Source organism: Rhinolophus sinicus, linkage group LG04, assembly GCF_036562045.2.
Source record: "Rhinolophus sinicus isolate RSC01 linkage group LG04, ASM3656204v1, whole genome shotgun sequence".
Taxonomy (NCBI): Eukaryota; Metazoa; Chordata; class Mammalia; order Chiroptera; family Rhinolophidae; genus Rhinolophus; species Rhinolophus sinicus.
In genome coordinates, this window is record NC_133754.1 from 162255538 (window position 1) to 162481832 (window position 226295).

At 39.6% G+C, this 226295-nt stretch overlaps 1 protein-coding gene across 6 annotated transcripts; it reads left to right on the plus strand.

Annotated features, from left to right (window-relative positions):
- The first annotated feature begins 3919 nt into the window (after positions 1 to 3919).
- PLPPR1 (phospholipid phosphatase related 1) lies at positions 3920 to 219294 on the plus strand. Of its 6 annotated transcripts, XM_074330772.1 has the most exons (9): positions 3922 to 4270; positions 7914 to 8086; positions 116401 to 116508; positions 177659 to 177847; positions 189733 to 189865; positions 204444 to 204694; positions 207963 to 208139; positions 211674 to 211805; positions 218186 to 219294. In XM_074330772.1, exons 3-9 carry the CDS (start codon positions 116446 to 116448, stop codon positions 218216 to 218218), a joined length of 978 nt encoding a protein of 325 aa, XP_074186873.1. In that variant the 5' UTR covers positions 3922 to 4270; positions 7914 to 8086; positions 116401 to 116445; the 3' UTR covers positions 218219 to 219294. The 6 variants fall into 6 exon arrangements, with proteins under 6 accessions (XP_019584803.1, XP_074186873.1, XP_019584799.1 ...); XM_019729240.2 differs by lacking the exon at positions 7914 to 8086; XM_019729241.2 differs by lacking the exons at positions 3922 to 4270; positions 7914 to 8086 and adding an exon at positions 115970 to 116087.
- The last annotated feature ends 7001 nt before the right edge of the window (positions 219295 to 226295 follow it).

Genomic DNA, 226295 nt, shown 5'->3' on the forward strand with positions numbered 1-226295 from the left:
ATTCTGGCTGGATTAAGTTGGCCAGCAAGAAGCTATCCTTTGAATAGTAATGCACTTTGATCCAAAATGCATTCTCTTTCTGAACCAGAAAAATTAGAATGTGCTTGATATATATGTTTCCAAGGGGATAAAAGCTATCTGCAGAAACCTGCTTTGCCGTTCTCATCCAACTTCCGTTTTTAGATAATCACACACACACAAACCTTAAAAAATAATGTCTATTGACTTCGTCATCTATGAGGAGTACCAAGGTCATCGTACTTGGGAGTCTTTTTCTAAGTCAACATGTTACCAGCAGAAATTTATTTTGGGCTATACATTTATTCATTCACTCTTTAAACATGTACTGAATGTTTACTACTTGTTTACTTTCATGAGGTACCTGGAGCATAAATAAAAAAGAAATGAAACTTCCGCCCTCGAATGGCTCACATCCGACTGAGGTGGGGGCAAGTCAGACACAAAAAGAAGACTTGGTGAGTTAACAGTGACAATAAGAATACATGGAAAGGGTTATAGGGATAGTAATAGTTTCTGATGTTCATGGAAACATATTGATTTTTATAATAATAAATCACAAATTCGGCCCTTACAGTCACGGCTTGACATTTTTACTGAACCCCAAAATATTGATATATGTATATATATGAAATTTATACAATTCAAATGCAAATGGTATGCTTCATAATTATTAGATTATATTCTAAGCAGAACTTATGTGTATACTGCCATCACCATAGAATCGTTATATTATTTCAGTAATACATAACATGATGGAATTCCTTTTGTACACTTTTCTAAGTACTAAGGCATTGCTGTAACATCCATAACTTTGGAGACTTTTATGTTCAAACACTATGTCTATTACTCGGTTTTATTAATTCTGGGTGTTGTTTTTCTTATTGATACTCTGTCTTGAACATCAAAAATTCTGGGTTATTTTGCTAACATAGTTGGTGAGGCCATTAGACATGTTTGTTTGTTGGTGGAGAGAGGTGCCCAGTTTAGGGATTGTCCACTAGGTAGGGGGATGAATGCTATGTCCGAAATCTGAATTTTAGTAGCATTGAAAATATCTGTAGCCACTGAAAGTCTTACCATTAATTTCTCTCAAAATCATCTGCAGATGTGTGCATATTAATTGGCTTTGGGCATTCTGTTACCTAGGAGGAGTAACACATTAGATAGCTAAAATTAGAAGGAATGGGAAAAAAAAGTGAAAATACAAAGTTTGGTGAGTTAGTATAGGTGGAGTATTACCTCAGGAGACCCTGACTACTGGATGGGAGGGTCCTTACTCTCTGCGAGTCGTGAGTGGCGAAAAGTGCTTGAAGTATATTACTGAAAAACCATGCTATCTCACACTTATGTCTGGATCTGAATGTGGAGGGTGAAGGTTGAGGTTATTCACCATTCACACTGCCACACATTTTTTTAGCATGCTTTTCATTTCAAGGATTTGAATACATCATTGATCAGGATGGTTGTGTGAGGAGGCAATGGAGGAAGCCAGCAGGAAAACTGGAAGGCATTTGACTTTCGTCTGTTTCGTTTAAGCTTAGGGGGGAAAAAAATCTCAGCCTTTAGAAAACAACATTAAAAACAACAACATGATAATAATGATGAAAATGTTAATAACCAAAATAACAGCTACAAGTTATGGAGAGCTTGCTATATGTTAGGCACTGTGTTTTATGTACATCATCTCATTTAATGTCCCTCGTGCTTCCCCTACTGTCCCCCAAACAGTAGCAATCCTTCCAGAACTGCTCCCATAGCAGCACCGTAAAGGAACTCCACTTTATTTGCAACTCAGATTTATAAAGTCTCCTTCACCCTTGACCTTGTTGGAGCTTTGATATGGTGAACAGGGTGTCCCTTTTTTCCTCACCCGAGGCCAGGCTAAGACAAAGGAGAGTGTGTTTCTTGGCCAGATAGCTCTGGACACTGTCCATTGTAGGAGGAAGTGCCCCAGTACCATCTCTGCTGACAGAAATACAAAGTTGATGCATGTAGCTACCCCAGCCCCATCTCCCTATTCCAGAACTCATCCACTTCTTGGATTCAGAGCCCTAACTCACCTCCTGTCCCCCGGCAGGAAGAATGGCTTTCCTTCCTTAAGGCCCTGCCAATGCTAACACCCTGAAATCCCAGGAAACCTTATTCACTCTTCTGAGGATAATGTGGTAACAAGGCAGATGTTTTGGATGCCTTCCAAGAAGCCTGGTGCCAAAAGGAAGGTCTTTCTTAGGCATAGAAGTAGGAGCCTCAAATATTGTGAATGGTTCACTACAGAAACTTTGATGCTTTTCAGGAGAACCTGATCTCCCCTACCTGGTGGATAGAGACTCAGACTCACTGTTCTTTAAGCAAAGAGAGGCTGCAATTCTACTCCTTTCAATGAGCTACCAAGAGAAGGAACCAGCCTCTAACACTCAGGGCACTTTCACTTTTTAAGAACTTTTCCTTTCTCTTAGGCTTTTTTTTCCCTTCCGTCCTTCCTCCCTCCCTCTCTTCCTCCCCCTTGGTCTTTTCTCCTAAACTTTTGCTTTTGTTGGTGGTATTTAGATATACTATTTTCTCTACTCTGGGTGTGCTCTCAGATTTGATCTAATTGTCCTGCTGTTCTAGTGTCACTCAGCATTATTATTGGGAAGATGAATGGGACGGGGGTCAGAGTTCAGCAAGAAAGCATCTGCTCACTTGCACGGCATAGAAGTGCTGGGAGGTGATCGTTAATGAAAGCTTGGAAGAGATTTGCATAGAGTAGGCTGTTTTCTATCCCTCCAAAACTGGGTGACCAAAAGGTAGTCCTTTTCTAAAGGGAAAAAAAACTGAATAAACAGGAAGTAGTCATACCTTTCCAGGTAGTTCCCTGCTTGGGATATATTCTGTAGGAGAGAAAATGGGGGGAAAGAGGTGGTGATTGAACAGGGAGGAGGTTGAAAATGGAAGCCCTTCAACGGGTCCTAACTACTTGCCTGTTTTGCTCATAGAACAATCTCACCAAAGAAGAGTTTCCACTCCACTCGCTAAGCCTCTCACCCAGCGTCTCCCCTGGCCTCAGGTTACCAAGCCATAGCAGGCTCAGGTTCGCTTACTGGACGCTCCTCGCGTTGACTGTCCTTCCACTTTACCAAGTAGCCAGAATCCCCACTTACGAAGAATTGCTTTGGCATTTGAGTTAATGGGGACAATGGATCTATTGTTCTTATGGCCTTCTTGACTAGGGCAAATGTCCCCTCCATCTAACCCTGTCACCAAAGGAGGCTCTGGGACTCACCTTCCTTCCACTTCTGCTTTGTTCTCTGGAACAGGGTTTTTGTGTGACCCTCCCCTCGCACCTACCATCAAACCTGTTTTGGGACCCAAGCGGACAGTTGCCTTTTTCTGCCCTTCACAGAGTGGAAGTTGGGAGGGGAAGAAAGAAGCACAGATGAGGAAACTCATTTTCGTTCAGTCGAGACCTGCTGCCTGTGGTTCCTCCTGGACCTCTGGGGAGAAGCACCACAGTCCCCCGCCGTGCAGAGGCGGGAGAGCGGTGCACTGGAACCCCGGAGCTAGCACTAAAAATACACGGAAAGGAAAGCCTGGCATAACGAGTACTCCAGGCTGAAGCAGTCCCCTAGGATGGGTCGGGATCCCGGCGCCGCTGGCTTCCCGCACAGCGGGCGCCAGGGAGTCCTCGGGAAGGGCGCACCTTTGCTGTCGGGTTTCCCAGCTGTCTTCCGGGAACCCCGCGGAGCCTTTGCTGCTCGGGTGGGCGCAGTCATGCTCGCCTTCACACTCAGCTCGCGCTCCTCCCTCTGCCTGAGCTCGAGTGAGCGCTCAATGTTTCTCTCTGAGCATGCGCAGCCCGTTGCCCTCCCCGCCTCTCCCGCCGCCCCCCCCCCCGCCCCCTCCCCTCCAGCCTTTTGCTCCTTCCTTTCATTAAACAAACAGGAGATCCTGAAACCGGGACCCTGTGCAATCCGCAGCGCGAGGAGGAGGCGGAGGCAGAGCGCGGGATGGGCGCCGAGGGGGATCTGTGATCTCGCTCACCCCCGCCCCACGCACGCGCGCACACTCACACACATACTCGCGCGCGCACACACACGCACAAACACACACTCGTCCACGCCCGCGCCGCGCGCTGGCGGGCTTGCTCTCCCACGCAGGCGGAATGCAGCAGAGTCCGGGAAGCGTGTCTCCGGCTGCTGCCTGAATGCACCTCGCTCCCAGGAGCGGGACGGCCCAATAGGGCGCACGGGAGGACGCTCCCCCACCAGAGGTGAGTGGGGCGCCTGCAGCCGCGGGCCACTCCAGGACGCCCGGGAGGAAGGGGGCAGATTCCCAGCGGGACGCGGCGGCGCAGGTGGCCCAAACCCGGCTTGTTGGTTTCAAGGTGCAGAGGAAGGCTGCGCGAGGGCTGTGCAGGGAAAGAGGGAGATCCCAGGGAGGGTAGCCTCCTGAGAGGTGTCAGACTGACCCAGCAGAAAGCGACACCGTCCCTGCTTGTAAACTTTCCTCCCCTGTCATTTGGGAAACGTGGAAACAAAGGGGGCGTGGAGGCTCCCTCCGTCCGGTTCCACCCTCCTGGCTGCATTCCGGGCTGCGACCGGAGCCGGCGTGCGGGCGGGGGCGCCCTGCAGGTAGCTGGTGCCAAGTACTCCCGCCCTGGCGGGGGTTGGGATTTCTCACCCCTAGCTGTAAGCGTGGCTTTTGATTTTCCCTTAGGTTGGGCACCTGTCATCCTTTCCAACCCCAACCCGGTACCCAAAGCGCATCGTAGTCGGGCGGGGGGGAGGGGGAGGTCACCTGGAGAATTGGAGGTGCAGCCTTTGGCTTTCTCATTCAGCGCCAGTGCCAGAGGCGCCGGGGTGAGGCTCAGGTCAGTGAGGGGATGAATGATGAGTTACTGAAAGGCTTGCCATAATCACCTCCTAGAAACGCCGGGCGCCGGGATCTCTCCTCCCCCGGGAAGGTGCTGTCTTCACGTACACCAAGGCGGAAGCACGGGGAGCTGGGCTGGGGCCGCTGTGGGGTGGCTGCAGCCAGGGGAAGCTGAGGCTTTATTTTTGCCCTGGGGTTTTATGACACACATGTGGAATATGTGAAGGATTCTGGGTTATTTTTCTTTGTGGGGATATCGTTTCCCCTTTTAACCTCTTTCGTGGGAGTCTCTGCTGCCTGATATCTAGCTGATGGACTGGCACCGTTCTGAATATCTTTTTAGTCCCAGGGAAGAGGTCTCAAGAAAAGGGTTCCCTAAAATGTTAGCACCACTGGGGCGGGGTCTCAGAGTGCACCTGGGAATAACCTGAAATCCAGTGGCCTTTTGAAACAGCAGAGATTGTATCAGCGTGTGAGGAGTCCAGGGCTGGGACAAAGGCGACGAGGAGAGGAACAGATGATGGCCATTTAGGAGAGGAGTGACTAGAGGCCAATTAAGGCAAGAAGAGGTCCAGTGTGAGGCAAGGTACCCTGCAGCCTTCATGGAATTCATGTAGTTTTTCTCCTACTTCTGCTGTGGTTGGTTACTTTTATTCATCTTGGACTCTATTTTGGAGATTTCTGGAATGTCACACGTGGAGTATAAAACACTTGATTATTCCTGAGTTAACCTTTAGCATAAGCCCAAATTTGTTCTTTAAGCCTAGAAAGTGTCACACGTGGAAGTTTCTCCATCTTGATGTTTATACCTGGAAGGTGGGATGGGCAGACAGGTATATTTTTGGCTCTTCTATACCTCAGGAGCCTTGGATTTGTAAGAGAGGTGTGTGGGGAACCTGGAAGCCAAGCTGATGCTGACAGAAGACACTAGAAACTCAGTCCAGTACTTGTAACTATGGGTTGCCAGCGTATTCTCTTAACTTTGAGATGACAGGTGGAGGCCATCTCTCTGCTGCCCTGGGGACCTTTATTAATTTTTGTTTTTAATATTTTATAACTTATTTGAAGTGGGAGAAAGAATGCTATCCATGGGGATAATTGAAAAAGTTCATATATGAAAGAGACCTTGACTCATAAGTCGACATAGCCAAAAGTGAAGAAGTTTTTGAGAAAAGAAAAAAAAGGAAGCAGGGGGTGGGGTGATTGGGAAAGTGATGCATATTATTCAAACAGCTTGGCTTTTATGGTTTTTAAAAAGCATTCAATAAGATAGAAATCTGAAAATTTTTTCTTCTTTTAAATAACTAGTGAAGTAAAGATCTTTCCAGAAGTATTTTCAAGTTGAAATTGGCATAGAAGGAGTTTAAATATAATTATCATGGTAAACATTATCATCTTTTTTTTTTTTTTGCAAACTTGGCAAGAAAAGATTAAGATTATTTTTTGCTTTGTACTAGAGCCCTATTTTCTCTTTATGATCTTTTTCCTCTACTTGCATCTACAAGTTCAACTCATTCGATTATATTCAAATTGTATTTATAAGTATTTATTGACCACCTATCCCATATTTAACATTGGAAGTCATATAAAAATGTATAGTATAGTTCTGGCCCTCAAAGTGTTTATGATATAGTTGTGAATACAAGATTAAGACGTGAAATAATTAGAGAGTAGGATAACTCTGTACTTCACTTTAGGCTTTTAACATATGCTCGTATGCTATACACTCCATCTCTGCTCCTGGATTTTCTCAACATTCAGAAAACACCTCAGCACTTATTCTGTGCTGGAAGGCTGGAGAGAAAAAAAAAAAACAAAACAAAAGAAAGTAAAAAAAAAAAATAAAAAAAAAAAATAGTCCCAGATTCCTAGGAGGGGGAAACATAATATTTAGGTATTTAGGTATTTAGGTAACTATGATGCGATCTGATTGTGTTACAATTGTAGGGCAAATCAAGTGCAATAGTACAGATGTGATTTTTTTCTTCCCCTGGAGAATTTGAGCAGGTGATCTTTAAGATATTTTCAAAAAAATGAGTAGTCTCTTACCAGGTAAGGAAGGATAGAAAGGACAATCCAGGCAGAGGAAATTTGTGCAAGTGTCTGATGAGCTAAGGTAACGATAAGCCATCCCATGTGGCTAGCGCACATGGTGCTGGAGTGTGGATACAGAGATGCACAACAACTGGGTGACACTAATTAACAATTAACGTCTTAGCGTAAGTGTTTGGGTACAGATATGCCCAGGATACTATGGAAGCACAAAGGGAGGGCAGCCACCTGAAGGAGGGTAAAAAGATCAAGAAGGTTTCCTAGGGAGGTTGAGGTGAGCTGAGTCTTGAAGGACAGGGAGAAGAGGAGGGCTTTCCAGACAGGAAAAACAAACAAACAAACAAAAAAACAAAACTGTGATTGCTGGAAGCAGTTCTGTGTGGCTGCAGCAAGAGATGTGGATTTTAGCCCCATGGTGTAGCAAACCATCAGGCCAGGGGGATAAGCAGAGATTAAGCGTGAATGGAAATATCCCAAGCAAAAGACCTTCTGTTTTATCAGGAAGGCTCAGAGAGTTTAAAGGTTGGGAAAGTTTGAGACATGTTCAGATGTGCATTAGAGAAAGAAGGCAGTGACCACGGTGTGGAGGATGGATTGGACGTGGTGAGACGGTAGGCAAGGGGCTTATTGTGGAAATATAGGTGTGAAATGATGAGGATGGTGGCAGTAGGGCTGGAGAGCAGGAGCTATATCTGGGAGACAAGTGAGAAAAGAAACTGCTTCTAATCTAAGAAGGGCCTCCTTCTGTGTGCTCCCTTGCTACCTCCTACTTCCCTCGCGTGCACTTGTGTAGCTCACGTTCCTGTATTTTGAGGGAATGGTATTCACAGCTGCAGCTTCAGCATTCATCATAGGCATAGTACAGAGTAGGGACTCAATACATATTTGTTGAATGAATGATTAAATCAGTGCATGAGACATTCAGCCATGAAGTGATGATTCCCGCATAAGAATAGTGGAAGCTAAATCACGACTTCCATTTTTCCAAGGTGATCGATCTTTGGGAGGTCAGTGACAAAATGATCCAGGGAGACTACAAAGAAGTGTCCTGTGAAGCGCCAAGAAGAAAGCAGCACTGTGACATCACATTTTTTATATTTAAAGGATTATATCATTGGCCCATCTAGGAAGCAGAAGCACTTAGCACAATTCCTGATTCATGGTAGGCTGGCAGTCAGTGTGAAACCCCTTTCCTTTCCCCCTCGTCATAATTTTCTGTTTCTGTACTTTGCTCAAACTTTTAAGAAAATCTTGCGCCAGGGAGTTTGTAAGACACAGGGTCTCATTTAAAGGTCTCATAACATCTTGGCTTCTGGGATGAAGTCCGGTCATCATCCATGCAGCCCTAGGAAGTGGGCTCCTTACTGAACTAAACCCGCGTATACTGAGTTTCAATCGTGAAATCCCAATAAGAAATGTCAAAATGGATAAATACAGGAGAATTTGTTTTCAGGTTGACTACAGGGATGAAAGAGGAGTAGCAAAGATAGCACTTTGAGTTTGACCTCTTGTAGCCAGTTGTATGATAGCAGAGGAATGGGAGAGGGAGGTTAGCTCAGAAAAGTGAAAGGCTCAGTGCTGTTTTATCGCAGTTAATTTTAGGGTGATGCCGGAACATCCTGGAAAACACAGTACAGATCCCAGTGTGTAGTGATTTCATACTAAATGCCAACTATTGTTTTTATTAAGGGAGAGTAGGAGACCATAGAGTCAAAGACTGATTCTCAGCATTTAGCAAAATGTAAGGATTTAGAGGGAGCAAAAAGTACCACAGAGTACTCAAACGAGATGGGAAAGAACTGGCATGAAAGCAAAAGTCTAAGAGAATCCTAAGAGGTCAGACTTCACAGAAACAATCCGAACTGTGTCAGGCCTTGTGTGAGTACCTACGTGTGGAATGATGGATAATCCCTGTGCCACCGGCCATTCCCTTCTCCAGCTGAGGCACCTGAGACACAGATTCCAATAGCTTGTCCAAAGTTACCAAGCCACTAAATGGCAGGATCAGGTCTCAAAGCCCATTTTAATAATCCTACAAACTGTCTCCTCTCATGAGAGGTATAAATTACCAGGATGTTTTTAAGTGCAGAGATGTTGAAAAGCTTGTAAGTAGGGAACTGCAAAAGGACAATAAAAAGGAGTTCACTGGTGACCATTAAGAAAGCAATTTTAGTACAACAGTGTGCTCAGGAGCCATAAATCAGGGAGTTCAGTGGGGAATGGGAGGTGAGGAAATCCAGGCGAGATGTACCTATCAGTCATTTATGAAGTCTGGTGGGGGAAAGAGTTATGGGGCCATAGGGAGAAGGTGCAGTGAGCCTCAAATGCAGTGTTTATCAAGAGGGAACAGATGGAAAGAGCTGGTGCCTAAAGAGAACAAAAGGTGTGGGAAATGAGAGCATGAGAGAAGAGACAGGAGGAAGGATGCCTCTTTTCAAGAGCATGGGAAGACGGATTCAAGGCAGATGTGGGGCATGCTCTTGTCCCCCATAACTAAGTGACTGAGCTACTTACTGAAGCCCGGAGCATTCAGATCCTTGAGTGTCCTGGAAACCTCAGGAACCTCAGAGTGCTTATTTTAAGGGTGTCACTTGGGCACCTTTTTATGTAGCATAGTGGCCGAGAAACAGACTCTGGAGTTAGACAGGCTGTATTTCAATTTTGCTGTGTCAGTAATCAACTGTTTGACTTTGGGCATACAGTTTATTTCTCTGTGCTTCACATTACTCCTGCTCTTAAGATGGAGATAACCCAACTTAACCCATCACCTAGAATTGTGAGGATTAGATGAGTTCATATTTGTAAAGCTTGGCATAGAGTAAATACTCAATAAATAGTAGGTGTTATATGTGACAACCGTGAGGTTAAAAATATAGAGCTTTGACTTCATGCTCAGGACTCTAGAGATTGTATGCTTTGACATTGGTGTAAAAAATATTTTGGTTGGTTATAAATAACTGGCTCTAATCCTATCTTCCTAAGTGCATGCATTAAATCATCAGACGCTAATATGGCAGCAACAGACCAGCTCCCCCATCATAAGCTGAGGTGGAGGAGACACGCGCTGCATGTGTCTGTCCCAAACATTTGCCTAGTGGCCTCCTTCTCACACCTGTCTGGGGAAGACGAAAGTTCGCTTGTCTTTAGGCTGCTCTCCCCATTCTTCAGGCTCAGGGCCATCACGCACAGCTACCTAGCTAGGGTGTCAATTGTTTTCAGGGAAGTGACTACATGTATTAATTATAGCACCTCTTTGTTACTAAGGGATGTAAACTTTAAATATCTCAGATGTGAAGTTTGCAACATTCTTTGGGAATTAAAAGCCTCCTTTCTTCATGGAAAAGTTGATTGTGTGTTGGAAAATAGAATCTCAGTGGAGAGGGAATCTCCGTCATCTAGCGAGTTGGCAACAGGGCAGTGGCTGGAACCCAGGTCTGATGATAACCCAGTGCTCTTTGCATTACATGCTGCCAAATACTTATATTATTGCTCTGTAATTAAAGATTGATTTTCTGTTGTTGTTTCATGAAGCCGATTTATGTTTCAGCTATACTAAATTTATTATAGTTCCCCTATCTGAGATTTTCTTTTTACCTTCTGGTCTTGGGCTGTGCTATTCTTTCTTTCTGGAATTCCATCCTTGCGTTTCCTTGCCTAAATCCTTTCGTCCTTTGGGTCAAAGTCACTTCCTAGGGAAAATTGTCCTGACCTTTTCGCCCTAGGGCTGGCTTCTTTTTCTGTGTGTTTCTGTAGTCCTCAACTTCGTATTTTCAGCGCCTGACATAGTGCTTGTCACATAGTCTTCGCTCAGCCAACATTTTGGATTGAATGACTGAGTGAATGAATCTTTTTCTTTTAAGTCATCATTGTTGATGCCTGTATAATGCAGTTTCATGTTATAGAAAAGCGTAGAATGTTCAAGTTCAAAGTTTTACGGGAAGTTTTATAAGACTTCCAAGTGAAACAAGATGAGTACACTGAGAACTGGATGGGCTCAGTGACTCACCTGAGGTCATGTAACTAAATAGTGTGAGAACTGGGACGAGAACCCCAGTTCCTGATTTCAGATGCAGAGTCTACCCAGGGCCTGGACCGGGTGAGCTGTGGGAGGCAGTGTCACGCCACTGCAGGGTTGGTTCCTATCTTTATTTAAAATTATGATATTTTGTTCATCATGGATTTTTTGCATGAATTTTGATTTTTAAAAAATATTGTTTATCTTAATTACTGAGTTTTTGGCACCCCTTTAAATTTTGTGCCCTATGCAAGTGCCTCACTCTCCTCATTGCTCTGCTCTTTCCACAAAGTAGGAGGGAGAATACTTCCTAGCCTTCCAACACTGGTGGAAGAATGCAGTTCCACTGTGGATGACATGTGCTCTAATTGAATATAGCAAAGGAAACACCATTTAACATGGTCATATGAGCTGTTAATAAACATTTCATGACCTAGCTGATCTGCCAACTAGTAATCATTATATTCACAGTATAAAAGCAAGGCCAAAAGGAAAAAAAATAAGAGTTGAATAAAAGCTCAATCTACCTATTACCTATCTATATATTTATCTATCTCACAGCTAAAGGACAATGTAGAGATTGTCTTCATTTATAAGTTTATGTATACAATAAATAAACATGTATAAACCTGTATAAAAAAAAGTTGTTTATATATGTCTATATTTTTGAGTTTTTTGAATATCCAAGATGGAAAAAGGAGGAAATTATTCTATGCATCAACTTGGCTGGTCTTGGTTTATGGCACTACTGATCTATTTTGAAGACTTAGGTCAGAAGATGAAAAAAACAAAACAAAACAAACTTGGTCATTTTCTGCCCAAAAAATAGGAAAAGGAGGAAAAGAAGCATTAATGGAAAAGAGAAAAGGAGATAAAGGAAGGAAATTTTGAGTTTATTAAGTGCCATCCAGGGTACAACTGTCAAGTATAGATTAAGTACCATTAAATACATACTTACATACTGTAAGTATGTATTAAGTACCATCCAGGGTACAACTGTAAAGTATAGAAGGGACTTTACATATATCATTTCATTAATTTCTACAGCATGCAGGAAGAGGTATTAATATCTCCACTTGACAGCTAAGCAAACCAAGTCTCAAAAAGGTGAGTTAGCTTACCCAAGCTCTCAAAGCTAGAGCTGGATTCAGACCCAGGTCTGAGTTGAAAGCCTGTGCTCATACCACTTCATTCTTCTGATTCTCAAGCTTGGGGTGAAAGATCACCCCATTACCTTCCACCATCATCAAAACCTTAGGTACAGGGCTTCAGCGGCTTGTCTGGGTTCACAGGATGGGGAGTCAGCAGTCAGCTCCCCTCCCTGCCGTTATTTTATTCTCCTATGCTTCATTTATCTTCTCCCATTTGTCCGTAACAACAGAAGCAGAGATGCATACACATAGGAAATGAATACCTCTCTTTGTGTGAATGTCATAATTTTTACACGACATGAATACACATATTTTACATTGCCTCCATTATGTAAGAAAGGGACTGTTCTTTGGGCATTATGGCCTCAAGTGTTTTAGAAGTACTCCCAGACACAGATTGAAGAAAGGGTGATAATAATTACTGGAGCAAATCCGTCACAATGAGGAGTAATGTATTTGCATGGCTGATGGTCAAGGATTTCTGGGGTGCTCTTTTTATTGATGTTTCTGATGAATAGCATGGGGCAGTGACCCCTCCCCCACCCCAACATTTTAAATTCAATAAAATCTATAATCAAGTGAGATCAGATATAATTAACAAGAAATAAAATCTAGTTGTGAGTAATGCTGTTCAACTCAGAGCTCTTACCATCTGAGCACGCTTTATCATTATTCCCGTCTTCCAGCCTTTGCCAGCTATCACTTCCAGGCAATCCCACACACTCAAATGCTCTAATAATCAGCCTTCTCTCCTGAGGGTCACAGGAACTGGGAAAAAAAAAAAAAAAAAAAAGTAAGACCTTTTCATTCACACTTGTATTAACTGGAAAAAGCATTATCTCTTTGTGTGTGTTTTTTTCGCAGTGTAAAAGCTAGGCAGTATCTCTAGGTTGAAGAAAATCTTTTGGGTTTAGTTTTCTACTTGGGCTGACATGTAACATGTGCCACAAACGATTCCTGGCCAGGATAGTTTGGCACAATTAGAGTATTTTAGAAATCACAGAACTAATGAAACCAATGATGTATGTACTACAAAATGTAGATATAATGAACTGTGTAGTGTAGAAAGTAAAAATCAGTCATATTTCTCCTGCAACTTCTTTTCCAGAAAACTACCATCAATTGTGTGGTGTACGTTCCCCCAATGTTTTTGGTCCATTCCTCCAACCATATTTAAAGGTGGGAATATACATATTATCTTCCCGTTTACTTTTAGTTATAATTTCAAATGAAAGCAATTTCTTTAGATTAATAAGCATTTGGTAAATATTACTGTTGTATGAGAAGGGTGAATGCTACTTTCCATCCTAAAAAAGAACTCAGCTGACATACCGTAGGGTTCTTTGGCCATCTGCCTCCCTTGTGTATTTTGTAGATGCCATCAATGAGCAAATATTTCCTGAGCTCCTTCTAGAAGCCACCTATTATACCATGTGCTTTTCAGGAGGTGACTTTCTAGCAAGAGATAAAGTAACAAGGGGATTTAATTTGAACTTAATGAATGGCAATAGTTGTAATTCTCCTTGATTCACAGAATTGCTGGAAGGGATAATCTATTCCGATTGTCTTATTTTTCCAGATAAGAATTGAGGTCCATCGAGGTTAAGCGACATGTTCAGGTTACCACAACTGGTGATTGTAAAGACTGAGAGGACAGGCTGGTTTTCAGCCTATTGTTAAGTTGGTGCTGATTCCATTATATATATACCTGACTGCAAAACAGCCCTCCCATCTGGAAGAGGGAGCTAGGGAACTCACTTCCTAACGAATGCTAGTTTGAGCAATGAATCCCTAGCAAATTGAAACTCATGCTTTATGTAAATATTGTCACCCATGCGCTGCTCCACAGACTGCCTCCCTATCCTCATACCCCTCCCTGCCCATCTAATGTCTGTCCAACCTTCATCTTCTCCCCCCTGGCTTGATAAGCTCCCATTTTAGTAACACTTTGAAGTTAGGCATCATTCTGACCATAATGTTGAGATGAGATGGTGCCCACATTACCTAGGGAAGGTGTTCTGTGAACATATTAGCAGAGATTTATTTTGTAGTTTCGCTGTTTGCCATCTTGAACCTGAAGGAATGAGTTCCAAAATAAATGCATTTTACCTGCCAAGTTGAATCAAGGCATGAACGCTTCCTTATATTAACTGATGACTTTCTTCCGCGATGGGAGCATAAGTAAAACTCTCATTCTTAAATACTCTAATTATCTTTCCCTGGTATGGAGGCAGGATTATGTGGTGTCTTAACAGCTTGGACTGTGGAGTCAGATGGAGCTGGGTTTCAGTCCCAATTCACTGACATTGTGATGTCAGGCCAATCCCTGAGTCTTACTAAATCGCAGATCTCTTACCTGTGAGATGGAGATAATAAAAGTACTCCTCCCATCAACAGAGATTTTGTAAGGAATAAATAAATTCCTTGCCTTAACACAGAGTTGAAAACATAATAAGAACTAAGGAAATTGTAGCAACTATTATTCATTATTTATGATCTATACATGACATACAGCTAATATAACCCTCAGAACCACTTAGATGTCTAGCTTTAAAATATTGGGTTGTCACAATTTCTTCCATAACACTTTAACCTCCTTTTTTTTTTTTTTTAAATTAAGATTTAAACCAAGAAGCTGAAAATATGACTTATTATCCTGGTAACCCCACAAGATTGTCAGGTCTTTGTCAGAATATCACCTTCAATCACTGCTGACCCATGAACCATGGAATTCAGGAGCATAGCAAGAGGTGGGGAAATGGAGGGATTTGATCAATACAGCAAAGCTTTGATTTAAAGAATAAATCTTAGGCCTCTTTCTCTGCGTTATTGTACTTTTATGGAATGCTTGTGTTTGGTGAAAATGTATGCCTTTCTCAAACATAAAGACAAATCACTACTGGTTAAATATGTGCTTTAAGTCTCATTTTTCTTGGCTGTACTGGCAGTTTACATAGGGGTGTAAGTGTGTGTGTGTGTGTGTACACATACATACACTTGCATATTTCCTCTTGTTCCCCCAGAAAGCATGTAGGGACCAGCCCAAGGATACATTCTGTCAAGGAATTTTTCTGGCCTACTACATCCTTTAGTAGCAAATAGAACTATCTACCCATAAGAGTTTTCCTCATTTTTCTCTCCCAGATACTAGACCTCCCCCCTGCACACACACACACACACACACACACACACACACACACACACACACATATCCTAAAAATAATGGTAAGTAACTTTTAAGGTAAATTTGGCTTTCAAGTAAACCTACTTCTGAACATCTAGAACTACAGAAAGAAACTTGAGAACTTTTCTTTTTCTTCAAAAATAATTCTGAATTCTTTATTGATATGGGTTTAAAAATGGCTGTAACTTAATGATTATACTTTTAACCAAAAGGAAGTTTTATCGAATTGTAATTCCCTGGGTACTGTTTTTATAAATGAAAGTGATTTAAATATTGTTAAAATGTGAATGAAAAAGAATAACCATTCCATTATTATAGGAGATGAAACACAAACTTCACCTTAAGAATTGTCCCATATGGACTTTACTCAGGGTTGTTTCTTCTCCGACATTTTTCCAGGCTTCTGTCCCTTTTCTCTAGGGCTCCCTTTCCCCTGCACTTGCTTTGTCTCCACTCTTGCCAATTTTTGACAGCCCTGGCTCCTAATCTTTAATGCATGACTCCCAACCCTCCCCCAGACAACTTCGCAGCCCACCCCTACCCGCAGCCCCTGAAAGAGAATATGAAGATCATTTGGAAATGGTGGAATGTAGTGGAAAATATGAGATTTCAAACAAAAGATCTAAGTTGGAACTTTGATTATATCACTTACTGTGTGACCTGAGAGTTTTCTCAACCTCTCTAGATTTAAATGCTTCGTTTGTATAATGAAGACCAGGGTAACTCATAAAGAATTGTTCTAAAATAATGTATAAGAGGATAAACTCCAAAATTCTGCAAAAGTGCCCATTTATTAATACATGATTACTAATTCAGGGCCATCGTTTTATAGAAAATGAAGGGAGATAAAATACCTCTTCCAGAAACGTGAGGCTCAAGTTTTTACTGTTCATTTGATAATTGCAAACCAAAGCATGTAGCATGAATTAGATGGAAATGCATGTGCTGGCTGGAGATATAAATCACCCTCAGATCAGATGTGTTTCTCTTTGATATGACTCGGAAGTGTTCTGTGATAAACAGAGCACACGCTTGGCATTCATACAGGGAATCACTTTACCTATTTTGCCCCAAATTACCTACCTAAAGCTATTAAGTTTAACAGTTAATATGTCCCTGTTTTAATGTAAAGTGTGTCTGAGATTACCCAAAGGAAATAAGAAGGTTCTCAGCCTTGATTTTAAAACTGTAGGTGGATAGAGGGGACTCCTGCTTGCAAAAGAGGAAAATGAAGAGGTCAAAGGGAGGAGGTGTTTGAATTGATCCAGAAAACATCAGCTATGTATTTCACATGAATAGAAGGAGTAAGACCTGCCAGATGGGACTATATGGTTTGAAAGCATCAAACTCAATAACAAAGTAAGGGTTCCAATGCCTTTACCTCTGTAAAGCTGGAGAAACCAAAATCATTTTGATGAAAACCACAAGGAAAATTCAACTGGTTGAATAAGCAAGACCTGGACAGGACAATTGAGGTCTTACTGCTAGGCAGCGGTTGAAACTGGACACATTCCTTTTCTTTTATTATTAGATATATTTGAGTCTGCAGTAAATACTTGTTGAATTGGTGAATAAATGGAAGAGTATGTGAATGAGTCAGTGAACTAAGAGTCACAAATGGATTTCCCTGAGCTTCTAAGAGTTGGAGACTAGAAGCCTAACGGAGCGACGTAGTTGGCCAATGGACAGGAGAGGGTGAGCCAAAAATGTGCTGGGTTAGAGATTCCAAATGATTGCTCTTAGAAACATATTGTAGCAAGACCGGGTCAGATAAGAGGCTTGCCCCAGTGCTGTGTAGGTGGTAAGCGATTAAACCACCTGATGCTTGAAGAGTTTGAGATATCCTTGTACTGCCCCAGAGATATAATATAGAATAATGAGGTGAATGGGGGCTCTGGAGTCCAATCGATAATTTTCAGTTCTGCTTTACTAGCTTTGACATAGGCAAGATATTTAACCTTCCTGATGTTCAATTTCCTCATCTAAAAGTGGGCTAATAATACCTACTGCGTATGATTGTTGTAAGGACTGTCTGAGCTGTCTGTAAATCTCCTGGCATGTTGTTCATTCTCAATAAATGTCAGTTGCTTTCTCTTTTCCTTACTCTTGAACAAAATATTGGCAACACCTTTGAGACACAGACATGTTGAAAACTACAAAGAATCATAACCTCTCCCAACATTCAGAAATTCATATTTGTTAACCAACACTAGTTTACGCCTACAAAATCAACATATACATTCTTAAGCATGTTTGTGTTTATAAATGCACTACGTCGAGGAACTGCTAAATGTGAACTTCACCTTATCAGTTGCTCCATATGGACTTCAACCAGGATAGTTTCTCCTTTGACACTTTCCCAGGCTTCTGCTCCTTTACTATGAGCAACTGTTCCCTTTCATTTCTTTTTATCTACTCTCTTGCCCATTTTTGACAACCCTTGGAGTTCAATTAGGAAATTGAACTCCTAGTGCCTGAGTCCCACCCCTCCCCCACAACTTTGAAGTCCATTCCTGCACCCAGGGCAACAGGAGAATTACCGAGCTCCATGTTTTTCTTTTCCATCATCTGCCCTGATTTGTCGTTTCTCTTACACTTACCAGAGCCAATAAATCCCCCTTTTCCTCTCTCAACTGTTTATCAACCCTTATTTCCTTTAGTGTAGTCTGCTGTTACTGTTCTTACCAATCTTATAATTATTTTCATGTATTTGTCTTGGTTGTTGTGTTCGTTTTAATATATGGTCTTTAAAGTAGAGCTTATTGAAACCCGATCTTAAGTAGTTACATTGGTCCCTCTAGATAACTCACCTTTCCTTCTCCAGCAGAGTCATTTATAGTTTTTTGAGTCATGTTTTCCCTCTTGAGACTCTCCTTCCCGCCACTTACATACACCCAGTCCTTTGAACCATGCCTAGAGTTTTAGATTAAGGGATTTCGCTCCTTTTTTCTCTGGAGTCCTTGAAATATTCCTCATTGGCTATCATGAAGTCTTATGTTCCTATTTGGAGGCCGTTTCCCTCACTCCCCATCACTGCTGATAAGAATAAGTTACAGAGTAGCACTGCACCTAACGACTTCATCTGCTCTTTGAGAAATGCAGTCACAAGGAGAATGTTCAGTACGTATCTGCGTACTGGGTCAATACAGTCTTTTAGCCAATGTGCAGATATTTGTCTGCTCTGCCTCACCATGGTGCCCATTCTGTGGTGGGTATCAGGAACACACCACTCCTTTCCTTCATGAGCCCTGGCAGTGTCCATTAAAGTCTTACAATGGTATCACTTCAATTTGTATTCCTTTCACTCTTTTACCGCCATTTTAGACTGGATCCAGCATGAATCCACTCTCAGGTCTGAACTGTGTGATTTCCTCACCATTTGATGCTCAGTATGTGTGCTTTAAAAATGTATGTATGTTTATAATGGTCATGCTATAGGTTAATTCTGTCTCTAAATACATCTGTGACTGTAGTTTGCCTCAAACGCCCTCCTATCTTTGAGCAGCCCTTCCATTTCTTTTTCTTCTTGCCCCTTTTGGTTATTGTCATGTGTTTCTTTTTCTGAAACTGTCGATTTTGGCTAATGTTACTAAAATCTTTAGGAACTGAATATGGTTGAGGGAAGTATTTTAGCTTAGGTTAAATTTTCTGATTTTCCTCGAATTGTACTGTATTGGTAGGTGGGTACCAGCCTATCTTATAGAAGAGACTCAATTAATATTTGTTGATTGACTGAGTGAATCTCCTGCTCCTTCATTCCATTTTCCATGCTCAAGAGACATGTGGCCCAACTTCATTTTTTCTTTTGCTGTGTCTTGAGAACTGTCAGGAGAAATGTACCAGAGGAACAAGTCCATAAATAGATCATTACTCACAGGGAGAATTGCCAAATAGCCTTGTTCTGCATCCAAGAAAACATTGGGGCTCCTGAAAAGCAAAATGAAAAATGACAACCATGTTTACCATTTCATTGAGAAGACAAAAAACATAGACATAAGACAACATGATCCTTGATCTAGTCAGTGTTGGAGGTAAGATACGCCAAGCCTGTCCTGAGCTAATTGAAAACCAGAGGGATCTTAGAGCCATTAGTGTAAACTTCTTACTGAGTCTCATGTATCAGAGAAGAACACGCTTTGGGATACAAGACTATTCTAGAGAAATGGGGCTCATAGTGAAATAGTAAATAAACCAGATATACCTTTCAGGAAAAGGGGTTTTTTTGTTTGTATGTGTTTTTTAAGGCAACACATGAAGATTGATGTGATACTGTCTCACTTCAGGGAGATTATTAGAAGCATTGATTTTATGATAGGAAATATGCATATCTACTAATGCATTTGCATCGAATGTTCATACTTCAATAGCCACAAATCCCCAGAGGCCAGCAAAGATTTTGATTCAGAGCTATTGTCTAAAGAGTGGCCGTTCACTAGAACATGGATGATGAAGCCTTGAAAGATGGAAAAATACCAGCAGTGCACGTGGCACACAATGGGTTAATAAACATGCTATCAAAGAGCAGTACAAAATGATGAGAAATAGACTGTAGTAAAATAAGCAAAGAGTACAAAAAATAAACTCATAAAAGGTAAAATGCAAACAGGCAATAACTATATCAAGGGAAGTTGAATGCCACTAGTAGATAAAGAAAAGCACATAAAACTTCAAGATATTATCTTGCAGCCATCAGATTGGTAAAAAAAATTTAAATATTGTTTTTATTCAGTGGTGGTAAATGTGTTTTTTGTGTGTGTGAAAACAGACACTTTGTACACTGCTGTTGATTGTGTGAATTATTATAACAGTTTCAGAACTTAATTGGAAAATATTTTCAATACTGAAAATGCACACACCTTTTCACTCAGTAATCTGAATTTGTGGAAGATATCCTAAGGAAATGAGGTCATAAATTTTTAAGGATACACACACACACACACACAAATACACACACATACACACACGGTGCCAAAAAAATGTATACACATTTTAAGAAAGGAAAAATCTGTATTAAAATTGTAATACTCAATATATACCGATAACAAAAGATGAGTACAAGTCATGTTTGACTTCTGCAATTACAAGAGGTGCTCAAAATGGTTACCATCAGTGAATTTTAAGCAGTTTTTTCCTTTCTTAAAATGTGTATACATGTTTTTGGCACCCTCTGTATGTTCACTAATACAGAGTTTAGTAGCTAAAATAGGGGAAAACATCTAATACTTATTAATAAGGCATTAAATAAATTATGGAATATTAAATAAATTGGAATATTACACCACTTTGAAAAATGTGGCATTATGCTTATTCACCTGGCAGGATGTCCATTACCCTTTGGCAAGTGGAAAAAGAAAATTAATAATAATAGCTAAAACATATTGCTGATCATGTGCCAGGCATTATTCTAAGCTGTATATATTATTCCATTCAAATGTCACAGTATCAATTTACAGTTGAGCAAATAAAGCAGAGAGAAACTAAATGACTTTCAAGGCTAAATACCTAGTGATAAAACTAGGATTTAAACCTTTGTGGGATGGCACCAAAGCTGGCCCTCTTAATGACCATGGTATATTTTTTCTCAAGCGACAGTTAGTATAAAATCCCATTTTTGTATTAAGAAATAAAACAAAAATAACCGCATGTACTATATATACATACGTATATATTTATACACATGTATGTTAAAAGTGATGCTTCTAATAAGAGACTTGATTATTTTTTTTAAAAAACGATAGATCAGTTTTCCTTTGAGTTTATCACACTTAAACATCTAAAACAAGAGCCTCCTTAAAGAGTCCAGGAAATTCCAGGATCTGTGATTTTGTGTTCTCCAAATTGATTTGAATTCTCCTCAGTGTCTTTTTTTGGCAAAAGACTTATGTACTGAGCTGTGCACTCTGAGAAGGAGAGGGGAGTCACAGAGCAGGCTGTGTTTTAAACATGAAGTTGCGAATGTAAAAGACAGAAAAGCAATAAAAACTAAGCTTTCCAAGCAGGGTTTGGGTCTAATTTTTGATGCCCTTGTATATGTGAGGAAGATATCCAAATGAACAGCTGCTGTGTTTTATGCTTTTTTAGTTGTTCCTGGAAGAACCAAGTGTGAAGGGATAGAATCTGGGATAGGGAATATCGTAAGTATACTTTGAAGTATTGTGGAATGGGATAGAAGAAAGAGCCCAGGAGAGGGAAGATCCAAGGATGATGAGGGAGTACTCCGTGGATCTTGTCTATGTATTGGTAAAGTCAATAAAAGAACACATTTATGAGTCAAGATTGGCCTAAGTTGGTGCCAATAATGGCGGTGTTGATTGATCCTGGAACTAGGACTATTCTACTTCTAAAATCTTAAATTCTGAAACAACTTTTCAGCCTTTCATCTTACTGTCTCTGCATTGTCCTTTCATCCATCACCTCTTACCTGGCCTCAGCCTTCTCTTTGGAAGTAGAAGATTTTAGCCAAGCACTGCTGTCACTCTAGATTCACTTTGACTATCTCTTCCCATGGCTTCTTTTATGTGGTCCTTTCTCGGTTTTCCTTTTGCCTCTGTGGCTTCTTATTTTCAGTCTGCTTTTCATGCCTTTAAATGCTAAAGCTGACAAATTTTTATATTCTGTGCTTTCCACAATGCTGCTAGTACTGTTTCTATTTTTGCCACTGTTCTAATTAAGGCTGTCATTATTTTTGTCTATATTTTTTTCACTCATATCTTAATTGGCCTCTTATCTCCACTCCTTCCAATTCATTGTAACTACCACTGTCTGATCAGTATATACTATAAAATACATCTCTAGTTATATCACACCATTGCTCAACAATTTTAGTAGCTCACCATGAAATCCAAGCTCTTCATTCTGGTGCTCAATGTCCTTCAATGTTAGGCCCCAGGCTACCTTCCCTATCGTATCTCCTACCTGCTCGTGCTGCAGAAGACTCCTTGCCTTTCCACCAGCGTGCCCTGCATATTCCTGCTTCCATGTCTGAAGCCTTCTTGTGCCGTGTGCACTTCTCAAAATTTTAACTATCCTTCAGAACCTACTAAAGTCTTCCCCCACTTTCTCAGATGCTCCTACTCAGAAATAATCATTCTCTACTTAATTGTCATGTGATAGTTTGTTCTTCTGTAGTGCTCGTTTTGTTTGTGTTCTTGCTTTACAGCTATCTTGTACATGTGTTATTGTCTTCCACTTACTGTGCACCTCCTTAAAGATAGGTAGTGTTTATTTTTTAATTTAGAGAGACAGAAAGAGTATAAGTGATTCCAACACCCAGATGGTGAAAACCAGGAGTAACGTTTTGATGTGTATCCTCGCAGGATTTTTTTATGCCTACATACAGTGCTCCTCACTTTAACAAGTAACATGATATCACAGTAAACATATTCCTTTATAACCTGTTTTAATAGCTAATGGGAATTCAGAATGGAATGGATTGGCTCCAAATGGTAGTTAAGGAGTTGGACTAGGAACAGACTGAGTGCCTGCTTTAGTACTTACTAGCTAGATGAATTGGGGCATACTTAACCTTTCTTTACTTCAACACCCTAATCTGTAAAATATATTAGGTTGGTGCAAAAGTAATTGCGGTTTTTACAATTATTTTTAACCTTTTAAACCACAATTGCTTTTGCACCAACCTAATAGATGTCAATAATACCTGATTCTTATGCTTGTGGTAAGGATTAGATTACATGACGTACATAAAATATTTACCATAGTGTGTAGGACATAATCGTATAATACATTTTACTTGCTATTGTTATAAAAACTGTATCTTGAATATTTCCATGTGACAATAAATACAGTCCAGAACAGTGGTTCTCAAATGGTGGTTATTTTGTCCTAGGGGACAGTTGGCAATGTCTGAGACATTTTTGGCTAACAGAGTGCTAGTGAGTTGAGGTTATAGCTCCTGCTCAACCTCTTGCAATGCACAGGATAGCCCTCCATGACAAAGAATCATCTGACTCAAGATGTCAGTAGGAATGTTGACATCTGAAGGTTGAGAAACCACAATCTAGGGTGTTCAGTTGCCACAGCTGACGTGACTGACGTGACTGAAATGACTGGGTTTCTGGAGCTTCTCTCGACATTGTCTTTCTTCCTGTAGGACGCTGGCCTGAACTTGTTCCAGTGGATGCGGAAAGTTTCCCAGCAGTAAGAGAGGGAAAACCCCACTGTGTACTTTTTAATCCTCTGCTTATATTGTTTTCCTATGTCCCATTGGTCAAAGCAAGATCTCTCCCTTAGCCCAGATTGAAGGGGTAGAGAAATAGACTCCACTTTTTGATGGGAGGAGTTGCAAACCACTGTGGCTTTTTAAAAAATCTGCCTCATAGAGTGGACACACTTTTGACTGAGACTCATTCTGCTAAACTGCCCTTTCAGAAGACTGCACCAATTTATTCACCGAATAGTTGCCTATATTTCATTCTCTCACAAATCCTACTAAATTGGTGTTAAAAAGATATTAGCACTTAGAGCCTTTGATCAGTTAAGTGAAAGTAAAAGGGCAGGATAGAAACAGAACAAATTAGAAACTTTATTTTAATTCATTTGTGATGTTTCCACTCAGAAGAGCCCAGATTCATGTGGTAAACAGCCTGATGGCGTGTCAATTTGATGTCACACAATACCTAAACCAGAAGATGTAAAAAGATTTATTTTCTCCCACAAACCTGCTTTTCCTATACTTCCCATTTCAATTAACGGCACCACCATTACCTAAGTCAGAAACGCAGTCTCCTCTTGTATTGATTCCATGCTTCCTTATTCCCATAAGCATAGGATTAATTTATACTCTTATTACTCCTGGCTTGGATCATTACAATATCCTCTGTGTCTACTATCAGTGACCCCACCCACTCACTCTAATGCTTCCAGAGTTATGTTTCCAAAATAAAAATCAGACCATGTCAATTCCATGACAAAAATTCCATGGATTTTCATATACTTTGTGGAATCTCCATGTCCTTCAGGAATTAAGGTGAAATTCCTTAGCAGAATATTCACATCCCAGCTTGAGGAGAAATGATAATACTCTGCCCATCTTACAAGATTGTTTAGATGAATACATGAGATGCTGTGTGTATGTTGAATAAATAAAGGGGAGTATGAATCAATAAATGAATCAATGAACACAAAAGAAGTACTTCTGTGTGGCTGGAGTGAAGGATTTGGAAGTTGTCAGGAAAAGATGCAACTTGAAGGGTAGTCTGGGACTTCATTATAAATGGCCTTGTGTATCAGGCTGAGAAAACAGAATTTGATTCTATAAGAAACCAGGGGCATATGATAGTCTTTGCTACTTCAAATAATCTCTAGAAAGGGAAACATCCAACCCTATTTATAGTATATTTCAATGTCAAAAAACAATTAGCTTGAATTTTCTTTTCCATGTTGAATCACAATTTCCTGATGAAAATTAATCTTCCCAATAGCCTGAATTCTATAACCTGACTTTCACAAAGTCTTCAAATTCACCAGGTAGTTTCCAGAGCTCCTCTCTTACATTCATTTCTTTGGATACAGCCTTTGACCGGTGTCAGAAAATGGTTCCAGCAACATTTCTGAAGCCTGTTGATGACACAGTCAATTGGAAGAGAATCCACGGTGGTTTTGGTGTACTGATCAAGGTGTGATCTTTCAATTAGGCTTTCCCACTTGCCTTCAGCTGTGCTTTTGCACAAACCTAGTAGTCCTCTTTCAGACAGGATTTGTTCTTCACAAAGACTGATTGCTTATTATCCAGTGCCCTGTGATCTCTGAGGTTATTGAAAATTGATTTCTTCCAGTGCCTGTCCCTGGTGCCAGCCACTGAAATCCTTGACCATCGAAGACGGAGGGAGAGAATTGCAAACACACACACAAATAAACAAAAGGAGCCTTCTTTGTTTCAAGTCTCTGACTCCTGCTAGGCTGCAAACCTCTTCCATCTGCATTTGCTGTGTCAGCCCAAAGTGAAGCAGACAGAATGGGAATTGAGGAAGCCATTAGGAGCTGAACCAGCAGGAACCTGATAAGGAGAGTCACCGGCCCTGCTGCGAGTATGAAAGCAGGATGGTCTGTGACAGGAGTGGAGTGGAGGTGCTTTTTCCTTTGCTCCTCGGTAACAGAAAGGCCATTTCATAAACAAAAGGCTCCATGTGGACTGCTTAACCTGAGCTCGTCAGTTCAGTGTCTAGGACTGGGAGCCCCTTTTAGAGGAAACCAATGATTGGATAAAGAGGATGTCATTGAAGTGGGGTTTTTCACACTTTGAATAAGATCAAGTTCTGTTTTCCTTGAAGGATCTGCCTTCTGTATAGCATTATCTGTAACATTCGTTGGTTTGGGAGTTTTTATGCTAACAGTGAAAAAGATCTTAAATGTATTAGTCCTTCCTCTCTTATGCTGACCCCAGAAGCACCCTTTTGATACCCGTCTAATAAAGACAGTCTCTAAAACCAAATTATAGACTGAAAAGTGTGATGAGTTCTTATTTCATTCAAGATAGGGCTTACCTTGAATTCTCCAGTGGAGACAGTTGTTTGTCTTTCTGGAAGCAGTTTGCTCAAGTGTTTCAAGTAACTCAAAAATCAGTTTGTTAATTCCCTTATAGATTGGATTAGATGCTATCATTTCAAATGGCAGCTTTATGCTTACTCATTGTCTTGAATGACCTTAAATATAGTTGCTGTCTTCCTGTCCCATTATTTATGTGATCGCTAGCCCTTGCTGTTCTGCTTCAGGTCATGTAAAATCACTTACAGATATTTTCAACATGCACACAGAGGCCCTTTATGTCATAATCCAATTTGATGGGGTTTTTTTCCCCCCTGCATTATCTCATGTGGGAATTCTTGTTTAAACTTTATTGATCTGTCTGGTTTATTGTGCTGGGCTCTATGGTGCCACATCACAGGGGTAGGATAGAGAGGTATAGTGAACAGACTTATACAGTCTGAGTCACAATTAATTTCATCTCTTTTTTGGGGGGGGGATGGGGAACAGGACTTTATTGGGGAACAGTGTGTACTTCCCAGACTTTTTTTTCCAAGTCAAGTTGTTGTCCTTTCAGTCTTAGTTGTGGAGGGTGCTGCTCAGCTCCAGGTCCAGTTGCTGTTGCTAGTTGCAGGGGGTGCAGCCCACCATCCCTTGCAGGAGTTGAACCAGCAAACTTGTGGTTGAGAGGACGGGCTCCAACCAACTGAGCCATCCGGGAGCTCAGCAGCAGCTCAGCTCAAGGTGCCGTGTTCAATCTTAGTTGCAGGGGGCGCTGCCCACCATCCCTTGTGGGACTCAAAGGAATTGAACTGGCAACCTTGTGGTTGAGAGCCCATTGGCCCATGTGGGAATCGAACCAGCAGCCTTCGGAGTCAGGAGCATGGAGCTCTAACCGCCTGAGCCACCAGGCCGGCCCCTAACTTCATGTCTTTTGAGCTGTCAGTTTAAAGTCATTGTTTGCTTAGAATACATTTGCTTAGAAACAAATATTGTTTGTTGACATGATGTAAATTCCCCAAAGCTAACTATCTCCTCTATCTGTAGTTGGCAATTTCTACTTTACACCAGTTATTAACACAAAAGCCGTTGTAATAACAGCTTCCATTTATTGAAGCTTTAAGTGCCAGATTCTGTATACAGGCTTTATGTACATTATCTCGTTAAGCTTTTAATCTTCCAGGGAAGTATACACTATTATTATCCATAGTCTTCAGGTGAGAAAAGAGGCCCCAAGAAGCTGGGTAACACAACTAGTACAAGTTAAAAGTCAGGATTCAAATCCATGGTTTCCTGACTCTCAAACCTATACTCTTAATCATTTTATTATATAGGCTCCTGTTCCACCTACCACTTGCTCAAACATTTTATCTCAAACGTCTTTGAAACCTGTCTTCCTATAGTTATTACTTATTGGTGTTATTTTGAGAATTTTGGCTGGGTAAAGTGGCTTTCAGTTCTCTCTGTGGATTGTTTTTTATAGGCAATATATTCCTAATTCTTTCTGGATGTATGTGTTGGGCACTTGACCCATGGGATTATACATTTCCATGGATGTGTTATTCATGCCTCAGAACCACATATAACTTTTATAGAGACTGTTTTCCAGCGTCTCTCCTTCTTCCTGGGTATTTTACTAACACAATAACACCGTCTCGGGTTATTTCTGTCCCCTAATTTTTTTTTCTGTCAGACCTCTATCAGATCTGGACCAGGCTGCAGCTACAGCATCCTCTCAAAGATGAGGGCACCCTCAAGTTTCAGCCATTGCCAAGTCACCTGCACATTCTGATGTCATCTTATGGAGTCTGGAACACTGAGTGGAGGGCTAAGGGATCCAGTCTGATTTGGGAAATCAGGTCCTCTCATTGCCATGTGAGGCCATGATCTTATTATACCTACCCATATATATCTAAACTTCCCAACTAGAATTAAGTGCACACCAAGTCAGAATTTCAGTCCTTGGCCCTAACTACCTGAATGTAAATCATGATACAAAAAATAACACTAAATTTAAAAGTCTACTTTTAGCATTCTATGAGAGATCCTTATATTTCCCTAGTGTCCTTTTGATCTTGAAGATTTCTAAGGCTGGTAAAATTTCATTTTGACAGATGCCTTGGGGTCATTTAAGATTTCTTAATGCAGTCTCTTAGTGGTCATTTGGCTCTTGGGTATGTGACTCAGGACGAGCTGCAGAAGTCACTGACACTAATGGTGGCCCCAATTACTTTCTGGGCTCAGTTACCCCTAAGATGTGGTTGTCAGTTCAGAAGAAAAAGCTTCTGGTAAGTGTTATTGAGTCACAGGACTTTTGTACACAGTGTCTTGTACTCAGAATTTCCCAAAGAAAATGTCCATTCTAATCTCTTCTTTCTTTGCCTCCTTGGTGACTTGTGAGGGTATTTAGGAAGCAATTTGAAGTTCTCAGATCTCAAGGTACCTCTTTCTCTCCTTTGGGCCACATACACACCCTCGTCCATTTAAGGAAGAAAATAAGCAGAATTTCCTCTCAACCAGAATCAGAAGAAGAAGATTCCAGATGTATTAAAAATGCAATGGAGAACAATAATGAACCCACCTATTACAGTACAACAGCCTGAGCCACTTTACCTCTCCAAGGTTATAACCCTCTCCTCCAACTAGCCAGAGTCCCCAGGGACAAAAGGCAGGGGTAGTTCTTACTTTCTCAGCACCAATTTTTGTTTTATATTCCACACTTGTGATGGAGAGAGCTGGAGGGAAGCAAGGAGAGCTTAGTTTAGGATTGGACCTAAGGAAAGGCTCTATACCTTACTCCCCCAAGCAGCGACTGGGTAGGAGTGGTAAAGAAAAGATGGGTTTGGGGATTTAAGAGCAGGGGGACTCACCTCTCTTTTCTTAGCTGGGAAAGAGCTTGGTTTCAGAATTCCTCCATGGTGCACAGGGCTGCCAAGAAATGGTTTAGGCCTTAGTGAAAACTTTTTGGGGGTTTCCCTCAGCAAAGATGGGTTTGTGTTGACATCAGGCATAGTTGGACCTTGGACTCCCCTGTGGACTACTAGTCCTGATAATTGATCTTGGCTTTCTCCACCCCCATCAACTCCATCAGCCTGATGTGACAGGAGAGCTGGAATAGGAGAGAAAGAACCTACCAAGTGCCACATGATGCCAAGAGCTAAAAGAGACATTTGTGAGCACACCTAAGATAACTTTTGGGGACCACGATATACCTGAGTGAGACTCTGAGGGGGTTGGGGATGGGGTTGCTTGCAGGTCCTGCCTGAGTAAATGGGGCCAGAACCAGTGAAATTTGATTTATTATACCTACTATAATCCCATCTGTTGGTGAAGCCTAGAGAGACTCAACAATCTCCGACTGAAATGACCAAACCCCTGTTAACAGAGGACATGCAAGCACTTGAAACTATGTGTTCAGTCTGAATTGGCGTGGGGAATAAGTCCTTTTATTGTTCTTTGTAATGCAGGCAAAGTAACATTTTGTAGTTCATGATAATATCCAGCATTGCATAGCATTCAAATTTGCTTTAAATGTTTTTATGTCATCACATTTATTTCTCACTGCCCAATTAGGTAACCATCCCGTTTTATAGGAGAGAAAACTGATGCCCAGAGAAAAAGAGTTGCTCAACTTAATAATTATATTAATAACAGTAACTAATTAGGTCCCAGGTACTTTGCTAAAATTACTTTGTGAAATGAGTGTTGTTATTATCTCCATATTTTTGATGACTAAATTAAGGCTCAAGAAGTTAATTAACTTGCTCAGGGTCATACAAGGTCAAACAGCTGAGGCAGAGTTTATATCCATATCTCCCCGACCTCAAAGTCCATGCTTCCAACAACTTGCTATTGTGGGGGACACAGAACTAGAACTGAGATTTTGTGATTAACTGTAAAATAACCATTCTGTCTGTTTTACACACAAGGGAGTTTTTCATTGCATATAAGGTAGATGCCCTCAAATAAATTTTGTGTGTGTGAGCCTTTTATTAATATGCATTAAATGGGAACGTATAATTTTCAGATGGATTCATTTCTCATTTTGAGTGCTTTCATTAGTTTGAATATCAAAGCATTTGCTTGTTTATACACATTGAAGAATGAGCTCTCTACAAAGAGACAAAAGCAACTCTCTGAAAAGGTTTTGGCATGTTTTTATGAGTAAAAACTAGTTTGTGTGACTCATTCAGTGTTTGTGTGTGTTACACACAATAAACCAAATGAGTATAACAAGTTAAATTTATGAATTAAAGATCCGGTAATTCATCAGCCACCTGTCTGCAAAAGACTTTTGAATTCAGTGTATATAAAGTGCTTTCTATCATCACGTGGAGGGAATATGCGATATGGCTATAAAGAAATGAAACTTAAAATATATAAGACTTTAGATAATTCTTATTACAACTTTTCTTTAAAATACATTAAAAATAATATATTAAGTATAAGCCCTCCACTCTATAGCAATCTTGGAGGGACTTTATATATCTCAATGTGTGTTTTCCTCTCTAAAGTAGTCATTTTAGAGTTTACTTATTTCAATAATACTGACATTTCTTAAAACACTTTCAAAACTTCACTGGGTGAATTTCCACCAGAAGCAGTTGATAAGGTGTAGAAAAATAATTTTCATTGATTTATAACCTCCCTCCTTAACAAAAAGTGGCAATTCTCCAGCCTACGTATAATCTATCTTATTTACCATACCAAGCTCTGAACCGCTTTTGACTATTTCCTAAAACTAATCCTAGTATCTCAGGGTCACCACTGAAGAGATCCAAAGGACTACGGAGGAAGTCCCCCAAATGCTGGGAATAATTTAGTAACTTCCCAAGGTGGCTAATACCCTAGTTGGTCACACTGTGTTTCCCTGAAAATAAGACCTACCTGAAAATAAGCCCCAGTTAAGATCTTCAGCCAGACGGACGCATTTAGTACATTATGACGTTGTTCTAGAAGAAGATGACTGTATTTGAATAAATGTAGATTGTTGTACATGAAAAAATAAGACATCCCCTGAAAATACACCCTAAGGCATCTTTTGGAGCAAAAATTAGTATAAGACCCGGTCTTATTTTTGGGGAAACACTGCATGTACATTTGAATGGACAGATTCAGGACTGCCCTTAAAAAATAACATTAGTCTGTGGCCTCACATTTATAAGGCTGTGATCTCGTTTTGCCATTCTAGTATCTTGATTTTCAATGAATCCAGAAGCAAATTTCTAGTCACTGTGAGGTATTCTTTTGAGCTCTTTATCCTATTAACTTTCATTTATATCTTTTTAAAAATAACATGTTAATTAAGATATAACTTGCAAGACACTTCGTAATTTTCTCTGAGGGAGGCTTTCAGTAATTGAAGATTTTGGCTCTAGGATATACTTCTGACACCTGATTAAAAAACAGTTCAGCCAGACATCTTGATTATGGAGTGTAAGTCACATTTTAAACAGTTGATGCTTATTATTTTTGGGTTCCTCTTTTGGATTTGCGGTAATTCACACAGACTGGTATGAAGTGTCTTTTCTGCATTCTCTGAAGTTTATTTTAAAAAGGGAGGGGGGTCTGCATGTTTGCATGTGTGTTTGCAGGAGACATGATGACTTATGGAAAGCAGCAGTTTGTTTTATGGGTTTTAGAAGGAGGCATGATCCTATATAAAAATAATGAAGTAGCTGAATTTTATCACTGATGCCCTCCTCTTTAAACTTCTCAGAACCCCTTTCCTGCCTCCTAGAACCCCTAACATTCCTAGTTGTCTAATTCCCACAGTTTTTTCTCATCTAATCTTCACAACCACACTGGAGGTTATTGTCCCAGAAACATTTGTACACAGGTTAATTTTAAAGCAATAGATTTGTATTGGTGGTTATTTCCGGCACTGGTAATATGTAGTAATTGGGAACAGAATGGCTTCCCAGGAAACCACAAATCCAAACAAACTGATGACTATAAACCCCTAGTCAGAAAATGGCTAGTTAGAAAATGGAGGCTAAATTTACTCAAAATTTTGAATTATTAAAGGTGGCACCTTTCCTTAGAAATGAAAACTTCCCCCCACTGATTCCCTTTTATCTCACTCCCTTGAACTTTCTGGAACCTCTTTTCAGTTACCAATAAATATTTCTTTTGAAGCTTTCCCGTAAAATACTTCTATTTTCTTGCCTGAGAAATCTTAACACATTTCCCTAGTCCCCCATTAAAATTGCAACCCGGCCTCTCTCAGTGGGGGCTCCCAGGCCCTCTGATCTTCTGTACTCCGGATTTCCCCCTGGATTCCCACTACTGCAGACCGCTGTTTAATTATCTTCTTTGACCAATCTATCTTTATTTGAAATCCACTGTGTCTTCCGGACTCCATTCCTCCTTTAATACGATAGTAAGGTAATTATTAATAATACCTGATGGCTGGATTTATAGCTCCTCCTTCATTCATTAGGCTATTTGACCTTTCTGCACTATTGAGCATTGTTAGTCTCTCCTTATTTAAATTCTCTTTTCTTCAAATTCTCATACCTCCCCACCTTTCTGTCTTTTCAATGCCTTTTTTCTTTCTCCAGTCTTGAACAACTATTGTTACCCCATACTTTACCATTTTTCCCTCTACATTTTTTCCATGGATGATCTAATCAACACTTAATTTCTCCAAACTCTCTTGAATATGACTCTTTATTTCCACTCCTGTTGCCCTAACTATGGCACCTGTCCCAATGGAATAAACTAAAAAACATGACTCTTTGTCTTAGCTTGTCCCTAATTCCTACCCAATTTCCATTATGTCTCCAGACTCATCTTTCTGAAACAGACCCGATCTATGCATTACATTCTTCAGAAATTGTTCATGAATCCTGTTACCTCCCCCCAAAAGTACAATCTGATCCAAGCTTGTGAGGGAAAAGGGAGATGAGGAAGGGAGGCAGGGAAGAGTGAAAGACGATATGGTCCACTGTGGTCACTGCTTCCTTCACAAAAAGCCAAAACATGTTCCCAAAACATGTATTACATTATGTTAGAGATTGTTCTGTTCTCGAGGGTAAGGATGACGTCATACTTATCTAGGGTCCTCAATATATACTATCATAACTGTACATGGTGCAGGCTCAGTAATGTTTGTGGAATGGATGAACAGATGATGGGTCAGGGGCGCTGGAAACCAGTTTGAACTACATTCAGATAATAACCTTCTACAGCTTCTTTCAGACCTGAACAAAGTCTAACTGTGGGAGAATCAAGAATTGCTATATGACTGGCCTGAGTCTAGACTCTTCAGGAGAGACAAGAACTATCAAGCCATTTGTGAATCACTTTGAATATTTGTAAACAGCTGCATTTTTGTCTTTTAGGTCATGTAATTGCACAGGTCAAAGCTAAAGAGTGGGTAAAAGCTAAAAATTGTTAATGTATACAGTTTCTAGCTGTCAATCAAATTCTGCCTTTTGTAAGTATTTCTGGGCAGTCACAGTGATGACAAGATTTGGGGTGTGTGTGTGTGTTACATGATTTCTTTCATAAAATCTGAGGAATTTAAGCAGATGTTAAAACTACATTAAAACAACATTAACCACCACAATACAAAAATGAAAGTCCCTTCAAACTGACAGATGTTCTCTGAAAGAAGATAATTTGAATATAGATATAATCTTTTCAAAGAATAAATGCATAAATGGGGCTAACTGATGCCTGGATTTGTTTCAGTTTAGCACTCCTCAGACCACATATGGGCTTATATTCCTTTAATATTGGTAACTCTGAGTTTTGCAGAAGAAGAAGCCTTTTGATAGACTACATTTAAACATAACAAGTAACAAACACCCTTGTAATGCTAGATATAGGCATAGTATATTTTACATATTTTAACCTCTACTGTTTCAGACTCTGATTTACATTTTGGGGAACATGTTCAGAATATCTTATGACAAATTATAATAGTGCATTGAGAGTACTAACTCATGGAATATCTTGTAGGGAGGAAAGAGAACTAAAATCACCACCTCAACTTTGTATTTGGCTAAAGAAGCTTTCTCAGAAACAACTCGCTAATGAAAGTTATATCTAGTAGATAGTAATTATAAGATCAAGCAAAGAAATAATAGATCCTATATCACCATGTGATATAATGCTTCTTTGCCTGGATAAACTTGTACTCAAATTCTTCATCTCCTGACCCTGCCCCCCCACCCCACCCCATTATACATCCTCATGGCCAAGTAATGTGTCCTGTCTCCTGTGTTCCCACTAGGTTTGTGTTTGCAAGTATGATTTACTTTTGATTATTTATTCATCATTGTGTGCACCAGATTTTTTCAATCCTTATAATGATGCTATCTTACTTTGCTGTCGAGTCTTAGGTCATACTCAGAGTTTGGTTTTAGGAGCAGCAAGATGGGTCTTGGCTTGACACAGATCACACTGTCTTTGTGTCAGCCAACTGTTTTACACATAACTCAAGTGCTAAGAAGCCTGACGTAAACTTCCTTGAGTATAGCCAGCATCAGATGATACATGAGATTATGTTTTCCAAAACATATGAAGTGTTTATTAAGAGTTTCCCAAAATCTAAAAGCTGCTAGTAGGTAATGTATAAATCACTCTCTTGAACTAGATGATTATTCCTTTTCATTTAAAAGAAATTCTGATTCTGTGAACTTTGTTCTTCTGGACCAAGAGGAGAGTTCCCAGCTGACCAAATGTGGGACTTCCATTTCTTTACTTCATGTTGACCCTTTGTAATAATCTAATATAATACTTTTCCTCTTTTGCCTTCCAATCCAATCACTACAGAGACCAAAGTGATCTTAAATTGTAAGTCACATCATCTCATTTCCCTGCATACAATAATGGGTTCTCAATGCTCTTAGAGTAAAAATCAAACTCATTACTGTTTGATCCAGTCCCTTATTATGAATTCCAGCTGAATCTTGTTATCATCCTCCCTGTTTCAGTTAAAGTAACGCTAGCTGCTGTAACAGCTAAACCCTGAAATCTTACAGCTTAACACTAGTAGAGATTCATTTCTTACTCCGATAAGTCCAGTTGGTAGAAAGGAGGAGAGAGGAATGGCCTTTGATCCATGCAGTCATTCAGGGACTCAGGCTGATTGAGTGTGATATGGCGTCTTTATATGTGGTTTTCAAGGACATTCTAGGTATTAATGTCCAGCTGGCACTTAAGCAAAGAGAGTGGAGAGTTGGTGTGGGCCAGGTCTGGTGGTAGCACTTCCACCCACATTCTTCTGACAAAGATTCAGTCACATGAATGACTATGCTCACTTGTAAAGAGGTAGTGTTGAGAAATTAAATCCCTTATTGGAAAGCCACCTCCCCAAAATAACTCTACAACCCAGAAGGGGCATTCTTTGGTGGAACACTAGCTGTCTCTTCCATACTCCTCTCACACATTAAGCTCCAGCCACATTGACTTTACTTTGGTTTTTGCCTGTTTCTGCCTCAGGGCCTTTGCTCACATTGTTCTTCTTTTAGGAACATTTCTGCTGTTTTTAACATGACTGTTTTTTGGGTTTTTTTCTACCTTTGGTCTTGTCGTAAATGCCACCTCCTCAGAGAGACCTTTCTTAACCACCTGTCACAAGTAGGATTTTCTCAAGCACCTTGTTGGTTTCCTTTATAGCTCTTATCATGATTGGTAATCATTTGATTTGGTTATTTAGTTGTTTTTGTCTATTTCTCGAACTAGAGTGTAAATTCCTTGAAACTACGTATTTATTTGTCTTTTATACCATTGAATTCCTAATGCCTGTCATAGTGCTTCACATAATAGATGCTTGACAAATATTTTCTAAATTAAGGCAGAGGCTGTGGGTAATGAATAAAAAATTACAATATTAAACTAAAACACCCATACTTACTGTTAATACCAATTTATATATTTATGATTCTATGGCCAGGTTTGACACATCACAGTCAATGAATGAATTGTGATTATTCTGTACTGACACTTTATATTAATCCAACACATTTTTACATTAACCCAACACTTAATCATAAATTGACTATTCCCGTTAGCTATTGCTGCCTAATACATTGCCTCAACGTTTACTGAACTGAAACAGCAACTATAACCTTATCATCTCTCACAGATTTTGTGGACCAAGAATTCAGGCAGTATCTGACTAAGTAGCCTGGCTCACAGTTTCTCATGTGGTTCTGGTCAAACCATGGATGGAGCTAGAACAGCGGGGGGGTGGGGGGGGGCCAGAGCCGACACAGAGGCTGAAGGTTTCAAGAGCAAGTATTCTTGTGAGGAAAGCAGAAGCACAGTGCTGTTGGAGACCTGCTTTTGGAAGCATTGTGTCATTTCTGCTGTATGCTACTGGTTGAAGCATACAGTTTCAAACATAGAGGACATGAGTCTGGGTAGGAGGAGTGTCAAAGAATTTATGGATTTATTTTTAAACTGTCATACTGCCCAGGAAGGAAGGAATCCTTGCATTTTACAGAGTATTTGAAGGAATTGCTCTTACCAGCCTTTCTCTCTCAACCTACTTTTTACACAGGCCACCAAGGAATTCCATGGTGCTGGCTTTCTCCCTGCACAGACCTCTTTAGCCAAGATATGTATGTATTCAGGACTACCTATTGAAAAGTGCCTCCTCTGCAGAGTATTGTAGATACCATATTATGAGCACACTGACACTGAATTGAGTACTCACTTCTTTTTATACCATTGGAATTCGGCTGCGTTGATCTTTAGTGTTGCTTTGGCATGTTTGTGGAAAAGAGCTTTTCTCAGAATAATTGGTTTCGGATTTCTAGCCTTAATATTCTGCATAACACATTCTGTGTTTTCATGAAAGCTGTTAAAAAAAATGCATCTAATATTTTTCACTCGGGTCAGAATTCCAAAGGAAGGAATTACCGTAGGTTCTAGGATCTTGCTTTTTAACCATGTCACTAAAATTATTTAACGACATGTTTTACAAGGTAGGTAATTTGAATTAGAAAACTCACCTACTGCTATGTTGCTCCAAGCTCCAAAATGTACATTAAACAATGCAATCCTCTATTTTTTTTTCTACGAGACTTTATAGTTAGAAATATTATACTATTCCAAGCATAACCCTGAACACAGATTCACTGACTTTTAAAAAACAAATTTTTATTTAGGAAAAGTTTCATATTTATAGAAAAGTTGCAAGAGTATTACCTAGAGTTATTGTATAACTTGCACCCTATTTCCCATATTGTTAACATTACTATGGTACATTTGTCAGAATTGATAAACCAATACTAATAAATTATTAGTAACTGAACTCCATACTTATTTAGATTTCTTTAGTTTTTACCTAATGTCTGTTTTCCATTCCTGGATCTGACATTACATGTGTTTGTCATGTCTCCTTAGACTCTTCTAGCCTGTTTGTTACAAGCTCTTCTTGTTTCTGATGGCCTTGAGAATGTTGAGTTGAGAATAGCATTGTTCTCAAAATGGACAAAAATTGTTCTATTAGGAATTTGAACATTGTAACCAAGAGAAAAGACTGAAGGACAGAATAGTTATGTGTTTGAATCCTAGTTCTGGCACTTCCTAGCCTTTGACGAAGTTCCTTCACCTACCAGAGCTTCAGTTTCTTTCTTATTTACATGAGGCATAATAGTCCCACCCTTATAGAGCTGTTATGAGAATTAACTGAGGTAAAGCATACTGTGCTTAGCATAAGGCTTAATGCTTAGAAGTTATGCAATTATTATTCAAAGTTGTCTAAAATACAGGTCAGCTCACAAAAGACTATTTAAAGTATAATATAGATGGTCTTCTATTATAATGGCAATAATATTGTACTAATGTCAAACATTTATGAACACTATTCCATGTACATGTCATTAGTCTAAGCACTTTATATATATTAACTGAATTAATTGTACTAATAATATTACTAAATCCAACCAGTCTTTATAACATTATGTGTAGGGATCTACACATAATATTTCTGAAATTTTAGATGTGGGAGAGAAGAAAGAGGACATTCCAGTGCAACTCATGAAAGTAAAGTATATACGAAAGTCAGAATATTGATGGAAGCTGAGAGAAGTGAAGAGAGCAGACAGGTGTGGGTGTGGATTTTAAACAGGTATTGGAGCAGGATTTTCACCCATCATTGAAGGGCTTTGACGGACCTGAATTTACGGTAAACTTTTCCCTATCTTCCTTCTGAGGATTTGCTAGCCAGGCCTGGTGAGGTAGGGAGAGGCAGTGTTTGAGGACCACCCTAATGCTCAAATGTTTGGTCTGGATGAAATTCACCAATAAACTCACTTCTCAGGCTGCCCACGGCTTAGAAGAAATGGAAACTGAGCCTCACTGGCTCCACGATCCCTTCCCCAAACACCAAGAGACAAATGTGCTCATGACTTACTAATTAGGTGGAACCATTTTAATGATTTCATTGCTGTTGCAGCTTCCACCAAGAGAGTGTTTGATTCATGTAAGGCAATCAGAACCATAATCCATGGCTAGCAAATAAAAACAGACAAGAGTGTTATTCCTACTGTGTTTCCCACAAAATAAGACCGGGTCTTATATTAAGTTGTGCTCCAAAAGATGCATTAGGGCTTATGTTCAGGGAATGTCATCCTGAAAAATCTGCTGGGGCTTATTTTCCGGTTAGGTCTTATTTTCAGGAAAACACGGTACTGAGTATATTAACTTTGCTTAATACGCATAAGGGTGACAGGGGCTAGGAAAAATGGTCTCTTAGCCAAAAGACTACTTAGAATTACTGTCTGTTATTGTGGGCAAATGTTACATAAAGTAAAACAGTGGCTTCCTCCCATGATAGCTTTGGGATCTGAGGACAGAGGAGGAAATTAACGACTGGAAAGGGATCCCCTGATGGTGCTTAAGCTGATCCAGGCTTCCCTCGTGGCTGTGGTTATTTTCCATGTGGATGCTCTTCAGGAGGAGAGCAAGAAAACAAACTGGCATCTTTGTTTAAGAAAACAGCTGCAATACTGCAAAATCTCATATTTAATAGTAGCAACAGCAGCCCAAATTACTGGCCACCAGAAAAGCACTGTGCATAACCACCTTTTAAAATCCTTAAAGAGACCAACATGTTAGATATAATGATTTTCATTTTAGAGATGAAGAACTTGAGGCTGAGAGAGGTAAAGCAACTTGCCAAAGGTCAAGCAACAGAGCTGAGGTGTGAACCCACGCCTGTCATTTCTAGAGCCCGTGATCAGAACCGCTGTGCTACAGACCTGCGTCTGGAATGGCAACATCTGTGTCATGCCTGAGGAGTGTCAGTGATACCCTATCTGGAAAGGTCTTGTCATTGGAGTGACAGCATTCTGAGCTAGAAGGGATTTTAGAGACTCCACTCAGGTTCTCAAACTGCCTGTGCATTGGAATCATCTGGAGCCTTGAAAATATACTGATACCTGAACCCCAAGGTGGGAGGTATTTAAAAGTACCATAGGTGGTTCCAATATGATCCAAGGCTGAGAACCTGACCTAGAGCAATATTCCACACCTGGCTGTGCCTGTGGCCCATGGACTGTCAGCATCAGCTGGGAGTTCATTAGAAATGCAGGCGTCCACGCTCCACCTCAGGTGATTTATATGCGCACTGAGGTTTAAGAGAGCAGCAGTTCCCAGCTCACCCCTCCCAAAATGAGGAGGAGTTACAGAACGGGAGAAGGAGGCGGTGGGGCGGCAGGGTGGTGGGGAAAGAAGGGGCATTCTAGATAGATGGGCTAATATGAAAATGCCCAGAAGAGACAGCGTGGCATATTCAGGAACTAGAATAGGTCTTTCTGGGGACATAGCCCCAGAAAGCAGTTTCCAGGCTCTCAGCCTCACATAGAAAGGTGCTGGCTCAGGTAGTAAATGGCCATGAACTGTGATTGGGTGGCCATCAGCTATAGCTAGTTGGCCATCAGCTGTAACCAGTGAGCCATTGGCCACTAACATAACTGCTGTGGCTACGCTAGCAGAAAAATGGGGGCTAGCAGAAGATGGTGGCTGAGCATGCAAGCGGTGCAGTGAGGGTAGCGAACAGTGTGGCTCCTGCTTCCTGTTTCTCCAACCGAACCGCCCGCAAGAATGTAGTAGTATGATTCTCCTACCTATGGCTCTGTGGGTTTTTCTTTTTGGCCTCACCGTATCCTGCGTTCTTATGTGGGGTACGGGAGCAGAGACCCCGCCGGATGCCCCCCACGACAGTCTTTGTGGCTGAAGCAAAGATTACCAAGAGTTTATAAGATCAACCTTTTCATACAGGTTAAATATGCTTCCGCCCTAGGATTTAGTGCTGGCTACTTCCTCTAACTATATGGGTCATACTCTTTCCTTTCAAATGATACCTTCTCTATAAGGACTTATCTACCCTGATCACCTCATTTAAATTCTAATCTTTCCTCCCAATCGGCATGCCCACATTCCATTATTTGCTCTACTTTCTCTTCTATAAAACTTGTAACCCTCTAACAGGCTGACTAATGTACTTACTAGAATGTCTCCACGCTAGAATGCAAACTCAGTAAATGCCCAGATTTTGTTTGTTGTCCCCCAGTGCATTCTCCAGCACTGAAAACAATATCTGGAAGTTAGAAAAGGTGCTTCCTGTATATTTCTTGCATTACTGAGTTAATCAAGTTCTGAAGGGCTGAATAGGTCATGTTTACCTACAACTTGATTATGGATCTTCTCGGGACTTTTAAGTGGGTAAAGAACAAGTACAGATTTCGGTTTGATTTTGGAAAGCCCATCTAGTTGCACTTTAGCTAGTGGACTTTGGAAGTGGGGAGGTTAAGGGCTGGCCTACAGGCAGGAAGGCCCATCTGGGGACTATGGCAGCCTGCACTTAGGAGAAGGGGGGCTGGAGAAGATGGGAGCATTCAAGGTCTGTTTAGGAAGTAGCACCGACAGGGATTAGGTAAGGGAGAGTGAAAATCCTAGGTTTCTGGTTTAGACAACTAGAGGAATGAACAGCCATCACTGAGATAGAGGGTACTGAAAAAGAACTGGTCTTGCGAGGGAAAGAGTACAACTACTGGGAAGTATTAAACTCTGGACTGATATAACCCGGAGGAAATTTGTCACATTCACTAAACAACTATATTTTTAATCACTGGCATTATGCTCAGTGTGATATTCCTTCAAAAAAATACTATGTGCCAGGCATGGTACTGACTCAAGGGATACACTGATAACAAGGCACATGTGGGCCCATCTCCCTGCCCTGACAGAACTTACAAAGAAAAACAAAATGCTACGGGAGTTAGAAGGAGGGAAAGAGAAGAGACCAGCAGAGAGGCTACTTTGAGCTGGGAGTTTGGGAAATACAACTTTGTGGTAATGGTAGCACTTACACCAGCGATTTAAGGAAACGTAAGGTCAAAGGAATCAAAAGCCTGGAGGGGAAAAAATCTAAATCATTTGTCAGGAATAGCAAAAAATTTTGATTCTCAGAAATTGAGAGACATGGGGTGTTGGGTGTAATGAGAGGCAAACTTGTGAACACAAATGCAGAGCCCTGAAAGCCAGGTGAAGGGTTTTCAACTAAGATTCTGTAAGAAATTAGCCTGAAACTTAATAGGTGCTCAGCATGGGACTATTCAGTATATCTGACTCATTTTTAATTGGGGTGATGGTTACAAAGTGCTGTTTGGGGAAGATAAACATGATTTTAGTACAGATGATGGATTATAAAGGGCAGAAGCCTGGAAATGAGGCTATTTTAGTAGTGTATTCATCAGATAATCCCTATATTTCAGTGTAAACACCGTGAAAGTTTGCATCTGGCTTTTACAAATCTACTGCAGGTGTTCCTGGTTCGGTGACTCATATAGACAGATAGCTATCCTCCAAATTGTACCTCAAGCCCCCAGCTTCCTTGTATGTTGTGGCTTAGCCATCCTCTAGGTCTTTGGAGTCCCCTCCATTCAGCTCATGGATTGCAACAGAGAAAGGAAGATATGTACTTTTGAGAGGGTTCTATGGGCCATCCAGAGGAGCAGACAACACTTGCAGATGCATTCCATTAGCCAGAATGCAATTAGATGGCTCCAGCTCACCGTAAGGGAGGCTGGGAAATAGTCTGTGTGCCCAGAGAAAAAGGGAACCGGTTTGTTGTGTAACCTAGTCAGGTTCTGTCACAGTGTGGGTGCAGAGCCCCAGAAAGTAGTTTCCAAACTCTCGGCCTCACATAGACAGGTGTTGGCTCAGGTAGTAAATGGCCATCAACTGTGGCTAGTTGGCCGTCAGCTGTAACCAGTGAGCCGTTGGTCACTAATATAACTGCCGTGGCTACGCTAGCAGAAAATGGGGGCTAGCAAGAAGATGGTGGCTGGGCTGGCAAGTGTGGATTGCAGTTACCACAGCGGATTGCGGGTTGCAGATTGCAGAGAAATGGACAGCAGGTTGCAGAGAGTGTGGCTCCTGCTTCCTGTGTCTCCAACCCAGCCGCCAGCGAGAGTATAGTGGTGTGACTCCCCTACCTATGGCTCCGTGGGTGTTCCTTTTTGGCCTCACCATGTCCTGCGTTCTTATGTGGGGAGCGGGAGCTGAGACCCCGCAGGTCACCTCACATGACACACAGTAATGAGTGAGAGATAATAAAGATTGAGGGAATAGAGAGGAAGATATGTGCTCAATATATATTGGGAAAGTAGAACTGAAATAAATTGCAGCTGATTGGGCATGGAATGGGGCCTGTGGGCAAAGGATACATGGAATTGGGGGACTGGTCAGAGAATACATATTCCACATGTAATTGCTACAGGTAAAAAGGTGTTTACATCACAGGCCATTGAAATTATATTAGTATTTCCCAGATGATTTCTATTTGAGGAGACAAATGATCTTGTAACAACTCATGGGAAGGTTTATAAAGAAGTATATAGAAGCCCCTTCTTGCATCAATATGAAAGCTTTTAAGTCTGTTTTGTTAAAGAAAACAACTTCAGGATTCATTGGTACTATTAGTTAAAAGCTTGTACTATGCATTCACATCTGTGAGGTTTAGGAATACTTACGGGTTTAGTAAGGGATAAACAATGCAACACAATGGGAAAATCTGGTTTCTTTATATGTATGTACCTTGACAGATTATTCTGAAGATTGTGGAGAAAATATAGTGTACTTTCCAGTGTTTAGCTCCTGGAAAATAAAAGGTAGCTACTATTTGTATATAACAAAGACAATTATGGAGGGAATGGGTCTAAGTCAGGTGAACTAGGCACAAAGTAATAAATCATGGCATGTTTGTATAGCATGGTCATACTTTAAAAGTCTAATTTTGCTGGGTGATTTCTCAAAGGAACTTCCAATTCAATAGCAGCTCACCAATATAGGATTCTCAGCTGAAATTTGTTTCGCAGCAGATCTATTGCACAAATTGAGGCAGCTGTGCACAGCATGTGTTTCATTTCAATGACTATATTGCAAAGGGTGTTGTTATTCAAAGGCCCCCTAATCAGGGAAAAGGCTCCCTTCAGTTGGCAACTTCTCAGCCACAGCAAAGGAAAATTTGCATGTTTCATTAAGAATGAACCAACCTATTGGTTTGTGTGCAACCTGGATCGTTTACATTTTCGGTTAAAGAAAAAAATGCTTAGATGTTATTTCCAAAACCCATGTCTTCCCTCAGTTCATTAGCATGAATAAACTAAGTTCCCTTGGCCGGGAAATTGATTGTAGAACCGTGGGTTTCTTGGGGCTGTTTGTTGCCACATACCCAGATAACTTCATAAGATTAGCCTTGTCTTTTCCTATGGGTTTTGATGATGGCAATCTACCATATTCTCCAACTAAAACCGTTGTCACACTTGACTTTTGTTTTGCTTAATTTTTACAGTGTGTTCAGCTTGAAGAATAAAAGTAGATTGATCTGTTTCATTCCTTCTGAGTTAAGTTGTTCCTTACATGGATTTCCACTCCCTGGTTTGTGTGTGTGTCTGCACTGAAGCAGACGGTGCTAATCCATATGAATTTGTTTTATGGAGAAAGAAAATGAAACCATGAATATTAATATCCCATTATCATGTGATGATATTCTAAACACATACACCATAAAAATCTCAAAATAAGAAAGGAAAGGATCCCAGGGTCACCTGTATAATTTCTGTTCCAAAGAAATGAGCTAGGAAAGAGCATGAAAACAAAGTATGATTCCAGGCCTTACCACAGGAACAGACTGTGGCTCTGAGGCTTCATCTCTCAGTTCAGTTGTGAAATCTTTGGTGGTGTATTGATGCATTGGGAAAGATGAATATGGCATCCAGTATCTTTGTAGATCAATAAAGTGCAAGATAGTAGTTTGATGTTTCGTCATGAATGCTCACTTATATTTAGTGTAAGTGATTAGCTGTTACAGAAATCATATGATATTGGGATGTAGAGCATTTTCCTTTTTCCTGGAAGGAGTTATTAGAAATGGATCTACTATCAGAGCATGGGATTTTGGATCTTATTAACCTTTTTAACTCCCTAATTTTCCCCGAAAAGAAAAGTGAGAGTCAAGAGCTGAAGCAGCTTGCCCAGGATAACACAGCTGGTAAATGACTCTTGCCTATCACAGCCCATTTGCAGAAACAGGTACATAAATGCTCCTCTCTTTGAATGAACATCAAGGTTCTGTCTATTCTTAACGAAAATATTTTCTCTGAGGTCATGGGCAGTACAGGCCATGGTAAAAACAGGTTTCCTTTCTCTAAATATGACTTGATGCTCCTGTTCTCTTTTATTGCTGTGTTGCTAATTGTATTCAACTAGGTACCCACTAAATAGCACGATGTGGTGGGTATTCTACAGGGGTTAGCAGGACAGCAAGAGAAGGGTGAATGTTTATATACTGAGTGGGGCCAACATTGGACTATCAAGTGATTACCCAGAAAAAAGTCCACATAATAGGAACACATGTGGTTCAATGACTAGGCGGGTGGAAGATGACAGGTACGAGTTTATGAGGTGCCATTAAAACCCCCAGCAGTGATCTGAGTCTAAAGTGCAGCGTTTTCTGTATGAGGGGTATAAATGATAAATGTCTAACTATTACATTGTTTTGTACACCTGAAACTAAAATAAATAAATAAAGACGAAAAAAAGAAACCCTATTTTGTACCCGCCCCCCCCAAACACACACACACAAAGTGCAGTGTTTTACTTCCCTTCCCAACTGAAAGATATTAAGGGAGATCACTTGCTGTGAGCCACAGAATTTGAACCAAACCTTAAGCACCTCCTGAAAAGAAACTTTAATGACCAACAGTTGTAAGAAACCACTCGAATGAATGGGCAAAAGTTAAGATTTTTTTGTAAGAGCTGGAGAACAGACTGTTAGATAATTCAATGTCTAAGAGAAGTTGATTTAATATTTTTGTTGAGTTTGAAAACTGAGTCATTCAAACAGTTCTAACATTGAAAAAAACCTGAATCAGCATTTTATAGATTTGCAATTTGGTGACTTGTCAATGGTCATATGCCTGGGATCAGAGATGTAGCTTCACATCAAAATAAATGTTAATCTTGCTTTCTTTTAAAATATGTTTAATTCGCTTACAACACCATTCCCCGTTCTGTGAAATAGCTTGATTTTCTTTGTTAGAATAAGACTAATATTACTATACTTCTCCCTTGGCAGTATTGACATTCCACCAGCTTTGTACTAAATTATAGCTCCTGGTCTAATTTTCTCATTACAAATGACGTGTGGAATAAATTTACTAATTACAGATGACATAGGGAACAAAAGTTTCTTGGATAAGAGTAATGGAAAGAGACCAATTGATGTAGAGTTGTCGGATTCCTATTTGGCTAGTGACGGAAGCCCTCTTGAAAGCCCTGTCATGACTAGAAAACTCAAACCTGGAGACTGGTCTCCTTCACAGACTGATTTGTTCATCCAAAAATTATTAATCACTTCCTCCAAGTGCTACAGATAAACCAGAGAGCCAGAGGGAGTCCCTACCCACGTGGAACTTACTCTATGTAGGGGAGTACCAGTGATAAAAAAAAAAAAGAAAGAAACAGAACAATAGTATAGATGAAAGTGGTCAGGCGGAGACTTTCTTTAGCTAGGGTGTTTAGGAAGACTCTTCTGAGATGAGATCAAGGAGAGAACAAATTTAGGCAGAGGGAGCAGTAAGTGCAAAGACCCTGACCTGGAATGAGCACAAGATATTGAGGGTCAGAAAGGCCAGTGTGACAAATGGTGCAGCGAGCAGGGTGTGGTGCCGACCAAAGCTCTCCGAAGGGCGGTGGAGCAGCTTGTGCATATGAACACTGAGTCTCAGAAAGACCAGGAGGACACCTATGGAGGGGTGGGAAGACATGGACGGTTCCCTGACCAGCATAGGCCAGAGAAGGCAAACGTTGTTGTGGCCCTGTGGGCTGGGAAGTGCTTGCTGAGGCCCTCACCCCCAGGTTGGGGAGGACTTGGAGCCCTCACCCTGAGGAGAGGGCACACACTGTGAGGCTAACACACAGCCCTGGCTTAGGAATGTGGACTATGGGGAATGGGCTCCATCCCAAATTTTATGGACCACTTGACTGTTTGCTTGGGAACGTTCCACCATGTAGTGAAACTGACGGATGTTTGCTTTTGTGTCTCAACTGGCAGCCGTCGAGAATAGGTGAGAACGCTGGCTGTGCCCAGAAAGTCTGGCTGTGCCCAGAAAGACTGGTGGTACCCTGAGCAACCCTGGCTGTGCCCAGGGAGATTGGTGGTATGCTAAGAAGCCCAGAAACTTGGCTGTGCCCAGAAGGACTGGTGGTGCCCTGAGAAACCGTGGCTGTGCCCAGAGAGCCTGGCTGTGTCCAGGATATTGCATTCACCTCCAGGCTCCTTGCATAGGGCCCCTCGTGGAAGACGCTTGTCACGTAGATTGTGAGGCGAGACCCTGTAGAGGCGGAGTGTGGGGACAGAACCAGGAGTGCAGTTTCCAGGCTCTCGGCCTCACGTGGAAAGGTGCTCACTCAGGTAGTAAATGGCCATCAACTGTGATTGGATGGCCATCAGCTGTAACCAGTGAGCCATTGGCCACTAATATAACTGCTGTGGCTACGCTAGCAGCAAATGGTGGGGCTAGCAAGAAGACGGTGGCTGAGCTAGCAAGAGCAGATTGCAGTTAGCACGGTGGATTGCAGCTAGCAAGTGAGGTTGGTTGGCAGAGAAGTGGATGGCAAGTTGCGGATTGTGTGGCTCCTGCCTCCTGTGTCTCCAGCCCAGCCGCCAGTGAGACTAGAGTGGTATGACTCCCTTACCTATGGCTCCATGGGTGTTCCTTTTTGGCCTCACCATGTCCTGCGTTCTTATGTGGGGAGCGGGACCAGAGACCCCGCATGACAGTGACTAAAGCATAATGAGCAAGAAGCTGAATATTAGAAGATGAAGCTAAAGACTTGACAGGGACCTGAGTAGGTAGAGCAGTAGTCCTTTCTCAAAGGATGTGCCCTGGACCAGCAACATCAGTCAGCATTGCCAGGAATCTGTAAGGAATGCAAATTCTTAAGACCCCATCTCAGACCTCCTGAATTAGAGTCTGGTGGGGGGGGGTGGTGATGCAACTTGGCAATCTGAGTTTTAACCAGCCCTCCTGATGATGTGTGCTCAAGCTCAAGACCCACTGATCTAGAACATTGTTTGCCATGATAAGGCATTTGAATTTTATTATCCACTGGAGGGTATTAAGCATGAAATAATGTGATTTAGGTCTTGAGAAGATAACTTTTGTCCTTTGTGAGAAGAATGGACAGATTGGTACTTTCTTATGTATATATTCTGACTGAAAACTGTAGCTCAGTGGGAAAGAACAATTAGCAGATTCGTGCTGAGCTCTGTTTACTTTTATTGTGAAGAATAATTGTGTTCAATCTCATGCCTGAATTCCAGATGTCGGTACCTGAAAATGCAAATAGTAATTCCCTACTGTGAGATGTCAGATAACTGAAATTCAAACATACTTGTGGAAATGCAAACCCATTATCAATTGTGATTTTCTAGTTGAAACAAGCAATTGGCTTTAGCAATGAAATATAATTAGGGTAGTTATAAATTAATATGTTGTCTATATTACTCTGGGTTTCAGAGCCCAGATTTGGTAGGTGTCTGTGTGTGTAAAACATGCTTCCTCCCATAAAATCCCTCAGGATATTTATGGAATCCCCAAAGGATGATCCAAGAGTATTATAGAAGAAATCTCATCCACTACTTACATCTGTTATTTTCCCTTTGCTTCTTCTCTACTTCCCTCTCTTATGCCTAGTAAAGTTATATGAGGGTGTGTTATTCACATCCTCCACAAGTACCATCGGTATACTATACCACCTCCCATTACTGGAGGTATTGCCTCTTGTAATTTGTCCTCTGGTTCTGTGCCAGCATCCCAGTTAGGGCAGTGCTAAGACTGCTCTCACACACCCCGTTGGTGCCACAGTATAAGCCCAAAGAAGTGCTGCCTCTACTTCTCCAAATCTCAGGCACTGTGAGAGAAAGCCACTCTTTCCACTTCTCCTCTCTCCTTGGGACACAGACAGGATGTCTGCTACTTCTACCTCCCCGAAGACACCTACTTGCCATGCTTTGGAGTAAATTTCCTCTTGGCACTTTCTCATTAGGCAAGCTTTACATCTCATATGTATTCTTGTAGAAATCTCTCCTAAAGTCTTCTGACATACCACAGTCTGGTCTGGTGACTGTCTATGCAGAATGCAAATCACGCTTCACTCTCATCTGAGGATCCTGCTTTCTGCTTTCCTGTGTAGGATCCACTGCTCCTGAATTTCTGATTTCTTTCTGTCTTCTTCATTTTGCTGGAGCACATCCCTCACTTCCAAGAAAGGGTGCATGAGAGATAAGGATTTTGGGTTTTGTTTTTTTAGAATTTTCATGTCTGAAATTGTCTCTTTTATCACACTAAATGATAGTCGGAAAGACTTCCAGCTTAAAAAATCACTCTTTGGGCGCGGATGGGTGGCTCAGTTGGTTAGAGCACGAGCTCTGGGCAACGGGGCTGCCAATTGGATTCCCACATAGGCTAGCGAACTGCACCCTCCACAACTAGAATGAAGTCAATGAGCTGCCGCTCAGCTCCCGGGTGGCCAGATGGCTCAGTTGGTTGGAGTGCGGGCTCTCCACCACAAGGAGGCCGGGTACAACCTCAACTGGACCTGGTACTGAGCTGTGCCCTCCACAACTAAGATTGAAAAAGGACAGCAACTTGAGTGGAAAAGTCCTGGAAGTACACACTTTTCCCCAATAAAGTCCTGTTCCCTTTCCCCAATTAAAGAAAAAGAAAAATCACTTTTTTCTTAGCATTTTGAAGGTGTTGCTCCATTGTCTTCGCATTTCCAATGCTATTCTGGGAGTCTCTAACATCTTTTATTTCTCCATAGAACTCTGAAATTTCATTGTGAAATAACTTGGTGTGCATTTATTTTTACCCATTATGCCGAAGCATTATGCTGGTCAGAACTTTAAATCTGAGAGTCATGTCTTTCATGTGTAGAGCATTTTCTTGAATTATTTCACTGATGATACCTTCTTTTTCTCTGCTCTATCTGTAATACTTGTTTTTCTTTGTTTTTCTTTCTTTCTTTCTTTTTTTTTTTTTTTTTGGTGAAACTGTTTGGAACCTCTGGGCACTGGAGGAGGCTTGTTGACTTTGGTCCTCATGGTTAGGGGATTGGATGGACTCTTTTCTTGGGAGTTTCTGATATCAATAGCTTTAGATTTTTTTTATTTTTTATTACAGTCTCCAGAGACGAGTTTTCCAAGTCCCTGCCTGGCTGCCATACTCTGGGAGCTGAGTGGATGTGAAAAAGGGCTGAGGTCTGAACATTTAGTATGCAAATGTTCTATAATTCCATTGTTTTCAGTATGGGGCCCAGCTCTCAATTGTGTCTGGTGTCCCCCCATTCAGAGACCTTCTGTTCCCTTTCCCAAGAATAAGCTCTAAGCTTCGGCCAAGATGGACGAACAGTGGAAAAAGACTTTGGGGAGCCAACTGCTTCTTAAACATTCTTTTAACAAATTTCCTGTTGTTGGGCTTATCTTCTCTACCCCTTCCAGAAGTATTTGGAGCCATTGATTCCTGAGCCTGCTGGGAATTCTGCAATGTAAAGCAGATTGCTCCTTGCTTTTCCCTGCTGCTGATGTAGATTTTACTTTTTCAAGTCTGCTACGTCAGTTACCAGCCATCCATCCACTTTTCTAATTCCCAACATTTTGGTTTTATTGTCTCCTCTCCCATTTTCCTTTGTGAGTTCATGCATTTAGAAAATACATGAGATTTAATGGGGTTTGAGAGGGAGCAGAACTAAATGCATGTGTTTAATTCACTATTTTAAATCAGATGTGCTTTCAAACTTATTTTCTCCCCTCTAGTCTCTGAATTACATTAGGAGTAGCGAGTTATAAGAATTGTGGCATCTCTATTCTACACTTCTCATTAGAAAGCAGAAATAGCTGCAGTAAGTTAAGATTTAATTTTTTCCCCCTATGTTACATATTGACATGGTTCGATTTTGTTTCTGCTTAAGATAAGATGAGCAGGGATGTATTTAAATTTCCGAAAGAGGAATGGAGATTAGATAGTACCAGAAATCTCCTGACTGTGTGGGATGTTGAAATGCATTATCAGGGGAATCCACTGAAACTTGTGAGTAGCTGAATTGACAAAGAGCTGGGAGCATAAGCATGGATCTTAACTTGGCTGGCAGTGCTTTGTAAGGCACAGCAATTAGTGCAGGAGCAAGCACACTGCTTTTTGTCTGGATTAAGAAATATCTGCAATTTTAAGCAAGTGCAGTGCTCTCATTGATGCCTGTTTGGATATTGCAAAGTTGTCCCTGAGATCAAGTCACTTACATCCAATTAGTGCATGGGCATCATTTTTGAGTGGTGGGCGTAGCGGCTGCCAGATGGGCAGTGACTCAGTGACAATTGTGTGTGGGGGGGCGGGAGGGCTCTAGCAGCTGCTATGAAAAAACGCTTACTACATACAGTCTACCAATCAATAATATATCTTCCAATTTCTTGTTGGAAAGATGGTGGCGGGTCACCTCTCTACTTTCAGAGTCCTTAGGTTTACCTGCTTTGCTTTTATTTTTCTTCTATTGTCCTTCATGATAGTTATAATTTCATCTGGATATTTTTTTGGTAAATTTTTTCTTTTTTATGTTGAGGGTTAGGTAATTGGGATGAGCAGGAATGCTTTTGTTTATTTTCAAGGAGAAGGTTAAGATTTTTCAACATCGTTCACCCATGCGAACCTTAGGTGCAAGTGTTTACCACATAGTGTCAAACCAGTGCTGCAGGGAGGAAGCTGTCATTGTCATGCCATGAAATTGGGTTGGATTTACGTTTAACTGCAAAATCAAACGCAAGAAAACAAAATTGTCGTTTACTACTTTGCAGTGGAAGCTTGGCCACTCCTTGACTTTTCTGGATTTTAAATTTGGAAGGACAGCACTGCTATAATGCTTATTGGCCAGGATTTTCTGATTCCACATTTCTAGGGGCAGTGTTGCCTGGGAGAAAAGAGTGTGGATTTTGAAGTGAGACAGACTTGGGTCCAAATGTGAGTGAGTGACTTTGGTCAAGCTAGTTAATCTCTTGAAATCTCAGCTTCCTTATTTCTAAAATGAGAATGATGTTAGTTATGGACTGCTATGAAGATTAAATGAACAAGTATTAGTAAACTGAGGGGCAGCTTCTGTCATCACCATGATTATTATTGCTGTTATTAATATTCGAAGAAAGAGTGGGATTGTTAGAGTAAAAAGGGGAGAAGGGCATTTCAGACGTGGCTTGGGAGTGAGCAAAGACGAGTAAGCTCAGCCTGCTTCTCCTGCGGAATCTAGGGGAAGACCTGGATAAACTTGGTTCCACAGCACAGACTAGAAAACAAATCTTGCTCTATGAGATGTCCACTAGTTCTCCGTAGAATTTATCTTATCGCACACCAGACATCCTTGTTTTCACACCTTCTAGCTGATACATTATGAGATCTGGAGAGAGTATTAAAAAAAATGTGCTGAGCTAAGAAAATAAACAAGGTTCAAAGAGCTATGATTCAGAACTGGGTTTCTGGCATTTAAAAAAGAAGTAATGCAAAATTGACTGTGAAAAGAATAGCACTTAGTCAATGTAGCCTTTTCCTTTTTCCTGTGTATCAAATCAAATGCATTTCATAAAGGATCAGGAAACTCTTAAAATAAATGTAAGCACCTCCTTTAAGCATGTACTCCAAGGACTAACAAAAATCAATTATCTACTCAAGGTAGATGCTTAATAAAAGATCGACTCAAAATGGTATTGGATACTGCATCGTGCTATAAAGAAGTAGCCCCTTAAGATGGGTGATTGCCAACCATGAAGCATCTTCACCGGTTCCATTATCTATGTTAAAAGAGAAGGTTTAATTGAGGAATGCCATGCTGAATACGAAGGTCTATCCTTCATCTGTTTACTTATTAATGATCAGCTTCATTATCTTAAATATCAGAGAAAGAGAATATTTTTGAGCCTCATAATAACAAGAGTGAGTATACTTATGTGTAAACCTCAAGAGAATTCCACTTGGTTGATATCGCCCAATTAATCTTTCCAGCTTGTCCGTAAGGAGGATGCAGTTTTAATGTCTCCCAATCTGTAGATCTAATAACTAAGGAACAGAGAAGATAAACTGTTTGGCCTGAATAGCTGGCTTTAAAGGAGCTCGCTGCAGTCACAATAACGAAGCCTGTTCTAAGCTTTGTACACAAGGAGACTTTGACTCAGCGTCCTGTGTGGGGACGCCTGGAGGCCATTTAAACAGGGAGAATCTGTTCGAAAAGTTGAGGTGTTCCCAGATCTTGGGGGAGCAACAACAGTCTCTGTGTTGCCTTTGGGACCTACTAGGGCCTATTTTCTTTTCTAAATTCCAGGATCTGGATGGGTTGGGGAGGCTCTGCCCAGCAAGGTACACAGTACAATCCTTATCGGTGGGAGAGAAGGATGAAAGCTTTGTTGTGCATCACTAGATCACGTGGATGGGGCGTGTTAAGAGTGAAAGCATAGCAGCAATGATAATTACTATGACGATGATGACTTATTTTATTAAATGCTACTCTGTGCAGGGCCCAGAGCTGAGTATTCTATTTGTCTTATTTTCTTTAATCAACACACTACTCTGTGAGGTTGGTACTAATAGTATATCTAGTTTACGGGGGAGAAAAGAAGGTATCTGACTTTTGTTAGTAAAGAAAAAAGTAGAAATCAGGGCTTCATTTTTTTCTAATCAGAATATGGCAATTTTCTTTGCAATGCTCCCTTGGCCTTTTTTACAGTTCAATTTTTGATCCAGGATTTCTTTGGGATACTGTGGGCTGGTATTGGTCTGGGTACTGAGCATAGGAAAATGAAAATGGCCTAGTGACTGTCCTTAAGAAAGTCCGTCTAGATTGGGCTACAAACTCAGATTCTTTCAGGGACAGCCATGCAGCATGACACCAATGAGTATGACAGGGCCGAAGGCCAACTGGTGAGTGCATACCCTATCTAACGATGTTCCAATCAAACCGCATTAACAACAAAACTCCCTGCCATATAAGCAGAACCTCTCTCTGGGCTGCATTAGGTCTGGCATTACCTTGTACCTCGTGGGCTAGATATTGTCTTATTTCTTGACCAATAAGGTGTTTTCTGTGATTTTTTGTGTTAAAATTAAGACATAGTATCTTTACCTCTGTAACATGGAAACTTTGGGGGCTTAGGGACTAGTAATGGCAATCAATGGTCTATTAAGTTGAAGGCTGCCACTGTAGTGAGATTGGCGTAGGTGCACACAGAAGCAGAGATAAGAGGAGGGCTGAGTGAGAGTCCAGATGGCATTCATATCCATGGTTGCAATTTTCCCTGAGGCCCAGGGGCACCTTTCCTCCAAGTTGGTTCAACTGTTTCTTCAGTTACACAAAATGGTACTCGAGAATACCCTTCCAAGATATTTCTCTTTCTTTTAGCCAGGGCGAATGTAAGCTGGGTTTCTGCCACTTGTAACTAAAAGTGACTTGACTAATTCCCAGGGCTGCCTGGGAGGCCAGTGAGGGAGATGTGAGGGAGGTAGAGTCAGGGATGACCGGAAGGGATCCGTCCACAGAGCACAGGATCGATGGTGCCATCTATACTCTTAAGCCTAAACATAGAGATATGGGGACTCAAAACCGAACAGTGGGGGGTCAAAATTAGAATACAGAAGAAGACTATGGTAATTGGGGGGGAAATTGTTGGAGGGGATCAGTTCCTGTTTAGAACTGTAGGTAAAACCATAATTAATGAACTTTTCCTGGAAAATGAATTCTAGTATTCCTCAGTAGGTAAAGACAAGGCCTGAAAGGAGGGGAGGCTGGGCCATGTACCCCTATGTCATCCATACCATCAGTCACAGAAATCTTAGAGTCTAACCTAAGGTTTGTGCTGTTATCAGAAGTCTGAGACACAGTCTGGAACACAGGTGTGTGGATGGCCCCATACTCTTTGGGCAGAGTCATTCATGCACAATAGGCCAGTAGCCCCAAATCCACAAGCAGGTCCCCACTCCTTCTTGGACTACATGGTGTACACAAAAGTCTACAGCCACAGTGTTGAGACACTTCGATGACTAATCTAAATATTACCTCATGAGAAACAGGGCTTCCTCAAATAAATAAATAAAAAACCCAAAAAACAAAGGACGGATTTCTATCATTTATGATGACAAATATGACCTACAAAATCTAGGAAGCCAAGTTTCATTGACACTTCCTTCTTTATTGAAAATGTGCTTTACTATGCCTGTTTTGTGTTTATTCATTCTTGTAGTCTTTTCTGATCCTTGTCTTCATTTTCCTATTAAAATCTCCATACATGTAACTCAAGAGACCGAGTAATCACAGAAACCATGAGAAAAAAAAAGAGATTAAAATCTCCCATCAATTTCTGTCAAAAGAAGTGCTGCTTGTAAATCTAAGATAAATATGTTTTCCTCCAGGTTTCACTTTATTTATCCTGGCTTTGTTACTCTGCGTCTCACTTCAGTGGCCCTCTAAAATCAACCTAGACTGGGCTCAATTTACGTGTTCTTTGTTCTCAGAAAATGTGGTATAATGAACAGGAAACCACTACCAGATGAATGTGGACTGTCAATACATTTTATGTAAATAATTCTCTAAGGTCGAACATACTAGATTATCTGGGAAGTGGAGAGGGACAAAATAACCCATTGAATGTTCTTAAACATTGACTCTATTCTCAAAGTGAGAGTAACTACTTGGCACTATTTTCATCATAATTGTCTAGTTGTTGTTCCTGGGGCAAATGATTCGTCCGTTTAACTTGAAATAATTTGTCGCTCCTCTAATCTGAAATGTGACTCATCAGTAACACGCAGGTCTCTCTGAAATTCCAGCACAGGCAGAGAGAGCAGCTTTGGCTTTGTTGACAGTGAGTGAATAAACAAGTCTAGGCTTTTTCAAGTAAGACTTAGTAGAAGATTCTTGCTGATAAAGTTTGGAGTATGAACAGAAGGATCTTGCCCCTGCCTTCAATCCTACCATCCTAATCCCCATGGAAATGACTAATACAATTTAGAGCTGGCAAGGCTTCCAAGAATTTCTGGTAGAAGACTGCAGGTGCAGCCAGTTAAAGACGGTAACTGTGAGGACCAGTAAAGAGTTTATTTGCTTGAAATTACTGTCTCCTCTCTACTTGTAGGAGTCAGGCCATATGGTAGGCGCATGAAATGACTATGAAGATAGAGTAAAAAGTGAAAATAGCCCAAATGTCCACCTCTTGTTTTCATTCCTTTTTTTTTTCTATAAAACACAACATATTGTTCTAGAACCTTGAGTGACTGCTAATTTTCACAATGATGATGTAAGATCACTTTAAGTGATCAGCAATACAGTTTTCCATTGTTGAGCTCCATATGAATAAAGACATTTTGTGTTACTGTCACCCTGCAAAATGCTTTGAGGAAATTACAGCAAGGGTTACAATAGGAAATGGTTGCAATATTTTCTGTCACTTTTCTCCTAGTAATCACACGTGTTTTAACCTGCTTAGCCTTTTATTATTCCTTCTTTAGATATTTATTTATATTGAAATTATAACTTTTATGCAAAAGTTCACAGCAGGAACACAAAAGAGCTGCTTGAATTTGCTGTGCTGGATTACTGACCCTTGAAGGTTAGTATTCAGCTAATGAAACAAATATTTTGAAACCTTACAGTGATTCCAAATGGTGAACATTTAAAACCCACAGGGATCTGCCTCCTTCCTTCATCTTCAAAGCCAGCAAGGTCAGGCTGAGTCCTACTCATACTGCCATCTCTGATTTTCTCTCTTCTGCCTCCTTCATCCACTTTCAAGGACGCTTGTGATTCCATTGGGTCTACCCAGATAATCTAGGATAATCGCCATATTTAGGTCATTTGATTAACAACCTAATTCTATCTGCAACCTTAATTGTATCTGTAATCTTAATTCCCATTTGCCATATAGTCTAATGTATTCATTGGTTCCAGGGACATCTTTGGATGGCTATTATTCTGCCGACCACATCTCACTCAGCTAATCAGACACTAGGTATAATGGCTTCTACCTATTAAATATGTCTCAACCCCATCCAATTCTCTTTTCCTCTATTGTCTAGACTATAATTCAGATCTCATCAACTCTTACCTGAGTTATGCTAAAAATCTACTAACTGGCCTCCCAACCTTTGGCTTTTCCTTCCCAATCCATTCTACATGAACCCTTTCCGCAGGATGCATTCTATAATATGGACGATGGGTCCATTGATGATATATCCCTTGTTTACGATCTCAGCTTCACCTCTTGCCACTATCTCGTTGCACCCTTTATTTTAGCTACTTCTGAACTTTCATGTTTCTCCAACACAATGTATTCATTCTCTCTTACCTCTGGACTGCATACCTGCTCCTTAAAATTTGAATATGTTTTGTTTTAACTTTTACTTTGTTAAAGTCTTCTTCTTCAGGTCTCATTAAAATTTCACTTCCTTTAGGAAGCCTTCACTGATCCCCATTCTCCAGAATATGCTAGGTTTCCTTACTTCCCTATATCAGCACTTACTATTTTTGCATGATGACTTTTTATTTCTCTAAGTCTCTTGTCTCTATGTTCCATGAAGACCAGGAGTCATATCTGTCCTACTTACCAGCCCTGGTGTATTTTTTAGTGCTTAGTTGGTGCTTGACACATAGTAAATTCTCAACAGAAATTGAATTGGAGAAAGAAAGAATCCGTATAATTTAAACCCTTTATCAAATGAAGTGGTCCAGCCCTCCCTACCTCTTGAAATTCATCCTACCTGTTTCTCACTCTTGTTGTATATGTGTCATGAACACTGGCCTCTCAATTCTGCAGAAACACTGCCCATGCTACATCCCTTCTCTGGAATGAATTCAAATGCCCATACTGATCTCAGCTCAGGGCTCACTTCTTCAGGGAAATTTTCCTTGACTCCTTCCCTATTATGGACAGAATATTTGTGTCCTTCCCTGTCAAAATTCATAGGTTGAAGGCATAACTCCATTGCGATAGTATGTGGAGATGGGCCTTTGGAAAGTAATTAGGTTTAGATGAGGTTATGAGGGTGGGACCCCATGATGGGATTGGTGTCCTTATAAGAAGAGGAAGAGACCATAGCTTTTTCTCTTTTGCATTTGATCCAGGTTCTCCTGGTTTAACTTTAGAATTTCCGTTCCTCTACTCAGTTGACATATACGTCCATCACTATAGCAGCTGCTTCCATCTTCTTTGTTAAATGAAGTGAAGATTGTGATTATCGCTTTTCATTAGATGAGCTATGTGAAGCCACAGTGAAAAGGCAGCTCTCTGCAACCAGAAAGAGGGTCCTCACCAGACACTTAGTTGGTCATGGACTTCTCAGCCTCCAGAGCTGTGAGAAATAAATGTCTATTATTTAAGCCACCTAATCTAGAGTATTTTTGTTATGGCAGCCCTAGCTGACTAAGACACACCTCATCTCCTTTCCCAGTCAAGTTCTCTTGTTATATGTTTTTCAAAAACATTTATATTAGAGCCATTACTTCAGTATTTATGTATTAACTAGAGGATATGTTTAATGTTTATCTCACTGATAGCTCCTGTTCTCATGGAACTTATAGTCTATTTAGATTCATCATTATATCCCTATTCAGCCACAAATAAATATTTGATGGATGAAAAAAATGAACAAATGAGTGAATCTTTCTCGTTCTGAGTTTTTTCTTTTCCTTTCTCCTTTCTTATATTCTTCACTGTGCTAGCTAGGCAACTTGTCATAAACACATAGGCACAGAAAATAGTTCTTTGTCTACATTAGAATAGCAATGACAAGGCTCCTAAGATCATCTGGACCCATCTCCATACCAGAGTACATTCACCAACCCTGAGGCTTGGGTGGATAACTTATACTTTTAAAATCACCATTTCCTTCCTTCTTTGTCTCGCTTCCTTCCTCCCAGTTTTTTCTTTCTTCCTCCCTCTCTCCTCTCTTCTTCTTTTCTCCTACTCTGTGTTCCCCTCATCCTTTTGTTTCCCTCTGCCTTTTCCTTCCCTCCTTCCTTCCCTTCCTCTCCTCCTACTTAGTTTCCCAAAGAATATAAAGCAACTAGATGATCTCTAGGCCTCATTTTCCTCTTAAAGATCAGACCTGTCCTGATCATCATAGAGGATGGGGAAGGAAGGAGACAGGGAAGTCACTAGCTTTGAGTCATTTTGATAAGAATGACAGTCGTGCTTTCATCCAAACTATAGACAAAAATGTGGAACAGGATTGAGCTATGTACAGAAACCTGGGAATGCCACTAAAACTTCCTTTCAAGTTAATATTAATCCATTAATCAACACTCTCAGTTATTAATATGCCATCACCAAGCTCATGTGGAAAATGTGACTGATAATGTAATCACTGGGGAATCTTGAAAGCTAGAATTAATATTTTTAGAGAAATCCATTCATTTATTTATTCACTCAATTAAGGGCCCACTTGATATGTAACCCTGATATTTTTAACTGAATATTTTGCTGTGGCAGCTACAATAGAGCTTTGAAATTTCAGAATGTCAAACTTCTGTCCACTCAGAAGCCATATAATTAGTGTCCTGTCTGTTTTGATGCATCCAGCAAATACACCATAACCACTGAACAGTTTTGTATTCGATCCAGGTCCTTCTGCTTTAACTTTAGAATTTCCATTCATCGACTCAGTTGACATGTAAGTCCATCATTATGGCAGCTGCTTCCATCTTCTTTGCTAAATGAAATGGAGATTGTGACTATCTCTTTTCATTAGATCAGCTATGCTGCTTTCTCATTCCAAAAGAAGCAGTCAAGGCCCCAGAATGCATGACTGACTAGGTATCTGTGACTCACTGCCAGTGTTTCTGGATGTTTCACTAAGGGGTGGCCCTGTCTGAGTGCCAGATGTTAGAGCAGATCTTCTACCCAGCCCTTCCGGAATACTTGACTTAAAATTTGCAGTTTTTTTGAAAGTCTGATAGGACATACTTCTGTCTCTCCAACCCTTGTTCAAATGATCCCCAAATCCTGCCATTTCTAACTCTTAACTCTCTCTGGAATTTGTCCTCCCATCTTCATCTCTCTTGCTATTGCCTTATCCAGACCATCATGATCTTCCATCTTAATTGAAGCCAGAAGGCAGTTCTACAGAGTTCCCTTCTTCCTGCCTTGCCTTCCTGCAGATACTATTCATGCTGTAGCCAGAGTGATGTCTCTAAAAGGTAAATCAACTCAAGTCATTCTGCTCAAAAACCCTCAGTGGCTACAGATGACAGAAAATGTGGTTAAAAACATTTTCATTCTCAGTGAAAGGCTTATAGTTCCTGGAACAAATTTCCCCAAGTACGTGAGGGTATTTGAGTGTTGCAAACTGATATAAATCCTGCGTCAGCAATCATGGGCATGAGCCACCCTGAAGATAACAAAAAGCAATGCGGCACTCGTGACCCAGCACATTCTGCAGAGAGAGGGACAAGCCAACAGCATCAAGAGGGACCAGGTGCCATAGAAGCCCGAGTAAAGAGGAACCTTTCTAAAGAATACCGTAACCAAGATGGGAAGTGGCTAGAATAGTAGGTGTCCTTCATCTCAGGTGTGGGTTGCTTAGCAGTACCTACAGGGTATGGGAGGCAGCATCTGAAGGAGCGCGTGTACAACTGAATGATCCCACGAACACCTAATTGAGCATGTGTGGTCCTAATAAGCACAGTAACCTCCAAACGGGTTTGTGAAACACCCACGTGCACTATGAACCATCTGTGAACATGTATAAGATCTGAGTGAACACGGGTACTCTGAAAAAGGGGAGGTGACATCCAAACAAACACGACTGCGGATGAAAATGAAAGTTTAACAGATGTAAGATTTAAGAAAGTGTTTTCCACACAGGGACACGTGTATCATCTCAGCGTGCGTCTTACTGTCTGACGGGTTTGTGATATCTCCTGTGTGACTTCTGAACAAGCACACACGATCTGAATATCAGTGTGTAGTGTCTGAGCTGTTTACACTCTAAGTGACTTTTTTTTTTTTAAGCTGATGGTGTAACATTGTATTGGGCGTGTGTATCACCTACATTAGTGAGGTATGATCTGTACAGGAAGGTAGGACATCTGACTGGGGATATGTAACATCGATGTCAGCGGGCCTTAGACTTGGGCACGCACCAGAATCCCCTGAAGGATGTATTAAAACACAGGTTGCTGGGAACTCATCCCCAGAGTTTCTGAACCAGAGGATCTGGGGTCGGGTCCAAGCTTATACATTCAGGTGATACTGGCACAGCCGGTCCGAGAAGCACATTTTGAGAACCACTGTTTTAAGTATGTGTCACACCTGTGTGTAACATTTAGGGGCACTGATCACCATCTGCACGAACACATGTCAAATCCAAGTGAGTATATGTAACATTCAAGGGACATCTGGATCACCTGAACAAGCCTTATGACATTACACAAGCTCATGTAACATTTGAATGATGTGTGTGGAAGGTAAGTGAACCTCTGTTTGTGAAAACATGTGAACAAGCGTGTGTGACATCTAAGGGTATGTGAGATATCCGAATGAGTGTGAGCACCATCTTAGAAGATACAACATCTAGAAGGTGTGTTTATGTTTTACACCCAAAGGTACTCATTGTCTATAGGACTAGACAGACATTTATAGAAATATTGCCAAACATTGTGGGAAATGCAGCAATGGGGGTCTAAGGAACAAAGATACACGAGAAACTATCTACATTAGGAGCAGAAGCTACAGAGAAGGATGTGGGTAGAAGAGATAACATGAGGTCTGTTTTAAAAGCTGACTAGGAATGGCCTAAGATAACAGGAGCAGGTAGATGAGGGAGGCATTTCTGTAAGAGAGCCTGGCATAGGCAAAGGCATGAAACATAAAGTAATTTGGGGGAACCACAAGTAGTTTGGGATTCCTAAAATAAAATGTGAACTGGGAGCAGGGGCTGAGACTAGAGCATCCCCAAGAGATCAGATCATGGAGATTCATGTGGGCCATGATACTGAACATGGTGTTTTGATTTTTCCCCCCAGTCAGTGATAGAGAATCAATGAATGATTTTAAGCAGGGAAGTAATGTCACTGGTTTATATTTAGAAATATCACTCAGGAAACTGAGTGGAAGATAGATTGGAAATGGAGCAGGAAGAGGAAGTCCTAGTGTAACATCTATTTATGACAGATGATGAGGCCTTAAACTATAATAAAAGTAGTGGAAAGTAAGGGATAAGACAGGAGCTATTTTAGGAGATAAAAGTCAACAGGACTTGTGGACCTGTGTACTGGTGGGTTGTGAGGATCAACTGAGATGAATGGGATAAATGGCAGAGGAGGGGAGAATGGATTAGAAGGGATGGCGTATTTGTATTAGACACTGTAATTTAGGTGCTTCTGTGACATTCAGAAGGGGGTGTTGTATACTTGTAGGGTTTGGCACACAGGGGACTGTTCAGGCCAAAGACAGAAGTTTGGAAATTATTTTTTTAGTGAGAACTACGCTCATGGGAACAGGGCAGACTTTGGTGAGATGGATGAAGAGCAAAGAGGCCAAAGATGGGGAATCCCAGGGATGATGAACGTGTGAGGGGTGGGTATAAGAGGAGACTCAAGCAGAGGGAAATTAGGTGGAACCATCAGAACGGTAGCGGGATGCAGAAGCAGGTGACCTCGTGAAAGAGAGAGTCCCTTCTAAAATAGGGGAAAGCCATGTAATTTAAATGACTTAATGGTTGTCCTCATAGCGCGTGTGATTCAAAAGGGAGCCAGGCATTCCATCCCAGCAGTGCCACTGGGTACCTTTGTGGCCTTGCTTCATTCATGTGAGTCTCTGGGCCTCAGTTTTGAGATATAAAGAAGGAGAAGTCAATGTGGACTGTAAGAGATGAGCTTGCGGGTTTCTGTTTTGCCAGGGGTGAGGGTTTCAAGGCTGTCCTTGGGATGCTTGTTCCAAGGGCAGGCTCTGCCGTTGCTCGGTTCTGGGTTAAAATCCTAAAGGCCTTATTCACTGGTTCTCTGACCCTAGGCAAGTTCCTTAATCTCTCCAAGCCTCAATTTCCTACAAAATAAGTCTAACAGTAGTAGACTTAATGGATTTTTTTTTTTTTTTTTTTTTTTTTTTTGGTGACAATTTAAAGAGACAAGCCATGGTGAAGTGCTTAGCACAGTGCCCGGAGAATAAGTGTTGAAAGTAACAAAAAGCCCACTAATAACCATAAAACCCTATGAAAATTATGATGACATAGGAGGTTGAATTAGATCATCTCTAAAGTCCCTTCCAGCCCAGCACTCTTGGTTCTTATTTTTGTCTGATTCTGTGATGAGCTGCTCTGTAGACATTTATGGCCTAAATATTGACAAGGAAGAAGGATTTGGTTTCAGATTTCTGATATATATTACACAGTCAAGATAAATAATTCTGATTTAAAAAACAGCATAAAATTCAAATACACTAAAAAAAGAATGGCTCACCAGGAAGAGCCCCTCCTCCTCTCCCCTTGAGGTCCTGAGGAGCCCACGCTGCATGGAATTGAGAGAGCATCTTCCAGTAATGACCCATAATAAATTGTTTCTTAGATCCAGTCACTGGGACTGGTGATTATTTGTTTCTCAGAATATTGCAGTAAAATGAGAGTTATGGACCAGAGGAAAAATGTGGTGGCTGATTATTCCTCTCCCTTTTTATCACACCTGGACAGAGGGTCTTATTACTTCCTTTATGAGAGTCACACTGTAGGCATTTTTTATGTGCAGTATCTAGAAATATGTGAGACTTACAAAAGTGGGTTATTAATATAGATCCCTGACTAAATTTAGGACCCAGCAAGGTGGAAAGATAAAGAAGTGTGACTTAAAGCATGTCACACATGGAAAGTGAGAAGATGAGATTTCACCTTTGTGGTGAGAGTGACTATTTTGCAATGCAAAACCATTCTCTTCCCCATGCAAGGCAAGCTAATGAGCCCAGGCGGATTAAAGGCTGGACCTGGGAAGGGAATAAGAATGAGGTTTTACCTTCTAATCACTTATTTTATTTGTGTAAAAAACCGAGGATTGCATATCTAGGTATTATTTGCATTGCTCATGTCTGTGTAAGTCTTCACCTCAATTTCTCACACTTTGCCCCGCTCACCTGCTTAAACTACAACATCATTGAAACCACTGAAAATGCTATAACTATTATGGAAATGTATTTTGGAACACACATTTTTATATGCTAGCATTTAAGAATTTCAAGAAATTATATTTTGGCAATATATGGGATAAACTTAAAGATAGTTTGTCAGAAATAATTTAGTGTGTGTGTGTGATCATAGATCACGTTTATTGAGCACTTTGAATAGCCAGGTGCTTTGCCAAGTTTTTTATTTAATCTTTACAGTTTGGATGCCACCATTAGGATTATAAGGACACTGCTAGAGCCTGCACTTAAGACTATTTCCCCCCATTCTATAGCTGAGAGAACTGTGGTTAGTGATGCAAAGTAATTCACCCAAAGTCACATAGCTAAAATGGTGGTGGAGTCACATGTGAACACAAATTGGCCTGATCCCAAAACCCATGCTTTGAGCCACTATGCAATACTTGTATGTACAAAAATGTATAGGCAAGTAAATTATACCTTAAAAAATGTGCATTCTCTTACCCATTGCTGCTTGTGTTTTGCTTGGCTTGGAGCAGAAACTTTGTGGATTCCTTTATTATAACACTTACTGCTTTGTATCATAATTAGTTTCTATTTCTTTCATTCCTTACCAGTCTTTGTTGCCCTATGTCCCCTCTTGGTCCAGTTTCTCCGAAACTCCAGAACCAGCTCTGGACAGTGGTTTACACAGTGAGGCCTTGAGGATAACCTGAGGTACTTTAAGAGGGGAAAAAAAAGAGGGAAAAACTAACAATTGGGCATCAATCTCCCCAACATTTTTTGTTGGACACTTTACCCAATATATGGCCATCTTGTTGAATAAATGGAATTAATGGATGAATGAAAGAATAAATCTCTAGATCCTTTAGGTATTAATGAACCAGGTGGTTTAAACCCGTGCACAAGACTGTAAGGTCTTTAGGGGCAAGGATATTTTATTGCATTCTTCACCATTTTATACATAGAAGCTGATGCTCAAAAGGTATTTTTTAAAATATGTTTAAAGAATAAATCCATGAACCTAAGAAAGACAGCCCTTGTACATTGGTATACTGCAGAGCCGATTAGCTCCTGTTTTTTAAACTACTTCTTTTAAAACCAGGCTAGAAGCCCTTTAAAGAATATTTCCAAATATAAGAGTAATATTCCCTCAAAAGACAATTCTGCTATGACCTCTTCAATGCTGTTTATAGATACCATCTATAAACATTCCTACTTATCACATTTCTGGTTATTTTTATGTTGTCTGTCTCTTTCATTAGACCGTAAGCTTACAAACTCCACTTTTATCTGTACACTATTGTATTCCCAAGTTTTAGATGGAGATGCTCAATATACGCTTGTTGAAGGAGACCTATTGTATCAATGACTGGATGATGAAATCAATCAATTGATCCATCTATGGACCATGGGTCATCTTAGATTGTCCACATCTCGCAGAGGCTTATTCCGTTTTGTATTCCTGACCTATGGCATAGAATCTGGAACATAGTATGTGTTCAATAGATGTTTATTGAAGGAAATAAATACATGCATAAATGATAGTCTTGGATAAGCAGTGTGATTGGATAACTTATTGTCCAATTTGGGTCTGTGTCTGTGAAGGCAGACATTATTAGTAATTATGCCAGCATAACAGGCATAGAGCAGAACTGCCCAGGCCCCCTGGGAAATTGGGCCACCCTGTGGGTAAAGATGATACTTAAAAAAAGTAGATTTTTGAGTAGAGAAAATAATAGCCAATGTCATTGTAATACAGTTCCCCTGAGCATTTTTTCTAAAAATCCCATCTCATGCCATAAATTAACCCTAAACAATTAAGCAACTCCTATTTACTTTGGAAATCCCAAGATTCTGCCTGTCTCCTAAACGTCCTGAAGACTGGGAGGCAGGCTCAAAATATCCTCGAGAGCAATTGGGCATTTGTCTGGTGGCGAGAGAGGTACATTATTGTAATGAGTTGCATTTTTTATTTCTTGGAAGTAGGGAAAGGGAATCAACATGCCCTGGGAACACTGCCCTGAAGCACTCTCTCTATTATTGAAAGTGTTCCCAGACTGCTCTGGTCTAAAAATTCTTCTTAGGGCTGTTCTGGATCAGAATATAGCCTTCACCTCTATGCACTGCAGGCTTAGATCCACTTACTTAGCCCAGGCTAGACCTATCTGGTCCCCAGAGCCAGTGGTGTTGGGCGTGAAGTGGGACTCCCACTGCATTCCAGTTTATGGACCTCATCTCCTGTTTATGGATTACCTACATCCTTTGGTCAAACTAACTTTCAGGCAATGTGGAAGAATGGGCTTTAGTAGAAGTCAGAGTCAGAAGTCATACTCTGCCACTCAGATGGCTATGTGAACTTGAGAAATTCATGGAATCTTAGCCTCTGTTTACTCATCTATAAAGAGGTACCTATGTTGTAAAGCTCACACGGGAGCTTTAATGTAAAGGTGCTTTCTAAACTGTAGGGGACAATGTAGGAACTATAAAGACCTAAACAGATAAGCATCTCGTAGGTGTTCTTGTCCATCATTGATAATGGATAACATTAAGATGCTACCAGGTTCTAGGCTATTCTTTGTCCTTTTTAGAAAAGGGTTAATAAAATGTCAGTGACCTCCAATAACCATAAGTTAATTTCACCTGTTTTTGAACTTAATATAAATGGAATTATATTGTAGATATTCTTGGATTTTATTTCTTCTCACTATAATGTTCCTGAAATTTTGTTATGCTCTATATTGTCCTGTATCACCAAAATTCACCACCTTCAATGCTGTTTATTTTTCCATTACTTTGTTTTTATTTTCTGTTGTTACACACAATATTCCTATGAACATTCTTATACATGTGTCCTGGTGTAAAAGTACATGAGTTTCAGGTAAAATTTTGAGTTACAAATAATTCACACCTTCAGTTTTACTAGATTATGTCTAATTATTTTTTTCAATGGATACAATTATATACCCACTAGTAGCATGTGAGTTTTCTAATTCCTACACATCCTAGTCAATACTTGATATTGTTAAACTTTTTAATATATCCCAATCTGGTAGTTGTAAAATGGTATTACATTATGGTTTTAATTTGTATTTTCCTGATTACAAAAGAGGATAATTATTATTTAATACATTTATCCACTATTTGAATACCTACTTGGAACAGCCCAGCCATGTCTTTTGCCTGTTTTCCACTTGATTGTTTTATTGATTTGTTGGTATTCTTGATAGTTTTTGGATACTAATGAATCATTACTTATATGTGTGGGAAATATCCTCTTCCAACTACAATTTGAGTTTTGTGGTTTTTTATTTTATGTTAGAAGAATTTTATTTTACTGTGATCAAATTTAACGATTTCTCTTAATAGTTAACCCTTTTTGTGTCTTATTTAAGAGATAATTTACTGCCCTGGGCTTTTGAAGTATTCTCCTATATTGTCTCCTAAAAGCTATAAAATGTTGCCTTTTGCACTTAAATCTTAAATCTACTTGGAATTAATTTTGGTGTACGATAGCAGATGGGGCAAATTTTACTTTATTTTTTTCTATGGATAACCAGGTTTTGGAAAGGCCATCCTTTGCTATTGATTTGCAGTGCCAGATCCATTACACATCAGATTTCCATGTATCTGTGGGTCTGTATGTTCAAGTAGCATTTAAAAAAGAGAAACATTATTTTGAAAAGAGAAACATCATTATTGCAGCTCTCATTTATTGAGAGCTTAGTTTGGGCTAGGAACTATGCTCAAAGTTTTTTATGGCTTTTTAAATTAGCCCTCAAATAATCTTGTTGAGATTGGTGGGTACTACTCATATTCTCTCCATTTTACTGATGAGTAAACTGAATCACATATCTGAATTACATAAATTAAGTAATCAACTTTTCCTAATGAGGGGTAGAAATTGGCAATGAGCTCTATATTAAACAAAAGTTTATTTTGCAAGGCATCATTTTGGTTTGAGAAACCAGGATATATCCTTAAAACCTTGATCTTTATATAAAAGCTTTAAAATTCATTTCAAATATACTCTCAGTTGGGGAAATGGCTATAAGCACACTTTCTGTCCCCCTCTGCTTTTGTCATGTCATATACAAAAGCTTTTTATGGAATATTTGGCCAGAATCTACTTCTTCAATAGGGATTAATGAGTTCATCCTACTATGTAAACAGAGAGAGTTCTCTAATGTAAATTCAAATAAGGAATGAAGCAAAACTATTTCTTATTAATCACAGATACGGTAAATGAATGTGTTTCTTCATGTCTGCATTTAGGTTATTCAGTCAGCTTTATAGGGCCTTCCTATTATTTTTAACCTAGGCAAAAATTAAAAATATATTTAATGTATTCATTTCAACCTATGGCTAATATCATCAATTTAGCCTATATCTAGAAGCCCCCCTGAATACCAGAATTCCTTTATTATAGAAATCCCATCTGTAAAGGAAATGCCTGTACGCTGGGATTGTTTTCTAGTTAGAGAGATCTCACCTTTTTATAAAATGACTAAAATGTGCACTATAAATAAAGTATGAATATTCATATACTTTTGTACGTATGTGCACACACACACAGAATTTCAGCCTCTGGTTCATTTATTAGGCTAATTAAAATTTTCTTTTGCCTTTTATACACCCTACCCCATCCATAAAAACATGTAGAATAAAATAGAATCTGAATTGGCCATTAATTGATTTGCAACATATGTAAAAATATCTATCTGATAAATCGAAATAATTCTGAGAAACTCATTAGTTTTTAAAACTCCCAAAGTGAGGTTTTCTATGCAATCTAATTTCTGCTTAGAAGTTCTCTTAAATTCTTAAAATTTTTGCTTAAATTTCTTTTCTGAAAGGCCAGTCTGACTTTTATGAAAGAGCAAATTCCAAAAGACCATAGCTTAGAGAAAAATTTCCTCTCTTTGCTATGTTTTCTCTGTGAGACCTTAGTTTGCTGTGTTCTTTTGTATTTTCCATTCTCACATTTTTTAAGTGGGGAAATCATAACATTCATAATATGTCAGAACGGAATAAGACCTTTGCAATCACCTAGTTCAGAGATCCTCAAAGTGCAGTTCATGGATCCACGAGACCTTTGCAAGATGTCCATAGGTCAAAATTATTTTCATAATAATTCTAAGATGCTACATGTCTCCTCCCTCTTACTCTCTCACTAGTGTATAGTGAGTTTCCCAGAGGCTACGTGGCAGGTATTGTCACACCAGGTTGAATGTAAAAGTAGACAGAATACAGCTGTCTTCTATTTACTACACATGCGAATGATTTGCAAAAATGTAAGCATTTGTAGTGGTTTCTTGTAATTGTTTTCTGTTTGGGGAAATAGTTATTTTTTCACATTATGTTTTTTATGTTAACCTGCAGCAGGTTAATGAATATTGTCCTTGAATTAATACATATTTCTAAAATGCCTCATTTTTAATTACTAACGCAGTAAAGATTGATTGATATAACCCACCCGAACAAAGGTTCTTTGGGGTCTTCAAAGAAACTGAGACTTAGACTTCCCCAAGGGCATAGTCGATGCATTTAAAGCAGCATTTTGTTGTCTATTTTGACGGTTGCTAGTCATTTCTTGTGTAGATATGTAGATATGGCTATGTCATATAATTCTGGCATGAATACGAGCATAGCTACATAGAAAGTATTCAAATATACTCATTGAATGAATTGCAGTAAATTTTTAAAAATCCTGCTGGTATGGTTTTCAAGGGATATAGGTAGCAGGTTCCTACACAAAGCACTTGGTGTTGATTTTTTTTTTTAGCATCCCCACAGAAAGATCAAGAGTAATTGTGTAATCTGCAACCCTACTACCCAGGGATAATAATCACTATTAATATTTTTAATTCTATTATTTTTTAAAATATGGTTTGAGTATTTGAGTACTACCCTATATTATTGAATTTTAATCATAATTAAGTAGCCATACATAATATCAGCATCTGGGTGGTTTATTCATGACAGCACTTTCAAAATTGGTTTGAATTCTTGGCACATAAACAAATGGCCATTATGTGGCTCTGAGTGACTCTGCTTTGGGGTAGGAAAGGTAGGAAGACTGTGGTCAGTAATTCTCCCAGCAAAGTAACCTTAACATGTCAACAGTTTGGCCATTGTTAACAGTACTAAAACAGACAGCTCTTACTATTGTTTTAAATTCTCTATAAAAGCAATACAACCTTAAGGAATTAATCTTATGGAAATATAATTATGTATGTATGCAAAGCCCTGGTTCTAAGAACTTCTTTTGGCATTGTTGATAATTAGAAGCAATATAAGTGATCAACCAGATGGGTAAAACGAATTATAATGTGTTATTAAAAATAATGTGTGACAATATTCATATTATATTATATAATGCCCCTCGAAAAAGCATGTGCAATGTAACTCAAAGATCTGGAATGAGATACACAGAAATATAAATAGTGGTGGGACAATGTTGATTTTTATTTTCCTTCTTTTTTTAAATCTGTATTTCCTAAGTGCTCGCCAAAGAACAGGTATTGCTGTTTAACAACAACAAAGATAATAATTCAAGTCATTTTAAGAAACGAAATATAAAAATCTAAGACATTTAGATATTCCTGCTAAGAGTAAATCAATATCCTCTTAGCATTGTTAGAACATTGGATTCCATATTTTCATAACCCAATTCTATTTTGTTAGTTCAGTAGTGCTACTTACTGCTTGGCTTACATGCAATAGAATTCCCATATCCTTGATGTATTTATAACATCTTGTCTATTCAGCAGTCAAATCCTTTAATAAAAATATTTTGGGTGCTTGTGTGGTAAAATACTTGGGGAATGATATTTTTCTGTTATATTTGTATTTGCGTAACTAAATAATAAATGATCAATGCAATTCAGTATGGTTTGTCAGAATTCTGTTGGTGCTACTCTGGCATTTATAGATTTCTTTGTTAAAATAGACTATAAAGCGCTATCAGTTACTTTGTGAAAATATCAGGTACCAGGTGGTAAACCTCACTTGCATAGTTATAAAAACTGTACGTTAGGATTTTCTGAGTCTCCCCGACTACAGAACAGTACCAACTCTTGACCTGATTGACGTCCACTAATCCAACCTACCAGTGATAATGAGACATTTAGAAGGGCACCCAAATGTTAGAAAGTCTTCGTAGTAGAACGGAATAGAATTTTTTCTCTCAAATACTAATGCTTTAAAATAAATACAACTTTGCTTCAACTTTGGCTCCTCCCTCCCTAACTCCAACCTGTGCTTTATTTAAACAAATTTGAGCTCAGGATCATTTGGCATTTTCCTGCCTCCATGTGCACACTCTTAGCAACAGACATACAGGTCAATTGATAATCATACATAAGGACAATGCTGTTTCCCACCCTATTTAAACACCCTACCTGTATATTAGGTAAGTACCGAGTTCCTCACTATACCACAAGTATTCAGGATGGTAAAGACAACTTTTCAAATACCATTTCTATATTGTGTCATAAAGCATATGAATATATTTAAATATATTTAATATATTTAATTATTTTAAATATTTACACCTATGGGCAATAGATATAGCACACAGAGAATTAAAAAGTGAGTACAGATGGAAATAAAAGCCTGCTTTCATGGATAACATTTGTCTGAGACTGGCCATTTATGCTGTCCTTATCCATTTAGTATTGGATTCATATTCCCATAGGATGCAATTTGGGGTTTTGAGAGTTTGGCCACTGTTCCCATCTAAAAATATCCCAGATTAACAGCTTCAAATGCAAGCAGTGTTTGCAGTGCTTTGAGTGCTGTAGTACTGAAACTCTCATCCTGCATTTAATCATTGTCTCCCCCTGGCAGGCATTGTTACTTGGTTACCCCAAGCAGTGCAGAGCTGAGCTCCACAGTTTGTGTATGGTGCTTCACACTCTGGGGGAAAGGTGGGAGGGAGGGATGCTGAGGGTGCACTTTCAGTCCTCCAAATCGAGATGGGAATGACGCTGGCAGCTCTCTAACTGTGCAACATCTTGAGCGGGTGTTAAAACTTCATCCTCACACTGTCAGATGCCAGGTGATGGCACTTGCTTGTTTATTTATCATGTGTGTGGAAATAAACCCAGCAGAAGCAAGTCTTGTCAGTTCACCTGGGACAAAGCCGAACACTGACCTTACCATTCAGATGTCTGCCTCACATGTTTGGATATTTGTAATGAACATGGTTTGGGGCTTGATAGATGTTTCCTTTCCTCCAGCTTTTTACTTCTTGTGGAAGCTGATAAATCCTGAGACATATGCCTCACTGTTTGTTGGGACACTTGTATATATGCCTAGGAACCTCAATTTTGACTGTCTTGTTCTTTTCCATATAGACATGCAAGGTTAGGAGGTGCTAAAATGATGACCAGAAATGGGAGAGAAAGTGATAAGAAGAATTTTATTCTTTTGCTGAATCCTTGAGCATTTTAATGCTTCTTTCCCAGGACGATGTTTTAGTAGCCTCCATGAGAACCCTAAGTATTGGTTCTAATTTACTTAAATGAAAATTATATTAAATCAAACCAAACCCAAACAAAATATAAGGAAACCAGGTCAGTGTTTTTGTACATTTTTGCCTGATACTCTTTAAGTGATGTTTGTTTTTTTAGAGAAGCAACAAGAAAGTGATATGAGTAAAGGATATGTAACTATTAGGGGTTAAATTTTCTCCAGGAAATGGATCACTCACTTTTCTATCAGATGAACTAGAAAATTTATCATGCCAAGATCTTTACAAATCAGAATGCAAATGTATCATGGAACCTGCTATGATGAACAAAACAGACATGGTCTCATCATACTTTCAGGATTTTACTTTTAAAAATACAAATTGCCAGTTCAGATTGAAGGATGTGTCTTTTCTTCCCTGGGGAATGAAGAGAGGGCAAGGAATCAAGCTGTGAGAGACATGAGAAACCATATTGCATAATAGCCTTTATAACAACTATTACATAAAACCCGATGGTGAAATATGAGTATATACCATCTGGCATGTGTGCACTATGCCTTTTATCCTACAACTTGAATGTATAGTTAGCTGCATCCCATTTTAATGAGAGGGATTACTTCCTTTCTTTACACTGATAGAATTTCCTCAGATTTAGCTGAGAGAGAGAACAGCAACAGCAATAGTGAGTCACTTCATTAAGGATGATCAGGTTTTGCTCAGTTCCAGACGATTCTCACTACTTAGCAGTGGCTCTTGGACTTCATTCAAGTCCTTCCAGTTTGGAAGCTCCTATAAAAGCACAAAACTCTGAAGATTTTCTAGGAATGAATGCAAATCCCAATGTGGCTTCGTGGCCCGATGTCATTGTCATCTAGAAAATCCAGTAAAGAGCTATGGAGCACTTACTATCTGAAAGGCAGGCAACCAGGAAATAAGTATGTGGTGAAGAGAGCAGGCTCTGACATCAGATGTGTGAAAATCTCAGGCAGGTTATTTCATCTCCAAAGTCTCTGTTTCCTTCTCTTTAAAATGGAGATAATAACACCTCCTTCAAAAGTGAGTCATCAGCATCAAATGACATAATGTGATGAGCACGGAGCCTGGCACATTGGGAGTCCTCAAGCAACATCACCTAATTCTGCCAGTCTTCTCATCATCACTTTAGTTGTATCTAGTTCCCTCTTCTTAACTCAGTGGGGTCCTAGGATATTGGGGATTTCCTCAAGGACTGCTTTGTCAGATACTATCAGCAGAGATACATTTTATGTCAGCAATGGTTTCAAGGGGACAGCATAAGAAGGAACAACTCAGATGGCCGCCAATGGATGAAAGAAGATCAAATGTTCAGAGTAGAAGGTACAGGCTTAGTCCAGAGAAATTACCAAGACACAAAATTTATTATTAATATCCTAGGACAGGGATAGGCAAGACGTCAATGAAGGCAAGCATAACATGCCCTGGGCAATACTGTTTGAGAATCTTAAATGCCACTGCATGTATGGGACATAGGTGCTCACGCCTGCTTGGGTTCTGGGAATCTGGGTTTACTGGGGCTGATGTGAAGGAGCTGAAGAAAAAGAACATAATTGTCGAGAAAGATAATGTGGCTAGCGTCACATGTTAAAGGCCAAATTTGCTTTCTTGGAAACGGTTTAAAAGAGAGCTGAGTAAATGGAATGGGAGATGAAGAGAAGTTTAGGAGTGAAGCACAGAAGATCTGGGGCTTGTGCCATGAACTGAGCAAGGGATGCCTGTAACTCGCTCATTGTGGTAAAGATACCCTTTCAGCTGGACTAGCAGATACTAGAGAGTGAAGAGCGGGGCTCCTAAGGAAGGTAGAGGAAGGATGATGAAACCTACACTAGCCGTGTTAAGGGCTTTGTACTTGAGCCTGTAGACAATGGCAAGCCATACAATTCTTTTCAAATACACAAGTAGCATGATGAGGTTTCTGTTTTAGGAAGACCACCCATAAATGCTTCTTCTTATCCCCACTGTTCTAATTAGTTGCCTCTTCCTCCTAATTCCCCCACAGCTTGGTTCTTGCCACATTATGATTTATGTTAGTTAGTTATTTCCCATGACTGTCTTCCAGTTGAGAAATTCTTGAAGGAAGACCCCGTGTCTTAGACTTTGATGCCTTCAAAAAGAGAGAGGACACAAGGATAAAGTGCAGGTTTGGATGACATCCCATGAGAATGTTTCCAGAAACTCCTATAGGGCTTGGGCTTGGGGCTCTGTAGTAAGTGACCACCTTCCTACATCAGAATCGGGCCTCTTAGAATGGGCCGTCTGTAATTGGGCATGCATCGCTGGAAGCTTTCTGAGAGTCCTTTTTATCTGTCCTTTTCATCTCTGTCTTACCAGCCTTAAACCATGTGCTTGACACATAGCACTCAACATGGGTTTAGTAAATAAAAGGCTGATTCCTCTTCTTTGTAGGGTAGTCTTGGATGGGGCCTTCAGACTATTGCTTTCCCCTATTTTATGGTATCCTTCGTAGTATGCTACTTTGGCAATGTGAAAGGCCACCTGGTGTCCTGGGAAATGCTTAGAGTGAAATGTTTTCATATTTTATTGCCCAGAGTTGAAGAGCCCATCCTGGCAGTTAGACGGGGCCAGCAGAGGGCAGCAAAGGGCTGCAGAGCAAGGTCCAGCTTCTCATAAAGAACTTCCTCTGGAGGCCATTGAACTACCAGGAGATAGTCTCTGGATAAAGGAACTGAGAGTGCAGAGTTGACAAGGAATGGTCATAAGCAACCAAGAAGAAGAGCCAATAGCCCCTTGGGAGAAAAGTTGGGCTGTAGAGAAATGGAGCAGCTGGCCCCTTGAAATAGATTGGGGACTGCCAATGGGAAATTAGAAACTTTAGCTGAGCACATGGAGAAAGGACCAGCCTATCACCATTACACAATCCTTTTGCATCTACAGACTACAAAAATCCTTGGTGAGCTGGATGAGACATATTTGCCAGAGAACCTCAAGGGGAACCTCAAATGGTCTTTAGCCCTTTTAATTTGCTTAGAGAATGCAGTGGTTCTGGGCTGTGGAAAGATTCCCTCCCATACACTTTCTTACGTCCCTCACCACCTAAACCACCCATTTCTTTCTCATTTATGTGTTCTATAAATAGCTGTGGAGGTAGTCCTACATGGAAGTACACACTCAGGTTTGCGCTGGCATCTCAACAGCCTCAGGAGGGGCCATCTACCTCAGTTTACCGCCATGACTCGCAGAATTTAAGAGATGCTTCTCCCACTTTTAGCCTGTGCCTTATTGAGTGTTTGCTTACTGGCTTACAGAGATCTCTGCGTTCTTTCTGGTGGCTGGTTCAAGTCCCACATCGTTACACCTAAAGTGGTGTTCCAGCTTCCTCTTACTATGGATTCTTAGGAGAAAAATATCATCACACATATACAAATAAAAATAATCATCCACTAAGTGGGACAAAGAGATACGGAATTACGTGTATGCACTCTCGCACGATTTTGTTTTTGCCTTTTACCCTACCTAATAACAGCTAATGGAATCAAATTTTGTGATTTCCTGTTGTTGGCCTTGATAGTTAGAATTACTGACATTAGGCTTTGTGACTTACTTAAAAGAGAGAAAATGTTTGAATTTCTATTTATTTTTTCCAAGTTCGTTGACCAGTTTATCATATCAATGTCTCTGTTTTTATTGTCTAAGTTTATTATTCCTCAAAAGAAGCATCAAGACTATATCCTTATTGGCTAGAGCCTCATTGCCTGGTAAGGTATCTTTCTAAATGGTTTATCTATACCCTTTTGTTGTTGTTGGTTAGCAACAGGTGCTAGTCCGTTAGCAACAGATGTTGTTGAATGAATGGGTAAGTGCCTATTATATAATAAGTACCTTCCCTTCTTTTATCCTACAACCATTCCATTTCTTCAACTGAACAAAGGAAATGAGAATACCATCATATTCTCCCCTCTTTCAATATCTATAAGTGTGGGGTCCTCACCAAAGGATGGGTTTGAGGATCCCTTAGTTCAGCCACCAATCCCACTTGGCTTCAGAATCTCTGTCCTTGGGAGAGAATATGACCCTATGAGGCCTCCTATTCTGTTATTCCCAGGATTTAGTGGCTCTTAAATTTCATCCCACAATCACATCCTTTACGTTGGATATAATGGAATCATTCTTAGTGGCTTAGAGGACAGAATCAGAATCCATCAATGGGCAGTTATTACAGAGATACAAATTTGGGCTCAATTTATAGAAGTATTTTCTAACAGTTGAACATGCCCAACGACAGATGAAGCTAATTCACAGGTGGCTGAACTCCAATCACTGGGAGTTTAGGCAGAGGGTAGTAGGCCACTTACCAACACTGGTTCTCTCTGATGCTCACATTGGTTTTAAAGTCTTTTATAGCATTCAGGACACATAATGATTGCAGTTTCTACAATGGCTTTCTTACAAGTTCCTATTGATGCTTGAGCCTTAGGCAGTGGAATAGTGCACGGTATTTTAGAAACAGTATCTAGCTTCTTTTTACTTGCATTCATTTCTCTCTTTCATACCATGCCACGTGCCAAGCCCTTTGTATCTTTTAATCTTCACAACAACCTTGCTAGGCAAGGTTTATTCTTTTCATTCCACAGGTGAGGAAACTGAGACTCAGAGGGTTTCAGTCACTTGTCCAAGTTCACATCCTAGCACAGCCCAAATTTGGAGCCAGGTCTCTCTGTAGGTCTTTTCAACACCTTTAATAAAAAAGTGAAAACTATCCTTGCCAAAGCTCTGTCCTTCTAAGTATTCCCATGCATTTTAGTCCCAAATAACAACATTTACAATAGTAATTTATGATCAAGGGGCAGCTTGTAATTTGTTTGTAAATGACTGCAGGATATACATAGCTCAGAATCATTCTACATTCACCTCAGGACATGTGTACGGTCAATCAGTTCTCACACTCCATGTCAGCAAGTGGAGTGGATATGATGCTCAAGGAAGGTAAAAAATAATTGACCATCTTAGATTTACAGGAGTCACAAGGTTTTTGTAACTGGTTATGCTGTGAGAATTGTGAGTGTGGGCAAGCGAGAACAATGAATCCTTCGATAGCAGCTTTTACCCTTGCTGTTCTACTGGCTGAGTGTATCTGCTCTTCTTTAGATGTGGGATATGTACTAGGCAAGCTATTTGAGAACTGATCCCAAATATGGCTATGGCATATGGTTAAGTGATTCCACTCTTTTGTGGTTTGAAGAAAGAAGAGGCCCAAGTCACCCCAAGGAATGTGGATCTAGCATTTCCCAATGCTGTCTGGAACGCTGGAGCACATCCAAACAGTTAGCCTCTTGGTATTTATTTCCTCTGTATAAAAAAAGACACTGAAACTTGCTTTGTATTCATTTGTTTTCCAGGTTAGCTCTTGCAGATTGCTTTGTGCATACAGGGATTTTTCAGAAGTAGCATCTGAGCCATAACAAGGCATCTCATCTGGCAATCTTCCCTGATCTGTCACTGAAGGGTAATCTCACTACAGGAACACACTCATACATCATAAAGATAGATACCCTTTGCAGGCATTTTAAAACTTGTTCGTTTTCCCTTTGTTGTACAAACACTGACATTGTCTGAACCTGTTGGTTTTCATAATATTACTAGCGAACAGTTAATTGCACTTGCTATGGTACTGTTCTAATAGTTTTTTTTTTTAATCTCACAACTCTGTGACGATTCTCACTTTACAGAGATAGAAACTGTATCAGGCTTTTTTTTTTTCTTAATAGACTAGAAAAAAAATTAAAAGTCAAAATAAAACCGCCTGCAACTTGAAAGTGGATATTCAATTTAAAACAAAAAGTTTCAAAGAAGTGTATTCTAGAAGTTGTTTGCAGAGTCATATTCACTATTCACCTTAGTTTTCAATCTTGCTTAATAATTTCTGTAGCCAATCAGAATCAATCATCCACTTAGTTAAATTTATTGAGACAATTGGTATCCCTATGAAAAAATAGCCTGTTCAAAAACTGATCCTGGGGAAACTCTGAATTGGAGTCAATTGACTTTTTAAAATTTTTTTAGTATCCTGTTTTTGTTTTTGTTTTTTTAATTTTATTGGGGAACAGCGCGTCTCTACAGGGCCTATCAACTCCAAGTCGTTGTCCTTCAATCCAGTTGTGAAGGGCACAGCCCAGCTCCAAGTCCAATCGCTGTTCTCAACCTTTAGTTGCGGGAGTTGCAGCCCACCATCCCATGTGGGAACTGGCAACCTTGTTGTTGAGAGCTCGCACTCTAACCAACTGAGCCATCCGGCCACCCTTCTGGAAGCTCAGCAGCAGCTCGTTGTCTTCAATATAGTTGTGGGGGGCGCAGCTCACTGGCCCATGTGGGAATTAAACTCGCCACCCTGTTGTTCAGAGCCCGTACTCCAACCACCTGAGCCATGCGGCCGCCCCTTCATTGCCTTTTTGATATTACTTCCATCTCCATCAGTTCCTAACCCATCTTTCTTCTAGTACCTTCTTAGCACCCAGTTACTTTCAAAGATTGCTGGTTTTCAGGTCTGTCCATAGAAGCTAGATCAGTGTTCTTCTATATCTGCTTCCAGAATTGCAAATAGTGACATTTAGTATAAATGGCTTTGTTAAAACAAACACACTGGGCAATGTTTTTAGGACTTCATAATATCCTTCTTACCCTTAGCCCTGAATTTGGTTTCATTTCGGTAGATTCACCTGGGAACAGGCCAAGAAATTGGTGTTCCTGAAGCCCTTCAAAGGCTTTGTTATGGATGATTTCCCTATACACTAAATCAATGTATCTATACATTTCCAAAACCCTAAACAGTGTTCAATGCTCTAAAACTGGGACCAAACATTATCAATCTGAAAGTCCCGCCAAATCAGGAAATGTTGAGTAGCTCTACCTATAAGTCAGTCCCAAGGCTTTTAAGGCACTAAATAGAACATCTTCACAGTAAGGCCTTCTCATTTTCAGATCAGACGGCCTGGGTCTGGTCCTATTAATAAGGGCAAATGTGGGTAACCATAAATGTAATGTGCCCAGTAGTGGCTGGGTGTTCATGGGACAGTATGGAGTCCATGGGGGCGGGTGGGTCATGAATGGAGTGAGAGCAAGTAGGTACTTGGAGGATCATTTCAAGAAGGTCATTGAGAAGTAGGGAAGGAGAGGAGGAAGAATGAAACCACAGCAGACATGATGTAGGGGGTATCAGATACAACAAATATCAAAGGTTAACCCAGGGATTTTTATGGGGATCTAGAAAAGAATAAATACTTTGGAATATCGGGAAGTTTCTTGAAGAATGTGGGTGCTGTGTCTGGAGATACATTTAAAGAAAAACTGGGACCTCTAATACTGAAGAATCAAGAGGTCTGTGGCTTACATGGAACAGTCACCAGAATATCCAGTTACAGAGAAATTCCAAGGGAGAAAAACATTTCTGGGATCATGATTATTCCCAACCTATCCTTATAGCTTTTTGTTTAAATTCAGAGAAGTTGTTTTCTTAAAAGAATGAATGCTTTCTTTTAAAGTAAGTAGAAATCATTTTTCCTTTAAAATGTAATAATGACCTTATCTGCTCTTGCCAAATCTTTGTATCGTTTGAGTTCGTCTGTGGCAGACAATTGACTGAGTGCCGAGCTCAGTTCCCAATTGCTGCTTTGAAGGCAGAAAAAACCTGTACTCCCTTAAAAGCAGCGATTAGATATTTTGTTTGACACTCAGCAGAGTGCAAGTTTAAAACGACAGGAGGGTGGCATTTGTTCTGTTGATGTGCCCAAGTTAATTGGTGCTCTCTCTCAAATATGTAGGTAATTATTCATTTCTTTGCCTAAATCCATATACTCTGCATGGTTGACACACTTCTCTGATGAGAACTTTGGAAGAGATGATTTCACAGTACTCTGTCTTATGGTTTGCTGTGGGTCATTCACATGTAATCCCATTAGGAGAACAGAAAGGGTAAATAACTGACCCAAGATAACCCAGTCAAATAGAGGATTCTGAAATACCATCTTTTTCTTTTAACAACACAAATCCTGTTCTCTCAAGGCTGGTACAAAACTTACCTGTTCCCAAAAGCTAAACCTGACCAACTATACTTACGAATGCTATGCTCTTATATTTCCGCTTTAAATTATCTTGTCGTATTTAGATATCTTATCCTACCCTATTTATCCTTCTTACCTTATAAATCATAATAGACCAGAGATATAGATATACAACTGTACTAAAAGTGGTCTCACTACTTCGTTGTCTCCCCAGGTAGACTTTGAGCTCCATGGGGGTAGAGTCCTTTGTCCTCCAATTCTTTAATGTCCCCATGCCCTCTTGCACAGTGAAGAGCACACTGTTGGGGTCCAAGGAATCCCCTGTGGAAAATTAAAAACACCAACTATACCAAATGTTAGCAAAGATATGGAGCAACTGGAGCTCTTATTCACTGCTGGTAAGAATGTAAAATGGTATAGCCACCTCAGAAAACAGTTTAGAAGTTTTTGTTGTTTTTTTTTTTAAGCTGAACATACACCTTCCATATGACCCAACCATTCCATTCCTAGTTATTTTTCCAAGAGAAACGAAGGCATATATCCAAAAACTTGTACACAAATATTCATCGTAGTAGTCCAAAACTTGAAACAACCAAAATATGTACAGGTGAATGGATCAGCAAATTGCATTATATCCATGCAATGGAGTACTACTTACCAATAAAAAAGAACATACTGTTAATACATACAACATGGATAAATCTCAAAATAATTATACAGAATACAAAAAGGCAGACAAAAAAAAGTATATTCTGTATGTTTCCATTTATGTAAAATTCTAGAAAATACAAACTAATGTGTAGTGACAACACACCATGTGGTTGCCTGGGGATGGGAGGCTTGGAGGGCTAGATTATGAAGGCAATGTGGAAACTTTTTGGGGTGATGGATATGCTCATTATCTTGATTATGGTGATGGTTTAATGAATATATATGTGTCAAAAGTCATCAAATTTATAGTTTAATTGTTTCATATCGTTCACTATACCTTATAAAACTGAAAACAAAAAAGCAAAAAAGTACTGAAATTATTCTATACCCATCACTTTCCCTTCAGCATTCCACTGGGTCCACATTTCCATGGTAAGAAGCTTCCACTTAGAGATTAGCATACAGGATGACATTGAGCAGATGGGGCATTTAGGTCAGACAGAGCTGGTGTGATCCAAGATTTGCTACTTACCAGCTGCATAACCCTGGGCAAGTTACTCAGTGTCCTTAGACCTCAATTTCCTCTTCTATAAAATGGAACTAATAATATACCAACCTCAGAGAAATGTTCTAAAAATTAAATTAGATAAAAGGCCTGACACTTTACAAATGGTAACTATCATACATGTTGCTAAGAACCTTTTCCCCGCCATTTACTGACACATTTGTACTGAGAATTTTCTCAGCTTGATTTAATTCTCACTGATTCCCAACCAATTACTGAAAAGAAAGCAACTAACAAAGAGCAGAATATGCTTGAAAATAAAAATAATACAAAATCACTTCTGGGCACCTATCCCCTTCACTATCATTCATGCTCAGCTGAGTTAGCAGCATGTGTAAGCGTGCTCAGATGTTCTAAGTGGAAAATAGGAGAATAGAGAATGTGGATCGGGGCAAGGTAGGCACTGACAAACTGAATAGCATCAAGAGGTACTTGAAAGAGTGTGGGTTTTGATTTAGAAAGTCTGATTTTAAATGTGAGCTCAGCCACTTACTGTTTATATGTGAAGCTCTGGACAGGTCATTAAACTTCTGAGATCCTCCTTTATTCATTTGTAAAATGTGAATAACAATTCACACATCACAAATTTATTGTAACAAATATTTATATTAATAGAAATAATTTCATGGATAAATATATGCATAATTGCCCCTATTCCTCTTATTATGGATAAGGGCAACTGTGTACTAATGATAAACACATGATTTAACCTAACAGTAATGGTATTTGAGCTTTTTTAAACTCATTCTGGAGAGTGTGTGTGTGTGTGTGTGTGTGTGTGTGTGTGTAATTAATTACCTGATCTCGAGTCCTTCCATTAATATTTCTTTTAAGGAGAAAATCTTATTACATTGAAAACTAAGTGTGGGGAAAGCAACTAAAGCAGTATTTTCGTTTCAAAGCAGTGAAGGTAGGTTTCTCAAACCAAGCCTCTAATTCCTGAGGCAAGCCCACATTCTTTGGCCCAGGTGTATCCATGTGTACCCATAAGGCTTAAAGGGACCATCTGAGGAGGAGCTGGATTCAGAAGATTTGTTAGGAAGATGGAGAAAGAAAGCAGGCCAGAGGGAGCGAGAATGTGGGCTCTTCTCAAGGCAGGTTGTCTCTTGACTGGTTCTGTGAGTGCCTTCTTTCAGACACAGCATCTGCTGCCCATGGATATGCAAGATTTGCCATCACTTGTTTTATTTTCTTTAGCTCACTTTCCACAGTCTTGAGAGTTTGCTAAAGGCATACATTTCAGTCTAATTTTGGAAATGGGGAACTGAATCCTTAGAGAAACAGGTAGTAAAGAACTTCACTTTGAAAGAAAATTTTAGCAAAGAGATTAAAACTACGGACACTGTAGTCAAATGACTTGGGCTGAAATTTTATCTCTGCCACTTGCTAGCTGTGTGATCTGGGACAAGTTACTTAGCCTCACTTTGTCTTGGATTCCCCGTCTTTCAAGTGGCGATAATGGTACCTACCTTGTAGGGTTGTTGACAGAATGATACGAGTTAAGCAAAGTTCTCAGAACATTACCTGGCTTACAGGAAGTGCTATATCCATGTTGGTATTCGTTTTTGAACCTTTGCTTAGAAGGTTTCATAAGAAAAGATTTGGTGTATTGGGATTAATCTGACTCTTCATAACTATATTCCCTCTAGACTATTTGGCTAGTAGCATCTTATGACTTGTAGTGGCTTTTAAAACAGATAGTTAGAAAACAGAACTCCTGGATGGCTTATGAAAAGATTAAAACTAACACCACTAAAGCCCTACAAGTGAGCAGGATGGTTCCTAAAGAATGCACTAGGGAATTCTAGTACTGAAAAGGGGTTTTTTGCTCTTTTTTGCTTCAATCTGGAACTTTCTTATGTCTTGAATGATTAACCAAGGATTATGGTTCATATTATCTCATGTCTGAGTTTGGCCATCAAATAGATTCAATCGTGCTACAAAAGGACGCAACTGAACTAGTATTTAGCTGTGCTATAAATCCCTTGGAATCAGGCTCCAATTAGGAAACTCTGTTATAGAATGATGAGTTTAAGTAATAGTTTTAAGAATAACAAGACTTTTTTCTTTTTCTATTTTCGACTTTTCCCCACCAATAAATGCTTTGATCTGCTTCTAAACCCCCTTTCTGCACATGGCATCTGTCTTATAGAACACATGATTTTGAAATCTATCTTATTCTTTAATACTATTTTCCTTTTAATAAATAGTGTTCAATTGCTGGATAGAACAGATTTAATTATTTCCCCCTGATTTTATGTTCATTATAAAAGAACATTTGCTGTAATTAAATCATATAAGCATTATAATATATAATAATACGAGAAAGGATAGCGTACAGGTTGAGTTTGGCCTCCAATATCAGATAGAACTGAATTTGAATTCTAACTTCCCCATCTAAAAACTTCTGACATTGGATAAATTATTAACTTAAGCTCCAATTATTTTATCTGTGAAAAAGGAATCATATGTACCATATATGATATTTACATGACTGGTTTTAGGCAATCACAAGAATTAAATGATATAACATAGGTAAATGCTGATAGTAGTGCCTTCCATAGAGTAAGCACCAAATAAGGAGTAAATATCTGTTATTCAATGTTTTCGGCTTAAAGAATATGAAAGTTTCATACTCAAAGGACACTATTGTATGCCTACAGAATAATTTATCACTCTAGGAAAGAGAAAGAAACTGCAGCAAGTAAAAGCATACTTAAGCCATACAATAGTAATCTATGGGGGTTAGAAACTCACGCTCTGAATTTGGACAACCTGGGTTCAAGTCCCAGCTCTACCCTTTGCTACTCTTGAATTTGGGCAAGCTGCTTAACCCTGCTGTGCCTCATTTTCTCCATCTACAAAATTGGGTCAATAATACCATCTACTGGGTAGTTATGAGAAGTGACATGATGCATATAAAACATTTAGAACATAGAAATGCCACACTGAAAGCATTGAAATATTTGAATTACTAATATTTAAGAATAGTCAAGGAAATCACAGATTATAAACAACATAACTAAACTCGAGTTTAGGTTTGGAGTTCTAGGAAACATAGAGGAGTTTTGCTCTACTGTTTGAAAATGAGGTTGGTATCCATTAATAGTTTCTACTTGTCTGCCACCCCAATAGACTGTATTTCTGTGTATTAAGCTTTATTGACTGTTCACATACCATAAAGAATATTGAAGTTTAAGAATTAAGGAATTTGCTATACTATTAAAGAGACAAGGCTGAGTCATAAAAAATAATTTGAGGACAACATCAAATAATATAGTCAAGTGCTAAGTGATATGCTGTGGCCTGTAAGAAAAGGAAAATTGCAAAGATGACAGGTTTATCAGAGCAGCTAAGAATAACTTACGGAGAGTACAGTAAATGACTAAAAGAATTTGGAAGGGATTAGGGATGGTGGAGTCAAGTTCTGGTTCAAGAGAACAGCAAAAGCAAAGGGGAAGAGGTGGGACGGGGCATGGTGTTTGTGGAGGGGAGAAACAGGAGTGATAAATCTCCAGGATTAATCAGAGGGTATTTATGAGCAAACAGTGAGAAATGAGGCTGGGTATGTCATACAGGGTATCATAAGACCTCTAAAGAGTCAAGTTTATTGCTCAACTGACACCCTTCCTCGTTTTATAGATGGAGTGACAGACGTATAACGGATGACTTCACCGAGTCACTAATTACAGTCAACTGGTGTAAGGCCCCGTCAGCTCTGACACCTTGGCTAGTGAACATGTAACTGCATCACTTGATGGGGTCAGATTACGGAGAACCTTAAAAGCACTGGAAAAGTTCCTCTGATGCTTCCCACATGGCCATGATTGTAATTTTGTAGATTGAGGCCTTTTTTTTCTGCCCATAGTTCCTAAAGTGAAAGAAGCAAATATTAATTCATAGGCCACCCCAAGACAGGCCTCATCAGTCCCCACTTAGGGACACCCGGCCCTAAACAGGTAATTTGATTATTGGAGCACTGGCTGAGAACCCAGGTCTGATTCCCAAGGCAAAGTACTTGCCACTGGATCACACCACCTGTACTTACTTACTATGAGTTCAAACTCTTAAGGATCTCTCAATTTCTATCCCTGCCAGGCTAAATGACTCAAGCTTCTTTTTCCCTCCAGAGTGTGTTTCTCTTTCTCTCTCACTTTGACCGATTCCCTCAAGAACAATGAAACGTTATCATCTACTTAAGTGGAGCTTCCAGGATTGCTGTCCTTGTCACTGCCTACGGTCTGCTGAGCTGGAGTTTATATTCTGTTGGATTGTGTTCCTGAATCATGCAGGTCATTAGATTAGAAAGACATTTTCCTCCTACGCTGAGTCACCTCTAGCTTAAAGATTGCAGGTCCTAGTACTGTGGGAGTTCTTTCCTGATAAAAGCCGACCACTCAACATCCTTTGAGGATCCCTATTTGCCATTACCTTCTGGTGTGGTTGTTGGCACCTTCACACTGATCATTTCCACCCCCTGCCACATGTGTTTGGCTGGTTCTCAGCGAGGAAAGGAACAGCAGGGCCCTGGTCAATACACAGCATTAACACAGCTATGGGTTATTTTAGATGGCTGTGCTGGGAAGAGAAGGCAGGCCAGAAACTGCAGATAAAAGCAAAAGTATACAGTACATGCTGTGGTTGAGGTTATGGGGATTTGGGGAAGTTTCTCTGCTATTCTTTTCTTCATCAGCTTTAATTCCTTTCCTTCAGCTCTGAGTGGGTGTAAATTACTTCAGAGTTCCTTTCCCCACCCTCACCTCCTCCTCCTCTTCCCCGTCCCTCCATTCCCTTCACAGTCCTTAGTGGCAGGTGAATCAGAATTAGTGGGGGAATAATTACCCCATCTCCTTCTCCTTCACCATTTATCACCAGCCCACTTGCCTTTAAAACCTGAGATACTGCTTGCATGTTGCAAAGTGCCCAGCATGCCCTGAAGATACATATAATGTTCATAGGGACAGCTTATGCTCTCTGTATAGAGTCGAGAGAATAAACGCAGGTATGTTCATCAAATTGGAGACCTATTTCAATGGATGTGTTACATTTGAGTACAAAAATAGACTTCTGGGATCTCCTTTGCTGATCCTATAGGATGCCATTCATTCAACATATGGTTTGCATTACAACATTCTCTTTCCTCTGACTGTAAGCTGTTTTTATCACTCTAGTGAAGCTTCCAATCTTTCTACCTTTACGTGTTACTATTGAATCTTTTGCTCATAAATCCCTTCCTCCCTACTCAGTTTTTGGTCAACTAGGTGGGTGTGTCTTTCTTTATGAATTGCATTTATTCTGCTATGTTTGCTTTTAAGAGCTTTATGGACTTCTATGTGTAAAAATATATTGTGTGTTATTATAAACCACAATTGTATGGTGAGGACTTGATTGTGATTACCTGGTTTCTTCAGTGGCTCTTCTGACCGACAGCCTAGAATACAATCTACAGCACCTATCCATCCTGTTAGGCAGTCTGACAGGTGACATTTTTTGGCAAACCAGGTGTCAGTTCTGGATGGAGGGATGTTTTGCACATTGGGCTTGGGAAATACATACAGGCAAGAAAATAAGCAACTGACAGGGAGAGGTGTCATATTTTAAACAGCTGTTGGAAGGACTGCCAGGTGAAAAGTAGGAAGAAGACGGAAGAGCACAGGCAGAAGGAATGGAAGTTGGAGGGATAAAAAAGTAAGAATTAGACAAAAATAGATGGACGAAGATGAAAGGAGAACACAAAGTAAAAGCAGAGACATTGCTAGGCCATTCTCTGCCTTTGGGCAAATTAGAAAAAGGTGCCCGTTACTCTGGGTGGAGGTGGTCCTGTGTTTGGGTACACAGCTTGGTGGGCAGCGAATAGGCTGTATTTTAGCTACTGTTTGCCTCCTCAGTTTGGTGCCTTTGTGCAAGACATAGCCTGTGTACTCTATATGGCCACTCTGAGTGTACAGTACAAGAATATGCTCTAAAGAGCAGTGGTCCAACTTTTAGTAGGTGTTACCTCTGGAGAGAAAACAGTCTGCCTCTGAGATGGTCATATTATAACATTCCTTTGTATAACGTAGTGGGATTTTCAAAATTTCCAATCATCCATGCCTCATTTGATCCCCCAAATAGCCCTGTCAGTGTACTGTTATCCCCACTGTGTAGCTGAACAGACAGGTTCAAGAGATCGAGTTGTTCACAGAGGGTACCTGACAGCACGTAAGTGGCAGTCATGATTTAAATTCAGATCCTCCGACTCTAAATTCTGAGCTTTTCTGCTGTACCAGGCTACGCACACTGACAGCACACAGAATAAATGAGTCTGTGTTTGTGAATAATCTACCATTCCTCATGCTTATGCACAATTCAGTTCTGCAGCTGCAACAATTAAAACAACTCTGTCATCTTGCCTACACCAGTAGAACTGGTGGGTTCCTGCCACTGAGGTAACTTGGAGAAACAAATTCCTGTGCCTCAATTTCTTCATATGTAAACCAAGGCCAGTGATATCTACCTCATATCTCACTTGGTTATTAATAATCATAATTATATTTCTGAATATTAAATTCCACAGGCAGGGCTTCTGTCTGTTTTATATGCCACAGTATCTCCAAAAACAAAAACAATACCTGGCACAAATAGGTGCTCAATATATAAGTTCTTGAAATAATTAATGTATTTGAATGTTGACTGCATGCTGGGTGCTGGGTTAAATGCTTTACAAACATTATTTTATTTATTCCTCACCACAGAGCTTCAGGTTGGGTATGATAACCTCCATTTTATAGTTGAGGAAATCAAGACACAGAGGATGAAATAATTCACCAGATGTCACACAGTGAAAGGCAGGACTGGGATTCAAACACAAAATTGTTTGATTCTCAATCTAAATAGCATATGCTCTTAGCTATAGAATTGATGTAAGGATTAAATAAAATTAGGTACTTGGCCTGACACTGTGTGTAATGAAGAGATACTCAATTAATGATAAATTCTCTTTTCATTCTAAATCAAAAATTCATGATCACTTTTTAAATATCTTAAGAATAAACAAATATATAAAGGTTTTAGTTAGTAAATAGCTGGAAGCCCAATTTCTGAAGACCCACTGGCCAGATTCTCTCTCCCCATCAGGCTCTCCATGATGACAATTTCTTGGGGTACCAATGAATGACTTTTTCTCGTTTAAACACCTCACCGCATTAGCTTTGGCAATGCTTGTTCTTGCAGGTCTCCCAGCATGGGAGGCGATGGTCCTGGCTTCTTTCCAAGGATATAGAGGAACAGCCAAATGTGACTAACATCCCATATGGAGGTAGACACAATTCTGTCTTTGTAATGTATTCATCCCCAGAGGCCTCATGGTAAAACAATTAATATTACAATTGGCAGGTTTTTTCATCTATTTGTTGTGCAATAAATAATGTGTATTTCTTTACTTTTCAGAAACAGGAAACAATGATACTTAGAAAACATTAAGTAAATAGTAATAATGAATTCTAATGTACCAACAGAGTTGCTGGAGCCCCACTCCCCCTTAATATATGAAAAGCAGACAACTGCAAAAGAATAGATGCGCAGAAGTGACCAGTGGTCATAGAAGGAGGGAGCTCCAGTCCTACCAAACCTCAGCTACAGGGACAGCCTAGAAAACATGAACTTTGAAATGAAAATAAACACATGGGTTCAGATCCTAGCTCTGCCACGTCTAGCTTTGTCATCCTGGGTGAAATATTATCCTTTCTGAGCCTTAGCCCTCCTCTGTCGCATGAGGGTGATAATTCCTGCTTCACAGCCACTCTGTGAGAACTGAAGGGAGCAACAGATGAAGCAGACCTAGCGGAATGCCTGGCCTAATGGGAGCTCCGTGACAATGGGTCCTTTCCCCTTCAGGGTTGACAGTGTGGCAAGTTGGTAGTCAGATAAGATGCAAGAGGTGATTGCAAAGAGTCAGTGTGTTGCACTCACATGAGGAGTGGTGTCATTTTATTAATTTTTATAGGTGTGGAAATGTAAAACAAAAGTCATATACAATTATAATTCACTCATAGAATGGCCATTTTGAAGTAAAAGATGCAAGTGGGTGTGAGGCCAGAGTCAAGGGTGGAGGGCCTGGAATCTAGACCCAGATCTGAATCAGCTGGAGCGCTTTCTCTACTCTGTGCCTCAACTGCTCTCCTGACAAGTAGAAAAAACATCTACCACACATTTGCCACTTGATAGAATTAATGAGATAAAACTTGTGAACCTCTAGTATCTGCAGATAAGAGGGATAATGCAAGTACAAAGAGAGCTAGAAAGGTGTTATCGCCCCCCCTCTCCACTCCCCGCCTTACCCCTAAAGGGCTAAGGCTGTAAACATTCTCATAAAATCTACTTTTGATGAATGGTTTTGGCTTTCCCAAGAGACACAGAAAGCAAGGTTAATAAGTAGAAAAGAAAAATAGATTCCCTGTATGGACAAAAGCTAAGTTGCCCTATATGAACTGAAACCAAGTCTAAGTTTCATTTATTCAACAAGTGTTTGTTGAAGTACTATATACCAGAATCTTGGCTTGATACTGCACATAGAGATACAGGTATTTGAAACACCAGCAAGAATGAAACAGCATTGAAACTGTTTGTTTGGAAATTGTTAAGTATGTAAAAGTTGCTTTGTAATTTGAATGCTTTGGCAAGTGGTTAAAAGGCAAGAGAGGGTGCCTTGTGTATTTAAAGAACAACCTCATTCTCTACCGACTTGACCCCCATTAAAATAGCTCCCCATCATCTCATCTGCTGTAAAAGAATAAATGGCCCCTTCTAAAGGGTAAAATATGGCAGCTGTTTAATGACACATAATGGCACAACAGAGAAGTCAACAAGATTGTTCTACCCCTTAGAAACAGTGAGGGACAATGAGGGTTAGAAGATAGTTGCCGATTACCAACAGTAGAGTTTGGCCATTGTGTTGTGGGGAGGATTGTTTGGGAAGAATGTTTAATAAGATGTATTGGACTCCCAAAATTTGATATGGATATATTGTGTCTATCCAAACAGGAAGTATAACAACACAGTGCTAGGATGAGATACTCAAATAAGCAGCAATAACATGACACAAAGCAAATGTGAGAAACAAGTGGAGAATGTGCTCCACAGATGAGTGACATCAAGGCCTGCCAGTAGTAACACTCTCCACTTAGAGGTGTCACAGTGATGACACCTGGCAGGAATCCTATGAGAAAAGGATTCAAATATGGAAGTTTCTGTCTGGAAGAAAGTATGACACTCCAGTATCCCTGTATATGAGTGTTATAAGGAATAAGAGTTCTTTGAATAGAAAATAAGCATAATTTCCAACTACAAAGAACATGGCGTTCTGTTAGCATTTTGAGGAAAGATGGGTCTCCTCAGAATTTATGGGAATCTCTTCTGATAACAGGGAAGATTCCATCTGCGAAAGTATTAGCTGTTCTGTCTCATGTCATTTAGTCATTAGCATCATAAAGTCTTAGACACAACGGAGGTTGATGTAACAAACATAACCATAATCTATTGAGCATCTACTCTATGCCAATCACTGGGGTAAGATTTCTGTGTGAATTACCTCATTTCTCAGGATGATTTATGAAGTAAATATTATCATTGCCAGTTCTCAGATTAGAAAATTGAGGATTCAAGAGATTAAGAACCTTGCCAAAATCACACTGTAAGTGGCAAATCTCAGTACTCCCTGTCTAATGGAATTGACCTCAGGTCAAAGCCTGTGTTCTTAACAAAAACAATGGATTTTTCCTAGCACAGGATAAGCAAGAGAATTCCAGGTTGTATATGGGTGAGAACTTTAAATTTTACATATTTTATTAAATGAGGATTTAAAAAGAAAATCTAACCTATGATTTTATATGGTTATTTTTGAAATAAAACTAATGTTATTTCATAGTTTTTATAACCAACTAACCTATGGTTATTTTTGAAATAAAACTAAGTGAAAATAATTGATCTAAAGATAATTTTCTAGCAGTAGGATGGACAAGAGAAAGCCGTGAATAAGTATGTAGGTAACTGAAATTGGGAAACTGCATTAGAACACATAGCCTTACCTGATTCTTGAACTTTGTCTCTATCACCCTATATTTCTGTGTTCTCTGGCATTTCAGTCACAGCACCCACTCTGTGATTCCCCAACATTAGATCAATTCCACTGTTGACATTCTCTGTTCTGGTTCCTAACAGTACAGGGAAGTATAACCCTGTTAATTGGACACATCACTGTATATTTCTCATTCCCAGACCTAATTTGGTTCTCCCTGTTGGTCAACAATTCTGTTCTCTATCCTGCAGTGGTTATCCCAAACCTTTACCACGTTTCTCCATCTAACCAACTCCATCTGAATATCCCTCCCTCTGGATGATCCAAGTTTCCTCTTTCACCAAGAAAATACCTCATTAGAGTTTATCTTACATGTAAGTAAACTGAGGCACAGAAAGTTTAACTTGCCAGATATCTCATTGCTGATAAAGGTAGAGCCAGGGTTGAAACCCTGTCGATCTGGCTGTAGACTTTGCTCTATTAACCACTATGCCATATTGCCTCTTTTGTCACATACTATTTTGAATGAGTTAATTAATCAATGAATGGATGAGTTAAAGAAAAACTGGAATTTGAAACTCAAGCTGCTCCTGACCCATAGTAGCCAGGTCAGCTCTGCCTACACTTCTGAAGCTAGTGATAACGTTTAACTCATATACCAGGACCCATAAAATGGAGGACGCCCCAGTGGCCAGGCCCACATCACAAAATTAAACCTAAGTCAGCCTGCACTTATGGGAAACACCTGTCAAGGAAATCGAACAGACACTATTCATAACCCTCTAACTCAGCATTAGTTAGCTTACCTTACCCTGGAAAATAGGACCCACTAGCCTTATAAAGAAATCCCCAATCATGCATGCCCTCTTTCCATATTGCCTTTTCTAACATTCTGTAAAATTCACTCTTGCCCAATTTCCCTTGGGAAGAATACTCCACTGCTTCTGAGGCCCTGTACTCACCCATCCATGGCTTGTTTCCCCTTGAATCAAGGACATCAAAGTGGTTATTAAATTGTTTTAGTTTTGTCTTTTGACACTGGGTTTGTACTTAAATGTGGCCTGACTCCACATGCCTTTTGACTTGGTTTGACTTGGTTGGTCCCTTCCCCCAGGACCACAGAAACTCCTACCAGGAACTTCCTCTGTGGCTTAGTTTTCCCTTTGCCCCAGTGTCCTATGTGGCCAGAATAGCTGCTCCACCAACCCTTCCCTGGCCTTAGCTAACTTTTCTCCTGGATTTCCTATTGCACTTAAGGACAGTCTGCCAGATAAGAATCCAGGAATAGTCTAGAATCTTTCCCATACTCTTCTTAAACTTTATCTCTTGAATCTGTCTCCTCTCATTTTCTATTGTTACTTCCTTCATTCCTTCTTTTTGTTTTGTTTTGTTTTGCTTTGCTTTTTGGCATTAAGAATTCAGTGAGGAACAAGACAGACAAGGCCCCTTTCCTCAGGAAGTTCCCAATGTAGGGGAAAAGAGATTCTAATAGAGATCCCGCTTGTGATAAATGGAGAGAAACAAGTATGAGTGGGAAAAGCAAACCTAAGTGGGAGGGGGCGGGGGGTAGGAAGAATGGGGTGGCTTGATGGTATTGAAAGCTTCTATGAAGTGAGTGCTCACGAATTTATTGTGAAATCAAAGCTCCCATTTGGTAATATTTTTTCTCCTTGAACTTGCCTGCTTGGACGAGGCATAGAAAAGCTAAATGAGTGACTTTTTTCCCTTCTTCATCATCTCTTATGCAGGTCACTGTATAAGGCTGCTTAGTTGCCCCCTTACCTCTAGTTCCCACCAATCTACAACTCCATGCTGATGTCAATGTGTTCTCTGTAAAACACAGGTGTGTTATATTGTTACTCTGACTAGAACTTTCCAAATCCTCCTTTGCCTATAGCAGTGACTTTCAAAACTTAGCAGATCAGAATCACCTAGAGGGCTTACTAAACTGAATGCGGCCCCCTCCCGTGCTCTTGTCACCTCCCTACCCCCAGTTTCTGGGGTAGGGTAAGAGCATTTGCATTTCTAACAAGCTTTCAGTTGATGCTGAGGGTCTGGAGACCACACTTTGAAAAGCCCTGGACTGAGAGCAATTTGCTAACTCCTTCATAAACTAAGCCAGACTATTTCCAATTTCACTTCTCCACCCTCTCATCCATTTATATAAATACTGTTCTAGCCAATCAGATTACTTGCGGTATGTTCAACATGCCGAGTACTTTCTCATCTGTTACTTCTGCTCATGCTGTTTCTGTTGCCTTGAATACTCATTTTTCTTTCTCTCCATGGTGAAATCCTTATCCTTTGAGTTCCTACAAAAACACAGTTGCCTCTAGGAATCCTTCCCTCATTTCACCATTTGGGTAAAATTAATTACTGCTTCTTCTGGGCTCCCATAGCACTTTCTTTATCTCTTGATAGTTCTCATAGAATAACATAATACTTTATGTCTCTTGCTTTGAGGAACTACAGTTTATTCATCTATGTAGCCCTAGTGACCAGTACAGGGCCTCGTATATAGCAGATGCTCAATAAATGTTGATTGACAAATGACTGGTTAGGTAGGTGGATTCTTAGGGTGGTCAGAGAAGACCCCTTAGAACAGAGTCTTGAATAACAAAGTAGGAAGAATACCTGACAATATGCCAGTATTAAGCCCTGCTGGATATTTCTGCCCTGTGGGGCAGAAAATGAGCGTCCCTCAAAAGACCCCACCAGTTACCCTGTCCACCACTCCAGGCCAACTTAAGAGACAAGATCTGCTAATTATGCAGAAAGAAAGGGAGAATGGTTCAAAATCCGGGCATTCCAAGTCCTGTCCTTTTCTTGAATTGCCTGGGAATTTTGCAAACTGGTAAAACATCTCAGTGAAAGTATAGCTGGATAACTTGGTGAAACAGTTTCCAAGCCTGAAGCTCAGAAGGAATGAGTTTCCTTACTCCCCAGCAGGACCTGGGGAACAATTAAAATTATCTTTCCCTACTCTTCTCTTCCCCCTAAACCAGGTCAGCACATTGTGAGCTCTGAGCTCCCAGCGATGACAGACCCTTATTCTAGAGCCAGCGGAAAAGGTCCTTGCCTCCAGGAAACTTAAAGTGCTGGCCAAAGCACAGGGCATTAGACTGTGGAAGAGACAGGAAAGCTTGGTCGATTGAAAGTGATATTTCGTGATATTTAAGCCTTTTTTCAATGCCATGTAACATTAAGAACTATAAAAGAGACTTCTGTTTCTGATTTATGCTATTTAATAAGTAAGGACTAGAATATTGTAAGGTCAGGTTGTTGGGCAAAGTGTGTCACCTCAGCAGTTCTGACACACTGCGGTCACAGCCCAGCCACCTGATAACTTAAGTAGGAGCTGCATATGTGGATGAGTGGCTTCTATTCTCACCCTACAAAAGAGTTCCTGTCCTTGGAATTACCTATTGGTTGACTCGATGGCCTTATGTGACCTTCACTCACAAGTTTCTCTCTGTGGCTCAGAGCAGACTCCTCCCAGTGCCTAGTGGTCTAGTATATTTCCAATATCTGTGTATTTATAATTTGTGAAGAATGTCTAGTATTCATCCACAGTAAGGGCTTTCTATGGGAATTACCCCAGTTTTCTGTCTTTGGATGGGCTTTAGAAAAATGTCATTTTTGGCCCCAGAGAGACACCCATTGCATCATAATAGTAGGGTAAGGTATCTGGAAAGACTCTGCAAATCAAAACGGAGAGGAGTTTTTGTACTCAGTGCCTTTTGGGCTCCTTCTGAGTCTTTTTAGTTATAACTTCTTTGGAGGGAGGAGCAGAATGGTAAAAACGGTAAGAGACAGACACTCGACAAGTAAGAGCAAAGAGCAAATTTTAGGAGGAAAAGAGATTGAATTCCCAGGAAACAGGACAAAGAGAAAGGAGTTGCAGAGAAGGAGATGGAGAGGGGAACATTCAGGGCCGAGACAGAAGATGTAGCTTCGGGAACTGGAAGTGACTTTACAAGAAACCAGCAGCATGTGCAGCAGGTACACTGGGCATGTGGGGTGAGGGGTCCCAGGCGCCCATTTGCTGAGTGTTATACATCAGGCCCTTTGCTATCTGCCGTACTCTTGTGAAATCCCCACAAGAACCCTGTGAGACATGAATATCCAAGGCTGGCTCAGTGAAGTTAAGTCACTTGCCTATTGCCACTCAGTAAGTGGGATAAATGGAAATTAAGCCCAGGTGTGTTTTGACCCCAGTGCTCATTCTTATGGCCAAATTCAAGGCACCATCTTTTTCCTGGGCTTTCTACAAACCATGGTCATACATGCAGTCCAATTTGGATGCCCATTTACCTGAGAGTGGGTGTTAAGAGAGGCTGGTTATTAGGCTGACACTAACCCACCTCTCTATCTCCAGGTGACCTCTGCTTGGAGTGGACTAGATGAAGTTTGAGGTGTCCAGGATCCCCACCTTGGTGTAACTGCAAAGGGGATAGTGTGTCTTTAGTTTCTTTCCTCGGAGATCTCCCTTAGGACGTCATACAGTTAATGCCCCAACCTTGTAACCACTCTGGTATTTCATTGCCTGGGTATCCTGCTCTAGATTAGAAGAATCTCAGATGCTCCCGGTTATCTGACTTTAAGCCCTGGCCTGGGCTCATTTGCTGTTAATGTAACCATTTGCATGTACTCATAAAAGCCCTTAAAACTGCTAGCAGCTCCCCTGTAACCACCTGATGTTTGGATTCTACTCCTCCACCCCCACTTACTCTCATCCATCATTTTCATTTTTAGCCACTTGTCGAACTCTTTGCTCTGTTACTTCGACCCCTGGAATGAATCTCTAATATTCTCTCCAGCTCCCCTTTCATGCTTCCATCATGTCAGGCCAACCCTTCCCCAACTTTTGCTAAACACTTCATTGGCTTTGTAAAGGGCCTCCTGCCTGTGGCCTCTCTAGTATTCATCTTGAAAATTTCTTGCCAGGTTAATCTTCTCCAAGCGCAATGTTGATTTTGCTATATGTTGACTCAATGGCACCTCACTGATCATAGAAGGAAGATAGAACACTATGACTTAACCTGGCCTTCCAGGGTCCCCAGTGGCTCCCACAGAGACTCATCCCATCTTACTTTCTAGGATCTCCTACCCAACATCCTCTATTCCAGGACATATCAGAACTTTTACCACTTCTGTGCCTTCATTCCCACAATTCCCCCTGCTTGGAACTCTTTCCCTTCATCTCCAAATGTCCAAATATACTGTAACCCAATGCCTGCTTCATGTGCCAGTTACCACATAAACCTTCCCTTAGAATCTTCCACATCCTTCTGCCTGAAAGGATTACCTCCTACCACTGAATTCCCATCACAATTTATTGAAAAATCCTTTAAGGACCTTTAAATTTTAAAATTTGTCTTAGAAATATTTAGGTAATAATAAGTACTTGTGTTATATGTTGTTCCAGGAATTTGCGTCACAGAATTATGACCGCATGACATGGGCTTCCCATATTTCCTCCATACTTGTGAGATAATAGGAAAGCACTCATTAGAGTTACGGTTAAAAGAAGTCATTACTATTACTATAAAATACTTTTGATCATCTATCCCAAATTAAGTGTCTGAAACAGACACTGGAATATAAAAGGGACTCAACAAATACTTGTGGAATTAATTAATGGATAAATAAGCAAATTATAATTCCTCAAGAGCTCAGCCTTTTAAAAAAATCCCCAGCTTTACTCATAACCATTACCACTTCATACGCTGCCTGGGCTTATCGATGAGAACTTCAGAATTCTGTAAGGCCACACAGTCTTCAAGTTATCTGGGGATACCTATGTTAGTATTCGGTCTTAGACCCTCTGGGGCAGAAAATGAGGTTCTCTCAAAAGACACCCCCCACACCCCCACCCAGCTACCTTCCACCTAGTGAGCTCCTAGTGATGTGGCTTTCATGCATAGGTCTTAAGTTGGTGCCTTTTTGATTACTTGTTATTCTTGATTTGGGCCACTCATTTCAGAAGAATAGTTCAGAGCGTAGAGTGAAAGCACTATTAAGTTGGAGCATTCTTCAGTTTTGGTTGAGACTTGCTGTCTCAAACATATTTTCACAAAATCTGTTATGTGTTGTGTTTGTTTATTTTACTCTCAGTCACCTGACTTCAATTTTTGTCATTCAGAAAGCTGGTGTGGTTCTCAGCAAAACTTCTAAGTCACAAGTCAGGGTCATAATCCAAGGACTGCTGCTTCCTATCCATCCATCACTCTGTTTTTTTGACAGTCTGTCAACTACATGGTTAAGTTGTGGACGACAGAAAGAGCGACTCAGCTCTGCTTTCTTGGTCAGATACCCCTCCCTGCAGATCTGCAGGGATATGACCTGCTTTTATGATGTGCTTTGCTCCCCGATCTCATTGCTTCAAACGAAATGACTTCAATAGGCCTCTATGGCAGTGGCTCTTGCTTTTGGAGAAATCTGCTTCCTGCTTGAGTTCTGAGGATATTATGTGTTCACTCTCACGCATACAGATTTCACAGTATCGGTCAGCTGTGCTTCCTTGTGGGGACAACATTGCCGTTTCCAATTAAATAGAATTTTTTTTCTTAATATTTTTATGTGTAGTATTTGAGAGAACAGAGTAAAATGGAAACACCTTTACATCTTTGAGCAAAGATATATTTTGACAGGTCAAATCAGATGAAAAGAAAACCATGTATGGCTAATAAAAAATATTGTATGAATTAGATAACACCAAAGAAATGGGTGTTTGTTACCACTTTGAGTTGGCTGTGTAATTCTTTGGAACCCTTCTCAAATGGAATAATGGATGGGAAATAACTTCAAATATGTAAGACAGTGTTTAAGTATAAGGTGGTAATATTCCCCACAGAACAGAATTCATACAAACCTGAATCATCCTAAGAAAATTACTGGCTATAACAACAAAAGGCCTTTTTATTTATTTGGTTTCAAATATCTGTACTTATTTTACAAGGAATATATGTTCATGTTCTTTAAGCAGAGGAGGGCATCAGCTATTGCAGAAATAAGAGTTAAGGACATGTTGCTTTAAAATATTGTATAGTCAGACTGAGTGACAGAGCAACATCCTAACAAGTTATCAGCTAATTGTCAGGTTCAGGGACATTCTGGATGAATGCTTGACCATGTACCAGTGAAACCTTTATGTGGCTATATTATTTGTCACCTTCCACTCCTTGGTTTATAAAAGGGATGGCAATTATGTAGCACACATGCTGCTATTCCCCTCTTGCCGAGTCCATGATTGAGGGCTAATTCATCCTTGTATACTTTACACTGAGATCAAACATGGCCTCAGAATCTTTCCCAACACAAAACTTAAAGCATCATTAAATTTATTTAAGATGGCGTGACAACAGCCATCCGCTTGCCACCCCTGGTCTCAGTCATCACTAGAGTTCTTGATTTGATGATATTGCCAAAATAATGATGAGCAGAAATGTGAAATTATGCAAAGAAAATGAGATTTCCTAATTCTCAGAAAACACTCCATGTGCTTGTTTCCCATGCTGTTTGCATAGGTGACTGACATTTAGTTTAAATATTTACTGATGTCTCTTCTGGGCACTGTTATGACCTGGGGTTAGGAGATTAGTAAACTGTAGGCCCTGACTTCAAAGAGTAAGCCAATTAGTCCACAAATATTTAAGGAAGACTTCCTCTGGCAGACACAGTGCTCGGTGCTAGGGTTACAGCAGTGAATAAAACAGACGCTGACCTTGCCCTCAGGAACCATATAGTCTAGAAGGAAAAATGGGAATTCAAAACATATATGGTTGCAAGTACATATAGATGGGCACTACTCTTAGCATTTGACAGGGGGCTCTGAGTTTGTTGTGGGTGGAGGGGATTGCCATCTAGTAATAGAATAGCCACAGAAGCCAACAAATAGAACTTGTTGGTATGAGACACACTATAAGAGTTAATGTAGAAGTGTTACCAGAGAACGAAAGGGTCCTTGTATCATCTCAGGAAGGCATTCCAGGATGTGCGAACAACGCCACGCAAATGAAGGCAAGCTGACTGAGGATTTATTAAAAGAAAGAAAATGTATTCCTAAAATTTGGAAGTGGGCAGGCCCAGAAGGAGAGTGACTGTGCCCCAGAACAAAGAAAACTTAGGATTATATTTGAATGAAGGCACAAAATATTCAGGGGTGGCATCACAGGCGTTCCCAGGGCGGGTCCTTGCTGTCGATGACCACCCCTTCCCAGTGGGAGGTGGGGTCTCCTTGTAGGACCTGTCATGGTGACATAAGGAGTGGAGAGTTTTCCTGCCTGCAATACTAATAGTGTTATAATCTATTACAAGTAGCTCTAGCTGTACTTTTTCTTAAGAATCATCTCATCTTTTCCTTTTATTGTTTCCCTCGCTTCCTCCTTCCTTTCCTCCTCCCTCTCCCCCCATAGCCCTGTTCTTTCTGCCTATGGTAATGGAAGGAACAGAAGTGCAAAACGCGCAATGCTTACTTCAGCTTAAGAAGTTAGGGAAGCTCACATAGGGAACACCTGATAAAGGTTTTAATGAATGAATAGGATGTCAATGGGCAGATAAGGAGAGAAAAAGGTTTTCCAAACAGAGGTCATCGCTGGAGTTCAAAAACAAAGGAGAACCCCTGCTTAGTATTTGCAAACAACTATCAGTGATTCTGAATGCCAAGCAATAGCCTTGGAGATAATAAAGGTTTCCATATGATATATGAAGAAGCTTAAACTTTCTTTTTTATGTACCGATAAGCCTGAGATTGACAAGGTCCCACTTATTACAGAAGGATCATTTGGTGGCAGTATTCAGGGTGGATTGGTAAGTAAAATAAAGCCTGGAGATAAGGAAGCTAAATAGGAGGTTATGATACCATGTGAGGGAGCTAAGAAGGAATAGTATAATAACAAAGTGGAAATGCCAAAATCTAAACATCTAATCCTGTTTACACTTTTTGGCTCCAACTTTACGTGATTTTTCTGTGATACTAGAGAAGGAAATGAGAGAATACATTTGAGAACTATTTAGGAGGTAAAATTCCCAGGACTTGTTCATTGCTGGGTCATGATCTCTGAGAGAGAGGATGGGTGATTGAGCTCATGGAGGTTTCACTAAGTAAAATGCAGATTATAGGAAATTTGGGCTAAAAATTGGTGAGTTTGGTCTTAGATTTATGAAATTTAGATGCCCGTAGATTCAGTAAATATGTTCAGTGCGGTAGGGGATATATGTGTCTAAATTCATAAGAGTCGCCAATCCTCAAGCTGAGCATTGTGAGCATATTATAATGGTTAAAACCATGATTATAAATTAAATTACCCAGGAGGCACATGTACGGTGAAAAGAGAATTCTGAGAAGAGAATCCTGGGGAGCAGCAACATGTACATTGAAGATTTGCACAAGAAGGGAATCCAGCAAAGCAGGCTGCAAAGGAATAGTCAGAAATATAAGAGGAAATTCAAGACAGTGATGTCACAAAAGTCACGGTAAATGAAATTTAAAGAAAGTGGTTTCTGCAATGTAGAGAAATCAATTAGGAGTAGAAAAGTGTTAGGTTTGGCATTTAGAAGGTCACTGTTGACATTCGGTGGAAAGAACTTCAACAGAGAGATGGATAAAGAAGCCAGATTACAACTGGTAAAGATGAGGACATTACAGCCTGTAGAGCACCCTTTAGATGAAAAGGAAAGGGGAGGAGGAGTTGGAACCAGCTAGAAATGGATGCAAGAGGGTTTCTTCATAAAGTGAGAGAAGACTGGATCCTAGGAAGAAGAGGAAGTCAGTGGAGGACAGAGTGACATGGAGATTATAGGACCAGAACCCAAATGAAGGAACTGGCGTTTATCTTAGTTTGGATCACTCTGGAAGCATGATGTGAGACAAGACGGCAAATACAAGTAGTTTTTTGGGGGAAGCACAGGAAATACTAGTAGGGGAGTAGTAAAGTGGTACAGGGAAGGAAGACAGCCAATAAAGTATAATACAAACTCTCAGGTGCAAACTCCCAGGTACACTGGGTGACTGGAGCTCAACCTAATGGAGAAAGTCTGGGAAACAGTATAAAACGCATACCTCAGAGTTTTCTCATGGTGGGGGGGGGGGGAGGGAGGCTAGGACGTTTGTACTCTAACTACCATCAGCCATTGGTTGAGGGCTGCTTCCAAAGGTTGTTTTGAAATAAGCATGCATTGCTTTGTTACAATAAAAACAGTACATTTTGAGAATAAATGTACAGGACCTGGCTTTATTAAGTATTATGGCAATAAATGAATGAACTAAAGATTATTTAATGTCCAATTTTCCCCCTATAGCAGTCTGTGCTATCATGATGTGTGATAAAGTGTTTTAATAGTATATTTCACATCGCATTGTGATTTCTCTGTTTGCCTCTCGGCCTCCCCTTCAGCCAAAGCTCCTCAAGGACTGGGATGATGATTACTCATCTTTACATTATTCGGCAGCACATAGGTCAGGAATCTAGTAGGTGAAAAGTACATGTTGAATAACTGAGTAAACAGCACACTGAAGAGTGTTGGAAAATTTCCATTTTAGTTCCAAGGCATGAGGTTGACAATCACACCGTCTGTCTTGCTCTAACCTAGGAGTGTCGTCAATGTATTTATATGAAAACAAATGTTGATTTGAAAAAAGCAGTGGTTCTTAAACCTACCTGACGCTCAGAAATATCTGGGACCTCCACTCACAAAGAACCAAAGCCGAGTTGGATATAAAGACTCTCTAGCTGTAAATAACATCTTGGCAAAAATCCAGTCTCCACAGGAAGTCCTTGAGAGAAAGTTAAGATAAAAAGGTCACGGGCAAGAGTTTTAATTCCTTGTTACTTTCAGCCTGCCTTACAGGTAGCTGAGCCATTTTCCTCTGCTTCAGATAAAATGTCCCCAGGTAAAGAGATATAGATACTGCAGAACTGGGAGTTGGGCCAGTAGTAAAGCTTAAGGGACATGTGCTGAGTACCAAGAGCTTCTCTGACAGCTTGGAAAATGGACTCTTCTGCTGAGTGAATAGAAGCATGGGATTGAATGGACTCTCCATTACCTTTCATGTAATAGGTGTGTGTATGCTAAATTTGTTCATATCTTTGTCGTACATCCTCAATTTTAAAAGTTAAAAGTATTTCTAAGTAGCAATCGATAAGATAAAGACCTCTCCTTTCCCCATCTTACATATGTAATTGATAATCTTGATGATGCCTGACTCCGTTTTCAATAGAAGTAGAAGGTCTTATTTGATTTCTCATAACTGATCTTTCAGAAACACCTGAAAATGAAATTTAACTGTAAAAAATCAAGTTTATGTGACTAAATACATAGAAATTAAAAATCAGGTAGTCTAGGTATCTAAGGAATGAAATTAAAGGTGCAAAGCCCACCCATGGAATTCACGTCTTTAAGATAAGTCATAGAATATCTGGGCTGTCTTATTATAGAGAGTTAAATACAGACATTGATCTCAGTTCATCCTATTTTGAGTTGTCTTGGTGTGAAAGATTTGAAGGGTTGTTTAAACAGTGGCAATATACATTTTTTCTGAACTTTCTTCTCTGGAGTTTTGATCAAACTGAAAATGGCTTTTTCCTTCCATAATGATACTAATCACTTTTCTCTTTAATGTATGAATCTGGTTGCTAAATATCAGAAGAAAGAATTAAGATATTTCAAAGTGATTGCATGTGAAGTTGGGACATGGAGGTGAGGAAAGGTGAAGTGGGAAGCTGCTATTGTGGTCATAAACTTGTAGTTTTATTTGACCTTTAAAACTCAGCATATATGTTACTTTATATATTTTAAAGAGTCTGTGAAGAAATAATACTTTGTGGAATAAAAGAGAGGCTAAAAGAGAGACAAGTCAGAGCTGTAGTGCAAAAGAACCAAGACTTCAGGGAGGTGAGGGTGATAAATTGGCCACTTCCACAAACAAGCACAAAGGAATATCATGCAAAACACATCCACAATGGAAAGAGGCCTTGGTAGGGACTGAGCTGGTTAAAAGGAACAGCCATCGTATTCTAAGCCACGTGTGGATAGCGTAGCTTTGCATCTCACTTTCCAGACCTGGGACCCTGACAGCGAGACCTTTAAGATTATGATTTAAGATTCTTCCACAAAGAGGACTTATTTTGTTGATTATGACGTGATGGTACCAGAACAAAATGCAGGTCTTTTTGTACCTAGAAAAATGTGGTGGTAGGGATAGCCTTACCTTACAGGATAAAAAGTTGGAGTGGGGGTGCTAAGTGTAGATGAAAAGGCCTCCTGGTAATTGGGTTCAAAGAGAGAAGTTTATTCCCCTCAGGTGACTGAACTGTCTTACCTCTGTAACTGAAGAAGTGGTGTTGTGTCTGAGGACCTGGCCTGAGAACTACTTTTGCTGAATTGCTGTGTGATACTAAACAGGTTGCTTAGCCTTTCTACTCCTTCGTTTCTGTCACAGTTAAATAGGATATAATCTCCACTTCCAAGGGTTGTTGTGGGGACTACATGAAAACGTATGTAAAAGGCTGCCTGGCTGATGATACAAAGTGCCGATTTGTGCTTTTTGCTCTTTGTTTTGTGAGCATTTGGTACTTTTAGTACTCTTTGATCAAAATGAAAGCTTTCACATGAGAAATCCATTTTATCATGGAATTTGAGTCTTCAAAGTTTTATCCAAAAATAAGATTTATAAATTCCATGATGTCATATGCATAACAAATGTGAGAATTTAAAATGTAGCCTTTAAGGCTGTTAAGAAAATTGCTTATTTAATATGGACCAAACCAAGATCAGCAGAGAGCTCAGGTTTCATGGAGAGCATAAAATTGGACAAATTCCTGGATAAAAGGCTTATAATCTAATTAGCCATCAGGATTCCATAAATATTTATGCAAAAATCATAGGACTGGAAAGAATTTCAAGTTAAATGCAAATGTGATTTCTAAAAAGAGTCTTTAGCTTCCTTGTTCACGCTAACCTCTTATGTGCATTCAAAATGTCATTGAAATATTTTTTAAAAAAATTTTAACCACTTTATTGTGACAAGAGTCTATAGCTGAATGGTTGACTGGGTATAAAACATTATTCCCCTTCAGCGATTAACGCTGTCCTTGAAAAAGAATCTCTTTCAATTTCCTTCAAGATCACTTGTGCTTCAGTGGATAACATTAAACCTCTTTGCTTTGGGTCATGTCACTTCATCGGCATGATTTTTTGCCCTTGACCTACAGGAGATACAAGTAGGTGGTTCCTAACTGAATTGCACCATCAGCTGAATAGAAGTATGACTTTCTGATCATCAGAGATGCTCATAAATGGCACAAGCAATATGAGTATTTTCCTTCACTGCAGACGTTCAAATACAGGCTCAGTGCATGGCAGTTAGCATGTTACCTCAGTTACTCCAAGATGTTCTGACTCTAGGAAACCAAAGAGAAGAAGTTAGACATGCCTTAAATTGAAGAAAGTATTGGGTTTTTGGATATCTCTCCACAAACTTGCAAATAAGCACGGCTGTCTACTGATGTCAAGCCAGAGCATAGTAGGAACTCATTAGGTTTAATTCTGTATTTCACTGCGTGTCTCCATGTACATTGAAGACCATGTTAGTAAACTGGGTTGGTATCTTTGTCTAAGGCTTACTTCTTGTATGACCTTGGACAAGTTATGTAACCATTCTGAACCTCAGTTTCCTTATATGTAAAATGAGGATGTTAATAATAGTACCTGCCTTATAAGATTATTGTGGGGATTCTTAAGGCAATGCTGGACAGCTTAGCATAGCCTAACACGTGGGAGGCATTCAAAATATAAGTTATGTATTAAAAGGAGGAGAAGAAAGTGTCTTGTAGACTTTCTTTTTGTCTCCCTGGAATGTTATGACCTTCTTTCAAACTGGGAGAAAGTCCTTTTCTGAAATTCTAAACATAGGATGATTAATGTGATAGCTTCCTACTCCGAGACTCCATTATTTTGGGTATTTGAGTCAGAGTATTCATTTAGGGTAAATATCTGGGTAAGCATTATGTAGGCTAAGGAACTAGCATGGTAGAGTGGAAACTCAGTGGACTTTGGAGCCCGGGGGACCTAGTTTATGTTCTAGCTTCAGTACTTGTCAGCCTGGTAACCACCTGAGGCAAGTTACTTAACTTGAACCTCAGTACCCACAACTGAAAAATGAGGATAAAAGAATATCCAGAACACCTGGAATGAAGATGTAATGAGTTAGCGCATGTTATATCCTGTGGTACTGGGTCTCCAGGAAACAATCTTTCTGTTGGCTGCACAATTTTCACTTTTCAGCCAGGTATGTCTATGTGATTAAACACAGCCTGACAGTGTTTTATCTCCACCCCAAAAGCAGGAAGATCATCTGCCTTGCCTTTGTCCTAACACAAAATTGATGTAAGATTTTTGGACTGCACTCAGACTGTGTTACTATAAAGTCCTTAAATAAAATGCTTTGGTTAGAAACAATTTTGGCTCATCCACAAATCAGTGACAATGGTGCCTGGCTTCCCAAGGGCAAAGCAAATGATTTTGTGACCGGCTTTATTTACTTAGGGAAGAACTTGTGAATTTTATGCCAACAGCCTCTGTATACATTTCTGCAGCTGTCTTTCCCCTTTTTCAGAGCTGTTGTGGCAAAGTCCTCTAACATGAAGTGCTAAATTGGGGGGAATTAGATTTATTAGTTTATTATTAAGTTTGGGACATTCTAGCCTCAACCTTAACCACTGCCTTGAAATTTCATGTTTTGGGGGGGCTTCTAAAATCTCCAGGGCTTGACCTCTCACATTGCCAGCAGTGGCCCATCACTGAGCTCTACACGCTGTTTTATTTTGGGGTTGCCCAGATGGCTTTGCTCTGTGTTATGGAGAATGTGGTTAATTAAGAGCTTCAGGCACAACCCAGAAGTACTTTTTAATTTTTCTTGCGTTCGGTTCATTGCTCCCCTTATCTCATTATCCACATTTCTCCTCCAATCTCAAGAATGAATTTGCCCCTTATAAAGCCTTGCTGGATGAAATGTGGTCTGCATACTGCTACCTGCTTGATAGCCTTATGGGTTCTCTAGGAGGAAAAAAAAGTGAAGTTAACTCATATTCCAATCTGGAGCTTTTCTGAAAATTGATGTCAATAAATTAGGTGTCCTGGGAATTAGCCAAAGCTCAATAATTAATAATCTTTTTACCAGAGTGAAGAAGGAGAATGTTTAATAAGTATTGCTAATGTTCTCTAAAAACAGTCCCTTCTTGTTAAGCGAAACAGTAGTGTTTCCCTAATTGGTGGTGTCTGGACACTGAGGGGAAAGGTAGAAAACTGAACTGAAAGTGCTGAGTGTAAAGGGCTTTCATTCTACAAATGTTTACAGATTGGGATACGCTACAATCTACAAATGGGATATGCTAAACACTACACACATTGTGTGATTTACCCCTTATAATAATTACCCCCAGACAACCACAACAATACAAAGAAAAGGAACACAGGGAAGTTCAGGGACTTAACCTAATTTACTTACTTGGTTCCAGTTGTGACCTGGGTCCAGATCCACACCCGTCAGGCTCTAAAACCAGTGCTCAGGTCCATGGGACTAGGGCTTTTTCATCGAGATGCAGTTACCTGTACTCCCGTGATGAGGGTTACGGCTAAGCCAGGGAGGAAATCCTGCCATTCTGGGAGCATTGTGACATTAAGGGCTGCAGCGCAGGTTGTTGGTGAACCTGACCAGGTTTCACTGTGTAGGTTACAAGCTAGCAAAGTACAGAGAGACAGGAGGACGTGTTGGTGAGAACACTGCAACAGTGTTAAGTTCTTCCCCAAGTTTGTTTATAGATAGCAGCATGGTCAGTCAGCAAACACGAGCCTTCTGGGGGTCGGGGATGTGATTTACATTCTTAACCAATTGTAGGTTGGGCTACAAAACAAAGCATTGGAATTATTTTTACCATCCTATGAAGTGTGGCGTTTCAGTGAGATACAAAAGAGAATGAGGAGCCTCCTAAATACAGTCATTGAATGTATCTTGGTCCACGACTCCTGGAAGTTCTTTTAAATTTAGAAAAAAACTCGAGGCTTGTGTCAGGGAATCACAGTGCCTGGATGTTTACTGGACTCTAAAAAGAACCACTAACCAGTGAACTAACCATTAGACAGACGGCCGATGACCAGGGATGTAGGTTAAGCCCTTTGTTTTCTTTTTCATTTTTCGGAAGAAGTGGAAGTAGTGACTAAGTACACAGACTTTGAGGTCAGACACCTAGATTATAAAATCCGATTCCGACACTTACCAACTATTGTGATCCTGGGTGCTCTGCTTAAACTCTCTGTGAACTGTTTCCCCTTCAAAATGATGTTCATAACTGGATCTGTTTCATAAGGTTATTCTGAGTATTAAATGAGTTAGTAAATGTTATATGAATCTTGCTATTGCCTTCATCCCTTTGATCCTGGTCTTTTGACACCTTTTTAAGTGTTTCCACAAAAAAAGAAAAGGAAGAAAAACACAAAGTACTTAGTGTTTTGGTTTTTCGTTTTGTTTTTAGTAATTTTAGCAACAGGACAGGTGAAACTATGATCCAACATTGGGTTGCTAGTTGTTTGATTTCATGCATTTTCATTCTAATGTAGTTTTTTATGAATTGACTCTGCTTTCATGACCGGGTCTTTTGAAGATATGACAATTTTAATACGGCCAGTATTTGCTGACTGCCAGCGGGGCCTTATTGCAGAGGTGGTTACGTGAGAGGAAGAGGGTGTTGGAGCTAAGGCAAACTTTTAATCATCTCTTCCACAGTTCTCCTTGAAACAACCATAAGTGTTTACCAACATTGCCATTTAGCTGTGAGACACTCAAAGCCTTCTAAATCAGATCACTCTTGTAGTTTACAATCCAGAAGGAGAGATAACCCACGTACCCACCGAAAGTTAACCTAGAATGTAGGTGTTTGATTGAAAAATAAAGAACACAGTAGGGAAATCATGGCCTGGAAAGGGGCTACGAGATTGCCTTACCCCCTCCTGTCATTGATGTCCTAATGTCACCTGTAATTAACCACCACAGCAATGGCTCAGATAGTACGCTGCATGGCTAATTGGCAGAGCAAAACACGATGGTTGTGACTGGTGGACTGAACTAAGAAGGCTTCCTGGTAGAGGCAGAAACTGAAATGTGACTTGAAAAACATGTGGAAATTGGAAAGGCAACAAGAATATCAGGAAAGGAATTCATATGTATTTAGGGGCCCTGACTTATTAGGGAAATCCATTTACAATGAGGTATTGATTCTTTTGTTTTCTTTAAGCATGGTGTTTTAAAAGGTATTATAGTATCAAGAAGTGATTCTTGAGAATTGTCTGTTCCATGCTGTGCCTGATTCTGGGCCAGATGAAGCTGAGAGGACACAATTGTTGAGATTCAGGGGAAAAGACTGAAGAGGAGTCTGCACGTGATTTAGCAGAATAAACAGAAAGCTGTTGCTCACCTGTTCGTCACTCCTGGAGACAGCACAGGAACAATGTGTTTTAGTTTGAGGAATTTAAAAAAGGAAAGGCATTTTCACATTCCCATCACCCCCACTTTAATCAGTTACTAAATCTTATTTGCTCTTGTAATATTTTCTTCAATTCACTTGTTCTGTCTCTATTGCACTCTCCTTAAGTCAAGCCACCGTCTCCTCTTATCTAGGTGATCACAGGAGCCTTCAGGTGCCCACCTCACCATATTCGTTCTCGTCCCCCTGTGCCTAACCACTCTCTGTATCCTGAACAAGCTTTAGCAAAAGCAAATCAGGGCATGGCAGTTTTCTTCCTTAAAATCGTTTACTAGTACCTGTATTCTTAGAACTAAATCCAGATGTTTTAACCTGGCCTACCTGGCCCTGTGTCATCTGGGTCCTCTCTCGTCTAGCTTTATCACGTCCCCTTGCTTATGCTGTTCATGTTGTGGCCATGTGGCCTCTCCTTTCAGGAACTTCCCAAATACGGTTCACACCCACCCTCTTAACTCCTGTGCACCCAAAGATCACTTCTTCAGGGGAGACTTTCCTGGCTCCCTAGACTGTTTATAGGGTAACCCCATTACCCGTCTCAGAGAGACATTGCTTTTTTCTCTCACTTTTAATTATTTGTTTAATGTTATCTTTCCAAGATACACTCATGATATAATTGGTGAAAAAAATAGGCAAGGAGTAGTGAAACTTACATTCTGGCATCTGGAGAATGATAATATACTAAGCGATATGGTATGTTAAACAACCAGTGGTAGAGGTAAAAGAGAAAGTAGATAAAGGGTAAGAAGGATCAGGAATGCTAGATGAGGGACGCAGTTGCAGCATTGAAAAGAATGGTCGGCACATCTCCATACTATATGCTAATAAACTCAAGAAGTAGTATATGTGAAAGGTCAAGCTATAACCTTGTGTAAAGTCTGGCATGGAATAGTAAGCCCTCAGGACATGTTGATCAAAGAGACAGACGAGTGGGCCCTTTTGTCATTATTATTGCACTCATTCAAAATTCTCAGGTGGCTTCATTCACAGAATATATGCAGTCCTCTCTGACCGCGCAGAGTGCCGGCCACGGAGACTTCTGCCAGTGTTGCCTGAGTCCTCTGACGTCTCTCACGGTGAAAGGGAATTTCTCTCACTTCTTTTTCCTGTCTCCTGTGAGACCCCAACAGGGCCCAACAGAGCTAATTAATTAACCTGTCATGAGGGCACAGGGACTTCCCGGTGGTGATTTCTGAGGGCGCCCAACGACTGAGGATCTAATGACAAAAGCAAAACGACTCTGTTCCAGAGAGTTGACATGAGGGTAGATTTGCTATCTCAACTCATGATCTCAGTCTGCCTATCTATCTATCTATCTATCTATCTATCTATCTATCTATCTATCTATCATCTCTTTTCCTATCGTCTCTTCTGAAAAACAAACCACTTGGCTTCTGGGCAGCTTAGCTTTAAATGGGAAAATGCAGCCTTGCTTGGCAGAACAGCAGTATCATAGCCTCCCCGCTGCTCAGAACAGCTTGTGACATATATCCCTGCAGGCCAGACCATAAAGGGCTGTCTAATATCCTGGAACCAACACCCCCTAAAGGACTTCCCTGTACCTTTTCTCTAGATTTTCACTCTCGAGAGGCATTTCCTCTCTTCTCCAGCCAATTTCTCACCCTGGATTGATCTTTTGCTTTTTCTCTCTCCGCTTAATTAGTGATCCCATCCCTTGAATCATTAGAACCACTGTGGCCCTGGAGACGAGGACCAGAAGAGAATTCAAAGGGAAATGTAGAGGAACCAATGACTGGGAAGTCTTAAAAAGAACTCCCTTCCTAGGCCACTTCAGAGAGGCCCAGACTCAAACAGGGGCTCCTATTTACCTCTCCTCCCTGCTTGTCTCAAAAATACAAAATCTGGATTGAAGCCAGCTCCTACGTGGTTCTAATTACTTCTCACGTAAATGATAGTGGTCCCTACCAAGTCTCCCTAAGCCAGTAGTCACCTACTACCACCCGTCGGACATTGTGTAAGCCAAAGGTAATGAAGAGAAGTCTTCGCCTTTAATCTCCTCTGTCCTACAAAACAGGTCATGACAACGTCATTGTGAAGTTTGTTGTTGATATCTGCAATCACTGTTGAAATTTGAACACCAGAGCCAGATGCAAGAGAACACAAATGCGTATGTTTAAGAATCACATTCACTGCTCTTCAACCGAGAGCAAGCACAACATATTCTCTGCCTGTTTTCTCCCCAGACTGTAAGCTGGGCCCAACTTTTCCTGGAACTTCCCTGATGTCTGCGCCCTTCTGAGGTGCATATGTATGTGTGGGTCCCTGTGTCCCTGTCTCTGTGTCCGCGTGTGTTCTTGCTCCAGGGCTTCAAGGTTGCAGTTTAACCGAGCATCAAAACTTCATTTCCTTCCAGCCTTTGGTTTTATTGAAGGCAACATTAACTCCTTTATAATTAAGAAGAGCTCTTTGTGCCATGCTACTTTTTCCAGCAATGTTTTCTCCCCCCTGGTGGAAAATCAGGCATATGCCATGTCAACAATTTTAAAAGAAAATAGGGCAACACCCTGCTCGGACGGACATTGTGTTTTCCTATTAACAGTTCTCCTGGTAGTGGCCCATAAGATGGTCCAGGGTACCCCTTCCCACCAGCTGTTCAGTCAGCAACACGTCCTCTGCTTCTTTCCAACTGCTTCAGGCTACGTGAGCTTGGAGTCAGCCACATCTTTGAGCTCCTCGGTATATTTGATTAAGGCACATACCTTTTAAAGCAGCGATCTAAAGCAATTTTTTTTTTTTTTTTAACCATCAAGAAGACCCAGAGGTAGAATTCAGTGAAATAGTTTCATTTTTACATTTTGAAATCAGCCCTGGTTTGCATTTTGATTACTAGGTCTTCTAAACAGTTTCTTTTTCATTGTTCTTTGGGTCCAAGGTATAGTGGGTCTTAGCTCGTGGCAGCAAGCAGAAGGGACTGACTCAACACCTACATAGGACCCTATTGTTGAGTTCATGCAAAATCTAGGTGGACTGAACCAAGAGCTAGATTCAGACTGGGTCAGGATCTAAGGAACTGAGTCAGGGCAATTGTGAAATCAAATGATGGAGCTGAGCAACTTAGGCACATTGTTACTGTCAACAATTGTGTACCTACTATGTGATGGGCACTGTTCAAGGTGCTAGTGTTACAGTGCCAAGCAAGACAAACATGGCCCTGGCCACATGGAGCAAAGCTGACTGGCAGTCTAGAAAAGGAACAGATATGAAATAATTTTATGATAAATACTATGAAGGAGGATGATGAAAGTATGATAGAGAGATCTGAACCAGTCAGGGCAGTTAAGGAAACTGTCCCATTGAAAATGGTGTTTAATTAGATCTGGAGGACAGACATTTGCTAGGCAAATATGGAAGAGGGAAGAGTGCTCTATGAGGCAATATGTTAGAGGGCCTAGAGGTGAGAAAGAGCTTGGCAAGTTGCAGAAACTGAGTGGCTGGAGTACAGAAAGGTTGGGGGTGGGCATGGGATGGAGATTGTTGCAAAATGGAACTGGAGAGGTTCAACAGAGTCGAAAGTTATTGCAAGCGCAGCCATTAGCCAGGTGACCTTCTGCCTCAGTTCTGAGAGGCCCAGCAGCAGGGACCCTAGACGTCAAGTAATAACTTTGGTGGCAGGAGGCCATGGCTCCCTTGCAGACTGTCCATTCAAGGTTAGGGCTGAAGTGTGAGCCAGACATACTTGTAAGTTCAAAAGATTCCCATAGGTAAATGGGAGAGCTGATTCCTAGTCACTGCCTGAGGTCCAGACAGGAAAGCAGGGCTGGAGAGAGACCAAGGTGCTAGAAGAGTTATTCATCAGAATTAACTGTAGGGAGAAAGCTATTGACTCGTCATCAGGACCCAGGCTAGTATAATATGGGAGTCCTGAGGGAACCAGGAATGATCTCTGGGTCTACAAAGCCACTCAAGAACAATGTGGGGGCCCGGGTATCCTCACAGGGTCCCTGAATCCTGTGTATTTTATAAAGATTTGACTCGATTCTGGATTTCCTTGGGTTGTGGGTCTTGTGTGCTTTGTATCCTTAGTGCAGCCTTAGTCTGTGCTGGTTCAAGGGCTGGACCATGGATCTAGCTGTGAGACGCTGTGTAGGGGAGGAAAAAGGGAGTGCTAATGCCACCCCTATTACATATGGGTCCTCACACTGTCACTCTGTATAAGATTTGAAAAGCATCTCGAAAATAACAGGTTTCTCTTGAAAGCCTCAGTAGTGCCTTCTTAAATCCCACACCATTTTATGAGGAAATCTGTTTTGCACTCATCTACAATCCCATTTAATTTGTTCCTATCTCTGATAGTCTTTGTTGCTTAAAAAAAAAAAAAAAAAAAAAAAAAAAGGGTTTCCAGCTTTGGGAAATTAAATGCAAATTGTGATACTGGTTAGAGATCATGTACTGAATAGAAATGATCCAGAACAGTGAGGGGTAGCTCAGCGCCAACAAGGAAGTTAAAGCCCATTTAACATGTGTTAAAGCTGAGATGGATTTGGGGATTATGACTAAAACATAATATATTGTTTCTAAGATATTTTATTTTACATAAAAAAATGTAACTCTCACAACTCATTGTTTCTTACCTTTTAATAAGCCCTATCTTTCCTCTTTCTAGACATCATCTCGTGTCCATCTTACACCAACCTAATTTTGAGGCACTTCTAGAAAGTTTCACCACTTTGAGTGTTGTAAAACGCATGTCAGAGATGCCTTTGAGAAAACCTGAGTCATGGATTGTGATGTCACATCCTTGCTTCCCAGATCCCCTACACCAGGGAAAAGCACACTGCTCACAGGCCCAGAATCTCAATAAATAGTCAGCATTCTGTATTAGACAAATTAAAGGGGAAAAAAACAATATAAGGAACTTTTCAGTGCCATGTGGTTGTTGGATGGGGAATATTTTCATACCAGAGCTATTAATGAACCCAAGTGAAATCCTCTATGTCTACTTAGTAAGTTAGGAGTCTTTTCATGGTTGTGGGGAACAGAAAGTACTCTTGGCCCTGTGTGAGCCCTGCCAGGTATTCACTCTAATCCAATCCTTTTGGATGGCGTCTCCCTGGTCGTTTCCTCCCATGCTTGTCAGTACTTTGCTGAACAGTCCGGGGGAGCCTCTGCACAGCAACCCAGCTGTCTGTGCAGCTTTCTCCTCTCTGGTGCTCTGTCTTGAGACCTCCCATTTTTTAGGCCTCCTTACATTCCCAGCTTTATCTGCTCAACTCAGGGAGACCACCAGCCAATTTTCTGGGCTCCCCCTATTAGTGTAAACTCAGGCAATCCCAGGGCTTCCTTCTTTGGTTCCCCTCTTTCAAGGATCACTGCTCTTTATTGCCTCACGTCCTGTGTCTTAAACACCATGGTCTCAATTATTTTGTCTGCATGTTTTAGTCATGTCAGGCATGAAATCCAGTCAGGTATTTTGTCTTGGCTGAAAGCAAATATCCCTCCAAGGTTGTTTTAAGTTTAAAATCGTTTTTGACACTCATTTTTTTGAGGGCCCGTTTCATATGATGATAAACACATAAAGAGTAATCTGACAGTCAATTTTTATTTTGTGGCAAAATGAAAATTTAGAACTTTTTTCTTGAAGTTATTTTTCTGAGTCACTAATTTAAAATTTATACTCATAGTTTCTCTGCAAAGGGATTTTTAGAATTTAGAAAAGTGTACTTTCAAATCATTTTTAAATGAATTAAATTGTTATGAACACTAAATTATTAATTAGTGAAGTTGTGAGAATTGTACATTTCTAGGCATATATTCATATATTTATTAATTTGGCTTTGCATAATTTGGGTGCCTTTTTGTTCCCTTCTTATATTTTCATAGGCTCTTAAATAGCTCACAGGCCCTCGGAATTGGGCCTATATAATACCTAATGATGAAACAGCCCTGCTTTCCTTGGGAATTTAGACTGGTAGTAACTACCACTTGCAGGAGCTTTACTATCATCACCCCAGTCATGGTCTCTGAGCTTGAGATGCCCTTCATTTCCCCAAATGTCAGTGAGGCACTTCAATAACTTCCAGATTTTTCCAATCAAGAAAAGGAATACTTCATATGCCTTTGGCAAAACCTTATCCCAGATAAAGCAAGTTCTTCACCAGCTCAAAATTTCTCATGTCCTAGGGGCTCTGTTTTCTGTCCTCCCGAATTAGGAGTTCTCCATGAGGGGCCATCTCCACTCCCTATGCCTCTTCCCCCTTAAAGTGGATGACTGGCAATGTCTGGAGACATTTTTAGTTACCACAGCACAGGGAAGGGGGGTTGTTGCTATGGGCATCTCCTGGGTAGATGTAACTAAACATTCAACAATGTTGAGTATAACCCTGTGATTGGTGTGGACGTAATATCACACATAATGTTAAATTTGATCAGAGAGAGTTTTAATCAACAAGTGAGAAGGTGGTATCTCCAAAAGGAAAGGAAATGTACTTGGGACAAGATAAGGAAGGCCTTAAAGATATAATTCAGTTTAAAATATTAACAATAATTCATGACCTTTAAGAAAAGCGCAGTTGGCTATTCATATGTCCTAGTCATCTTGTGTCACTCTTCATAGCACAGTCCATAAGAACAACTGGGAAGGAAGACACAGAAAAAGAACAAACGAAAAAGAATAACCATTCAGGGCAGATACCTGAAACATATTAAGTGTTTCTTTGGATAGAGAATAAAAGGTGTAATGGAAAATTCTTTTTATGTGGCCTTGGAAGTTTAGTAAAAGTCTAAAATCTCTGTTGTTTTTTGGTGTTTTTTTTTTTGGTTGTTTGTTTTTAAAGATGAACCCAAATGAACTGATCTCCTAATGAAATATTTTCAGTTCAAAATAGACAAAGATGTTCTAACAAATAGTTAAAAAAAAAAAAACTCTGTTGCCCAGCTACTCCTTTCTTGTAAGTTAAGAGAATGTGTTATGGCACCAGTGTTTTGTCTCTCTCTCTCTCTCTCTCTCTCTCTCTCTCTCTCTCCCTCCCTCCCTCCCTCCCTCCCTCCCTGCCTCCCTACCTCCCTCCCCCTTGCATGCACATGCACACACATGCACGCGCACACAGGGCTGAAGGAACCCAGGGAGAGATCAGTGATGTATTAATCCAAAGTAGTTAATAGCTGTGTAGTTACGGGAAACCAGGGCAAAGAGTGGTCACACGGAAAGAAGACAGGGATGAGTGCCTCAGTACTAGATGGCAGCTCTAAAGAGAGAGGCAAGGGCAGAAACAAACAAGTCCCTAAGTTGTAAACCAGGAGGATCGGGCACAGAAAGAGGAGATCCATGCAGTATGGACAATAACAAATATTCCGTAGGACAAACTGTTTCATGGTGTGAGGGCATTCTGCTGGGTTACTATGCAGTACTGGGTAGTTAGAATTCTGTTGACTATAGCTAGCTGCACAAAGCCTCCCTATCGGTCATTTTGACTGTAAGACTGTTCATGGCTAGTATGTATTATTTTCTTTTCCCTGGAATGGTTATTCGTTTGACTTGACTGTGCTGTAGATCACTATTTTGCATTGTTTGGATACAGCCTATAGGGTAGCTGATATTTTTATGTAAATACCCAAAGGACTGCTAAACATATGGTTCTTACACCATGCTACCTATTTCTGTTTCAGCCTGGACAATTTTAGACGCTGCAGCCTTGCTACATGGTGTAAGAAATGGCTGTAGGAAACAACACTCAGCGAAGTTATTCCATCATCCCGTGTTTTATATTTGTTGAGGTATGTGTGTGTGTTTTTTTAACCTTTATGGACAAATTGGAATAATAGTGGCAGTTTTTATGCTGAAAACGGGTTATTTTGTAAAATTATTTAATCTTATAATTGATCATTAAATTTTCATAGCACAAACATGACAAAGAATTAATAAATTATACAAAGTGTTTCTTGAACAGGAAGCCATACAACAAGAAGGTTTATAAACTTCATCTATGGGGTACAAAAAAATTGTGTTTTATTATATTTCTTTTATTTTCAGTGGTGACTTCAGTATATTGTCAATTATGAGGGCAGGATTTTAATTAAGTTGGTTTTTTACAAATCAATATCATGTCTCGGGAATTCAATAAACCAGGCAGTTTACAGGTGATAATAGTTGATGGTCTTTTGCCGTGGAGTTGACGATCTCCAGTGGGTATTTTTCTTCAGTGTGGTATTGAGAGCTTGTATAATGTGCAGTTTCTTTTGGTCATGAATGATTTTATTGAGTTGCACCAAGTTTGTACCAGCAAACAGTTTCTCCAGCATCTTTTTGTTTAAACTTCATGCACCTTCCCCGTTGTACCTCCCTCTCTATATTTTTGCTATAGAAGAGACAAAGACATGGGAATTTTTAGAAATTTTGAATCATGTGATACAAAAACCAAAAAACAAACAAAAATACCCTCCAGGTTATCTCAAAATCAGATTTTGATTTGCCAGAGGTGATACTACTTCTGCCTTCTCAAGAGATAGGGCATCTAATGTGTTGTTGTTTTTATCCTAAAGGTCAGGTTAAAAATATGGTAACATAAAAAGCTGAAAAGCGAGTGCCTGAGTTTCCTTTCTGGGTAACTGCCTGAGTAGCTTCTACATCCCAAGCGTCAGCTGTAGCATGTTCTAGGGTTGTGGGATCTTTTTAGCTGAGTGTGATAGGAACATGGATGTTGATGCATTTAATTACCCATGTGAAAACAGACAGTTGGGTTAACCGCTACTTACATTAGCAGAAGGTACTTGCAGTACGTATGTTGTTTAAATACATCCTATGAATCAATGCAACAAGTATTTTTATCTTCTACCTCTTGAAATAACTTTAGCTGTCTGTATAGTCAGTTGGATCATTTTGAGCATTCTGATTTTGAGCCAAATATACATGTGTTTGACTGATCTTGAGTTTCATCTTATAGACATCTCTTGGTAGTTTATAGGAACAAATTTACTTTCTGGTGATATTTGTGAACCTGTTTGTATTGCAGAATCAGGTGGAAATAGAAGATTAGGTTGGGATAGAAGTGTTACTATATGTCAAGGTACACATAGACTCAGGCTAAGCTAAATCTCTGAAAGGTCAATGAAGAACTCATCTCTGACCATAAACACATATTCTTAATACTCTTCCTTTAACCTGCTGTACAAGGCCAAGGGTAACTCCATTCAGACAATACCTATGCATTATGTATATTGTGGGTTCTCATTATTATTGTTCATATTGAAATTGTAATGAAGAAAAAGGAGTCCTTTCTCTTGCTGCTAATGAGGAAAAGGGTAGAAGGCTATAGCATTGCTTTTCAGTGTTAAAACTCTCTTTTGTTTTAAGTAAAATAGAACTTGAAAGTGAGCTAGGGGAAATTGGGGAATGAGTCATCTGTCATCATCTTTATCCCACCAGTAGCAATGTTATTTTACATTTTCTTAAAAATCAAACAGGAACCAAACCTCAAAGTAAGAGGTTTAATTTATTGCTGGAAGGTGTATGTGTGAAGATTTTCAGCTCGCTAATGTGTGAATGATGAGCTTGACTGGTAGAGCAGGCAACGAGGGACATAAATCAGTCGTTCTGTGCCTTAACGTGATACAAACATCAATGTAAGTCTAAAATCTGGGAGAGGAAAGAGAGTTGATTCTTTTTTTTGCTGTCTTGTCATTCTTGTTTTGCATGGGAATTTAAGATACATCCATTATTCAGGAACAAGCAGGATAAAGAAAAAAAAGGAAGTGGAATTAAGTAGAAATTGAGAAGGGTGAAGGTGAATCTCAAAGGGGCTCTCATGAGTCTCATGTATTTCATTCATCAAACACTTATTATCTACATTATTCCAGGCATTCTGATATAACAGCGATATCAGAAAATGGTCAAAAATGAATTGGTTAAAATATCAATTTGATCAATGAATATCTTTTCATATTGTTTTTTAATAATGAAAGAATTCAAACAGAAAATAATACAACAGACATCCCTATACCCCCCATCAAGATCAAATGTTAAAATTTTGCCATATGTTCTTCAAATTTTTTTTTATTTTTCTATTCTGTCTTCTAGATTAGATTACTTAAACTGTTTTAACCCCTCCTTTATGTTGTAAATTATAGGTTCTATTTCTATTCTTTAAAAGTTTACTCTTAAATTTTAACCTCAATTTTTTAAGTTCATATATTTAATCATTAGCTCTGTGCTTCTCTTAAACAATCAATGTCTGTAGGTCACTTTGAGATCTTGGATGTCATTCTTAATTTTTATGTATTACTTAAAATTTTCACTTAATTTTTTCAGTCATAGCTTCTTTGAATTTATCCACATATTTATCCGTTTTTTCATTCACCATTGCTCCTTTTAGTCTTCTTCCTTCAAGGTTTAATTTTCTCATGAAATTTGTCCTTTAGTAGTTTTTTCAACAAGGGTCTAGTAAATCATAAACATTTTTAATATTTATCTGAAGGTGTCTTTATATTACAATTAGTCTGAAATGGTGATCTAGCTTGGCACTGAATTCCAGATTGAAGAATTTATTTTCCACCCTCAGAATTATCACAGTGTTATTCCTTTCCCCTCCCTACTCCCCCAGACCTTATTGTTGCTGTGAAAACTCCTCTCTTACTATTGTTCTTAATAGGTAATATACTTTTTCACTCCCTTTTACATTTTCCTTTTTTTCTTTGGTGCCCTGCAGTTACAGGATAATGTGTCTAAATATGAATTTATACTGGCTAGGACTTGTTTAGAATATTGAATATGAAAAGTCATGTTTGCACCAATTCTATAAAATGCTCAGCCATCACCTCTTCAGATAGTCTCTCTTTCATTCTATCTATTCTTTTTTTCCTGCAACATCTATTTGATATGTTGGATCTTCTCAAACTTTCTATATTCAATACCTTTTAACCCACTTTTTTTATGTCTAGAAGTTCTATGTACATTTTTAAAAATCTGCCTGTTTTTTATAGTGTTTTTATGCTCACAGTTTTTCTTTCATGTTCTTTCAGATTATTCTGTTACCTGAAATTGTTGATATTCTCATCCTCCTGAATGTTGTTTCGGCTGTCTCTAGCTCGTGGTGGATTATTTCCTCATTTATTTTTAGCTTATTTTTAGCAGAGCTTGCTTCTTCTGTAGGATTCATGTGAGCCTCGAGTTTTGGGGGGATTTTGCATGCATGTTTCTTTTAGGCTTAGACTTCTATATCCATAAGTCAAACTTGCACATTCCCAAAATATAATCAGTCCAAGTTCACTTCCTTGTAGTCTTCCTATGTCAGTGGTGGATTTATATAGAACACTCTTTCTCTTAAGTGCAAAGCGAGCTTTCAGGAATTCTGCCTTTTACACTGGAGTCTCAGTTCCAACTCAAGTCCTCATGTCCTATCATCATGGACATTAAAGCCCAAATTCTCTCACTGATATTGACATATGCCCTTTTTTCTACTTCCATCTAGGTTCACTGTCTCATCTGTTTATTCAATTACTACTCTTATTTCAGTACCCTTTTTGATTACCTATCAATTAAATAAAAAGAATGAAAAAAGGCTTACCATTGTTTGTAGATGTCTGCAGTGGAATGCTTTCATGCCATCTTTGTTCTGTGAATGCACTCATTCATTCAGCACACAGTTATTCAGTATCTGTTTTTTTCTCCCCAGGCATTATGTGTTTTGCCTCTCTTGCAAACTGTACATACTAAGTAGGCTTCTGTAACTTGGATCTCACCAAGTTTTTCGTAGAGTTGGGCTTGTTGGGCCATGAATGTAATGTGTGTGGACGACGGAGGGTGGGAATGAGAAATACATAGTGCCCACAGTGGAGTTCGGACATGCTTCTTTCTTGGTGATTTTAACTATGTGAGCACAGTTTTTGACTGGGGATGTTTTATTTCTGGCAGTTGATGAGGAAAATAAATGCCAACTACCCTTCTCAATTCACAGTTGTTGACAAAGTAGGAACCTGCTTGGGACCAAGCCAGAAGGTTGAAACAGTGGTAGAGAAGTTGACAAAGCCACATGCTGTATACATAAAAGGTCTCACAGTGATAACAAGTCAGGAGAGCATTGCTCAGGGTAATCCTTGAATGTTACAAACCAAAATAAGAAGTGGAAATGACACTGATGAAAGCAAAATTTGTAGATTTAAGAGAGTACCTATAGACAATAATGGGCTGAACGGGAGGGAATTAACAGTGGAGGACAGCAGAATGGATTGAGAGGTATGATTCGTAATGAGCAACTCAGGTGGTTCCAGAAATGAAGCCCTTGAATGTTAGGTAGTATTCAGAAAAGCATCTTTTTTGTCCATCTCCCAGTGTCAGTTAACCAATAAATGGACCGTGCTGGCCAGAGCCTCTTAAACAGAAAGCCCTTGGCAAGAGAATAGTGATTTTTAAAGACCAGAATATGAACTTTTCTATCCCTACTGAGAAAGAGATCCAGAATCACTAAAATTCCAGGTTGTTCCACAACAATATTTCTGACCAACAGCTTTCAGCTCTTCACTGATATGATTCTATTGGAGTGAGTGAAAAATAGCAAATGCTCAAGTAGACAAAAGCTAGAGAAGTCAGAAGGTGTAGGGAAAGGCGTAGAAAATTAATAATTTTTCAATGAACATGAGGACATCTACTTTCTCATTTCTGCTCTTTGAACTCAAAAATATTAATTGTGGGTGAGGATAAAGGAACTTACAATAAAATAGCTAAAAAATAAAAATAGTGATCTAGGTAATCAAATACGCTCTCTGTGTTTTTCATCCATTGTCCCCCTTTCTCTTCCCTCCCTCTCTCCCTTTCTCTCACGATATATTTCTGATCCCCACTCCCTCTCTCCCTGCTTTCCCCTTTCTCCTTTTCTCTGTCATTTAAGCAATCTCTCTCATACTTGAGGACCTATAAAGGGAGCATTTCCCTGGGGGAAAACACTCAATTTGGTGATCGAAGTATCATTTTGCCCCTAAAAATATGAGCTGTTTGCGGTCTCTGATACCCCCACAATCAATACCAAATGTATTTTTCCAAAATGCTTAGGACTGAGATATCCCTTTGACAAATCTTCCCAGATGCCGATAAGAGTCCTCTCGAGATGATTTCACTGCATTCTCTATAAACTCATGAATAACTCAGTCAAGTCTCTTTCAAATATATTTGTGCTAACAGCAAAACTCTAAATGGAGCTTAGCTTCCTTGGCAGATGATATTAAGTGCCAGGAGTTTGGACATAATGAATGCAATTGTTGTTTGATATGTACAGATGTGACAGTTTTATCATTTTGAAGGTTGCTTGTACCTGCAATTTTTATTGCCTGTTTTTGACAACTCATTTTTCTCAGATTGAACCTACCAGGTGATTGTTATAAATCCTAGCCTGAAGATAAATAATCTCATGAAGTTCTGCAAGAACTTGATGATTCAGAGTGTTTTTCTCTGGGGCCAGAAGTTAAGAAATTTCACATTACCATTTGTGGAAACTGAGTGCCCTTTCAGTGCTTCTCTCATTTTGTTTGCCTCAAGTTTTAAAAAAAAGAATGAGTCTTGGCCTTGATTTCTGACCTTTACTTGCAGGTGCTTAGGTTTAGCAGCTCAGGATACCTTGTTCCTGAGACTTAGATTGTTATTGTCTTAGATTTTTATATTTGTCACACTGAGAACTTTTTCTCATTTAATTTTTTTTAACTCAGCTGGTTCTTGCCAAGGAGAAAGTATCAAAAACCTTATCCTCATATATATTTTCTCATAGTAGAATGAGAAAATGATGTCAAAAGTACTGGGTTTCAGTCTGCCATTTATTGCTGCTGTAAACTTGAGTAACTTCTTTGGACCTCAGTTGCTTCATCTGTAAAATGGAAATAAAAACAACTTCCTCATGGGTATTTTTAAGAAATAAATGGGGTAATGTACCTGAAAGTCATTGGCAAATAATAAGTGCTTAATAAGTGTTAACTGAAAATAACAGCTCTTACCCAATATAAAACAGATAACAACAAAATCAACAAACCAAACACACACACACACACACACATGCACACACACACACACACCCCAAAACCCTGACACTTAGGGAGAGACATTGGCAGTTTAGTCCCCAGATATACAACATTGCTGGGCTTAGGGAGACAGTGTTTTTAGAATATACCATATTGAGTGCTATTGATAAGATTTCAAACAAAGCGATGAAAAATTTGTGGGTCTTCTAAATTGTAGTGATAAATTCAAATTGTAAAGTACTTTCCCATTTTTTGTTAATTTTCACTAGTGTTTGCAATACTGGGGCAAAAAGACAATACCAATATTTAGGTATCTATTTCTCATAGCATCAAAATACCAGTGTTGATTTTTTAAATGAGCTATGGCTGCCATTACCCTTTATCCTTATCCTCAGATGCTCTTCCAACTGAGTGAGCGAGCTCCTCTGTTCTTCAGCACTGAGTCTCTCCAAGTTGATTGTTTTAGGATCAAGGTCCCACTTCAAATAAATTATTAGGAAAAAAGAGAAGTTAGGACTAAGAAAATGGATCTGATGCTGGAGGACAAAGGATCAGAAGAGGAGAAAATAATGGCTGTGGAGGAGCTCAGGTGGTTGGATTCCAAGGGAAGTACTTGAAGTTGGGCCTGGCAACCTTCCAGGCCCCATTACCTGTAATCCCCCTACCACACCCTCTTCCTGTTTTCTAAAAATGGTAATGATCATAACTATAAAATATTATGAAAGGATTTTGAATAAGGCAGAGCTGAGGTCAGAGAGAAAGCACCTTTGCCTCTGTCAACATTTTAATGAAATACATAACTCTCTGCACACACTTTAAGATATAAGTTATTCAGATCTCAGAATTTTTAAATCCCAAAATAATGGTATTATACCATTAAATTCACCATATTTAACATTTGTGTGGTATTCTATTATATAACTGGAGTACTGAAAAACATCAGTAGGATAATATTGACTCTGTGCAATAGGAATTTGTCTTTACTTTTTAATTTCAGATGAAGGAACTGAGGTACAGTTATACTGAAAACCACACAAACATAAGTTCAAATCTTATGTTCCTTCCACTGCATTATGTAGGGATAATGGTTGGTCTCATAGATACACTGAAGAAGTAAACTTTCTCCAGTGGAGAACTAACATAGTGTGTACAAGTCTTTTTTGGTATTTTCAGAGGCCAGAATTAAACATACAGAAATGTTGACATGTGGATTTCCCTTTCTACAATCTGCCATTATTTAGATCAGTGGAGTAAAGAATCTAGACCCCACCCCACCCCCAGAGAGCTATCACCACCAGAAACATCCCTCCCTACAGTTAATGATAAAAGCAGAGAGACTCTTGGTACTAAACAGGGCCTTAGGTCACCTATGCAAATGCCTTCTCTTTCAGATACCTGAGATTCAGAGAGGTTAAGTGACTTTTCTAAGATCACTATTAATTGTATTTGCAACCAAATCTGTAACTCTTAACCCTGTAATAATCAATAGCAAATTAAATGTTGTTCATAGCCACATAACTTCAAAAGCAGAATAGTAAAAATTATTTCAAAATCTTTGCAGCAGAAACAATTACATAATGTACAAGATGGTATATCTTCATATGCTTAACTTGTATATGAGGGGGAGCCTTCAAGAGTAGGAGAGCCCAAGGCCTACAAAGATCCCATTAACAGCTCTGACTCCTCTTTCCAAAGGGGTCAGGGAAGCATCCCAGGGGAAGTTGCATTTAAACCAATACCTGAAGACTAGTGAGATGCTACTCCAGTGAAGGAGAGGCTCCCGGGAGGAGAGCTCCAGGAGGAGGAGACAGCTTGGCATGGGTCGCAGGAGTTTCTCTCTACTTAAGAAGATACTAAGAATTTGAATTGCTGCGAGTGTTTTCACAAACCTGGAGATTAGAGGATAAAATAGGGAATAGTGACAGAGGAGACTGGTGAGACACACAGAGGCCAGATCATGAAGAACCTTGCAGGCCATGTTAAGCAATTTGTCCTAAGGGCTTTGGGAAACCAGAATAGTCCTGGGTATTTTAAGTTTGTACCTTACCTGGTGATAAGAAATGGCAAAGAGAGATGGTGATGAGAACCTGAAGCCAAGGAGAGGCGACATGAGCTCAGATTTTCACTATTTATTATAGATACCACCTCTCCCCAGATTGCAGAATATCCTTCTTAGAGAAGGACAAGTGTCGTGCCTCTAGGGCCCCCATTGCCCACACTCCCTAATACACAGTGAACAAGAAAAATATGAAAGGAACTCTACATTATTGAAAAACTGAGCATAGCAAATTGCTTTTAGAAAATACCATGTCAAAAAAAAAAAAAAAGAAAATACCATGTCACCCTTTATCATAGCTATGAAAACTTCGACAAAGACAAATCTCAAAAGTTGGTCTAGCTTGGATGCTTCACAAACTTACAGTGGTTTATATGCTGGTTCCTTGTAGCCAAGTCTTGAAGATAGTTTTTGTCCTGAGATTCCTGACTCATATATATAGGTACAATGATTTCATTTTCTATCCCAATGTCAACTCTTCTCTCCTATTTTCCCCATAAGTTCACTCTTACTCTTCACACCATGTATTGGAAAAGAATGGCCACTCTAGCATACGGGTATCTGATAATTTTACTCATGACACATGATCACTTGGATGTACCTATGTTTAAAGTGCTTTTCTGGAATTAGACCTGCAAAGTGCTAACCCTCCCACACACACTCATTATATTCTCTTTATGAACAATAGCTTATATTTGAAAAGATAAGACATAGAAAAGTAAGGTCCATCTATGGCCAAGTGAGAGATTCTTCTCTGAGATGCTGGTCTGCCCACAAGGGAATGAATTCATGGTCTTTAGCTTCATTAGCACAGTCATTTCACACTGTGACCTGGAGACTTGGCTTTGGGATGATTGGGGGGCTTGTTGAAATTTTGATTCTTGAACCCAACCAGTGATCTTAATCAACATGGTGGGGAGGAAAGCTAGAGATAAGCATTGTTTGTAAGTTTTTCAGGTCATTCTTATGTTCAACAAAGTTTGAAAACTAAATCAATAAAGCAGCTCATTGTGGAAAGATCTACAAATAGACCTCGTTAACAGATGCTGGCCGTGCTCTATCCATTTCCCCTTGATGCATCCCAAAGGGTCTTACAAACAGCCCTAAACACACATACTGGTTTCTCTGCCCTTTGCCTGATCCTGAGACCATTCTGTCTGTAGAAATATGGTAGGCCTAACACTGAGAAGGCTATGATTTGCTGGGGAGTTATCCCCAGTTACCCTCGGCCAGCGAGGAAGAGGTGATGATGCAGCTTCCTCACTCCTCCATGAGACCATTTCCAAGGGAGTTTGATATCAGTGCTGAGAGGTCCCCAGCAACGTAGACTGCCAGTTGCCTGTGACGATCACCTAGTCATCATTGTAGCTTTATTGACCTTCCTCCCTTCCCCACTCCCTCACCTGCTTCCTGGAATCACTTCACAAACTACTTTCACTCACATCATTGTCACAAGGTCCACTTTGGGGGGAACCCAAACTTAGGCAGAGAATATATACAGAGTAAAACAACATTATCCCAACTGAATTAGGCGATAAGGTTTGAAGAATGGAAGGCTAACAACTTTTCAGAAAGAGATTTGATTAAGGAAATGTTGTTAAATCAGCCTAATTGAAATTGAGTTAATTTAGGTAATTTGATTTTGTATGTTGTCTGCTATCATTTCCATGTGAGTCTTCTATGAAATCTGATGTGTTCAGCATCCTTCCCAAAGTATCCTAAGCACTTAATATTAAATCCTACAACTTTTCCTTGAGAAAATCTCCAGAGTCTCTGGAGGTAAATATTAATTTTCTGTATACATGGAATTTAGATAACTTCGGAATTTACTTTCTTTTGATAGCAGACAAAAGACTGCTTAGCCAAAAAGAGAAGGCATTTTAAAGACTCATTTTCTCTAGAACTATAAGTTATTTGGCCAAATAAGAACTTCAACTCTGTTACTAAAATATAAGTTCTCTCAGCTGACATTTGTTCAAATTCATCTTTGGCATCTCCTAAGACAGGACCTTTTGAAGCTGAACTATTGGCGTACTTTCTTTTCAGCTCTGAAGGAAGACAGTGTGGTATTTTGGGGAAAGTTTGGATTTGAGGGTCTGACCAAAGAGCTGTATGACCTTCAGCAAGCCACTGAGCATCTCCAAGTGTTAATTTTCTCATTTGTAAAAGGGTAAAAATAATAATAATAATACCTGCTTTACTAGGTTGTTTTGAGGAATAAATAGAGTTTTTGAGGTCCCAGCATGTGGCAGGTAGATGCTCTCTAATCATTAGCTCTGAAGACGAACCAACTAGAACCACCATACCATGAAAAAGCCAGCATTTTATCAGCTCAAGGATGCCCACGGGTTTCTTGCATTATATGTTCATTCAACTTGCTCTGTTCTGTCTTTTTTATTCAGTAACCTGTCTTGAGCTAAAGGAGAGTGATTTATAAGACTCTGGGTAGCCGAAGCCTGCAAATCGCAAACGTCTGACTGACTTTGGCATGGCCTCTAGCTCAAGTGAAAGCTCAAATTGCTGATGTGTCAACCTAATGACACTCACACTTTCACTGTTTGTTTGCTTTCCACAGAAATTAGACTATTTTGACGGAACTGAATGAAAAGAGATGGTTTTGATGTTCTTCAAACATAAGATGCAAAATAGCCAATTAAACTTGTACAACCAGTTTGGGGGTTTGTGTGCCGACCTTGCCCCTCACAAACAAGCCTGGGTTGTATGAAATTTTTCCATTTGTATCGATCATTCAAGCTTGCATTGCATAAGCAGTGACAAATTCTCTGACATGTGACGCCTGATTTCCAGGTGAAATCAGGACCTTGGTTGTTCATTTGATGTGTGTAATGTTACTACTTTGCCTATTTGACTCCTTCCTGCTGTAGAGAATCTCATGCTGAGTTCTTAATGGCAAATTTCTCTTTTCATTGTGAGACTCCTTCATAAGTGCACATATTTTTCTTGTACATGTCCCTAGTATCCTCCTAAAGTACTGTGTTTTCTCTTGTCTTACCTGTGTGGTTAGGTATGTAGAAGTCTTAATCCCTCCCTCAGCCTTTTGAAGACTGGGACAATATCTTTCTCATCTTTATATCTCTTGGTACCTATTACAAAAAAAAGTGATTTGGGGGCCGGCCCGGTGGCTCAGGCGGTTAGAGCTTCATGCTCCTAACTCCAAAGGCTGCCGGTTCGATTTCCACATGGGCCAGTGGGCTCTCAACCACAAGGTTGCCGGTTCAACTCCTCGAGTCCCACAAGGGATGGTGGGCTCTGCCCCCTGCAACTAAGATTGAACACAGCACCTTGAGCTGAGCTGCCTCCCAGATGGCTCAGTTGGTTGGAGCATGGGCTCTCAACCACAAGGTTGCCAGTTCAATTCCTCGACTCCCGCAAGGGATGGTGGGCAGCACCCCCTGCAACTAAAATTGAACACGGCACCTTAAGCTGAGCTGCCACTGAGCTCCCGCATGGCTCAGTTGGTTGGAATGCACCCTCTCAACCACAAGGTTTTCGGTTCAACTCCCACAAGGGATGGTGGGCTGTGCCCCCTGCAACTAGAAACGGCAACTGGACCTGGAGCTGAGCTGCGCCCTCCACAACTAAGACTGAAAGGACAACACCTTGAAGCTGAACAGCACCCTCCACAACTAAGATTGAAAGGACAACAACTTGACTTGGAAAAAAGGCCTGGAAGTACACACTGTTCCCCAATAAAGTCCTGTTCTCCTTCCCCAGTAAAATCTTTAAAAAAAAGAAAAAAAAAAGTGATTTGTACAGAGTCTATGCTTGTCTTAGGTTGGATTCCTCCAGAAACAGACATGGAAACAAAGCTTTGAGTGGAAGTAATTGATCTTGATGGTAATCCCAGAAAGTACCTGTGGAGAGCAGGGAAATGGAAAAGGAATGAGGCACACATAGGGGTGTGGAAGAGCAGGGTCCCATCTGGACAACGGGGGCTCAGTGCACGCTGGAGACTTCCTGGAGGCTGCCTAGAATATGCCTCAGTTATCCCAACTCAGAGGTGAGGAAGCTGAAGAGTTTGTCATATGGTGGCTGCATTGCTGTTTGAGGTTTCCTCCAATGGCGCTGATTCCTGGGCGCTGTGGCCAGCCCTGCATGTAGCCGACATACTCCTGCAACTCAGAAAGCCCTCAGGCAGGGAGGAGCTTTGTAAGGAAACAGCGAATACCAAGGACTGTGGACAGGGCCCTGGCCGCCTCTGCTGTACTGACCAATAAGCTCTTACTGCACAGAATTGAATGGAATTTGCCAAGAGCTGTTTTGCCCACGATCCTAAGACCTGAAATTGATTTTTACTCACCTCCTGCAGATATGTGTTTTCAACAGTATCGACTTTGTCAGGACTGAATGACTTGGGGCAGCGGCGTCCCTGAAAGCAGCAGCAGGAATGTTTTTCTTCTAACTCCATCACACTTTTGGTATATCTTCCATACCTAGGCTGTGTTACAGAGCCATGAAAGTACTTTTTGTGCTTTTTTAAACCAAGTTATGTGGGATCTCAGTAGAGACTTTGGGAGAGGGGAGACTTCATGGTCCTTCGGAAATACTATGGGGCTAGCCGTCAGGGAATATAGGTTTTCGTCCTCCTTCTTATGTGACCTTGCAATCACGTGGCCTCACAGAAATCACTTTGAACCTTCTCGGCCTTATCCTACTGCTCTGTAAAATGTACAGACTGAATACTGAGGTTTCTTCAAGCTTCAAACATGATTTTCCTATGAAATGAAGCAATAGGACTTGTATAATATCTGTTATGTGGATCAAGTAGGGACGGGGAGAAAAACTGCAGTCTTACACATATGTGCAAATACGTATCTATTTCTGTAAGATGTGTATGTGTCTACTTATTCTGTAGTTATTTTTACTCCCAAAATGAGAATAAGTTTTATGGCATTCAGAACACGTCCCTTTCAAATGATTCTTTTTCCCCTGAAAATAAATGATTTCCTCCCCTACTTACAAATGAGACTATTTGTTTTCCATGTAGGATCAGAACAGGGAAAGGAATTTGAGAAAGAGAATGATATCTTGGTTTGTCTTGTGACTGACGTGGTTAAGTAGTGTGTAGAGAGGAATCATTTTCTGGAAGTTCACTTTTGAGTACAGTCCTCATCTAAGTCCTTACCTTTCATTCCCAAGGAATGGTATCTGAGGATGCTTACTAAAATACTCACAGCTTTGCCATATTAATCTGAGACTCTGTTTGCTCCATTCTGCGGCCTGAGCTTTCTCCCCGAGTCTGTGCTCTCTGCTCTTTGCTTAGGTACCTTTTTGTGCCACACTTTTGTCCAAGGCCCTCTTGCTCCACAGCAGAGGGGCAAAGCGGGGATGGGAAAAGGGTAGCTTTAAACCTGGATTCTTCCCCAACAGATTGTCTTCGTGAAAGGCATTGAAAATGAACATTGATTCAAGCTCCCACTTACGACACCCAGATTTTCCTGCTAAACTGTCACTTTTCTAACCACACGTGGGCTAATTATATTAATATTTTTCCCTGTAACTACCACCAATACCTGGGGTTACTCTTTCCTCCAAGAACTCAGAGCTGCTCCATGAACCCACCAGGGCAGAAGAGGGTCCAAGCATCACTAGGTGTATAAAACGTTAGGGTTTGGCATCCCCTGTACGGGCGAAGAGTAGACCACCAGAGCAACCCCTCCATTACCTGCCCGGGACTTAGAGTAAACATAGCCCCTCCCCACTGGAATCCCTCCAAAAATGAACATCACCTACCCCTTTCTCCCCCAGTTCAGGATTATGGACATGCAACAAATATGTGTGTGCTAAGAGATTTTCCTCTGTGATTATTTGCATTATCTTGATTTTTTGCCAGATTACACTTTTTACAACCTGCAATTATCTTAATTTTCTTGTTTTCTTTGTATGTCTCTCTCAATAGACTATCAGCTTCATATATAACAATGTAAGATAACACATATTGGTTTAGTGAATAAATAAACCCTTAAGAAAAATCTAAATAGCCAGCCCCCTTCCCTTCCTCTCACTTGTTCCTCTTACAGGAAATGAAGGAGAATGAGCTAGAGAATGAACTAGAAGCACGAGCCACAGTAACCTGTAGGATTATTACAAAGGCTGCCCTCTATTTTTAATTGTACTTGGACTGGGAAAATTAAGCAGAGTTGTCTTCATACCCTCTAATTCTTTGATTTTTTTTTTCAACACTATGGTTTTCTACAGCTGTATTTTCACAATCTTCATACTCTGAATAATTGGGCAGAATGCTCTCTTTCTTGAAGCCTGCATGCATTTTCAGAACATTATATTATACCAGGAACCTGAGGTGGAATGATGGAGGGTGAGGGGAAAGCTTGGGAAATAGAACCCAAACTTCTACCCCTTAAGTCATCCCCAAGCTATGTGACATTGCCTTTCCCCCACCCCCAACTCATCACCAATGTCATTTTCATCACTAATGAACTGTATCTCAGCATATGAAATGATCAAAGAATTCCTGATGGAACCATGATCTGCCTGGCTTGTCCTTCAGGAATTAGGGGGGAAGAATTCTGAGCCTATGAGAAAGTTTGAAAACAGAAGTAGTACTCTTCAAGGGGGAAACAGAATACATACCCAGAATTAAATAATAAGATAGGAAAACAGTGAGGACTAGAGTGAAAGGAGAAGTCCAAAATGGAAAGCAGGTGGCCCTGTCCTACTTACAAACATATTTTGTTTGGATCACACACTATTTTAACAGTCAAAAAACTACATGAAAATCCAAGTTTTGATACCTCTTGAAAAATTGGAAGGTCTGGTAACATAAGGATAACGTCCCATAATGCAACAATCTCCTAGAGCTTAGATGCAGCTTGTGGAGACAGAGCCAGGAGTGCAGTTTCCAGGCTCTCAGCCTCATGTGGAAAGGTGCTCACTCAGGTAGTAAATGGCCATCAACTGTGATTAGAAGGCCATCAGTTGTGGCTAATTGAGCCGTTGGCCACTAATATAACTGCTGTGGCTATGCTAACAGAAAATGGGGGCTAGCAAGAAGATGGTGGCTGAGCTAGCAAGCGCGGATTGCAGTTAGCATGGTGGCTTACAGCCAGCGAGGTTTGTTGGCAGAAAGAAGTGGACGGCAGGTTGTGGATATTGTGGCTCCTGCTTCCTGTGTGTCTAACCCAGCCACCAGTGAGACTATAGTGACTCCCCTACCTATGGCTCCGTGGGTGTTCCTTTTTGGCCTCACTGTGTCCTGTGTTCTTATGTGGGGAGCGGGAGCTGAGACCCCACATGAGTACATGCATTACACAGCTTTTCCTTTAAAAAGAATGTAGAATTCTTGGTTAACCAGGTCCCATTATTACCTGTCATCTTGTGTGTTATTTCAATTACACTCACTTATATTGGACCCTGTAGGCTGCAAGATTTCAACTCCAGTCTGTGACTAGATTTAGGATTTTTAAAGGGACAGTACACGCTGGATACATATTTCATTGACAGGATGGAAGTGAGTAGGCAGTCACTGTTTGCTTGACTCCACTGGAGAGCATCAAGGGCTCTGAGGAGGTGTGGTTCTTGCTTATGTATCCTTCGGAGACAGACACACGGAGACCATCTCTTGAACCTGAGCATTTGTCAGGGGTTGAAAATTTCTTGGTAGTGGTGTCAGCGAGCTTTCCACTCCCTTGTGGTAGTTTTCTTTGTGAACATGCACTTTAGCTTTGCATTTTAGTCAATCTGTGCTGCTCTCTTTGTAAACACTCACCTCTTCTGGACACTACAGATATTCTTTAATCTTTATACCTCAACCTTCATTTGTTCCAAATGGCTAAAAGTCTCCCTACTGGTAAATTTGCTTAGCCTCAGCAAATATGTGTCTGTTATTAGTTCAGATTAGTTTTGCCAAATCACTGAATATAATATCCTCAGAATAGAATAAATTAATACATTTGTAAAGGTAATTCTATTAAGTACTTTTTCCACAGCAGTCAGAAAAAGGATATAGAAAATTTCTTGTAAATCCTTTTAATGGTTTTCTAAAAGATTCACACAAATTCTAATTAGTTGCTAACTGTAATTTGGTGCTTTGGTCATTTTCAGTGATGGATCTCTCTGGCCACTATCACCGTCGTTATTGGGTTCCCTTTAGGCCAGGCTAAAAACGAGAAACACCCAACTTGGGCATGCCATTTTGTCTCTCTGTGCCTTCATTTCCTCATTTACTCATTAACAATCATTTATTGAGCACACCTGTGAGAGCCTTCGCCAACAAAAGACGCCTGTCCTCAGAGAGTTCAGAAACTAATAAAGTGAAAGAACGAGACCTGTGGTTCTCAAAGGGTGATCTCCCACGTGTAGCATCAGCAGGACATTGGAACTTGTTATGAATGCAAATTCACAACTTCCATTTTAGATATAATGAATAAGGAAGTCTAGAGGTGCATACTCAGTGTTATAACAAGCACTACAGGTGATTCTGACACAAAAGTTTGAGTGCTCTAGTATTCTGTGTCCCATTTACAGCATCTTTACTCTCTTTCCTTCACAAAACTTTCTCTGAAACGAAACAAATAAACTAAGGCATGAGGTTTATAGTATTCACGGAGGCAGACTTTTTTCCTCTGTGAGTTTTTCCTGTCTAGCAGACATGTGTGCTGTATAGGTATTGCAGAAGGGACATGTTATAGACAGGACGAACCTTTAAGGTAACTGTGGAATGATGAAACATCTGCTCCTTGTCAATCTCTCTGTTTAGGGTCCTTTCTCAGATTTCTTGGGCACGTTCATTCCACCAGCATCTCCACAGCCGAGTAATCTGTGCATCTTTCCTTTACACAAGCTTTCCCTTGTCTATTGATCAGAAAGATAGAATCAACTTTTCATGTATCTGTTGGCCATTTGTATGTCTTCTTGGGAGAAGTTTCTGTTCAGGTCTTCTGTCCATTTTTTTAAATTGGATTGCTTGCTTTTTTTAAGTTGTATGAGTTCTTTATATATTTTGGATATTAGCTCCTTATCGGAGATGTTGTTTGCAAATATCTTCTCCCACTTAGTTGCTTGTCTTTGTTTTGTTGATGGTTTCTTTTGCTATGCAGAAGCTTTGTAGCTTCATATAATCCCATTTTTTAATTTTTGTTTTTACTTCTCTTGACTTTGAGGTCAAATTCATAATATCTTCTCTAAGACGACGGTCCATAAGTTTAGTATCTGTGTTTTCTTCTATGCATTTTATTGTTTCAAGTCTTACATTTGGGTCTTTGATCCATTTTGAATTAATTTTTGTGTATGGTGACAGCCATCTAGTTTCAGTCCTTTGCATGTGGCTTTCCAATTTTCCTAGCACCTTTTATTGAAGAGGATTTCTTCTCTCTGTTGTATGTTTTTGGCTCCTTTGTGAAAAGATGCTCAATTTCACTATATATTAGGGAAATTCAAATCAAAACCACAATGAGATATCACCTCACACCTGTTAAAATGACTATTATTAACAAGACAAGTAATAACAAGTATGGGAGAGGTTGTGGGGAAGAAGGAACTCTCAAACACTGCTGGTGGGAATGTAAATTGGTACAGCCACTATGGAAAACAGTATGGAGGTTCCTCAAAAAATTAAGAATAGAATTACCATATGACCCATCAATCCCTCTTCTGAGTATCTACCCCAAAAATTTGAAAACATTTGTCTGTAAAGATACATGTACCCCTATTTCATTGCAGCATTATTCACAGTGTCCAACACATGGAAATAACCAAAGTGTCCTTCAATAGATGATTGGATAAAGAAGATGTGATACATATATACAATGGAATACTACTCAGCCATAAGAAAAGATGAAATACTGCCATTTCCGACAACTTGGATGGATCTTGAGAATACCATGCTAAGCAAAATAAGTCAGATGGAAAAAGTGGAGAACCATATGATTTCACTCATGTGTGGAATGTCAAACTGAAAGCAACACACAAACAAGGCACTCATGGACAGACAACAGTTTAGTGGTTACCAGAGGGAAAGGGGGTAGAGGGGAGGTAGAAAAGGGTAAAGTGGGTGAAATATACAGTGCCAAAAGAGATTTGACTTTGGGTAGTGAACACGTAATGCGGTATACAGATGGTGGATTATAGAATTGTAAGCTTGAAACCTATATAATTTTATTAACCAATGTTACCCCACTAAATTTAATAGTAATAAAAAAAGAAGGATAAGATCGACCAGTTCTCCCAGTGAAGGACTTATGTTTGGTCCAAATCATGGCGATGCGTAAGACAAAATCTGCAACATATTATGAGCAGTTGACAGTGAAGTTTTCTTTCTAGCCCAAGTATTTGATTTCCACATCAAATGAATATACATGAATCTGACCATTCCAGATGTGTTCATTGTTCATCTGCTGAGACAGTCCCTTGATGGAATTTCTGCAAATGTGGATTGTTTTACCAGTGAGAAGTTTTAGAAATAGCACCTCAGCTATCTTCTGGATCACAGCTTTGCTGATCTAATTATTTGCTCTATCTTCAAGATTAATACTGATTCCTGCAGACAGTTTGATTGTGCAATGATGATTAACCCAGGAATGAGCCCAGGAATAATGGAGCCTTGGATGTGAAGAATGAGCAGTACTTCCTAGAAGTGTATAGATTAGTTTCATAACTACGTAAGTTTCCTTCAGATGTAGAATTAGTTTTTAGAATTAGAAAACCAAATGTCGTGTATATTTGCTATGTCCTGACAATTCCTTTAGGTTATGATCATCAACCGCACTTTGCTAATGCCACAAACAATGATGAGTGCTGCAATCAAAGATACAGTGGCGTTCTGCCATAGGCAGGAGCACTGCTGGCTTTGGGGTAGTGAGATATAAATTGTATGCGCCTCACAAGAAATTAACGTAACCCATGCTACTACTGCAGAGCACTGAGGGGATCATTTGGGAGAAGATAAGGACATGTGTAGATAATGACACGAGCAGCTCAGAGGCCCCTGGCTCATTAATTCGGGGGACATAGGAGATGCCTGGGCTCTGTGAAGTTTGTGTAGGAAATAACCATTGGTTAGGAATAGACAGAAGATAAGTCTGTACACCCCATCCCCACCCCACTCTCTGGAGCCCTCTGCAGGGGTTACTTGTCTTGCTTTTTTGCTGCTGCTTATTCTTTAGAATCCTCTCTAAGAGGATTCATAGTCTCCCATCAATTTTGTTCCCCAAATATGACCTGTATCGTATGACTCTAATGCAATTTACACATTTCTGTTGGTCAATTTTGTTTGTAAACATAGAGAGACATTTAAAACCCAGGAGTTGGAAGAAAAATGCAATTTTCTTCTTTATTGATCTTTACAGTGGAAGTTGGGTATCCTTCTATTTTTAAAATCTTAATTACATTTAATTTTGTATTCATGCTATAATTATAATTACGGCATTATGAGCCCCTGGTGAATTTCAGAATTGAGATGTTGTTGCTGAAGGTCATAATCGAAAAGATAGGGCTGGAGATTTCACAGGGGGTCAGGCATCCAGTCAGAAACCAGCTTCATTATGATAGAAAGAGAAAAGCAGCCCTGACTCCCAGGAGCTGGCCTAGTGCTGCCAGCTAGGCCTTGGTGTTCTCCTATTGCACACAGACAATGTCACAGGATGTTGACATCAGACAAGGCCATTCTGTGACTATAATGGATCAGGACAAAAACGAGACCACTCTAAATTCACAACTGAACACAGACAAAACGCGAGCACTGTCCAAGCCACGAAATACCGAGCATCTCCCTTTCTCAGCTAATAAGAGTGACTGCTGTTTCTTTACCAATTACAGCTTTAGTCTCCTTCTAGTCTGCCTGCCCTTAGATAAAATCATTCAGATAATCATAAAATTGTCTCTGCTTTACAAAAGCACTCAATCCAGAGAGAAGCCTGCTTCCTTGGACCCTCCTCAAATAACTCAGTCAAAGTCAATCCTGTAAGTCCTTGCTAACACCCTCTTACTGAGACACCCCACAGTTCCCCAGGGTGTGCATTCTCCCTCTCTGCAATGAGGAACAGACCCAACTTGTTCAACTACAGATGCATTCCTGGTGGTCTTTGGCTAGAGAGTATTCTCTAAGTGCATTTATTGTTTGGTTATGTCCATTCTGAACAGCAAACCTAAATTGTACTAGTTATGCCCACCTCCTTACCCCTGGGCATGGCTTGCTGATGCAGCAGCTCTGTCCCTCTCTGACTTCAAAGCTTCTAGAAGATTCATTCTTAATGGGTTCATATGCTGAAAAGAGTTTAAGCCTTTGAAGAGAAAGTCACCTTAGAATCCAAACTGAAAATGTGGATTAGTCAGGGTTCTCTAAAGAAACAAAACCAATAGGGTGGGTGTAGAGGGGAGGATGGAAGGATGGATGGATGGATGGATGGATGGACTGACAGATGGATAGATAGATGAGGTAGATATTATATTAAACATCTAATATTTATTGCATGTCAGGAACTATGCTAAGTGCTTTACATAAATTAATTTGTTTTAATCCTTGCAACAAGCCTTTATGATGGATATTATTCCTTCCATTTTACAGATGAGGAAACTGAAACACAGAGAGGTGAATTAACTTGCCCAAGATTACACAGCTAGGGTTCAAATTCAAGCTGTCTGACTCCACATCCCTTGCTCTTAACTTTACTTTCTACTGCCTTTGAGATACTGCCTCTATTTCATAGACTCTAAATGGTAGTAATACTATACCCAGAGTAACATATGTAATTCTAGGAGATCATAATAATAGTTATTAAAATGTTTGTGTATTTTATATTAGGATAAATGTCATTACCAACCTCAGTCTTCTCAGTTACAATAGTCAATGAGCTCAAAGGCCAAACACTTGAGAGAGCCATATATCATCAGTATCGATTGACAGATTTCAGATTGTGTAAGCAAATATCATCAAAAGTATATTCCTCTGAGTTATCAAGGGTCATTTAAAGTACACATATGTAGGAAACTGTCTTCTTTGAATATGATATATCTGTAGCAGAAGAAATGGGAAGATACGTATAACATGAGGATTGCGTACAAGTATATTATGGTGTTGTCAGTTGTAACAAGTGTCCCCCAGGTAAATTTCCTCATTGATAAGAGCTTGTTGGGTATTTATGCCCGGAAGTCCTCTTTGATATATCATCCTGTGGTATTTCACTCTGTTATCCAATTATTATCCTCTGTCTTCTGTGTTCTCTGTCCATCTCAGTCATAGTGGGTTTGGTTCCTCTCATAGTCTACTTGATCACTCCTCTAATGCCAACTTACCATTTCTTCTACAGTTTTCCAGAACTTTTCTAATGCTTTAGCCATTTGTATACCTCTGCAAATCTTTGAACCTTTTTTTTAATGTTAATTAATAAATCCAGGGCTCCTTTTGAAGATGAACAAATGCATAAAATATTTTGAGTAAACAAGCATTCAGAAAAAGATAATCCTTACAAATACTTTTAATAAGCACTATATTAAATTCAAAATAAGGGATGTGTTTAACATTATATGTACTGTAGAAATTCTAAGGTTAATATTAAAATAGTAAATGTGCAGAAACATATAAAATTTATAAACAGACATTACCTTCATGTCATTTATCAATGTCAGCTTTATAAATTAAAAGTTATGGTTTAGACATGATTATAGTATGCTCTCCTCTCCATTATCTGGAGATATCATGGGAAAACCTGTGACCACCTGAACCTTGGGGAAATGCATCTCAGCATTTTGTATATAGAATGTCCTTTATCAATTACTACCTAATATCATTTGGGATGCAATTCATTTTCACAATCCTTCCATTGCTCCTTATTGCCAATCAGATTATAAGTCTAATGCTCTATACCTAAGATGAAAAACCCATGTGAAAAAGCAAAGGGAAAGTTAGCTTAGTCATGACCACCTAAATGCGAATGTACCATTGTTTTAATGGTAGTCATAGAAAGTTAAACACTAACAGAAAAAAAGTGACAATTTGATCTAATCATTTATTTCATCAGCATTGTACCTCTTACTCCAAACTTCTATAACTCCATATATTCATAGAGAAAACCAAAAATGTGAATCAGTTTGCAGAGAAGTATTTGTCCACAGTGTTTATCTGTGAGGAGAATGTGCAGCTCAGTCACCCTTGACTGCCCTGTGAGGCCTCCAGAAAAATCTGCAGAGATGGATGAGGTGACAAAACATATCCTGGTAAAAAGGGGTTTAGGGATTGCTATCATCAAAGGAGTAAAGATTAGGTCAGAAATATTTTTGTTCAAGTCCATTCAAGAATCAATCATGTTATTCTGCAGGGATGCTGGGGAAATTACAATTTGACCTGCTACAGAGTTACCTTTTACACTTGACGGCTTCTGAATAGCTCCTTGTACTTTAAGGAGATTGCGTACATCATTGCACTGACAACATATCCTAACCCAGCCAGCACGTCCAGCACTTGGCCGTGTCACATTCATTTTTTAGAGGTCTAATACATCTATGTATATGTGCATATGTATGTATGTATACATACACACATATATACACACACATATACTTCCTGTGCAATAATATCAAAAGACCAATAATAACTATTTTAAAACAAAGATCTGTCTCTAGCTTAAATTTTTCATACAGAGTAATTGCAAGTTGGTTATTTTTAGCTTAAAATAATATGCTAAATCAACATTTTGCTTCATTGAGAAATATTTCACACTTTTAATTCTATCAACATTCTTAATTAAAGTTAGTTTGGAAGTCCATACCTGTGCTGTAAAAACTAAACAAAAAGAAGATAGACGTTGGAAAGAATCTACAAATTATATTAATTTATAGCTTGAAAAATTAATAAAGCCAGCCAAACTCTATTCAAATTATGAATTTTAGTAAAGTTGTCCTAAATAAAAAGTAGTATTTAGAAATAGCCACTTAATAATAAAGAGATACCATTTTAGAGTAAGAAACTTGTAAAATACTTAGAAATAATCCTGAGAGCTGTTCATGACAAATTAAGAAAACTAGAAAATTTGGCCTGAAATTTTGCTTGGTAAAGACATAAAAACTAGAGCTATACTAGAAAGTTTATTTGTATTAGGTTGGTGCAAAAGTTTTTGCAATTATTTTTAACCTTTTAAATCGCTATTCCTTTTGCGCCAAATAGCTCATTCCATTCTGGTCAAAAATCTCAAAATAATTTTCTTTTTTCTTTTTGACTAAAGCTATTCTAAAGTTCATTTGTAAAAAGGAACATTCAGGAAGACGAATTGATATTTTGAAAAGAAACAGAAATGGGGCAGGTGGCTGTCATTACACGACAATGTACTTTAAAATGTTATAAAGCTTTGGGATAATAAATACAAAGCTAGAGTAGGATTTCGCAGCCTCCCACTGTTGACATTTTGAGCCAGCTCATTCTTTGTTGTGGGGGCAGCAGTGCCCTGTGTGTTGTAAGACGGTTGGTGGCAGCCCTGGCCTCTGCGCACTAGATGCCAATAGCACCTCCTCCTTCAATTGTATTCACCATGAATGTTTCTGGACACTGACAAATGTCACCCGGGGAGCAAAATGACCTCTGGTTGAGAACCACTGAGCTAAAAACCAAAAAATATAATCAAATTAGTGAAACAGATGTAAAAAAACTCAAAAATTGACCAATTATACTATATAAGAAGTTTATTTATGATAAGGTAGGCATCAATAGACCAATAATAACTATTTTAATGAATAAGGGAAATGTTTACAACTGAAATTGTAACTATCAATTTTTAAATAGATTATCACATAACCAGATTCCATACTACATATTAAAATTAATGTTATGAATATAATTAAATATAGGAAATCATATCATTAAAAGGAACTAGTAGAAAACAGATTTAATTGTCTAATCTTTAGAACAGTGATTATTGAAAGAAACTGAAGATTCTATCACATAAAAACAAACATCGTGTTGTGACACAAATGGCATAATATTTTTTAAAAAGGAAAACTACAGACAAATATTTGAACCTATTATAAAGGATTTAGGATTAATATGTAGTTTGCCAGGGTCAGCAAACTTATTCAGTAAAAGGATAGATAGTGAATGTTTTAGGCTTTATGGGCAGGGCCAACTGTGGGCATGTGACCTTCACTTGGTTTCATGCTTTGGTGTTGCCACCTTGAAATTCTTAATCTTTTGCCAAGGAGCTCCAGTTTTCATTTGTTTACTGGATGCTGCAAATGATGTAGCCAGTTCAATCTGTGAGCATAAATATCTGTTGAAACTAATCAACTCTGCAGTTGTAGCATAAGAGCCATAGAGAATACATAAATAAATGAATGTGGCTGTGTTCCAATAAAACTTTATTTATAAAAACGGGTAGTGAGCCGAATGTAGCCCATGAGCTGTATTTTACCCTTGTCTATGCTATACATAAGTATATAGAAATTGATAGAAAGAACCATATACAACGGAATGTTCCACCTTAGTAATTTTCAAAGACATACCTATTCACAGAAGACAACTATTGACAACAAACATAAAATAATGATGAATTTCCATATTGATAAAATCATGGTAAACCTGGTACCCTCAAGAAGTGCTCACAGGGGGATAACTTGTAAAACTTTTTGAAAAAGGTATGAAGAATTATAAAAAACGGCATCTACGCTTTGAGTTACTATTTTCACGCCTAGGAATTTATCCCAAGAAATCGGTCAAAATCAGAAAATACTGCATGTATGTTCACTAGAGATTTATTGTTAAATGAGGAAAACCTGAAAACCTATATAAATAAGCTACAATAGAAGCATGCTCAACTCAAGCGTGATCTACAGATTTTATGAAAGAATATACTATCCATAAAAATGATCCACCTTTTGAATATGATATAGCAACTTGAAACGTGTTTTTAGTATTCTAAGTGAAAAGCAGACAGTAGAGTCTGGCGATGCTATGTTTGATTAAATGTAAAAGCTACGCATGCATAATGATAAATATTAGAAGGAACCAACCTTCTAATTGCTACCAACAACAGGAAGCAACTGGACCACAATCTTTGTTTCAGTTCTGGCTTTAGTCTCCTCCTGAGCTGGAGTCCTAGCCTGGTCCTGTCCTATTTGGCATCATTTGATATGACTGTTGACAAGTTGCTTAACCTCTCTAAGACTCAGTTTCCTTTTCTACAAAATAGAGGTAAATAACATTATACAACCTATCTCAGAAGGATGTTGTGAGACTTAAATGAAAAAAATATACGTCATATCTCAGTGCTTTGTATGTGTAAGCTTTCAAATGTTAGCTGCCATTATTATTGTTGTTGTTGTTAGCAAAGCATGGAAAAATTAAAACAGTTTTTTTTATTTCAGTTGTTATGATGTTATGTGTGCAGTTAAAGGAACTTCTAACAGCTGTCTTTAAAAATGTAACAATTAAGACTACAGCAATCTCAGCAGGTAGCAAACTAAAACTATTAAAGCAAGGATAATAGAGACTGTTTTAAAGATTTCCCCAGTAGAAAAAGAACTGCTCAAATGTCTTAACATAAGCTGGTAAGCAAAGTCACAAAGGCAATTAGAATGAGCACAGGGAAGGGCAATGAGTGGCGATAATTAAAACTGCCACCAGAAACACACACAGGCAAACCCACACACATCTATCCTTCAGAGAAGCTGATGAAGTCAGCGGAGGAGCAGAGAAAAGGGTAGTTGTGAAACCAGTCGTGTAGTGGACACTCCAGGCCAGAGCTGTGTTCTGCCCCACACCCACCGGGACAGCATTCACTCTTTTGGATGGTACTTCTGTATGACCTCCTGATCAATTTTATGTAAAAACAGCAAAAACAAATAAAAAAAAAATGAGCACAGTGATTTAAATATATTGTTATTCATCACCTCAAATTTAAAAGGTAGTTATTATTAAACCCATTTTTCAAGTGAGGAAATTGTTACACAGCTAATACGTGGTAATAATCTGGATGGAACCTAGATCTCTCTGACTACAACTTTCATCTTTTTTCTATTGCTTGACAGTGCAAACCAGATTATTATCCCACTATTTATATATGTGTTAGTCAGTTTGGGCTGCTGTAAGAAAAATATCATAGACTTGGTGGCTTAAACAAGAAACATTTATTTCTCACAGTTCTGGGGGCTGGGAAGTTCAAGATCAAGGGGCTTGCTGATTTGGTGTCTGGCGGGGGGGCCCACTTCCTGGTTCATAGATGGCCTGTCTTCTCCCTGTGTCCTCACATGGCAGAAGGAAAGAGCTCTCTGGGATCTCTCTTCTAAGGGCACTAATCCCAGTAATAAGGCCTCACTCTCATGACCTAATCACCTCCCAAAGGCCTCATTTCCTACTAGCATCATACTGGGGGTTAGAATGTCAACACATGAATTTGAGGAGGACATAAACCTTCAGTTCATAACAATATACATATTGCACATGGAAGAGTAAAGTAGAAAAGAACATCAAAGAGACAATATCTTTTAGAATATATAATTTTCTTACAATTCTGTCTTCTACCTAAATGGAAAGTAATTTATTTTGAGGGTAATTGGATTCACAGGATTTTCCTTTTCCCAGATGTACTGGGTCTCTCAGTTGAATCATTACAAAACAGATTTCAAACTGATGTTTTCACATAACTGAAAAATACAGATGTAGGTCTGGTTTGGCTTCAGATAAGGTTTGATCCAGCAGTTCAAAGGATTCCTCCCCGCCCCCATCTTTCAACTGCCTCTCTTAATGACAATTTTATTCTTAGGTTATACACTATGGGCCAGCAGCCCTAGGCTCCCCTTATGGTGGTTCAGGCCTTACAGCTTCACATTATACTATCCAAAAACAAGAGAGATTCTTTTGTGGTAGCTGCACAACAAAGAGTCAACTCCTTTTTCTCTTAAGCCCCAGGAAGTGTTTTGTTTGGCTCTCATTGAGTCATATGGCCACCCATGAACCAATCATTGCAGCCAGAGAGTTGAATGTGTGATTTGCTTTAGCGAATCAAGGCTCAACTCTGGGCTGTGGATAATGTCAATCTCCTTCATATTATAGAACCAAAATTGTGAAGTGGTTTCTCAAGGTAAGTTAGGAATATCATCCCAGAAGATGGGAGAATGGATACTAGGGAGGGCCTGCACATCAATTCTGTTAACCTGTCTCCTATAGTTGGTAGTTTTTATGGTTTAACAACCCTTCCCCTTCTTATTCTATCACAGACCTTTCACCTAGACCTGTTTCCTTGCTCTGGCATTTCTGGGAGCTACTTGACAAGTGCCCAGATACAGTCAGTAGACAAGTGTGGTGAGCCAGCACCCACAGAGCAGATTTTAGCCTAGGACAGGGCCAGGTTAAGGACCACCCCACTGCTTCTTCGAGAGGCCTCCCAGCCAGTCCCTATTATTCAATCAAACCTTCCCTTGATCATGGGGACTCCAGTGTCTGACTGTCCTCACTGCAAGTAGGATAGCACTTCATTCTTCCAGTGCAGAGACTTAATCCTTTTGAGCACCTCCTATATACCAAGCAAGTCACATGCCCTGTCTTCCTACCACCACCCCGAGGTAAGTATTACTATCTCACTTTAAAGATGAGGAAATGGAAGCTCAGCGAGGTCAAGGAGCTTGCCCAAAGTCATACCTCCTATAGGAAGCAGGCCGTGGATTCAAATGGACTCATCTCTCACTCCAAAACCTGTGCTTTTTGTCACCAAAAGTGAACCCCCCAGAAGAAGATCACTCAACGAATATATATTTACAAAGACTCTATTTATCAAGAGACATGCTCAACATCAGTTGCTTAAGCGTGAAGATAAAGGATTTCCCTTTTTCTCCAGGAATAAATGAATGGAAGAAGGAAAGGAGGGAAATAGGAAATAACACCCCTGTGTAATGAGAAGATCAACAGCCATTCTAGTGGGACACAGAGTGCCAAGAAAATCATAATCAATATGTAATAACAAGAATATCTGTAGCAGTGGTGAAGCAAGTACTTCGGCACAAGTGCAGTCCATGACTTCTTTAGGCAGTGAAACCAGGTCCCCGGAGAAATTAGGCAGCAGCTCAGGTAGCCCTGCAGTGGCGTGGAGATCGAAGCAGCACTTGAGAAAGAGGGTAAGCCAGTAGTATGTATGACAATTATAAAATATTTCAGTTCTGCCCCCAGGTCGGTGTGCCCTGAGGGAATTGCCATTGGAGGAAGATAGAACACCAATGCACATGAGCATGGAAAATGCTAAAATTTTGCTAAATTTTTGATAAAATTCAGCAACGTTTGCTAAAATGCTCAAGGTTTGCTAAAATTTAAATTCTGCAGTCTGGAATAGAACAAACAGGAAGGATGTTTGCTCATTCCTGGGATACTTTGAAATGCCAACATAGCCATAAAGTTTGTGCGTGCTCTTCACCTGATAGGGTATTATGTGGATTTCTTTCAGCTCTGGCAAGAATATGGCTTTTAGCTACACCAAAAGGTATCAAACAACGCCCTACTCAACTCAATCTCTACAGACCTGTTACCTGTCGTATCCTAAACCCACATAAACCTTTGACAGGTTGTGAGTTAAACTCATTCCTTTGCCCATGATCCATATTACACAGTAGGATGGCACAAACATAAATAGCGATTTCTCCATTATATAGCTCAGAGAATGTGGACAATTGTATATGATTTGACTTGTTCTGCAGACAGCCTAGAGCAGAACAAAGTTCTGTGTCTCAAAGATGGCAAGGGGTGGCCAGGAGGAAGCCTCCATGTTTCCTCCCTGCTTCTAGTACTGGAGCTCTACGGAAGATGGTGTCTGAGAACAAGATTTCACTGACAAAGGTTTATACCACAGTCCTAGAAGGAAGCACCATGTTTCTGCCTCTGAAAGGTCTGAGCTATTCTCAGAATAACAGGTCCTAAAGGAATGTGGAAGTCAACAGCTATAGAGGATACCAACTTTGGGGGGCAAGTGTCTCCTGAATTTGCATGGCAACGTTTTAGTTGGTAATAATAGTGCTGGCCACAACATCCAGAAAATATAACTTACAGAACTTTGGTGAAGACCATCCATCCTATTCTGAGAGATACCCCACCCCGAATTATTAAGTCCTTTCATTAATTCATCTTCAGCCAACAGGAACTATAATGATAACTTCTAGGGAGAATATAAGCCTTTGGATTGTCCATCCCAACTAGTGGGGCAGTGAAAGGAAGCTACATACTATTTTGTGCCTGACCAGCCACCTAAAAGTATTAGGAAATAAATTTAAGACATGGGTTGGGAAAATTATGCTATATTTTGAGGTAGCTTGAGCTCCCGTGAGAAAGGATGACATGACAATTCTAGTATGAAATGAAAAGCCCAGTTAGGGTAGTTTTGTCAACTGAAAGAAAATTATATGTATAAATATATATGTGAAACATATACATATAATATCTAAATGTATATAACCAAAGCAGTACTTCCTCATTGTAGAAACCAAGTCGTTTTTAGATTGTATTTTTTAAAATTTTTGGCAAATTATGTAACAAGATAGAACTCTTGTTCAAATTCCTCTCCTGTTCCTATTAATATGTTAAAACCTGTGGCTTAATATCTGAGTCTAAATCTCCCACACCTTATAAAGATGAACTAACAAAGCCTCTCTCTGCCCTAGAAGAGCTATTGTGAAGAAGAATAAAACGATGCCACTGTGCTTTAGCCTCTGACAGTTGACAATGTAAGAAGCTGAATAAAATGGAAAGATTCTGCAAAAAGAGTTTTCTCTGCCAATCAGGTGGTGCATCTCTTGGCTGTTGTTGATGATTACATGTTAACTGTGCTTAAAAATGTTCTGCTGGGGAAATAGTAAGGATTCCAGGGCCATATCCAAGAAGATACAATCCACTATTGAATTTTGAACACCCTTTTCAGTTCACGGGGGGAACATCATTAAAAGCTTCCATTTTCATAACGGAATATTTTTTCCCTTCTCATTGAACCCAAAGTTAATGATGTTCAGTCCTCTGCCCTTGAATCTTGAGAGTGCGTTTTATTTCTTCCTTATAAAGAGGGCATCCTGGTGGAAGTTTCACTTGGTAGAGAAAATGCACTATGGGTTCTTTCCGATTGCCTGCAGACAGCCTTGAGTTGGTGCTTCTAGACACTCTGGAGAAGATCTGTGGGTACAAAAGCCGGTCTTCGCCTCTTGGGCCTGAATTTGTGCCTGTTCAGAAATCTGTCATTTGGAGTCATTTGAGGAATGAATTTTACCAGCAATTCCTCCTTAAGTAAAGAGAATCATTAAGTCAATTCCTTTAGAACACATAACATCTTTAATGTTTCTTATGGGCCATTTGTGGAGAGAAATATTGTCACTGCTCACACTGCAGCTTCCCGAAAATAGATGACACCTCAGACAGATTTAACAAAGGCCACGCCTCACCTCGCTGCACAGGGCTGACTGGCTCATTCTGGTCCCTCACAGGTTTACCCAAAGCAAGATCCAGACCACTGTCTTACAAGGATTTATCCATAAACTCCCCGATTTCCAGAACTTCCTATCCCAGTTGCAAACCTTGCCTGTGCAGCTGACCGTGAAGGAGGATCATGCAGTGAAGATAGCTGGGAATGAGCACTAACAGTAGGGTCCACAGCAGTCGGCGTGACATGCCTCAAAGACAACCTATCTGTCACACCCATGCTTACTTACGTGCTACATTTGCCTTCGGAGGCCTTGTACATTCCCATTTAACATTATTTCCCCACTGTCTCCTATATCTGTCTAGCCAAACAATGTAAAGTGTCAAATATTAGAGACAATGATTTGGTGACTAAAATGCTTTGGTAAAAATGGTACACCAAACCAGATACAAATATTGGGGCTTGGAGGGACTTCAGGATCAACCCATCAATACCACTTCTTTAGCAGTTGGGGAAACTGAGGCCCAGAGAGACTAACGTCACTTGTCCAGGGTCACACAGTAAGGGGAGTGAGAGAAGGAAGACGCAGCCGCATGTCTCCTGACTCCCAGCTCAGTGTTCTTCTGCAAGACCAAAGAGCCCATGGCATCTTTTCATCTTTTACAATCTCAGCTTCCGAGTTCACACGCTGACCTGATGGTGCGTTCAACTGCTTGTACTTTGGGCAAGTTGTCGGGGTAGCTTTTTCTAAAAGTGAATTCCCTGGGAAAGATGTTGCTTACATGGCAGAACAATATATTGATACATTAATTCATTTCAACACCAAGCAAGCAGCCACAGGCTCAGTGTACTTTTTTAATCACAGGGATGTATGACAGGGAAAACAGCTGAAGCTATCACCGACTTTTCTTGTGTTTTTATCAAAGCTTATACGGCTGAAAGTGACTATACTAGGAGACCTGGAGGGACAGAGGCAGAAGAGGGATGTCTTTGAGGTCCAGGAGAGAGAGAGGAGGAGGATATTCCCCAAGACTAGGAAAGAGAAACAAAATGGGTGGATCTTTCAATTAATGGGACATGTGTCCTGTGAGCTGGCAAGACCGCAAAGGCAATGACCACATGGGACACCAAAGGAGGCTAGACCTTGTGCCCTGGGGCTTCGAGCCCCAGCAAAGATTCCTGTGCTACTCTGGCACAGAACCAGCAGAGCCACTGGAACTAGAAGGAACTGCATGAGCTGGATACTGAGGGCTCAGGGGTACACACCAAGCGCCTCTTTAATGCACTCTTGAGATCTTGTAGGGGAATCCCATCAATTACTGCAGAATAAATTCCTGTAGCCCAGTGTGATGGTGGCTCAAACTCAGATATAAATTGACTTAAAAAAAAGAAAGAAATGGGATTTTTTAATACCCTCATTTATAGGCAAGATTTTTACCTGCTACATTTGTATTAAAATTTTTATCCAAGCATAGGTATTACATTTGCCTCAACAGCTGGAAATCTAGCAACACTTTTTTTCAACATATAAAAAGACCCAACTTCAAAATTAATGACTTGCCCCTGAAGGTCTAAGGTGTGGTGGAGATTTTGTCTGCTCTGTGAAACCTTTCCTGACCAGACATACCCTCCTCTGGGCTACTACTGTATCTTGTAAATGCATCTATAATTGCACTTGACCCCCTGCATTATAATTATTTGTGTATAGGACTATCTCCCCTGCTAAACTGCAAACTCATTAAATGTAGTGTGTGCCTTATTCTTGAATGCATCCCCGGGAACCAGCACAAACGTAGGCATGTGGGTAAATCAGTAAATCCATTTTATGCGGCAGTCAAAGCTGTGGCTTTCCCATAGCATTTTTCCTCAAAAGAGCTTCAGAACAAATTGGGCATCAGCAGCTCGGGCTACACGTAATTTCATTTTCAGGTTGGAAAAAAACAAACAAAACCTATGCGTTCTTCATTGTTCTGTCATTCAAAGAAACCTACCACTAATAGTTTGATGAATGTCCTTCCAATATTTCCTATGCATATTTTATTTCATAGTTTGGATACACTGTATTTCATATATGGATTTTTCTTTTTACCTAATGAAAATAGGAAAGGCCAAAGTTATTTAGAAGGTATGAGGTGTCTCGCTTTTCACTTTTGTTTGGGGCACTATGGTCGGTGCTACGAGAAAGCACACACAAATGCACACACATTCACACTCACACAATTAAGATGTTCTTAGCCTGTCGGGGAGTGTAGGCAAAAGCAATTGAATTGGTGAGAAAAACCATGTTGCAAATTCCCTTACTGTCATACCCACTTTAGGTTCCCCATCCAGGACTCACATAAGCCCAGCTGACTGAAACTCTGGTACAAATGCCAACCCATGCCAGTCACACGGAAGGGGTGCAGTAGAACAAAGGCTGGATTCTGAAAGCAAGGAATTAAGTTCATACTCTTTATTTGGATCTGTAAGTGGATATAATATTTGCCTCAGAAGTTTGGTGAGAATATATCACACTTAAAAGTACAGTGTAAAATATGTTATTTTAAAAAAAGATCCTGTCAAAGAAAGAATAAGTATAAAAAACAGATTTCAGGGAATTAAGGAGAGAAGAGAATATAAAGAGGTAGAAAGGGTAAATGAAGTATATTTAGTCAATAAATTGAAACACAAAAGAAGAGAAACTGGACAGAGGTTGAAAACGACAGTAAATTCCAGTGGGACTATTGGGGATATAACATACTGGGGGAGATGAGATTATTTAAAAACAGAAACAATTGAGTTCACCATAAATACTACACAGGAAGTGGGAAAGTCATAATTTCAAAGAGGAAAAGAGAAAATTCAGTATAGAGGTGGAAGGTGACTGGACTGGGTAACAGCTAAACGTGAGGGAGAGTGAGCGGCCTGGGCAGGAACAATAGGAAGTTAATGGAAATTTGCCAGGGAGAAATACAAAATGCATGAGCTGAAAGAATCAAATGAGGAAAGATCCCTCTCCTTAAATCACTATATTATTTACCTAGGAATCAATATAAAGTGTTTTGAGCTGCAGCCCCCAAGGAGATTCATATGGCCAAACTAGTCATTTCCATGACCTGCCCATTAAAATGAGTCAGTGCTTAACGCAGAATGAAAAATTGATTAGGTCTGCTTCCCGAAGTTTGTCTTGTTTATTATTGGATCAGAGGTTTGATATTGGATCAAAGCCACAATGACACATTAATTCTTAATTCTTAATTTTATATTGAAATGAAATAAAGTATCTGCAGTTATTCAGGCAAAAAAAAAAAAAAAAGGTACAGTGTAAGTTTCAAATGTTATCTGTGTTTATTGTCCAGTTCATCAAATTTTCCACATCCCCAAGGTCTTAGAAACAGAAACAAAAGCTAGTTTTCCTAAGTACCTTATAGCCAGTTTGAGGGGCACCAATTAGCTCTTGCTTGAGAATAAGTAGACCTTTAGAAATTAAAACTTAGTTTATTTTTTTCCATTTATAAAAGCAATGCATATAAAACATAGAAAAGAAAAAATCATCCATTATTCAACCATTCAAAGAAATCTACCACTAATAATTTTATGTATGTCCTTCCAATATTTTCTATGCATATTTTATTTCATATATGGGATTATACTATATTTTATATATGGATTTTTTAACCTATCTTTATAATAAAAATGGCAATTAAAAATACTTTTTCAAAATAAGACACCTAAATCTAAAATGCTGGACATTTGAAAGCTTCATCTCCTATTTTCTGCAACAAGATCTTAACAAATTCTCTAACAGGAACTAAAATTCTGCATCAAAACTGACCATAAATTTAGAGAACCCATTTGGAGGGTCACAGCCAGTAAAGTCAGCAGATTCTAAAGCCTTTCCAATTTCTGTGCCTTGCGGAGTGATTGAAGTGGAGAGGCAATTTAACTATTGCCTTCTGACTTTAATTAATGTTTAATTCTCAGTAGCAAAAGTGCACTTCCTCTCGTAAGTTCTCATTAAGTTTCTTTGAATCAGTTAACACTCTGTTTATAAAGATGTGGATATGTTCTCTAATTACTGTAATTTTGGCTACTGCTGTAAAAATCAGTGCTCTGTCACACAGTCAGAGATCATTACAGATGCGTATATACTGCTCCCCTCCCTCCCCTGGAAATGATCCAGCTATCTCTGGAAGTTAAATGCAGTAAAAGGTTTAATAAAGGAAAGGAAAATCCAGACATATCATGTCTCATTTCAAGCCATTCCAGGATAAAACCAGAATGTGTATTCATCAGGGTGATGAAATGTGGTCCGTTTAAACATTAAGGATATGGATGCCGAGTTCTGTTACTTATGATAAATTTCATTATTGTAAAATCCAATTCATTCTGCTGAACAAGGATGACTTGAGATGATTTATGCTCTCAGAAGCACACTTCCCACTCCTGGTATTTCCTTTTATGGGGAGCGATATCGATGAGGGTATAAACCGTGGCTTCTCTCCACCCTTTCAGCTGCCCCTCCCCTGGGGTGGAATAAGTTTCATCATTGACAAGTTTGGAAGAACTGGGCATGCCTGGCTCAGCTTCGTCCTCCTGCCTTCCCTGTGGAAGCCAGATACCACAGGAAACATGCATTCTAGTCTCTTCCTTCTATGTGGGGAAGCACTGTGGTTTTCTAGCATTGTCGGTGATTGGGTAGGTAGGTCCACCTAATTCTGTGGCTCAGTATTGGGAGGTCCATCTAAGTCACATCCTCTAACCCAGCCTCTAGAAATATCGAGGGACTATCTTGATCTCTCCTACACCTTCTCTGTCTCTTAAGTGATTCAAAACACTTGGTAGGCGAAAAGCGTGCTATTTACTGTCTCCCTAAAAGTCAACACCACCAAACACAAAGGCTGGGAATTCAAAAACAAAACAAAACGGAAACACCACTCCTTTATTAGGCATGGTCTTAAAGAGTGGGCTTGTTTTTGTCCTTTTAGTCACTCTCTGTTCTGAATTTCCAGTGTAGATTCTGCAATACATTCTGCCTTTTACTCTTTAATTCTGGATCTATTTAATTAAAAGGAAGGATGGGGAAGAGACCTATCAATGGCCAGAATTTTCTTGGATGGGAGAATTTAGTTTTGATGCATCTGTTGTATTAGGAATGATTTTCCCCACTTTACTGAGATTGGGTGAGTTTGAGTGACTTGCCCAAGTCCACACACCTGGTTAGCGGCAGTGCTGGGAACTGAACTGGCCAGCTCCAAGGGCAGAGGTTTTTCTTTAGGAAAGCTTTCACTACATCTCTCCCCCACAGCCCTCCCCCTATCCTTTCACTCATGTGGCCATTAAGAGAAGGGGAGGAGGAACAGGGAAACAGAAAATGTTGCCTTGATAAAGAATACTTGTTGGAAGAGGGCAGTGGTTTGCCTGGGAACTATCTTTAGCCTAAAGTGTCCTGGCTATAAATAGAGCCTTTTGTTTTGTTTTCTGCCCCAAAACAGGTTAAGCAGATATATTTGAAACAGGGATTGGGCAAAATTTCTCCTATTGCAAAGTTTAATTTTCCCAAGTAGTTTTGAAAACATGTGGGAGATTCCACATTATTTTTATAAATATCTTATTTGATTATGCTTGTCATTGCTTTTGGTCTAAAAATTATTTGCAATTGCAAAACAGTTCTGATGACTCTTTTCTTTCATATTTGTTCAAATTGGTTTGAAAGCATCACTAGAAAAGTCAAAATTTGTTGAGTTTATTACTCAGGGAATTCTTGCCTCTGAAAGTTGAGAGTCCCTTCTGTCATCATGATAAAACCCCTATTTTATAGAAACATCCAAGTGAACATTGCTTAGGGTTTATTCACTCGTTGTAAATAGAGTAGTGCTATTTTCCTTCCTGGGTCTGTAGGCAGTGTCAGAGAGCAATACTAGAAGCTTCGTTAAGTTAAGAAAAATAAACCCAACAAGAAACTCATGTTCCAGGAGTTCAGAGTATGGCCCCAGAGGTCAAGGCAGGTTTTATAGAGGAGTATGTGCTCCTAGCTCAAGACTGCCACTTACCTAGAAAGGGCTTCATCAACGTGTGTTAAATGAACTAAGATTAAAATCTGGATGAGCCTTAAGGGTAGGTGGGAATTAGGCAGCCTTCTCATGCTGCAAATAGAATTAAATCAGAGAAATCTATAGGTAGGAGTGTGTCTGTGTGCTTTTGTTCCTTAAGACCTCAAAATTTACGTCCTAGAATTCTAATTTCTAGGTGTAGAGCTAAACGTATGTTTGAGGATAGAGGGTAAGAAAGCTGGGATATCAAAATTTTCTATAACATGAAATCATTCATAAGTAATTATATCAAAATGTATATTAAATGCCATCTAGCATTTATATCATGGTAGATGTGGGAAAATTTGCATTTGTTTTTATTGGTGTTTAATAACCTTTCTATCCATGACAAATTATGGGGCTGTGTGTGTTTTAGAGTGAAGAAATGTAGTTCTTTGTCTCATATTCCAAATCTACATATTTCCCTCCCCCCCAATTTCTTTCATGATTGTGTGCCTTTGCCTATAGCAGTAGAAGGGGAGAGAGAAAAACAGGCCAGTATTCGTTGTATTAGACAAGTTTCTAACACAGAGAGAACTGTTGAATTTCACTCTCATTACAGCTAAATGGGAGCTGTAAGCGTTAGTGATGCTAGTTCACCAGGACACAAGTTCAGCTGTCTTCTCAATTCTGAGGACTTGAAAATGCCAAATCTGCAGCTGCTGTGAAATTTTTTTCTCTCTCTCAAAAAATCTTAAGGCCTCCAGCATCTTTCATTTATCTTGGAAAAACCAAATATGTACATGCTGTACTTTTATTTCCTTAAGTTTCATTTAGAACAGATGATGTACCTATGCAGATTTTTCTAAGGAAAATAGTTTCCTATCTGCTTTCATTTGTTGATCATTTCCTAGTGCTCAGAATTACCAAAAGCACTTACTCTCTGAGTCAAGTTCTCCTGCTGATAGAACACCAATGCCCCCTGCTGATACATTTCCCAAAACCTTCCTTTAGAAAATGAGAACATAAACCCCTTGCTTACAACAGATACGATATTCACCAGCCTTGTCTGAAAAGGGCATGTGCATCTAGGGTCATCTTAGTCCGCTTTATTAGCCTCTCATTAGTGTAATTTCCTCTATTAGTCTTTACTAAAGCAGCTAGAAGTTATTTCATGCTTGACTGGCTTTATTAGGCAAATAATTTTAAAGGTATTGGCAGAGCTTTATACCTGACAAAATGACAACCAGAACTAACATTTGATTATGGTAATTTCTGTTACATTATATTTATATTTAATGGGAGAAATCCCTCAGAATACCTTCATATTTGTCTTCCTGTTTCTTCTGTATTTATAGAATTTTTGTCATGAAGAGATTTTAAAATGTTCCCGAAATACTGGAATCCTGTGTAATGTCATCTCCATCAAGTAATTGCTTGATTTCCCCTAGCAATAGAGAGCACACCACCTATCAAAGCAACCCATTGCATCTTTGAACAATTCTGACAAAAAGCTCATGCAGAATTTTGTTGTTGTTCAGCTTTCATATCGGGCTCATTTCTACCCTTTGCCTGCTATAACAGCTTTTGCTGTAACAAATCTAATTCCTCTTAATTCTTCAAATATTTGAAAAGAAAGATTATGTCCTTCTCCTGGCATTCTCCTCTTCCCCAGAAAGAATAATGTCAACTGTCAGAAAAAAAGGCAAATAGTTTTATAAATGTTTAACCAAAGGGACAAAGACTTAGGACAAAATGCCAGTAGGATATAAAATTTCTATTTATTAAAATGATCAACTAATTGTCTCTCTCTCTCTCTCTCTCTCTCTCTCTCTCTCTCTCTCTCCTCTTTCTCTGTCTTTTTCTCTCTCCCCCTTCATGGTTACCACAATACACTTTTATTAATAAAATGGTCATCTTTGAACTCAGTAAGGAAAACAGGAGACAAATTCAATTTCTACAATAATATCATTTAAATGTTCCCAAGAACATCCAATCTCAGGGCTCCTTCATAAATGCCTGCAAATTTTTAGACCTCCCTGCACCCCACATATTCTTAAGCAAGAAGTGTCAGATGAGGATTTCTGACAAAGTTGAGAAATTAGTGAACTTGGGTGTTTTAATCAACAATGCCTTAGAAGGCCATGTTACCATTTACAACATGCATGGACCTACCGTGTTTCCCCAAAAATAAGACCTAACCAGAAAATAAGCTCTAGCATGATTTTTCAGGATGACATCCCTTGATCATAAGCCCTAATGCGTCTTTTGGAGCAAAAATTAGTATAAGACCCGGTCTTATTTACGGGGAAACACAGTTGCGGGTATTATTCTAAGTGAAATTAGTCAGATTGAGACAGACAAATACCATATGATCTCACTTATATGTGGAATCTAAAGAACAGAATAAGTGAGCAAACAAAACAGAAATAGACTCAGACACAGAGAACAAACTGATGATTGCTAGATGGGAGGGGTTTTGGAGGATGGGTGAGAAAGGTGAAGGGATTACGAAATACAAATCGGTAGTTACAAAATAGTCACGGGGATGTGAAATACAGTATGGGGAATATAGTTAATAATATTGTAAAAACTATGGTGTCAGATGGGTAATAGACTAATTGAGGGGATTACTTCATAAATTACATAAATGTCTAACCACTACACTGTACACCTGAAAGTAATATAAAATAGTATTGAATGTCAACTATAATTTGAAATTTATATATATATATATATATATAATATATATATATATATATATATATATATATATAGTCAGGGAATATAAAATACAGTATAGAGAATATAGTCAATTGTATTATAATTGTCAGATGGGTAGTAGACTTGTTAGGGTTATCTCTTTATGAGGTGTATAGATGTCTAATCACTATGTTGTTTTGTATGTTTTGTAAACCTGACACTAATAATAAAAAAATTTAAAAATAATATTCCCTAAAAAAAAAAAAAAAGACCAACTGGGTCTTTGTGAGACACTTATCATTTCATTGAGTTCTGCCACTTCTCTTCAGGCAGATGCAAAATCAAGACTCCTAGTACTGTCTACAACCCACTGCTCGTCTCGTTTGACTTCGGCCGTCTTCATTTTGTTTACTAGGTAGCCAATAACCAAGGCTGCTGCCATGTTTTACTTAAACAATAGTATCACAAGCAATGACCTTAAGCCAAGAACCAATAGCCATATTAGTATTGCTAGGCTTGATCTGCTACGAAGTCTTAAAAGTTGCTCTTTGCTATGATAATTTTTCTTAAGCTAATGCAAGAGGGTTGTGTATGTTGTATTCTTTAGGAAGCAGACACTGAGATGGAACAGGAGTGCCAAAGTTTCTCTGGGAAGTAATACCTGTGAAAGAGATGAGCAGGGGGAGAAATCAGCCCATGATACAGACCAGAGGAGCTCTGGAGCGAAGGGGGCTCATTAAGGAGTTGACAGTTGGACAAAAATGGCTAGGCCTTTACACCACATCTTGTTTAGCCGTGGACTGGGGACACTCCAAGAACATGGCCGTGGCTAGCACTGCCTTGCTCCGTCATTGGCTGGGGCCTGCCCAGAAAAGAGCAAGACCACAGCTCTGAATGTGAGGTAGCCCCTGAGGGAACTAACAGCTGGTGGCTGCCAGCCAAGCACATTCCCTGCAGCTGAGCAACAAGTCCTTCCCTGGAGGGAGCGAGAAATCTGAGGGACACATCTCAGTTTTCGTCACAGTGGTTCATTGTTACCCAATCACTCTTCAGTCTATCAACACTTGCAGTTGTTGTTTTGGGTATCTATTGCTGTGTAACAAACAAAATGGTTTACAACACCAAATTTAATGGTTAAAAAAATTGTACTCAGATTTGGGATCAGGAATTCAAACAGGGTCTGGCTGGCTGATTCTTCCTTAGTTTTCTTATGTGGTTGCAGTTAGATGTTGGCAGAGGCTGCAGTTATCTGAAGTCTTATTTGGGTTGGGTGCCCAAAATGGTTCGCTAATTGATGTCAGTTTTAACTGGTGGCGTTGACTGGGGAGTTACAGGGCACTAACAGTGCACCTACATTTGGCCTCTTTTTGTGCCGTGGGCTGCTCACAGCACCATGACTGTGTTTGAAGGGGGACACCCCAAGAAGAAACAATTCAGAAGACCAAGTTGGAGCTACAAAGTTGCTTCTGATTGAGTTTAAGAAGTCTTGCACACAAAAAGCAGAGAACCATATGATTTCACTGATATGTGGTGTATAAACCAAAAACAACAAAAGAATAAGACAAACAAATGAGAAACAAAAACTCATAGACACAGACAATAGTTTAGTGGTTACCAGAGGGTAAGGGGGGGTGGGGTGGGAGATGAGGGTAAGGGGGATCAAATATATGGTGATGGAAGGAGAACTGACTCTGGGTGGTGAACACACAATGGGATTTATAGATGATGTAATACAGAATTGTACACTTGAAATCTATGTAATTTTACTAACAACTGTCACCCCAATAAATTAAAAAAAAAAAAAAAAAGAAGTCTTGTAGTGTCCTTTTCATCCCATGCTATTCATCAAGCAAACCACCTTCAAGGGGAGAATTCGACTCCACCTCTCAGTGGGAGAAACAGCAAAGAAACTGTCCTCATGTTTAATCTGCCAGAGTTGTGTTTTATTACAAAGGGAGTGGCTTGATCTCAATCACTGACTATGACAACAGGTACTGTTAATTTTCTTTTCGATTCACGGTGCCTCACACAAATGTTTCCTATTACTTCAATTATGGCTCCTTTGACATGTTGTGGGATTCCTTATTTCGCTTCTTTAATGTTCGTGTAGTTTACATCTGCCTCAATGTAAGTGCAGCATCACATCAGAACAGAATATTGTAAATGTGGACTGATCAGCCCAGAGAAAAGCAGAACTGTCACTGTCTTGAAGTTCTGGAACTGTTAACTAGAGCCAGGGGAGAACAAATGTTTGTGGATGTGACACTGCAGTATTCATGGACTTAATCTAGTCAACAAACATGAATTAAGTGTTCACTGTTTACCAGGAACTATGCTAAGTGCTGGGGCTACAAATGTAACTAGTACTTAGTCACCTCCCCCGAGGGGCTCACAGTTTTGTGATGAGGATTGTCATGCAAAACAAATAATTACTACTGCACTTTATGCACTATAATAGGAAAATGAGGCTCTATGTGAACACAGAAGAGAAAATTTCAAATGCTGCCAAGAGAAAAGGTGAAGCCTTAAAGAAATTCAACAGAAAGAAATGGAAGAAAGAACAACCGAAGCAAAAGGAGAAACACAGGAATAGGCACAAAAGTGCAAAACAGCTAAACGTATGTAGGTAACCTTACTTTTAGTAGAAACGTGTGATTAGGCCATTGGATACCTGCAGGGAAGAGCTATGAGATGAGACTGAAAAGCTAGGGAGGACCCAGCTCGTCAGGATCTTGGAGTTGGAAGTTTTATCCTCTAGAAAAAGGAAATCAGTGAACTTGTGCTTTGGAAAAAGTGCTTTCGTGGTGTGGCAGTGTGATATTAAGGAAATAGAGTAGATCAGACTTGGAGTCTGCCTGAATATGGAGTTTGGAAAAAAGAAAGGAAGAATTAGGGACAACTCTTCATTTTCTGGCTTGAATAACTGCACGGGGGAGGGGAGTTCTGAAAAGGAAATACTGTAAGCAGAGGTTTCAGGAGATAGAGGTTATGATTCAGATTGAATATCTTGAGTATAAGATACCTAAGAAACATCTAGGGCAGGGGTGTTCAAACATTTTTCAATGTTTTTTACCAAGGGCCATATGCGGTAAAATACACAAACAGCCGGGCCACTCACTCAAGGTGAAGTACGTATTGCCTCACCTGGTTTATTTAAGTAAACTAAATATATTTTTGGAATTTGCTGCGGGCCAATAAAAAACGGATTGTGGGCCGCAGTTGGCCCGCGGGCCGCAGTTTGGAGACCCCTGGTCTAGAGGAAGATGTTGAGTACGCATTTAGAAATAAGGGCCTGGATTGCAAGAGCGGCAGGTCTGGACTAGAATCATATATCTGTGGATAATCAAAGTATAGATGGTAATTGAAGTTATTGGAGAAGTTCAGTAGAAAGTCTAGAGTTCACGAAAGGGGTTTGTGTAAGAAATAAAGATTTCAACATATAAGAAGCTGTGGAAACCCTGGGAGTACATGAGATCCCCCAGCACAAACAGTGAGAAGAAAGTAGAAAGCTAATGGTAGAATGAGGTGTGCACATGAGGGAAGTCGACAAAAGATAGAAGTCTGAGCCTAGGAAAATAACCACAAAAGAAAGGAAGCCAAGGAAAGAGAGAAATTCAAGAATTGAAAAGGGGTGTCAAAAAAAAAAAAAAGAAAAAAAAGAAAAGGGGTGTCAAATGCTTTAGGGGCATCAAATAAGCCTAAGACTAAAAAGTGTTTAATGAATTTTTTAATTAGGTCACTGAGGACTTGAATGAGACCAATTTATGAAGAGTGGAGGGAACAAATGAAGTTAACCCTTGAGTAGCTCTGTAGTGTAGGAACGTAAAAAGATTGGGCGAAAGGCAGTAATCAAATCAAGGGAGGGTTCTATTTTGTATTTGTGTTTTATATTACTTTGTTTCTTTTAAATGTTTAAGATGTGCTCAGAGGCAGTGAAGATGGAGGGGTTCGGATTCAGAAAGAGGCAAAATAATGGATAGCAGCATTTCCAAGAAAGACAAATTCATTAATTAGTTAACAACTGAGAGAGAATAGGCTTTCCCCAAAGTCTTGTTTATTTAAATATTGCTCCTCTGTTCAGTTTCGCATAGAAGCCAAGGAACTTCTCCAGTTAGCTTTCAGTTGACACATGTTGACATAGGCTCAAATATGAGGAAAGGGGTAAAGAATATCAATCTACCAAGTTATTCTAAATGAATGGAAATTTCAAACAAGGAAGACTAAAAACACAAGGCTGTAATACATTATTGGGAACTATGCTGTCGTACCTCTGGGTCAAATAGCTCCTTGACCACAATCCTCTTATTTACCCTTCTCTATCCCTTTCAAAAATTCTAAAACAATATGAAAATAATGAAAAGTTGCATAAACACTGAAATCTGAGGAAAAATCACAAGCAAATGACAAAAATCTCAATAAAAATCCCCAGATATGGCACAGATTGACTCAGAAGAAGGGAGGAAAAAAACTGAGACCAACTTAAAAACCTCTTGCCCAACAGAGAAAGCAGCAGAATAACATGTCATTTAAAAAAAAAATAAAGCCCTTGGAAAAGCTCCACTAACATTCCTAATTAGTACGGATCAGGCTGTGGGATGTGTAGAATGAAACTATTCGGCTTTTTTCACCAATGCAAATCAACATAATAGCAAGTGATAATAGCACATTTATAGTGCTTATTATAGTCCAGTGACTATTATAAGCTCTTCATATATAATTCATTTGATCTTCACATCAGCCCTCTGTTGGTAGATATTATTATCTCCATTTTATTGATGAAGAAACTGAGATATAGAGAGGTTAAGTGACTCCCCAAGTCAATGAGTGGCAGAGGCAGGATTCGAACCTGAACCCTCAGCTTCTGGAGTCAGGTGCTTCAATCACTGAACCATACTACCCCTTAACAGCAACAGAAAGTCGCTGTTTCTGGCGTCTTTGGCTACAATAATGATGCACAACAAACCACTCCAAAACTCAGTGGTATGCAACAGTGAGGATTTATTTAGTTTATGAATCTGCTGGTTGGCTGTTTAGACCTTACTGGGCACTTCTCCAGGTTTTGGCTGGGCCCACTCGTAGTTCTGAGAGTTGACCAGCTATTGTCTGGGGCTCACACATCTGTGGGTTAGTTGGCTGTCACCTGGAGTGACTTAGCTCTCATCCATATATCTTGTGACTCCCTCCAGCAGGTGAACAAAGGCTTGCTCTCCTGGCAACGGCAGAGGTGCAAAAGCAAACAGGAAAACACAAATGCTTTTTATGCTTCTGCCTGTAGTCACATCCAGGGAAGCTTTTGCTACAGTGATAAGGATTCTCCAAGATGCTTCAGGGCTCTTCCCTGAAACTATAGCAGCCTCCAGAAGGAGAGAGCCCAATAACATGTCATGTTGAGCCAAACCCTTCAGATAACAGGGTTCAGAAATCTGGCCTCCAGAGAAGATTCTCCACCGAGAGAGAAAAACACAGAGAAAAACAACACAAAGGCAACTCTAACCCTCTCTCATTCCTCGCTGTCTCAGGTTTCTACATGATCTAACCTGTCCTTCACCTGTACCGTTGCAAAAGAGGAATTTTATAGCCATCATAAGAAAGGGAAGGAAATCTAAAGAGATATTTATAAGGAGAAGCATTTTCAGTTTCTAGTGGGTTTTAGATTTACTACATGGCAATGTACAGAGCATTCCTTGTTATTAATGGTTGTCTTGAGGCATTTAAGAGAATGTGGGCTGTAGGTGCAGTGGTCTGTGTATTGGCACCCATCTGGCTGGAGTCTGGATCTTGCGATTCTACTCTGGCTTTCATCCGTTTTCTGAGCAAGCACTCATGGAGCCCCTTCCACATAGGAGGCTCTGGGAATATGATAGCTGCGCTGTGTTCGCAATCCCTGGAGACCTCTTACTCCAGGGCACTGATTTTTTTTTTTTTTTACAGACTCCCAGGTGGAAGGATATGTCTTTCAGATGCAGGGTGGTTGTTGGAATATCTTTAGGAATTACAGTTGCATGATTATTGCTGTTCTATCTTCCACACCTCTTTGAACATGCTAAGTGAATATAACTTCCTCTTAAATATATCCAGTTAAAAATATTTTTTCTGATTCCCAGGGAATACAGTTCCTACCCTTCTTCATTGAAAACAAAGGCGCCTGTACCTAGGAAGGGGTTGGACTAAGCCTGGGTTAGCTCTTACAACATACTAACAGTGAACAGAATCTCCTTTTGGAGACTGTAAGGTGGTGATCATGCAGAGGGTGACATGACAGTCGATGGGACTCGGACTGCACCTTCTAGTTACGACAGTTCTGCCATGAAAGATGTCGTGAAAATGTGAAGACACCACTGAAATGATCTTTCACGTATTGGATTCCCTCGAAGGCCATTGTGAAAAGCTAAAAGGCAGAGGCAGCAGTCAAGAATGAAAATGTACCCTAAGGTAAACAATTTGACTACCTAAGAACATACGTAACTTCCTGAAACTTTTCAGCTTAACATGCCTGGCTTAAATCAAATGCCCTCAATGTGTCTTTGAAAGTAATTTCACATTTCATTGAATACATTTCCGTTGACAAGGCATGCTCAGTCATAAGAATCCTAGTTTAATGGCAGAGTATTTAGAGTGCTAAATGATGCCGATTATGCATTTTGCCCTGTGCAGAAAGTTTTAAAGTGGAACAATCGTTTTCAAAAGGAACAAAAATCAATCCAAGAGGATAAAGTGAGAAAAGGAGACTTAGATTACTCTGAAGAATCTCCAGTCAAGCATGGATATCCAAAGAGTTTTTCATGAGAATCAGGAGATTATGAGCTCTGAGAGCCTTTCCTCTATTATGTGTGTTAGAATAATTGTTTCTCTAATTCAAATCTCTTAATGCCTGTTCTTAGTTCCATTTAGAGAGGATAGAAAAACAAAAATGCTGTATCTGTTCAGTGTCTGCTTCTCTAAATGAAATTGTTCAAAGGACTCCAAGCTCTGAGCTTATGTGGTTGACCACATAACTGGACATTCCTTTTCAAGACAAGCTAAAGAAAGCCTCTCCCAGGCCAAGACTCAAATGGAGAAGTGGTCGTAGAATTCTTAGGGGGTATAATAATGTCTCCCTAATGAAATACATTTGGAGACAACTTAACCTAAGATTAAAGGGGGGGGGGAATTTTTATTCAATTCTCTGAATTTAGTAGAATCATCATGATTGCATCAATTTCCATGCCAAACTCCATGATATGGCAACACAATCAGCTGACAGAATTGGGGCCTTAACTTTACTGAAGCTACTCGCTTCCTCCAAAATTAAGATAAACAATTGATGAGCAAATATCTGGTACCCCATGCTAGATTGCCTCTTGTGTGCCTCTCCTCGGGAGAAGATACTTTGGAACTAGAGTTTTCTTATCTCAGAAACATGGAGTACTTTGAAGGAGCACAAAAATCATTCTAGCATGTACTTAAAACCTCGTAGTATTTTATCCTATTTCAAGACTCACTATATGTCTGAAGAGGTGGTGCTCCCTATGTCATCGGGATGGCCTAATTCTAATCAATTGGTAATGACAGTCTGAAGTACCACGTGGAAAGTGATTTGAAGACCCAACTGGGTTCAAGAGGAAAGTCTCAAGAATTACTGGTACTGTCTGTCATAATTATGGATGGAGGAGCATTGCACATTTAACATATTTTTGTCAACCAGGAAGCCTGGTTGTGTGTGGAGGATGGGTTTAGGTCCTCCACATTTTGAACAGTGAAGATGTTGGTCCTATATTTGTGTCAATTTGATAGTTGATTAGGTGTTTGTTATAAAATGGTACCGGCATTTCTGAGCCACAAATATCTGACATAAGAGTACTTGGAGAAGTGGACAACTGGCCTTTTCTGCTCTGGAGACAAAGGAGGAGATGCATCTCCTGGCATCCCAAAGAGCGAGAAAAGATGTTGAAACTGCCAGATCTCTTCTTGTTGCCTGTGAGAGAACAGATACAGCTGCATTTGAGGACGTACTTTTCCTAGAGATGACTGCTTTCCTTTCTCTTCCTCCTTTCCCATGCCTATATGATAGTCTGTATCAACACATATCTGTTGTGACAAGGATTGAATCCATGCTGCCTAGAGATAACTGGTGGTAAACTGCCACAACTTAGGAAACATATTTCATGATAAAAACATTTCTAAGGGGTCACATTCCTACATTAACACCCAAAGGCTTGTTGTTTTTAAATTCATGACACAGAAGAGCTCTCTCAGTCTCTTCCTCTTTTCTCAATACAGCCCCACTGATCTGCCTCAAAGAACAATGGGGCCAATCCTATTATGCCCTTTGTCCCTGACTTTATTAACCACAATTAGAAAACAAGGACTCCAGGTAATCTCTCACCCTGTGAGGTCTCTCATGCCCACACAGCTCCATCTCTAATTGATCCCATCTTCCACCCTCTTCAACCCCTAAGTTGCTGCTCTATGAACTCCAAAACTCATCAGTAAAGTCCTGTATCTTCTTACCCTTGTCCGAACAGCCCCTTCCTCTTCTTACTATCTATGAACTTGTCTTTCTTAATTATATTGCTTCCCTAGAGCCCTCCCAAGTGGCCATGTTTTATTTCCCACACCCCTTGTGCTATTAGGGTTGGAAACAAAATAGGTGTCCTTGGTCCTCATTGCCTCTACTATTGTCCTACTCTTCTTAAAAATTCCTCAGCTTGGGAACTCGTGCCATAAGTCAGTACCACTCACTCTGCCTCATTGGTGGAGTTTTACAAAGTCCTGGGCCACATTCTCTGGAGATCGTATTTCTTAGCTCACTGCTACTTTCTCTTCTGCTCTAGTCTTGTCACCAGCTTCTTCAGTCTCCTTAGCTCATTTGTCTCATCTCTTGGACTCCTCTTTTCAGGATGTTTGTTCACTCACTAGGTGATCACATACTCTGATGACTCCCAAAATGTGTCTCCAATTCATGTATCTGACTGCCTCTCTGACATTTCACTTGGATGTCTAATAGGCATCTCAAAATGTATATGTTCAAAATTAAACTTCTTATTGTTCCCCAGCTCCCAAACTTACTCCTTTTACAGCTTCCCCCATATGGACAGAAACTTTATTTTGTATACTGCTATTTCCCTAATGCCTGGCCTATAATAGTTTATCAATAAAAGATGAATGGATTAATTACTTCATATCTTCCCAATAGTAGTTGAAAACCTAACTTGCAATATACAGTGTCTTACTTCTACTCCATTGTGAATAAGAGAGCTAAGTAGGATTTTGTGAGCTTCCTCTGGAATGCTATATGGCACAGCAGTATTAGTGATTGCTGAGTACCTGGTAACTGAACTGTAAGCAAACCTATGCAGCACGAACTCTGATCTCTCTGCCAAGGGTCTCTGCCCTGATATAATAAAGATTACTGCCAAAGTCACCCTCTTCAATGACACGTTTGATAGGGCCACTTCCCTACTCAAAACTCCCCAATTGTTTCCTTTTGAGTATGCAACAGAGGGTTAACTTCCTCTGCCTACGATACAAAGCTCTCCCTTTTGAGTTTGCACCTACTTCTGGTCTTTCACCCAGAGACAGAGCCCTGGACATACCTGTGTCAATCAAAACTCCTTGGCAGGAAATGACAAGACTGACTTAGTGGAAAAAGGGAATATATGGTTCACGTAACTGTAAAGATCTCTATTTACTAACATAGTAAAATGGTCAAAATATGTTAAGAGAAGTGTAAGCATCAGAATAGCGCTTATAGTGTGATTCTACTTTATGTATATGTGGACAGAGCCAGGAGTGCAGTTTCCGGGCTCTCTGCCTCACGTGGAAAGGGGCTGGCTCAGGTAATAGATGGCCATCAACTGTGATTGGATGGCCATCAGCTGTGGCTAGTTGGCGGTCAGCTGTAACCGGTGAGTCATTGGCCACTGATATAACTGCCATATAACTGCCGTGACTATGCTAGCAGGAAAATGGGGGCTAGCAAGACGATGGTGGCTGAGCTGGCAAGAGCGGATTGCAGTTGGCACGGTAGATTGCAGCTAGCAAGTGGGGTTGGTTGGTTGGCAGAGGAGTGGACGGCAGGTTGCGGATAGTGTGGTTCCTGCTTCCTGTGTCTCCAACCCAGCCACCAGCGAGACTATAGTGGTGTGACTCCCCTATCTATGGCTCCGTGGGTTTCTTTTTGGCCTCACTGTGTCTTGCGTTATGTGGGGAGCAGAGCATGACACCCTGCATGACAATACATTTTTGAATCTACCTGATTGTCTATGTTTCTATGGGGAGAAAAAAGTCTAGAAGAATACACACCACATGTTAATATTTATTAATCTCTAGTGAATAAAATTCTTTTTACATGGTTTTCAATTTATACCTTTATATGTAGTAGAGTGTTTTATCATTTTTAAAAGGGTTCAACTGTATGCTTGGTTCATGGTACAACCCTGCCAGTGCAAATCCATCATATACCTTCCAGTATGTAGCCACTAGTCATGTACGGCTATTTAAATTTAAATGATTAAGATGAAATAAGATTTGAAAGTCCAGTCTTCAGTTGCAGTAGCCACATTTCAAGGGCTTGATAGCCACACATGGCTGGTTGCTACCATATGGAGAGAACAGACATAAAACATTTCCATGGATGCAAAACATTACTCTCACAGTAGGAAACACCTGACAAGCTAGAGGAACCTAGTGCTCACCTGATTGCTTTCCCTAGGATAATTGGCTTCCTTTAGATGAGGCCAGAGTGAAGCAGGTGACCGCCTGAGCACCTGTGATCTGACAAGCTCCAGGACTCTGAGTGAGGATCGAGTCTGTATTCATTTATGCAGTATCTTCTAATGTGCTTGGGAGAGGCATTTTTGTAGAGGCAACTTACTCAGTATAATTTTATGGGAAATAAGGAAAATCCCCACTGGTAATTTTTAAAGGGAAATGAGAACATCTAAATCTTGCAATGTTGAGATTTACCTGTTTTAATTAGAAAGAAAAATAAACTGGTTGACTGGTACGAATTTTTCTCCTTTTCTTCTCAATTGCCTAATTCCCAAGAAACTTGGCGATGCATATGCAGAAAGAAGAAAGAAAAATCATGTTCCTTCCTGGTAGGGAAATTAAAATGGTGTCTTAAGTACTTCTGTTTAAAGTTATTTTAAAGTAGACGTGGAGCTCTACATTGTTTGCTTAGTTTTCTTTTTCAGTTTGAATCTTTAACATTTGTTCTACGCGGCATGCAGAATTTGTGGTATTAGTTGTATGTTTTCTTTCTAATTTAGAGTCATAAAGTCATTTTGCTACCTTTTTTTTTCAAATAGATCCCTAATTTAAAAGCTCATGATGAGAAAAGGATTCATATTGTCAATAACAGACAGGAAGTCTCAGTATTTTTCTATTTAAGAGATAACAGTTTGATTTTAATATTTAAATATCGGTTATATCTCTAATATCCTCTTAAAACCATGAAACTGTAGGTCCATGAACATATCCCTTAATTTTTAGAGCAAAGTAATTACAGCTTTTTGGTGTGTGACCACAAATCTCCCTCTCTCCCTTTCACTGTCTTCTTTCCAAAGCACTTAAGATCTTGTATAACAGAGATCACTGTTCAGAACATGCTAGTTTACATTAAAAATTTTAGTTTTAACCAATATACTAAGATGTCCCAAACAGTTTTCAGGGTATATGTTTCTTAAACAGATGGCAGAATTACTATGAGTAAAACAAACTATAGAATCTCATCCATTCATTCAACCAATACCTTTTAAATACCTGTTATGTACCGATGCTAGGCTGGGGTTACAAATTTGAAGGATCCTTTCCCTTAGGGCCTCACAGCTTGGTGGAGGGAGACACAAGAAAATCAGGGATGGCTTTGCAGTGCCATAAGGGCTGGGATCATGTTAGGTTTGCCCAGGAAACCATAGGAGCACAGGAATAAGCCATTTCATCAGTGCAAAGGTGGTCAAGGAGGATTTCTGGAGCAATTTCAGGAGCTTTAGTGTTCATCTAAGCCAATGTCCATCCACTTTTGGGTTTTTTCTTGATACAATCTATACCTAGTGTCCTGTACCAAGGTATTCCTAGTGAACAAAAACACATTACATGTCCCCACCCCCAAATCCCCAAATAAGGAAAAGGACAGGGTCAAATAATATTCTGAAGCCCCACCAAACTTAATCCCACTGCAGAGGATCCATAATGACTAGGCAAATTTCTTTCATTGGGCTGGAACCTTATTCTGTCGTATTTTCCATGATTAAGTGGATTCGAATGTTGAAGTTCTTAAGTAAATTACCGTTACTTGGAACATCATACATTAGGATTTTAATGTGGATATTATTATAGGATGGACAGGCCAAAGGAAGTAACAAATAAGGTCCCTTTTTTCTTCAGACTAGGCACAAGACTCAATTGTTAGGACCAATTAGAAAGCCATTCTTTAGGCAGAAAGTCAAACCAGTCTCCCCAAAGCCATTTCAGTGCTCATTTAAAAAGAAAAGGCTGCAGTGATGATGATTCAAACAGTAGGCTTGTGCATTCACTTGTGATGTCGGGTTTTCCTCCTACAATGGCTCTGCCTGCTGATTAAATCCATATGTCTTCTACTTGAAAACCTCTTTCGATTATTAATGAAGGAAATTTTAAAGATGGCAAGAAAATTACATTTCCTTTTGAAATTATAGCATAAGTGTAGTTTCTTCAACTGGCTCTTTAAAAATTGAGAAGGTGTCATCCTTACAGATTAATGAGATTTCCCTCCCTTATTCCCACTCAAACCCCCTCGCACCTACTTATTCACTTAAGTCTGCAGCATATGTCTTACCTGTGACAAATGACACAGTCTGTGGGCCTAAATATGTTCATAAGTTAAAAGAAATCCCAATAACTCATATATGCATTTATACCTCCTAAACCTATTTTTGGCTATTCATCCCTTACATTGGCCTGACATTTTTTAATTTTCCTATTGGTTATATATATTTGTATAATATGTATGCAATATGGCATTTTATATATTGTATGGTGCTTTATCATCTGCAAAGAGTTTCTTCAAGTCTTCTCATTTAATTCCATTTCCCATGTTCTCTCATATCCATTAAGGGATTTCACCCCACAACGTGGGTCAGAGGATCAGAGAAGCCAAAGTCTTATGTCTAGGATTACAAAGCTAGTCAAAGAACAAAGACCAAAAGTTAGGCCTTGATCTCCAAAATAATGGGTTTTTTTCCCTCTTTTTGATTCTGTGTGTCATCAGAGTCTAATGGCTAAATGTAGAACACCCTGACCAAGGAGACATTTAGCTGCCCTTAGAAACGATTTCCAGTGCCACTTCCCTTTGATACTCACCTGAGAAGTGATTGAGCACAGTTTGGGTATCCTTTCTCCAATTCTTAGTGTCATCTTCAAAAGCTGAGCGACCAAGACCTTGTTAGTCTGTCCTTCCCCCACAGGGTAGCAGGCCTTTGCACATTGATATGCTTAAATTTTGTGGAGTTTCTGATTGGTTGATTTTGGGTAAGCCATAGGCTAAACAGTATTATTTATGTATTTTAATTTTCACAGTTAAGTGTTGTATATTACTACATACATTTTATATATGATGAAACTGAGATTCAGAGAGATTTTGTGCATGGACTGAAGCCACACAGGTAGTGAATGGTGCATCTAGTACAGCATGTGGGTCTGTAAGCTCCAAATGCATAAATTTCCATTACGCCATATAACCAGCCCTCATGTCACTACTAACACAGCCCTTCCCTGTGTCTCACAGTTAATGTTCTCTTCTTGATGTTATCCATAACAATGATCCATCCTTCCACAAATCTTCCATCCATCCATCCATCCATCCATCCATCCATCCATCCATCCGTCATTCAATTATAATAACTAACCAATTGTGTTATAACACTGATCATTTACTTACTTGATCATATCCTTGACAAACTAAGAATGCCATCTTTATGTATCCACCAATTAGCTGAGAGGCTTGGCACATAGTTGGTGTTCAGTAGTAGCCTGGTGACTTCGAATGCTGCTTCTGAGAAACCTTAGGTTAGCACCCAAATCTACTTAGTTTGCTTTGATGGAGGATGTACCTAGTAGAACTGTAGAATTTTAGATCATAGGGATCATTGATGTATTGATTCCATCCATCTCTCTTACCTCTAATAAGTAAATAAAATGCACATCAAAGTCATCCAGAATTTTCTTTTCACAAACTTCTCTTGACTCATCCTTTCATCACTCTCACTTTCTCACACATTTAATATCTATTGAGCTCTGACCTTCCGCACCTCTGAGTCTTGAGGCAGCCCTGGGGAAGGGCAGGGACAATGAGCATCTCAGAACAGCATTCTAGGCCTTCCATTCTACTGGTCCCTGAAGTTATTGTATAGCAGAGCCTGTCGTAGTAGTTCACATTGATCCCTAAGGAAGGTTCACAAGTGTCAAAATCTTTTTGGATTTTTATTCTGCTTTCTCTGATATTAGTTATGCCTGTCAATTTTGTGTCACTATATGTATTTTATATGTATTCATACATTTCATTGAATAAAAAAAGTATATCTTTAATGGCAGAAGATCAAAGAGAAAAATTTTTGGCCCAATTTGGCTTTAACTTAGACCCAATAATTATCCCTTCCTAAGTATATAGTAATGCAACCTGAAAATACTATCATACACTCTACATTTCTCCATATTATTTACCAGTAAATAACCAACATGACACTAGAGGACAGAAATGCAAAAAAAAGAGAGAGAGAGAGAGAGAAGAGAGAAAGATAAGGATGTGGCATTTGCATTTGTTCTATAAGGAGTGGCCATGTAGGGAGATATAGGCAGTCCAGGCTGAAAGATATACTCATACTTGAGTATTTTCTGCTAAATGAGAAGTAGTGCCTGACTTGCTCTCTATTCTCTCCATTACCAAAAACATGGGTAGACTACAGAGAAAATTGCTTGGTCTACCTGAAATAACTATCACTGAAGATTTTGGAGGAGTAAAGAGACATAATCATAGTTGTGTCTTAGGATGCTAACTCTTTAGCAGCAAGGTAAGTAATGGCATGAAGAGGTTGAGCTCCCAAAATCAGCAAGAGCGGGTAGGACGAGATTTCAGTAGCGTAGATGGGAGACTGTGGAGACCTGAATAAGAACATTCATAAGAAAAATGAGACAAATATGAGGGGCACAGCCATAAGAAAGACTTGGCAACTGACCAAGGATGGCATGAGGAGGTGTGAGAAAGTTAGAAGAAGGAAGAGTCTAAGATGATGTTGAGGTTTCTGGCCTGGGTGACTGAGAGGATGTTGGTTGGATTTACCAGAATAGGGGCCTCCAGAAGTTGCAAGTTGAGGGGAGGAGAAATGCTGAATCCCACGTTTGATTTGCAGCGTTTGGAGTATCGGTGGAGCACCAGGTTAGTGGTCAGGAGAGCATGCAAGGCCAAGAATGATGATATGAGGGTCCATGGAATCAATATAAAAGTGGAAGCCATGGAGAGAGATGAGCTCTTCCAAGAGGAGACCATGGAAAGAAAAAGAGGGGTAAGGACATATCCTAGGAGGGCACCATCATTTATAGACCAGGCAGGGAAAAGGGAAAATTAAAAGACTTGGGGAAAGAATGGTCAGAGGTTGGACCAAAGTAGTGTTTCTAAATATTAAGAAAGGACAGGGGTAGGGAAGAGACCTTCAGTCAACCCCCATTCTTACCACAGAGCCATGTTAAAAAAAAAAAAAAAGCATTAAAAAAGATGAGCAAATAGAAATCAAAGAACAAGAGGAAGGACTGAACACTTACTAAGTGCTTGGTATTACGCTAAGCATGTCACCAACATCATTTCATTATATTTATTGCAAGTTTTAAGTACAAAGGGGTGGTAAAGTGACACCAGAAGTTCAAATCCTGGCTCCATCATTCACTATTCTGTGAACTTGGATAAGTTTTCTTTTTCTCTTCTTTAAATGAGGTTAACTCATTATATCACAGGATGGCATGAGTATCATGTGAGATAATGCATTTCAAGTTACGAAGCTTGTTAAGTGGTCTGTGAGAGTCATTGTTATTTCTTTGGGCTTGCTTTTGTAACATGTCTCCCCCACAGAAAGGCCCATGAGTCCAAAGATCATGTCTGTTTTGTCAACAGTTTTGTTATTTGTATTCAGTTTATTAACAACTTAATACCTCCAATGTCTGCATGTAGTAGTCACTCAATAAATATTAGTTGAGTGACTGAACAATCTCATTCTATCTACATATCCTTGCCTATGTCTACAACTTTGGTTCTCTTTGGAGAACCAAAGAGGGGATGAATTCTCATACATGCTCTGGTCTATTGGAAGTTTTTCAATTTTCACGAGAGGATGTCATTTTAACCACAGCTTAATTGCCTGTTAATTAAAAGAAGCAGGTCTGAGGGGGAAATGGAGAGTTACTAAACAAAGGGCATAAAGTTTCAGTTAAGCAAGATGAATAAGTTCTAGAAATCTGCTATACAACAAATATTGTACCTATAGTCAACAATAACGTGTGGTACTCTTGAGTATTTGCTAAGAGACTAGATCTTAATTTAAGTGTCCGCACAACAATAAAATAAAAGGTTTTCAGAAAATACAAAAATATAATGGGCAATTAAGGATTAAATATACTGACAGAGGAAGACTTGTTGATTGCTTAATATTTTATTTTTATTCCTTCATATCTGGAGAGGTAGTATTGTTTGCAAATAGCAAAACTAAAAATAGTTACACGGCTCTTAAAAATTTATATTTGTGGAAACAAGATGCTTATTGTTGGCTTGTTCAGAAAAAAAGTTATACTCAAGTCTTAATAACCGCTAGCAATTATTGAACACCTGCTAAGTGGTTTTGAAGGCTAAAGCATATAGTTCTCACACCACTCCCATGAGGAGTCATTACTCAAGTGAGAAATGACTTACCCATTTCACAGGTGAGGAAACTAAGGCACCAACAGGCGATGCAATTGGTTCAAAGTCATCCAGTAGTAATAAGCGGATTGGGGATCTGCACCTATGTGTCTTAGTCACTATAGTATAAGGAACTTGCACACTGTGAGACGAGTATCTAAAAACATCATGTTTTATTGGAGGGTTTTTTTGACTACAACCCATAGTAAGAAAGGGTGTGGCATGATAAGCAATGACTCAGTGGTGAATGTGATGGTGCTGTTTGTTATATGGGACCTCATAGCAACTCTTAATAGGCTGATGATGTCACATCAGAGAGAAATGCACAAAAACAATATTTTGGGATAGAATGGAAGAGGTGGACTTTATGATTCAGTCTAGGTTAAACTTGAGAGAGTCAGAACAAAGATAGCTTAAAAGTGTAGGCCAGATTGCCTTGGTTGGGAACCAGCTCTGCTGCTTATTAGGTGGGGGACCTAAATTCTTGCACTTTAGTTTTTGGGGGGTTTTCTTTTTGTAAAATGGAGCTAATAGTACTGTAGCAACTACCTCTTCAGGTTATCAGGAGAATGAAGTGAGGAGTGTCTATTAAGTACTTCGAGCAGTATTTGACACATACCAGTAAGCATTTTCTGGAAGACCAGATGGACCGCGTATTCTTCAAGTACGCCTTCCTGGGTACAGTTGCTCTCAACTTGGGTTTTAAAAACTACTGGGTAACAGTGAATTAGCGACTATCTTCTCTTAAGTGCGCTGACAGTGAAATACAAACCTATGTCTTTTTTAAATGATATAATTGTTTAATAATGCTTAAATATTATTATTACAGTAGTCTAATGGAAGGGATCATTGATCAGATAGGACCAATCTCTTAACCTCTCCACATCCTAGTTTCTTCTGTAAAAAAAAAAAAAAAAAAAGATTGAGTCACTTTTCATGGTTGTAACGAGAACTGAGGATATTATACGTAAATACTGGATTGTCATTCCTGGGAAGTGACAGCTGAGGAAAATCCCTGGTACGTGAGCTCCTTACACCTTGTTATCCCCCCTACAGCCATAATTGCTCCTTTCACACTGACATCTTCAGCCCTTCCACCAGCACGTGCGTGCACCTCAGTCTCACCATCTGCTCATGTGACACCAACATTATGGCCTCCCTCCATGAATCCCTAAATGGGGCTGGAGAAGGCAATGGAGGTGGCAAGTGTGCCAGCTGGCACCAGTGACACAAACCTAGAAATGATGAATCGTGGCCCAGAAAGGGAGGAAGAAGGGAGGATACTGATGGCTAATTGCACGGTGTCATCAGTGCAGCAAGGCAGACCTCTCTGCTCACGGAAACAGAATCAACACGGGGTTTCTGTTCCTGCATTCATGCATAAGCTGCTTTTTAATATATGGTCATGAAAGAATGTCAATAGCAAAGAAACCTAGAAGTCAAGATCGGAATTCTTCTATTTTTGTTCCTGTGCATCTCCAACTGGCTTTATTGGGGATTCTCCAGGAAGTTAGAGGATTGCTGAAGAAATGACAGGGAGGGGTCTCTGGCTGTCCATAGAGAAGCAAAGGCAAGGTGACTTATGCTGATGGATCTGTTCTATCCCATAGGCAGCCAAAGTTTCAACCTACCTCTACCACCTTGAGTCTCCAAGATCCTCTGTCCTTTACACCCTGCCATTGATTCATTCACTCACTCATTTATTTCTCTTGGAATGTTACTTCCAAGATTAAATTGGTCAGACAGCTCTTCAAGATTCCAAATTTAGGCATATGACCTTGCCTCTTCTGTTGTTCTTGTTGATTTTGATGTATGTGACGTTAAAACAATTCTATGTTCTAAAAGTTTCTGTTCTCTTTTCTATTGAGTCTTTTCACATATATACACCATGTGTGTGTCTGTTTGCTTTTGTTTACTTCACTTTCACCTTCCCCTTTTCTTAATAAAAGTGATAGCACAAAGATACTCAATAAAATATAATACTCTCCTTTAATAGAGGAAGCTACATGCAGTTTTTGTTTTTGTTTTGTCTAAAAAGCTGCCATAGACTCTGCCTTTCTCCAGAGAAAGATATCTTCCCAGGGCCAATGATACCCAGAGAGGGACAAATGTGTTTCCAGCCACATGGATGAGATACACAGAAATCCCAGATCAGCTCTGTGTAGGAGACAGACAACCCCAGAGGCAGCGCCCCAAAACTGTTGGAATCCTAGTGTTATCTCAGCTCCAAAACATTTAGGTCAGCTGGTTAGATTCCTTCCCATCAGGTCAACTCAGTTGACCAGTCAAGCAGAAAACAAATAAAAACTTCATGGTCTCGAGTTTAGATACTAGTTGCAGGCAAGAGTACCCATTTGCAGGGGCAGCTTTGGAGCAGCTATCTCTCATTCCTATAGGAAATATATTTATCCAAGTCTCTTCTCTGTTGCTGAAAAGAAAAGAAGTAAACCAAATGCTTGAAAAAGCAGAGATGGCTGGCATGAGCATTGGCAATTTACATGCGGTTCCAATAAGCTTCAGGCACCAAGATACATGTGGAAGTATCCAGAGATTACTGGATGGTTAGAACTTGTGACAGACGGTCCACTTGGGAAGGAGAGTAGAAAATGCCAGAATGCCAGATAATAGAAGAATATAATCCTCGTAGAGCCAGAAACAAGTCATGTATGACAGATAGTAGAAGGAAAGAATGGTTTGTGGCCTCCCTGGAGATAAAGAAAGGTGGTGATGAAAATGACTGAAAAGCAAAGACTTTTATAGCAGGATGGTTAGGAGTTTGTACTTGAGACACAATACAACTGGCGACACCTAAGCCAGAAGGGAAAGGCATTGAAATAGAGAAAATGGAAGGATAGGGAGGATTCTTAATCCAAATGACCTTTAAAGAAAATTAAGCTTTTGCTTATGGTGAAGAGGAATTGCAAAGATAGTATTTCAGAAGCAGAGACCTGGTTCCAGAGAGTGAGGTAGAGGAGGGAAGAGTTTAAAGCTCTGCTTCCATATTGTGGCTAAAGAAGTGAATAGGGATTAGGAAGTACAAAATGGTAGTTACAAAATAGTCACAGGGATGTGAAATACAGTATGGGGAATACAGTCAATAATAGTGTAAAACTGTGTATAGTGTCAGGTGGGTACTACTCTTATCAGGGGATCACTTCATAAATTATGTAAATGCTTAACCATTACACTGTACATCTGAAACTAATATAAAATAATATTGAATGTCAAATATAATTAATATACAGTATAATTAATATATATATATAGTCACAGGATATAAAGTACAGCATAGGGAATATAGTCAGTGGTATTGTAATAGCTATGTACGATATCAGATGGGTAGTAGATTTGTTGGGGTTCTCACTGCGTGAGGGGTATAACTGTCTAATCACTGTTGTTTTGTACACCTGAAAAAGTGAATAGGAAAATGGATAAAAATGCCAGTTGCGCCTCTCTGCATTAGAGTTAATCTACTTTGCCTCCCCTTATAACTCTCCACCCTTCTATATAGGGTGAAATTCTGATGCTGTGATATAGGTGTTTTTCCCCTTGGGGATTAGAAAATGTGGGGTTCTAGTTCTGGCTTTAACATTAACTAGTTATGACCTTGGGTTAGTCATTCCAGGGCTGCAATAAGAACTTTAGACTTCCTAAACCCTGAAAAGATTAGGCTTTCCCCCTCACTGCCCCATATATACTTCCAAATAAAAATAATTTTAAACCATAAAAGATGTACAAAGACATTCTCCCAAGCTTTGATTTTTTTTTCCATGATTACATTGATACTCTTAAGCAAATCGACATTTAAAAATATTCTTCCTCCATTGGAGTTTCCCTATTTTGCTGCTGCTCATTCTAAGCACATATTTAGTCTACTTGTTGGATGATTTAGCAGTGATCAGTTGTCCTTGCTGGGCCTCAGTTTTCTCATCTATGAAACAAAGGTGTTAGACTAGAAGGTCTCCAAGAACTCGTCCAGCTCAATTTTCTGTAATTTCATAACCTCAAAGACCTGTTTTCTATCTACTTTGATCACCATCTTATCTTGGCCTCTTGGTGTCTTCCAAATAGAAATGAGAAAAATAATGTTGGCATTTTCCATATCCCCTCAACATTTCATACCTATTAAAGGCAAGATCTAAACCTTGGTGACTATTTGGGACATTTCTAAATCAAAATTAAAGGGTAATTACGTCCCTTTTTATGCCTAAATCTCCTGAAGGATACATATCCATAATAAAATGTGACTATGAGCAGAGTCCTTGATTTACTGGTGGAAAGCATTTTGGAACAAAAGCAAAACCTTTTTGGGAAAGGATAAAAGTTATGAGTGATAAAGGATACCTGTACTGTTTTCATCCCTGCTATTAATTTAGGGTGTGGTTCTGAAAGTTTCCCTTGATGTCTTTCTAAGCTTTAGCTTTCCTGTTCATTCGTTCATTCGTTCATTCATTCATTCATGCCTCTAACATTTTATTTTAAGGTAAGTCTATCTCTAATATTTTATGAAGTTTCTCGTGAACAGATGTCACATCTACATCTTGCCAATCCTTATGCCACTGCCCTTTGGCTTTGCACCTCTGTCCTGAATAGAAATATTGCCTTGGTTCCCACGCATTGTCTGGGGGTGGGGGGTGCAGAAGCTGGGTCTCTCTGTAAGCTTTACTGTGGTCTGCCTCTCCGATGGGAGCTGTTCATTATTTGCTGGAAGATTTAGATAACAGATGTTACATGGCAGACAAGCAAGCACAGACTCGCCGTACCCAGAGCACGCTGAGCCAGGCACACACACACTCGCCAGTACCAATACCAGGATTGCTGCCGGGGTTATGGAGGGACTGTGCTCTGGTGGGCGAGCACTGCTCCGAAGCCCTGCTAATGTCTCTGTGTGGCCATGCTGTATTTTCAGCTTGTCATCATGGCTGGGACAGTGCTGCTTGCCTACTACTTCGAATGCACTGACACTTTTCAGGTGCATATCCAAGGATTCTTCTGTCAGGATGGAGACTTAATGAAGCCTTACCCGGGGACCGAGGAAGAAAGCTTCATCACCCCTCTGGTGCTCTATTGTGTGCTGGCTGCTACCCCAACTGCTATTGTAAGTACAGAAATAGACTTCCTTCTTTATTTTCAGATACTAAACAACATTTCTTGTCTGCCTTTTCTCCTCTTTCCTCTCTTCCTGGGCATTCACCAGCAGCCTTATCAGGGGTGTCCGATTTCAGCCAAAACAAAGTGAGTGAAGCTTTGCATAAAAAAAGCTCATTAACATAGGTCTTGTCCTTTAGAAGTGGCTTTTGCTTTTTGGTATCTGACTTGTATAAGTTGTTTTGATTGTTTGTTTGTTTGTTTGTTTGTTTGTAAGCATGTGTGAATGTCATAAATCAACAGGCATGGTCGGCTAATGTGTTAAGAACAGCTACTGTGATCTTGAAAAAACATACAATGGATCATGTGTATTAGGAAAAGATCTTGAATGTAAATGCTGGCATTGATATAAAGCCTCAGATCAGAGTGGAGTAGAATCCCCGGGGCCTGTATGTCCTGATGTTCTGATTGAACTTCCAGAGGGACCACTGATGAGAGAAATCGCTTGACCTGAGGTTTGCTGTGATTCATTCTTGATACCTCTGGCTCTGTTCACATTGCATCACATTCAATTAAGTTGCAACTTTGCCTTCATTTATTTCATTCTTCTCCCTCATGTAGCAAAAAAAAAAAAAAAAAAAAAATTGGTCAGACAATCCTTTAAAGAGACTATTTCAAAGCAAAAAGCTCACATATCTGTATTATCTGGTAAAGTGATTTAACACTTAGACATTTTAATTTAAAAAATGACTTTGTGAGGGTTTTAAAATAAACATTTCTATGGCAAAATATGCTACAAGGTCAGATTGTCTGGGATGTCATCTCAGTAATCATTTCCCCCTTTTTCTTCCAATAAATACCCCTCCCTGATTCACCCTCCTCCCCCACCTGCCCTCTTCCTCTCCTCTCTTTTCTGGGCAGTAATAAAAATAGTTACTGGCATGCTGAGGAATATACTGATTGCTCAGACATTCAGCCCAAGTATTCTTTTCTATGCAAATATTTTGCTTGCTTTAAGATGAGAAATGGAATAGAATTTTGAGAATATAGACATGAGTCATAGTGCTTTAAGTTCATTTTGATCGTTGATCCTACACCCCCCTCTAGTCTAATTTAAGAAAAGAATATATAAGCAAAAATACATAAAGCTTTAATAGTCTACACTGTATTGTTATTTAAATTTTATATATAGTTCTGTGCCAATAAATGCTTGCATCTCCAAAAAAAATGGTAGTATTCTATGACAAGACAATTTACTGACAATGCCTTAAAAACATGTAGAAAAGCTGAATAGATGACTAACAATAGAATAAATTTTTAAATGTGTCTAAAATTTATCTCACAAAGTCGTACTAAGGACATACAACTATAGTATAAACTCCTTCAAACTTTCAAGGAATAGAAAAATCCATAACTATATAAAATGTTCCAGAGCCTAAAAATTAATACAAAGCTTTTATATGCACATTACAAAGTAAGAAAAATATGGATTCCAATACTTAGAAAGTCCATATACACACCCACAAAACCGCCCTCAATAGCAACAGCAATCTTACTTAGGAATGATGATACAAGCATATAGAAAAGGACTGATAGATTTGTCTGCCTGAAAATAAGCATTTCTGTCACAAGACAAAGTAAATAAAAACTCCAAAAATGTTTGTAACATATGAGACTCCATTGTAAATATCCTTTATCCTTTAAAGATGAGCTTCCCAAGATAAAAAATGGGGGAGGACAAGAATAAACAATTAACAAAACAACAAACTGTGCATATAAACATGTCTAAACTCATCAATTATCAAAGAAGAGTAATTTTTAAAAATACAGCATTTTCCCCACATAAAATTGGTAAATGTTTTAAAGAAACATAGCCCATGTTGTTGAAGGTACAGATACTTTCATACAATTCTTGTCAAAGTGTAGACTAATGTTTTCTTTCTAATAAGAAGCTTGTCAAAGATGTATTAAGAGTTTTATAAACTTCAGACCCAATCATTAATTCCATTCCCTGAATTTATGTTAAAGAAATAATGAGAGTTTTATTTAAACAGAAAGATTTGTATAAGGGATTTTCATTTCAGCAAGAGTTTTAATAGTGAAAAACTCAGAACTAGCTAAATATACAATATTAGAGGATTGTGTAAATACGTTATGGGGCAGTAGTGTTTTTGAAACACCTTTAATAGCAATGAAACATGCTTGTGATTTACTACTAAGATTTTTAAAAGGCTAAAAATTATATATAGTGTTGCAAGGGAAATCTTTCTACCTTCTACACAGGAATCTGAACTTAATGTTCTGGCTGTTTCCCTAGGGAGAAAAAAAAAAGATGATATGTATCTATGTTACTGGGCTAAATTAACCTCTGATTGGTGAACTGCATCTGGACTCAGAGAACTGTAATTACCTGAGAAGGTACCATGTTAGGACTTCCAAGTGCAGTGACTCTGTAAACTTGGCATGTCCATTTGGGGACCGTGGAAGCTATGCCTGTGAAGTTGCTGTACCATATATTGGCTCCTATAGGACACAAGGCTTTTAAGCCAGGGTGGCTCCTGCATCCATTAATATGTCTGTGGCCTCCTTGCTCCTGAGCTGTAATGCTCTGCTAGACCACTGCAAGGACTCATGCTGAAGAGCAGCATGTGATGCTACCCTGTTGGCAAGCTGTGGTTCCTTCCACGTGGGCCAATGCCGAATGTGGCGTGTGGTTGTCTGTAGGTCTGAATATTTAATAGGCCCTACGAAGATACCTTGTGTGTGTTACAAGTATAATCCCAAACATATAATTATATGTAAAAAGATGAGTAAGAAATATAAACTAAAATTTATAGCCATTATCTCTGAGTGCTAATGGTACAGTTAATATTTTTCTTCTCTTTAATACGTTTATATATTTCTTTCCAAATGCTACATGAATGCATATTATTTTCAAATCCAAAGATATGTTTTTAAAACAAATTATATACTTCAGTTCTTCTGGTGATAAATAGGAAATGACCAATCTTTAATAAGATTTAAAAATGGCAGTTCTAATACACAAAGAAACACATGGCCAAAACACAAAAATAGAGAAACAGAATTTTGTGAAGAATTTTCTCTTCTCTCTCTGGTAAAAATTGTAGATCTTTTATACTAAGATCTTCAGCAGAAACTCTTCTCCAGGCTACAAATTTTGATCATATTGTTCCATGAATTCCTTTCCCCAAATGAAACAAATTGACATGGGTTCAAATGCTCTGATGTGAAGCCAGGGGGATATGGTCAGTGGACAGTGAACTGAATACTAAGCACACACAGTTATGCTCTAGCTCTCAAGTGTGGAACCCTGAGTCAGCCTTTCTATTCCTTTGCTTCTCTAGCTGAAAATGTGACCAAAATGCTGGCAGGTCCCTAAGATATGTGCTGAGGAAAAGTCCATAAATGATGATGATAAGAGTACCATCTTTTAATTTACTTGTATCCTGCAATCCTTACCTCATTTATCCCCACAACGTGCCAGTGAAATAGAAAAGAGACATCCCAAAGAACATAGGGAAAGTACATGGTCCAATTCCCTTCACTTTGTATGGAGAGTGTTGACACTTAACTAGGTCAGATGATTTGCTGAAGGTCCCAGCTGGTCCTATACATGACTGGGCAGATAGCCTCCCATTTGGTTCCACTTTTATTTTCTTCCTGAATCGGGGATATTGCTAGGAACCAGGGCTGATTACAGCTGATGGGTTAATGGCAGAGAGCTATGTGGCCTTTGAACCCTGCTAATGGTGCTTGATCTTTCCCAAAGACCTGAAAATAAATGAGTAGCATCAAGACAGAAACCAGGGCTCACCTGATGCTCAGGGACATTTCCTGGGAGCGAGGAGCTCTGTTCATTTCTTCTGCCCCATCCTGGGGAGCTATGGCTTTTCCAAGAGCAGTCTTTATGGAGCTATTGGGACACAGATCCCAAGTACCTAACTCAGCACAGCGCCTGCTTCTGAGTGTGTGTCCTTCATTCTCGTCACGCTGCAGAACCATCCTTAGTTTGATCTGTCCAGAGAGGCAGGGATCCCAGGTATGGCTTTGCCTCCAGTCATTGTGTGACCTCTGCTAAGTCATTCCTCTGTGGGTTCAGTTTCTTATCTATAAATAAAAGGAGGGGTGGGGCTAAAAGATCTCCAAGATCTTCCCAGTTCTAATATTCCATGAGAACTAAAATAACAAACAAAAACACAAAAAAAACATTCTGATGGGAAGGCTCCAAATGTCAGATTCCCAACTCCCAGGTCGTGACTTCCTGGAGTTCAATTTTACACCTCTGTGCCTGGTTAAGTGTTTCATAGAACTGTATAGATTTTGTTTCTGTTTGTTTTTGTTTTTATTCCTCCTTAAACCCATTTCCCATTTTCCCTGGAGTAGAAAGAAGGCAAGACTCCTCTGGGGTGACTTACATGGCACTAACTAATGGCAATTTACAAGAAAAGTAGCTCAACGTGGACTTACCCTTGGTTTTCTGTGTATTCTCAAGCGCACTGACCATAGAAAAACCTAGCACCTTACACTGCTGTGTGTCTCTGTGGATGGACATTAACAACCCCATTCACAACTGCAGGGACGCACAAGAAAGGCATGAGGGGAAAGACTGCCATGTGTTTGACCTGTCATTTCCTATTTCTCCTTTTTGTGCTTTGCTGTCGGAAAATATCAGCATCGTGTTAAGGCAAGGCCTCATGGGATAAACTTCACGGGGACAGGCCATTGCTCTCCCAGATCTTCAGGAAAGGTTAGAGCTTAGGGGATTTATTGTGTCCAGAATTGCGTAGCCAAAAGTGGTGGCCCATACTTCCAAGAAATCTGCAGGGTGCATTCTGGCCACCTGGCTGACTACTCTCTGCCTCCGGCCTCCTCAACAAACTCAGACACTCAAAGTCAAAGGCAGAGAGCCTGTTTGGATAAGAGGATTTAACTCCACAGAGAATCTGATTTACCTTTTTTTTATCTCAGTTCTAGTGCCACAAGGCATGAGAAAATTGCTATTAAACCTTTTCCTTGGCCTCACAACAAAGTAACAGGGGAGTATTTAGTATTGAAGCAGCAAAACATTTGAGGCCCTGCCCAAGAGAATTGAGACGGCTCACAGTTTGCATGCAAGCGTGCACGCATGCATACACAAGGAAAGGAAGAAACAAACCCAATTTGATAGAAAGGCACAATTTGGAGGAAATTGTGAATCTTCACGGGGGTGGGGGGAGGGGGGCGAAGGGGGGTTTCTGGGCCGTAAACTCTTACAGTGAATATAAAAGGCCCAAAGCACAGTGTGAATCACAGACTGGGCTCTCAGAAAATGCAAGTCTGTTGGCTGGCTGATGAGGGGACACAGCTGCTGAAGCAAAGGCGACATTGTAGGATCTTGTACTGCCTCATCCTCTGCCTCTTCCAGGCTCTGAGCAGTCTTATCTGCTGAACCCCTTTTCAACACTTCATCATTCACATCTTTTTCCTTGGATACATTATCACATGACTTTTTGTGTAGTTTTGTTTTTTTACCATGAACACATTTTCTTTGTTGCTAACATACTTAGTCTTTACAATTTGCAGTGTTTTGTGGGAAAGATTTGTAGACGTTCCCATTTAATTGTTGGGGGCTTTTTAAAAACTTGAAGAGAAAAAAAATCCATTTCCCCATTTTGAGTACACGCTTCCCATAAGTGCTCTAAATTCGTTTACAGACTGATTTTCCCCCTAACATTGTCCTCCAGAGACATGTGCTTGCTCCATCTTTGAGATACCCCTTCTTTGAGGGAAGTAGGTGATTGTGGTAAGGAGCTTTGATTATTCATTTCTTGAATTTTTCAGCCCTCTCTTGTTTACCCAGAAAGACATGATAATCCATTTACTTGGTAATCACAATTCATTTACTTTTTGTTGAGAGCATTATTTTAGCTAACTCATTTTAAATTCCCACTTCTCTTGTATCCACTGTCCAGAAAAAAAGGCTTAAGAGACTACTATGCTTTGGAAACATAGTGTAGCACCTTGGTGCTACATTTTATAATGGGGTCCATTTCAGACAGCCTTCTGAATTGGTAGATTCAGCTCCTGGATTAAGACCAGAAGGGAGGCTCCAACCCACAATACACTTATTATTGTAGTTGCTGAGTGATTTTCAAAATGCCGTCATCTCAATGACCTTGATTCTTTTGAAGCCTTGAGCTTTGAAAGGTGCAGGAAGTGCTTAATTCCTTTATTTGCACTAGGTGTGATAAAGTGGAAGTCAAGAGTTGTTAAACCAACCAAAGCTCAGAAACTGAGAGGACCAGAATCCCTCTGAAGACCTGGGTGGTCAACAGCATTCATCAGGAATGAGGAAAGCTGAGCGTGGAGACATTGGCAGTCAGGACTGGCAGCATAGCCCGGATGTTTAAAATCTTCTGGGTCACTTTTAAACAACTATATAGCAAAAACCATGTCTGCTTTTCTTGGAAAGGTTCATGCCTAGGGAAACTTCCCAGGGAGGATATTGGAAGCATCTAAAAAATCCCTGGGCCTGAAAGCTCTGAAGCCATGTAGACACTAATATACTAATATTGGGAAGTGTGGGAAGAACTCTCAAAGCAAAACCCAGAGAGGGGGCTGCCAGTCTCTGCTGTCATTTAGGAATCCAAGTGACAGAGATATTAGGAAATGTGAGGACTCCAGAGTAGGTTGTGTACACTTTGCTTTAAGGGAAGATTACTTGATGAGGGCAAAATTTCATGGGATTTTCAAAGTACATGAAAGCTAAAGGAAGAAGCATTGTAAGAAACCACGGGGCCCTGGAGAACTTAACTGACAGGACTGAGTTTGAAGCCCAATAATATGATTTCAGTTTCCCTTAATCAGTCAGCTCCAATCATAAGGCAAAGATGTTGGAGCTGAAAAATCACCTCAGAGGTCTTCTAATCCAACAGATGAGAAACTGACACATCGACAGATTGAGAAACTGAGAAGAGAGGTCAAGTGACTGACTAGTCCAAGGTCAAACACCTGCTGGGGGCAGTGCAGAGCTAGAGTCACACCATGTTCCTTACTCCAGGACTAGGGACAATGCTTTTTTTTTTAAAGTCAATTCCCACACACATCATTGCCTAGGTAGATCAGGAAGTGAAAGCAACAGACATTCCTTAAGCAGCTATAGATGTTTTGACATACATCTTTTTAATACTTTCCACAATGTTCTAATCAGTTATTATCCCATGTTGAAAATCATGAAGAAAAGAAAAAACTGAGACTCAGAAAGATTCAATCACTTGCCCAAAGTCACACATCAAGAAGGAAGAGAGCTGGGACTTCAATTTCACAGCCCGCCTTGAAGAAACAGCACTGACTTTGATGTTGCAACTCACCAGAACCACAACTAGCATCTGTGTGAACCCAAAACATATATTCTAGTAATTCTAGATGCCCTTTTAAACGACAACCACATATAAAATGCAGTGAGTTCCTTTCTACAACATGAAATTATAATATTCCTTACAGTGTCTATTTTTTCTGCAGACTGTTTATATTTTGAAATCTAAAAACTAGTCCCTAAATATTTTGCATTTATATGCCTTATTTATCACTTACCAGATCTCCTGTAAAACAGTGTGAAAAAATTATATCTAAAAGATAACACACCAAACTGACATACTATTCCAGGGTTATTTGTTTGTTTATTTATTTGCCATTTGAGTTCCCATGTTTTAAAGACAACTTTATCTAGATAGAACAGTTATCCTCGTTACTTAAAGTATATTTACTATTATATAAATGTCTTACGTCACTTGGGATTGTAGCCAGCAAGCTGGGGAATGAGAAATGCACTAATGGAATTCATTGGCAGATCTAGAGTTTGGCCTTGATCATTTCTCACCAGAGGGTATTCTCGTTTGCTATGAGTGATATGATGTTTGTTAGATAACGGTCAGAAAGGCCATAATAGGCAGGGCAGCCAGAGCTGAACACATGGTGAGTCCCACATGCTCCAGCTGCTCTCTGAACAGAGTGGTAGATAGAGGCAGAGCGTGTGGGCAAAGATACAGATGGAGGAACCCAGCCCTTGCCAAACCAGCCATAAATCTGCCACAATGTGCAAAATGGTATCTAGTGTGGGTTGGAGGCCTGGCAGGAAAGACAACCCCTTCCCCTTATCAAGCAGAACTCTTCCTCTCTCTAAGCATAATCAGACCCTGTATGAGACTATAAGACCCAATGGATGGAGAAACAGCACCCCATGTGTGGTCGGTAAAATGCAGGAAAATGAACATCCATGAAACTCACTCACTGGGATCAGAGAGCTGGATTGTTTCATCAGCAACTTTTATATCTGCAGGCTTAATTGAAAACCAAGACTATCTTCCTCCCTTTTAGTTATAAAATTACCCCTTTCCTCCCTTTCTTCCTTCTTTTCTCCCTTATGTAAACACTCATTATCACTTAATATATTCCAGGCATTAGGTAACTAGATATATAGTTTAGTATATACCCTTGCTCTGATTTTTTTTCTTTTATGCTTCTTACTTCAGCTGTGATTTGAATATTGTTGACCAATGGTAATAATTCCTTACTGCTCATCACCTTTGACACGAGAGTCTTAGGACATTTTACTTATGGATGTATTTGAGCCCCGTACCCTTTTGCCTCCTCTTTAGTCTGGTGTGCTTTGGAGTGATTTTGTTTTGATTTTTGTGTGTGTACATGTGTGGGCACTTGGGTATTTTTTTAACAAGAATGAATGTGTATAAATTTTCTCACACAGCTTCTTGCTCTTTTGCCCTCTTGTGTGAATAGTAGAAGGCTTCACTGAATGTGTAACTTCTAGAATTTGCATAGCTCTTTCCTATAGAGTAAGAATGTTTTGGCCTTCTGAAACGGCTGAGGCAAGCAATGCTTATTTCTTTTCTCATTTAGTCTCATGTGTTTATCACTCTCCATCCCATTTTCTTGATTCCTTTTTAATCATATGTCATTTCATGACATTACATGATGTATTTATTAGTTTGTTTGTGTCCCTCCCCCTACTATGCATCTGTTCACAGCTATGTGGAAAGAGCAGTTCCTGGCAGAGTGGGTACTCTCGCTCCCAAACTTTTGAATGCAAAATGAGTATATGAGTGAATTTAGTTTAAAAGAGAGCATTCACTTTGTTTTACTTAGTCTTTGGTTTTTATTTATTCTTAAGCAATGCACAAATAATTGCATGTTCTCTGGTCCATGTTGAGAATTTCCTGCCTTGTTCATCTTCAGGGAACCTAAGGTCAGAGGGTTCTATCCATAAGTAGGTCCTCTAAAGATTCAATCTTCTATTCACTAAACAAATATTGATTGAACCTACTGTACACCAGTCCTTTTCTAGGTACCATACAAGGGCAGACAAAAGTCCTTCACATGAGGATAGCATAGTGATACGAAGAGGAACATACAAACAATAATTGCAATTAATTGGCTAGATGTCAGGATAGAGATCTGTAAGATGTGTTGTGAGAGCAATAACAAGACAGGGTCTCCCTTTTCCTGAGGGAACCTGGCAAAGGCTTTTGAAAGAGCAGTGCCATTTTCAGTGAGTCTGGAAGGATAAATAATAGAAATCATGTTTCCTTCTTTCTAGTCTACCTAATTAAACCTATATTGCAAAGGGCCGTCATTAATCTGATATGCTTAATTCATTCAACATTGATTAACTACTGTGTGTCTTCCACTGGGTTAGGCCCCTGCTATTCAACAGAGAATAAGAGAGGCATGACGTTGCATAGGAAAGAATCACAATAATGATATGTAATTATTTGTGATAAGAAAGGAGAAACACAAGGTAAGTGATTCAAATACAGCAAGAATGCCTAAGCTGGTCTGTGGGATGAGAGAAAGGTTCCTCAAGGCAATACTATTTCATGTATGTGAGCACGCATGAATTTATCCCCATCTGTTCGCTAAGATAAAGAAGAGTAACGCAGTTCCATCATGTACAGTAGGGACAGACAAAGCCTCTTGGCACCTTATTTTGGCAGAGACAGGTGTTAGGGCAAAGAGGGAGGGCTGAATCCTTGAAGCTATTCAAACATTTTTACATGGCAGAGCTCATTAACTCATTGTTAATCCCAAGGGATGTTAGGCACAAAATATTTTTAACTCTGTACGACCATGGCTGGACAGCATCTGTGAAGGTGATCCATGCTGGCCCGTTGTTTGCCTGTCTGACTCTGAACTCTGTCTATTCCTATTGACTTTCCACCCCATTCTGATTTGCCAATAGTTCTATTTCCACTACACTATTCTATCTTGTACTTTCATATCATATGAGTTTCTCAGTGTTTAAAAAATAGTGCATCTAACTTGTTCTGTTTTCCTATGTCTTCAATATTAAACACAAATTCAACAGATATGTTTGCTAACTCACTTCTAAGTAAAAGTGTCGTGGTTAAGAGGAAGTATTCTGGAGCCAGGATTTCCTGGCTTCAGAGCTGGGGTTTGTCAGTTATTAGCTCTGCTGGCCTTGGACAAATTGTTTTAACACCTCTATGCCTCGAGTGTCTTATCTGTACAATCAGGATAACAGTGTCTATTTATAGGCCACATTCTAAAGCTGCTTCACACACTGTCTGGCTATGTGTGGCCAAGTCCCCAAGTCCTTGACTTTCCTCACTCATAAAAGGAAAGGGGAAACATCTATAAATTATTCAAGTTTTAAAATTCTATAGTTTAATTTCTATCACCCATGTGTCATTCATGATATTGTCATATTTATTCATCTAAACAGATATTCCATACTGACAGGAGGAATATAAGGCGTGGGGATTCTTAAATCATTGATAGAGTTTATCTAAAACCACAAGGATATGCATAGTAAAGAAGAAATCTGTAAGATCACATTCTTCTGGGGAAAACGTTGGAATTAGGATTAGGAAAGCAAATTTCGCATATGATGTAGGAATTGTGGACTTGGGCACCCAGATGTCATGGGTACCAATCCCAGATGCAGCCACATACCTCTTGTATGCTCTGAAGGGTACGTTACTTAACCTTGCTGAACTTTCTTCACCAGTAAAGCAAGAGTAATAATACCTATACCAGGGATTTTGTGAGCATGAAAAATACTATGGTAAAGTGACTGACACCCAGTTTTCAATATATAAGGATAATTATTAACTTTTTACTCTTCATTGATGGTTCTCAGTCTTTAATTGCGGCAGTGTCAGAGTTGGTGACAACTTGCCTCATGCTAGTTCCTTATTTTAAATGGGAATGCACTGTGCTGTATGCTATACACATACTGAAGAAATATGAGTTGGAGCCCCTGTCATCAGGGAGCTTATAGTCTATGCAAAGGCTTTATGATTTAAATGGTAACATACATGTATTAGTTCAAGATAACAAGAGAGAGGTGCCAATCATAAAGAAGGAATAGTCAGCCAGTTCAGCGTGGGATAAACATAGCTCAGGCAAACTTGTTAGAAGAAGGACTTATCATGGTAGTATTGCCATATAATAAAGTAATAATGTAGTGTGGTACATGCATGTAATGCTTTGTTGGGCACTTGGCTGCCCCAGTCATTCCTCATCATTGCAACTCACACATTGGGTTAAAAAAAAAATCATTCCCAATATTAGCGAACCTTATCATGAATTCTATTACAATTTATTGTTTCAATGTATGTCTTCATATGACCTTAGAATTTAATATTGTAGCCTGAAGTCGATCTGAAATGATCAATTATTGCTTTCTCTAATTCTTCTGAAGAGTTCAATGCAAACTGCTATTTAATGCTCCATCTTTCCAACATATCTTTTAAAAGGGTTGTGGAACCTTAGTTTTGTTTTTGTTTTTTTTAAGCCCTTGGTCTCTTTTATCAGGCAGCTCTCCAACTTGACATTTCTTAAACATTCCTTCTCCAGATTTTTATTGGTGAGATATCCATGTATTTCATAAAGTCAACCAGAGAATCTCTGATTGCCCAGGAGAAAACAATTCTAACCGGAGAGTGCTGTTACCTGAACCCCTTACTCCGAAGGATCATAAGATTCATAGGTGAGTACAAGAGCACACAGTGTGTACCTGAGATTCCCTCTGGACATATATTTTAATATTGATGGATATTACCATATACCATTTAGGTGATTCAGACAAAGGTTGAGGGGCATGAAAGTACACCAATAACATGAAGGTAGAAATAATCAAATTTCCTGACAAAGTTTTCCCGTCCAGTAATTTTGTTATGCAGAAAACTTAACAAAGTATGGGAATTCCAATCCATCAGGTTCTTGAAAATAATGCCTTTCCAGAGTTGGAAAACCCGGGAAAGTGTTCATGACAAGGAATAGTTAAGGCACATTCTACTTCCTTCCTTCTAGGACTTCTATAAAAATTACTGGGGTGATATGGATAATGATTATAGGTATAGGAATGAATGTGTGCATGGGTATAGGTAGATTATAGATCTTGCAGAGTTCATACACAGTAAATACTTGAACAAATATTACAGTCTTTTAATGAGATCCTTCAAATACCTACGGATCAAATCTTCATGAGAGCCAGGATAAAACTCGCAAAGAGTGAATATGGCTGGTATTAAAACAAGCCATGATACAATTTAGAACATATAGTACTGACAAATAAGAAAGTGGGGGCCAGAATACAGCACGCTTTCAGTTCTTTTGGTTATCCTTAATCCTTTCTTTTTTTCCTATTGTAGAAAAGAGATGAATTTCCTCAAATCATGAGGAAATGACATCAAAATCAAATATGCAAAATGTCTATGATGGTAGTGAGAACGAAGGAAGTAGTAGAGCAGGAAGCCTAAGAAAATCTAATGCGAAAGTAGAATCCTTAACATTAAAGTAGTCTTTGGCATTTATTGATGTTATTTGCAGAATGACCTGTGGAAATCTGCAGGAGGCTCGTGGCATATATACCCTGATCAAAATGGTGTCACTGCTGTCTGGTATACTCATTCCAAACAGTGGTGCTTTCCAAAGATGTTCACAGTTTGGTCACTTCCCAGCACAGTGGCTAGATAACAAATCAGCAAGAATATTTATTATACAGGACACTGGACTAAACATTTTATATACATTATTTGATTTAGTCCACCCAATGCCCTTTAAAGTAGGTTACAGTCCTAATTGTGCAGATGAAGAATCTGACATAAAATGGGATACAGTAACTTTTCCCAAGGGGAGAGAGAGAGGGAGAGAGAGAGAGAGAAAGAGAGAGAGAAGAGAATACATACACGCACATACACATCTCGGGGAAGAAGATATTATGACTATTATCTGATCTGTTTCCTGCACATGTAATTAAAGCAAGTTATTTAAAGTATAGGGTTATTAAATTACAATTAAATGGAAGTACCTTTAAAAGTCACTGTTATTTTTCCTTGGCAAAGATAAGTCATACCTATTTGTAAACCACCCTAGCTGGGGCAAAGACCAAAGAAGGGGAATTTTAACTGGCATCTGTCATGTATATAAGGCTTGCCCGTATGCATTGGGAGAGAAAGTCTTTGTTCACTGAGGGACATCAGAAGACCCCTGCAATCCAGGAATGAATCCCGCAGATTACGTGTTGTGATACTTGAGATTTCCACTTGAGTTACTGCATTGGGCTGAGGCATGGTTTCAGGAAGACCACTACAAAGCAGAAATTTATCACCCCTGGAGGAGCATCAAATTTCCATTTTTATAATCAGTGACACACTGGTCCATTTGCATCTGTCATAAACTAACAGAGAGCTGGATCCTGGGAGCATAACCCAGGGACACTCAAATGAGATTCAGTTAGAGTTCAGCAGCCTGAGATAGGAAGGGATACATACTAGAGGAAGGCGGCCAGCGGGGAACAAGTAAACCTTGGAGAATTAAGGAAAACAGCATCGAAAGGAAAGGGGGGTTGCTGGGTAAAGAATCACTTGCTTAATGCTTTCCCTCTTTGTTTTTTTTTGTGTGTGGCACCAGGATCTGCCCAGTTCCTTAAATCAAAAACCTAGAAGTCACCCTAAGCCATCTGGGAACTTGTTGGAAATGTAAATTCTTAGGCTTTTTCCCATACCTATTGAATCAGAAAATCTGGGGATGGAGCCTGATAATCTGTGTTGTATGACAAGTCATCCAGATGATTCTAACGCGTGCTAAAGTCTGACAGCCACGGGTTTAAGACATTCCACTTTCGTACCCCAAGATGTAAGTGGTCTCTCTACATCTTGTCTTGCAACTTGGTTCCATTCACCCCAGCCCCGCAAAAATGCCATTCATTGACCATTTTGCAGATCTTTCTGGAGGAAAAATATGATCAAGTCATTTCCCTACTAAAAATCTTTCAATGCATTCCTAGTGTTTTTAACAGTTGATGCCTTGCCTCAGTTCCTATTCACGTGCTGCTTCTTCTGCCCAGAATTTCCAATTGCCACCCTCTCACCATTAAAGCTGACAAGTCCTGCTTATCCTTCAGAATGCTACCTGTACATTACCTCTCCACCAATCCAGAGCTAGCTACCTCCTCTTCCAGGCCTTCACAGAGCCTTATAACTAAGTCTTTGATAGGCACTTACCACATTACTGGAATTACTTAAGCCCATTACTCTTGTTAATTTGTGATCCCTTGGAGAGCACAGACTGTATCTTTTTCACTTTGTTCAACAGCATATTGCAAAATGCCTGGCACATAGTAGGTTTTTAATAAATTTTTTTTGGAACAAAGATAAACTCTGTTAAATCAGAGATTTTCCTAATATTGCTTCCATGAATGCTGATTCTTAAATATTCATTTGCCTCCTGTTTAATTAACTTTATTACCACTCTTCAGTTTAGTTCTAGGAAATTAAAAGCAATTTCTAAGAGAAAGTCAGAGAAGTCTATTCTGACTTTTCATATAGAATTGGAAATGGGGAGGTGTGTATTTAAAAGACACATAGGTGTCTATTTACCTTGAGAAAGGTAACTTATTTTATCTAAGTATCTGTGAATTCATTTTTTTCGTAAGAGAAAAAACATACTACTTAAAGATCTTTTAAATGGAGATGTTTCCTTTGAAAAAATTGTAGTAAAATAAGGTAGTAATCAAAATATATTAGAAATATTATTATAAAGAGCTTACCAGTCTTTTTTTTCTAGTACATACCAAACTATGTACCATGCAGTTGGCATTTGAAAGTGATATCTGTTTCTGCTAACTATTCAACTATTAAGCTGAAATGGCATGACTTTTCTCTTGCAGTTTATGTAATTATTCTAGAATCCATTACAAATAGGATTTCCTGACAAATACAATAAGCTTCACGTTGCAAAAGTGGCCAATGATTTAGCAAAATATGTTTAACAAAATAATGCTTTATGCTGTCATGATGAGAAAACACTTGGGATTCTAATAGATTTCTGGTGAGACTATGTTGATATACCCTTTCTGCATAGTGATTTGACAGTATATTTCAATATTCTTACAAATAACTCCTTTTAAACCTAAAATTCCACTTCAAATCATCTATACTAAGGAAATGATCAGAAATGTAGATTCATTTTTATGGATTAAAATTGCTGTATCATAACTTAGAAATATCTAATAATACAATTTTTAAAAATAATGCTACCACCATAAGTTGCAACCTAAGAAAATGACATTTTTATGAATTGTTAATGGAAGGGGAAATATTCAAGATATAGCGTTATGTGAAAATGTCAAGACACTATAAATCTCTAATTATTTCAAAATAAAAAGGATATGTTATATAAGTGTGTGTATGTGGTGTGTGTGTGTGTATGTCTCCGTGTATATGTGTGTATCTCAGAAAAAAATTAAAGGGAAATACTAGAAGTTAACTGTTGTCATTTTTGAGTTGTAGGATAATGGATTAATAATTTTCAGTTTTTGCTTTCTATTCTGTATTTCCAATTTTTTATCATGAATATGTATAATTTTAAAACCAGAAAAAGAGCTAAACATTTTTTTAAAGGGAGGGGTGGCAAAATAAAAGCTATCCAAAAGGATGGTCAAGTTCTTTAACATCATTTTCAGTGTAGAAAGCAGAGCTCAAAATGTCACCTTAGCTTCCGAATTCCCTGCCTTCTCTAGTCTGTGTGGCATGAATTTCAACAGATAGGCTCTTGCCCCATTCCACAGATCCACATTAGATTTCAAATGGGAAAATGACAAGAATAGCAAAGTCAAGGGGAAAACATTCAAAGTAAACCATCTCCTCCTATAGATAAATGCTAATTGTTTTGATTGTGACAGAGAGGATTGAATTTGTCTGATTCCCAAACCCAACAATATTGTTTTTCCCCAAGTTTATCCTTATAAAAAGGATGTCTCACTGTCCAGGCTTCAGGTATAAACCCTCATAGCTAAATTCTTCTACCCATTTCTAAACCATTGTATAATTTCTTAAGTTGTGTATATATGATGTGTGAAGGGAGGAGAGGAATTGGCTGAACTAACAAATTTGACTGACATTTTATAAAAACAAATGTAGTCAAATTAGTAACACTAATTAGCAACACTAATTAGTAACACTTCTCCCTTTTCTCATTTCTTCCCTCTGCTTCCTTCCTTTCCCTTCTTATACCATTTCCTTTGATATTGCATACAATTGACCAGTAACACACAGATTTAAGTTCTCAAGAGAGATAAATCCCTGTACTCCTTTTGCAACAGCAAAGCAAAATAAGGCAGTCACATTTTCCCAAAAATTCATGACGACAAGTTCAGTCAAATTCTTTTCATTCACAAATATACGTGAGTAAAACATATTTTTGTAAACATCAATTATTAAACAGTAATTTTTAATTTAATATTGAAAAATAAGGAATAAGCAGCATTAGAATTCTATGAGGGTTTTTGTGTTGTTTGCCATATAGAAGGAAAAGTAAATTAACTTTCCTTTCCTGAATAACTGCTTTCTTTTGAGTTGAAGAAATAAAACGGATGCAAATATGACAAGATTATAGAGGCTGTCTATTAGCACCTAAAATAGGTAATCACCCAGAAGCTACTTATTATGGGCTTTTCATTTGGAATTGCATAGTTGCTCCATAATTACTTCTAATAAAAATTTAATTAAATTCCAAGCAAGTCGTAACCACTTAGGTCAGGTATAAGGATTCAGTAGCACTGGACAGAATAGAACGTGCCATAGTAAACAGCTAATATATGTAGCAGTAATTAATTGCCATAAATTGTGATTTAAATGAAGCATGAATATTTTAAATGCACTTTCAAAGGTTGCAGTGTTTTATGGTTGTAAGAATTGATACCCTGAGACAACCTTAATGATAGCCTTTTCAAAAACTAGAAAATCATTTAAATGTACTTTGTCTGAAAAGAGACTGTTTGATTCAATCAGTCCCTTTCAGCTGGCATTTACTTTTTTATAATTAAATTATAAACTGGGGGACTGATCCTATTCATTCAACCTTCAGTAAATAATTCGTTGGGCATGTACCATATGCTGGCCACTGATTAAAGTGTTATGGACATGTTAGTGAACCAAACAAAAAGGGATTTGCCCTCACTGAGTTTATAGTCTAGTGGGCGAAGCCAGGCATTAAACAAAATAAGTTAATTATAATGTTTCTGGGAAGATAAGCTACAGAGAAAAAATTATGTAGAAAAAGGAAGCAGGGGGGGTTGTGGAGGAAGATACGCAATTTTAAATGGGGAGGGAGAAGCTGTTCTCCAATGAGAGCAGTCTAAAGATGGCATTGACTTCCTAGTAGCAGTACAGGGACCATCGTAGCCAACCAGGTTCCCAGGGAACTAGGTCCCCTCCATGTGCTGACCAAGGAAGATGAGCCTGGCCAGGTAGTCTAAAAATAACTTGCAGGGCCTAGGCACCCAACTAGAAGCTAGACCTTAAAAGACAAATGTCAAGAGCAAGGCAGAGCATGAGCCTATAAGCAGCTGGAGTTATTTCTAGAATTCAGCAACAGGAACCAGAGTTGAAGCTCAGGTATATCAATCAGGAGGAGAAGCCAGGATGGATCTTAGAGAAAAAAATGGAACCCCAGTTTCTGGACTACGTGAGTAGCCAAGCCACCAGACTTTGAGACTAAGCTGTGCAATGCTTCCTACTAGGGATCAGGATTGGCCCTGCGGGTGGGGATCAAGGACACAGGGAGATGAGGAATGCTGAAGCTGGGGGTTTTCGTTGCTCTAAAAGGCATAGCCAGGGGTCAGCCTCTGCTCAGATTTCAAGGAGTTGTGATGAGGCTGCTTCTGGTTATTCTACACAGTGCAGAGAACAAATCTCCTCTTTGAATGTCATCCTCCATGAACCAGAACATTACAAACCTGAGCAAGACTCCTGGCCCAGAACTCTAGAGGTTACTCGAATTATCTGTAGGAAAGTTATTCAGTCATATGAGACTCTAGTGATCCTTTTCCAAGGGCTCTCCCCAGCACCAGTGTTTGGAGGCTGGTCTCAAAAGGACTGAGCAGACTGCTGCTCTCTCTAGCACTCTGCAGGATTAGCCATGCAAATTCATAGCACTTCAGTGAACTTATTTGCTGTAAAGCAGAGTTTCTCAAGCTCAGCACTGTTGACCTTTTGAGCCAGATAATTCTTTCCTGTATAAGCGTAAGGGCCTGTCCTGTACATTGTAGGGTGTTTCGTAGCATTCCTGGCCTTTACCTGCCAGATGCCAATCCCACTCTCCTCCCCAACTCGTGACGATCAAAAATGTCTCCAAACGGTACAAAATGTCCCCTGGGGTCAGGATCACCCTCAGTTGACATTCACTGCTGTAAAGGTTTAAAAAAACAATTATATTTCAAAGACTGTTTTTAAATTAAAAAAAATAATAACAAAATTAGGTACATTGAGGTGCAAAAGTACTACCTGAACATTGGAAATGACTCCCTACAATTGGTAAAGGGTAGTTTCAGAGTTTTCTATAATGAAAAAAAACCATAGTGTGTGTTTTAGAAACCACTTAAATGATTACATTAGAACATACCAGAATGCATGTTTTAGAAACCACTTAAATGATTACATTAGATCATACCAGAATGCATCAAGCAGAGAGTAACAGCCCCAGATTGGTACCAAAAGGGCTGGCAGTAGCTCTTTGGGGCTCAAGGTTTGTCTGGTGGGGGGAATGGGAGTAGATTCTGATTGCCAGCTTTAGATACAAACAAAAATCCGAATGGGCAAAATTTGAGGGCTCTTTGGAATCAATCCCTCCAGGCTTTGATATGTCTGTTTTTAGATTCCTGGGTAGGTAAGGAATCTCCATATTTACTGTGTATGTGGGGTATATGTCCTAGACTTATTTTTCTGTGTCCACATCCCCCATGCATTTCATTGTAAAATTATCATGGCTTCTAGCAAAGTTTTAGGATTTCTGTCTCTATCAATCAGCGCTTGGATCTACCCTTCCTAGGAGAACTGACAAGCAGATATTTACAGGCTAGCAGGCATAAGAGAGGAGTCAGACATTTGAGAGATAAAGCGCTGAGATGTTGTCCTGAGAAAGGAGTAAAGGAGATACTCCTGTTGAGATAGAACCACATCGTGAAGAAATCATGTAATTTTATGCTCCAGGGAAATAGAAATGTATTTGTTTGTTCTTTCATTTGTAAAGCTATTTGGCGGGTTTTCTAGTGGATTACCCACCATCTTTACTAACTAATTATCCTTCATTTTCACTTATCATGATGAGTAATTATAATAATGACAAGTATAGGACATTTTTTAAAAAACCACCAGCTATAAAGTGTACTTTATTAATACAAAGGATGAATAACACCTAGAGTTGAATATTTGTTTGAGGTTGTTAAAATTATAGGGTCCTTGTCGCTTTCCTCTGTTTTAAAAATAATTTTAAAATCAACTTATTTAAAATACTAAGGATATCTACTTCCCTTAATTATAAAAATAACAGTAACTAATATCTATATAGAGCTCACAATTTATAAAATGTTTTTACAACTATTTCTATGATTTGAATAATAATCCTGTGATATAAAGTAACTGATGTTCAGATTAATTAATTTCAATAAAATCAACACTTAGGATTAAAACCATGCCATCAAGACAAGTAGACAGCTGTCAGCCTTTGGTGTTTTGGCAACGTCCATGAAAGAAAGAGAGCACAAGGATTTTGTGCTGTGAATCCCTGAAATTCCCTATCCAAGGAATTCAATTCTGTCAGAAACTTCTTTTTGAAGTATAAGATGATGTTTGATGTATGTAGATCAATTTGCACTGATAATGTTTGTATTATACTAGAAAAAAAGGCAGATTCATTGCCAAAGTGGTGAGAAAAGTGCCTCACTCGATAATGACATATCATAGGTATTCTATCATATTCTTGTTGGAAAACTGTTGGCTAAAACCTGAGGAATTCTTGTTATTTTGTGACAGGTAATACATGCTCTAAATCCTCGCCTTTTTTCAGTGCCTCTGTGTGTGGAGGGGAAAGGGGGGAAGGATGGGGGGGTGCTACCAAACATACAGAGCTAAAGTGCTTTTTCTATGGCCTGATGCCCACCCATATCTTTTTTAAGTATATGAAAGTATAAGCTTAGAGGATTATGATTAAGAGTATGGATTTAGAGCCATACTGTTGGTTTTTAATTCAGCTTTTCTACTTACAAGTCGTGTGAACTTGGTCAAGTTATTCGACCTCTCTGTGTCTCAATTTCCTCATCTGTGAAATACAGAGCTGTGGTAAGAATCAAGAGAAGTAATATTCCAAAGCATTCAGAACAACACCATTATTTTTATCTTTATTATCTTCTAGTATCCATGGCAGTCTTAATCAAACATCTCATCAGCTCAATATGTCCTTGCAAGGAAATGGGGTGAACATGTTAACTCCGGATAAATATCTTCATTAGGAAACTTCCAGTTTGAATAAGACATGTTAAGGGGAAACCATTTCACCATCTTTTCTTTTCCTAAAGAAACGTTTGTTTCCTAAAGGAACGGTCTTTCACAGCTGAATGGAGAACATATTTGCAGCAGCTGAATAACTTTCTCCATTGAAATGTCCACTGGGGATCTTGATGTGGCAAAAGAAAAGGGAAAAGTGACCTCTATGTGTTTCTTTGTATCTTATGTTCCATTTACAGTGGTGATTTGATGAAAGATGCAATCTAGAATTGAGCTGATGATTGAGTCAGAATGTGCTTTAAGGAAACTGAACATAAAAAATCTTTAGATGTTCCCCTTCTGTTGTCAAAAAATGGCACTGGGACACCAATGCCACTTACTTGTACTTGTCTGTGTGGGATAAGGTTTTCATCCATTTTCCCACTAAAATGAAGGCCAGAAACTGATCTGAGGGCAGGTTTCCTTGTTTCTTGAATATCACAGGAGAAAAGCTACCACAAAAGATTCCCAAAGCTGGTAAATGTTGAAAATGAGGCATTCGCCACATCACACAACACAATAGTTCTTAACTTGTCTCTTCCATTGCATTGTCTTGCCAGACATAGAAAAAAAAGAGCAGTCCTTTTTTTGAGATGTTTGAGAAGAGGTTGAGAACATATGCTGAGGAAAGAGTAAGATTCCTTCCCCTTTTCAGAGAGTCCTGTTACCAGCCAAACCCAGATAACTTGTTTTTATGTCTGTTTCACTATGCTTTTCTTCTTTAAAGCTCTATGTGTTCGTTTCTCCACATGGAAATGCATAGGAGCCATGCTTCCATGTGCCCACGTGTTTATATTTAAACTGACAACTACTGCAGCTTCTCAGATCAGAAATGGGGACATTTCTCTCAAAGATGTGCATGTCTAAGTAAAACTTGACCCAAATTCATCATGACTTCCAGCTTCCTTGTGCTTTGTAAATGCTCCCCATAAGAAGTCTTTCCTAGGTAGAGCATGGATGTTAATACTCGAGTTCAAGGTTCCTTTTTTAGTCTCATTGCATTGAAAATGTAGAATGCTTTTATTCCAAACTATGATTTATAAGTTTCCTGACTCACGTGACATATAAAGCCCCAGTTTTCCATTATTCTCTTTATGTGCTAGGTGCCTAGCACATGCTGGGTTTTGTGAAGTTTATAAAAAGAGACATAGTCCCTACAACTTACATGCTAAATGGTTTGATGACAACACCATGTTCAACAGAATCAGGGATGTGAGACCCCAGTAAGAGTTTAAAAATATGGACAAGTTTCTATCCTCCTTTGTCCTCTTCTCCTATTAAGCTCCGAAGTTTCTTCAGCAATTCATCCATTGATTCCATAAATAGCTATTAAATGTTTACTATGTGCCAGGATTGAAAATAGGTGCTTGGAGCACACTGTTAAGCAAAAGCAGATGTGATCTCTGCTCTGGTAGAACTTGTCTATACTATCATTCTAATTAAAGAGTTAGACATTATTGAATAATCATACAAATGTAAAATTCCTACCAGAACAATGGGTACCAAAAAAGTGTAATGGTACGATGCTAGTCTAAAATAGAAGTATTTTTTTCAAGCCCCCGTGTGATATGAAAATTATTTCTTCCTTTTCACTCTCTTTTGTAATAGAGGTATAATTCACCTATAACATTATATTAGTTTCAGGGGTACAACATAATGATTCAATATTTGTATATATTGCAAAATGATCACTACAGTAACATCTATCACTGTACATAGTTACGAAACTTTTTTTTTCTTGTGATGAAAACTTTTAAGATCTACTCTCTTAGCAACTTTCAAATATGCAATTCAGTCTTTTTTCATTATACTTACCATGCTATACATTGTGTCCCCATGACTTATTTATTTTATAGTTGGAACTTGGTACGTTTTGACCCCCTTCACCCATTTCACCCACCCCCAGCTTCTGGGAACTATCCCCATTCACTCATTCACTCTTAAGTGGGGCAAGATCTATACACATTGAGTGTTCATCAGCAGACAGAAGTGTCACTTGCTCTTGGCCCACTCTTCAGAGCTTAAGCTTGAGACCAGGTTGCTATGCACAGCGCTGAGTTCAATCCCAAGTTGGCAGGCTTTCTCCTAGAGCTCCTCAGCTCCAATGCACCGGCATCTCCTCGCACCCCCACCACTATGAAGATGGAGTGAACACACAGCTACAGTGCCCAGCATGCACTGCTCTCCAGAGCATGCGGGTCTGTTTCTCTCAGAAGCGAGATGCCAACACCTATGCCCTGCCACCTCCTGCCTAGTTGTTGTGCAGGAGTGTGTCTCTAAATAGATTTGGAAGGATGATGGAGGAGAGCAGATAGTTTCAGGGAAATAGGAAGAGCAGAACTCATCCAATGGAGTGACAACAGCCCCATTTTCTGTAACTGATACCAATCTCTTTGTCCTAATTCCAGGCTTCTTCTAGCCTCCTGGTCCCCTCAGCATTCTAATGCCCCTCACCTCCTGGGGATATGGGTATTCACAGCTGCTTACCCTACCCCATGCCAGAATGTATGGGTCTCATGAGGTGGACCTTGGGCTCAACCTGTTTGACCCTCCCTCCATGATTGCTAACTCAGGTGCCCTGTTGCTCTGATAACCATACTGAATGGAAAACTTCTCTAAATGGCATGCAGGGCTCCTGAGCCACATACACCCTGAGAGGCACAGGGCCCATGTCAACTGGATTTCCAAAAATTATTCTGGAGATTTCTATTTTCCTGCCCCTGGAGTTTGACAGCCAGCATGAGGCAAGGAGCATGGGAGTGCCCGGTTACTCCATCAGCCAGACCAGTCAGGGTTCTGTCTCCTCCTCAGGTGACATGCTCAGCCACATTCTCACCTGCTCTACGGTTGATTCTGAAACTCAGTGGTCTCTTTTAGTCACCCCAGCCAAGCCTTTTCGTAATTCCAAACAAAGCAACAACAATAACAACAAGTGTCTGGAGCACATAGCTCTGGCAAACCAAAAGCACTTCACTTTTAAACTTTTGTGTCTTCTGTAAATCCATTCAGAAATGTAACCAGCTTCCCTAAAGCAAGGAACACCGTTGAGAGCAGAGCCATAAGATAAACAGAACCCGCCAGGGAGGGTTACAGGAATGAAAAGAAAAGTATCTGTTCAAAAATATGATCTCACGTAAAGAATGTTAGACATCAGTTTTAAGGTATCTACACATTTTAAAAACATCTCCTTCAAATCATGCCTTGCAATCCAGAGACCATCAATGATGTTCCGCCGGACTCTGAGGATAAAGTAGCTATTTTTAGCTTCTCAGACTTGTGAAATACACACAAGGAGCTCAGAGTTAAAGAACAGGAATGGCTGGGGTTTCTTACCAAAGCCCTGTGTGATCTGACGTCGTCTGTGAATCACCACTGCAGGTTTCCACTACCCTTTCTTTGGCACGGCCTGTGTCAGGTAGATGGATTCCCCAGGCTGCTACAGTGCCCTTATGAAGCTAGATCAAACACACCAGAATGAAATGTTTGGTAAAGCAGGTAGATGCTTGTTAGGCTATGAGCAGAAGTGGACATAATCCAGAGGAGGCAGAAAAGAAGAGGGGAAAGCAACTTTCAGCAGAGATAGCACATGACAGTTGAGAGGAGACCTGCCTGTCAACCAATCACTGTGACTACGGAGCTGGCACGTCATGTCAGACACTGAGCCAAGGAGCCTAGACAATCCTTTGTCTCAGAAAGAAGGAACCCTAATTGGAAGCACTTCTGACAAATAAAATGCCAGAAGAAAATGCTGTCACTTTTCCCTTTTCAAATCATAAATTACCCTACTTTCCTGGAAAAGTATGTCTAGACAGACTTATTGCCCCTTGGAAAAAGCTAGAGACCTGCTCTTTGAGAGTCTTGCTTGAAGATGTGAAAAAAATGTCTAACCACTCAGATTTTCAGAATGTAAGGGTGAAAATTGCCACAAATGATCAATGAATGCCTACTCTCAGAGGTCAGACCCTATGAGAGTGAGCTGGCTGAAGCTATTAAAAGAGCCAGTTCTCATTGTGATAAAGCACATCCTGGCAAAGCCACAAAAAAAGAAAATTATAGCAATCAATACAGATCAAAATGAAAACCGGATGAAGTTTTCAGCCAAACTTGTCTCCACTTCTGCTATAATGGATTAACTTTTGGGTGCTGACATCAGCACAATTTGCAGATTCAGGACATTGAAGATGGGAGTCAAAATTGGGTAGAAATTTAATTGAAAGTCTAGCAGACCCTTGGCATTTTCAAGAGTTAACACTGCCTCTCACACTTGCCAACTTCTCCCATAATTGAGCTGCATTTGAAAAGTCGGCTTTACCCCTTCAAGTGACTTGTACCTACCGTGGCACTGCATAGCCTCTCTTAGTATATTTGGTATATTTAACAGATAATCTATAGATGTTCTGAATGGGCTTTGAAAGAATTCACAGTGAAGCTTCCTGTAAGGAAATCTGTCTATCCATTTTCAAGCCTAGTGAGGTGAATCCTGTGGAATTTGCCAAAGAACAGATAGAAATCCAGAAAATATAGCCTACCCACAGGATTCTCGGCCAAACAGCAGAGTCAGTGTGGCAGAAAGAATAATGCTCTCCTCTCCCAAGATGCCCATATCCCAATCCCTGGAAACTGTGGACATGATACCTTACATGACAAGAGGGCATTTACAGGTGTAGTTAAGTAAGGATCTTGAGATGAGGAGAGTGTCCTGGATTTTGCAGGTGGACCCGATATAATCGATATAATCAAAGGGTCCTTATAAGAGGGAAGCAGGAAAATCAGAGAAGATGTGACAATGAAAGCAGAGGTCATAATGATAGGATTGCTGAAAGGGGTCATGAAACAAGGAATGATGGCATCTTCTAGAAGCTGGAAATGGCAAGGAATGAATTCTACCTTGTAGCTTCCAGAAGGAACACAGCCCTACCTACACTTTGATTTTAGCTCAGTGAAACCTATTTTGTATTTCTGGCCTCCAGGACTATAAGAAGATAAATTTATGTTGTTCTAAGCCATCTTGCGTGTGTGGCAATTTGTTACAGCAGCCATAGGAAAATAATACAGTCAACAACATTTGTCTTTAACACCCTTTCTTCTGATTTTCCAACATCAAATGAAACATCCATTTCAATCAAGGATTCTGGAATGATCTTTTTTCTCTCTTTTAGGGACCACTCCCTGACAATGTCATTCACTCTCACCTGCCATGATGTTACAGATAATTCCTGCTAGGAGAACTTGCATTTCCAAACAGGACTTCTATAGAAAGAGAACTGATGTTGAGTAACTATTATACTTAGGACCGGGCACCATGGTGGATATTTTGCACCTATCTTATTTTATCTCTCCAACTCCTTTTAGAGGTATCACTCCCTCCAATCATTTTGTAACAGGGTACCAAGGTTCAAAGAAGGTAAATAACTTATTCTGTGAATGAGTCACCAAAGGTGGGACTGGAGTCCGTGTCTACATGACTCCAAAATCAAGTTCTTCCCATTAGAACATGCTGCTTCTAATTTACTTATACAAAACAATACAATGCTAACAGCAGAATGTCTGCCTCAATTTGGAAGAAACAGTGATTTGGGAGGTAGATACCACTCCCTGGAAAGGTAAACGTGAGGGGACAGTTTGACACTGGGGAGGGCCTTTTTGATAATCATCACGGACGCTCACTGCTGTTTCCTCTCAGGGACAAAACCTATCAACGGTGCATGTCACCATTCCTAATGATTTTAAATCTCCTTATAGGGGTATTTGCGTTTGGACTTTTTGCTACTGACATTTTTGTAAACGCTGGACAAGTGGTCACTGGACACCTAACACCGTACTTCTTGACGGTGTGCAAACCGAACTACACCAGTACAGACTGCCGAGCCCACCACCAGTTCATAAACAATGGGAACATTTGTACCGGGGATCTGGACGTGATAGAAAAGGCTCGGAGATCTTTTCCTTCCAAACATGCTGCTCTGAGCATTTACTCCGCCTTATATGCCACGGTGAGTATGCAAATCTTGCCAGTACTCCCAAGTCGAGTTTTGGCTGGGATGCGTGTCCCACTGCCCTCCTCACCCCCATTCTTTCATCACTGCCACTTATAGTGATATTAAAGTCATGTTACATCATATTTCTCCTATATACTATCGTGCTGGTCCCCCACCCCCAACATCCCAATGTAATATCCTGACCTGCCAGAGGATATTAGTTCTGGAAAGAATGTTGACAATCACTTAGTCAAATCTTCCCATTTTACAGATGCAGAAACTGAGACCCAGAGAATTACTAACACACAGTTAGAGCTGGTACTCAGACACCCGGCACCATGTCTGGGATTCTCTCACTGTCCACAACAACACACTCTGCCAAAGTTTTGGTTGGTTCCAGAGCAGCACACATTTCTTACACCTGCCTACAAATTTGCAGATGTGGGCCTTATATGAATGGCTGCCCCGGCAGTGCAGCAGACCCAGGATAAAGACACAGCTTTCCTCTGCTCCACCTGAAACTCTTCTCCATCACTTTCCCAGGACAGATGCGTGATCCTACAAGACCCCCAACACGCAAAAGTTCACTTCTTACTGCTCCCCAGATCACACAGGCTTTGACTGCCCCACTGAGGTATAATGTTCTCTTTAAATTTTTTGCTCTCATCACAGAGAAAACCTAAAGTGCATTGCACGTCTTAAAATTCAAGAAGAAACAATGGTGACCCTTTTATTTTTCTACTCCTTAATTGCATCCATTTGGGAAAGGACCTCATTTCACCTTTCTCTGGCTTATGCTTCCATAGAACTGAGAGCTAGGGATTAGCTCAAATGCTAGATATCATAAGCAATTACCTCTGCAAGAGTGACTGTGCTCAAAACCACCCCTTTTCCTTACTTCAAATTATTTTATATTCAGGATATGACTAGTCCAGTGATTCTCAATGAAAGGTGAGGGAAGAAGACAGAGGAAAGACCACTGTCAAACTACCCATTCTTCCCAGAGATTCTGAGCACGCCTTCGACCCCCAACCCCTCTGGGGCATGTTCCCATCCCCTCCCCTGAGAGTGGGCCTCTGATGGAAGAGTATCTGTGCCATTGCCCAGAATACATACATCCAGGGTGGAAAACAGTAACTGACTACCACTCTAGTCTCTTTCATAGAATTTAAAATAAATTGCTGAATATTCTCTTTAGAACAAAGATTCCTTTTGTCCCATTTACAGGATCACATCTATAGGATCAATTTGTCAATCACCAATTATCCAAAATAAGTCTTCCTAGTGATTCCTTTTAGATCTACTCTTTGATGAATACATGATAAAAGTTATTTCAGCTGCCCTCACATTAAGGAAACTTGGGCATAAATAATACAGAAGCTTCAATTTACAAAACAGATCATTTGTAGGTTGGTGAGATTTCTTTGCTTTACAAACAAACAAACTAACTAACAAAAAACTCTATGCCAGTTCTTTTTTTTAGCAAAGAAAGTTCTCTCAGGCACTCAGCATATTTTTTCAATTTTCAAAATATTGATTTGCCCTAAATTATCTTTAACATAAGTTATATAAAGCAATGTACTCTTGCACCTTTTTCTATATTTTGACCAGACTCCTCATTGCTATGTGAAATTAATTTTACACCGTTATAAAATTAAATCTGTTACTCAAAATGAATTACTCTCATCAAGTGAGATATAAATTTCTTTGGAGGAGAATGAAGTAAGTAGAGTTAGCTTATTCAGAATAGATGCAGCTATAGCACGTTTTCAAGGATTCAGACATGTTCTGATTCAAATCATGCCCCGGAGACAGACAATCATCAGATAAAAGCCCTGATACAAGATTCCAATTGGGCAAATATTTCTGAGCCCCTGTTATATGTGAAGTGCTTTTAGAAATTACTCAACAAAGATTTCCTAACTACTAGCAAATACTGTGAAGAATATTAACTGTCTATAGGCCTCATGCTCTTAATAATTTGTAATCTTATAGGAAAGATTCATAAAGGTTATAATTAAAAACAATATAGAAGTAAATAAATATACCTAGTATAAATGTTACATTTCTTACACAGCCTCAGAATAGTATAATAATATGTTCTAATTTATGTAACTCTGATCTAACCACATATGATAAAAAGAATCCCATCACTCTATTTTCACACCAGTGTTGAAGCATCATTCTAGGAAATTAACAGTTTCCATTATAATATTGTAAAATGCATTTATTTGAATTTGTATTTGCTCAAGCCACACAAACACACTACAGACTATAATTTAGGTATCTGCATACTGTTTTGCAGGGCTGCAAACTCCATTATTACATTTGTTAAAGAAACGATGGATCGTAATGCCCTCTACTGGTTTCTTTTAAGCATTACCAAAGTGATCAAACAAAGTGTTTACTTATTTGAAAAAGGCACATCTTGCTAACTCTACTCTACCAGGGACACGTTTGATAATTGACCCGATAAAACTTAAGAGTCTTACCCAGCTCCTCACAATGAAATAAGAACAGCCTACGTAAACTTAGGCTTCCTAAATTTCAGGTGTCATAAGTTTAATCGTGCTTTACTTAAGTCATGTCTTCCCAAGGTTTCATATATCATGGCACATGTTTTAAAAATGTAATATTTGAAAATACACTGGAATAAATGAATGGATAGAGCTGATCACAGTTGTCTCAAGGAATGTGGGACCCAGTTTCCCAGCACAACTGAAATCTAATTGTGTGACACACTGGTTTTGAAGTTCTAATTCAGTCAATTAATTAATCAACACTTTTGTATTCATTCTTCGAAAGTGTGAAAAATCAGCTTGAACTATGGGGGACACAAAAAGTAAAATGGACAGCCACTCACCTACCTGGGCTTCCCCTGCATAAAATTTATTCTCAGAGAAAGTTTGTTTGGTATCTGAGAAACTTATATGGGTTTCCTAATACCCCAAATTATTCTTTAGTTGGTTACATTAAAAACTACATGTTCTAAATGTGATCATGATTACGTAGTCATTTTTCCTGCCACTATAATTTCTGTTCACGTGCCCACAAGAATATAAAACACCATGATTAATGTATGCCCAGTCATTATTTTTGCTGTGCTCGTTTCCTCCCCAAATTCTTCCCTGAGCAGCTCAGGGGAGTTGTTCAACTAATCAATGCGGTTACTTTGGCACAGCCCTTGTGTGCGTGAGCTGGTGTGCGTGCATGCATGAGTGTGTGTGCAGTGCATGAGGAGGCTGCCTGGTCCAGTCACTCCCCAGTCTCTGTCCTATTCCAGATGTACATCACAAGCACAATCAAAACGAAGAGCAGTCGATTGGCCAAGCCAGTGCTGTGCCTCGGGACCCTCTGCACGGCCTTCCTGACGGGCCTCAACCGGGTCTCTGAGTATCGGAACCACTGCTCCGACGTGATCGCGGGCTTCATCCTGGGCACCGCTGTAGCCCTGTTTCTGGTAGGTTAGCTTCCCTTTCTGCCTTTTTCCATCTCACGTCCTCTAAAAGGCTGTCAGAGACCATGGTGAGTCAGGTTTCCCAGACTTCACAGTCTAAAACCAGGTTCCCCTGGCCCCAACCTTTTGAGCTGCAATTATTCTCCAAGTATCATGCACCCTTTTGCTGCAAGAATGATTTCTAAAGCACCCTTTCTTTCAGAAATATGATTGTCTATTCCCTCTGGGGATCAGGGAGAGGAATTCCCAGGAAATATGGCTTGCTCCATTTCCTTCAACACTGTGTTTGGGACTGAGTCAGGGCCGACTCGTAATGTGGCATACCTTCAAACCATTGCTAAAATATTTCAGAATGTATTGGGAGCAGAAGCTAGATTGCTTAGGGGATGAACAGAGAAAAAAGACCACTGGTGGAAGCAGGCAGCCCTTTCTCCAGCATCCCAAGAGACTCGGCTCTGACCTAGACGTGCATATCCCACTCAGAAATATGAAAACCCTCAGCTGACCTCACCCAGACTCTTTAGAAGGCCTCTGTTATTACCCGAATATGCCTCTTGGGCATCTTATTTCTGCCGCAAGTAGATTCTCAACCGCATATAATAATATTCCTGGAGGTTAGTTTTGGTTAATACACTTTTCTCCAGAGCTTTACATTCTGATGATATTTTAGTTTCTCAAATAGATGGGAGCCTGGCAACTGGCTCTACTAGGAAATCTCTTACTCTGAATTGGATTGGAAGAGCAGAGATTAATTTTTATTGTTTTTATTTTTCACATTTTTATTGCGGGATGATAGGTATATAATAATTGGTAGATAAAGTGTACAATTTGATCAATTTTGACATACAGATATATCCTTCTCTCCCGCCCTTCCCTTTCCCTCATTCCCAAGCATCCACTGATCTTCTTTCCATCACTCTATATTAGTTTTCCTTTTCTAGGATTTCATATAAATGGAATCACATAGCATGTATTCTTTTTTCTGGCATCTTTCATTCCACATAGTAATTTTGGGATTCGTTCTTGTTATAGCATGTATCAACAATTCATTCCCTTTGCTTGCTGTGTAGTATTCCATTTCATGGGCACACCATAAAGGTATAGGGTTTTTTTATAATCTCCAAGGATTTAAAATAGGCCCAAAAGGATTTACAGTAAGTCACATGTTATACATGAAATGAATCCCCTAATAATATTCCAAAAGCTTCCCCTCTGAGACAGAAGCCATCATTGTCTGGACGTCCCTCCTCCCATTCTTCCCTTCCTGGCACAAAGCACTCATTAAGACTGGCATCTCACATAGATGAATTTCACATTCCTCTGACCTAACTCCACCTTGTCTTATCCCTCCTCCTTGCCCTCCCCAATGTACAAAATACACGTATACCTTTCCCAACTGCTAACTCAGAGTTTCCCAATGTTTTCACCTGCTATGATTCACACAGGAAATGCCCACACTTATTCAGAACACTAACTGGGAAGCTCCATTCTAAATCAAAATTATTTTTAATGGATCCAGGCTTTCTTTCTGTAGCGAAAGACAAAGGACTTACATGCAAATTCTCCCAGGGCAGCTGCAGGAAAAGTGGTGCTGAGATGATCCTGACATGTTGACTTCTCACAGGGAATATTTCCCTAAGAGTGCTTTTTTAAAGAAGGAAAGAATGAGTGACTTAAAGAAAAGAGAGGGTCTTCCAAGGGAGATCAGTGGTACATAAATGAAGGCTTAGGCTCAAAAGGAAAGCCAAACAATTTTGCTGTCCATCAGATCTGGCACCAGTCATCCCCAGAGAGAAAAAGCAGTGCTGACTGTTGCAAGAAATTTAATGGGGTCTTTACAGGATAAAACTGTAAAATCCTTTGTATTGGGTAAGACACCATATACCACTTCTGCTTTAACACTAAACTTGTTTTCTCTCAGTAACTCACAGCCCTGTTTCCTACCACTTAGTTACTATTTGGTCTGTTATTGCCTTCCCAATTGATGGCAAATGTCAAGTTTTGTTTTCTTCATGTAAGAAATGATCTTCATGTAAGACCTAGACCTGCTGTTGAGTTGCTCTGGCAGGAGACAGAGCACACTGTCTCCCACTGTATCTGCACGTGCACATGTACACACCTCACATAAGCTCACCCTAAGCTGGGAAATGGGAGAGGAAGGATATCGTAGAAGAGACTAAAAGCATCTCCAAGCAGAGACTTGGAGAGGAGACAGAGAGAAAAAGAAAGGAGAGTCTGAGAATAGGAACATACTTGTGGTGTATGTTCACAATTGTTTTGTGTTTCCTGTGAAGATGAAAGTGGGAGAAGGGGGGAGATTATTAGTTGAGCAATTATTACAGACCCTACCCTTCACATATGCACCAAATCATGTGCTCCTAGGATGACCCTAAAAATATTCTTATCCTCATTTCACAGATGAGGAAAGTGAGGCTCAAAGATAAATAACTTGCCCAATGGCCACCCAAGCAATAAGCCACAAATGTAACCTGAGTCTCTCCAACTCCAGAGTTCCTACACCTTCCACTTCTCCCATTTCCTGAGTGGAGGAAGTTTAAGCAGAGCTGGAGAGTGAAGTGGAGGAAAACTAGATAGAGAATATTTATGTAAATGTGCTGCAGGGTCTGAAGAATTACAGAGAAGTTTCAAAGGCACTGGCTGTAGAAAGAAAGCTACAGACCAATGGAAGAGAGAGCATGGAAAGAAACAGATAAACTGTACATAAGCAAAAGAAGCAGAGCAGATGGTAAAAACAGACTCAGTTATGAAGGGGCCTCAGCAGAAAATAAAGAAAAGTGGGTAGTAATTTAGAGGACAGTTTTTGTGGGCTTTGTTTTTTTTAATGGAAGCAATACAAATGTCACTAATGAGTTATTTAACCTTAAGCAATTATTAGTCACATAATTTAAGGATGACCATCTTACACAGAAACTAAAGACTAGCTAACATTGAATGAGTATTTGCTATGTTTGGCACTTGTTAAGAGGCAAAATATTATAGTGGTGTGAGCTATGGAGTTTAAACCTCTGTGTGGCCTTGGGCAAGCTATCTAGTTTCTCTGTGCCTCCTCATCTAAGTTGGAGATGATAATAGTAAGTTTTTTAAATAAGATTGTTGAGAAGCTTAAATGAAATAAGGTAAAATCAATCCTCAGTACAGTGCCAGACACATGGTGGCTCTCAGTAAGTGTTAGCTGTTAATTATAAGGTGGTTTACAATTATCATCTCTTTTAATTGTTATAGATCTATGAGGTAGGTATATTATTCTCATTTTACTGGTGAGGAAACAGGCTCAATGAGATGGATTGATTATGGCTGGCCATCTGGTGACCAAATAAATCCTTCCTCAGCACCTAGAATGTGCTCAGCAGACCCCCTGGACCATATCTCAGGTCTTACCATGGTCCCTGTCCACCGGCTCAAAGGAAAAAAGTCACTATGGCAATGATATTCTTGGGAAAAAGCCTGCCACCCTCAGAGATGGCCAGGCATTGATGGCTGTAGTCTGACCCAATCTTTTTTCCCCTCATCCTGCAGGGAATGTGTGTAGTCCATAACTTTAAAGGAACGCAAGGATCTCCTTCCAAACCCAAACCCGAGGATCCCCATGGAGTCCCCCTAATGGCTTTCCCAAGGATAGAAAGCCCTCTGGAAACCTTAAGTGCACAGGTATAGTAAAGTGATTTTAGCAAACCAAACCCACAGACTCAGGCCTGTTATCTTGGAAGGTCAATTAATCCATTCCTCTACTGTAAGCAGGATACCACTGGATCTTCCCAGCCCCTATAAAAATGTGATATGAAGCACTTAACAACTTCTTCAATTAGTCCTGTATTTATTCTGGGGCTTGGCAATCATGAATCCTCAGAAGTTCTTAGGTAGTAATGTCTAACTAAAACTTCAGCTGCTTCAGGATACCTGGGTCTCCAGTGATACCACAATTATAAAATTTGGACCAATCATTTGGGAGGCCAATTTGATTTACTAACTAGGACAATAATGTTTGGAAAGAAAAGGGACCTGTTACATACAGTGACAGATGTAAACTAGAAGCACATTAAAAAGGTTATTAACTAAGTGTCCTTGTGGACGTATTTTGATGACAACCATCAAAAACTCAATGCAACAAAACTTGCTGATCACTTATTTACCCCAGGACCTTGTTTCATGCCAGGGATACAGAAAATAATTAGCTACTCTATTCTTGCCTTCAAAAAACTCACAGATGATCAGGAACGATGGATATAAATGAGTAATCATAATATGGCATGCCGAATCAGAGGTCCAAAGAGTGCTATGTGAATACAAATGAAGAAAAAAAAAATCTATTCTGTTTGAGAAAACAGGGAAAGCCATGGAGAAGGCTTGCCAGCTGAAAGGAGCCTCGAAAGATGGCATTAGGCACTTATTTTTGCCTGGGACAGTTGTTAGGTGCTTTACAAATGTATTATTATTTTAACAAAAACCGATTCAATTGATAGTGTAATGCAAGGGAAAAGCAAATCACCTTCCACTAGAATTGGCATATTTTTCACTATTTAAAGATTGTTAACTATCAGACATCTCTCTAAGACAACTATCCTATTTCTTTTCACATTCAATAAAGTCTTTTTAATTTTACCAAAAACCTGAAAAAAAACAACACTAAAATAAAGCTATTTCCATCTTGGGAAAAATACTCAAGGCTCTCCATTAAATCCAGTGCCAAGTATTTTCTTTGTTTATTTTATCTTAACCTGATTAAGATGAAATCTTTGACTTGGTCTAATTAGAAATAATGTACTGAAAAATGTATTCTTGGTTTATTTATATACAGCCAGTTGATGCAAGTGGAATGGCAAATTAGCTAAACAATGATAATAATAAAACGGTGAAATAGACTCTCCCTAGTTTTTCTTACTATCTAGTAATATGTTTCTGTACCTGGTGAGGTCAGAGTGGTTCCCTCTATAACTCAGGTGAAGCAACTGAAGACAAAGGTCAATTTTAAAAGCAAAGAAATATTTACTGAATTCCACAAACACGTCAGCCTCTGTGTCCTTGTAAATGCTATTTACTTCACCCCAAACATCCTGGTCTTAGGACACACCCCTTTTCACCCTGTCCTTCTGCCCAGCACTGCTCACGCATTATCCTCTGTCTGAAGCCTTCTCCATATTTCCTTCTCTCTTCTCCCTCAGAACCATGAATAGCTGACCAGGCCAAGAGGCATCCAGGCCATATTATGGGAAGTTTCACTTACATTGAAAAATAAAGCCCCACACAGGGTTTCAAAAACCGTGATTCACAAGATAGATGACAAATTCTTTGAAAATATATATTAATTTATTGTTCACTACAAGCACTAGTGGAACTTCTTTTAAATTTGTTCATATGTCTTTGTATCCATATAGATCACCTCATCTAGATATAATTTGAGGCCTTTCCTGAATACCAAGATTGGGCCAAAGGACCCTCAGGGACCCTCATGTGACTGCCCTTCACAATGCCAATAGCGCCCCCTCATATCCGCCTCCCACAAGGACTTAGAGATCTTTGAGGATCTGAGCCACGTCTTACTCTCCATATTTCTTGGCATTCACTAAGTGTGAAATCAAGTTTGATGGACAGACAGACGCAAGCCAGAACCAAAATCTGAACGAGACACTTTAGTCAAAACCAAGAATCTAAAATCAGACCATAGTCACTATCTGAACCTCCATGTAAATTAGAAATTTATGAGACACAATAACAGGAAGTTTGCAGGCTACATTGTCAAAATCAAGCTACAGGAAACTGAGTGGAAACTATTACCTCTCAAGTGATATCTTCCATACCAATTGTGGAAGATTCAGATTCAGGTAACAAAGCACCTGTTTTTAGTGTCAAACATTTCCACATGGGTTAGTTAGGAGAATATACCCTTTATTCATTGGTCAAGAAATGTAAGTTAGCATTTATTATGAGCCATCACGTTCAATCTCACAATAATCCTGCAATTGTATTTTATAGATGAAATAAGTAAGTCATGAAGAGCTTAAGGCGCATGCCCAGGGTCACCCAGTCCAAACGAAAACACAAGCCCATCTATTTCTGAAGGCCCTGCTTGCTGCACCACATGACCTGATGTTTCATTCAAGGGAAATTCCATTTTGAAATCTGCAGCTCTCAGCACTGAATATAGAAACATGCCATAGGGGATAGTGTGTTTGAATTGAGCTGCACAGACTGGTGAATTTGACTCGAGCTACAGTTCTTCCAAAATAAATATGCCCTGTGTTTTCCCCCATGGGCAAGAGCTCCCTGTGCAACTCCAACATCAGTGGTTTCTGTCAGAAGCTGCTCCTTTGTCATTTCTGGGATAGGGTCATCTACTCCAGAAGAGGACCTCTGGGGATCTGAGAGAAGTGAACCTCTCTTCAGAGCACACATTCACGTACATGAAATGCATCCCACTGTTCAAAATACCTCACGGAGAATACTGTCTGGAGGGGGAGGGAACGAGTCACCCACCCTCCCTTCCCCCTGAGACCTTCTTTCCCCTTTGCCACTTGCAGCCTCCAGAGCTACAGTGTTCTTTTTCCTCTCTAAAACTTCAACTGAAATTTGCATATGTGCCTTCTGTGATTCCCCTTAGTAGGGTTGATTGAAACATGGTGCATTTTTCTAAAATCTTTCCCAAGTACTAAAGAGAAACCAAAAAGAAATAATTATAGGATGCAAACAAAACAAAAATGGTCGAATTTCCAAAGCATTATTTGGTGGTCCTGTAGAGTTACAGTGATCTCACAGAGACCCCCTTTTAGGATGGCACCGAGTTACTGTGATCCTGAAGACACCAGCTTCAGCTCAGCCACGTACGGCATCGCCACGTCCACATTCACCTGAGCAATCAAGATTGCTGAGCGTAGAGCAATTTGTGTCCTTGTCAAGTGCAATTTAGATTAACAAAGAAATTAGAGATGAAACAATTGTATATAAAGTTTCCCTGGGTCTCCAGCCAGGGGAGAAACATGACATCTTTTTCCTTTAATACACACACACACAAACACACACACACACACACACACACACACACACAAAAAAAAAAAAAAAAAAAACACCAGAATCCGATCTATGCTGAGACCCTCATGCCTTGGACTTTACTCTAGGAGATTCTGATTCAACAATTCTGGGGTGAAAAAAATTATGTTTAAGAAAATATTCCCAGAGGAATATGGCCCCCTTTGTGAGAAACTAGTGATATCATAGACTTCATATTATAAATAGAAAAAAAAAAAACTTGGAGAGTTAAAGAAATCTGCCCAAAGCCATCCATTTAATTAGCTGAGGATGTTGAATTACTTTATCTTACCTCTTACTTGTAAGTGAAATCTTATAAACATATAAATGACCAAAGTATTGACCAAATTTTTTTCAAAAAGCATAAAAGTAAAACTATGAAAGGAGAAGTTATTTTTCACATTATGGCAAGAAATGCATCAAACCTTCATTTTCACAAATATGGCAGATAGACGTATCTTAAAAAATACAAAAGACTTAGTTTCTAAAATGCATAGTTGAGCTTTCAGGAATGTAATGTAAATCTCTAGTGTCCTAAAAACCAATAGGAATCAGGAAAACTGTAATAATTAAGTAGATCTATAGCCAAAGTTTCTTAAGATATTTGCCAATTCCATGGACTAGGGGTTTTAAATTCAAACAAAAGAGAAAGAATTGGCCTGCAAGAGGTGGAGGTTATACAGTAGACCCTTGAACAACTCAGGTGTTGGGGAGCTGACCACCACACACAGTCGAAAATCCATGTATAACTTTTGACTCCCCCAAAACCCTAACTAGTCGCCTACTATTGACCAGAAACCTAAGCCTTACCAATAACATACAGTCAATTAACACATATTTTGTATGTTATATGTATTATATACTGTATGCTGACAATAAAGTAAGCTATAGAAAAGAAAATGTTATTAAGAAAATTATAAAGGCAGAGAAAATACATTTACAGTATTTATTTTAAAAAATCTGCTCATATAGAAGAAAACATAGGTACTAAACTTATGGACCTTGGGTTCAAAGAGCATTTTATGAATTTGACTCCAAAGGCAATGGAAGTAAAAGCTAAAATAAACAAATGGGACTATATGAAACTTAAAAGCTTCTGCACAGCAAAAGAAACCATTGACAAAATAAAGAGGCCACCAACTGAATGGGAGAAGATTTTTGCAAACAGTGCCTCCGATAAGGGGCTAGTATCCAGAATATACAAGGAACTCATGCAACTGAACAACAAAAAAACAAACAACCCAATTGAAAAATGGGCAGAGGACTTGAAGAGACATTTCTCCAAAGAGGACATACAAATGGCAAATAGACATATGAAAAAATGCTCAACATCACTAATCATCAGAGAAATGCAAATCAAAACCACAATGAGATATCACCTCACCCCAGTCAGAATGGCCATCATCAACAAGACAAATAGTAACAAATGTTGGAGAGGCTGTGGAGAAAAAGGAACCCTCATACACTGTTGGTGGGAATGCAGACTGGTGCAGCCGTTATGGAAGGCGGTGTGGAGGTTCCTCAAAAAATTACGAATAGAATTGCCATATGACCCAGCAATCCCTCTCCTGGGTATCTACCCAAAAAATCTGAAAACATTTAGAGATAAAGACACATGTGCTCCAATGTTCATTGCAGCTTTGTTTACAGTGGCCAAGACATGGAAACAACCAAAATGTCCTTTGATAGATGAATGGATGAAGAAGTTGTGGTATATATACACAATGGAATACTATTCGGCAGTAAGAAAAGATGATATAGGAACATTTGTGACAACATGGATGGATCTTGAGAGTGTGATGCTGAGCGAAATAAGTCAGACAGAAAAAGCAGAGAACCATGTGATTTCACTGATATGTGGTATATAAACCAAAACAACAAAAGAACAAGACAAACAAATGAGAAACAGAAACTCATAGACACAGACAATGGTTTGGTGGTTGCCAGAGGGTAATGCGAGATGTGGGTAAGGGGGATCGAATATATGGTGATGGAAGGAGAACTGACTCTGGGTGATGAACACACAACGGGATTTATAGATGATGTAATACAGAATTGTACACCTGAAATCTATGTAATTTTACTAACAACTGTCACCTCAATAAATTTAATAAAAAAAAAAAAAAAAAAAAAAAAAAAAAAAAAAAAAACCCTGGGGGGGGAAAAAAAAAAAAAAAAAAATCTGCTCATAAGTACACAGACCCACACAGTTCAAACCCATGTTGTTCAAGGGTCAACTGCATATATAAGTTATATAAACAAAAGAGATAGAGGTTATATAAAAAGTCATATAAACAAAAATTGATAGAATTACAAGGAAAAATGGACAAAGCTGCAATCATAGTATGAGATCTTAACACAATTCTCTAAGTAATTAGTAAGCAAATAAACAAAATATAGTAAAGATATTAGATGATTAATAAGGTTGATCTAATGTGCATTATATACAATGCTTCTCAAAACACATGAAACATTTTGAAAATAGACATGTACGTGACTATAAAGTAAGTCTCAAGGAATTTTTAAGAATCTATATCACATAGACCACATTCTCTATAAAAAGTTCAAAGATACTTTAAAAAAAACCTATACATTTGAAAATATTAAACTCACTTCTATATGACTCATGATTCAAAGAGTAAATCATAAGGAATTTTTTCAAAAATTAGAACTGTTCAACATTAAAAACATCACCTTTAAAAAGATGTGGGATACAGCTGAAGTTACTTGGAGATCCTAAATGTTCATATTAGAATAGAGTTGAGTAAATATAAGAATTATATACAGAACGAATTCGGGTGAAGAAATAATCTGATTTCGGTTGAACAATCAGGGAAGATTTAACAGAAGAGGTAACAACTTGAGGGGCCTTGGAAGAACATATCAGAAAGAGGGAACAGCCTGTGCAAACTCGAGGAGACAAGAAAGCAAGGGCTATTCAAGAAAAAGTGAGTGTGTGCATAAGTCAGTCAACCCAACTCTAAGATTTGATCTGCTTATGTTTGCAGAATCACTCTGCCTCCATGACCGAAGTTACCTGAGACGGCTGATGTGTCACAAGCTGTTTTTTTTTAATCACCCTCCAATTCAATACTTCAAGACACACAGTTACTCGATGTCAAACTGTGAAGACAAGTATTATGTTTATCTAGTTAGAGGCTGATGTTTTGTACATTTTTTGTATGAGGAAGTGATGTAGCTTGCCCTGATTTTTTTTTCTGTTCAGCTTTAATATATTTATGCGAGAATTTTAAACCAACAAAATTTTCTTCTTGTTCAAGTGTGCATTGAAAAGCCACATTTATTCAATGATGGATGTTGTTTTGTGATATTTGTACACAAACCTTCTTTTCTCAGTTTTATAGACACAGAGATAAAAAAATATAACAGTTCACTTTAACCTTTTATTACCACAGTTTCTGCCTCCTCCAGAATTTTTTAATATTAATGAAAGTTAACTTTTGAGTTGCAGAGAGGACAATGTTGGTTAATGGTAAATCTCAAAATCAATTGTACAGAAAGAAATAATACTTTCAAAAAGAACTTTGTGCTCTGATCTCTTAACATGTTGTTGCATTCTAAGTTAAAGTAATACATTAATGAAGTCACCTAGTTACACAAACAATTGGCAGAAAATTCTGGATTTGAGGAGTGTTGGGGTTATTATGATTCTTTTTTAAATAATGGTCTCTCCTATCTAAGAAACTCAAGATCTTCTTGGAATTATGGTGACACTGCAGACTTCTTTCCAAAAAGCAGCCAGCACCAGCCTCCCATGTCACTCAACAGTTTTGTATATCATATTGTATGGACTTTATATGAAAATGAATATTTTACAGTTTGCACAGTATTATTTTACAGAAAGCGTATCAGAGCATCTACAACCCAGAGCCCAGAGCAACAGCCTGACTTTGTGGCTTTTACTTGTTCTAGAATTTTCACTGCATCTCATTTTTCTAGCATGGTAATAACTGCTGTGTAACTCCTTTACGAGAGGATCTCCCTTGTCTGTACCTATTCGAATGTTTTCTTGACACTTCCGTTTTGGCTCTTCTTACCTTTTTTTGTACATATTTTTTTTCTAAAGAGAAGGAAAAAAAGTTATCACAAAAATGTATTCTGGCTCATGTCCTTTGTTTTAAGCTTTATTCACTGGGCAAAAGTATTTGAAGAGTCACAATGAAGGGACTCAATAAATATTCATACTTTTCAGTTCCATGCCTGCTGAGAGAAATCCTAACCGAGGCTGTATGTGTTAGCACCAATATTAGAATCTAGGTCTGCCTGACTCCAGATTCCACTCTTTCCAATACATCAAGATGCCTTTGAGCCAAGTCCACATCATTTCAAAGGCTTTTCAATGTGATATATCTACTTATATGGTTCAGAGGATGGTGTAAGTGAAAAAAAGCACATCATGAGAAGGATGCATTCCGCTTATGAGAAGAAATAATTTGAAAGCTTTGGGTTCTCCAATCTCATATAAGCTACCTAAGTGCAATGTTGTCCAATTTCAGAGTGATTCATTTTCGAAACATATTTTAGGATTTTTTGATAACAGCAATGAGGGCTGAAATCTATTTCATTGTTCATAATAAGACATTCTGGAAAAGGCTGTCATGCTATATTGATTTTACATTACTCATTTCTTGTCACAATGAGAGGCCATTTAAATGTCTGACTCCCAGATGGTATTTCTAGGAACTTAAGTCAGGCTGACAACATGCGTGTTATCCTTCTATTCTTCTCTCTGGTTTTGATCTGGATGGAACAATTCGGAGTGTTCCAAGATCTCTAGCCATAGAACCCAATTTTCTGGCCTTGGGCTTGGTGAGTATTTGCACATGACCGAGTCATGCTCCACAGGACACCACACTGGGGCACTTGGAACTAAGGGGCGTCCCTGGGCTCACATCCCTAGGATCCCTGAGCCAGTCTGAGTCCTTCCATTATGCCACGGCAAACTTAGTGTTGCCCCTAATTAGCCGCGAGTCACTTCAGGGGTCTGACTTTGATCTTTCAAGCCTACCACTTGAGATTCATGTCTTAGGGCTAGGGACTCCTCATGGACCTTCCACCAAGAACAAAGCTCTCTGTCTAAATAGAATAAGTGGTCACTTAGCCGCAGAAAAAATAAATTCTGCAATGAGCTTTTCTTCCTCTTTTTAAGGAAAGCCCAGAGTAGCCTGCAAAGTCTGACTTACTGTGAGAAGGAAGTGGGAAGAAACAAAAGGAAGGCTAATAAAGTGAGTTGACATAAGCAACCTCATGAGACTGTTAGCCCCTGAGAATATCTATGACTTTTTTTTTTTTTAAGGAGGGCACAGCTCACAGTGGCCCATGCGGAGATCAAACCGGCAACGGTGGTATTATCAGCATCGCGCTCTAACCAACTGGTCTAACTGGCCACCCCATGACATCTTTCATTTCTTTGATTTAGTGCCTAAAACCGGGCCTGACACAAAGCAAACTGTTAAAGTGTGTCAAATAGGTGGATTCCAGAAATCCTCCTAATTTAAGCTGAGGGAGACTTGACTCATTTGAAAATAAAGAGAATTTGAATGGGGCCTAAAGATAGCTGAAAGATAAGTATATTTTAGATAGAGGAATAATAAGGGTGAGGAATCTGCATTCAGCAGCTATGAACATGTGAACTGTTATTCTCTGGAGCATTTGAGATCTTCCTCCTTGGCACATGTCGTCAGTTTGGCTCAAGTGAACTCTTATAAAAATTCTTTACAGGTTTGTAGGTTTCTTACATCAACATGTTACATAAAGTCTTATCTCCATTGAATCATCGTGTAAAGCAATTTTTTTTTTGACTTTCACATGATGTTCTGCAGTATTTCAGAATATCAGTATTTCAGAATTGAATAAATCCAGGCTCACTGCAGTCAGAGAGACTCATCATACATAATTCTGTACAAAAAAGTTCTGTCCCCTTCTCATCATCCCTCTTTGTAGCCAACAGAGTTTTAGCCTTTGTAGGAACCATGTAGTCAGGTAGTCCCCTCATTTGGGCATTTCTTCTCTTCTGTTCTTCAGCAGCCCCAGGGGTAAGTGTGAAGACAGGCAGGGGCCCCTCTACTCCAGCTGCCTGTTGTCTGGGAGATTTTCTATGGTTCGGGGTCTTGGGCCCAGTGAGGTCCACATCTGGGCTAATGGACTCAACCATAGTCACCAGTTGTGAAAAAACTCACCATTAGAATGATTTTGAGTTTTTTTGACTACCTTAAAAATAGATTTTTGTATATTTGATAAAGTCAATCCTACCAATATCCACTGGATATGTTTTCATTAATCTACCACTGCGAGTTAAATCACTGATTTTGGTGAACATGTACCAGATCTACAGTCATAACTTTCACCTCATTGGCAGAAATCTGGAGTCTAATTCTTAAAAAAATAAAAACTTCCTTATTAAATGGCAAACCAAATGACCCTAATATATATTCTTATAGGATTTTTGGCAATGAATCTCTACATCAGACTTATTCCTTCTTATTGTCATAGCATCTTTGTTCTAGGAACAGCAAAAGAAAAGAAAATACTTAACTTTGACGTGCAGTTCAAATGCCATATCCTCTCTGATGCTTTTCCTCGTGACTGAGGACAAAATTATCATTAACACCATCACCACCTCCACCATATTTCCATAGCTTTTATAGTAACTTTACCACAACTGGTAGGGAGAGAGATGTCAAAGCAGGGAGGATATGGTCTGATTCTACCTGATTATTAAGGCAGAATTCTCAGGATGGAAGTCACCACATGCCAGGCCTGGACCTCTCAGTCTTGCAGGCCTGAAACCAGTTCCTTTCTGACAGCCTCTTACTTACTTACTGTAGCAGGATTTAAAAAAAAAAAAAAATCAACCCATTTCTCTGCATAAATATTTTCAAAACCAATCTAAACTTTCTAATGAGCCTCTCTATCCCACTGAGTAGAGGGAAAAACTAAATCTTAACTTGACAATTAAGTGTAATTGTATCTCTTCCAGTAAACCAGTCTCTCTAGGGTAAAGTAAACTCAATCCCTTTTGGGGACATTAACTCTTTCTTTCGCCTTACATTATTTTAACAATCCTAAACCTCCCGCAAGGCAAGTAGATAGAACCAGAAGGGTGGGAAGGAGCAAGCAAAGGCAAAGAGAAATGCATGTAAATGCATGAAGGCAAATACCTTTTAAAATGTTATCTCTAACACACCATAAGCTAAAAAACTAAACTGAAAAAACATTAACTAATGGTGGAATCATCACTCTCTAGTGTCCAAAATTTGGCATCCTTTACCCATACCCCATCTTGTAACTGGACTGTCTAGAAAACCACTTTATTAGTTAAAGTGTTGCTTGGTGAGAGCATGAAATCCCCAAAAAGTCCAATAGTGTATATGGATATTTCAATAAGCCATGGGCAAAGCTTACTGCATAGCCATGGTCCCATGGTCAAGATGACTTTTCTCTGGTTTTCCTCTGTTGGTGGGTTTTCTTCTTCTTTGTCCCAGTTTTTCTCATTGAAGGCAATGCTGGACATACACTGAATCTTTCTCACTAAGGCCAGAACACACCTCTGCTCGGTTGGCTTTATCTTTGTGTAAGTGTAATAATGTCAAAGTATTTGCAAAAGCCCTGTGTTTTGGGACTAGAAAAAAGTCTCTTTTACTATTATTAAAAGGCTTTACATAACACTCTTTTTTAACTACTAAAGGCTGTCTTTTATATGCTGAGCCAATCAAACTAAGAAATTATAAGGATGTTTACCACATTCAGCTTCAATTACAGTGGAAGGCATAATGTAACAGACTGAAGCTACAGCAACTTGGGTAAATACTGCTGTCAGGTAGGTGAAGTAATAGTTACATGAGTCTTGGAAGAAGACTATAAATTCAATCCTATTGTAAATTCATCTCTGCTTATATGAGCTTAGGTAAGTTAAGCTATCCAAGGCTTAATTAACACATCTGTAAAATGGAAATAATTTAGTGACTCCTTATGCTATGATGGTTAATTTTATGTGTCAACTTGACTGAGCCACCAGGTGCCCAGACATTTGGTCAAACATTATTCTGAGTATGTCTCTGAGGGTGTTTTGGATGAGATTAACTTTTGAATCAGTAGATTGAGTAAGGCAGATTGTCCTCCATCATGTGGGTGGGCCACATCTAATCAATTGAAAGCTGAATGGGACAAAAAGGCTGACCTTCCTTCATGTAAGAAGGAAGTCCTCCTGCCTGGATGTTTGAGCTAGAACATTGGTTTTTTTCTGCCTTAAGACTCAGATTAAAACATTGGCTCTTCTTGGATCTTGGGCCTGCCAGCTTTCAGACTGGAACTTACACTATTATTGGCTTGCATGGTTCTTAGGCCTTCATGCTTATACTAGAATTACACCATCAGCTCTCCTGGGTTCCAGCTTGCCAATTGCAAATCTTGGGCTTTCTCAGCCTTTATAATTATGTGAGCCAATTCCTTATAATAAATGTATCTCTCTCTCTCTCTCTCTCTCTCTCTCTCTCTCTCTCTCTCTCTCTATATATATATATATATATATATATATATATATATATATATACACACACATTCTCTTGGGTCTGTTTCTTTGAAGAACCCTAATACAGATTTTGGTACTGAGAGTGGTTGGTAAACTAACAAATATAATGAAATCAGCTAGCTGCTTGCTCCTAATGTCACTGGACAAAGTGGAGAAAGAAAAGGATGAACTGAGGAATTTGAATTCCCAGCTTATGCGCCCCATAAGTGACCTGAAACTTTATGTGTGCTGAAGGATATCCTTATCTCCTGTGGCCACAGGGCTGAAATTGCTAAAAATCAAACTTAGAATCTTATCTTGTGACTGGCTGAATTACAATGCAATTTGAACACCCAGCCTCATAGCCCTTCAGCTGTTAAAGTGAGGGCATTGATTAGAGAAGGTATACCATAAAGATAATGTGAGAATTAAGTCAGGTAACTCATGGAAACCTTTTAGCAGAGTTTCTAGTATACAGTAAATACTCAATAAGTATTTTTGTGTCTGTATTTCTGCAAAATAGGTGGCTTATTTTCAGCTCACCTCCAATCACGAAGTAATTCGACTCACCACAGGAGATTTTACTTCTTCCCACTATTCCATCATCACAAAGAAAATGTAATGCAGTCACCTCTAGCTACAATATACTCATATAATCCTTAGCTTATGCATATTATGTGAGCTTAAAAAATGTTAAGTCTGATAAATAAATTCAAGGTAGTTATTAATTTTTGATTCATCTTGCTCAGTTTTCTTTTTAAAAATTAGGTTGTGCAATTTATCCTCCTACACGCCTCAAGCCAGCTCCAAAGAAGATGGGCTACCATGGTGGGAGAAGTGTTCATGATCGTGAGAGTCTTCGGTACAAATAACAGAAAATCCCACTGTCAATGGCTAAACAAATAAGGAAATTTATTGAATCCAATAACAAGAAATCCAAAGGTTGAGCAACTATGGAAACAACCTAATTAGGGCCCCAGTTCCATTTTTCTGCAAGTCATTTGGCTCAGACCTTGTGTGTCTGTTTTGTCCTCAGACTAGGTCTACTCATGGCCTCAATGTATCCTCAGCCTTAAGACATAACAATACCCAAAGGGAAGGCCACCACCTCTTTTCTTTTCTTTTTTTTTTAATTGGGGAATATTGGGGAACTGTGTGCCTCTCCGGGGCCTATCAGCTCCAAGTCATTGTCCTTCAATATCGCTGTGGAGGGCGCAGCTCAGCTCCAAGTCCAGTCGCCATTTTCAATCTTAGTTGCAGGTGGCACAGCCCACCATCCCATGTGGGAATTGAACCAGTAACCTTGTTGTTGGGAGCTCATGCTATAACCAACTGAGCCATCAGGCTGCCCCACCGGGCAGCTCAGTGGCAGCTCACGGTCTTCAATCTAGTTGTGGAGGTTGCAGCTCACTGGCCCATGTGGGAATCGAACCAGCAACTCTGTTATTCAGAGCTTGTGCTCCAACCAAGTGAGCCATTCGGCCGCCCTTCTTTGCTTTTTAAGACAAGAAAAACTTTCCCAAAAATTTCCAAAATGTGTCTTTCAGACAATCTCCATTCTCTTCAGATATCTCTGACATCTCATTGGCCAGAACTATGTCCCATGTCCACACCGACACTAATTGCTGGATAAGGAAAAATGACCACCGTGACTGGTCTACACCAATGAGCACTCACCTGTTGGGGATGGAGTAAGTCTAGAATTGCCAAAGCATAGGGACCCAATTGGGTATTATTAGAAAGGAGGGAAGTTAGACAACCAAGAGTATATACAGCAGAGATTTTGTAACCAATGAAACTTTCTGCCAGAAGCAGTAGAAATCTGCGAAGAGCACATACAAAGAATGAGAGAGAAATACCCAGTCATGGTTAAAACATAACAGTTAAACAGTAGAGTGGCAATGCTTAAAGAAAATCCAGAGACGGGGACGCTGCCAAGTCCAGCATTATACATTATTTGTGTATTCAAAGGCACAGAGACTGTTGTCTTTGAGACAGACTGTCTAACCACCCTAGAAAGGGCATATGGTAGGGTAAAAATCACTGGGACTCATATATACACATAAATAGGAAAATGAGAAGTGTTCTACATATTGCAGTCAGCTAAAGGCTACAAGGGCGGAGACGACAGCTTGGAGAATCAAAATGTCTGGACAGGTCAATTCAGGAGTAATCTTTGTCCACAGGTTATAGAAAACAAGTGAAATGTGTCTGAAACCAGAAGAGCACCCCCCTTGTTTTTTTCATTTGTTATGAGATTAATTAGGGGAAATAGGAAAAGCAGGTATGGCAGATTGTGATGATTGGCAACTCGATACCCCTTGCTAATAATGGATCTCATTTTTGTTTACTGTCCACCAAATGGTCATGTTCTCATGGATGCTTGGCTCATCTCTATGACCATGGGTAAATCTGGATTGTCTAAATTGTTATGATAGTCTCATTCCCCCTGCCTGTGATTGCTTTGGACATGAACATGTGATACGGTTTGGGCCCTGAGAGTACCATGCAAAATGAAATCGTAATAATAAACCCACCCCTGCTCATATCATGATGGAATGTCAGAACACTAAGAACAAAGAAGAAAT

What these genes read in the sequence shown, in the direction of transcription:
- PLPPR1 (XM_074330772.1), top strand. Translation starts at nt 116,446, where the DNA reads ATGGCTGTAGGAAACAACACTCAGCGAAGTTATTCCATCATCCCGTGT. An exon ending in AAGGATCATAAGATTCATAG is followed by an intron (nt 189,866 to 204,443) that starts GTGAGTACAAGA and finishes ATCTCCTTATAG; the next exon opens with GGGTATTTGCGTTTGGACTT. An exon ending in TGGAAACCTTAAGTGCACAG is followed by an intron (nt 211,806 to 218,185) that starts GTATAGTAAAGT and finishes TTATGTTTGCAG; the next exon opens with AATCACTCTGCCTCCATGAC.